General features: G+C 46.4%; 4 protein-coding genes across 8 annotated transcripts in view; 2 read left to right on the forward strand and 2 right to left on the reverse strand.

The window, feature by feature from the left end:
- Window positions 1-40,904: 40,904 nt before the first annotated feature.
- On the reverse strand, window positions 40,905-48,510 carry LOC110524677 (transcription factor MafAa-like). Its single transcript, XM_036978560.1, has 3 exons — window positions 46,302-48,510; window positions 42,758-42,933; window positions 40,905-42,515 (listed from the first exon to the last, which is right to left on the reverse strand). The coding sequence occupies exons 1-2, from the start codon at window positions 47,225-47,227 to the stop codon at window positions 42,777-42,779; spliced, it is 1,083 nt and encodes a 360-aa protein (XP_036834455.1). The 5' UTR covers window positions 47,228-48,510; the 3' UTR covers window positions 40,905-42,515; window positions 42,758-42,776.
- Window positions 48,511-55,369: 6,859 nt separating this feature from the next.
- LOC110524678 (zinc finger CCCH domain-containing protein 3) lies at window positions 55,370-170,984 on the reverse strand. 2 transcript variants are annotated; one of them, XM_036978563.1, is made up of 12 exons: window positions 170,806-170,984; window positions 168,933-170,511; window positions 168,505-168,707; window positions 111,472-111,622; window positions 100,768-100,916; window positions 96,265-96,343; window positions 95,649-95,804; window positions 95,427-95,496; window positions 81,694-81,825; window positions 62,599-62,768; window positions 59,805-59,974; window positions 55,370-55,701 (listed from the first exon to the last, which is right to left on the reverse strand). In XM_036978563.1, the coding sequence occupies exons 1-12, from the start codon at window positions 170,846-170,848 to the stop codon at window positions 55,655-55,657; spliced, it is 2,949 nt and encodes a 982-aa protein (XP_036834458.1). In that variant the 5' UTR covers window positions 170,849-170,984; the 3' UTR covers window positions 55,370-55,654. The 2 variants fall into 2 exon arrangements, with proteins under 2 accessions (XP_036834458.1, XP_036834456.1); XM_036978561.1 differs by having other exon boundaries at window positions 100,747-100,916.
- A 92-nt stretch (window positions 170,985-171,076) lies between these two features.
- cyldl (cylindromatosis (turban tumor syndrome), like) lies at window positions 171,077-201,885 on the forward strand. Of its 4 annotated transcripts, XR_005051876.1 has the most exons (17): window positions 171,222-171,457; window positions 173,245-173,678; window positions 173,795-174,106; window positions 174,209-174,272; window positions 174,366-174,541; window positions 175,647-175,791; window positions 176,021-176,159; window positions 192,847-192,957; window positions 193,067-193,158; window positions 193,288-193,351; window positions 193,633-193,765; window positions 194,074-194,182; window positions 194,284-194,402; window positions 194,605-194,830; window positions 195,982-196,186; window positions 198,705-199,267; window positions 199,418-201,885. XR_005051876.1 is itself a non-coding variant. In XM_036978565.1 (16 exons), the coding sequence occupies exons 2-15, from the start codon at window positions 173,247-173,249 to the stop codon at window positions 196,164-196,166; spliced, it is 2,307 nt and encodes a 768-aa protein (XP_036834460.1). In that variant the 5' UTR covers window positions 171,077-171,204; window positions 173,245-173,246; the 3' UTR covers window positions 196,167-196,186; window positions 198,705-201,585. The 4 variants fall into 4 exon arrangements, 3 of the variants coding, with proteins under 3 accessions (XP_036834460.1, XP_036834461.1, XP_036834459.1); XM_036978565.1 differs by lacking the exon at window positions 171,222-171,457 and adding an exon at window positions 171,077-171,204 and having other exon boundaries at window positions 198,705-201,585; XM_036978566.1 differs by having other exon boundaries at window positions 171,222-171,461; window positions 198,705-201,885.
- Window positions 201,886-245,421: 43,536 nt separating this feature from the next.
- LOC110523020 (pituitary adenylate cyclase-activating polypeptide type I receptor) overlaps window positions 245,422-288,358 on the forward strand; it is a 59,053-nt gene continuing 16,116 nt past the window's right edge. Inside the window, exons 1-3 of the mRNA XM_036978567.1 lie at window positions 245,422-245,765; window positions 250,480-250,588; window positions 278,377-278,481. Of these exons, the coding sequence (XP_036834462.1) occupies window positions 245,685-245,765; window positions 250,480-250,588; window positions 278,377-278,481 (295 nt within the window). The 5' untranslated portion in view covers window positions 245,422-245,684. The remainder of the gene's footprint in view (window positions 245,766-250,479; window positions 250,589-278,376; window positions 278,482-288,358) is intronic.

Genomic DNA, 288,358 nt, shown 5'->3' on the forward strand with positions numbered 1-288,358 from the left:
GAGTTGTAGCGAAGAGACAAGATAGTAGCTACTAAACAAACAACTGGATACCAAGAAATTGGGGGGAAAAAAAATTAATAATAATAATATATATGTATCACTAGCCACTTTAAACAGTGCTACTTAATATAATGTTTACATACCTTACATTACTCATCTCATATGTACAGTGCCTTGCGAAAGTATTCGGCCCCCTTGAACTTTGCGACCTTTTGCCACATTTCAGGCTTCAAACATAAAGATATAAAACTGTATTTATTTGTGAAGAATCAACAACAAATGGGACACAATCATGAAGTGGAACGACATTTATTGGATATTTCAAACTTTTTTAACAAATCAAAAACTGAAAAATTGGGCGTGCAAAATTATTCAGCCCCTTTACTTTCAGTGCAGCAAACTCTCTCCAGAAGTTCAGTGAGGATCTCTGAATGATCCAATGTTGACCTAAATGACTAATGATGATAAATACAATCCACCTGTGTGTAATCAAGTCTCCGTAATAATGCACCTGCACTGTGATAGTCTCAGAGGTCCGTTAAAAGCGCAGAGAGCATCATGAAGAACAAGGAACACACCAGGCAGGTCCGAGATACTGTTGTGAAGAAGTTTAAAGCCGGATTTGGATACAAAAAGATTTCCCAAGCTTTAAACATCCCAAGGAGCACTGTGCAAGCGATAATATGGAAATGGAAGGAGTATCAGACCACTACAAATCTACCAAGACCTGGCCGTCCCTCTAAACTTTCAGCTCATACAAGGAGAAGACTGATCAGAGATGCAGCCAAGAGGCCCATGATCACTCTGGATGAACTGCAGAGATCTACAGCTGAGGTGGGAGACTCTGTCCATAGGACAACAATCAGTCGTATATTGCACAAATCTGGCCTTTATGGAAGAGTGGCAAGAAGAAAGCCATTTCTTAAAGATATCCATAAAAAGTGTCGTTTAAAGTTTGCCACAAGCCACCTGGGAGACACACCAAACATGTGGAAGAAGGTGCTCTGGTCAGATGAAACTTTTTGGCAACAATGCAAAATGTTATGTTTGGCGTAAAAGCAACACAGCTCATCACCCTGAACACACCATCCCCACTGTCAAACATGGTGGTGGCAGCATCATGGTTTGGGCCTGCTTTTCTTCAGCAGGGACAGGGAAGATGGTTAAAATTGATGGGAAGATGGATGGAGCCAAATACAGGACCATTCTGGAAGAAAACCTGATGGAGTCTGCAAAAGACCTGAGACTGGGACAGAGATTTGTCTTCCAACAAGACAATGATCCAAAACATAAAGCAAAATCTACAATGGAATGGTTCAAAAATAAACATATCCAGGTGTTAGAATGGCCAAGTCAAAGTCCAGACCTGAATCCAATCGAGAATCTGTGGAAAGAACTGAAAACTGCTGTTCACAAATGCTCTCCATCCAACCTCACTGAGCTCGAGCTGTTTTGCAAGGAGGAATGGGAAAACATTTCAGTCTCTCGATGTGCAAAACTGATAGAGACATACCCCAAGCGACTTACAGCTGTAATCGCAGCAAAAGGTGGCGCTACAAAGTATTAACTTAAGGGGGCTGAATAACTTTGCAAGCCCAATTTTTCAGTTTTTGATTTGTTAAAAAAGTTTGAAATATCCAATAAATGTCGTTCCACTTCATGATTGTGTCCCACTTGTTGTTGATTCTTCACAAAAAAATACAGTTTTATATCTTTATGTTTGAAGCCTGAAATGTGGCAAAAGGTCGAAAAGTTCAAGGGGGCCGAATACTTTCGCAAGGCACTGTATATACTGTACCCTATATCATCTACTGCATCTTTATGTAATACATGTATCACTAGCCACTTTAAACTATGCCACTTTGTTTACATACCCTACATTACTCATCTCATATGTATATACTGTACTCGATACCATCTACTGCATCTTGCCTATGCCGTTCTGTACCATCACTCATTCATATATCTGTATGCACATATTCTTTATCCCTTTACACTTGTGTGTATAAGGTTGCAGTTTTGGAATTGTTAGGTTAGATTACTCGTTGGTTATTACTGCATTGTCGGAACTAGAAGCACCACCATTTCGTTACACTCGCATTATTAACATCTGCTAACGATGTGTATGTGACAAATACATTTAATTTTATTTGATTTAAGATGTTTCTACAACCTGATTGGAGTCCACCTGTTGTAAATTCAATTGATTGGACATTATTTGAAAAAGACACACCTGTCTATATAAGGTCCCACAGTTGACAGTGCATGTCAGAGTAAAAACCAAGCTATGAGGTGGAAGGAATTGTCCATAGAGCTCCTAGACAGAGGATTGTGTCGAGGCACAGATCTGGGGAGGGGTACCAACACATTTCTGCAGCATTGAAGGTCCCCAACAACACAGTGGCCTCCATCATTCTTAAATGAAAGAAGTTAGAAACCACCAAGACTCTTCCTAGAGCTGGCCACCCGGCCAAACTGAGCAATCGGGGGCGGAGGGCCTTAGTCAGGGAAGTAACCAAGAACCCCATGGTCACTGACAGAGCTCCAGAGTTCTTCTGTGGAGATGGGCGAACCTTACAGAAGGACAACCATCTCTGCAGCACTCCACCAATCAGGCCTTTATTGTCGAGTAGCCAGACAGAAGCAACTTCTCAGTATAAGGCACATGACAGTCTGCTTGGAGATTGCCAAAAGGCACCTAAAGACTCTCAGACCATGAGAAACAAGATTCTCTGGTCTGATGAAACCAAGATTGATCTCTTTGGCCTGAATGCCAAGAATCCAGTGTGGAGGAAACCTTGAACCATCACTATGGTGAAGCATGGTGGTGATGTTTTTCAGCAGCAGGGACTGGAAGACTAGTCAGGATCGAGGCAAAGATGAACGGCGCACAGAGTACAGAGAGAGATCCTTAATGAAAACCTGCTCCAGATAGCAGGTAGCTCTCAGACCTCAGACTGGGATGAAGGTTACCTTCCAACAGGACAATGACTATAAGCCCACAGCCAAAACAACGTAGGAGTGGCTTTGGGAATAGTCTCAGAATGTCCTTGAGTGGGCCAGCCAGAGCCCGGACTTGAACTGGATCAAACATCTCTGGAGAGACCTGAACATAGCTGTGCAGCAACGCTCCCCATTTCAGTTTTGTATATTTAATAAATTATCTAAAATCCTGTTTTTGCTTTGTCATTATGGAGTATTGTGTGTAGATTGATGATTGTGTCAATTAGCACGGAATTTCCGGTCACAAATTGTAGACTTGTTTACATGCTGCTGTGCATTTTGTTCCTAACCTTACTTTGCGGTTTTTACTCTTTATATTTTTTGTTTTTCCCTCACTCAACTTTTTTTCATTGAACTTTTTCACTCCGGACGCTTTATCTGGACATAGTTCATCAGGACCTCCACCAGCCGAAGCTAAGTAGTAACATTTACATGATGCCTTCCCATTGCAGTCTCTGTACTCATAATATACAGGAGAACGATCGCCTTACGGTGAGGATAGCTGTGCTACAAGCCCAGTTTCAGACGCAATCGTTAGGCAAGGGTAATTTAAGTGTAAGAGAGGATGAAATAGCGTCTGTGCCACCAGTAAGTACAGATAGTAGTATAAATCCCCTCGCACATTCCCCTCAGCTGGACAACTTTCTCATGGCTTCTGGAAGGAAATGCTGTAGGAATGCTCAACCGGCGTCGCTCATTCAGCCGACAGAAACTTTCAACCGGTTCTCTCCATTAAGCAGTGTGTCGGATTCAGAGGCCGAGCATTCTCTGGTCTCTCCTCCTCCCGTTACGGAGTCTGAGACGCCAAAGCCTCCCACCATTAGCTCTGACAAATTGAAAACCCTAGTCATTGGCGACTCCATTACCCGCAGTATTAGACTTAAAACGAATCATCCAGCGATTATATACATTGTTCACCAGGTGGCAGGGCTACTGTCGTTAAGGCTAATCTTAAGATGGTGCTGGCTAAAGCTAAAACTGGCAAGTGTAGAGAGTATCGGGATATTGTTATCCACGTCGGCTCCAACAATGTTAGGATGAAATAGTCAGAGGTCACCAAGCGCAACATAGCTTCAGCTTGTAAATAAACTAGAAAGATGTGTCGGCATCAAGTAATTGTCTCTGGCCCCCTCCCAGTTAGGGGGAGTGATGAGCTCTACAGCAGTCTCACAACTCAATCGCTGGTTGAAAACTGTTTTCTGCCCCTCCCAAAAGATATAATTTGTAGATAATTGGCACTCTTTCTGGGACTCACCCAAGCCTGGTCTGTTGAGGAGTGACGGGCTCCATCCTAGCTGGAGGGGTGCTCTCATCTTATCTACAAACATAGACAAGGCTCTAACTCCCCTAGCTCCACAATAAGATAGGGTGCAGGCCAGGCAGCTTGTGGAGTCTGCCACGAGCACAGTCAGTGTAGTCAGGTCAGCTATCCCCATTGAGACCGTGTCTGTGCCTCGATCTAGTTTGAGCAAAACTCAACATGGCGGTGTTCGCCTTAGCAATCTCACTGGAATAAAGACCTCCTCCATTCCTGTCATTATTGAAAGAGATTGTGATACCTCTCATCTCATCTCTAGGGCTACTTAATGTTAGATCCCTCACTTCCAAGGCAGTTATAGTCGATTAACTAATCACTGATCATAATCTTGATGTGATTGGCCTTACTTAAACATGGCTTAAGCCTGATGAATTTACTGTGTTAAATGAGGCTTTGCCTCCTGGTTACACTAGTGACCATATCCCCCGCGCAGGTGGAGATGTTGCTAACATTTATGAAAGCAAATTTAAATGTACAAAAAAAAAAGAAACGACTGCATTTGTCTTTTGATCTTCTAGTCATGAAATCTATGCAGCGTACTCAATCACTTTTTATAGCTACTGTTTATAGGCCTCCTGGGCCATATACAGCGTTCCTCACTGAGTTCCCTGAATTCCTATCGGACCTTGTAGTCATGGCAGATAATATTCACATTTTTGGTGACTTTAATATTCACATGGAAAAGTCCACAGACCCTCTACAAAAGGCTTTCAGAGCCATCATCGACTCAGTGGGTTTTGTCCAACATGTCTCCGGACCTAGTCACTTCCACAGTCATACTCTGGACCTAGTTTTGTCCCGTGGAATAAATGTTGTGGATCTTAATGTTTTTCCTCATAATGCTGGACTATCGGAATACCATTTTATTACGTTTGCAATCGCAACAAATAATCTGCTCAGACCCCAACCAAGGATCATCAAAAGTCGTGCTACAAATTCTCGGACAACCCAAAGATTCCTTGATGCCCATCCAGACTCCCTCCGCCTACCCAAGGACCTCAGAGTACAAAAATCAGTTAACCACCTAACTGAGGAACTCAATTTAACCTTGCGCAATACCCTAGATCCCTAGAAACAAAAAACATGTCATAAGGAACTAGCTCCCTGGTATACAGAAAATACCCGAGCTCTGAAGCAAGCTTCCAGAAAATTGGAATGGAAATGGCGCCACACCAAACTGGAAGTCTTCTGCCTAGCTTGGAAAGACAGTACCATGCCGTATCAAAGAGCCCTCACTGCTGCTCGATCATCCTATTTTTCCAACTTAATTGAGGAAAATAAGAACAATCCTAAATGTATTTTTGATACTGTCGCAAAGCTAACTAAAAAGCAGCATTCCCCAAGAGAGGATTCACTTCAGCAGTGATAAATTCATTAACTTCTTTGAGGAAAAGATCATGATCATTAGAAAGCAAATGACGGACTCCTCTTTAAATATGCGTATTCTTCCAAAGCTCAGTTGTCCTGAGTCTGCACAACTCTGCCAGGACCTAGGATCAAGAGAGACCCTCACGTTTTTTAGTAGTGTATTGATAAGAGGTCTTAGTCTGCAGACCAGAATTTGTAAGATCCTGGCCGAATGAAACAGACAGAGGCCCAGCTAAATGGTCAAAAAGGTTTATTCACAGAACGTTCTCCCATCAAGAATACAAAGCAATTCATTTTATATTGACTTCTCACGCCCACACATTCACACAAACATACACACAAACATACGCCCACACATACACAAAAAACATACGCACACACATGTCCTGCTACGCACACACTGTCTGTCTCACTACCCAGCCGACAGAGATAGTGACCTTGTTCTTGAGACGTACTCCCCCCGTTCTCTCCCAAATCTCTAGTCAGGTCGGCACCAAGCTCAGACAGTCTGTATTTAAAATACCATAAAGACATTGCTTTACCCTGCACATTTATTGATTATGATTTTATACATTGTAATCAATTCCATACAATTATATGTTTCAGGGCGGAATATTCTAATCATTCAATTAACAGACAATTCTCACCTATCAATATCTCTTGACACATTGATGAAAATAATCATGACTTCTAAACCTTCAAGCTGCATACTGGACCCTATTCCAACTATTCTGCTGAAAGAGCTGCTTCCTGTGCTTGGCCCTCCTATGTTGAACATAATAAACAGCTCTCTATCCACCAGATGTGTACAAAACTCACTAAAAGTGGCAGTAATAAAGCCTCTCTTGAAAAAGCCAAACCTTGACCCAGAAAATATTTTTAAAACTATCAGCCTATATCGGCTCCTCCCCAAAAATTGAAAAAGCTGTTGCGCAGCAACTCACTGCCTTCCTGAAGACAAACAATGTATACGAAACGCTTTAGTCTGGTTTTAGACCCCATCACAGCACTGAGACTGCACTTGTGAAGGTGGCAAATAACCTTTTAATGGCGTCAGACCGAGGCTCTGCATCTGTCCTTGGGCTCCTAGACCTTAGTGCTGCTTTTGATACCATCAATCACCACATTTTTTTGGAGAGATTGGAAACCCAAATTGATCTACACTGATAGGTTCTGGCCTGGTTTAGATCTTATCTGTCAGAAAGATATCAGTTTGTCTCTGTGGATGGTTTGTCCTCTGACAAATCAACTGTAAATGTTGGTGTTCCTCAAGGCTCAGTTGTAGGACCACTATTGTTTTCACTATATATTTTACCTCTTGGTGATGTCATTCGGAAACACAATGTTAACTTTCACTGCTATGCGGATGACACACAGCTGTGTATTTCGATGAAACATGGTGAAGCCCCAAAATTGCCTTCCCTGGAAGCATGTGTTTCAGACATAAGGAAGTGGATGGCTGCAAATGTTCTAGTTTTAAACTCGGACAAAGCAGAGATGCTTGTTCTAGGTCCCAAGAAAGAAAGAGATATTCTGTTGAATCTGACAATTCATCTTGATGGTTGTACAGTCGTCTCAAATAAAACTGTGAAGGACCTCGGCATTACTCAGGACCCTGATCTCTCTTTTGACAAACATATCAAGACAGCTTTTTTCCATTTTCGTAACATTGCAAAAAATCAGAAACTTTCTGTCCAAAAATGTTGCAGAAAAATGTATCCATGCTTTTGTCACTTCTAGGTTAGATTACTGCAATGCTCTACTTTCCAGCTACTCAGATAAAGCACTAAATAGACTTCAGTTAGTGCTAAACGGCTGCTAGAATCTTGACTAGAACCCAAAAAATGTATCATATTACTCCAGTGCTAGCCTCTCCACACTGTTTTCCCGTTAAGGGTAGGGCTGATTTCGAGGTTTTACTGCTAACCTACAAAGCATTACATGGGCTTGCTCCTACCCAACTTTCCGATTTGGTCCTGCCATACATACCTACACGTACGCTACGGTCACTCGACGAAGACCTCCTTACTGTCCCTAGAATTTCTAAGCAAACAATTACAGGCAGGGCTTTCTCCTATAGAGCTCCATTTTTATAGAATGGTCTGCCTACCCATGTGAGAGACGCAGACTCGGTCTAAACCTTTAATTCTTTATTGAAGACTCATCTCTTCAGTAGGTCCTATGGTTGAGTGTAGTCTGGCCCAGGAGTGTGAAGGTGAACGGAAAGGCACTGGAGCAACGAACCACCCTTGTTTTCTCTGCCTGGTCCCTCTCTAGGTTTCTTCCTAGGTTCTGTTTCTAGGGAGTTTTTCCTAGTCACCGTGCTTCTACACTTGTATTGCTTGCTGTTTGGGGTTTTAGGCTGGGTTTCTGTACAGCACTTTGTGACATCAGCTGATGTAAGAAGGGATTTATAAAGAAATTTGATTGATTGATGTGGGGAAAAAAACTATTAAATCAATTTTAGAATGATGCTGTAACCTACCAAAATGTGGAAAAAGTCAAGGGTCTGAATACTTTCCCGAATGCACTGTATGTCTAGCCCATGTATCTGATGGTGTTTGGCATGTATATATAAATACATCAACCACATGGTTGCGTTATTTGGCGCCGGAGGAAATGACTGCTGTTTTACCGCCTCCTATCCAATTGTGCTATTGTGTGTGAGCAGTTTGGGTGGTTTGTTCTAAAGTAACTAATACAGTCGCTAACATTACTTGATCATGAATCATGTTGTTAATGTAGCTTGTGGGGGGGGGGGGGGGGGGGGGGAGAGAGAGAAGAGGAGCAGAGAGCGATCAAGAGATGGACATGGAGGGATGGAGGGTGGAGTGGCAGCATGCATGTTATTAGTTGTTATTTGTTGTGACAGGAGCAGAGTCATCAGTTTCACTGATTAAACCAATAAAGTCACCCCTCCACTCTGCCCCCCCCCCCCTGCCCCTATACTGATAATACACTACTAATGAGAGAGAGAGAGAGAGAGAGAGAGAGAGAGAGAGAGAAGAAGCATGACAAGAAAGAAAATAACACTGAGTTCCATTACGAAGAAGCATTCATCATATCACCCCCCCTGCCTACAGGGTTGGAGTAGGAGGCATAGTACCTGAACCCCCAAAAGGCACAGAGAGGAGGGTTACAGCTGGACATCTCAGCAACAACTTGACCTCTGACTTCCTTTAGGCACTGAAGCGTTAAAGTTCCCCCCTCTGGAGGAACGGCTGGGCAGGGAGGGGGACAGGGAGGGGGAGAGGAGAGGTGAGCAGGGCTGAATTAAATGTTTTATCAGGACTGTCAAGGACGCTGGCTGTGTTCAGCTCTGCTCACCTGAAACAAAGTGTTCACAGACACAGAAAGGAGCAGCCAGGTGTTCTCTCTTATGTGTGTGTGTATTTTGGAAACAGAATGGACAACAAATGTTACATCCTTTAGAATATAAAGCAGACAGGGCTCCCGAGTGGCGCAGCAATCTAAGTCACTGCAGCTCAGTGCTAGAGGCGTCACTACAGACCCTGATTTAATTCCAGGCTGTATCACAACCGGCCGTGAGTAGGAGTCGTTAGGGTTTGTCCGGTGTAGGCCGTCATTGTAAATAAGAATTTGTTCTTAACAGACTTGCCTAGTTAAATAAAATAAAATAAACGTTAGGTTCATGGTTTTGTATGCCTGAGATGCCATAGTAATGTAAGAGATGACATGAAAATGAGAGATGATTGTGTTGAAAAAGATTTGGGAAGTCATTCTCACATACGCAGTGACAGACGCAGGGATGCACACGTGTAGCAGATGGGGATCTGAGAAACTCAGCCTGAAGAGTCTCCACTTGTGCTGCCCGAATAGCTAGCTTTTCAGTGGCACGACTGGTCAAGATACTTCAGGAGGGCGGTCACATGTGTTTGCAAGGGAGAGGTCCTGGGTTTGAGCCTTGGTATGAACCGAATCAGGTGGCAGCAGTACTCGCTAAGCAAGCAGCGTGACATCCTTTACACATGCACAGATTTTCTGATATCCTCAATAGACAAGATGAAAATGTGTTCCCCACTTTCCTTCCCTCCCTCCGTCCATCCCTCCCTCCTCTTCTCTCCTCCAGGGACTACAGGGAAAAGGATCACGGGTCTGCTGCTTTGAAACATTTATGTCATTAGCACACCCATGATCCATTAGCACACCCATGTGTGTGTGTTGTTTTTGTTTCTTAGTGTGCCTTTCCGTTTAGGTGTGTCTACGTGAATGTTTACATGGGTCCCTTCTATAAAATGTCATTTTGACTGTTACAATGCCTATAATTTATGTCATTTATTTTTTTAAATGCCCCATTTGACTTGCTTCCTCAGTCAGAAAAATAATATGCGCTCATGACTCAGTCATAGTGATATCTACAGCAGAATGTCCTGTTATAATGACCAGTACAATGCAATGGCCCTCATCCATAATGACAGCTCCCTCAAAGCTTATTACAATTTCCACATTTAGATATACCAAATTGAAACAAGACTTGACTAAACCATGCCAGTACTGCTTAGACTTAAGTTACCTTGACCACAGTTGACAGGTAAGGCCTATTTGGTTTGACTGACGTACAATGCGTTGCTGGTGCCATTAGCCGCACACACACAATGTGTGATGTGGGGAAGTCTTCAAGGAACATTCTGGAACCAGCTGCCACCTGAGAGAGAGGTTGAGAGAGAGAGTGATCCCACACAAACTGCCACCTCAGCAACTCTCTCAGTGCTTTTCCACCACTTTTTCATCCTAATTTCTCTTGGAGAGTGGCAGGAGGTCACAGTGTTCCTGTCTGGACAAGTGACAGCTTGTTTTTAGGTCGTAGCTGACACTGATGTCTAGGAGACAGAAACACACATTGGGTCTTTCCAGGTAAGCAGGTCCAGTTTGGCTCTGTCCTACTCTTCAAAGTATATATTTACAATACATTTAAGTCATTTAGCAGACTCATTTACTGAGCGATTTACTTACGTACATTTTCATATTGGTCCCGTGGGAACTGAACCCACAACCCTGGCATTGCAAGCACCATGCTCTACCAACTGAGTCACACAGGACATACCCCCCCTTCCAATGGCAGCGAGGTCCCCAGTTGATTGACAGTTCACTCATCAGCAAGGACATGTGCAGCCTATTGAAATACTTATCATCAATAATTCAACCACACCTCTCTTTCCCTCCACCTCTCTCCTCCCCTCTTACCCTCCTACCCCCTCTCTCTTCAATAACATGGCAGGTGGAGGGGTGTTTGCTGTTGTGTCATGAGGAGCTCCTTTGCACTGGCCATGACTCCCTCCCTCTCTAACACTCTCGTCCAATCCCTATCCACGACCTCCTCCTCCTCCCCGTAACTCAACTCACTGTCACAGGGAAAGCTGTCTGAACATCTGAAATCCATCCATTTCAGTTATTTGTGGCAGACTTAATACAGACACATTGGTAAAAGTGAGATGTTTGTATAACCAGGGCTTTTCTTTAGATTCATGCAATGCATTAGGAATATGACATCAAATTGAGCACAACCTTAAGGTGGAAAAAAAACATGAAAAACTGGCACATTAAACTGGAGAATGGTTGGCTATGTTGTGGAATCAAATTTCACATTACTTTTTTGTCAGATTTGTGGTGAAAGGGACCTCTAGAATGAGTTAGAAGGGTTCAACAGAGGATTAGCATAATAGGCTAGCCATCCATTAGCCAAGCATTTATCACATAACCATGCTCCCATTTAACTCAAGGTTTACAGTCCTTCACCAAACCCACATCTTCTCCTCCTTACAGCCCTCTATGTCGAATTAAAGGATTTAAAACTGGTCTGGAATGGAGGACATTTTACTTTTGAAGATCATTTGGAATATTTCTTGTTTTCCCAAGGTGAAAAACATGATTCCCATCCCATATCTATCCCTCCTCCTTTCTCTATTTCTTCATTTTCTACCTTTTAACTTCTATTAACCCCTCCAAACCTGGTCCCCTGTCCGTACCCAAATCCAAGAACCAGAAATAGGACCAGAATGAAGCATCGGGCCAAGGAGGGTCGGCTGAGACGTATCATGGGACTTATCGTGGAGCACACATGGGAATTGTGGGGGATTTGATGGGGAGCGTGGCGGACACGGAGTGGATCAGCCTGTGACATCATTAACCATGTGGATCCTCTATCCGCTTGGCTTTCTGGGATCTCTGTAAGCCAGACGGGGATGGAAGGATGGGAGGGAGGGGAGCGATGGGAGAGGGCAATTGGCTGTGGTGGAGAGTGAGGAGGAAGAGAGGGGGGGGGAGGAGGGGGTGTTTGGGATGTGTTCCCCCTTGATGTACAGAGCACCAGACAGACGTGTGATCAGACAAACATCCCAGAGTCATTAGAGGACTCGGCACAAGGTTCTGTATCTACTGACACACACAAGGCCTGCTGTTAGCAAAATTATGTCTCCTCTCACACTGAACTATTTACCCTTGTCGATCATTTCTCTGTTTCACTCTCCAGTTTCTGACTTTGATAATCAAGAAGTAGGTGTACCTCTTACATTCACACACACACCTACTATACACCTTTGTCCATACTTATTGGCACCTACACACACTCCCTCACAGCGTCAGTGTTGTGTAATGTCTCTGTCAGCAGCTCCGTCCGGACCGCTTGGTTGATGGTTGGAGTTTGTTGAGGTGTTGTTTTTTCTTCCTTCCTTCGTTCGTTAGTCTCAGCGTTAATTACTAATCTCACGGTCCAGCGGCGGACGCTAACGGTGCTAACTCGCTCTCGCTAATGAGGGGGAAACCAGACAAACAGACGGTATTTACCACAAGAACACACACACTTGCACACACGCACACGAGCATGGACGGTCAAACACACATTTGTTTTACTATCCTTGTGAGGACCAAACAATTGCTTCACATTCAAAATCCAATTTTCCATAACACATAGCACTAAACTTAACCTTAAACCCAAACTCCTAACCCTAAACCTATCCCAAACCCCTAACCTTAAACCTAAACTCCTAACCTTAAACCTATCCCAAACTCCTAACCCTAAACCTATCCCAAACCCCTAACCTTAAACCCAAACTCCTAACCTTAAACCTATCCCAAACTCCTAACCTTAAACCTATCCCAAACCCCTAACCCTAAACCTATCCCAAACTCCTAACCTTAAACCTATCCCAAACTCCTAACCTTAAACCTATCCCAAACCCCTAACCTTAAACCTAACCCCAAAGCCTAAAATAGCCTTTTTCCTTGTGGGGACCAGCAAAATATTATTCTGGTCCCCACAAGAATGCTAAAACCCCCCCCCCAAAAAAACACACACAACACGCATACACACACATGGACCACTCTGTCCCTTTGAGGCATTACGTACAGTATGTACAGCATTGATAACATCAACCCAAACCAGAGCTGCCTTCCTCAGCGCTTCCCTCCCTCCCTCCCACACACACACTCCCCTGACTCCGATACACACTCCCTAAGGACGGCCCCCGACTCCGTGTCTCACCAACGCTGATTCGGTCATCAGCGGGGTCATTAATTATGGACTCCCTCGGGGAGAGGGAGGGACGGAAGAAGGAAGGAAGGAAGGGGGAAGGGAGAGAGGATGGTACAGGGCAGATGAAGTGGGTGAGTGGAATGCCCGTTAGATTCGGGTGGAGGTGCATCTGGTCTAAGGGGGTAGATTTAGCTGGTCTGGCATTTCCCCATGCTTGTGCTTATGGTGTATGCATTGTGTGTGTGTCTGTGTGCTTTTACGTACATAATATCTGGTGTGTGTGTGTGTGTGTGTGTGTGTGTGTGTGTGTTTGAGTCAGACGCAGCAGTTTGAAACCCCACGCTTCAGCATTATGGGAGCTGCGTTGGCCAATAATCAGCGTTTTACCCCCCTCCCGCTCCGAAGCGAGGGGTAGAGGGGGGTGAGGACGTTATCCATCCCATTCAGGACCTCCTCTCTCCCCCTGTTAGTTTTGGACAGAGGGTGGACAGTACACCCCTCTCCTCTGTCCTAGGGGTGCATTCAGCACCCACACTGATCAAGGAGAAGAGCCGTCACTACAAAGAGATGGAACGGTGTGATGGAGGGATGGAGGGGGTGAAACAAATAACCATCATCACTACAGCCCCCAGGCCGAGGCTTGTCTCTCTTTTTTATACATCCATCTCTCTGGCTTTCTGTAGGCTATCATTTTGTATTTCTCACTGTCTACCTTGGAGTGGCTCAAACAGACACTGTGTCTTTTATCAAAGAGACTTCAGAGAGTCCATCCTCTTCAGCGCTTTGTGCCTTTGGGTGTTTGTTGTTGGCTCAGCCTTTCTCAATGTTGTGTGTGTGTGTGTGTGTTCTGTTAAACCTGGGTGCTGCAGTGCTGACACAAGGTCTATCTGGTAAAGACACCAACCGCTGGAGGCAACATGTTACTGATGTTCGATTCCTCTGTTCACTCGAAGCTTAAAGCTTACCCTGACATCAATGCGGGGTTTAAACTAAAGTTGGAGTTGTACATAGTGAATACCTCAGTATACAGTTCGACCAGGTGTGTTAGACCCTTAGGCCCTAGCATGGATCACACAATATCAGGAGTGTATCACACAGGAACATTCAGACAAAGTGTGTGGTTTACCTCCAGGCAAATGTACAAAGTAGGATCTTAATTTGAGCCAGTTTGTTACAGCAGGAAAATAATCCTGCAGCAACAGGAAATGTGAATTATTATGTAGATTATATTTATTGTACATTTTTATAGGGGTTGATACAGTGTTCGTAAGGGAAAATTAAGTTTGAAATTTCAAACTGGAAATTACAAACTTCAAACTTTTTTAAACCATAGTTCTGTAAGTTCTCCTGCAACAGGGTGATCAAATTAACATCTGTAACTGTCCCTGTGTACTCTCCATCTCCTTCCATGTCAAAGATCAACACCCGGAAGTGAAACAGCCTCTGGACCACAGACACACAGTCAAACACTGTCAAAAAACAGGGATTTTTAGCTTGAGGAAAATGCCTCAGTCTTACACACACGCAGCGGGCGAGCTGTTAATATTAATGTGGATCTCCAAGACTGTGATTCACCTGCAAGGCTCCTCTGTCCTCTGGCTGCTTACATACAAACCCTGAAGAAAGACAAACATTGATACTGTAGTACATTCATAACAACCTAAGCGAGAAGACCAGACCAGACCAGAAAGACAGACAGACAGACAGACAGAGGAGCCTTGCAGGTAAATCACAGTCCTGGAGATCCACATTAATATTAAAATATTGCCTGCTGTGTGTTTTGAAGACTGAGGGATTTGCCTCGAGCTAAACAACACACGTTCTTGACAGTATGTTACACTGGGTGTCTGTTGTCGCCCAGAGGCTATTTCAGATTGAAAGAGAAAGAGAGAAAAAGAAAGGCAATCTAAAGAAAATGTTTTTTTTTGTGTGTGTGTGCTCTTCAGTGATAATGACACTTTGTGAATAACCTTCTGGAGATCTGCAGGTATCAAGTAAGTTAGCCAGGCCTGATGAACCTTCTGGAGATCTGCAGGTATCAAGTAAGTTAGCCAGGCCTGATGAACCTTCTGGAGATCTGCAGGTATCAAGTAAGTTAGCTAGGCCTGTTTTCTCATTTGAAGTTGCTCACATGTTCTCACTGTTCCTTGACCTTAGATGTTGCAGTTGATTAGTGTTTATGAGGCCTAATGAATGCTTATGCATTCTCCCAACAGCCTGTGTTAATATTGATGAGCTTGACTGAGTGCTGACATGCACTATTCACTGAAAGGCTTGGTTATGACCCTTGCATGTTAACACAGCGTGGCCTAAGGGGAAACAATATAGGATACTATAACATAGACAGTCTGACAACACCTCTGAGCTAAAACGCATTCACAGTCCTATGATGGTTATGAGTCTAGAATGCACTAGCTGTAATCTATCAGCTGTAATCTAGCAGCTGTAATCTTGTAAACTAGCAGCTGTAATCTTGTAAACTAGCAGCTGTAAACTAGCAGCTGTAATCTTGTAAACTAGCAGCTGTAATCTAGCAGCTGTAATCTTGTAAACTAGCAGCTGTAAACTAGCAGCTGTAATCTTGTAAACTAGCAGCTGTAATCTAGCAGCTGTAATCTAGCAGCTGTAATCTTGTAAACCAGCAGCTGTAAACTAGCAGCTGTAATCTTGTAAACTAGTAGCTGTAAATTAGCAGCTGTAAACTAGCAGCTGTAATCTTGTAAACTAGCAGCTGTTAACTAGCAGCTGTAATCTTGTCAACTAGCAGCTCTGATCTAGCAGCTCTGATCGAAATAGCATTATAAGGGCCCTGGTCTAAACTAGTGCACTATATTAGGGAAAGTAGTGCACTACATGGGAAATAGGGTACCTCTACAGACACAGATAAGATCTAAGGAGAGAACACCAGACCACTCTCTAAGGACCTCTCTGTCCACTTCCTGATCAATAGCATCTGTTACCGTGGTGATCGATAACCCTGCAGCCAATCCCAAACCACACGGTCACTTGTCCTTGCATTCTGTTGCAGTATGGTGATTGTGGTAATCAAAGATGGAGATACTGTAAATACTGACAAGATACTGGTGTCTCCGCTCTAAAAAATGGGGATAAATGTCTGCAGAGACGGAAGGCAGGCGGGAGGAGACAGGGCATTCTAGCCATTGAGGTGGCAGATTTGTATATGAACAACAGGCACAATTCTGATTAGGCCTCACGTAGGGAATGTCCAATAACATGTTATATTGACCAAATTGGACACCCTAGCATTGACCGCCATACAAAAACTCCCCACTTCCACTGCTTCACACTACAGCAGAGCCGGTAGATTTTGGGGAGGAGTCAGCTCTCTCACTCCATCTCTTCTGCTATACACACACCTGACCCACTTACCTTTACACTTTTGAACCCTGGAGCGACCTCCTTTGAATGACACCTCTCCCTCCCTCACGCTACCTTGCACACCACCCCCTGTGAAAGGTGGAATGACAGGAGCGGAAAAGGGAAGACTGAATTATTCACTGATTGGTCTGGCATGATTTAATCTCTTCTTTCTCTCTTCCTTTCCTCTATTGCTCCTTTCCTCCATCTCTTGACACCGCTTCTCTGTTGTTTCTTTTCTCTGTCCTTCGTGTTCATATGGAGAGAAGCTGATGTGGGAAAGAGTTGAAGAAATCTTGTAAACTAGCAGCTGTAAACTAGCAGCTGTAAACTAGCAGCTGTAAACTAGCAGCTGTAATTTAGCAGCTGTAATCTAGCAGCTGTAAACTAGCAGCTGTAATCTTGTAAACTAGCAGCTGTAAACTAGCAGCTGTAATCTAGCAGCTATAATCTAGCAGCTGTAAACTAGCAGCTGTAATCTAGCAGCTATAATCTAGCAGCTGTAAACTAGCAGCTGTAATCTTGTAAACTAGCAGCTGTAAACTAGCAGCTGTAATCTTGTAAACTAGCAGCTGTAAACTAGCAGCTGTAATCTTGTAAACTAGCAGCTGTAAACTAGCAGCTGTAATCTTGTAAACTAGTAGCTGTAAACTAGCAGCTGTAATCTTGTAAACTAGCAGCTGTAAACTAGCAGCTGTAAACTAGCAGCTGTAATCTTGTAAACTAGCAGCTGTAAACTAGAAGCTGTAAACTAGCAGCTGCTAGAGGCTGTGGGAAAGAGTTGAAGAAAATGAGAGATAGGTAGAGGGGGATAGAGAGAGAGAGGAGAGAAGGGGATATAGAGAGAGAGGAGAGCGAAGGGGATATATATATATATATAGAGAGAAGGGGATAGAGAGAGAGAGAAGGAGAGAGAGAGAGAAGGGGAGAGAGAGAGAGAGAGAGGGAGAGAGAGAGAGAGGGGAGAGAGAGAGAGAGAGAGAGAGAGAGAGAGAGAGAGAGAGAGAGAGAGAGAGAGAGAGAAGGAGGGAGAGAGAGAGAGAAGGGGGAGAGAGAGAGAAGGAGGGAGAGAGAGAGAGAAGGGGAGAGAGAGAGAAGGGGATAGAGAGAGAAGGGGATAGAGAGAGTGAGAGGGAGAAGGGGATAGAGAGAGAAGGGGATAGAGAGAGTGAGAGGGAGAAGGGGATAGAGAGAGAGAGAGGGAGAAGGGGACAGAGAGAGAGAGAGGGAGAAGGAGATAGAGAGACAGGGAGAGAGACAGACAGAGAGAGGAGAGAAGGGGGTAGAGAGAGAGAGAGAGAGAGAGAAGGGGGTAGAGAGAGAGAGAGAGAGAAGGAGAGAGAGAGAGAAGGGGAGAGAGAGAGAGAGAGAGGGATAGAGGGAGAGAGAGAGAGAGAGAGAGAGAGAGGGGAGAGAGAGAGAAGGAGGGAGAGAGAGAGAGAAGGAGGGAGAGAGAGAGAAGGAGGGAGAGAGAGAGAGAGAAGGGGAGAGAGAGAGAAGGGGATAGAGAGAGAGAGGGAGAAGGGGATAGAGAGAGAGAGAGGGAGAAGGGGATAGAGAGAGAGAGAGGGAGAAGGGGATAGAGAGAGAGAGAGGGAGAAGGAGATAGAGAGAGAGAGAGCGAGAAGGGGATAGATAGAGAGGGAGAAGGAGATTGAGAGAGAGAGAGAGAGAGAGAAAGGGGTAGAGAGAGAGAAGGGGATAAATAGAGAGGGAGAAGGAGATTGAGAGAGAGAGAGAGAGAGAGAGAGGGAGAAGAGGATAGAAAGTGAGAGATAGGCAGAGGGGGAGAGAGGGGGAGAAGAGGATAGAGAGTGAGAGATAGGCAGAGGGGGAGAGAGGGGGAGAATAGGATAGAGAGTGAGAGGGGGAGAGAGAGGGAGAAGAGGATAGAGTGAGAGATAGGCAGAGGGGGAGAGAGGGGGAGAAGAGGATAGAGAATGAGAGCTAGGCAGAGGAGGAGAGAGGGGGAGAAGAGGATAGAGAATGAGAGATAGGCAGAGGGGGAGAAGAGGATAGAGAGTGAGAAGAGGATAGAGAGTGAGAGATGGGCAGAGGGGGAGATATAGAGAGAAAGGGGTAAAGGAAGACACCTGCTCATGTGTGACAGACAATAAGGAGAGATCAGATGTATCCTAATGAAATCTAGTGTTTTTAGACTGCTCCACTCTTTCCTTGATTTAAAGGAAACTTTTTCCCAATCTAAGAACCTTTATAATGGGAATTTGTCAATTCCCCCCCCCCCCCTTAAAGTCCCTCAAACCATCTCACCGTCATTTATTTGACATATAATATTTACACCTCTACTCTTCCGTCGCTCTCCCATCTCCTCCTCTCCTCTTTCTCTCCCATCTCCACCTCTCCTCTTTCTCTCCCATCTCCATCCTCTCCTTTTTCTCTCCCATCTCCACCTCTCCTCTTTCTCTCCCATCTCCACCTCTCCTCTTTCTCTCCCATCTCCACCTCTCCTCTTTCTCTCCCATCTCCACCTCTCCCACCTCCATCCTCTCCTCTTTCTCTCCCATCTCCACCTCTCCTCTTTCTCTCACACCTCCACCTCTCCTCTTTCTCTCCCACCTCCACCTCTCCTCTTTCTCTCCCACCTCCACCTCTCCTCTTTCTCTCCCATCTCCACCTCTCCTCTCTCTCCCATCTCCACCTCTCCTCTCTCTCCCATCTCCACCTCTCCTCTTTCTCTCCCATCTCCACCTCTCCTATCTCCACCTCTCCTCTTTCTCTCCCACCTCCATCCTCTCCTCTTTCTCTCCCATCTCCACCTCTCCTATCTCCACCTCTCCTCTTTCTCTCCCATCTCCACCTCTCCTCTTTCTCTCCCATCTCCACCTCTCCTATCTCCCACTCTCCTCTTTCTCTCCCACCTCCATCCTCTCCTCTTCTCTCCCATCTCCACCTCTCCTATCTCCACCTCTCCTCTTTCTCTCCCACCTCCACCTCTCCTCTTTCTCTCCCACCTCCATCCTCTCCTCTTTCTCTCCCATATCCACCTCTCCTATCTCCACCTCTCCTCTCTCTCCCATCTCCACCTCTCCTCTTTCTCTCCCATCTCCACCTCTCCTATCTCCACCTCTCCTCTTTCTCTCCCATCTCCACCTCTCCTCTTTCTCTCCTATCTCCACCTCTCCTCTTTCTCTCCCATCTCCACCTCTCCTCTTTCTCTCCCATCTCCACCTCTCCTCTTTCTCTCCCATCTCCACCTCTCCTCTTTCTCTCCCATCTCCACCTCTCCTCTTTCTCTCCCATCTCCACCTCTCCTCTTTCTCTCCCATCTCCACCTCTCCTCTTTCTCTCCCATCTCCACCTCTCCTCTTTCTCTCTCAGCCCCTCACCTCTTCTTTCCTCTCCTGTGATTAATCCCCGCTGATTGTGTGTGTTTTCTCGCCAGAGCAGATACTCACTTGTGTGTGTGTGTGTGTCAGTGCGAGTGTTCTCCCTGGACAGAGCAAACACAATAGGAGCCAAGGGAAATAAACTCTTAATTGGGGAGAATGGAAACCATGGTGTTCCACAACCAGATAGAGAGAGGGAGAGTATTGTGCCCATTGAGCCTTCTTCACCCCGCCCCCATCCCCCCTCCCTCACACACACAAACACACATTCAGCACCATGGACAGTACTGGGATCAACTGGAAATGAACAGAAGACAGCTGATCACCGATTTCAGCACCACAGCCACTGAACTGGGGGATGAGAGAGCCTGAGAGGAAGACGGAGAGGGAGCGATAGAGATTAATGACATGAACACAGGGCTCCACAGGGGAACATGTTGTGGTGTTGTAGTCATTATCTCTGGAGGAGAAGAGAGTGTTTAGTGGCTTGGGGAGCTAATACCTCAGCCAGGGATAATTGAATAGGAACAGAGCGTTATGATCCGGTTAGGCTAACGAGCAGTATTCCAATCTGACTCTTTTCACACTCTCCATCAAACTTTTCTCTATCTTTTACTCTCATTTGAATCCATTTCCATCCTCTGCTCCCGTCTACCTTTCGTCTTTGCCCTCTCCTTTCCTACACCTTTCAGCCTTCTCTCTTTTCTCTCGTTACATGCAGGTGTGTCTGTGTGTTGGAGGGGTTTTGATCTCCTCTGTTGGTGGGAGACCCATCTCCACCGTAACTAGGCACCTCTCTCCTGAGATCGACCCCTGTATTCTAACAGTCCCCCACCACCGACACACACACCCCGTCGCTGCATGATTCATGAACATTTCATCAAATAGTCTTATGACATGCAGTGTCAGACCAGCAAAGAAACATCCCATCTGAGCCCCACTGCCACCCCACAGCCAGCGCACACACACCTCTGAACTGTTTGTGTGCGTGCACATATGTGTGTGTGCGTAGGTTCATGAGTGCGTGCATGTAATAATATAGTAAAATATGCCATTTAGCAGATGCTTTGATCCAAAGAGTCATTTTTGTTTAAGTGCACTTCGATAAAGTGCAATCGGACAAAGTGGACGGACGGGTTAAGGTTAACATCTCGGGTCACTATGACAATTGACATGGGTCAACATGACTACCTCTTGACACACTAGGGTTAGGTCTGCCATGTGTATGTGTTTCACACACCTAGAAGCTGTGAGTGGAACTCTAGGTTTAGAGAGAGTGGAGTCCTGAGCCAGACGGATGAAAAGTGGCTTTTAGTGTTAAGAGATGTATTTACTCATATTATATTCATCATATACTGTATATGAATAACATTGGTTCTGTGTGCTCTGACATGTGTCACTGTGTGTGCTACATCTGTTTTCTCTCAAACACTTCCCTGACAATCAATCTTTAATGGCTGCTTCATAGAAAATGTCTCAGTCCAGGAAACTGCTACTTTCACCCATCCCATACCACTCCCTCCAATACCACTCCCTCCAATACCACTCCCTCCCATACCACTCCCTCCAATACCACTCCCTCCCACACCACTCCCTCCCATACCACTCCCTCCTATACCACTCTCTCCCATACCACTCCCTCCAATACCACTCCCTCCCACACCACTCCCTCCCATACCACTCCCTCCCATACCACTCTTTCCCATACCACTCCTTCCCATACTACTCCCTCCAATACCACTCTCTCCCATACCACTCTCTCCCATACCACTCCCTCCAATACCACTCCCTCCCACACCACTCCCTCCCATACCACTCCCTCCCATACCACTCCCTCCCATACCACTCCCTCCCATACCACTCCATCCCATACCACTCTCTCCCATACCACTCCCTCCCATATCACTCTCTCCCATACCACTCTCTCCCATACCACTCCCTCCCATACCACTCTCTCCCATACCACTCTCTCCCATACCACTCCCTCCCATACCACTCTCTCCCATACCACTCCCTCCCATACCACTCTCTCCCATACCACTCTCTCCCATACCACTCCCTCCAATACCACTCCCTCCCACACCACTCCCTCCCATACCACTCCCTCCCATACCACTCCTTCCCATATCACTCCATCCCATACCACTCCCTCCCATATCACTCCATCCCATACCACTCTCTCCCATACCACTCCCTCCCATACCACTCCCTCCCATACCACTCCCTCCCATACCACTCCCTCCCATACCACTCTCTCCCATACCACTCTCTCCCATACCACTCCCTCCCATACCACTCCCTCCCATACCACTCCCTCCCATACCACTCTCTCCCATAACACTCCCTCCCATACCACTCCCTCCCATACCACTCCCTCCCATACCACTCTCTCCCATACCACTCTCTCCCATAACACTCCCTCCCATAACACTCCCTCCCATAACACTCCGCCAATGTTTCTCTATGGAGATTACATGGCTGTGTGCTCAATTTTTATACACCTGTCAGCAACGGGTATGGCTGAAATAGCCGAATCCACCAAATTGAAGGGTTGTCCACATACTTTTGGCCAAAGGGGACACCCCTTCAAATTAGTGGATTTGGCTATTTCAGCCACACAAGTCGCTGACACGTGTCCACATACTTTTGGTCATGCAGTTAATGTAGAGCAGGTGTCCACATACATTTGGTAACATAGTTTAATTAAGCACGTGTAGTAATGAGTAGGATTCTGTGTTCACATGCAAAAGTCATTGCTTTTGATTAAAACATTGTCTGCATTCCCTCCTTGCTCTCACGAATGCTTCCAGACTCTCCATTTAAATGGTCTGTCGAAATCGATGTTTTAGGAACAGGGTTCGTAGTGTAATGGTAGTGGCCTGTGGATTGTGGGTTCACCTCCTGCAGAAAACTTTTTGACCATTATTTTGTTTCTAGTTTTGCCCCCTCATGACACACACACGTATTTCCATTCACTAGGTGACTCTTATAGAGCAACTCTTAAGTGTTCCCATGTGGAGCTTACAAACGATTTATGCCAATTCAAATGCACGCAGGACACATGGTACATGGCACACTATCCATACTTATGTTCTGTTCCAAAGCTGTGAGTACTCCCCTCTGTTTTCATATTTATACTGGGAATGTATGTTCTGTTCCAAAGCTGTGAGTACTCCCCTCTGTTTTCATATTTATACTGGGAATGTATGTTCTGTTCCAAAGCTGTGAGTACTCCCCTCTGTTTTCATATTTATACTGGGAATGTATGTTCTGTTCCAAAGCTGTGAGTACTCCCCTCTGTTTTCATATTTATACTGGGAATGTACTGTATGTTCTGTTCCAAAGCTGTGAGTACTCCCCTCTGTTTTCATATTTATACTGGGAATGTATGTTCTGTTCCAAAGCTGTGAGTACTCCCCTCTGTTTTCATATTTATACTGGGAATGTATGTTCTGTTCCAAAGCTGTGAGTACTCCCCTCTGTTTTCATATTTATACTGGGAATGTATGCTCTTTTACTGAAGATGGACAGCTGTGTACCCAATTACTAAGAACATTTGTAGCAAAAGGATTTAGAGCACCTATCCAATGTCAGATCTGTAAACATGCCTTTCATTTTTCTTCAGTGTGTTTTGAACTTGTCTAATGACTTTGTATTTTACAGGTGTTTCTCAGCAGTGTTTGTATCAGGTGTTACCAAAGTGATTCAAGCCCAGTGCTACCACACCTGATTCTATTACTCAGCTGTTCATCGAGACTAAATAGTAGAATTAGGTGTGGTAGAACTGGGTTTGAACAAAAAAGCCTGTATACACCTGTAGCTTGTCAAGAGCAATTGTGGCCATCCCTGAATTGTATTTACAAAGTTGACTATATCTGATGAATGTACATTTGGTTTTAAATGGTATATTTAATGATAAGTCACTTTTGTTTACAGGTGATGTAGTACTAGGCCTTTCTTCAGTAAACTTTAAGGTACATTTTCATGTAAATAGTTAAAGGATACATGTTGATTATTTGTGTATTTTCCAGGAGCTTGCGTAATTGTCTTGATCAGGGAAAAATGTTCCAGTTTACTCTATATTGGCTTAAATGGGTTTCTGGTTTTTCACCTCCCTCTGGAAAGATCTAACAACTACATTTTTGTTGCCATTTGTCATTATTGTTTACTTTATCTTAACTTATATTGAATTGATGTGTTATGCTATATTACAATATTGTATAATAATGTTCCATAACCGCCTTCCAGTGAAAGTAAAAACAACAAAAAATATGTTATAAGTGAGAAAAGGCATTGGTCTGAAGACAAAAAAGAAAGGAAATTCACATGAGCACCACAATGTCTATTCCACTCATGCTCTACCAAGGTTATCCAGCACACAGCTTTGACCTATTACAGTAGCTATGTTGGTATATTGTACTTCAAACATTGTAGGCAGGTTGCTTAAGATTCTAACCTTCTCAAACAGACCAATTCATATGCCGCGTTCAAAACAACTGGGAACTTGGAAATCTCAGACTTCCGACTTCAGTGTGTTTAAAACAACTGGGAACTCTGGAAGAAAACGAGCTCCGACTGGGAAAAATTGATTTGAAGGTCATCCAACTCGGAATTCCAACTCGGGCCTCTTTCTTGAGTTCCGACTTTCCGACCTGAAGGTCACTAACGTCATGATTTGACCTCGTATTTTTCAGAAATCCCAGTTGTTTTGAATGTGGCAATACCCTTCAGATGGATAATGGGCTTTACATTGAACTGCTATTAAAATTATGTATATTCACATAGTCATGCTTCAGATGTAGAGTCATTCAGGTGATCTAAGCAAGGGACCTGTGATATTTCAAAACTGATAGGGAGATTGACTAACTGTGGAAATCCACAGGAGTCAGACATATAACAACACATCCAAGATCACACAACTGGGTGACAGTGTGTGTGTGTGTGTGTATATGTAGTGTCTGAGGAGAAGACAGCACTTTCAGTTGACAGAGCATCTGTAGCTAGATTAGAGGCACCAGATGGACAGAGACTCCCCCACCTCCTCTGCTCTCTGCTCTCTTACCATCAGCCCAGTCCTTTGGTCTTCAGGGCATCCTCCCTGGTGTCTTCAGACACGCACATCTCTCTGAGACTCACCTGTGACCTCCGTCAACCAGGCTACTATGCCACCACCTCCTCCACTGTGTGTGTATGAGCTCAGGGCTCTTAAGCGATAGGGTGATGATGCAACACAAGCCCTGTCACCATACTTCTACCTGTTTTCTCTCATCTCTTGTCATCTCTCACTTCTCTCTACTGTCTCCTCCAGAACTTACTTATTCAGAATGAGAGAGGAGTGAGAATGGCACGGGAGGGTTGTTGTTTTACGGGCTAACCGTTTGTGCTATTTTGTGTGTTTAATCACATTGTTTGTAACTTATTTTGTACGTAATGTTTCTACCACCGTCTCTTACAACCGAAAAGAGCTTCTGGATATCAGAACAGTGATTACTCACCTCCAACTGGATGAAGATGTTTTCTTTAATGAGTTGGACTTGAAGGACATACTGCTGCTCCCAGACCAGGCCCAAATCCCTGTCATTCTCATGAAGATGAGATGCTGATACAGGGTACGCAGATCCGGGTGCCTTGGAGAATTCGTTGACGAGTGTGTAACCCGCCTCAACCATCCGTCCTATTGACCAACGTGCAATCTTTGGAGAATAAACTGGATGAGCTCCGTGAGACTATCCTACCAACGGGGCATAAAAAAATGTAATATCTTATGATTCACCATGTCGTGGCTGAATGACAACATGGATAATATACAGTTGCCTGAATTTTTTGTGCATCGGCATGACAGATCAGAAAACTCCATTAAGACAAGGGGTGGTGGTCTATGTCTATTTGTCAATAACAGCTGGTGCTCGAAATCTAATATTAAAGAAGTCTCAAGGTATTGCTCACCTGAGGTAGAGTACCTCATGATAAGCTGTCGACCACACTATCTACCAAGAGAGTTCTCATCTATATTTTTTGTAGCCGTCTATTTACCACCACAAACCGATGTTGGTACTAAGACCACACTCAACAAACTGTATAAGGCCATAAGCAAACAAGAAAATGCTCATCCAGAGGTAGCACTTCTAGTGGCCGGGGACTTTAATAATGCAGGAAAACTTAAATCCGTTATACCTCATTTCTATCAGCATTTCACATGTGCAACCAGAGGATATACGTAAAGCTCTCCCTCACCCTCCATTTGGCAAATCTGATCATAATTATATCCTCCTGATTCCTGCTTACAAGCAAAAACTAAAGCAGGAATTACCAGTGACTCGCTCAATAGGGAAGTGGTCAGATGACACAGATGCTAAGCTACAGTACTGTTTTTCTAGCACAGACTGGAGTATACCACATCAGTCACCGGTTTCATCAATAAGTACATTCCTGATGTGACTATACGTACATACCCCAACCAGAAGCCAGAGATTACAGGCAACATCAGCACTGAGCTAATGGGTAGAGCTGCCGCTTTCAAAGAGCAGGACACTAACCCAGAAGCTTATAAGAAATCCTGCTATGCCCTCTGAAGGAACCATCAAACAGTCAAAGCGTCAATACAGGACTAGGATTGAATCCTACTACACCGGCTCTGACGCTCATCAGATGTGGCAAGGCTTGCCAATTATTATGGACTACAAAAGGAAGTCCAGCCACGAGCTGCCCAGTGACAAGCCTACCAGATGAGCTAAATGACTTCTATGCACGCTTCGAGGCAAGCAACACTGAAGCATGCATGGGAGCACAAGCTGTTCCGGACGACTGTGTGATCACACTCTCCGTAGCCGATGTGAGTAAGACCTTTAAACAGGTCAACATTCACAAGGCCGCAGGGCCAGACGGATTACCAGGATGTGTACTCAGAGCATGCGCTGACCAACTGGCAAGTGTCTTCACTTAGATTTTCAACCTGCACTTTGAAAGGCTGGTCATGTCTCACAACACCATCATCCCAGAAACCCAGGGTTTATCCCCAATTCACATACCGTCCCAACAGTTCCACAAATGACGCAATCGCCATTGGACTCCACACTGCCCTTTCCCACCTGGACAAAAGGAACACCTACGTGAGAAGACTGTTCATTGACTACAGCTCAGTGTTCAACACCATAGTGCCCTCAAAGCTCATCCCTAATCTAAAAACCCTGGGACTAAACACCTCTCTTTGCAACTGGATCCTTGGCAGGCCGCACCCAGGTGGTAAGGTTAGGCAACAACACATCTGCCATGCTGATCCTCACCACGAAGGCACCTCAGGGGTGCGTGCTTAGTCCCCTCCTGTCCTCCCTGTTCACCCACGACTGCGTGGCCAAGCACGACTCCAACACCATCAACAACCTCTCCCTCAATGTGAGCAAGACAAAAGAGAGGATCGTGGACTACATGAAAAGGTGGGCCGAGCACGCCCCCATTCACATCGATGGGGCTGTAGTGGAGCAGGTTAAGAGCTTCAAGTTCCTTGGTGTCCACATCATCAACAAACTATCATGGTCCAAACACTCCAAGACAGTCGTGAAGAGGGCACGACAACACCTATTCCCCCTCAGGAGACTGAAAAGATTTGGCATGGGTCCTCAGATCCTCAAAATGTTCTACAGCTGCACCATCGAGAGCATGGTTGCATCCCCGCCTGGTATGGCAACTGCTCGGCATCCGAGCACAAGTCGCTACAGAGGGTAGTGGGTACAGCCCAGTACATCTCTAGGGCCAAACTACCTGCCATCCAGGATGTCTATACCAGGCGGTGTCAGAGGAAGTCCCTAAAAATTGTCAAAGATTGCAGCCACCCTAGTCATAGACGGTTCTCTCTGCTACCTCACGGCAAGCGGTACTGGAGCGACAAGTCTAGGTCCAAAAGGCTCCTTAACAGCTTCTACACCCAAGCCATAAGACTGCTGAACAGTTCATCAAAAGGCTACCCGGACTATTTGCATTGACAACCATTTTCTTACGCTGCTGCTACACTGTTTACTATCTATGCATAGTCAGTCTACCCCTACGTACAGGTACATATTACCTCGACTATCCTGTACCCTCGCACATTGACTCGGTACCCCCTGTATATAGCCTCAATATTTTTATTTTGTTGTGTTACTTTTTTAGAAAATATTTTCTTAGTTCTCATTTTTCTTACAGCATTGTTGGTTAAGGGCTTGTAAGTAAGCGTTTCACGATAAGGTCTACACCGGTTGTATTTGGCACATGTGACAAATCAAATTTGAGTGAGAGAGAGGTAGAAGGATAATTGTATAATTACTATAGGTGCATAATCAGGCACTGAGTCATTATGTAATTACAGTAATTTGCCATTGTTCAGTACCTACAGCTCAGGGACAACTAGAGAGAGAATATACATCTTCCTCTAGCACCTACAGTATCTGTCTGTCCCTCCCTCCCTCCTCTACTTAGTGATGTGTATCATGAGGTACATGTATACAGAGTGCTGCTCCATCAGCCACTGTCCCTACCCAAGGTATCTCCAGCCCTGTCCAGAGCCCTGCCTCACATTACAGCACCACTTCTTTATGGGTTTTTACATCCGTTTCCCTTAAAGATCTCCACTCAGTTTTACTTTATTAATCCCAAATGGCATCAGTGAAAAACATGGGTATTTACAAAGTGACGTCAAGCAGTGGGGTGGGGCGGCAGCTAGCCTAGTGGTTAAGAGTGATGGGCTAGTAACTGAAAGATCGCTGGTTCAAATCTCCAATCCGGCAAGGTGGAAAAATCTGCCATTCTGCACTTGAGCAAGGGAGTTAACCCCTAACAACAACTGCTCCCAAATAAGGCAGCCTCCTGCACTTCTCTGATTCAGAGGGGTTGGGTTAAATGAGGAAGACACATTAGTTGAATGCATTCAGTTGTGCAACTGACTAAGTATCCCATTTCCCTTCCCTTTCCCAATGTTACAATGTGGAACTGTCAGTCATTCCCAGAACCCTTACATAACCATGGGATAGCCGGCATTCTGAGAGCCAGCATTCCGAATGAATACGGAAGATAAATCTGCCTCATCAAGGCCTGGCGTGATCCCTGTGTCCAGTCCTGACGTTCCAGGTCCAGGGAAATTTCCAGCCACAAACCTGACAGGTTTGATGAATCTCCACATTCCCCTTTCTCAGGATGCAAATCCTGGGTCTTACTCAAATACCCCGCTCTGCTCAGGGTGCAATGTGGGTCTCTCCTCTAATAAGGGGTATGATATTTCAACCCCCTCAGCCAGTTCTTATCAGCTAAGGGCACTCTATCCCATCTCCCCCTGTCTGAAGACACTGTTGGTCCTTGTGCTCAGTGGCAAATGTCTCCAGCCTGCAAGCCAACAACACGCTAAAGTCTTTGACTTTAAAATGATACAACAAAGTCTTCAAACTGTGTAATGTTTGGGCTGCCTGCTGGGTTCCTCAGATACAAACTTAGAGCACTAACAGCCAGGGCAGGTGGGCCAGACTGGGGATGAAAAACACTCCGTCATTCATATTTATAGACAACATTTCCCTTTGTATTAAACATAATGCTTTTAGGTTTTAGGAAGTGAAGGGCTTATGTGTGAGGTCTAAAAGGTGTGTGTAGATGTGTTAGTGACGTTAGATAAAGGACATGCATATTTCAGAAAGGTAAACAGGGCCAGGTGAACAGGGTGGAGGGGGAGGCTGGGGTGCTGGGCTGGGGATAACTTATTCATGTAACAGAGGCTGGGGCTACTTGTCTGCAACTGGACCATGTCCATAACTGACAATGTTGGCACACATGGGAAGCTATGGCTCTGTGTTTGTGATGCAAACTACAGGCGTACTCCTCTCCATCTCTAAAATTCACTCAAAGGAGAAAAGGAAAGAGAGAAAAATGGGGGAACGACAGGAAGTATTTTCTCTGAAGGAGAATGTCACTTTGTCTCTTTCTATGTGTGAAGGAAGGACTGGGACCCTCTTCTCCTCTCCATCTGTGTTCCTGTAAGACAGGTCCATACTGATATACTCTGTAGGAAGTACTGAGAGCACCATTGAGAGCATCCTGTCAGGCTGTATTCCCACCTGGTATGGCAATTGTACCGTCCGCAATCAAAGGGCTTTCCAGAGGGTGGTGCGGTCAGCACAATGCATCATTGGCGGCACACTGCCTGCCCTCCACGACATCTACAGTACCTGGTGTCACAGCAAGGTCAAGAAGATCATCAAGGACCTCAGCCACCTGAGCCACGGCCTGTTCACCCTGCTACCATCTAGAAGATCATCAAGGACCTCAGCCACGGCCTGTTCACCCTGCTACCATCTAGAAGATCATCAAGGACCTCAGCCACCTGAGCCACGGCCTGTTCACCCTGCTACCATCTAGAAGATCATCAAGGACCTCAGCCACGGCATGTTCACCCTGCTACCATCTAGAAGATCATCAAGGACCTCAGCCACCTGAGCCACGGCCTGTTCACCCTGCTACCATCTAGAAGATCATCAAGGACCTCAGCCACGGCATGTTCACCCTGCTACCATCTAGAAGATCATCAAGGACCTCAGCCACGGCATGTTCACCCTGCTACCATCTAGAAGATCATCAAGGACCTCAGCCACGGCATGTTCACCCTGCTACCATCTAGAAGATCATCAAGGACCTCAGCCACCTGAGCCACGGCCTGTTCACCCTGCTACCATCTAGAAGATCATCAAGGACCTCAGCCACGGCATGTTCACCCTGCTACCATCTAGAAGATCATCAAGGACCTCAGCCACGGCATGTTCATCCTGCTACCATCTAGAAGATCATCAAGGACCTCAGCCACCTCAGCCACGGCCTGTTCACCCTGCTACCATCTAGAAGATCATCAAGGACCTCAGCCACGGCATGTTCACCCTGCTACCATCTAGAAGATCATCAAGGACCTCAGCCACGGCATGTTCACCCTGCTACCATCTAGAAGATCATCAAGGACCTCAGCCACGGCATGTTCATCCTGCTACCATCTAGAAGATCATCAAGGACCTCAGCCACCTCAGCCATGGCCTGTTCATTCCGTTACCATCTAGAAGGAGGAGACAGTACAGGTGCATCAAAGCTGGAACCAAGAGACTGATAGAATCTCCAGGCCATCAGACTTAAACAGTCACCAATAGCCGGGCTCCGCCCAGTACCCACACAGTTTATGTACAGTATATAGTGTATTCTAGTCATGGCTCATCCTATATAAACACTGCTGTATGCACCTCTATTCATATACTGTCCATATTGTCTATACACACCATTATATATACTGTCCATATTGTCTATGCACACCATTATATATACTGTCCATATTGTCTATGCACACCATTATATATACTGTCCATATTGTCTATACACACCATTATATATACTGTCCATATTGTCTAAACACACCATTATATATACTGTCCATATTGTCTATACACACCATTATATATACTGTCCATATTGTCTAAACACACCATTATATATACTGTCCATATTGTCTATACACACCATTATATATACTGTCCATATTGTCTATGCACACCATTATATTTACTGTCCATATTGTCTATGCACACCATTATATATACTGTCCATATTGTCTATACACACCATTATATATACTGTCCATACTGTCTAAACACACCATTATATATACTGTCCATATTGTCTATACACACCATTATATATACTGTCCATATTGTCTATACACACCATTATATATACTGTCCATATTGTCTATGCACACCATTATATATACTGTCCATATTGTCTATACACACCATTATATATACTGTCCATATTGTCTATACACACCATTATATATACTGTCCATATTGTCTATACACACCATTATATATACTGTCCATATTGTCTATACACACCATTATATATACTGTCCATATTGTCTATACACACCATTATATATACTGTACATATTGTCTATACACACCATTATATATACTGTCCATATTGTCTATACACACCATTATATATACTGTCCATATTGTCTATACACACCATTATATATACTGTCCATATTGTCTATACACACCATTATATATACTGTCCATATTGTCTATACACACCATTATATATACTGTCCATATTGTCTATACACACCATTATATATACTGTCCATATTGTCTATACACACCATTATATATACTGTCCATATTGTCTATGCACACCATTATATATACTGTCCATATTGTCTATGCACACCATTATATATACACTGTCCATATTGTCTATGCACACCATTATATATATACTGTCCATATTGTCTATGCACACCATTATATATATACTGTCCATATTGTCTATACACACCATTATATATACTGAGCGTACAAATCACTTTAACTGGTTAAAGTAGGATTAAAGGAGGATTTTTAAGCTTTGAGACAATTGAGAAATGTATTGTGTGTGTGCCATTCAGAGGGTGAATGGACAAAACAAAAGATTTAAGTGCCTTTGAACGGGGTATGGTAGTAGGTGCCAGGCGCACCGTTTTGTGCCAAGAACTGCAACACTGCTGAGTTTTTACGCTAAACAGTTTTACGTGTGTATCAACAATGGTCCACCACCCAAAGGACATCCAGCCAACTTGACACAACTGTGGGAAGCATTGGCGTCAACATGGGCCAGCATCCCTGTGGGATGCTCTCAACACCTTGTAGAGTCCATACCCAGATGAATCAAGGCTGTTCTGAGGTCAAAAGAGGGTGCAACTCAATATTAGGAAGGTGTTCTTAATGTTTTGTACACTCAGTGTGTGTACACAGTTGGGGAGGGAAGAAAGTATGGTAAATGCCTTCCCACGTGTGGGCGTTGGATGAAGAGTGAGTATAAGGTTTTCCCAAAGTTCAAAACCATAGTGGACTGAAAATAGCAAATCACCAATAAACAGAACAACATCTGCAGAAGACTACCATATTTTCTTTCCTGACAAAGTCATGTGTATTAGGCACAGGACAGAGAGAAAGAGATGGAGGGAGGAGAGCTGGCCCCAAACTGCCAACAACTCACCACAACAAAACACTAAATGAAAAGGCAATATGTCAGAGATTCTCTCTCTCTCTCACACACACACACACACACACACACACACACACACACAGCTGAGTCTGCAGTCTTTAACCATCACACTTCCTTGTTCTGTTCGTTTCTTATCATCTGTTCTTCTGTTCCCGGAGAATCAGAATCATCCAGTTCTTGGTGCAGAACAGGGTAAATGAGGGCATTTTTTTTATAAGCTGTAAATTCAGAGTTTATCCCAGTTCTCTTGTCTGTATGTCTCTCTGCCTCTCTCTCTAATCAGCAAATGACTTCTCTGAAAGAAAGTAGCTCTAAACTCTGCTGTTGTTCAGTCAACCAACACACTCTCACTTCAGTACCACAAGACAAAGCCAACAACACCCTGTACCCAAACACAGACAAAACGTGTCACTCTGGATAGCAACACAGGAGTCCAGCTGGCACAAACACACCTCCAGGGCTAGCCATGATATCTACTGTATCCTGTTTGATCTCATCTGCCTTCTCAACACACACAGCGCTTAAGTCAGGTCAGTGTGCATCTGCCCCTGGCTTGAGTCTCGTCTCAGTGCTTCACTGTGTGTGTTGGGTCCAGTGACACCTTCTATGTGTATCTGTCTCTGGTTTGGTCAGTTTGTCACTGTGTGTGTTGGGTCCAGTGACGCCTTCTATGTGTATCTGTCTCTGGTTTGGTCAGTTTGTCACTGTGTGTGTTGGGTCCAGTGACACCTCAATCACAAAGGCTCTACCACTTCGCCATCTTTACTGCCTGCAGGCGTAGCACTTTACAGAAACACCTTGTGACAAGCTACATGACACAGGGTGGCTGCATCCTACACAACATAGCTACTGTGACACGTACTGTCACTTATCATGTAACTCTGTTTGTCAAAATATGAGGAAATACCCAGTCATGCCTCAAGGCATTGTGGGATTTGGAGTTATAAAGAGAGAGGCAGGAGACACGAGGTCTGTCATAATAGTGTAGCTGTCATTGACACCCACACTCCTTGTCACCAGTGATAGAGAGTTAGAAGGAGGGGGAGGGGAGATGGTAGACGCAGCACATGGTAGACACAGTACAGTATGTGTGCATATGAGATGAGGGGGGAGGAGCCCAGCAGACATGTGGCTTACTTTGATCTGGTGTGTGGCATGCTGTGTGACCTGGTGTGTGGCATGCTGTGACCTGGTGGCATACTGTGACAACACCCCACCACCCTTTTCCATATTTTGTTGTCTACACAGTGGGATTAAAATGTATAGAATTGTCATGTTTTTCCCCAAAGATTTACACAAAATACTGTAATGTCAAATTGGAAGAAAAATTCTAACGTTTGTCAAAAAAAAAAAAAAATAATAACAATATTTTCCACAATAATTTGCTAATAAATTCATTAAAAATCCTACAATGTGATTTTCTGGTTTTTTTCTCATTTTGTCTGTAATAGTTGAAGTGTACCTATGATGAAAATTACAGCCCTCATCTTTTTAAGTGGGAGAACTTGCACAATTGGTGGCTGACTAAATACTTTTTTGCCCCACTCTATGTGCGGGGTACAGAGATGAGGTAGTAATTCAAAAATAATGTTAAAGACTATTATTGCACACAGAATGATCCATGCAACTTATTATGTGACTTGTTAACCCCCTAGAGTTGATTGACGCATCGGTGCATCAATCTAAGCAACATAATGTTTAAAAATCCCCTTAAAATGACAAATTTAAGCTAGAGATACAGTGCCTTGCGAAAGTATTCGGCCCCCTTGAACTTTGCGACCTTTTGCCACATTTCAGGCTTCAAACATAAAGATATAAAACTGTTTTTTTTTGTGAAGAATCAACAACAAGTGGGACACAATCATGAAGTGGAACAACATTTATTGGTTATTTCAAACTTTTTTAACAAATCAAAAACTGAAAAATTGGCCGTGCAAAATTATTCAGCCCCTTTACTTTCAGTGCAGCAAACTCTCTCCAGAAGTTCAGTGAGGATCTCTGAATGATCCAATGTTGACCTAAATGACTAATGATGATAAATACAATCCACCTGTGTGTAATCGAGTCTCCGTATAAATGCACCTGCACTGTGATAGTCTCAGAGGTCCGTTAAAAGCGCAGAGAGCATCATGAAGAACAAGGAACACACCAGGCAGGTCCGAGATACTGTTGTGAAGAAGTTTAAAGCCGGATTTGGATACAAAAAGATTTCCCAAGCTTTAAACATCCCAAGGAGCACTGTGCAAGCGATAATATTGAAATGGAAGGAGTATCAGACCACTGCAAATCTACCAAGACCTGGCCGTCCCTCTAAACTTTCAGCTCATACAAGGAGAAGACTGTTTAGAGATGCAGCCAAGAGGCCCATGATCACTCTGGATGAACTGCAGAGATCTACAGCTGAGGTGGGAGACTCTGTCCATAGGACAACAATCAGTTGTATATTGCAAAAATCTGGCCTTTATGGAAGAGTGGCAAGAAGAAAGCCATTTCTTAAAGATATCCATAAAAAGTGTCGTTTAAAGTTTGCCAAAAGCCACCTGGGAGACACACCAAACATGTGGAAGAAGGTGCTCTGGTCAGATGAAACCAAAATGGAACTTTTTGGCAACAATGCAAAACGTTATGTTTGGCGTAAAAGCAACACAGCTGAACACACCATCCCCACTGTCAAACATGGTGGTGGCAGCATCATGGTTTGGGCCTGCTTTTCTTCAGCAGGGACAGGGAAGATGGTTAAAATTGATGGGAAGATGGATGGAGCCAAATACAGGACCATTCTGGAAGAAAACCTGATGGAGTCTTCAAAAGACCTGAGACTGGGACGGAGATTTGTCTTCCAACAAGACAATGATCCAAAACATAAAGCAAAATCTACAATGGAATGGTTCAAAAATAAACATATCCAGGTGTTAGAATGGCCAAGTCAAAGTCCAGACCTGAATCCAATCGAGAATCTGTGGAAAGAACTGAAAACTGCTGTTCACAAATGCTCTCCATCCAACCTCACTGAGCTCGAGCTGTTTTGCAAGGAGGATTGGGAAAAAATGTCAGTCTCTCGATGTGCAAAACTGATAGAGACATACCCCAAGCGACTTACAGCTGTAATCGCAGCAAAAGGTGGCGCTACAAAGTATTAACTTAAGGGGGCTGAATAATTTTGCACGCCCAATTTTTCAGTTTTTGATTTGTTAAAAAAGTTTGAAATATCCAATAAATGTCGTTCCACTTCATGATTGTGTCCCACTTGTTGTTGATTCTTCACAAAAAAATACAGTTTTATATCTTTATGTTTGAAGCCTGAAATGTGGCAAAAGGTCGCAAAGTTCAAGGGGGCCGAATACTTTCGCAAGGCACTGTATCTGTTTTTACATTGGATGCATCTCAATCCACTGTACCCACCTATCTCGCACTTCCGCATCTGCAGTGGAAATTGGCAGAGCTAGAGTGATATTTGTCAGAACATGAGAATCCCGAAAATTGTAGCGTCTGAACGGTTTGACCTACACACTAATATTACCACTTTTTGTGTGCAGAACGAATACGATGGTGTTCTCTGTTTTGCTCTACGACCCCCACAAGTGTCACGGGACTGGTCTAAAGGTAACCTGTACTGGTTTTAAAAAATGAATGTAAGTATGAAGGTAGTTTTTGTGCCTACTCAAAAAAAGGGTTATTTTTTAACGTGTTATTCAATGCGTTTCTCTGGGCTTTAGTAGTAAAGGTCAATATGTTTCTCTGGGCTATAGTAGTAAAGGTCAATGCGTTTCTCTGGGCTATAGTAGTAAAGGTCAATGCGTTTCTCTGTGCTTTAGTAGTAAAGGTCAATGCGTTTCTCTGGGCTTTAGTAGTAAAGGTCAATGCGTTTCTCTGGGCTATAGTAGTAAAGGTCAATGTGTTTCTCTGGGCTATAGTAGTAAAGGTCAATGCGTTTCTCTGGGCTATAGTAGTAAAGGTCAATGCGTTTCTCTGGGCTATAGTAGTAAAGGTCAATGTGTTTCTCTGGGCTTTAGTAGTAAAGGTCAATGCGTTTCTCTGGGCTATAGTAGTAAAGGTCAATGCGTTTCTCTGGGCTATAGTAGTAAAGGTCAATGCGTTTCTCTGTGCTTTAGTAGTAAAGGTCAATGCGTTTCTCTGGGCTTTAGTAGTAAAGGTCAATGCGTTTCTCTGGGCTATAGTAGTAAAGGTCAATGTGTTTCTCTGGGCTATAGTAGTAAAGGTCAATGCGTTTCTCTGGGCTATAGTAGTAAAGGTCAATGCGTTTCTCTGGGCTATAGTAGTAAAGGTCAATGCGTTTCTCTGTGCTTTAGTAGTAAAGGTCAATGTGTTTCTCTGGGCTATAGTAGTAAAGGTCAATGCGTTTCTCTGGGCTTTAGTAGTAAAGGTCAATGTGTTTCTCTGGGCTATAGTAGTAAAGGACAATGCGTTTCTCTGGGCTATAGTAGTAAAGGTCAATGTGTTTCTCTGGGCTTTAGTAGTAAAGGTCAATGTGTTTCTCTGGGCTTTAGTAGTAAAGGTCAATGCGTTTCTCTGGGCTATAGTAGTAAAGGTCAATGCGTTTCTCTGGGCTATAGTAGTAAAGGTCAATGCGTTTCTCTGGGCTTTAGTAGTAAAGGTCAATGTGTTTCTCTGGGCTATAGTAGTAAAGGACAATGCGTTTCTCTGGGCTATAGTAGTAAAGGTCAATGTGTTTCTCTGGGCTTTAGTAGTAAAGGTCAATGTGTTTCTCTGGGCTATAGTAGTAAAGGTCAATGCGTTTCTCTGGGCTTTAGTAGTAAAGGTCAATGTGTTTCTCTGGGCTTTAGTAGTAAAGGTCAATGTGTTTCTCTGGGCTATAGTAGTAAAGGACAATGCGTTTCTCTGGGCTTTAGTAGTAAAGGTCAATGTGTTTCTCTGGGCTATAGTAGTAAAGGACAATGCGTTTCTCTGGGCTTTAGTAGTAAAGGTCAATGTGTTTCTCTGGGCTATAGTAGTAAAGGACAATGCGTTTCTCTGGGCTTTAGTAGTAAAGGTCAATGCGTTTCTCTGGGCTTTAGTAGTAAAGGTCAATGCGTTTCTCTGGGCTATAGTAGTAAAGGTCAATGCGTTTCTCTGGGCTTTAGTAGTAAAGGTCAATGCGTTTCTCTGGGCTATAGTAGTAAAGGTCAATGCGTTTCTCTGGGCTATAGTAGTAAAGGTCAATGCGTTTCTCTGGGCTATAGTAGTAAAGGTCAATGCGTTTCTCTGGGCTATAGTAGTAAAGGTCAATGCGTTTCTCTGGGCTATAGTAGTAAAGGTCAATGTGTTTCTCTGGGCTATAGTAGTAAAGGTCAATGCGTTTCTCTGGGCTATAGTAGTAAAGGTCAATGCGTTTCTCTGGGCTTTAGTAGTAAAGGTCAATGCGTTTCTCTGGGCTATAGTAGTAAAGGTCAATGCGTTTCTCTGGGCTTTAGTGGTAAAGGTCAATGCGTTTCTCTGGGCTATAGTAGTAAAGGTCAATGTGTTTCTCTGGGCTTTAGTAGTAAAGGTCAATGTGTTTCTCTGGGCTATAGTAGTAAAGGTCAATGTGTTTCTCTGGGCTATAGTAGTAAAGGTCAATGTGTTTCTCTGGGCTTTAGTAGTAAAGGTCAATGTGTTTCTCTGGGCTTTAGTAGTAAAGGTCAATGTGTTTCTCTGGGCTATAGTAGTAAAGGCCAAATTCAATGTTATATAAAATTCTAAATCAAATAGCTAAAATAAATCAGTGGTCAAGCACAGTTTTACTCCTGCACTTATTTAGGCGTGCCATAACTTTGGGGTTAAATACTTATTTATTCAAGCCATTTAAATGTTTTAATTTTTTAAAATTAATTTGTAATACATTTAAAAAACATGATTCCACTTTGACATTATGGGGTATTGTGTGTAGGCCAGTTACAAAATCTCATTTAAATGCATTTTAAATTCGGACTAACACAAAATGTTGTAAAAGTCAAGGGGTGTGAATACTTTCTGAAGGCACAGTATGTGTGTTTGCATGCTGTGTGTTTGCAAGTGTGTCTCGGTGTATATATGTGCAATTGTGTGTGTGCCTGCATGTGGAGGCACTGTTGCACAGGTGCGTGCTATATGATTAGTGAACATTGGGCCTCTGTGTTCACTATAGGGAAACTGAGTGGTGTTGGCCCATATACTGACGATGAGCAATTGTATTGTCACAAACCGCCTGCGCAGCACTGCTCCTCTCCCACATGCTCTCCCTTCATCAACCCTATATTCTGTTCTTCTGACCTATTGGCTACACAGAGCCAGTGAGAGAAGCTAGAGTATTCAGACAGACAGACAGGTTACCGTTAGACCAGGTCATACACACAACTTTCTAAACACAACTCGACTACCCCTTATGTGTGTGTGTGCATGTATCACGAGAAAGTGACTTTGAAAGTGACTGTGGAAGTGACTGAAATTGAATGGTGAATGTGTGTGTGGTGCGTGTGATAGAGGGTGGCCAGGATGTGTTGAATAATTGACCGTCCACTACTGCATCACTCCACATTAATTTGGTCTACAGTGTGTGTGTGTGTGTGAGTGTGAGGGGATTCTAGGTGGCTATACCATCGATCTCTTTAGACATCCACTATATGAATGGCATTTGAGGAACATGACTGCACAGAATAGTGTTAACCAATCAGTAAAGTGCTGGCTCACACTCACACACATCACACATGGGGGTAGAAGTGAAAGCTGGGGAGGAGTGAGAAGGTCATGATCTGATGGTGAGTCAGCAAAAACTTGACCCTTCACCAAAAAGTCACTATCAGTCATACAGCTCAGATATGAATGATGACAATGATCAGAAAAATTACCAATCAATGGACCGATATCTTCATACAGTATGGCATTTTGAAATAGCCAGGCACGAGCCTCATCATGGATATAGTGCATATGAAAAGACCAACACTAGATTAATTTTATTCAAGGTATAGTCCTTAGTCAGCAAAGTTTAAAATCACACAGTACTACTAGTTGTTGTTCCTCTAGCAGTCAGATGTCCACTCCCTGAGCACAAGGAAACAGGACAGCAGCACGATATCCTACTGCTGACCCTCAAACTATTTGTTCCTCCTAGTGTGTGTGCAACATTTCACTAATCATGACAACACTTTTTTATAGACTTCCAAAGAAACAGGAGAAGATGTAGCAAATTCAGATTGAATAATAATTTACATTTGTGTAAATAAACTCCAATGGATCAACTGTTTTACTGATAAAGTGTTTGCTGAAGAGCAGGGAAACTACCCTACTAGGGCAGAGCTGAGTTTTGTAGAGGAGAATTGCATGAGGGATGTGCAGTCTAATTGGTTTTAAAAAGTATATTTCCCCCAAACACTAAACTAGGCCTAGCTGCATCAACTCATTACTCCTTTTCCTATTTAATAATTACTTCCTCTCCATTATGTCTTCTGTGTTTGCTGGTTTGTTTATTTTCAGAGCAAAAACGCTGCTGGGGCATATTTTTCCCCTTGTCCTTGTGATAGCATGTTGTGATTTGTCTACTCAGCAGGGCGCATGTCAGAGAGTGTGTGTGTGACAATGCGAAGCCGGTGGAGGCGTGGCAGGGATCGGCTGCGGCGCACGCTCCTTCTCCAGTGGTAAATTACTTTTTTTCTCTCCGCTGGGGCTCGGGTGGGACTGCGGCGAGGCGCGAGGCCCAGGCCACGGTGTGGGAAACCGTTCCACGATAATGACTTCGCCACGTTTGGGAATCGTGCACGGTGCACTCCCCCAGGCCAGTGACTCAATCACGAGATCAGCGTAATAATTATTAATACCCTGTGAGCATTAACAGCACTTCATGGGCGATTTATCAAACTGTCGATTTGTTTGCGTGGGGTAACGGTTCGAACTGTTCAAATCTAAAGCTACCTCTGGGAATAACAGAAAAAATACCAACCCAAAACAAACACACACAGTACTGCAGGCATAGGCCTTACTTGTTAGAATTTTTTTTAATGTATGCCTAGGGGGGGTATGTAATTTCTCAAACAATGAAATACAAAACGTTATTATCGCCTACTAGACCTACATGGTTTTACTGAGTTTTATATCACTGGCGTTAGGCTGTCCAAAATAAGTAACCAGTAGGTAGGCCTACAGAAAAGTTAAATGGAAATCATTATGAAAAGGTAGCCTAAATATAACCTCATTTTAGACACTACACAGACGGTAGTCTTGTTTCACTGTGCCAACTTAAGCCTTACTATGTGGCGGCCAAATGTAGATATCTCTCTCTGACGCTGACTATGGGGAATCGCGGAAGCAGTAGTAGTGGAAGCAGTAGTAGTAGCAGCAGTAGTAGTAACAGTAGCTCAGAGACACAGCACCTGCGCTTTCATCCCTAGCTTTCTCTCTATCACTCTACTTCGTTTTCATTACCTCTATTTTTCCAAGTCTATCGCTCCCTTTATCTCTTTCACGTGTGTCTTGGGCCGTAAGTAACCGTACACCGGGAAGCAAACACGTATTGTACACTGTACATACCCATAATAAAAACACACAATGCCACACACATTTACACACCGATATAAATAGTGTATCTATAAAATGTGTGCATGCATGTTTATACTATATCGTTAAGTTATGTTAGAGATTGGAGTGTGTAGTAGCAGCAGCAGTGGCAGGGGGAAGTGATGGCTGTCAGGCCACCCAGAGAATACACTGAGTCAGCAAAAACCAGAGGAAGAGGGGGGATAGAGGAAGGGGAGTGGGGAAGGAGAGAGCAGAGAGGGAAGAGACTGAAATGTGGCCTATTGAGAAAATTGATTTGGCAAATTCAATCATTACGTTCATACTCAAAGCAAAACCATTTAACAAATTGTTTAGCTTCAGTTGTTGAACACGTATAACTTTATAGATGAAAATGCAAGTACGGATAAGCAAGTGTGAAATTTGTAAATAATATGTAAACAATATCCAATGAAATGTAACTTACTGATTTTAAAGCGTGCCAACTACTAACTGAGGTCAAAAGCAGCAATAGCATAGACTATAAACCAAAGAAAATTATAATTTAATTAGGATCATTTCCCTATAAATATAACCAGCATGGAGGGGCGAAGAAAACAACACGCATACATAGCATGCATGTAAAAACGCACGCACCTGCACACACACATCCCGAGTGTGGGGGCTGGCATGCAGGTGTTTCAGGGATTATTTAGCTGATTGGGATCTTATTACAGGACAATACAGACAGAGAGAGGCCTGTTGTAACTTCTAGTCACACCCACTTATACCAGCATAGTTCAATTATGACCGGAGTTTTTGTACAGCATAGCAGTGGTGGCAACGCCTGGTCTTGGTGGTGCTGAGCTCTTCATTCTCTCAGTGTACAACACACTTACTCGGAGTCCCTCTCCCTGCATCTTCAGTGTTGTGTGTTAGCGATGTGTTTCTTGCTTGTCCTAAACCCAATAATAGCAAGCCGCCTGCATGAGACGTACTCTGAGTTCTGGTGTCTGGTGTAATATTGTGCCTGATGTAATTGACCCTGCAGGAATGGTCTGGGTGGATGTTATATCGCCACCTCACCCCTCACTGACTGCTCACCCTGAGAGGAAAAACAAATGCATTTGAAATGAGTGGCACGTACACACACACCGTGCACGGGCGAGCACACACAAATACACACACAAACTGACCCAAATAAAAAATAGGCTTGGCTCTAAAAACAGCTAAACCAGAGCATCACTGAACCATGGCAGAAAAAAACGTGTTTACTGTTTACACATTACAAACAAGCATGCAGCACACAACTAGACTGCGGTTAGAGAGAGGCGTCGGCTCTCCTACCTTTCATACCCGCCTCGTCTCAGAACCTCCTCCGCTGCTTCGAAAGCCTCGCCGGCCCACCAGCAGCAAACACGCACCAAGTCCCTGAGAGGCCCGCTGAGTGACGGGCTATCCCGGGACAGTATACAAGCTCGTGGCAGGGGGAGAATGGGCTGCACGAAGAGTAGCCTACGCGGCTGTATGGAAAGACAAATTGGTCCAGTAATGTTACTGGATACGGAGCAGGGGGACTAGGACTGCGGTTAAATGAGACTAATGTGCGTCATTACAGAAATCTAAACAAACACCTCTCTCTTATCGCCTAAGATTAATCACAACGCAAAGTTCCCACTGTTTCTAAGGGAAAAAAAAACATAATATTCAAGTGATTGCGGTTGATGTGTGATAATAGGCTACACTGTTCGTTTGAGATAAGAATTATGAAAGTAGTTCAAGTGTAGCCTAAAATACATCACAATGTAAACAAGAAAGTCAGGATAATGATGAAATTGTAATAATAATAACAATAAAAGCCTAATAATAAGAATAAATAGCTAATACTTTACCATTTTAAATAAGACAAACGTGAGTATTGTTGTTTCGTTTCTGTATGCTATAGCCTACCTTTTGCAACAGATTGCTTCAATTATTGTTGACGCTCAGTTGCCTTATTTAGAAGGACAATCGTTGCAGAACCTAAAATGTATAATCATCCACAAACATATCTAAAATATTAGCTTTTCGTTGATTTATTTTACCATGTGGACTATAGGCTAAGTAATATCAGTACGTTTTGCCTGATTCATTAATAGTTTTGGTAATATTACGCGAATGGATGCTTCTTAAATTGCCCGGTTATTACAACATCCGCCTGCGTTTTACTGGATATTTTCAAATTATGAATAATATAATTGAACATAAGTTACTCGTTCTGTAAAGGCAATCCAGGTGTCGTTACTGTTGCAAACAGCGGAGAACTTCAAGCGAGAGGAGAATAATTCATAGGCTAAGCCTATTTAAGAAAACCTGCTATTTATTTTGTTATTAGGCTACTGTAAATGTTTAGAGTCTTTGTTTGCAGGCCTACTGAATAAACATTATTTTTACGGCGTACATTTTCAATGCTTGATGGTACATTTAAACGAAAGACATGGGAAGAGATGAACAGATTTTGGACATAACTTTTTATTAAACATTATGAAAGCAAGATTCTCAATAACATTCCATCTTGAAACATTTAATTGCCTTGAGTTATTGACACGTTCGGACATTTAAATGTTTCTCGAATAAATATATAGAAATCATATAGGCTATACAGGTAGGCTATACATTGACAGCACTGTGCAGAAGATACTTCGCCATGTTGCCGGGATGCGAGAGTGTTTACGTCACTTTGGAATTCTAAAAATTCTAACTTCAAGACCATAAATACAGGTTCAATCTCGGTGGCCAACAACATAACTCTGCTCTATATTGACGGATTGAGTAATTGATGAATTGATTGAAAGATAATTGATCCATATTGATTTTTTTCACTAAAACATGACTAAATTTGTCAAACCAGAAAAAGCACCCAAATAAATTATTTCGTTGAAAGTTAAGACTAATTGATTTTGCATCACAAGGATATATATATATATATATATATATATATATATATATATATATTTTTTAAACTAAACAGTATCTTGGGAGGGTAGAAAACAACATCTCTCTCCCACTCCATTTTGATCCGATTTGCAAACACCTCTCATAATTCTCCTTGTCTTGTCAACCTAGCTGTATTCCTGCATATGTCGCCATCAGCCTTGCACTAACTGGCATTGGCAAGGTGGTTCAGTACTTCTGCACAATATTGCACATCATATATCTAGGCAGCAGGTAACACATGAACCAGGGATTTCTTGTTGACAGAATAATGATTTTTGACTTAATCACACCCTCAGAGAAAAAGATAATCATTGACAATCCAAGCATCCACCAGGCATCTTTCTACACATCAGATAAAACAGAATAGGCTATATTGAGCTATAAGACACCGGACTGCGGAATTATTTAATTATTATTCACAAGCCATTAGATCACCTTTATTGTTCTTATACCTCAAATTGTACACTTTTTAAAAAGTAGAAAATCAATTTATTAAGAGTTTAGTTAGGTTGGTGCATAGAGTTTTAGCAGCGAATGCAGTCCTTATATTTGTAGCTACATTAAGTAAATCACCTCATCGAATGTTTCTATTCACCTTATTATCATAACAGTAATACGCAACAAAGGTCCTATCAATATAAAAAATCCCAAATGTTTCTCATCTTAGTACAGTTAGACATCATACATGTCTAGTAGAAGTAGGAAGTTATCGTAGACTATTTGCATGCTGTAAGATAGTCCTAAAACATTGCATTAAGACGTTCTGAATCATCATCATCACTATCATCAAGCAACAAAAGTTTTAAAAGGTAACACAATAACTGTTCTATACACATATACACGTGGGAATAAATAGTCTCAAATCTGGCTCAGTTAATCATCTATTTTTGTTTAGTTTTTCTTTTAATTTAAAACAATAGAAAAATCGATTGAAAATAGCGGGTAAAACGCATCCATTTTGTAATAGCAGATTACTAGTTCTGGTCGCAGGTTATTCTGCATTCTTTATTACATCTCTCAGGGTTATAGGGGGATAAAGTTGTGTTTTTGCATACCCAGGCCTTACTGTAGAGAGCGATGAGAGAGGCGTAGCAAGAGAAGAGGAAAGAACCATGGGCCATGCTTTCCATAACATATAGGGGTGAGAGGATTGGAGGTTTGGGGTACCATACATGTCCTGCATGCAGGGTTGCTAAAAGGGATGGAAACTAGACTTGCAATATTCAAAAGGTTGCCTTTTCGTTAACGGGGAAGAAAGGCTATATCTTGTGCCCCTCCATCATCACAGTCGGATCCGTCGACGGAGCCTGCAGGAGCGGCAAAGGTGTAGGCTATTGCTTTTTCTGTGGTTCGCCCTCTTTCATTTCAGTCCCAATATGATAAATACCGGTTTCTCTTCCTTGATTCCCCCCAGTTTTAAGACGCTGGAGTCTCTCTTTTAAGACACCAAATAAGGAATCAAAACAGTTTTCAGTTTAGTTTTTCTGTCTGGTATACTTTGACAAGTTTGATTCATATTTTTCATTAAGACTTCAAACGTTAATCAGGGTTTCTCTGAGATATATTGCATCATAAAATAATAATCAGTCTATTGATTTGACAGAGTTTGTGATCCAATGTCCATATCAAGAGGTGTTGGTGTATTGAAGTTAATCCAAAACACAATCCAACAATTATATCCGCGCACATTGATTACTTACTGTATGTGCGCATCCACCTTGCTTATTTCTTTAAATAAATATAAAGCATTATGTTATGTTGTACATTTAAAATGTACACTGATAGCCCCCCCCAAAAAAGGAATAACTGTAATAAAAAAAAATGTAAACTGAGAAAAATACAAATAATAGTAATTACAAATATTTAAATAAGTTTGAAGGGGGCAAAAGTCTTATGCCATGATTCAGTCTCTTACATGAAGAATTCCGTGGAGGCCGGTTTCCCGTGGTTTCCGTTAGAGGGGTCTCTGTTATTGTTACCGGGCCCGCCACCGTTGTAGCTTCGGCTCGCGAGCTTCTCGTACTTCTCCTTGTAGAGATCTCGCTCTTTGGCCAGGCGCGCGACGTCCTGCTTCAGCTGTTCCACCTGGCTCAGGAGCGTGCACTTCTCGCTCTCCAGCATGTGCCTCTGCTGCACCCGCTTGTAGCGGCAGGACTGTGCGTAGCCCCGGTTCTTAAGCGTGCGCCTCTTCTGCTTCAGGCGGATCACCTCTTCTTTGCTGAACCCCCTTAGTTGCCGATTGAGCTCGCGCACCGTCATGCTGACCAGCTGGTCGTCCGAGAAGCGGTCCTCGAGGCGGTGTCCATGGTGGTGGTGGTGATGGTGGGTCTGGTGATGGTGGCCGGCCGAGGCCGTGGACAGGTCCTCCCCTACATACTGCTGGCCGCGGAATCCCTCGTAGCCCTGGTGGTGGTGATGGTGGTGGTGGGCGTTGCCGATGAGTGCCTCCACGGCGTCCTCGGGGGTCAGATTGAGCGCTTCGGGGTTAATGTGGTGCTGGTAGTTGGGGATCCAGTACAGGTCCTCCAGGTGGGGTTTTCCGCCCGAGCTCTGGGGGTTGCTGCTTCCGCTGTTGTTGCTACTGTTGACGCCGTTGGCCAGGTTTTGGCCCGACTGGCCACCGGGGCTGGGGGCACAGAAGCTGGGCGAGGAAGGCACGGAGGAGCAGGGCGTGCTGAGAGGGGTAGAGGAGAGTGATCCCGGGGGGAGGCGGTGGCAGTAACGGTCAGCCTCTGGAGGCTCCTTCTTTACTTCGAACTTCATAAGGTCGAAGTCGTTGACATACTCGATGGCCAGGGGGCTATTGGGCAACTCTGCGCTCATGGCGAGGTCGGTGGCCATGTCAGTCCATGCGACGACTCCCGCCCTCACAGCCAAACCGACACCGGGCAGGACAACGGGCAGTCCTCGCGGATGCAGATTGCTTCTTCGAATCGAAGAAGTCTGTGTGGCGTATATATAGGCACGCGCACACGCCCGGTCCCTATGCGTGGGGTTGTGAGATTGGATAGAAGAGGGGAGTAGACTACTTCGTATTAAACTGCTAGTCCTTAAAACAACTGCTATTTATAGCGGCGCATATGTAAGCGTGTAAATGAACTTGTACACCTGCCAGTTCGCCGCTTCTCTTGTTGACAACTTATCCCAGGTCAAATGCACGCTTTAATACCATGGGCCAGAGCCAGTTGAAACTGGAGCCCCCGGTGAAATTTGTCGACACCAACCTGTCTTGTCCTCGCTTCACCTCTGGACCTGCTCGCGCCCTCTGATTGAATGTCCTTGAGTGAGCAGATGATAAAGCAAGCAGCACTGTGGATGGATTGTAAATTCTCTACTGTTCTGGCTGCTCCTTTTCTGCTGTTATTGTGGTCAAGTATCTTACTGTATCCTTCTTCGCCTCCACTGGCGCGAGGACAGTGTTTGCTACAGTCATTAGAGGGTGAGAAAGCAGCAGGCTCGCGGTTGAAATTACTGCAGCATGTGTTACACAGGACCAGAATAAAACTTTCCACACATGACACGGGCCCACGACAGCCCAGAACAAGAGACACGCACGTGTAAAAGATGCGTAAACATGTGCCAAAGTCACTTTCTGCATCTGCAGGAATCCACAATGGAATGGTTCGGAGGAAAATACGTTCTCAGAGTTCTTACAATCAAAAAAATAGGTGTAGATATTAAAAATATATATTTCCTTAAGTGGTGTTAAGATACTGGAGAGTGGTCCAGTTTCTGAATGGTCAGTCCAGATTTATCAGGTTGCGCTTTACTTACGAATGCGCCCGTCCCTACGCAACACGGTCCTTCCCTTCACTCTGGGAACCTTGCGCCGGTCCTCGCCGTCCTTCCCTTCACTCTGGGAACCTTGCGTCGGTCCTCGCCGCGTTTCCCTTCACTCTTGGAGCATTGCGTCGGTCCTCGCCGTCATTCCCTTCACTCTGGGAGCCTTGTGTACTGCGTGTGAGAGAGAGAGATGAGTGTGTGTGTATGTGCGTGAGGCGATAAATTCCTGTCACAGTTTGTTTTCTCTATCGGGCAGATAGTCGTTACTTTGAGTTCTGCGGTGCAGCGCAAGCAAGCAGTTTCACTAAGACGCTGGGAAAGGCAATGTGCACTTTTAAAAGACACCACGCATCCGACCGCCCACCTCGAGGTGTGACGGACCAATGGGAGAAGATGAAAGCAGAGGATTTGCATTTTCCTATAGCAACCTCTCGAGCTGACCAGCCGGCAGCTGAACTGACAACGCAGGCTTGCGGAACAGGTGCATCTCCCCCTCTAGTGACGGAGCTTGTGCTACTGCACAGAGAGGAGAGAGGCAGGCACAGGGAAAGTACGCGCAAGGCGCACTGGATGGAAAGGCGATAGCTGTGCTGCTTTCTCTGAGAAATACATGTTTACTTGGAACTGTGTGAACCCTTACTACATTAGATACATATACGTTATTATTAAATGTGCCTTTGCACGACATGTCTCAGACGAATAGTGCCCAATAGCTTTAGTAGCTTGGATTGTAGGTGAAAAGTCTAATTTGAACACTCCTGGAGTGTAGGCCTATATCTTAATGTGCCATTCATCAAAGACATCTATTCTATTAAGTGCATGCACTATTCAATCAAAACTAAGTTAGGAAACATTTATCTCCATGTAAACCATGTTACTTTGTGACAAAACTCTGAATAATAAAGTATCCGAGTAGGCTAATAAAATCACTATTTACATACCAAACTAGACTAATACTTTCAGCAAGCAACGAAAAAATAATAGAAACGAATTGTGCTAATAGATCAACTCCAGTCTATAACTGAATGATCAAATATAGCGCACACTCACAAAATCAAACAAAATAGTTCTCTCAGGTTTCACTTCAAAATCGAATGAAATATGAAATTCAAATCGAATAGAAAACAAGTATGCAAAAATACTGAGCTAAAGTGGAAAGCTCTGATTATAGTCTTCTTATTTTATGTAAATGATGCAACATTATTCGGTTAAAACAAAGACACTGCCATCCTTTCTATGAAGTTGTGGTCTGAGGGGTAAAGAAGACCCTGACATCCCCAGGCCGGCCCCCCCCAAATCACTACCCTACCCTCTGCAATGGATTCAGCGCCACACGCTCCTATCCAGAAAATCAAACCACATTTCCTTCGGGCGGAGGGGACCGCGAGAAGGGTGCGAGGGGGTTAATTATAATTAGGCTATTCCACGCGATGGCCCTCGCGCAGGTTTTTTTTTATTCATAATTAACCACAAATTGCATCCCGACCCACCTCCGCAGATCAACAAATGATTAAGTAATGCGCAGTCTGCGTCGTGGAGACACAGGACGCTCTCTTCATCTGGTGAGGCACGCAGGTTAAAGAAAATCAAAACGGAAGGTTGAGCAGAACGTCGATACCCGTGATGTGTCTTGACGGAGGGCAGGACTTTATACTGCATGAACACAGATTCTGCTCACTTGTATTTTCTCTTGAGATTAGGTTAGGCTGTTAAGCCTGGGGCAATGAATGCTATAATCATGGCAGTCTAGTTCATTGTCAATTTAAATCAAGGGTACAACTTTCACTGGGGACATGTCCACCCCCCAAATTCTGAAATTGCATTTTGTCCCCCAGTTGTATCATTGGAATGTGATACAAAACCAGGCAACGGTGTGCTTTAGGACCATGCTGATGCCTCCGAGCAGTCGGGTAGGCTGTTTCTAGTGTTAATCCAACTGGATAGATAGATATACCTATATATAATGTCCACCCCATGTCTAAAACTAAAATTGCGCCCCTGATTTAAATTAATGGAAAATATTTTTTAAAAACTTTAAGACATAGGCTCTACATAGAGACTGGTGTGGTCTAGTGATGTTGAGATAAATAACAGGTGGTGGGCACTCAGTAAATTATAATATAAGAGGATAGGGCAGCAGAGTAACCACCATGCAACCTGCACCTGATCCTGACAAGGTGCTGAGCTCAACTTCCTGTCCAACACTTCAGCCATGAAATACATACACTGTGTGCATCCCAAATTACACTTTACTCCCTATGTAGTGCACTACTTTTGACCAGGGCCCATAGGGATATAGTTAAAAGTAAAGCACTAAATTGGGAATAATATGTCATTTGGAACACCACCTCTCTTCCTGGCTCAAATCTGCTGGCTAGGATGAAAATAAAAAGTACCCTACTGTAAGATGAAGAGGGACAGAAATCATATCAAGGTATTTGAAGTTTAAGATGCGCTAAGTCATTATAAAAGGGGGCTGGGCTTTTATCAAATAAGCAGGAGCTGGACCCCAAACGCCAAGCTAAGCAATCCACATTGAAATGCCACATTTAAGCAGATCTGCCATGAGGTCCATTCATTGTGAGAGGGAAGAGGGCAGTGTGTGTGTGGCCGAGGGCTTGAGACACATATTTAGAAGAAGTCAGGATTTTCATTGTGCCTTTGCATATTGGGAGTTTGCTGCTGGTGCAGTTCTTACCGATTTAAGCAAAACGGACATCAGCATGCGGGAGATCCACAGAGCGAGCGGGAGGTCCTTTATTTGAGCCGGGTTGGCACAAGCACAAGCTTTGAGGCTAAGTTAACCCTCTTCTATCCAATGTCTTCTCCTGGGCCTGTGGGGGTGCTTTAAGATTATCAGAGACCCAGAGAGGTTTTGTGGTCCCCTTAAAGTCTTAAATGCTGGTCTTAAGGAATCAGCTTCAGTTGTCAGGGAGACACGCTGGCACATGCACACACACTTTATGAAGTCAAGAGAACGTCAACAGAAAGAGGCAACATGTTAAAAAGCAGCTTTGACAGAAAGATCTACATACTTGCCTACTACTACTACTATGTTTGCCAAGCTTAAGTAGTTGAGTCAGTGAAAAAAACAGAATGCTTCATCCTAACACTCCCACCCTGAATCTATAAGACACGGAGAGAATTGAGGGAGAGTGGTAAAGACCGAAGAAAATAATTGGATGAGTGAGGAGAGAGAGAGTGAGGAGAGAGAGAGTGATGAGAGAGAGTGAGGAGAGAGAGAGTGAGGAGAGAGAGAGTGAAGAGAGAGAGAGTGAGGAGAGAGAGAGTGAGGAGAGAGAGAGTGAGGAGAGAGAGAGTGAAGAGAGAGAGAGTGAGGAGAGAGAGAGAGTGAGGAGAGAGAGAGAGTGAGGAGAGAGAGAGAGTGAGGAGAGAGAGAGTGAGGAGAGAGAGAGTGAAGAGAGAGAAAGTGAGGAGAGAGAGTGAGGAGAGAGAGCTAATGAATACTTTCTCACTAAGGAACTGTGATCTTTATTGTTGGACCAGTCAATCTGCTTATAATCATTTTGTATTTTACTGCAATCAGCTGGGAAGAAGAAACACAGTTCACCTTTCTGTTTGTGCTCAGGGAAACTTCTGGAAAGAAGAGTTTTCTTCTATTTTCTCTCTCTCCACCTCTGGCGGTTAGAGTAGAGCCTGGCGGTTAGAGTGTTGGGCCAGTAACCGAAAGGTTGCTGGATCGAATCCCCGACCTGACAAAGGTAAAAATCTGTCGTTCTGCCTGAGCAAGGCAGTTAACCCATTGTTCCCTGGGCACTGAAGACGTGGATGTCGATTATGGCAGCCCCCCGCACCTCTCTGATTCAGAGGGGTTGGGTTAAATGCGGAAGACACATTTCAGTTGAATGCATTCAGTTGTACAACGGACTAGGTATCCCCCTTTCCCTCTCTTCTTGTGCGCTTTTACAAAAACATTGAAATATTGATCTTAATTAGGCCTTGCCGAGCTCAGCAGCCAGCGTTGAGGATTTGAGACAAACAGCAGCAGACATCCGTCTGAGGTACTTCCATCTTCAGTGAGAGAGGGAGTGGGGCAGGAGGAGAAAAAAAGAAGGGAGGATAGAAGAGCGTGATAGCTCCCTGTCTCCTACCTTCTCTGAGAATCATGTCCAGCTCTCATCCCTCACCCTACACTTTCAATAGATTACATAGATATTCAGGTGGATTAGACCCCCCCATAGGTACATTGATGGCTACAGTGGGAAGAACTGGTGTACACTTTTCTGCATCTAGATATATTGATAATGAAAAAGATGGGGAAAGAGAGGGTAGTCTCCATTTTCTTTGATCATCCAATCATGTCCTTATGCGTCTTGTAAGATACATAGTACATATTAACCCTTCCCCCCATAAGCCTGCCAGCGTGGTAATGAGACATGGACCCCCAACACGCTGACAGAGGGAGAGGATATACAGCAGTGTGTGTGGTGTGGGTCTGTTTGTGTGGTGTGTGTCTCTACACTGTGTGTGTCTACTCTCTCTCTGTGTGTGTGGTGTGTGTGTCTACTCTGTGTGTGTGTGTTGTGTCTACACTGTGTGTTTGAGCTCCTTAGCATGTATTAATGCTCTGCATTGCTGTGGTGAGCTTCGCAGCGTGAACACGCTCCCCAGGGCGACACGATGGTAGTTTGTCACCGTCACGACGCCTTGGCTAAATAGCGTATTAATGGTCTAAATATCAGGAGCTGTACACACACACACATATACATGAGCCACACACACACTTACACAGAGCATATTAATAGTTGTATTATCAGGGGTCTGCTCTGGGCTCGACAGCCAGGTAATGGATGGATTACACATCCCAACATCCTCTCTGCGCTACTCTTCATCTCCCTACACACTAATTATATTACACACGAGATGAAGAGAAGAGGGAGGGAGGATGACAGAGCGGGATCTTGGAGAAGAGAGATCTTAGGGAGGGATGGAAGAAGAGTGAATGTATGAGGGAGAAGGATGTGGATATTAGCTTTCTTATCAAAAGGCTGCTCTTTTCTCAATACATATGGAACGCCGTTTGGGTCTTTGCGTGTCAAAAAAGATAGACATCAAATAACACTATTTGACGGTCAAATAATATTTTAATTTGACGTCAAATAACACAGTTCTATTATAGAATGTTGTGTGTTCTGAATTTGCACGTGCAAGCCAAGCGCCACCATCACAGTCAAAGCTGTAGAATACGGCATTGGGTAATATGGCATTATTTGTTCAACCAAATGGGAAAAACGTCTGTGTGAGCATTTGAAATTAGACCAGGATCAAACGAGCAGGATCAGAAATGTTTGCAAATATCTTTGATACAGAAGTTATTAGCAACTTCTGGGGTAGTTAGCTAGCACCAATGCAACCAGCCTGAAAACAATAACCAGTAGAAACTGCAGTCATTTTCAATATTCTTAGCAATGGTTTAGGAATCCATGTGAGTAAGTATTAGCTAGGTAGCCACTTGTTGTTCTCCTATTGAAATAAATAGCCAGCCAGCTACTTAACCCTGTTGCCCAAAACAAACGTTATAAACAGCCAGCTAGCTTCACCTGACTACTTTACTATGGCTTGACCAGACCAGGTTGTGTTGTGAAGCTAGCCACAATAAAGATTAGCCACAATAGTGGAATTTGCAGTTCGCCTTTAAAATAAAAGTCCCTCTTTGAAAGTCATGCCATATTTAGACTTGATAATGTGGAGCAATGAAATGGGCTGTCAGCCTATTCGGTGACACGCAGACAACACAACTGTGAAGCGTTTATGGAGATATTAGCGTCGTAGCTCTTATTGCAGGACTTTGACTGTGGGAAATCACCTCCCCAGTTTATTTAACTAGGCAAGTCTGTTAAGAACAAATTCTTATTTTCAATGACAGCCTAGGAACAGTGGGTTAACTGCCTTGTTCAGGGGCTGAATGACAGATCTTTACCTTGTCAGCTCGGGGATTCCATCTTGCAATCTTTCGGTTACTAGTTCAACGCTCTAACCACTAGGCTACCTGCCGCCACAACTGTGCGTATTGACATTCATATTGCACTGTACAGCCATACCTAATGATTGGGGATCAATGAAATGGGATGTCAGTCTACTCAGTACCCAAGTGCTTTTTCCCCAAAGTCCTCCTCAGAGTTATCAGGCTCCAAAACATCCAGGTCATATTGTTTTTCCTCTGGAATGGTGTTCAATACACATAGTAGGTTGACTGGTACAATAAATGTGTCTCAATTCACAACTGTTTCAGAGTCCTGCAATAAAATCTACGACACTAATGTTCTCTGGGTGTCACTGACTAGACTGATACCCCATGTCATTGATCCACATTCCATAGGTAAAGCTGTACAGTGAAATAAGTATGCCCCCAATGCAATTCTAAAGTATAATACATCCAGTGTGATTTCAACAGATTTTTGTTGAATTTATACAAGAACATTCCAACCTCGTTTAGCATGATCTATTCCATTATGACATGATTCCACTGTTTGTATTATTTGCAGCACTTTCAATTAGATACCTTTATTTTGAAGGCAACCCGCAAATTCCACTATTGTGGCTAACTTCACGTAGGTGGGTCCGACCACGATTAATCAAATAAGAACTGTCTTGTAAATTAGGGGTATTTTGGGTGATGACACGTGCTAACTATAGCTACTAAAACAGATTATGTAGTTTTGCTATGTTTTTGGGGAAGAACATTGTTTGCATCCATCAGCTAGCTAGCTTTTTTCTAACCAGCACGGTCCAGTTTGGGGAAGTGTGTCTGCGCTCGTGCAGTAGTGGCAGGTGCACGAGACAAGACTTTACCAGGGTCATAGCATACGTTTCCGCGAATCGTTGTGACATGAAATACGAGTGATAGTGTAATTATTGTGTAATAACTAGGTCAAATTTGTGAACGTCTTAAAAGATTGTGACGTACAGTCATATTCGGGTCCTGATTGGTCAACAAGCTTATTTGACACGTTAAATAGTGTTTTTTGACACGCAAAGACCCAAACAACGTTCTATAAATACACAGATAGTCACACACACTTGGTATGGTGATGTCACTGTACTCAAGTGTCTCTTCTCCATGACCTGGTCTCAGGGCACTGCTGCTCCTGTCATCACCTCGCATGCAAGCGCACGCACAAACGCACGCATGCACACAGACACACACACAACCTGACCTAAGAGCACAACAAAGGCATGTACAGTAATAACATTCGTTTTATTCAAAATTATTCAATCTCCAATTTACAAAGAACCAAAACATGTTCACATATCAATCAAATCTGTATTAAAAACATCATTGCTATATGAAATGTATGAGTCCACAGAACAACTTTAACAAGAGCACGACATTATAGACCCTGAGTATGGTAGAGGTGAGATATATATGTGAGTCAGAAACCTCAGCGCTGCCATTAGCATTCAATACATACGTCTCTGTAGTATTTTCAAAGTTAATTTGGTGATGTTCAGGCAGAATCCATTCTAGCTCCTGTAGTTCTGGAGTCGAGGCATGAGCTGCAGTGTTCTCTCTGTGGAGGACGACAGAAAGGCAGGCAGACAGACCGTCAGACAGACAGGCAGACAGACAGGCAGACAGACAGGCAGACAGGCAGGCAGGCAGGCAGGCAGGCAGGCAGGCAGACAGGAAGACAAATAGGCAGGCAGACAGACAGGCAAACAGGCAGGCAGACAGACAGACAGAGACAGACAGGCAAACAGACAGACACAGACAGACAGACAGACAGACAGGCAGACAGACAGACAGACAGGCAGGCAGACAGACAGACAGACAGACAGACAGACAGACAGGCAGACAGACAGGCAGACAGACAGGCAGACAGAAGACAGAAACAGATTGAGATTAAAGACACCAACAAAACTAAACATGTCAGACAGCAGAGAGATAATTCTACAACCACCATTGGTGTGCGAAATGACAAGGCTGTGTGTGTGTGTGAGAGAGAGAGAGAGAGAGAGAGAGAGACTGATGGTGTGTCTGAGGATGTGAATGGGTGAAAAACGTAGGGCTCTCTGTCCTACTGAAAGGCTGAGTGATGGCATCACCGCTGATGAGCAAACTGGGAACTGAATGAATGGGAGAACAGTGATATGTGTGTGTGCGCGCGCCCTGGAAGTGATGCATAGCGTCTGGGCAAATTTATGTAAAGTGGAGAGGAGCTCATTTGGCTGCTCTCCACCCTTAACGAGCCACAGGGGTGTGAGTGTCTGAGTGAGGAGTGAGTGTGTATTGGGGGGTAAACCAGCGGTCATTAGTAACACTTAACTGCACTGGACATAGAGAAAGGGTGGTGGTGTGTGTGTAAGGACAGACCCCTTGCTGTGGCTCAGGAGGGCTGTGTGTCTGTATGCCTATATAAGTGTGTGTGTATATATATATATATATAGTATACGTGTGTGTATATGAGTGTATATTGTGTGTATGTGTATATAGTGAGTTTACATAGTGTGTATGTGTGTCTATATAGTGTGTGTGTGTGTATAGTGTGTGCGTATATAGTGTGGGTGTGTGTATATATATATATATATGGTGTGTGTGTGTGTGTATGTATATACATACACTGCTCAAAAAAATAAAGGGAACACTAAAATAACACATCCTAGATCTGAATGAATGAAATATTCTTATTAAATACTTGTTTCTTTACATAGTTGAATGTGCTGACAACAAAATCACACGAAAACTATCAATGGAAATCAAATTTATCAACCCATGGAGGTCTGGATTTGGAGTCACACAAAATTAAAGTGGAAAACCACACTACAGGCTGATCCAACTTTGATGTAATGTCCTTAAAACAAGTCAAAATTAGGCTCAGTAGACTAAAGCACATACATACATATATATATACATACACATATGTATGTATGTATATATATATGTATATATATATATATATATATATGTATATATATATATATATATGTATATATATATGTATATATATATATATATATATATATATATGTATATATATATGTATATATATATATATATATATATATGTATATATATATATATATATATATGATACAATCTTCGGCAAAATCATTCGCAAGGAGATTCCTGCATAAAAAAGACACCGTTCAGATCGCGTTTATATATATAGAGGGTCTTTCAGCATGACAATGATCCCAAACACACCGCCCGGGCAACGAAGGAGTGGCTTCGTAAGAAGCATTTCAAGGTCCTGGAGTGGCCTAGCCAGTCTCCAGATCTCAACCCCATAGAAAATCTTTGGAGGGAGTTGAAAGTCTGTGTTGCCCAGCAACAGCCCCAAAACATCACTGCTCTAGAGGTGATCTGCATGGAGGAATGTGCCAAAATAACAGCAACAGTTTGTGAAAACCTTGTAAAGTCTTTCAGAAAACGTTTGACCTCTGTTATATACCCTTTGTTGGCAATGACAAAGTATTGAGATAAACTTTTGTTATTGACCAAATACTTATTTTCCACCATAATTTGCAAATAAATAAATTAAAAATCATACAATGTGATTTTCTGGATTGTTTTTCTTCTCATTTTGTCTGTCATAGCTGAAGTGTACCTATGATGAAAATTACATCTCTCATCGTTTTAAGTGGGAGAACTTGCACAATTGGTGGCTGACTAAATACGTTTTTGCCCACTGTATATATGTGTGTATATATATACACACATACATATATAATATATATATACCATGTGTGTGTATATGGTGTGTATATAGTGTATATATATATATATATGTATAGTGTGTACACACACACACACACCCCTAGCATCCACCCCTAGTGTCCACCCCAGTCAGCATGTACTACGGCCAACCCAGCCAGGAATAACCAATGACGCAGGCAAGGCCCCAAAGACCTACTAGAGACTAGAGCTGGGATGAAGTGAGGGTTGAGGGAGAGGAAAGAAAGAGAGAAGAGGAGAAAGAGAGAATGAGACAGAGAGGGGGGGGGGTGAAAGAGAGAGTCAATGTCCTCGGATGGGGCCCCAGTGTCTCCTGACCCCTCCTGTCTCAGCCTCCAGTATTTATGCTGCAGTATTTTATGTGTCGGGGGGCTAGGGTCAGTTTGTTATATCTGGAGTACTTCTCCTGTCCTATTCGGTGTCCTGTGTGAATTTAAGTGTGCTCTCTCTAATTCTTTCTTTCTCTCTCTCGGAGGACCTGAGCCCTAGGACCATGCCTCAGGACTACCTGACATGATGACTCCTTGCTGTCCCCAGTCCACCTGGCCGTGCTGCTGCTCCAGTTTCAACTGTTCTGCCTTATTATTATTGGACCATGCTGGTCCTTTATGAACATTTGAACATCTTGGCCATGTTCTGTTATAATCTCCACCCGGCACAGCCAGAAGAGGACTGGCCACCCCACATAGCCTGGTTCCTCTCTAGGTTTCTTCCTAGGTTTTGGCCTTTCTAGGGAGTTTTTTCTAGCCACCGTGCTTCTACACCTGCATTGCTTGCTGTTTGGGGTTTTAGGCTGGGTTTCTGTACAGCACTTTGAGATATCAGCTGATGTACGAAGGGCTATATAAATACATTTGATTTGATTTGAATGTAAAGGGAGAAAGATACACTGAGATGGATGGAAAGAGACTAAGTCCATGTGTGTGACATGTGTGGTATGATAGCTAGCGTTAAGGGAGCGCCAGGCAGGCTGTCTAGACGACACAGCGTCAGGTCAAAGGTCATAGTTGTTTCCTGGAGAAGAGCAACTTAATATGAACCAAGACAGACGTCGAGAGAGAGATGGCAGACGAAGAGAAAGTGAGGTTATGGTGTATTTTATAGTTGTTATTTTCCTGCTATTTATTCAGAAATGTCATGGTACTATGTAATAATGATATAATAACCATCTATTTGGCATTAGGAAGATAGATTGTGTTGACATTGTTAACATAAACCCTTACTGAAAGACAATATGGAGGAGGGAAAAAGGGAATTGAAGTGGTAAATTAGTTTGTGGTGTCTGTTCACGGATTCATCGTTGGGTTTCATAACTGGACAGTGAAAGTAAACGTGTGTGTGAGTGTGAGATCGGGGGATCCTCTCTGTCAGGGAGGGGCAGAGATAGAGGGGGAGACAGGGAGAATGAGAGGCCCTTGCCTAATCCTGTATCTATCAGTCTGTCAACAGAGAGTTCAGCTGTGCCTCCCTCTCGCCCCAAACCAAAATATTATTACCCCTCTACCACTACACATTATTACCCTCCCAGTTAAGTATTATCAAATCTTATATTCTACTGCAGCCAGTACCACCCTCCTAAAACATTAACAAGTACACCAATATCAAGGGGTTCCACATCCTTATTTTCCCCTTCACTAATATTTACCTCATGGCAATTTGTGTTTGTTTATTTATAATTTTATTTGAATAATTCATTAACCATCCTGGATTAGCGGTGGGCTATATCTGAGCTATGTCTTAAACAATTGGGCCAGCTGGATGAATCCCTGTGCTTACAATGATCACCACAATGTTCCAACGTTCTGTTTGATGAACCCTCCAGGTCAGGTTGTGTTCCATAGGAGCCAACATGGCATCCACAGAGACGGTTTCCTGACCTCTGTAGGACACAACCCTGAACTGGACCATAACCTTCCTGATCACTGTATGCCCTCTCACCTGTGACCTTTGACGTGTCGGCGGGGGGCGTGTCGGGAGCATCTGCATCCTCTGGGGAGCTGGAAAGGGAGATGAAGGATGGCAGCTTGGTGTTGTGACGACCTGAGGACGAGGGTGTCGATGGATCTGCCTGAGCAGAACCCTGAGGGAGAAGCACTGACAGGCTGGTCCTGGAGGGAGGAGAAAACATCCGCTGTGATTCATTCAATCTGTACATATCTGAACAAAACATATTTTGTATATTGTATTACTTTTGTCTATTAAAACCTCTTGAAACTAGGGGGCACTATTTTCATTTTTGGAAAAATAACGTTCCCAAAGTAAAACGGGCTATTTTGTCAGGACAAGATTCTAGAATATGCATATAATTGACATCCTAGGATAGAAAACACTCTAAAGTTTCCAAAACTGTAAAAATATTGTCTGTGAGTATAACAGAACTGATATTTCAGGCGGAAGCCTGAGAAAAATCCAATCAGGAAGTGACTCATGTTTTGAAAGCTCTGCGTTCCGATGCGTCCCTATTGAGCAGTGAATGGGCTATCAACCAGATTCCTTTTTCTACGTATTCCCCAAGGTGTCGACAGCATTTTGACGTAGTTTCACGCCTTTATGTTGAAGAATGAGCGTAAACGACTACATTACGTAAGTGTCTGGCTGAGGGCTCTTAGAGTAATTCCTGCGTAATAGACATGCTGTTGTGCAAATGGAATAGACAACAGGTGGAAATTATAGGCTATTAGCAAGACACCCCCAATAAAGGAGTGGTTCTGCAGGTGGGGACCACAGACCACTTCTCAGTTCCTATGCTTCCTGGCTGATGTTTTGGTCACTTTTGAATGCTGGCGGTGCTTTCACTCTAGTGGTAGCATGAGATGGAGTCTACAACCCACACAAGTGGCTCAGGTAGTGCAGCTCATCCAGGATGGAACATCAATGCGAGCTGTGGCAAGAAGGTTTGCTGTGTCTGTCAGCGTGTCCAGAGCATGGAGGTGCTACCAGGAGACAGGCCAGTATATCAGGAGACGTGGAGGAGGCCATAGGAGGGCAACAATCCAGCAGCAGGACCGCTACCTCTGCCATTGTGCAAGGAGGAGCAGGAGGAGCACTGCCAGAGCCCTGCAAAATGACCTCCAGCAGGCCACAAATGTGCATGTGTCTGCTCAAACGGTCAGAAACAGACTCCATGAGGGTGGTATGGGGGCTCGACGTCCACAGGTGGGGGTTGTGCTTACAGCCCAACACCGTGCAGGATGTTTGGCATTTGCCAGAGAACACCAAGATTGTCAAATTCCCCACTGGCGCCCTGTGCTCTTCACAGATGAAAGCAGGTTCACACTGAGCACGTGACAGAGTCTGGAGACGCCGTGGAGAACGTTCTGCTGCCTGCAACATCCTCCGGTTTGGCGGTGGGTCAGTCATGGTGTGGGGTGGCATTTCTTTGGGGGGCCGTACAGCCCTCCATGTGCTCACCAGAGGTAGCCTGACTGCCATTAGGTACCGAGATGAGATCCTCAGACCCCTTGTGAGACCATATGCTGGTGCGGTTGGCCCTGGGTTCCTCCTAATGCAAGACAATGCTAGACCTCATGTGGCTGGAGTGTGTCAGCAGTTCCTACAAGAGGAAGGCATTGATGCTATGGACTGGCCCGCCCGTTCCCCAGACCTGAATCCAATTGAGCACATCTGGGATATCACGTCTCGCTCCATCCACCAACGCCACGTTGCACCACAGACTGTCCGGGAGTTGGCGGATGCTTTAGTCCAGGTCTGGGAGGAGATCCCTCAGGAGACCATCCGCCACCTCATCAGGAGCATGCCCAGGCATTGTAGGGAGGTCATACAGGCACGTGGAGGCCACACACACTACTGAGCCTCATTTTGACTTGTTTTAAGGACATTACATCAAAGTTGGATCAGCCTGTAGTGTGGTTTTCCACTTTAATTTTGAGTGTGACTCCAAATACAGACCTCCATGGGTTGATAAATTTGATTTCCATTGATAATTTTTGTGTGATTTTGTTGTCAGCACATTCAACTATGTAAAGAAAAAAGTATTTAATAAGAATATTTCATTCATTCAGATCTAGGATGTGTTATTTTAGTGTTCCCTTTATTTTTTTGAGCAGTGTATTATCGAATAGATATTTGAAAAACACCTTGAGGATTGATTATAAACAAAGTTTGCCATGTTTCTGTTGATATTATGGAGATAATTTGGAATATTTTTCGGCGTTATCGTGACCACAATTTCCGGTCGAATTCTCAGCCAAACGTGAAGAACTAACGAGCTATTTCGGAAAAAAGGAACATTTGCTATTTAACTGGGAGTCTCGTGAGTGAAAACATCCGAAGCTAATCAAAGGTAAACGATTTAATTTGATTGCTTTTCTGATTTTCGTGACCAGGTTGCCTGCTGCTAGCTAGGCATAATGCTATGCTAGGCTATCGATAAACTTACACAAATGCTTGTCTTGTTTTGGCTGTAAAGCATAATTTCCAAATCTGAGATGACAGGGTGATTAACAAAAGGCTAAGCTGTGTTTCAATATATTTCACTTGTGATTTCATGAATATGAATATTTTCTAGTAATATTTTTTGTCTGTTGCGTTATGCTAATTAGTGTCAGTTGATGACAATTCTCCCGGATCCGGGAGAGGGAGTTCCAAGACTTATTGTTACATTTCAAATGTTCATTACATTTATTCCATTCCACTTTCTAATGGGTAAAACTGGTTGAAATGACATTGGGTTTATTGCTTGATTATCTTGACCGAGAGCCTGTGTCCTGACCTCTTGGTACGGGCCTTCTTGGCCGGGGTGGCGGAGGGGCCTGTAGTTGCCCTGGCATTAGGAGTGGTGCGTTTGGCCCTCTGACGGTGCTGGAGCTTACAATGGGCCCCTTGGGGACAGGAGCCAGTACTGGAGAAGTCTGGACACACCAGGGTGTGCTTCTTCTTACACTGAGGAGGTCAGAGGAGAGGACAGAGGAGAGGTCAGAGGAGAGGTCAGAGGAGAGGATAGACATAAAACACAGCCTAACAGATCACAGGAAGCGGACATGGGATGTGTGTGGTGAGTTACTCTGTGTTTCAGGTGTGTGTGTGTAGCGGTCATAGTGTGTGTGTGTAGCGGTCAGAATGTGTGTGTGTAGCGGTCAGAGTGTGTGTGTGTGTAGCGGTCAGAGTGTGTGTGTGTGTAGCGGTCAGAGTGTGTGTGTGTGTAGCGGTCAGAGTGTGTGTGTGTGTAGCGGTCAGAGTGTGTGTGTGTGTAGCGGTCAGAGTGTGTGTGTGTGTAGCGGTCAGAGTGTGTGTGTGTGTAGCGGTCAGAGTGTGTGTGTGTGTAGCGGTCAGAGTGTGTGTGTGTGTGTAGCGGTCAGAGTGTGTGTGTAGCGGTCAGAGTGTGTGTGTAGCGGTCAGAGTGTGTGTGTGTGTAGCGGTCAGAGTGTGTGTGTGTAGCGGTCAGAGTGTGTGTGTAGCGGTCAGAGTGTGTGTGTGTAGCGGTCAGAGTGTGTGTGTAGCGGTCAGAGTGTGTGTGTGTGTGGCGGTCAGAGTGTGTGTGTGTGTGGCGGTCAGAGTGTGTGTGTGTGGCGGTCAGTGTGTGTGTGTGTGGCGGTCAGAGTGTGTGTGTGTGGCGGTCAGAGTGTGTGTGTGTGGCGGTCAGAGTGTGTGTGTGTGTAGCGGTCAGAGTGTGTGTGTGTAGCGGTCAGAGTGTGTGTGTGTAGCGGTCAGAGTGTGTGTGTGTAGCGGTCAGAGTGTGTGTGTGTAGCGGTCAGAGTGTGTGTGTAGCGTCAGAGTGTGTGTGTGTAGCGGTCAGAGTGTGTGTGTGTAGCGGTCAGAGTGTGTGTGTGTAGCGGTCAGAGTGTGTGTGTGTAGCAGTCAGAGTGTGTGTGTAGCGGTCAGAGTGTGTGTGTGTGGCGGTCAGAGTGTGTGCGTGTGGCGGTCAGCGTGTGTGCGTGTAGCGGTCAGAGTGTGTGCGTGTAGCGGTCAGAGTGTGTGCGTGTGGCGGTCAGAGTGTGTGTGTGTGGCGGTCAGAGTGTGTGTGTGTAGCGGTCAGAGTGTGTGTGTGTAGCGGTCAGAGTGTGTGTGTGTAGCGGTCAGAGTGTGTGTGTGTAGCGGTCAGAGTGTGTGTGTGTAGCGGTCAGAGTGTGTGTGTGTGTAGCGGTCAGAGTGTGTGTGTGTGTGTAGCGGTCAGGGTGTGTGTGTGTGTGTAGCGGTCAGAGTGTGTGTGTGTGTGTAGCGGTCAGAGTGTGTGTGTGTGTAGCGGTCAGAGTGTGTGTGTGTGTAGCGGTCAGAGTGTGTGTGTGTGTAGCGGTCAGAGTGTGTGTGTGTAGCGGTCAGAGTGTGTGTGTGTAGCGGTCAGAGTGTGTGTGTGTAGCGGTCAGAGTGTGTGTGTGTAGCGGTCAGAGTGTGTGTGTAGCGGTCAGAGTGTGTGTCTGTAGCGGTCAGAGTGTGTGTGTCTGTAGCGGTCAGAGTGTGTGTGTAGCGGTCAGAGTGTGTGTGTAGCGGTCAGAGTGTGTGTGTGTGTAGCGGTCAGAGTGTGTGTGTGTGTAGCGGTCAGAGTGTGTGTGTGTGGCGGTCAGAGTGTGTGTGTGTGTGGCGGTCAGAGTGTGTGTGTGTGGCGGTCAGAGTGTGTGTGTGTGGCGGTCAGAGTGTGTGTGTGTAGCGGTCAGAGTGTGTGTGTGTAGCGGTCAGAGTGTGTGTGTGTAGCGGTCAGAGTGTGTGTGTGTAGCGGTCAGAGTGTGTGTGTGTAGCGGTCAGAATGTGTGTGTGTAGCGGTCAGAGTGTGTGTGTAGCGGTCAGAGTGTGTGTGTAGCGGTCAGAGTGTGTGTGTGTAGCGGTCAGAGTGTGTGTGTGTAGCGGTCAGAATGTGTGTGTGTAGCGGTCAGAGTGTGTGTGTAGCGGTCAGAGTGTGTGTGTAGCGGTCAGAGTGTGTGTGTGTAGCGGTCAGAGTGTGTGTGTAGCGGTCAGAGTGTGTGTGTAGCGGTCAGAGTGTGTGTGTGTAGCGGTCAGAGTGTGTGTCTGTAGCGGTCAGAGTGTGTGTGTGTAGCGGTCAGAGTGTGTGTGTGTAGCGGTCAGAATGTGTGTGTGTAGCGGTCAGAGTGTGTGTGTAGCGGTCAGAGTGTGTGTGTGTAGCGGTCGAGTGTGTGCGTGTAGCGGTCAGAGTGTGTGTGTGTAGCGGTCAGAGTGTGTGTGTGTAGCGGTCAGAGTGTGTGTGTGTAGCGGTCAGAGTGTGTGTGTAGCGGTCAGAGTGTGTGTGTAGCGGTCAGAGTGTGTGTGTAGCGGTCAGAGTGTGTGTGTGTAGCGGTAAGAGTGTGTGTGTGTGTAGCGGTCAGAGTGTGTGTGTGTAGCGGTCAGAGTGTGTGTGTAGCGATCAGAGTGTGTGTGTGTAGCGGTCAGAGTGTGTGTATGTAGCGGTCAGAGAGTGTGTGTGTGTAGCGGTCAGAGTGTGTGTGTGTAGCGGTCAGAGTGTGTGTGTAGCGGTCAGAGTGTGTGTGTAGCGGTCAGAGTGTGTGTGTAGCGGTCAGAGTGTGTGTGTGTAGCGGTCAGAGTGTGTGTGTGTGTAGCGGTCAGAGTGTGTGTGTGTAGCGGTCAGAGTGTGTGTGTAGCGATCAGAGTGTGTGTGTGTAGCGGTCAGAGTGTGTGTGTGTAGCGGTCAGAGAGTGTGTGTGTGTAGCGGTCAGAGTGTGTGTGTGTAGCGGTCAGAGTGTGTGTGTGTAGCGGTCAGAGTGTGTGTGTGTGTAGCGGTCAGAGTGTGTGTGTGTGTAGCGGTCAGAGTGTGTGTGTGTGTGTAGCGGTCAGAGTGTGTGTGTGTGTGTAGCGGTCAGAGTGTGTGTGTGTGTAGCGGTCAGAGTGTGTGTGTAGCGGTCAGAGTGTGTGTGTGTAGCGGTCAGAGTGTGTGTGTGTAGCGGTCAGAGTGTGTGTGTAGCGTCAGAGTGTGTGTGTGTAGCGGTCAGAGTGTGTGTGTGTAGCGGTCAGAGTGTGTGTGTGTAGCGGTCAGAGTGTGTGTGTGTAGCAGTCAGAGTGTGTGTGTAGCGGTCAGAGTGTGTGTGTGTGGCGGTCAGAGTGTGTGCGTGTGGCGGTCAGCGTGTGTGCGTGTAGCGGTCAGAGTGTGTGTGTGTAGCGGTCAGAGTGTGTGTGTGTGGCGGTCAGAGTGTGTGTGTGTGGCGGTCAGAGTGTGTGTGTGTAGCGGTCAGAGTGTGTGTGTGTAGCGGTCAGAGTGTGTGTGTAGCGATCAGAGTGTGTGTGTGTAGCGGTCAGAGTGTGTGTATGTAGCGGTCAGAGAGTGTGTGTGTGTAGCGGTCAGAGTGTGTGTGTGTAGCGGTCAGAGTGTGTGTGTAGCGGTCAGAGTGTGTGTGTAGCGGTCAGAGTGTGTGTGTAGCGGTCAGAGTGTGTGTGTGTAGCGGTCAGAGTGTGTGTGTGTGTAGCGGTCAGAGTGTGTGTGTGTAGCGGTCAGAGTGTGTGTGTAGCGATCAGAGTGTGTGTGTGTAGCGGTCAGAGTGTGTGTGTGTAGCGGTCAGAGAGTGTGTGTGTGTAGCGGTCAGAGTGTGTGTGTGTAGCGGTCAGAGTGTGTGTGTGTAGCGGTCAGAGTGTGTGTGTGTAGCGGTCAGAGTGTGTGTGTGTGTAGCGGTCAGAGTGTGTGTGTGTGTAGCGGTCAGAGTGTGTGTGTGTGTGTAGCGGTCAGAGTGTGTGTGTGTGTAGCGGTCAGAGTGTGTGTGTAGCGGTCAGAGTGTGTGTGTAGCGGTCAGAGTGTGTGTGTGTAGCGGTCAGAGTGTGTGTGTGTAGCGGTCAGAGTGTGTGTGTAGCGTCAGAGTGTGTGTGTGTAGCGGTCAGAGTGTGTGTGTGTAGCGGTCAGAGTGTGTGTGTGTAGCGGTCAGAGTGTGTGTGTGTAGCAGTCAGAGTGTGTGTGTAGCGGTCAGAGTGTGTGTGTGTGGCGGTCAGAGTGTGTGCGTGTGGCGGTCAGCGTGTGTGCGTGTAGCGGTCAGAGTGTGTGTGTGTAGCGGTCAGAGTGTGTGTGTGTGGCGGTCAGAGTGTGTGTGTGTGGCGGTCAGAGTGTGTGTGTGTAGCGGTCAGAGTGTGTGTGTGTAGCGGTCAGAGTGTGTGTGTGTAGCGGTCAGAGTGTGTGTGTGTAGCGGTCAGAGTGTGTGTGTGTAGCGGTCAGAGTGTGTGTGTGTGTAGCGGTCAGAGTGTGTGTGTGTGTGTAGCGGTCAGAGTGTGTGTGTGTGTGTAGCGGTCAGAGTGTGTGTGTGTGTGTAGCGGTCAGAGTGTGTGTGTGTGTAGCGGTCAGAGTGTGTGTTAGCGGTCAGAGTGTGTGTGTGTGTAGCGGTCAGAGTGTGTGTGTGTAGCGGTCAGAGTGTGTGTGTGTAGCGGTCAGAGTGTGTGTGTGTAGCGGTCAGAGTGTGTGTGTGTGTAGCGGTCAGAGTGTGTGTGTGTGTGTAGCGGTCAGAGTGTGTGTGTGTGTGTAGCGGTCAGAGTGTGTGTGTGTGTGTAGCGGTCAGAGTGTGTGTGTGTGTAGCGGTCAGAGTGTGTGTGTAGCGGTCAGAGTGTGTGTGTGTGTAGCGGTCAGAGTGTGTGTGTGTAGCGGTCAGAGTGTGTGTGTGTAGCGGTCAGAGTGTGTGTGTGTAGCGGTCAGAGTGTGTGTGTGTAGCGGTCAGAGTGTGTGTGTAGCGGTCAGAGTGTGTGTGTGTAGCGGTCAGAGTGTGTGTGTCTGTAGCGGTCAGAGTGTGTGTGTAGCGGTCAGAGTGTGTGTGTAGCGGTCAGAGTGTGTGTGTGTGTAGCGGTCAGAGTGTGTGTGTGTGTAGCGGTCAGAGTGTGTGTGTGTGGCGGTCAGAGTGTGTGTGTGTGTGGCGGTCAGAGTGTGTGTGTGTGGCGGTCAGAGTGTGTGTGTGTAGCGGTCAGAGTGTGTGTGTGTAGCGGTCAGAGTGTGTGTGTGTAGCGGTCAGAGTGTGTGTGTGTAGCGGTCAGAGTGTGTGTGTGTAGCGGTCAGAATGTGTGTGTGTAGCGGTCAGAGTGTGTGTGTAGCGGTCAGAGTGTGTGTGTAGCGGTCAGAGTGTGTGTGTGTAGCGGTCAGAGTGTGTGTGTGTAGCGGTCAGAATGTGTGTGTGTAGCGGTCAGAGTGTGTGTGTAGCGGTCAGAGTGTGTGTGTAGCGGTCAGAGTGTGTGTGTGTAGCGGTCAGAGTGTGTGTGTAGCGGTCAGAGTGTGTGTGTGTAGCCGTCAGAGTGTGTGTGTAGCGGTCAGAGTGTGTGTGTGTAGCGGTCAGAGTGTGTGTGTGTAGCGGTCAGAGTGTGTGTGTAGCGGTCAGAGTGTGTGTGTGTAGCGGTCAGAGTGTGTGTCTGTAGCGGTCAGAGTGTGTGTCTGTAGCGGTCAGAGTGTGTGTGTGTAGCGGTCAGAATGTGTGTGTGTAGCGGTCAGAGTGTGTGTGTAGCGATCAGAGTGTGTGTGTGTAGCGGTCAGAGTGTGTGTGTGTAGCGGTCAGAGAGTGTGTGTGTGTAGCGGTCAGAGTGTGTGTGTGTAGCGGTCAGAGTGTGTGTGTGTAGCGGTCAGAGTGTGTGTGTGTGTAGCGGTCAGAGTGTGTGTGTGTGTAGCGGTCAGAGTGTGTGTGTGTGTGTAGCGGTCAGAGTGTGTGTGTGTGTGTACCGGTCAGAGTGTGTGTGTGTGTAGCGGTCAGAGTGTGTGTGTAGCGGTCAGAGTGTGTGTGTGTAGCGGTCAGAGTGTGTGTGTGTAGCGGTCAGAGTGTGTGTGTAGCGTCAGAGTGTGTGTGTGTAGCGGTCAGAGTGTGTGTGTGTAGCGGTCAGAGTGTGTGTGTGTAGCGGTCAGAGTGTGTGTGTGTAGCAGTCAGAGTGTGTGTGTAGCGGTCAGAGTGTGTGTGTGTGGCGGTCAGAGTGTGTGCGTGTGGCGGTCAGCGTGTGTGCGTGTAGCGGTCAGAGTGTGTGTGTGTAGCGGTCAGAGTGTGTGTGTGTGGCGGTCAGAGTGTGTGTGTGTGGCGGTCAGAGTGTGTGTGTGTAGCGGTCAGAGTGTGTGTGTGTAGCGGTCAGAGTGTGTGTGTGTAGCGGTCAGAGTGTGTGTGTGTAGCGGTCAGAGTGTGTGTGTGTAGCGGTCAGAGTGTGTGTGTGTGTAGCGGTCAGAGTGTGTGTGTGTGTGTAGCGGTCAGAGTGTGTGTGTGTGTGTAGCGGTCAGAGTGTGTGTGTGTGTGTAGCGGTCAGAGTGTGTGTGTGTGTAGCGGTCAGAGTGTGTGTGTAGCGGTCAGAGTGTGTGTGTGTGTAGCGGTCAGAGTGTGTGTGTGTAGCGGTCAGAGTGTGTGTGTGTAGCGGTCAGAGTGTGTGTGTGTAGCGGTCAGAGTGTGTGTGTGTGTAGCGGTCAGAGTGTGTGTGTGTGTGTAGCGGTCAGAGTGTGTGTGTGTGTGTAGCGGTCAGAGTGTGTGTGTGTGTGTAGCGGTCAGAGTGTGTGTGTGTGTAGCGGTCAGAGTGTGTGTGTAGCGGTCAGAGTGTGTGTGTGTGTAGCGGTCAGAGTGTGTGTGTGTAGCGGTCAGAGTGTGTGTGTGTAGCGGTCAGAGTGTGTGTGTGTAGCGGTCAGAGTGTGTGTGTGTAGCGGTCAGAGTGTGTGTGTAGCGGTCAGAGTGTGTGTGTGTAGCGGTCAGAGTGTGTGTGTCTGTAGCGGTCAGAGTGTGTGTGTAGCGGTCAGAGTGTGTGTGTAGCGGTCAGAGTGTGTGTGTGTGTAGCGGTCAGAGTGTGTGTGTGTGTAGCGGTCAGAGTGTGTGTGTGTGGCGGTCAGAGTGTGTGTGTGTGTGGCGGTCAGAGTGTGTGTGTGTGTGGCGGTCAGAGTGTGTGTGTGTAGCGGTCAGAGTGTGTGTGTGTAGCGGTCAGAGTGTGTGTGTGTAGCGGTCAGAGTGTGTGTGTGTAGCGGTCAGAGTGTGTGTGTGTAGCGGTCAGAGTGTGTGTGTGTAGCGGTCAGAATGTGTGTGTGTAGCGGTCAGAGTGTGTGTGTAGCGGTCAGAGTGTGTGTGTAGCGGTCAGAGTGTGTGTGTGTAGCGGTCAGAGTGTGTGTGTGTAGCGGTCAGAATGTGTGTGTGTAGCGGTCAGAGTGTGTGTGTGTAGCGGTCAGAGTGTGTGTGTAGCGGTCAGAGTGTGTGTGTGTAGCGGTCAGAGTGTGTGTGTAGCGGTCAGAGTGTGTGTGTGTAGCCGTCAGAGTGTGTGTGTAGCGGTCAGAGTGTGTGTGTGTAGCGGTCAGAGTGTGTGTGTGTAGCGGTCAGAGTGTGTGTGTAGCGGTCAGAGTGTGTGTGTGTAGCGGTCAGAGTGTGTGTCTGTAGCGGTCAGAGTGTGTGTCTGTAGCGGTCAGAGTGTGTGTGTGTAGCGGTCAGAATGTGTGTGTGTAGCGGTCAGAGTGTGTGTGTAGCGGTCAGAGTGTGTGTGTAGCGGTCAGAGTGTGTGTCTGTAGCGGTCAGAGTGTGTGTGTGTAGCGGTCAGAATGTGTGTGTGTAGCGGTCAGAGTGTGTGTGTAGCGATCAGAGTGTGTGTGTGTAGCGGTCAGAGTGTGTGTGTGTAGCGGTCAGAGAGTGTGTGTGTGTAGCGGTCAGAGTGTGTGTGTGTAGCGGTCAGAGTGTGTGTGTGTAGCGGTCAGAGTGTGTGTGTGTGTAGCGGTCAGAGTGTGTGTGTGTGTAGCGGTCAGAGTGTGTGTGTGTGTGTGTAGCGGTCAGAGTGTGTGTGTGTGTGTAGCGGTCAGAGTGTGTGTGTGTGTAGCGGTCAGAGTGTGTGTGTAGCGGTCAGAGTGTGTGTGTGTAGCGGTCAGAGTGTGTGTGTGTAGCGGTCAGAGTGTGTGTGTAGCGTCAGAGTGTGTGTGTGTAGCGGTCAGAGTGTGTGTGTGTAGCGGTCAGAGTGTGTGTGTGTAGCGGTCAGAGTGTGTGTGTGTAGCAGTCAGAGTGTGTGTGTAGCGGTCAGAGTGTGTGTGTGTGGCGGTCAGAGTGTGTGCGTGTGGCGGTCAGCGTGTGTGCGTGTAGCGGTCAGAGTGTGTGTGTGTAGCGGTCAGAGTGTGTGTGTGTGGCGGTCAGAGTGTGTGTGTGTGGCGGTCAGAGTGTGTGTGTGTAGCGGTCAGAGTGTGTGTGTGTAGCGGTCAGAGTGTGTGTGTGTAGCGGTCAGAGTGTGTGTGTGTAGCGGTCAGAGTGTGTGTGTGTAGCGGTCAGAGTGTGTGTGTGTGTAGCGGTCAGAGTGTGTGTGTGTGTGTAGCGGTCAGAGTGTGTGTGTGTGTGTAGCGGTCAGAGTGTGTGTGTGTGTGTAGCGGTCAGAGTGTGTGTGTGTGTAGCGGTCAGAGTGTGTGTGTAGCGGTCAGAGTGTGTGTGTGTGTAGCGGTCAGAGTGTGTGTGTGTAGCGGTCAGAGTGTGTGTGTGTAGCGGTCAGAGTGTGTGTGTGTAGCGGTCAGAGTGTGTGTGTGTGTAGCGGTCAGAGTGTGTGTGTGTGTGTAGCGGTCAGAGTGTGTGTGTGTGTGTAGCGGTCAGAGTGTGTGTGTGTGTGTAGCGGTCAGAGTGTGTGTGTGTGTAGCGGTCAGAGTGTGTGTGTGTGTAGCGGTCAGAGTGTGTGTGTGTGTAGCGGTCAGAGTGTGTGTGTGTAGCGGTCAGAGTGTGTGTGTGTAGCGGTCAGAGTGTGTGTGTGTAGCGGTCAGAGTGTGTGTGTGTAGCGGTCAGAGTGTGTGTGTAGCGGTCAGAGTGTGTGTGTGTAGCGGTCAGAGTGTGTGTGTCTGTAGCGGTCAGAGTGTGTGTGTAGCGGTCAGAGTGTGTGTGTAGCGGTCAGAGTGTGTGTGTGTGTAGCGGTCAGAGTGTGTGTGTGTGTAGCGGTCAGAGTGTGTGTGTGTGGCGGTCAGAGTGTGTGTGTGTGTGGCGGTCAGAGTGTGTGTGTGTGGCGGTCAGAGTGTGTGTGTGTAGCGGTCAGAGTGTGTGTGTGTAGCGGTCAGAGTGTGTGTGTGTAGCGGTCAGAGTGTGTGTGTGTAGCGGTCAGAGTGTGTGTGTGTAGCGGTCAGAGTGTGTGTGTGTAGCGGTCAGAATGTGTGTGTGTAGCGGTCAGAGTGTGTGTGTAGCGGTCAGAGTGTGTGTGTAGCGGTCAGAGTGTGTGTGTGTAGCGGTCAGAGTGTGTGTGTGTAGCGGTCAGAATGTGTGTGTGTAGCGGTCAGAGTGTGTGTGTAGCGGTCAGAGTGTGTGTGTAGCGGTCAGAGTGTGTGTGTGTAGCGGTCAGAGTGTGTGTGTAGCGGTCAGAGTGTGTGTGTGTAGCCGTCAGAGTGTGTGTGTAGCGGTCAGAGTGTGTGTGTGTAGCGGTCAGAGTGTGTGTGTGTAGCGGTCAGAGTGTGTGTGTAGCGGTCAGAGTGTGTGTGTGTAGCGGTCAGAGTGTGTGTCTGTAGCGGTCAGAGTGTGTGTCTGTAGCGGTCAGAGTGTGTGTGTGTAGCGGTCAGAGTGTGTGTGTAGCGGTCAGAGTGTGTGTGTGTAGCGGTCAGAGTGTGTGTGTAGCGGTCAGAGTGTGTGTGTGTAGCCGTCAGAGTGTGTGTGTAGCGGTCAGAGTGTGTGTGTGTAGCGGTCAGAGTGTGTGTGTGTAGCGGTCAGAGTGTGTGTGTAGCGGTCAGAGTGTGTGTGTGTAGCGGTCAGAGTGTGTGTCTGTAGCGGTCAGAGTGTGTGTCTGTAGCGGTCAGAGTGTGTGTGTGTAGCGGTCAGAGTGTGTGTCTGTAGCGGTCAGAGTGTGTGTCTGTAGCGGTCAGAGTGTGTGTGTGTAGCGGTCAGAATGTGTGTGTGTAGCGGTCAGAGTGTGTGTGTAGCGGTCAGAGTGTGTGTGTGTAGCGGTCGAGTGTGTGCGTGTAGCGGTCAGAGTGTGTGTGTGTAGCGGTCAGAGTGTGTGTGTGTAGCGGTCAGAGTGTGTGTGTGTAGCGGTCAGAGTGTGTGTGTAGCGGTCAGAGTGTGTGTGTAGCGGTCAGAGTGTGTGTGTAGCGGTCAGAGTGTGTGTGTGTAGCGGTAAGAGTGTGTGTGTGTGTAGCGGTCAGAGTGTGTGTGTGTAGCGGTCAGAGTGTGTGTGTAGCGATCAGAGTGTGTGTGTGTAGCGGTCAGAGTGTGTGTATGTAGCGGTCAGAGAGTGTGTGTGTGTAGCGGTCAGAGTGTGTGTGTGTAGCGGTCAGAGTGTGTGTGTAGCGGTCAGAGTGTGTGTGTAGCGGTCAGAGTGTGTGTGTAGCGGTCAGAGTGTGTGTGTAGCGGTCAGAGTGTGTGTGTGTGTGTAGCGGTCAGAGTGTGTGTGTGTAGCGGTCAGAGTGTGTGTGTAGCGATCAGAGTGTGTGTGTGTAGCGGTCAGAGTGTGTGTGTGTAGCGGTCAGAGAGTGTGTGTGTGTAGCGGTCAGAGTGTGTGTGTGTAGCGGTCAGAGTGTGTGTGTGTAGCGGTCAGAGTGTGTGTGTGTGTAGCGGTCAGAGTGTGTGTGTGTGTAGCGGTCAGAGTGTGTGTGTGTGTGTAGCGGTCAGAGTGTGTGTGTGTGTAGCGGTCAGAGTGTGTGTGTGTGTAGCGGTCAGAGTGTGTGTGTAGCGGTCAGAGTGTGTGTGTGTGTAGCGGTCAGAGTGTGTGTGTGTAGCGGTCAGAGTGTGTGTGTGTAGCGGTCAGAGTGTGTGTGTGTAGCGGTCAGAGTGTGTGTGTGTAGCGGTCAGAGTGTGTGTGTCTGTAGCGGTCAGAGTGTGTGTGTAGCGGTCAGAGTGTGTGTGTAGCGGTCAGAGTGTGTGTGTGTGTAGCGGTCAGAGTGTGTGTGTGTGTAGCGGTCAGAGTGTGTGTGTGTGGCGGTCAGAGTGTGTGTGTGTGTGGCGGTCAGAGTGTGTGTGTGTGGCGGTCAGAGTGTGTGTGGCGGTCAGAGTGTGTGTGTGTAGCGGTCAGAGTGTGTCAGAGTGTGTGTGTGTAGCGGTCAGAGTGTGTGTGTGTAGCGGTCAGAGTGTGTGTGTGTAGCGGTCAGAGTGTGTGTGTGTAGCGGTCAGAGTGTGTGTGTGTAGCGGTCAGAGTGTGTGTTTGTAGCGGTCAGAGTGTGTGTGTGTAGCGGTCAGAGTGTGTGTGTGTGTAGCAGTCAGAGTGTGTGTGTAGCGGTCAGAGTGTGTGTGTGTGGCGGTCAGAGTGTGTGTGTGTGGCGGTCAGAGTGTGTGTGTGTAGCGGTCAGAGTGTGTGTGTGTAGCGGTCAGAGTGTGTGTGTGTGTAGCGGTCAGAGTGTGTGTGTAGCGGTCAGAGTGTGTGTGTGTAGCGGTCAGAGTGTGTGTGTGTAGCGGTCAGAGTGTGTGTGTGTAGCGGTCAGAATGTGTGTGTGTAGCGGTCAGAGTGTGTGTGTAGCGGTCAGAGTGTGTGTGTAGCGGTCAGAGTGTGTGTGTGTAGCGGTCAGAGTGTGTGTGTAGCGGTCAGAGTGTGTGTGTGTAGCCGTCAGAGTGTGTGTGTAGCGGTCAGAGTGTGTGTGTGTAGCGGTCAGAGTGTGTGTGTGTAGCGGTCAGAGTGTGTGTGTAGCGGTCAGAGTGTGTGTGTGTAGCGGTCAGAGTGTGTGTGTGTAGCGGTCAGAGTGTGTGTGTGTAGCGGTCAGAGTGTGTGTGTGTAGCGGTCAGAGTGTGTGTGTAGCGGTCAGAGTGTGTGTGTAGCGGTCAGAGTGTGTGTGTGTAGCGGTCAGAGTGTGTGTGTGTAGCGGTCAGAGTGTGTGTGTAGCGATCAGAGTGTGTGTGTGTAGCGGTCAGAGTGTGTGTGTGTAGCGGTCAGAGTGTGTGTGTGTAGCGGTCAGAGTGTGTGTGTAGCGGTCAGAGTGTGTGTGTAGCGGTCAGAGTGTGTGTGTAGCGGTCAGAGTGTGTGTGTGTAGCGATCAGAGTGTGTGTATGTAGCGGTCAGAGTGTGTGTGTAGCGGTCAGAGTGTGTGTGTGTAGCGGTCAGAGTGTGTGTGTGTGTAGCGGTCAGAGTGTGTGTGTGTAGCGGTCAGAGTGTGTGTGTGTAGCGGTCAGAGTGTGTGTGTGTAGCGGTCAGAGTGTGTGTGTAGCGGTCAGAGTGTGTGTGTAGCGGTCAGAGTGTGTGTGTAGCGGTCAGAGTGTGTGTGTAGCGGTCAGAGTGTGTGTGTAGCGGTCAGTGTGTGTGTGTAGCGGTCAGAGTGTGTGTGTAGCGGTCAGAGTGTGTGTGTAGCGGTCAGAGTGTGTGTGTAGCGGTCAGAGTGTGTGTGTAGCGGTCAGAGTGTGTGTGTAGCGGTCAGAGTGTGTGTGTAGCGGTCAGAGTGTGTGTGTAGCGGTCAGAGTGTGTGTGTGTAGCGGTCAGAGTGTGTGTGTGTGTAGCGGTCAGAGTGTGTGTGTAGCGATCAGAGTGTGTGTGTGTAGCGGTCAGAGTGTGTGTATGTAGCGGTCAGAGTGTGTGTGTAGCGGTCAGAGTGTGTGTGTGTAGCGGTCAGAGTGTGTGTGTGTAGCGGTCAGAGTGTGTGTGTGTAGCGGTCAGAGTGTGTGTGTGTAGCGGTCAGAGTGTGTGTGTAGCGGTCAGTGTGTGTGTGTAGCGGTCAGAGTGTGTGTGTAGCGGTCAGAGTGTGTGTGTAGCGGTCAGAGTGTGTGTGTAGCGGTCAGAGTGTGTGTGTGTGTAGCGGTCAGAGTGTGTGTGTGTAGCGGTCAGAGTGTGTGTGTAGCGGTCAGAGTGTGTGTGTAGCGGTCAGAGTGTGTGTGTGTAGCGGTCAGAGTGTGTGTGTGTGTAGCGGTCAGAGTGTGTGTGTGTGTAGCGGTCAGAGTGTGTGTGTGTGTGTAGCGGTCAGAGTGTGTGTGTGTGTGTAGCGGTCAGAGTGTGTGTGTAGCGGTCAGAGTGTGTGTGTAGCGGTCAGTGTGTGTGTGTAGCGGTCAGAGTGTGTGTGTAGCGGTCAGAGTGTGTGTGTAGCGGTCAGAGTGTGTGTGTAGCGGTCAGAGTGTGTGTGTAGCGGTCAGAGTGTGTGTGTAGCGGTCAGAGTGTGTGTGTAGCGGTCAGAGTGTGTGTGTAGCGGTCAGAGTGTGTGTGTAGCGGTCAGAGTGTGTGTGTAGCGGTCAGAGTGTGTGTGTAGCGGTCAGAGTGTGTGTGTAGCGGTCAGAGTGTGTGTGTGTAGCGGTCAGAGTGTGTGTGTGTAGCGGTCAGAGTGTGTGTGTGTAGCGGTCAGAGTGTGTGTGTAGCGGTCAGTGTGTGTGTGTAGCGGTCAGAGTGTGTGTGTAGCGGTCAGAGTGTGTGTGTAGCGGTCAGAGTGTGTGTGTAGCGGTCAGAGTGTGTGTGTGTGTAGCGGTCAGAGTGTGTGTGTGTAGCGGTCAGAGTGTGTGTGTAGCGGTCAGAGTGTGTGTGTAGCGGTCAGAGTGTGTGTGTGTAGCGGTCAGAGTGTGTGTGTGTGTAGCGGTCAGAGTGTGTGTGTGTGTAGCGGTCAGAGTGTGTGTGTGTGTGTAGCGGTCAGAGTGTGTGTGTGTGTGTAGCGGTCAGAGTGTGTGTGTAGCGGTCAGAGTGTGTGTGTAGCGGTCAGTGTGTGTGTGTAGCGGTCAGAGTGTGTGTGTAGCGGTCAGAGTGTGTGTGTAGCGGTCAGAGTGTGTGTGTAGCGGTCAGAGTGTGTGTGTAGCGGTCAGAGTGTGTGTGTAGCGGTCAGAGTGTGTGTGTAGCGGTCAGAGTGTGTGTGTAGCGGTCAGAGTGTGTGTGTAGCGGTCAGAGTGTGTGTGTAGCGGTCAGAGTGTGTGTGTAGCGGTCAGAGTGTGTGTGTAGCGGTCAGAGTGTGTGTGTAGCGGTCAGAGTGTGTGTGTAGCGGTCAGAGTGTGTGTGTGTAGCGGTCAGAGTGTGTGTGTAGCGGTCAGAGTGTAGGTAACCATTAAACCAACGGTTATAGATAATGAAAATAAAATATATCAAAAAAAAAAAGGTGTGGGGCGAACAGCTGACTGAAGACGGGACGGCCAGGCATTTGTGCGGTTGGCAATGTAACTGGTAAACTCATAGGTACACTCGCAATGGCGGCCTGCCAGAAATAGAGCAAGGATCGGGGGGCGGAGGGGTCTGCAGATCGAGTTTCCGGGAACACTTTGGACTCCAGGTCACCCCATGATCCCTGCAGCTCTGGCACCCCTCTCCTCTCCCTGATGAGGCACCTTACCTTCTGCTACCCTCACCGCCACCAACCCCAACCCCCATCACATCCATGTCCTGCACCCAAAGGACCAGGCCAGGTTAGATCTTAGACTCAGCTCACTTTCAGGAAGAGGCAAACCAAAACACAAATGCATGGGAAGTGTTGATTTTGACAAATTCTATATGTTTTTATGCCCTAACGTAAACATTGGCGCTATTTGGAAAATGTAGCAAGGCCTGTCTGTCTCTATTACAGTATCGGTCTGTTCCAATTCAACAGTCTGAGTGGAGGGGCAGATTTTCAACCCTTTACATTCTAACTGATTTCCACCCAGGGGCTATAGTGCTGGTCTATAGACCAGGGAATGGGACCATACAAAGACTTACAACAGTTTAGGTCCTTTCTCCAGTAGAAGGAGATGGAGGGGGGGGGGGGATTGAGCTAAAAGCCAAGTCCACTAAGACTCACAGCTGTCTCATACATTGTCATTTTCATAAAACACTGAAGAGAGAGAGAGAGCGCGAGAGAACGAGCCGAGAAATGGAAGATTTAAAAAAAAGTGAAAGTGGACAGAACATCTTTATTCCACACCAAGTTAACAATTTTCCACTTGATTTAAGGAATGCTGGGATGTCTCAGGTCTATTAGAAGAGCTCTCTCCACTGGGCCCCAAACCAGGACGAGTCAGCACATTTACCATTACAGAGAGAGAAGAAGAGGGAAAGAGGGAGGGAAGGGGGAAAGAGGGAGGAGAAGGGGAAAGAGGGAGAGAGGCTATAAGAAAATAGACACAGAGGAGGGTGGAGAGACACAGAAGAGGGTGGACAGACACAGAGGAGGGTGGAGAGACACAGAGGAGGGTGGAGAGACACAGAGGATGGTGGAGAGACACAGAGGAGGGTGGAGAGACACAGATGAGGGTGGAGAGACAGAAAGAAGGTTAGGCATCACAGAGGAGGGTGGAGAGACACAGAGGAGGGTGGAGAGACACAGAGGAGGGTGGAGAGACACAGAGGAGGGTGGAGAGACACAGATGAGGGTGGAGAGACAGAAAGAAGGTTAGGCATCACAGAGGAGGGTGGAGAGACACAGAGGAGGGTGGAGAGACAGAGGAGGGTGGAGAGACACAGAGGAGGGTGGAGAGACAGAAAGAAGGGTGGAGAGACAGAGGAGGGTGGAGAGACACAGAGGAGGTTGGACAGACAGAAAGAAGGGTGGACAGACACAGAGGAGGGTGGTGAGACAGAAAGAAGGGTGGAGAGACAGAGGAGGGTGGAGAGACAGAAAGAAGGGTGGAGAGACAGAGGAGGGTGGAGAGACACAGAGGAGGTTGGACAGACAGAAAGAAGGGTGGACAGACACAGAGGAGGGTGGAGAGACACAGAGGAGGGTGGTGAGACACAGAGGAGGGTGGAGAGACACAGAGGAGGGTGGAGAGACAGAAAGAAGGGTGGAGAGACAGAAAGAAGGGTGGACAGACACAGAGGAGGGTGGAGAGACACAGAGGAGGGTGGAGAGACAGAAGAGGGTGGAGAGACACAGAGGAGGGTGGAGATACAGAGGAGGGTGGAGAGACAGAGGAGGGTGGAGAGACAGAGGAGGGTGGAGAGAAACAGAGGAGGGTGGAGAGAGACACGGAGGAGGGTGGAGAGAGACACGGAGGAGGGTGGAGAGAGACACGGAGGAGGGTGGAGAGACACACGGGGGGGTGGAGACACACACGGGGGGGTGGAGAGACACAGGGGGTGGAGAGACACAGCGGGGGTGGAGAGACACAGGGGGGGTGGAGAGAGACACAGATGAGGGTGGAGAGACACACGGGGGGGTGGAGAGACACACGGGGGGGTGGAGAGACACACGGGGGGGTGGAGAGACACACGGGGGGGTGGAGAGACACACGGGGGGGTGGAGAGACACACGGGGGGGTGGAGAGACACGGGGGGGTGGAGAGACACGGGGGGTGGAGAGACACGGGGGGTGGAGAGACACGGGGGGTGGGGAGACACGGGGGGTGGGGAGACACGGGGGGTGGGGAGACACGGGGGGGTGGAGAGACAGGGGGGGTGGAGAGACAGGGGGGGTGGAGAGACACGGGAGGTGGAGAGACACGGGGGGTGGAGAGACACGGGGGGGTGGAGACACGGGGGGGTGGATTGGGGTTGAAAAGAGAGGAAGGGAAGTTGAAAGAGTTGTGGAGATGGAGAAAGGTGGGAGATCAGGGGGATGAGAGAAGGAGAGACCAAGAAAGAGACCGAATTGGAGGAAATGAGAAAGAGAGGAGCAAAATAACAAAAAAGTGAAAGAGACAAGAAAACGGGGAGAAGAGGAATAAGGATGGAGAATGAAAGTGAAGGTGGTTACTGGTGGGGGGTAGATAGAGAAGAGAGGGACGGATAAGGGAGCGGGAGACAAAGTGAGAGATGGAATGAGAGAGAGAGAGAAGAGAGGGACGGATAAGGGAGCGGGAGACAAAGTGAGAGATGGAATGAGAGAGAGAGAGAGAGAGAGAGAGAGAGAGAGAGAGAGAGAGAGAGAGAGAGAGAGAGAGAGAGAGAGAGAGAGAGAGAGAGAGAGAGAGAGAGAGAGAGAGAGAGAGAGAGAGAGAGAGAGAGAGAGAGAGAGAGAGAGAGAGAGAGAGAGAGAGAGAGAGAGAGAGAGAGAGAGAGAGAGAGAGAGAGAGAGAGAGAGAGAGAGAGAGAGAGAGAGAGAGAGAAAAGCAGGGTTAACCCCTGAACTGCTGGAGTGTCTATCTGCCCCATACAGCCATCATCAGCACTTTCTCCATCTATAATTACTGCCTGCTATCCATCACGCAGCCGCCAGCTAGCACGCTGCAATACACACACACACACACACACACACACGAAAAATCACAGACCTAAGCACTTCAGCTAATAGAATAAATATTAATATCCTTTTTGTTTTATATACTCATTTCTCTGTGCAATATTTAAATGAGGCCTGACAGTGTGAAAAAGCATGTGCTACACAGACAATCAGAAACAACAGAGAGCGAGACAGAGAGAGCGAGACAGAGAGAGCGAGACACAGAGCGAGACACAGAGCGAGACACAGAGCGAGACACAGAGCGAGACACAGAGAGAGCGAGCGCGAGACAGAGCGAGCGAGCGCGAGCGCGAGACAGAGCGAGCGAGCGCGAGACAGAGCGAGCGAGCGAGACAGAGAGAGCGAGCGAGACAGAGAGAGCGAGCGAGACAGGAGAGCGAGCGAGACAGGAGAGCGAGCGAGACAGAGAGAGCGAGCGAGACAGAGAGAGCGAGCGAGACAGAGAGAGCGAGCGAGACACAGAGCGAGACACAGAGCGAGACACAGAGCGAGACACAGAGCGAGACACAGAGCGAGACACAGAGCGCGAGACAGAGAGAGCGAGCGCGAGACAGAGCGAGCGAGCGCGAGACAGAGCGAGCGAGCGCGAGACAGAGCGAGCGAGCGCGAGACAGAGCGAGCGAGCGCGAGACAGAGCGAGCGAGCGAGACAGAGAGAGCGAGCGCGAGACAGAGCGAGCGAGCGAGACAGAGAGAGCGAGCGAGCGAGACAGGAGAGCGAGCGAGACAGAGAGAGCGAGCGAGACAGAGAGAGCGAGCGAGACAGAGAGAGCGAGCGAGACACAGAGCGAGACACAGAGCGAGACACAGAGCGAGACACAGAGCGAGACACAGAGCGAGACACAGACCGAGACACAGACCGAGACACAGACCGAGAGACAGACCGAGAGACAGACCGAGAGACAGACCGAGAGAGAGCGAGCGCGAGACAGAGAGAGCGAGCGTGAGACGGAGCGAGCAAGACAGAGCGAGCGAGTGAGCGCGAGACAAAGCGAGCGAGCGAGAGCGAGACAGAGCGAGCGAGGTTGCAACACTCACTACAGAGTTCCAAAATCCTTCTGAAAGCAACGTCAGCACAAGATCTATTCGTTGGGAGCTTCATGAAATGGGTTTCTATGTGAGAGCAGCCACACACAAGCCTAAAATCACCATGCACAATGCTAAGCGTCGGCTAGAGGGGTGTAAAGGTCACTGCCATTAGACTCTGGAGCAGTGGAAACACGTTCTCTAGGGTGATGAATCACGCTTCACCATCTGGCAGTTCGACGGACAAATCTAAGTTTGACGGACGCCAGGAGAATGCTACCTACCCCAATGCATAGTGCAAACTGTAAAGTTTGGTGGAAGAGGAATAATGGTCTGGGGATGTTTTTCATGGTTCGGCCTAGGCCTCTTAGTTCCAGTGAAGAGAAATCTTTACACTACAGCATACAATGACATTCTAGACGATTCTGTGCTTCACACTTTGTGGCAACAGTTTGGGGAAGGCCCTTTCCTGTTTCAGCATGACAATACCCCTGTGCACAAAGTGAGGTCCATACAGAAATCCTTTGCCAAGATTGGTGTGGAAGAACTTGACTGGCCTGCACAGAGTCCTGACCCCAACCCCATCGAACACCTTTGGGATGAATTGGAACACCGACTGCGAGCCAGGCATAATCGCCCAACATCAGTGCCCGACCTCACTAATGCTCGTGGCTGAATGGAAGCAAGTCCCCGCAGCAATGTTCCAACATCTAGTGGAAAGCCTTCCCTGAAGAGTGGAAGTTGTTATAGCAGCAAAGGGGGGACCAACTTCATATTAATGCCCATGATTTTGGAATGAGATGTTCGATGAGCACATACTTTTGGTAATGTAGTGTATATCTGTGTAGAGGATGTACATGAGTGTGAATGTACCTTTTCTGCCACAGGGCAGTAGATCATGATAAAGAGAGAGATGGAGAGAATGTTTGTGACTGACTGTATGTGTGTGTTATACCTTCTGACCCTGAGGGCAGTACCCCCTGATGAAGTCCTGGCACACAGCAGCTTTGCAGGACACGTATACATGGCTGTAGGGACAGCTACTGTTGTTACATATACCCTTCAGGAAGTACGAACACACAGGCATCTAGAGAGAGAAGTTGTTGTTACAATATATCTACAGGAATGACATACGAATAAAACATTTGAAATTGATTTGAACATTTAATTAAGAGAGAGAACGAGAGACGCAAAACAGAGAGAGAGAGAGAGAGTAAAGGGAGAAAGACAGAGAGTAAAGAGAGAGAAAGAGAGAGAGAGAGTAAAGAGAGAGAAAGAAAGAGAGAGAGTAAAGAGAGAAAAAGACAGAGAGAGAAAAGAGAGAGTAAAGAGAGAAAGACAGAGAGAGAGTCGAGAGAGAGAGACAGAGAGAGAGTCGAGAGAGAAAGACAGAGAGAGAGAGTCGAGAGAGAAAGACAGAGAGAGAAAGACAGAAAGAGAGAGAGTAAAGAGAGAAAGACAGAGAGAGTCGAGAGAGAGAGTAAAGAGAGAGAAAGACAGAGAGAGAGTAAAGAGAGAAAGACAGAGAAAGAGAGTAAAGAGAGAAAGACAGAGAGAGAGTAAAGAGTGAGAAAGACCGAGAGAGAGTAAAGAGAGAGAAAGAGAGAGAGAGTAAAGAGTGGGAAAGACAGAAAGAGAGTAAAGAGAGAGAAAGACAGAGAGAGAGTAAAGAGAGAAAGAGAGAGAGAGAGTAAAGAGAGAAAGACAGAAAGAAAGACAGAGAGAGAGAGTAAAGAGTGAGAAAGAGAGAGAGTAAAGAGAGAGAAAGAGAGACGAGAGTAAAGAGTGGGAAAGACAGAGAGAGAGTAAAGAGAGAGAAAGACAGAGAGAGAAAGTAAAGAGAGAGAAAGACAGAGAGAGAGAGTAAAGAGAGAAAGACAGAGAGAGAGTAAAGAGAGAGTCGAGAGAGAGAGAGTAAAGAGAGAGTCGAGAGAGAGTCGAGAGAGAAAGACAGAGAAAAGAGAGTCGAGAGAGAGTCGAGAGAGAGTCAAGAGAGAGTCAAGAGAGAGTAAAGAGAGAGTAAAGAGAGAGTAAAGAGAGAGTAAAGAGAGAGTAAAGAGAGAGGAGAGAGAAAGAGAGAGAGAGAGAAAAGAGAGAGTCGTGAGAGAAAGACAGAGAGAAAAGAGAGAAAGACAGAAAGAGAGAGAGTAAAGAGAGAAAGACAGAGAGTCGAGAGAGAGAGTAAAGAGAGAAAGACAGAGAGAAGAGAGAGAAAGACAGAGAGAGAGAAAAGAGAGAGAAAAGAGAGAGAGAGTCGAGAGAGAGTCGAGAGAGAAAGATGGCCTTAATTGCAGTCAACAGAGAAAGTGTGTGTGACAGAATGCGCACAGGTGTGTGAGAAATGTCCTGTTGTGTGTGTGTTTGAGTGAGCGACACTGTGTGAGAGTAGTGCAGTCTAAATATACTCCACAAACACACTGATCTAGAGAGAGAAAATGAGCTACAGAGAGAGAGAGAGATAGAGAGAAAAGGAGCTAGAGAGAGAGAAAATGAGCTAGAGAGAGAGAGAAGAGGAGTTAGAGAGAGAGAGAAAAGGAGCTAGAGAGAGAGAGAAAAGGAGCTAGAGAGAGAGAAAAGGAGCTAGAGAGAGAGAAAAGGAGCTAAAGAGAGAGAGAGAACAGGAGCTAAAGAGAGAGAGAGAGAGAGAGAGAGAGAGAGAGAGAGAGATAGAGAGAGAGAGAGAGAAAAGGAGCTAGAGAGAGAGAAAGGGAGCTAGAGAGAAAAGGAGAGGGGTGGGGTGAGGGGAAGGAGAGGGCCGGGGTGGGGTGAGGGGGAAGGAGAGGGCCGGGGTGGGGTGAGGTGAAGGAGAGGGCCGGGGTGGGGTGAGGGGGAAGGAGAGGGCCGGGGTGGGGTGAGGGGAAGGAGAGGGCCGGGGTGGGGTGAGGGGGAAGGAGAGGGCCGGGGTGGGGTGAGGGGGAAGGAGAGGGCCGGGGTGGGGAGAGGGGGAAGGAGAGGGCCGGGGTGGGGTGAGGGGAAGGAAAGGGCCGGGGTGGGGTGAGGGGAAGGAGAGGGCCGGGGTGGGGTGAGGGGGAAGGAAAGGGCCGGGGTGGGGTGAGGGGGAAGGAGAGGGCCGGGGTGGGGTGAGGTGAAGGAGAGGGCCGGGGTGGGGTGAGGGGGAAGGAGAGGGCCGGGGTGGGGTGAGGGGAAGGAGAGGGCCGGGGTGGGGTGAGGGGGAAGGAGAGGGCCGGGGTGGGGTGAGGGGGAAGGAGAGGGCCGGGGTGGGGAGAGGGGGAAGGAGAGGGCCGGGGTGGGGTGAGGGGAAGGAAAGGGCCGGGGTGGGGTGAGGGGAAGGAGAGGGCCGGGGTGGGGTGAGGGGAAGGAGAGGGCCGGGGTGGGGTGAGGGGGAAGGAGAGGGCCAGGGTGGGGTGAGGGGGAAGGAGAGGGCCAGGGTGGGGTGAGGGGGAAGGAGAGGGCCAGGGTGGGGTGAGGGGGAAGGAGAGGGCCAGGGTGGGGTGAGGGGGAAGGAGAGGGCCGGGGTGGGGTGAGGGGGAAGGAGAGGGCCGGGGTGGGGTGAGGGGGAAGGAGAGGGCCGGGGTGGGGTGAGGGGGAAGGAAAGGGCCGGGGTGGGGTGAGGGGGAAGGAAAGGGCCGGGGTGGGGTGAGGGGGAAGGAAAGGGCCGGGGTGGGGTGAGGGGGAAGGAAAGGGCCGGGGTGGGGTGAGGGGGAAGGAGAGGGCCGGGGTGGGGGGAGGTGAAGGAGAGGGCCGGGGTGGGGTGAGGGGAAGGAGAGGGCCGGGGTGGGGTGAGGGGGAAGGAGAGGGCCGGGGTGGGGTGAGGTGAAGGAGAGGGCCGGGGTGGGGTGAGGGGGAAGGAGAGGGCCGGGGTGGGGTGAGGGGAAGGAGAGGGCCGGGGTGGGGTGAGGGGGAAGGAGAGGGCCGGGGTGGGGTGAGGGGGAAGGAGAGGGCCGGGGTGGGGAGAGGGGGAAGGAGAGGGCCGGGGTGGGGTGAGGGGAAGGAAAGGGCCGGGGTGGGGTGAGGGGAAGGAGAGGGCCGGGGTGGGGTGAGGGGGAAGGAAAGGGCCGGGGTGGGGTGAGGGGGAAGGAAAGGGCCGGGGTGGGGTGAGGTGAAGGAGAGGGCCGGGGTGGGGTGAGGGGGAAGGAGAGGGCCGGGGTGGGGTGAGGGGAAGGAGAGGGCCGGGGTGGGGTGAGGGGGAAGGAGAGGGCCGGGGTGGGGTGAGGGGGAAGGAGAGGGCCGGGGTGGGGTGAGGGGAAGGAGAGGGCCGGGGTGGGGTGAGGGGGAAGGAAAGGGCCGGGGTGGGGTGAGGGGGAAGGAGAGGGCCGGGGTGGGGGGAGGTGAAGGAGAGGGCCGGGGTGGGGTGAGGGGAAGGAGAGGGCCGGGGTGGGGTGAGGGGGAAGGAGAGGGCCGGGGTGGGGTGAGGGGGAAGGAGAGGGCCGGGGTGGGGAGAGGGGGAAGGAGAGGGCCGGGGTGGGGTGAGGGGGAAGGAGAGGGCCAGGGTGGGGTGAGGGGGAAGGAGAGGGCCAGGGTGGGGTGAGGGGGAAGGAGAAGGCCAGGGTGGGGTGAAGGGATGAGGGGGCCAGGGTGAGGTGAAGGGAAGGAGAGGGCCAGGGTGGGGTGAGGGGGAAGGAGAGGGCCAGGGTGGGGTGAGGGGGAAGGAGAGGGCCGGGGTGGGGTGAGGGGAAGGAGAGGGCCGGGGTGGGGAGAGGGGGAAGGAGAGGGCCGGGGTGGGGTGAGGGGAAGGAAAGGGCCGGGGTGGGGTGAGGGGAAGGAGAGGGCCGGGGTGGGGTGAGGGGAAGGAGAGGGCCGGGGTGGGGTGAGGGGGAAGGAGAGGGCCAGGGTGGGGTGAGGGGGAAGGAGAGGGCCAGGGTGGGGTGAGGGGGAAGGAGAGGGCCAGGGTGGGGTGAGGGGGAAGGAGAGGGCCAGGGTGGGGTGAGGGGGAAGGAGAGGGCCGGGGTGGGGTGAGGGGGAAGGAGAGGGCCGGGGTGGGGTGAGGGGAAGGAGAGGGCCGGGGTGGGGTGAGGGGAAGGAGAGGGCCGGGGTGGGGTGAGGGGGAAGGAAAGGGCCGGGGTGGGGTGAGGGGGAAGGAGAGGGCCGGGGTGGGGTGAGGTGAAGGAGAGGGCCGGGGTGGGGTGAGGGGAAGGAGAGGGCCGGGGTGGGGTGAGGGGGAAGGAGAGGGCCGGGGTGGGGTGAGGGGGAAGGAGAGGGCCGGGGTGGGGAGAGGGGGAAGGAGAGGGCCGGGGTGGGGTGAGGGGGAAGGAGAGGGCCAGGGTGGGGTGAGGGGGAAGGAAAGGGCCAGGGTGGGGTGAGGGGGAAGGAGAAGGCCAGGGTGGGGTGAAGGGATGAGGGGGCCAGGGTGAGGTGAAGGGAAGGAGAGGGCCAGGGTGGGGTGAGGGGGAAGGAGAGGGCCAGGGTGGGGTGAGGGGGAAGGAGAGGGCCGGGGTGGGGTGAGGGGAAGGAGAGGGCCGGGGTGGGGAGAGGGGGAAGGAGAGGGCCGGGGTGGGGTGAGGGGAAGGAAAGGGCCGGGGTGGGGTGAGGGGAAGGAGAGGGCCGGGGTGGGGTGAGGGGAAGGAGAGGGCCGGGGTGGGGTGAGGGGAAGGAGAGGGCCGGGGTGGGGTGAGGGGGAAGGAGAGGGCCGGGGTGGGGTGAGGGGGAAGGAGAGGGCCAGGGTGGGGTGAGGGGGAAGGAGAAGGCCAGGGTGGGGTGAAGGGATGAGGGGGCCAGGGTGAGGGGAAGGGAAGGAGAGGGCCAGGGTGGGGTGAGGGGGAAGGAGAGGGCCAGGGTGGGGTGAGGGGGAAGGAGAGGGCCAGGGTGGGGTGAGGGGGAAGGAGAGGGCCAGGGTGGGGTTAAGGGAAGGAGAGGGCCAGGGTATGGTGAGGGGGAAGGAGAGGGCCAGGGTATGGTGAGGGGGAAGGAGAGGGCCAGGGTGGGGTGAGGGGGAAGGAGAGGGCCAGGGTGGGGTGAGGGGGAAGGAGAAGGCCAGGGTGGGGTGAAGGGATGAGGGGGCCAGGGTGAGGTGAAGGGAAGGAGAGGGCCAGGGTGGGGTGAGGGGGAAGGAGAGGGCCAGGGTGGGGTGAGGGGGAAGGAGAGGGCCAGGGTGGGGTTAAGGGAAGGAGAGGGCCAGGGTATGGTGAGGGGGAAGGAGAGGGCCAGGGTGGGGTGAGGTGAGGGGGAAGGAGAGGGCCAGGGTGGGGTGAGGGGGTAGGAGAGGGCCAGGGTGGGGTGAGGGGGAAGGAGAAGGCCAGGGTGGGGTGAAGGGATGAGGGGGCCAGGGTGAGGTGAAGGGAAGGAGAGGGCCAGGGTGGGGTGAGGGGGAAGGAGAGGGCCAGGGTGGGGTGAGGGGGAAGGAGAGGGCCAGGGTGGGGTTAAGGGAAGGAGAGGGCCAGGGTATGGTGAGGGGGAAGGAGAGGGCCAGGGTGGGGTGAGGGGGAAGGAGAGGGCCAGGGTGGGGTGAGGGGGAAGGAGAGGGCCAGGGTGGGGTGAGGGGGAAGGAGAAGGCCAGGGTGGGGTGAAGGGATGGAGGGGGCCAGGGTGAGGTGAAGGGAAGGAGAGGGCCAGGGTGGGGTGAGGGGGAAGGAGAGGGCCAGGGTGGGGTTAAGGGAAGGAGAGGGCCAGGGTATGGTGAGGGGGAAGGAGAGGGCCAGGGTGGGGTGAGGGGGAAGGAGAGGGCCAGGGTGGGGTGAGGGGGAAGGAGAGGGCCAGGGTGGGGTTAAGGGAAGGAGAGGGCCAGGGTGGGGTGAGGTGGAAGGAGAGGGCCAGGGTGGGGTGAGGTGAGGGGGAAGGAGAGGGCCAGGGTGGGGTGAGGGGGAAGGAGAGGGCCAGGGTGGGGTGAGGGGGAAGGAGAAGGCCAGGGTGGGGTGAAGGGATGAGGGGGCCAGGGTGAGGTGAAGGGAAGGAGAGGGCCAGGGTGGGGTGAGGGGGAAGGAGAGGGCCAGGGTGGGGTGAGGGGGAAGGAGAGGGCCAGGGTGGGGTTAAGGGAAGGAGAGGGCCAGGGTATGGTGAGGGGGAAGGAGAGGGCCAGGGTGGGGTGAGGTGAGGGGGAAGGAGAGGGCCAGGGTGGGGTGAGGGGGAAGGAGAGGGCCAGGGTGGGGTGAGGGGGAAGGAGAAGGCCAGGGTGGGGTGAAGGGATGAGGGGGCCAGGGTGAGGTGAAGGGAAGGAGAGGGCCAGGGTGGGGTGAGGGGGAAGGAGAGGGCCAGGGTGGGGTGAGGGGGAAGGAGAGGGCCAGGGTGGGGTTAAGGGAAGGAGAGGGCAAGGGTGGGGTGAGGGGGAAGGAGAGGGCCAGGGTGGGGTGAGGGGGAAGGAGAGGGCCAGGGTGGGGTGAGGGGGAAGGAGAGGGCCAGGGTGGGGTTAAGGGAAGGAGAGGGCCAGGGTGGGGTGAGGTGGAAGGAGAGGGCCAGGGTGGGGTGAGGTGAGGGGGAAGGAGAGGGCCAGGGTGGGGTGAGGGGGAAGGAGAGGGCCAGGGTGGGGTGAGGGGGAAGGAGAAGGCCAGGGTGGGGTGAAGGGATGAGGGGGCCAGGGTGAGGTGAAGGGAAGGAGAGGGCCAGGGTGGGGTGAGGGGGAAGGAGAGGGCCAGGGTGGGGTGAGGGGGAAGGAGAGGGCCAGGGTGGGGTGAGGGGGAAGGAGAGGGCCAGGGTGGGGTGAGGGGGAAGGAGATGGCCAGGGTGGGGTTAAGGGAAGGAGAGGGCCAGGGTATGGTGAGGGGGAAGGATAGGGCCAGGGTATGGTGAGGGGGAAGGAGAGGGCCAGGGTGGGGTGAGGGGGAAGGAGAGGGCCAGGGTGGGGTGAGGGGGAAGGAGAGGGCCAGGGTGGGGTGAGGGGGAAGGAGAGGGCCAGGGTGGGGTTAAGGGAAGGAGAGGGCCAGGGGGAAAGGAAGGAGAGATCCAGGCCGTCTTGTTGGAATGGGATCAGTTCTATCTAATTAACTGCTACAGAAATATTTATCCAGGCTGCAGCTTGTCCAGCTATCATGATGTGTTTATGTGCTGGCTGTGTGTACGGTCGCCAGGGAACGGGGGGTTGGGACGGGCAAAGGTGGGGGTACAGGGGGTCTAGTTTCAGGGTGTTATTTGTGAGGAGCACAGGATTGGGGCTCCTCGCCTATCCCCAGCCCCCAGTAGCGCCAGGATAAAGTTCAGATGGATACCCCCCCACTCCCCTCCAGTGGTGGAAATTACCCAATTGTCATACTTGAGTTTAGAAAATAGAAAATGACTCAAGAAAAAGTGAAAGTCACCCAATACAATACTACTTAAGTAAAAGTAAGGTTTTAAATATACTTAAGTATCAAAAGTAAATGTAATTGCAATAATATACTTAAGTATCAAAAATCTAATTAAAAGTATACCTCATTTCAAACTCCTTATATTAAGCAAACCAGACGACACCATTTACTTTCTTCCCATCTATAGATAACCAGGGGAACACTCCAACACTCAGACATCATTTACAAACAAAGCCTTTGTGTTTCGTGAGTCCGCCAGATCAGAGGCAGTAGGGATGATCAGTGATGATCAAAATGCACTTTTGGGTGTCTGGGAAAATGTATGGAGTAAAAAGTACATAATTTTCTTTAGGAATGTAGCGAAGTAAAAGTTGTCAAAAATATAAATAGTAAAGTACAGACCCCCCAAAAAATTTACACCACAACTCCCCTCTATCCCGACCCCCGTCCGCTTCACCCTTTCTACTTACCCCCTCACCCTCTCTACCCCCCCCTACCCCCACTCCTTCTACCCCCCCCCCTACCCCCACCCACCCCCACCTCTCTACTCGCCCCTACTCCCACCTCTCTACTCGCCCCTACTCCCACCTCTCTACTCGCCCCTACCCCCACCTCTCTACTCGCCCCTACCCCCACCTCTCTACTCGCCCCTACCCCCACCTCTCTACTCGCCCCTACCCCCACCTCTCTACTCGCCCCTACCCCCACCTCTCTACTCGCCCCTACCCCCACCTCTCTACTCGCCCCTACCCCACCTCTCTACTCACCCCTACCCCACCTCTCTACTCAACCCCTACCCCCATCTCTCTACTCACCCCTACCCCCATCTCCCCCCTACCCCCACCTCCCCCCACCTCTCTACTCACCCCTACCTACACCTCTCTAGTCCCTCCCTCCCTACTCCCCCCCACCTCCCTACTCGCCCCTACCCCCACCTGTCTAGTCCCCCCCACCTCCCTACTCGCCCCTACCCCCACCTCTCTACTCACCCCTACCCCCACCTCTCTAGTCCCCCCTCCCTACTCCCCCCCACCTCCCTACTCGCCCCTACCCCCACCTCTCTACTCACCCCTACCCCCACCTCTCTAGTCCCCCCCTCCCACCTCTCTACTCACCCCTACCCACACCTCTCTACTCACTCCTACCCACACCTCTCTAGTCCCCCCTCCCACCTCCCTACTCACCCCTACCCCCACCTCTCTACTCACCCCTACCCACACCTCTGTACTTCTCCCTTCCCACACCTCTCTACTCACTCCTACCCACACCTCTCTAGTCCCCCCTCCCACCTCCCTACTCACCCCTACCCCCAGCTCTCTACTCACCCCTACCCCCAGCTCTCTACTCACCCCTACCCCCACCTCTCTAGTCCCCCCTACTCCCACCTCTCTAGTCCCCCCCCCCCTCCACTCCCCCTTAATTTCTCTGCCCCTGTAAGATAAACGGACAGCTGGCCTCTAGGCACTCTGGGACCACAGCATGACAGCCAACACAGGTGCACAGAATTGCGCGTGTGTGTGTGTCTCAGTGTGTGGGTGGGTATGTGACTGCGCGTGTGTGTCTCAGTGTGTGGGTGGGTGTGGATGTGACTGTGCGTGTGTGTCTCGGTCTGTGTGATTGACTGTGTGTATGTGTGTGAGTGTGTGTGCGTGCGTGCGTGCATGCATGTCTTGGTCTTTTTGTGTGTGTGTGTTGGATGGCGAGCCTGGACTGGACACCTGTCTGTGGGTTGTTTTTCTAGAGCAAAACATCTTTCCCTATTTAGTGTCACCACTTTCCTTTCCCCTGAACCAGGATTCCCCAACTGGCACCCATGGTTGACTTTATTTGGCTCCCCAAGTTTTCAGAGCAAAAATAAATACATTTTAAAAAAAGCTGTAATTTGTATTTTAGTTTCATTGCTGTACATAAAAGATTGTAAACATAACAGGAAATCTATTCCCCTGTAATCTCACACATAATAGAGAGACATGTCTATAAATGTGAGCAAGGTTTGAAATGATTATGTTTTAGTCTAACATACCTGTTTGGGCTTCTGAAGGACAATTTGCAGTCTAGAAATGATTTGTAATTATGCCCCCCCCACATTTCCACTCAAGAGAAAAAAAATTGGCCCGCACCTGAATCTAGTTTATGATCTCTGCCCTATACGGACTGGCCTAGTTATACTCTGATAAAAAAAACAACTACATTACTTAATTCTGCGCTGTGGGCCATACACAACCGAATATCCAAGATGGCGTAGCAGTCGGATGTCTTTGTCTTGTCTTATGTATATATATATATGCTTTTATATATTTTTCTTCTGATTCTTTTTAATATTTTTCTTAAACCGCAACTTCAAAATACTCTCCGGCAACCCGCCCCACCCAATGTGGTGTGGATCTCTTTTTTTCTAAAGTATTTCTACTTAAATTGGAGCTGGAATCCCTCAACTGAAGCTAGCTAGCTGCTAGCGGTCATTAGCTAACCTTTAGCTCGGAAAGCTCTCACCAGTTCGCACAACACGTTTCAAACCAGAGCACACCGGACCTGTTTTTCTCTCCATATCCCCGGATTCCTATCGCAGCTAGCTAACCGCAACTCGGGTTGACTACTCCTAGCTAACGTTTCCATCCCGGAGCAAGCACCAATTAGCCTGGAGTTAGCCCATGCTAGGCCAATCTCCAAGCGAGGGCTCTTCGGCTTTCCAGGTGGAAAGCATGGCCAGCCGTAGAAAAATGCTTGTTGAAACTCTCAATTATAGTGGATTTATTGGTGGTGACAGAGTTTCCTATCCTCAATGCAGTGGGCAGCTGGGAGGAGGTGTACTTATTCTCCATGGACTTTACAGTGTCCCAGACCTTTTTTGAGTTTGTGTTGCAGGAAGCAAATTTCTGCTTGAAAAAGCCTTGGCTTTTTTAACTGCCTGTGTATATTGGTTTCTAGCTTCCTTGAAAAGTTGCATATCACGGAGGCTGTTCAATGCTAATGCAGAACGCCCTATGATGTTTTTGTGTTGGTTAAAGGCAGTCAGGTCTGGAGTGAACCAAAGGCTATATCTGTTCCTGGTTCTAAATTTCTTGAATGGAGCATGCTTATTTAAGATGATGAGGAAGGCATTTAAAAAAATAAATAACCAGGCATCCTCTACTGACGGGATGAGGTCAATATCCTTCCAGGATACTCGGGCCAGGTCGATTAGAAAGGCCAGCTCGCTGAAGTGTTTCAGGGAGCGTTTGATAGTGATGAGTGGAGGTCGTTTGACTGCTGACCCATTACGGATGCAGGCAATGAGGAAGTGATCGCTGAGATCTTGGTTGAAAACAGCAGAGGTGTATTTAGAGGGCAAGTTGGTTAGGATGATATCTATGAGGGTGCCCGTGTTTAAGGCTTTGGGGTGGTACCTGGTAGGTTCATTGATAATTTGTGTGAGATTGAGGGCATCAAGTTTAGACTGTAGGATGGCTGGGGATAGATGGGGGGGCAATCCGTTCACATATGGTGTCCAGAGCACAGCTGGGGGCAGAGGGTGGTCTGTAGCAGGCGGCAACGGTAAGAGACTTGTTTTTAGAGAGGTGGATTTTTACAGTAGAATTTCAAATTGTTTGGGTACAGGCCTGGCTAGTAGGACAGAACTCTGCAGGCTATCTCTGCAGTAGATTGCAACACCGCCTCCTTTGGCCGTTCTATCTTGTCTGAAAATGTTGTAGTTAGGGATGAAGATTTCAGAATTTTTGGTGGTCTTCCTAAGCCAGGATTCAGACACGGCTAGAACATTAGGAACCAAATCAAACTGTTTTGAAACGAGCAGGTGTCCTACTTTTAACTGCTGACCTATTTGAGATGGATCCAGTTCAGGTGTGTTTGTCTCAGGCCTTTCACAAGAGTAATGAGTGTGTGTGACTGACTGTGAACATATGGGCATGTGTAACCGTCTGTGTGCACATGTGTGTGTGTGTGAGTGTGTGGTCTAGTTAGTTAGGGGGGTTGTGTACCCTTGCCTTTTAAGGTGTTACATGCTAAGGTGTGAACCATATTGGGACATCTGAAACCCTGGACAGGGATAGCCATTTTGGTCATGATAGCACCACAGTACCCCTTCTCAACACGTAACCCTTACCCCAGAATCAGGTCACGTGTCTGAGTGGCTCTCGGTGTGTATACTGCCAGTGTGTATAGCGTGTGTATATTTCTATCTCAATACTGACAGTGGGAGCACAGAGACAGGAGATGTGCCAATAGTGTGAACATGACTCTAAGCTGTATCTCTATAAAGCCCCTCTTCTACCAGCCATAACTCTATACAGTCCCTCTTCTACCAGCCATAACTCCATACAGCCCCTCTTCTACCAGCCATAACTCTACTCTATACAGCTCTTCTTCTACCAGCCATATCTCTACTCTATACAGCTCGTCTTCTACCAGCCATAACTCTATACAGCACCTCTTCTACCAGCCATAACTCTATACAGCTCTTCTTCTACCAGCCATAACTCTATACAGCTCTTCTTCTACCAGCCATAACTCTATACAGCTCTTCTTCTACCAGCCATAACTCTATACAGCCCCTCTTCTACCAGCCATAACTCTATACAGCTCTTCTTCTACCAGCCATAACTCTATACAGCCCCTCTTCAACCAGCCATAACTCTACTCTATACTGCTCTTCTTCTACCAGCCATAACTCTATACAGCCCCTATTCTACCAGCCATAACTCTATACATCCCCTTTTCTACCAGACATAACTCTATACAGCACCTCTTCTACCAGCCATAACTCTATACAGCTCTTCTTCTACCAGCCATAACTCTATACAGCTCTTCTTCTACCAGCCATAACTCTATACAGCACCTCTTCTACCAGCCATAACTCTATACAGCTCTTCTTCTACCAGCCATAACTCTATACAGCCCCTCTTCAACCAGCCATAACTCTACTCTATACTGCTCTTCTTCTACCAGCCATAACTCTATACAGCCCCTATTCTACCAGCCATAACTCTATACATCCCCTTTTCTACCAGCCATAACTCTATACAGCACCTCTTCTACCAGCCATAACTCTATACAGCTCTTCTTCTACCAGCCATAACTCTATACAGCACCTCTTCTACCAGCCATAACTCTATACAGCTCTTCTTCTACCAGCCATATCTCTACTCTATACAGCTCTTCTTCTACCAGCCATAACTCTATACATCCCCTATTCTACCAGCCATAACTCTATACAGCTCTTCTTCTACCAGCCATAACTCTATACAGCCCCTCTTCTACCAGCCATAACTCTATACAGCTCTTCTTCTACCAGCCATAACTCTATACAGCTCTTCTTCTACCAGCCATAACTCTATACAGCCCCTCTTCTACCAGCCATAACTCTATACAGCTCTTCTTCTACCAGCCATAACTCTATACATCCCCTATTCAACCAGCCATTACTCTATACAGCTCTTCTACCAGCCATATCTATATACAGCCCATGTTCTACCAGCCGTAACTCTATACAGCCCCTCTTCTACAAGCCATAACTCTATACAGCCCCTCTTCTACAAGCCATAACTCTATACAGCCCTCTTCTACCAGCCATAACTCTATACAGCCCTCTTCTACCAGCCATAACTCTATACAGCACCTCTCCTACCAGCCATAACTCTATACATCCCCTTTTCTACCAGCCATAACTCTATACAGCTCTTCTGCTACCAGCCACAACTCTATACATCCCTTCTTCTACCAGCCATAACTCTATACAGCCCCTCTTCTACAAGCCATAACTCTGTACAGCCCTCTTCTACCAGCCATAACTCTATACAGCACCTCTCCTACCAGCCATAACTCTATACAGCTCCTCTTCTACCAGCCATAACTCTATACAGCCCTCTTCTACCAGCCATAACTCTACCTCTTCTACCAGACATAACTCTATACAGCTCTTCTTCTACCAGCCATAACGCTATACAGCACCTCTTCTACCAGCCAAAACTCTATACAGTACCTTTCCTACCAGCCATAACTCTATACAGCTCTTCTTCTACCAGCCATAACTCTATACAGCTCTTCTTCTACCAGCCATAACTCTATACAGCCCCTCTTCTACCAGCCATAACTCTATACAGCTCTTCTTCTACCAGCCATAACTCTATACAGCCCCTCTTCTACCAGCCATAACTCTATACAGTCCCTCTTCTACCAGCCATAACTCTATACAGCTCTTCTTCTACCAGCCATAACTCTGGGTGCAAAACTAACAGCTATATCTCTATATATCCCCTCTTCTACCAGCCATAACTCTATACAGCACCTCTTCTACCAGCCATAACTCTAGGTGCAAAACTAACAGCCGGTCCTAATTCAATTCCCGTTCTGTAATCTTCCTGGTTATGTAACTGACGGGGCCAAATGTTAACTGTCTAACTACAGTAGTACACTCCAACCCAGCTGGTGTGAGGGAGACATTGACGTTTCACATATTCTCACCTTCTCAAGGATTATTGTGTGTGTGTGTGTGTGTGTGTAGTGTGTCCAGTTTCACCTTCTCCTTGGCCACCTTGTGCGAGAATGGACAGGTCCCATCCGTCTGCTTACATGTACCCCTCACGAACCTGCAATGGGAAGAGTCTTCAGGTCATAGAGCAGCCAATCAGAGAGCCAACACAGCTGTACATGGTTGTTTTTAGGTGTGTGTTACCTGGTACAGAGCAGCCAATCACAGAGCCAACACAGCTGTACATGGTTGTTTCTAGGTGTGTTTTACCTGGTACAGACGGCAACCTTATCAGGATCATGGATATAGGGGCAGGTGTTGCCACGGTTACACTTTCCAAAGCGGTTGAAGTACATGCAGTACTGTTTCTGGGTCTTCTTCTGACGAGCATGTCTGATGATGGCTAGACTCCTCTGAACCGCACGACTGGGGGACAGAACACACACAATCAACGGTCATGTTACAAACAGATCAGAGCGGTAGATCTCGGCTTGCATTTTGACTCAGAAAATTGATCTTGACTCAGAGAAGTGATCTTGACTCAGAAAAGTGATCTTGACTCAGAAAAGTGATCTTGACTCAGAAAAGGTTGGTGACCACTGGTATACACCATCCAACCAAATGCTTACTTGCAGGTTCATTCTCCACAAGCCAACAACAATAAGAAATGATAAAATATAAGAATATGAACATAAAATAAATGGCTCAGTAGAATATAATAAACATGTTAGCATCAGTATAATACATGAAGGCACAATTCATAGTCCAGGATTTACACTTGTTCTGGGGAAGGGGGGATTGGAGGGAGCAAGTGGTTTTTCTATTGTGCAATATTTAGCAATCATAGTACGAGTCTTGTAGCAGCAGTGTGTGCTAAAGTGCCTACCTGGCCACAAAACGTGTGCTGGATGGCCGGAAGAAAGTACTCGAGGTGGGGGAAATCTCCTGTGGATTAGACCATCTCACTGTTCGGGAAAATAGACAATGGAATCAGAGAAAAGACAGCCTTTATAAAGACCAAAACATAACCAACTCAAATTGGGTCAAATGGAGTTATTAATACACCATTGTGACTGACACATTTTGTGTGTGTCCCTGTCCATGCATGTGTGTGTGTACTCAGCACTGGGGCTGCACACTGTGTGCCCACGCAGGCAGATAGATAGCCGTCAGGTCATTGCAGCCTATCTAGCTCGTCTGTGTGGTGAGATGGGGCCAGCACCAGCCGAAGCCTGGCAGCCGAAGCCAAACGTGACATCCAGTACAGTCTGAGAACATGGGACAGATGGGGTACAGGAGGGGAGTGAATGAGAGAGGGGGAAAGCTACGGAGGCCTGGTACCTATCCAAGCCTCTAGTTTTGGAAGGAGGGAGGGCGGGAACAAGATATGGTGTAAGAGAGATGGGGTAAGGTAAGGAGGCTTGACACTTATCCAAGTCTCTAATTTTGGAACATTTCAGGTGTAAGAGATATCCTCCTCATCAGTATGTGATATTGGCACTCTGACGGGAGGCAGTCATAGTGCCAAGAAGATCAGTGCCAAGAAGATCAGGACCAGAAGATCAGGACCAGAAGATCAGGACCAGAAGATCAGGACCAGAAGAGGAGTGTAATCTCAGCTAACTGGACTGGTGAGATCTCAAAACGTGGTGGTGGACACTGAAGGCGTGTTCAGACCATGCTGGAATGTCTGTGTGTATGTGTGTTTATCAAGAGGCGAGTCACAAGCTGTGGGAACAGAACGGAACTCCAATTCCAGCCACAGGTTTTGACAGAGAGAGACAGAGACAGCCAGCCAGCGAGTGCAAGCGAGAAGGAGGGAGCGAGCAGCTCAGGTCTGGGTTTAATCTGTGTCGTTTCCCCCCCAGCAGCCCCTCCCTCCTGTCCCAGTGACAGATTACAGCTTTATTATTTCAGATGGCTAACACAGAACACATCTCATACACTACATAACCAAAAGTATGTGGACACCTGCTTGTCGAACATCTCATTCCAAAATCATGGGTATTAATATGGAGTTGGTCCCACCTTTGCTGCTATAAAAGTCTCCACTCTTCTGGGAAGGCTTTCCACTAGATGTTGGAACATTGGACTAGCTTCCAATCCGCCACAAGAGCTAGGCCTGGCTCGCAGTCGGCGTTCCAAATAATCACAAAGCTATTCGATTAGGTTAAGGTCAGGGGCTCTGTGCAGGCCAATCAAGTTCTTCCACTCCGATTTCGACAAACCATTTCTGTATGGACGTCACTTGTGCACAGGGGATTTTTTTGTCCCAGAAACTGTTGCCACAAAGTTGGAAGCACAGAATCGTCTAGAACGTCATTGTATGGAGTAGCGTTAAGATTTCCCTTCACTGGAACTAAGAGGCCTAGCCCAAATCATGAATAACAGCCCAGACCATTATTCCTCCTCCACCAAACTTTACAGTAGGCACTATGCATTGGGGCAGGTAGCATTCTCCTGTTATCCACCAAACCCAGATTCATCCGTTGGACTCCAGATGGTGAAGTGGGATTCATCACCATAGAGAACGTGTTTCCACTGCTGCAGACACAATTGGCGGTGAGCTTTACACCCCTCCAGCCGACGCTTGGCATTGTGCATGGTGATCTTATGCTTGTGTGCGGCTGCTGGGCCATGGAAACCCATTTCATGAAGCTCCTGAAAAATAGTTATTGTGCTGACGTTGCTTCCATAGGCAGTTTGGAACTCGTTAGTGAGTGTTGCAACCGAGGACAGACGATTTTTAACCGCTACACGCTTCTGCACTCATACTAGGCGTAGTGCCACCAGATGACACTACGCTAGGTGCCACCAGGCCTAGCCTAGCGTAGGCCCACCAGGCCTAGCCTAGCATAGTGTCACCGGGACTAGCCTAGCGTAGTGTCACCGGGCCTAGCCTAGCGTCACCGGGCCTAGCCTAGCGTCACCGGGCCTAGCCAAGGGTAGTGTCACCGGGCCTAGCCTAGCATAGTGTCACCGGGACTAGTTTAGCGTAGTGTCACCGGGACTAGCCTAGCGTAGTGTCACCGGGACTAGCGTAGTGTCACCGGGCCTAGCCTAGCGTAGTGTCACCGGGACTAGCCTAGCGTAGTGTCACCGGGACTAGCCTAGCGTAGTGTCACCGGGACTAGCCTAGCGTCACCGGGCCTAGCCTAGCATAGTGTCACCGGGACTAGTTTAGCGTAGTGTCACCGAGACTAGCCTAGCGTAGTGTCACCGGGACTAGCCTAGCGTCACCGGGCCTAGCCTAACGTAGTGTCACCGGGCCTAGCCTAGCATAGGGCCACCGGGCCTAGCCTAGCGTCACCGGGCCTAGCCTAACGTAGTGTCACCGGGCCTAGCCTAGCATAGTGTCACCGGGACTAGCCTAGCGTAGTGTCACCGGGCCTAGCCTAGCGTCACCGGGCCTAGCCTAGCGTCACCGGGCCTAGCCAAGCGTAGTGTCACCGGGCCTAGCCTAGCATAGTGTCACCGGGACTAGTTTAGCGTAGTGTCACCGGGACTAGCCTAGCGTAGTGTCACCGGGACTAGCGTAGTGTCACCGGGCCTAGCCTAGCGTAGTGTCACCGGGACTAGCCTAGCGTAGTGTCACCGGGACTAGCCTAGCGTAGTGTCACCGGGACTAGCCTAGCGTCACCGGGCCTAGCCTAGCATAGTGTCACCGGGACTAGTTTAGCGTAGTGTCACCGAGACTAGCCTAGCGTAGTGTCACCGGGACTAGCGTAGTGTCACCGGGCCTAGCCTAGCGTCACCGGGACTAGCCTAGCGTAGTGTCACCGGGCCTAGCCTAGCGTAGTGTCACCGGGCCTAGCCTAGCATAGTGTCACCGGGACTAGCGTAGTGTCACCGGGCCTAGCCTAGCGTCACCGGGCCTAGCCTAGCGTCACCGGGCCTAGCCTAGCGTAGTGTCACCGGGCCTAGCCTAGCATAGTGTCACCGGGACTAGCCTAGCGTAGTGTCACCGGGCCTAGCCTAGCGTCACCGGGCCTAGCCTAGCGTCACCGGGCCTAGCCTAGCGTAGTGTCACCGGGCCTAGCCTAGCATAGTGTCACCGGGACTAGTTTAGCGTAGTGTCACCGGGACTAGCCTAGCGTAGTGTCACCGGGCCTAGCGTAGTGTCACCGGGCCTAGCCTAGCGTAGTGTCACCGGGCCTAGCCTAGCGTAGTGTCACCGGGACTAGTTTAGTGTAGTGTCACCGGGACTAGCCTAGCGTAGTGTCACCGGGCCTAGCCTAGCGTCACCGGGACTAGCCTAGCGTACTGTCACCGGGCCTAGCCTAGCATAGTGTCACCGGGACTAGCCTAGCGTAGTGTCACCGGGACTAGCCTAGCGTAGTGTCACCGGGACTAGCCTAGCGTAGTGTCACCGGGCCTAGCCTAGCGTAGTGTTACCGGGCCTAGCCTAGCGTAGTGTCACCGGGACTAGTTTAGCGTAGTGTCACCGGGACTAGCCTAGCGTAGTGTCACCGGGACTAGCGTAGCGTCACCGGGCCTAGCCTAGCGTAGTGTCACCGGGACTAGCCTAGCGTCACCGGGACTAGCCTAGCGTAGTGTCACCGGGACTAGCCTAGCGTAGTGTCACCGGGCCTAGCGTAGTGTCACCGGGCCTAGTTTAGTGTAGTGTCACCGGGACTAGCCTAGCGTAGTGTCACCGGGCCTAGCCTAGCGTCACCGGGCCTAGCCTAGCGTAGTGTCACCGGGCCTAGCCTAGCGTAGTGTCACCGGGCCTAGCCTAGCGTAGTGTCACCGGGACTAGCCTAGCGTAGTGTCACCGGGACTAGCCTAGCGTAGTGTCACCGGGACTAGCCTAGCGTAGTGTCACCGGGCCTAGCCTAGCGTAGTGTCACCGGGACTAGCCTAGCGTAGTGTCACCGGGACTAGTTTAGCGTAGTGTCACCGGGACTACTCTAGCGTAGTGTCACCGGGACTAGCCTAGCGTAGTGCCACCGGGCCTAGCCTAGCGTAGTGTCACCGGGACTAGTTTAGCGTAGTGTCACCGGGACTAGCCTAGCGTAGTGCCACCAGGACTAGCCTAGCGTCGTGCCACCGGGCCTAGCCTAGCGCCACCGGGCCTAGCCTAGCGTCGTGCCACCGGGCCTAGCCTAGCGTCGTGCCACCGGGCCTAGCCTAGCGTCGTGCCACCGGGCCTAGCCTAGCGTCGTGCCACCGGGCCTAGCCTAGCGTCGTGCCACCGGGCCTAGCGTAGCGTAGTGCCACCGGGCCTAGCGTAGTGCCACCGGGCCTAGCGTAGTGCCACCGGGCCTAGTGTAGTGCCACCGGGCCTAGCGTAGTGCCACCGGGCCTAGCGTAGTGCCACCGGGCCTACAATGATTGGCACAGTGTATTTGTAAGGTGTGTATAGTACTTGTTCTGTTGATTGGCGCACTGGCTGTCATGGTGCGGGACAGCTTATTGGCTGAGACGCTGTAGAGGGTGCCACCGATCCAGCGCATGCTCCTCCCTCTACCTCTCCAGTGCTGGGCTGTGGGGTGCCTGTCCTGTCCCGGGGGACGCAGACGGCTCTGGAGTACATTCCTGGGGGTAGAGAGGGAGAGATTGGCAAAGCGTTAGTAAAGTGAAGTAGGAATACACAGAACATCTTGTTTGAAAAGTTTCACAATTCCAGGTTTTGGGATGGTACTTCTATGGGAGGAAACTGAGGTGTGAAGGAAGGATTCTAGCATAATTCCTGGGAAACACAGTACTTGGAGCATTAGGAGAACTGCTGGGGAACACAGTACATGGAGCATTAGGAGAACTGCTGGAGAACACAGTACTTGGAGCATTAGGAGAACTGCTGGGGAATAAAGTACTTGGAGCATTAGGAGAACTGCTGGGGAACACAGTACTTGGATCTTTAGGAGAACTGCTGGGGAACACAGTACTTGGATCTTTAGGAGAACTGCTGGGGAACACAGTACTTGGATCTTTAGGAGAACTGCTGGGGAACACAGTACTTGGATCTTTAGGAGAACTGCTGGGGAACAGTACTTGGATCTTTAGGAGAACTGCTGGGGAACACAGTACTTGGATCTTTAGGAGAACTGCTGGGGAGCACAGTACTTGGATCTTTAGGAGAACTGCTGGGGAACACAGTACTTGGATCTTTAGGAGAACTGCTGGGGAGCACAGTACTTGGATCTTTAGGAGAACTGCTGGGGAACACAGTACTTGGATCTTTAGGAGAACTGCTGGGGAACACAGTACTTGGATCTTTAGGAGAACTGCTGGGGAACACAGTACTTGGATCTTTAGGAGAACTGCTGGGGAACACAGTACTTGGATCTTTAGGAGAACTGCTGGGGAACACAGTACTTGGATCTTTAGGAGAACTGCTGGGGAACACAGTACTTGGAGCATTAGGAGAACTGCTGGGGAACACAGTACTTGGATCTTTAGGAGAACTGCTGGGGAACACAGTACTTGGAGCATTAGGAGAACTGCTGGGGAGCACAGTACTTGGATCTTTAGGAGAACTGCTGGGGAACACAGTACTTGGAGCATTAGGAGAACTGCTGGGGAACACAGTACTTGGATCTTTAGGAGAACTGCTGGGGAACACAGTACTTGGATCTTTAGGAGAACTGCTGGGGAACACAGTACTTGGATCTTTAGGAGAACTGCTGGGGAACACAGTACTTGGATCTTTAGGAGAACTGCTGGGGAACACAGTACTTGGATCTTTAGGAGAACTGCTGGGGAACACAGTACTTGGATCTTTAGGAGAACTGCTGGGGAGCACAGTACTTGGAGCATTAGGAGAACTGCTGGGGAGCACAGTACTTGGATCTTTAGGAGAACTGCTGGGGAACACAGTACTTGGATCTTTAGGAGAACTGCTGGGGAACACAGTACTTGGGCCAAAAGACCCATTCAGGTTAACCACAAAGGAGTTAGGAGTTGAATGATACTGCGCTGGTAATATGCTCACTGCCCCACCATACCTCCACCCCCTTTCTCTCGGCCTGTCTCTTCCACGATATCTCCCCTCGTCTACCTCCTCATCTCCCTCCTCTCTCTTCATGCCTCCCAGTCTAACCCTCCCTCCCTCTTTCCCTCCTCCTTCCCTCCCGTGTCACAGCACTCTGTTAAATTGCTGCCCTAATGGAAAGGACGGCAGTGTGGAAATGGAGAGAATTGAAAAGAGGAGGAAATCAATGAGATAATAGGTAGGAGGCCAGAGCAGGGAGGGCTGCCCAGGTCCCGAAGCAACGCATGGTGCCCAACAGACACACACACACACACACACTCCTAGTCACACGCACAGACGCACATGCACCAGTCTAAAGAATGCACACAAGTATATATTCACACAACGACATCTAAACTCTAAGGAAGTCCCCCTCTGTGCTATGTGTGTGTTTAAAACGGTGTGGGTGTGTGTGTTTAAAATGGTGTGTGCATGTGTTTAAAATGGGCTGTGCATCTGTGTGTGTGTGTGTCTCTGTGTGTGTGTGTGTGTGTGTGTGTGTGTGTGTGATGTTGGAGGCAGGGGTTATGGGGATAAATTGCACTGGCCTGTCACTTGTGTTTGGGTGGGATTGGGGCTGGTGTGCATGGCGCAGGTCATCATTTACTGCTGGACTTCAAATGGGCTGGAAATGTGTTTGGAGCCAGAGTTCCTGACTCCCATTACAGCGAACAGAGAGGGGACCCACACACACACACACTACAACTAGCTCTACACTACACACTCAGAGACAAGGACACACACACACACACAACCAAAACAATGGTCACACAATGACAGGTCCATGCAGTGGGGAGTCTGCGTGTAGCAGAGAAAAGAAAGAAGGTGCATCACAGATCCTCAGTTAGCTCCCTTTCTCCCTCTACCACACCGGGCCATAACTCACCAGCAGAGACACTCAGTTTCACAAATACAAGATCGGTGTGTGCCCTACACAGGGCAACTGGAGCCAAGGGAGTCGTAATGGTGGCTAATATAGGAGCAGTGACTGGCTCCCAGGGAGGCTTTAGCAGGGCCCCACAGCCAGGGGAGCCATCGTGGAGGTTAATGTGGATATGACATGAACACTTAACATAGACAGCAGTTAACCCTGACACATGGTGCAGGATAAGGGAGGGGTGAGGGAGCATTGGGGGAAATGTCAATGTGTGTGGAAGTGTGTGGTTGGGTGTGTATGAGTAAACGTGCGTGTGCGCGTGTGTTCATACAGTATGAGAGAATGTGTGTGTCTATAGCCTATACAAGAGTGTCTGCATGAGTGTGTTTGTGTGTATGCGTGCGTGCGTGCGTGTGTGTGTGTGTATGCATGCGTGTGTGTGTGTATGCGTGTGTGTGTGTGTTTGCATGTAATTGAGTGTAATTTGAGGTAGGCAGCTGTCTGAATGAGTTCCCCCCCTCCAGCACAACATCATTACTGATAACAGTCTCTGTGGGACCATATTAACTTCTATACACCACCCCTACTATCACCATGTAATCTCCCTATTAATGAGAAAGATGAGGAGAGAGGGGAGGAGAGAGGGAAGGAGGATGGAAGGGAGTGAGAGAGACGGAGAGAGGCCGGGAGTGAGAGAGGTCGGGAGGGAAAGAGACGGAGAGAGGCCGGGAGGGAGAGAGGCCGGGAGGGACGGACGGAGAGAGGCCGGGAGGGACGGAGAGAGGCCGGGAGGGACAGAGGCCGGGAGGGACAGAGGCCGGGAGGGAGAGAGACGGAGAGAGGCCGGGAGTGAGAGAGGCCAGGAGGGAAAGAGACGGAGAGAGGCCGGGAGGGAGAGATGACGGGAGGGAAAGAGACGGAGAGAGGCCGGGAGGGAGAGATGCCGGGAGGGAGAGAGACGGAGCGAGGCTGGGAGTGAGAGAGGACGAGAGACGTTGGGAGTGAGAGAGGGTGAGAGAGGCCGAGAGGGGCTGGGAGTGAGAGAGGACGAGAGAGGCCGAGAGGGGCTGAGAGGCCGAGAGAGGCTGGGAGGGAGAGAGGCCGTGAGGGAGAGAGGCCGCGAGGGAGAGAGGCCGGGAGGCCCGAGAGGGAGAGAGGCCGGGAGGGAGAGAAATAGAGAGGAGAAGAAGAAAGAGAGAGAAGAGAGAGGAGGAGCGGAAAGAGAGAAGAGAGGAGGAAATTGAGAGAGGAGGAGAGGAAAGAGAAGAGGGGAGGAAATTGAGAGAAAAGAGAGAGGAACTCCCTTGTGATTATATTCTGAGTGTTTGCATGCCTGTGTGTGTGTGTGTGTGTGTGTGTGTGTGTGTGTGTGTGTGTGTGTGTGTGTGTGCCACTCTCACCATGCGCGACACACAGATGAAGGAAAGAGCGATTCAGCACTACTACTGGTGTTGATGAATGATCTGACTTTTGTTTTGGTGACAGGGAAGAATTTGGGGGTCGCGCAAGTGCTCTGAATAATGCTGCTCTGTTCTGTTCTGTTGGCCTGCAGCGAAAGCATTCGTAAGCTCATATTGGAAAAACAGTTACCCTTGGAACAGACTGAACAGCACAAACAGTCATCTAGCCAATTCCTTCAGCGAGGAGAGGAAGACTACACTCTGCCTAAAGCCATGCAGTTACAATGGTCCTAAACACGCATTAAGACAATGAAATCTACACTAGTGTAAGGGACTACTGTGAGCAAAAGAACATCAAATGAAGACAAAGCAATCAGAAAGCTGGAGATGACCCCAGGTGTTGATGACAGCGTATCTGTGTAAGAAAGAGGGAAGACTAGAAGTGTGAATGAGAAGTAAAAACGTGAGAATAGAAAGTAAGAAGGGGTAGGTGAGAATGTGATGATGGATCTGATAAGTAGTGAGTAGAGGAGTACATTGCGGTATGAGAAGGGAGGAGTGTGAGTAAGTGATGGGATAAAGAAGAGGAGAGCGTAGCAGCCTTTATTGCCTTGTCTCCCTCATCCTCTACTGATCAATACAGGACCACTAAACGAGATGAGACCAGGGCACAACAGACCAGGTTGTGCGCGCGCACACCAGCGTCTCAACAGTAGTTCAAAATAAACAATCAAGCATTATTAAACGCCAAAGAAAACTGAGAAGATGATAGGGAGCTAGATGAAAAGAGTGAATGAGCATGGAGAATATGGATATGGAGACAGGGAAACATAGGAAGAGGATGAAAACTGAGAAGATGAGAAGGAGAAAAACTAACGAGACAAATGGACAGACAAACAAAAATAAATATGGGCAGCAATAGAAAGATGCAGAGGGAAAGAGAGAAAGAAAGAGAAAGTATGAGGGAGGTAACTAAGGGACAGAGTAGTAGAGAAAAGGAGGGAAGGCTAGAGCGAGGAAGGGAGGGATGGAGGGCAGTAATTTATCCTGGGGTACGCTGCATGCTTTACGGCTTTCTTAATTCAAATCCTGCTACTATTAATGGACTTAATGTTGAGATGATATCTATTTTCTGGTGGTGGGGGCTGAAATACGACAACCATTCACCCCCCCACCCAGACTCCCCCAGCACGCAATCAACCACAATGCCCATTACTGCTGACACCACATGACACGCTTGGTAGGGGATGGGTCACTTCCCTGGTCCTAGGTGGGAGACAAACAGAAGACAGAGAGAGGGGACTAAAGGGTGACCGGGGAGCTCAGATAGGTAAGAGGGAGGTGCCCACTGCCCATGTGTGGCTGGTGCTGGTCACTCTTTGCCAAGGGCATCAAGCCTCACCTTAGAAATTATAATTAACCATATTTAGTCCCACAGCGACATGATGAGTGTGAGGCTACAGCTTGGGAATCTCTAAAGGACAATCAGGACCTTCCCCTGGGGTTCTGGAGCTCTGGCAAAACCAATCAGGACCTTCCCTGGAGTTCTGGAGCTCTGGTAGAACCAATCAGGACCTTTCCTGGGGTTCTGGAGCTCTGGCAGAACCAATCAGGACCTTCCCTGGGGTTCTGGAGCTCTGGCAGAACCAATCAGGACCTTCCCTGGGGTTCTGGAGCTCTGAGAGAACCAATTAGGACCTTCCCTGGGGTTCTGGAGCTCTGGGAGAACACACCACCACCTGCTCCTGAAAACACTGAATCCGTGTGACACTGAAGATGACTGGGTGAGTGTGTACGATGACACTGATTCCTTGGGACACTGATGATGACTGGGTGAGTGTGTACGATGAGACTGATTCCTTGGGACACTGATGATGACTGGGGGAGTGTGTACGATGAGACTGAAGCCTTGCCTTGGGACACTGATGATGACTGGGTGAGTGTGTACGATGACACTGAATCCTTGGGACACTGATGATGACTGGGTGAGTGTGTACGATGAGCTAGGAGATGGGGTAGTTCTAGTCAGTGGAGGGGTACGATGAGCCAACAGAGCTATAGATAAAAGGTTCAGGGGTGTTAGAGAGTCAGACAGATTGAGGTAGTGAGGGGACGTAAGGAGGGCGGGGGATACAGGAGGGGGTCTGGGGAGAACCTCTTCTCTCCCAGGGGACCTGTCCTGTTCCCCAGATCTCCAGACTTGGTGATATTTCACGGGATGTCGCGTGGCTCAAATTGAAAAACCCTTGATGAATCAATATTTACTGCAGCGGCTAAATGAATAGTAATAAGTCACCGGAGGCCCTAAATCTAGTTTAAAGCCCCATGCAGCCAGGCCCACTGTTTCATCTAGCTCAATCTGAATTACACAAATGAGATTCCACACACAGACACACACGCAGGGGAATTAAGATAACTGTGCAACACATCAACAACACACAAAACAAAACGGGCAAACAGTAAGTAACAGAATCTTCCTAATGGGGAGAGACTACAGCATCTCTCCAAGCTGAAATATAACAGCCATGTGTGTCTGTATCTCTTCTGAGTTAGTGGCTGTTGTCTCACAGGGCTCCAGACACCTGCAAACACACACGCACACACATAGCAGGTGGCCACTGCTACAAAGACAAAACACACCCGCACTGCACTCCAACTGAACCCCGTATACTATGAATATAACAGTGTGTGTGTGTGAGATATACAACGGCTTGTAATCTCCTCCCACCACAGCACATTGTGAGGCTTAGGAAACAGGGTAGCATTAACGCACAAAGGCATTTTAATACATTAATCAACTCCATAACCACATGACCTATTCATTACCTGTGTAATAAAACCATAAGCCTATGTTAATAATCATAATGCACCATTAACTGTTTAACTGTCCCATGGTGAGGAGGTCATGAATAACACATTAACGTATCGCCTGTCGCCCAATAATGACCTCATCATAAACATCCATTAACTCTCCCTCTGTCCCCCAGTTATGACCTCATAACCACTTCATAACATCTGTAGAACCCTTCCCATCATCTCATTCTATCGCTTCCATCATTCTGTCTCTGTCTGGTCTATCGTTCTGTACGCCTCCCTCACAGAGAGCGAAAGAAAGACAGAATGGATGAGTGTTAAAGAGATATGGAGGGATAAAGAGAAGGGTTAAGTTAGAGCCTTGGAAATCACATGTACATCTCACCCATCACAAGTGCCTATTATGCTAATTAACACAGAATTAGCGCAGTGGATTTCCCCACTCAGAATAAGAGAGCGTGATAGAAAAAAAGGAACGATAACAAGAAGAGTTTCCATGGATCATCCTTGAGATGTTTCTACAACTTGATTGGAGTCCACGTGGTAAATTCAATAGATTGGACATGACTTGAAAAGGCACACACCGGTCTATAAACTCAGCAAAAAAGAAACGTCCTCTCACTGTCAACTGCGTTTATTTTCAACAAACTTAACATGTGTAAAAATGTGTGACTAACAGAAATTGAATAATGTGTCCCTGAACAAAGGGTGGTCAAAATCCAAAGTAACAGTCAGTATTTGGTTTGGCCACCAGCTGCATTAAGTACTGCAGTGCATCTCCTACTCATGGACTGCACCAGATTTGCCAGTTCTAGCTGTGAGATGTTATCCCACTCTTCCACCAAGGCACCTACTTGCAAGTTCCCGGACATTTCTGGGGAGAATGGCCCTAGCCCTCACCCTCCGATCCAACAGGTCCCAGACGTGCTCAATGGCATTGAGATCCGGGCTCTTTGCTGGCCATGGCAGAACACTGACATTCCTGTCTTGCAGGAAATCACAAACAGAATGAGCAGTATGGCATTCTGTCATTGTCATGCTGGAGGGTCATGTCAGGATGAGCCTGCAGGAAGGGTACCACATGAGGGAGGAGGATGTCTTCCCTGTAACGCACAGCATTGAGATTGCCTGCAATGACAACAGGCTCAGTCCAATGACGCTGTGACACACCGCCCCAGACCATAACGCACCCTCCACCTCCAAAATCGATCCCGCTCAGACTACAGGCCTCGTGTAACGCGCATTCCTTCAACGATAAACACAAATCCGACCATCACCCCTGGTGAGACAAAACCGCGACTCGTCAGTGAAGAGAACTTTTTGCCAGTCCTGTCTGGTCCAGCGACGGTGGGTTTGTAACCATAGGCGACGCTTTTGCCGGTGATGTCTGGTGAGGACCTGCCTTACAACAGGCCTGAAAGCACTCAGTCCAGCCTCTCTCAGCCTATTGCGGACAGTCTGAGCACTGATGGAGGGATTGTGCGTTCTTGGTGTAACTCGGGCAGTTGTTGTTGCCATCCTGTACCTGTTCCGCAGGTGTGATGTTCGGATGTACCGATCCTATGCAGGTGTTCTTACACGTGGTCTGCCACTGCGAGGACGATCAGCTATCCATCCTGTCTCCCTGTAGCGCTGTCTTAGGTGTCTCACAATACGGACCTCCCTGGCCACATCTGCAGTCCTCATGCCTCCTTGCAGCATGCCTAAGGCACGTTCACGCAGATGAGCAGAGACCCTGGGCATCTTTCTGTGTTTTTCAGTCAGTAGAAAGGCCTCAATCGGGGGAGAAGGGTCTTGGTCAGGGAGGTGACCGGGAACCCAATGGTCACTCTGACAGAGCTCGAGAGTTCGTCTATGGAGATGGGAGAACCTTCCAGAACGACAACCATCTCTGCAGCACTCCACCAATCAGGCCTGCATGGTAGAGTGGCCAGATGGAAGCCACTCCTCAATAAAAGGCACATGACAGCCCTCCTGGAGTTTGCCAAAAGGCACCTAAAGACTCTCAGACCATGAGAAACAAGATTCTCTGGTCTGATGAAACCAAGAATGAACTCTTTGGCCTGAATGCCAAGCGTCACATCTGGAGGAAACATGGCACAATACCTACGGTGAAGCAAGGTGGTGGCAGCATCATGCTGTGGTGATGTTTTTCAGCAGCAGGGACTGGCAGACTAGTCAGGATCGAGGGAAAGATGAACGGAGCAAAGTACAGAGAGAGATCCTTGATGAAAACTTGCTCCAGAACACTCAGGACCTCAGACTGGGCCGAAGGTTCAACTTCCAACAGGACAATGACCCTAAGCACACAGCTAAGACAATGCAGGAGTGGCTTCGGGACAAGTCTATGTCCATGAGTGGCCCAGAAAGAGCCTGGACTTGAACCCGATCTAACATATGTGGAGACCTGAAAACAGCTGTGCAGCGATTCACAGGCTCCCAATTGAACCTGACAGAGCTTGAGATGATCTGCAGAGATTAATGGGATAAACTCCCTAAATACAGGTGTGCCAAGCTTGTAGTGTCATACCTAAGAAGAAAAGAGACCATAATCTCTGCCAAAGGTGCTTCAACAACGTACTGAGTAAAGGGTCTGAATACTTAATGAAACGTGATATCAGTTTTTTGTTTTTTAATACATTTGCAAACATTTCTAAAAACTTGTTTTTGCTTTGTCATTATGGGGTATTGTGTGTAGATTGACGAGGGGAAAAAAAGATGTAATCAATCATAGAATAAGGCTGTAACGTAAGAAAATGTGGAAAAAGTGATGGGGCCTGAATACATTCCAATGCACTCTATATACATTACATGACCAAATGTATGTGGACACCAGCTCGTCGAACATCTCATTCCAAAATCATGAACATTAATATGGAGTTGGTTCCCGCTTTGCTGCTATAACAGCCTCCACTCTACTGGGAAGGCTTTCCACTAGATGTTGTAACATTGCTGCGGGGACTTGCGTCCATTCAGCCACAAGACCATTAGTGAGGTCACTGATGTTGGGTGATTTGGCCTGGCACGCAGTCGGCGAAGGTGTTGGATGGGGTTGGGGTCAGGGGTCAGGGGCTCTGTGCAGGCCAGTCAAGTTCTTCCACACTGATCTCGGCAAAGGATTTCTGTATGGACCTCGCTTTGTGCATGGGGGCATTGTCATGCTGAAACAGGAAAGGGCCTTCCCCAAACTGTTGCCACAAAGTTGGAAGCATAGAATTGTCTAGAATGTCATTGTATGCTGTAGCGTTAAGATTTCCCTTCACTGGAACTAAGAGGCCTAGACCGAACCATGAAAAACATCCCCAGACCATTATTCATCCTCCACCAAACTTTACAGTTGGCACTATGCATTGTGGCAGGTAGTGTTCTCCAGGCATCCGCCAAAACGACAGATTGTGAAGCATGATTCATCGCTCCAGATTCCAATGGCGGGGAGCTTTACACCACTCCAGCAGTCGCTTGGCATTGCGCATGGTGATCTTAAGCTTGTGTGTGGCTGCTCGGCCATGGAAACCCATTTACTGAAGCACCTGACAAACAGTTATTGTGCTGACGTTGCTTCCAGAGACAGTTTGGAACTCGGTATTGAGTGTTGGAACTGAGGACAGATGATTTTTACACGGGACGTGCTTAGATTCTCGGAGGTCCCGTTCTGTGAACTTGTGTGGCCTACCACTTCGTGACTGAGCCGTTGTTGCTCATAGACGTTTCCACATCACAATAACAGCACTTACAGTTGACTGGTGCAGATCAAGCAGGGAGGAAATTGAACAAACTGACTTGTTGGAAAGGTGGCATCCTATGACGGTGCCACGTTAAAAGTCACTGAGCTCTTCAGTACAGGCCATTCTACTGCTAATGTTTGTCTATGGAGATTGCATGGCGGTGTGCCCAATTTTATACACATGTCAGCAACAGGTATGGCTAAATAGCCAAATCCATTCATTTGAAGGGATGTCCACATACATTTGCATATAGTGTATCATGTTGTTCACCGTTTATGTATCTGCGAATGAGTGTGTGTGTTACCTGGCCGCCTGGATCCTCTTTGCTCTCCAAGAGAGGGTGTGGCTATAGTTGGCTGTGTGTGCTTCGTCTCCACCCAGGCATGTCTCTATCTTATAGCGGGTCCTGAACACCCTCTGAATCACCTGGCTACGCAGGGTCGGGGAGGCGGGACCTGGGGAGGAAAGAAGAATTGACAGATCAAGAAACCACTACAGGACAGCATATACACACGCTAATTTAAAAGGTACAACGTGCCCATGCACCACTGATGTACTGGCTGGCAAGCCTGTGTTTAGAGTGTTGACAGATACAACAGCATCCATAGATGTCAGGCACCGACAGAGACACCGACACATTTTTGTCTCCGTGAGACTTCTGATTAGATGATTTTTCTCCACCTCTCCTTCTAGAAGTCCTGCAACTCAGTAGCAGGCAGGTGTGCTCTTTAACGAGCTTCACATGCAAAGACGGGAGAGAATAATAAAGGAGGAATATATATGAGCCTAATAAATCATGACTACCCCCTCTCCCTCTCTTTAAGTTTCATTCCTTATATCATTTTGTAGATCCATCATAGGAGAGGAGAAAAAAAACAAAAGAATAGGACTGTTTGTTATTTAGTTATTTGGGTGTGTATCCATCATATTGCTTTATGATGGTTGAGCTTGGCTGACATGCTGTGCTGGGTAAAGGATGGCATTTGCATCTGCGAGGATCTGAAACTGCTGCTTTACGCCAATTTACCAAACTAGAGGATTTATCAGAGCCAGGAGTTAGGATGTAGCATTCAGGATCAGGCAGTGTACTGTGAAGACTCAGGTAGAGTCTGATGACTGTGGAAGAATGAATAAGACGGATGATTCTGAAGATCGGAGGACTGGGATGAATCCAGCGGAAATAGAATGTCGGGACAGTGGATTCTAATTTAAAAATAACTTTGGGATGATTCAAGAATGAATAGAACTTTGGGACAATTTCAGAATTGAAATACACATGTGATGATTTTACAACTGAATCCTATAACTGAAGAAAAAAAAACACGATGAAAAAAAGTATTCCAGCAGAATCTCTTCTGTTCACTCAAGACAAACCCTGAGAACCAGCAGTAGAAAAAGAGTGTGTGGGTGACAGAAAGAAAATCTCTCTCTGCTCCCCCTCTCTCTGCTCCCCCTCTACCACACATCTCTCTCTGCTCCCCCTCTCTCTGCTCCCCCTCTACCACACATCTCTCTCTGCTCCCCCTCTCTCTGCTCCCCCTCTACCACACATCTCTCTCTGCTCCCCCTCTCTCTGCTCCCCCTCTACCACACATCTCTCTGCTCCCCCTCTCTCTGCTCCCCCTCTACCACACATCTCTCACTGCTCCCCCTCTCTCTGCTCCCCCTCTCTCTGCTCCCCCTCTACCACACATCTCTCACTGCTCCCCCTCTACCACACATCTCTCACTGCTCCCCCTCTCTCTGCTCCCCCTCTACCACACATCTCTCACTGCTCCCCCTCTCTCTGCTCCCCCTCTACCACACATCTCTCACTGCTCCCCCCCTCTCTGCTCCCCCTCTACCACACATCTCTCTCTGCTCCCCCTCTCTCTGCTCCCCCTCTACCACACATCTCTCTCTGCTCCCCCTCTCTCTGCTCCCCCTCTACCACACATCTCTCTCTGCTCCCCCTCTCTCTGCTCCCCCTCTACCACACATCTCTCTCTGCTCCCCCTCTCTCTGCTCCCCCTCTACCACACATCTCTCTCTGCTCCCCCTCTCTCTGCTCCCCCTCTACCACACATCTCTCTCTGCTCCCCCTCTCTCTGCTCCCCCTCTACCACACATCTCTCACTGTGACAGTGACAATAGTGTGTATTCTTAATGACTGAAGAAGGAGAGAGCGAGAGAGAGCGAAGGAGGGACGACAGAGTGAGACACCCAACAATGTGCCTCCTCTACTAAATTTAAATTATCTGTATCAAATGTCTTTAATTGCCAATTGCTTTGACTGTAGTCATGGTAATTAGCATTTAATAACAAAGCATGACCAAGAAGCAAACAGCAGCTTGGAGGAATGACAAAACAATATATCTTTCTACACCCTCCCTCTCTCTCTCTCTCTCTTCTTCAATCCGGTTGACAGGGGGTGTGTCATTGTCAGGCAGCACACAGCTCTCGATCAACTGTAGAATTCATCTCAGACAAACATTTACCTATGATCAAATCACTACACAGCATGCTGAGGCCTGCTCCAAACACACACACTTACATGTATGCGCACACTCGCACAGGACCTGCACACACTAGGGCTGTTCCCGACAAAACTAAATCTTGGGTCGACCGACCGAGAGTGGCCTGTTCTTTTGACCAATTAATTAGTATTCATTTTCAAATGTCTATTTTTTCATTTTACGGATATTATTCAGACCCCTTGACTTTTTCCACATTGTTACGCTACAGCCTTATTCTAAAATGGATTAAAAAACATTTACACACAATACCCCATAATGACAAAGCAAAAACAGGTTTTATTACAAATAAAACAGAAATACCCAGTCGGGGCAGAAGGGCCTGGGTCAGGGAGGTGACCAAGAACCCGATGGTCACTCTGACAGAGCTCCAGAGTTCCTCTGTGGAGATGGGAGAACCTTCCAGAAGGACAACCATTCCTGCAGCACTACACCAATCAGGCCTCATGGCCAGACAAAAGGCACTCCTCAGTAAAAGGCACATGACAGCCCACTTGGAGTTTACCAAAAGGCCCCTAAAGAACTCTCAGACCATGAGACAGGAATATGTTCCGGGATTCATCCAATGGCATTGAGGAGTATACCACCTCAGTCATCGGCTTCATCAATAAGTGCATCGACGACGTTGCCCCACAGTGACCGCACGTACATATCCCAACCAGAAGCCATGGATTACAGGCAACATCCGCACCAGGACGTGTACTGAAAGCATGTGCGGACCAACTGGCAAGTGTCTTCACTGACATCTTCAACCTCTCCCTGACGGAGTCTGTAGTCCCTACATGTTTCAAACAGACCACCTTAGTCCCTGTGCCCAAGATAGCGAAGGTAACCTGCCTAAATGATTACCGCCCTGTAGCACTCACGTAGGTAGTCACAAAGTGCTTTGAAAGGCTAGTCATGGCTCGCATCAACAGCATCCTCCCGGATACCCTAGACCCACTCCAATTTGCATAACGCCCCAACAGATGACGCAATCGCACTCCACACCGCCCTTTCCTACCTGGACAAAAGGAACACCTATGTGAGAATGCTGTTCATTGACTACAGTGGCAAGTGGCAAGTCTAGGACCAAAAGGCCCCGTAACAGCTTCTATCCCCAAACCATGACTGCTGAACAATTAATCAACTGGCCACCGGACTATTACACTGACCCCACACATCCATTTGTTTTGTATACTGCTGCTATTCAATGTTTATCATCTATGCATAGCCATTTCACCCCTACCTACATGCACAAATTACCTCTAACCTGTACCCCCGCCCACACTGACTCGGTATCGGTTCCCCTTGTTAATAGCATCATTATTGTTATGATATTGTGTTACTTTTTATTCATTTTTTCTTTAGTTTATTTGGTAAATATTTTCTTAACTCTTCTTGAACTGCACTGTTGGTTAAGGGCTTGTAAGTAAGGATTTCACGGTAAGGTCTACATTTGTTGTGTTCGGCGCATGACAAATAAAGTTTGATTTCATTTTGATTTGAGAAAGATTCTCTGGTCTGATGAAACCAAGATTAGCTCTTTATCCTGAATGCTAAGCCTAATGTCTGGAGGAAACCTGGCACCATCCCTTTGGTGAAGCATGATGTGGCAGCATCATGCTGTGGGGAGGTTTTCAGCAGCAGGGATTGGGAGACTCGTCAGGATCGCGGCAAAGATGAAAAGAGCAAAGTACAAAGAAACCTGCTCCAGAGCGGACCTCAGATGGGACGATGGTTCACCTTCCAACAGGACAACGACCCTAAGCACACAGCTAAGACAACGCAGCAGTGGCTTCGGGACAAGTCTCTAAATGTCCTTGAGTGGCCCAGCCAGAGCCCGGACTTGAACTCAATCTAACATCTCTGGATAGACCTGAAAATAGCTGTGCAGCGACGCTCCCCACCCAACCCAACAGAGCTTGAGAGGATCTGCAGAGAGGAATGGGCAAAACTCACCAAATACAGGTGGGCCAAGCTTGTAGCATCATACCTAAGAAGAGTGAAGTCTGTAATCGCTGCCAAAGGTGCATCAACAAAGTAGAGTAAAGGGTCTGAATACCTACAGTGCCTTGCGAAAGTATTCGGCCCCCTTGAACTTTGCGACCTTTTGCCACATTTCAGGCTTCAAACATAAAGATATAAAACTGTTTTTTTTTTGTGAAGAATCAACAACAAGTGGGACACAATCATGAAGTGGAACGACATTTATTGGATATTTCAAACTTTTTTAACAAATCAAAAACTGAAAAATTGGGCGTGCAAAATTATTCAGCCCCTTTACTTTCAGTGCAGCAAACTCTCTCCAGAAGTTCAGTGAGGATCTCTGAATGATCCAATGTTGACCTAAATGACTAATGATGATAAATACAATCCACCTGTGTGTAATCAAGTCTCCGTATAAATGCACCTGCACTGTGATAGTCTCAGAGGTCCGTTAAAAGCGCAGAGAGCATCATGAAGAACAAGGAACACACCAGGCAGGTCCGGGATACTGTTGTGAAGAAGTTTAAAGCCGGATTTGGATACAAAAATATTTCCCAAGCTTTAAACATCCCAAGGAGCACTGTGCAAGCGATAATATTGAAATGGAAGGAGTATCAGACCACTGCAAATCTACCAAGACCTGGCCGTCCCTCTAAACTTTCATCTCATACAAGGAGAAGACTGATCAGAGATGCAGCCAAGAGGCCCATCATCACTCTGGATGAACTGCAAAGATCTACAGCTGAGGTGGGAGACTCTGTCCATAGGACAACAATCAGTCGTATATTGCACCAATCTGGCCTTATGGAAGAGTGGCAAGAAGAAATTAATTTCTTAAAGATATCCATAAAAAGTGTCATTTAAAGTTTGCCACAAGCCACCTGGGAGACACACCAAACATGTGGAAGAAGGTGCTCTGGTCAGATGAAACCAAAATTGAACTTTTTGGCAACAATGCAAAACATTATGTTTGGCGTAAAAGCAACACAGCTCATCACCCTGAACACACCATACCCACTGTCAAACATGGTGGTGGCAGCATCATGGTTTGGGCCTGCTTTTCTTCAGCAGGGACAGGGAAGATGGTTAAAATTGATGGGAAGATGGATGGAGCCAAATACAGGACCATTCTGGAAGAAAACCTGATGGAGTCTGCAAAAGACCTGAGACTGGGACGGAGATTTGTCTTCCAACAAGACAATGATCCAAAACATAAAGCAAAATCTACAATGGAATGGTTCAAAAATAAACATATCCAGGTGTTAGAATGGCCAAGTCAAAGTCCAGACCTGAATCCAATCGAGAATCTGTGGAAAGAACTGAAAACTGCTGTTCACAAATGCTCTCCATCCAACCTCACTGAGCTCGAGCTGTTTTGCAAGGAGGAATGGGAAAAAATGTCAGTCTCTCGATGTGCAAAACTGATAGAGACATACCCCAAGCGACTTACAGCTGTAATCGCAGCAAAAGGTGGCGCTACAAAGTATTAACTTAAGGGGGCTGAATAATTTTGCACGCCCAATTTTTCAGTTTTTGATTTGTTAAAAAAGTTTGAAATATCCAATAAATGTCGTTCCACTTAATGATTGTGTCCCACTTGTTGTTGATTCTTCACAAAAAAATACAGTTTTATATCTTTATGTTTGAAGCCTGAAATGTGGCAAAAGGTCGCAAAGTTCAAGGGGGCCGAATACTTTCGCAAGGCACTGTAACAGCCTCGGTCAGGGAGAGGTTGAAAATGTCAGTGAAGACACTTGACAGTTTGTTTGTGCATGCTTTGAGTACACGTCCTGGTGAATGCTTTGTGAATGTTGACCTGTTTTAAAGGTTTTGTTCACATCAGCTACCGAGAGCGTTATCACACAGTCATCCAGAACAGCTGGTGCTCTCGTGCATGCTTCAGTGTTACTTGCTGCAAAGCGAGCATAAAAGGCATTTAGCTCGTCTGGTAGGCTCGCGTCACTGGGCAGCTCGCGTCAGTTCAAGGGGGCCGAATACTTTCGCAAGGCACTGTATATATAAACACATTTACATAAGTATTCAGACCCTTTACTCTATTATGTTGAAGCACCTTTGGCAGCGATTACAGCCATCAATCAGCATGAAAACAATAAATAAATGCCATACCGTGATCTGGTGTAAACCTCCTAAAATAGGCCTACATGATTACTTCTTATCCCTTGCACAAATAGCCTACAGCTGTCTGTCTTTCCAGAGCTCACTGGCGCAAGGTAATAGTTGATACAATGTTTCAAGTTCCTTGCAGACAGTCCATGCATTGCCAATGCAATTTATAGGATATTTATTTTTTAAATCAGGATATTTGCTACCTGCAGGCTGCAATGTTTTTATTTATTGTCTTTATGTAGGATACTTTTAGATATTGGCAATGGCAATAGAAGTTAATTTTAGATTTGTATCATTTTGATTTAGATTTAATTTTGATTAACACCATGACATTTATTTTGAGATATGAAGACTATTATAAATTAAATGAAAAACTGTTCCACAAAAATGTGTATCTGATAATCATAACTTGGCACGCTAAATGAACACAAACACAGAATCTGTGAAGGCCAGCAGCAGCACGAGTATGAGGGTCGGATCGGGAACAGGTGTTTTTCTTCTGGTTAGGCAACATTGATCTCTGGCTCCCTCTTTTTAGTAATTTGCATGTCTTCATTTTTAATCGCAGTGCTTAAAGCATCAGACAAAGTAGCCTAAATATAGTTGATTATATTCAAACATAGGGTGTGTCTATACAGTACATTCAGAAAGTATTCAGACACCTTGACTTTCACGTTTTGTTAAGTTACAGGCTTATTTTAAAAAGGAATTAAAAAAAATAATTCTCAACAATCTACACACAATACACCATAATGACAAATCAAAAACAGGTTTTTAGAAATATTGGCAAATTTATATAATAAAAAAAACCTCCTACAATAGGCCTACATGATCAGGCCTACACAATCAGGCCTACATGATCAGGCCTACACGATCAGGCCTACATGATCAGGTTACACGATCAGGCCTACATGATCAGGTTACACCTTTATTTTATTTTTTACATGCCGAGTGGTTATCGAAAGGGGGAGAACTACATTGAGGAAATATTGTCATTGTCAATGGATGTAAAAACAGACTGTGTTTACTTGCTGATTGAGGTGAAGAAAAAGAAATGACTGAGAATCTCCACAGTGGTGGGGAGTTAAGACACAGAAACACTATCAGATCCACAAATGGGCACATTTCTAGGCCTACATTTACGTGCAGGCCAGGTAGCCCAGACCTACTTCTACAGTATGCGTAATCAGGTGTGCATCCTTACCAAAACTTTTTCTCACAAGTGTAGCCTTTGTTGTGCACACCGCAAAAAACATGTCCACTCTGACAATGACAACGGTAAGACTGTAATGATAATAAATATTGAATGCACTAACAGAAGTTACCATAACCAAACAGACATTGTAGATTAGAAATTATGGTAATTAACGGTAAATGTACTACTGGTGTGCCATCCCCGCGGCCTCTGCAATGGACTAGTCCACTGAGACAGGTGTGAATCAGAGAGGTGTCTCGTGTGCCATTCATTTTTTATATTTGCTACTCGGTCGACCAACAGCATATCGACCAGTCGACTAAATGGGGTCAGCCCTACAACGCACAAATGTTAATTTTATATTGTATTATTGACTGTACATTTGTTTATGTATAACTCTGCGTTGTTTTTGTCGCACTGCTTTGCTTTATCTTGGCCAGGTCGCAATTGTAAATGAGAACTTGTTTTCAACTGGCCTACCTGGTTAAATAAAGGTGAAATAAATAAATACAAAATAAAACAATTGTGTATGTATGAATGAGGTAAGGCTGTGCGTGTGTGTGAGGTGGTTTGGTTGTGCAGGATTAGTTGCATGGCCTTGTAGTTCCTTCTCCCAGCAGTCATCTGTATTACAGTCAGAGCTATTTGGGCCTCCTGGCAGATGACAGATAGGGCTTGTCACAGACTGCTGCCGTGCTGTGGCTCACACCCCATCCCTCTTACCGACTCCCCGCCTGTGTGTGGTGTGTGTACATTTAGCCCTCCCTCCTATTCCAAACAACCGAAAACACCTCACCTAGTCCCAAACACACCCCACCTAGTCCCAAACAGCCCGCACACACCCCACCTAGTCCCAAACGTACCCCACCTAGTCCCAAACGCACCCTACCTAGTCCCAAACGCACCCCACCTAGTCCCAAACGCACCCCACCTAGTCCCAAACAGCCCAAACGCACCCCACCTAGTCCCAAACGCACCCCACCTAGTCCCAAACGCACCCCACCTAGTCCCAAACGCACCCCACCTAGTCCCAAACGCACCCCACCTAGCCCCAAACAGCCCGAACACACCCCACCTAGTCCCAAACACACAATGTGTTTAGCTGTTATTTAATGACAGCCCGTTTACAGCTACACACGTGCGTGGGGTAGAATGGGAGTACTCGCTCTCACTCCCCCACCTCGCTGTCAGGTCTATTAGAGGAAGATTGAGACCCCTGGTTGTGTGTGTGTGTGTGTGTGTGTGTGTGTGTGTGTGTGTGTGTGTGTGTGTGATGGTCTAGCAGAATAAGATTGAGACCCTATTGCTTCCAGGCCCACTCAACCAACACAACCTGCTGGGGTTTACAATCAGAGCACACCATTTATCCCACGCTGACAACACACACACACATCGAACCCATCCATCCCAAGATGACACACCACTCTATGCTGTGAAACCACAGATGATCTACTCTATTCTCTCTGCACAGCACTCAGCCAGCCGGCCCACCTCACACCCTCTACTCCTGACTGCTGTTACTTACCTCACACTCTCAACCTTCTACAAACTCTCTAAACAGAACTACAGAGTTCTACATGGTTTGGATCACTCTCTCTTCGGCTGTGATTTAGCAGCAGGCATGAATGAATGATTTCAATGCTTTCCTATCATGTAGTAACAGCCCCTGAAACAGATCAACTCCTATAACATACAACATCTGATTGGCTGCAACTGGCAAGTGAAGACAACAAGACTGTTAATAAGTATTCTATGATGGGACAGGGGCTGAAAGTAGAGTAGATCTGCCACTGCCTGCCACTCCAGACCTCCACCTCCTGCTCTCTCTTCATCCGGTCTTCCTCAGAGTGGCATGACGCTGGATCACACAGCACCACTCCACCCTCTTAGGGATTATCAAATCATGTCATCATGGCACTGCACCACACGGTGTGGAGAGTCTAGTCAGGCTGCTATCCATCCCTCCGCTCCCCCTGCCTGTGCTGTGACCCCCCACCTCTCCCCATCTAGTCCCTTCCTAAAGCGGCTGAGTCTGCCAAGCTACACTTCTCCTTACCTGACGGCTAATTCCAGCTAACAGCACTCCCTGTTCCCCCCAACCAGAACCACCCGGTAGACCATTAATCTTGTTATTGACAGTCAGTCTGATACCGGAGCTTCTATTCCCCCCCCCCCCCCCCCCCCCCCCTCACACACACACCCCATCAGTCTCTAGTCAAATTCCCCGGGGCTCATCCTCTGATTCCCAGTGGGAATCTGATAGACATGCCCAGCGCTAACATCTGACTGACTTAACATGGCCCATGCTAAGCTAATGCTGCACTTTAATTGCCTATGTGAGGATATCGTATTTAAATACATACCACATGTCAAGTGGTTAGCCACCATTTTGAAGCTCAAGTTACTAGGCTATACTTAAACACCCAAATGCTAAGCTCAGGCAGGCACTCCCTTTACTTATAGATACATATGTAAAGTAAGTAAGAGCAGATCTCTCCTATATTAGTAGTACTCCACTGCCCCACCCTGTTCCATGCACTAACTGGCATGTCTGTGTGCCCATGTCTGTGTGCCCATGTCTGTGTATGAGAGAGAGGGTAGTGGTGTCTGCATATGACTTGAGGCCGTATTTTCACAAATACTCTATTGACATATTAGTGAATGTTTAAATGTGTGTGTTTCAGGGAGAGTACGTGTGAGTGTGTACAAGTCTCAGGTTAAAGAGGCAACCAGAAAGAGAAGGGTGGTGGGAGAGAGAGCAGGAGTGAGACTGAGGGGACAAAGACAAGGAGAGGAAAATAAAGACAGAGAGAGAGAAGAGAAGGAGAAAAGTGAACTCTGCCCTCTGTGTAGATTGACAGGTGCAGTGGACACATGCTACAGGAAAGAGACACAGCCTCTCACCCCAGACCTGCTGTCAGGGGTTAGATGGTGTGTGTGTGTGTGTGTGTGTGTGTGTGTGTGACCTTGAATACCTTCCTAAAGAGAAAAACATTGAGAGACTGTGCGATTCAGAAGTGACGATGGACAGAGTTGCTGGTCCACAGTGCTTCCTGTTTGGACATGCTACAGTATTACGTGTTACATTCAGTTCAAGTTGAAGCTCACAATAAAAGCGATATTGAGGAAAGATTAGATGAAGTGTCATAAGAGGGTGTATGAGAAGAAGAGATGACAGATAGAAGGAGAGAGGGAAGAAGGAGGAGTTCATGATAGGGAGACCCTGGTGAGAGGTTGGGGGGGGAGGGGGGTTGTCAGTCATCGCGGTGAAGCCATCATCTGTAACTCACACCCCCGACTCCTAAACCCTGACCCATGGAGTGGGAATTCTTCCACTGCCAAACTGACACTCTCCCCCCAAGAGGGTTTGGGTAACACTTTACCCCCCTTCAAGTTAGCTACGGTACGTTTAGATTTTTGGCCTAGCACTACACAGCTGATTCAAATAATCAAAGCTTGAAGATGAGTTGGTTATTTGAATCAACTGTGTAGTGCTGGACCCGGGGGGAGTTAGAGAGAGAGAGGGTTAGGGAGACAGGGAAGAGGCTGTTCTTTCATAAGGGATACACCTTTCACGAGTTCTCCATTACACAATAACACACTGGTAAGGTCAAGACAACAACACAGCTGGTGAGTGTCACACACTTTGAGCTACCAGGTGTTGAAATGTTAAGTTTGATACCTGGTAGTTGAGGTTTGTGTGTATGTGTGTGTGCGTGTGTGTGCATGTGTGTGTGTGTTTGTTTGTGTTCTCTTAGTAGGATCGGTCTATAATACAGCCCCATGCTGTCAAAACAAGGTCAGTCATAGGTGAAATGCCTAGTTGAGACTGGTTCTTTCCCATCACCTTATCAGATAAGGGCTCATAAAGGAGTAGAAGACAAGGGCTCACAAAGGAGTAGAAGACAAGTGCTCACGAAGGAGTAGAAGACAAGGGCTCACGAAGGAGTAGAAGACAAGGGCTCACGAAGGAGAAGAAGACAAGGGCTCACGAAGGAGAAGAAGACAAGGGCTCACGAAGGAGAAGAAGACAAGTGCTCACGAAGGAGTAGAAGACAAGGGCTCACGAAGGAGTAGAAGACAAGGGCTCACGAAGGAGAAGAAGACAAGGGCTCACGAAGGCGTAGAAGACAAGGGCTCACGAAGGAGAAGAAGACAAGTGCTCACGAAGGAGAAGAAGACAAGGGCTCACGAAGGAGAAGAAGACAAGTGCTCATGAAGGAGTAGAAGACAAGGGCTCACGAAGGAGTAGAAGACAAGGGCTCACGAAGGAGTAGAAGACAAGGGCTCACGAAGGAGTAGAAGACAAGGGCTCACGAAGGAGTAGAAGACAAGGGCTCACGAAGGAGTAGAAGACAAGGGCTCACGAAGGAGAAGAAGACAAGGGCTCATGAAGGAGTAGAAGACAAGTGCTCACAAAGGAGTAGAAGACAAGACGATGCAATCTCAACCACACTGCCCTAACCCATCTGGACAAGAGGAATACCTATGTGAGAATGCTGTTCATCGACTACAGCTCAGCATTTAACACCATAGTACCCTCCAAACTCATCAACCCTGTGCAACTGGGTACTGGACTTCCTGACAGGCCGCCCCCAGGTGGTGAGGGTAGGTAACAACATCTCCACCCCGCTGATCCTTAACACTGGGGCCCCACAAGGGTGCGTTCTGAGCCCTCTCCTGTACTCCCTGTTCACCCACGACTGCGTGGCCACGCACGCCTCCAACGCAATCATCAAGTTTGCGGACGACACAACAGTGGTAGGCTTGATTACCAACAACGACGAGACGGCCTACAGGGAGGAGGTTAGGGTCCTCATAGTGTGGTGTCAGGAAAATAACCTCACACTCAACGTCAGCAAAACAAAGGAGATGATTGTGGACTTCAGGAAACAGCAGAGGGAACACCCCCCTATCCACATCGATGAAACAGCAGTGGAGAGGGTAGTAAGTTTTAAGTTCCTCGGCGTACACATCACAGACAAACTGAATTGGTCCACACAGCATTGTGAAGAAGGCGCAGCAGCGCCTCTTCAACCTCAGGAGGCTGAAGAAATCCGGCTTGTCACCAAAAGCACTCACAAACTTCTACAGATGCACAATCGAGAGCATCCTGTCGGGCTGTATCACTGCCTGGTACGGCAACTGCTCCGCTCTCCAGAGGGTAGTGAGGTCCGCACAACGCATCACCGGGGGCAAACTACCTGCCCCCCAGGACACCTACACCACCCGATGTCACAGGAAGGCCATTAAGATCATCAAGGACAACAACCACCCGAGCCACTGCCTGTTCACTCCGCTATCATCCAGAAGGCGAGGTCAGTACAGGTGCATCAAAGCTGGGACCGAGAGACTGAAAAACAGCTTCTATCTCAAGGTCATCAGACTGTTAAACAGCCACCACTAACATTGAGTGGCTGCTGCCAACACACTGACTCAACTCCAGCCACTTTAATAATGGGAATTGATGTAAAATATATCACTAGCCACTTTAAACAATGCTACTTAATATAATGTTTACATACCCTACATTATTCATCTCATATGCATACGTATATACTGTACTCTATATCATCTACTGCATCTTTATGTAATACATGTATCACTAGCCACTTTAAACTATGCCACTTTGTTTACATACTCATCTCATATTTATATACTGCACTCGATACCATCTACTGCATCTTGCCTATGCCGTTCTGTACCATCACTCATTCACATATCTTTATGTACATATTCTTTATCCCTTTACACTTGTGTGTATAAGGTAGTAGTTTTGGAATTGTTAGTTAGATTACTCGTTGGTTATTACTGCATTGTCGGAACTAGAAGCACAAGCATTTCGCTACACTCGCATTAACATCTGCTAACCATGTGTATGTGACAAATAACATTTTATTTGATTTGAGTTATGTACAAAACCCTCAGCACCTCTCACAAACTGTTGTCTGATAAACACCACATGACCAAAAGTGTATGGACACCTGCTCTTCGAACATCTCATTCCAAAATCACAGGCATTAATATGGAGTTGGTCCCCCCTTTGCTGCTATAACAGCCTCCTTTCTTCTGGGAAAGATTTACACACTAGATGTTGGAACATTGTTGCAGGAACTTGCTCCATTCAGCCACAAGAGCATTAGTGAGGTCAGCACTGATGTTGGGCTATTAGGCCTGGCTCGCAGTCAGCGTTCCAATTCATCCCAAAGGTGTTTGATGGGGTTGAGGACAGGGGTCTGAACAGGCCAGTAGTCAATTTCTTGCGCACCGATCCCGACAAACCATTTCTGTATGGACCACGTGTTGTGCACGGGGGCATTGTCATGAATATCCTTGTCATGAATGTCATTGTCATGAATGTCATTGTATGCTGTAGCGTTAAGACTTCCCTTAACTGGAACTAAGGGGCCTAGACCGAACTAAGAAAAACAGCCCCAGACCATTATTTCTCCATAACCAAACTTTACAGTTGGCACTATGAACTGGGGCAGGTAGCATTCTCCTGGCATCCACCAAACCCAGCGGCGAGCTTTACACCACTCCAACCGACGCTTGGCATTGCACATGGTGATCTTAGGCTTGTGTGTGGCTGCTCGGCCATAGAAACCCATTTCATGAAGCTCCCAACGAACAGTTATTGTGCTGACGTTGCGTCCAGAGGCAGTTTGGAACTCTGTAGTGAGTGTTGCAACCGAGGACAGATGACTTTTACGCGCTTCAGCACTCGGCGGTCCCGTTCTGTGTGCTTGTGTGGTCTACCACTTCGCGGCTGAGCCGTTGTTGCTCCAAGACGTTTCCACTGACTTTTTGTCAAGGTGGCATCCTATGACGGTGCCACTTTGAAAGTCACTGAGCTCTTCAGTTAGGCCATTCTACTGCCAATGTTTGTCTATGGAGATTGCATGGCTGTGTGCTCGATTTTATACACCTGTCAGCAACGGGTGTGGCTGAAATAGTCGATTCCACTAATTTGAAGGGGTGTCAACATACTTTTGTTTATATAGTGTAACATTTTGCTCCAGGAGAATAACTCCCGGCGCTGGTCGTGACCCTAGCTGTGACCATGTATATATATATATATTTTTTGGTATTGTTTTTCACACCTGCACTGTTGGAGCTCAGAGCTTAAGGATTTCACTGTGCAACTACATCTGGGACCCTGTGCACATGACTAAATAAAACATCTGACTTTCCGACAGATGCCCAGATGTCTGTAGGCTAATGAACTACTGCCTGACCACTCACTTTAGCGGTTAGCCTAAAGGTTAATGTAGTAGCAGTACGGACCAAAGCTACACAGAGTGGGCTACATTTGCAGAGGTCAGGGGTGCGTGGTCAGGGAGTTTAGGAAGGGGATAGGAGGCCTCTCTAGCCCAGTCAATCAGGGTGCTAATTTGGTGAGGGCAGAGGGGAGAGGGGGCTGCCACTCTCTCCTTCCCAGCCCTTTTGAAGTCAAGCAGGTGCTCCAAAGACGCAAGCCTCCAAATTAACACTCATCCCCCCCTTCTCTCCCTCCCTCTCTCTCCACACACTTTACACCTTTTTCTCTTTCAGTCAGTCATCTCCAGCTCTCTATTCATTCATCTATTTCTTCACTCCCTCCATCATCCCATCAACCCGCCCCCTTCTTCTCCTTCTAACACTACATTTCTATCCCCCCTTTCTCCAAGTTAGTCTCTAACCTTCTGTCCCTCCTCTTCCCTCTCTCTCCCGCTTCCTTTCCTCTCTGCCTTCTCTCCCCGGCAGTGTGTGTGTATGCAGCTGCTGTGTTCTAATTGGTCCCTCTGGGCAGGGCTGGACTGGCACCAGACCTTCTAATCTGAGCAGCCCTGGAAGGAGCGGGCATCTGCTCTGGTCGCACGGGCACCACTGCTCAACCGCTGGCACACGGGTGCACATACACACATGATGGAAAAGGTCTTCCAAAGTCACAGAAATGACTGTACAACGATAAAATACTGTACACCAAGATAAGCTCAGTCAATTCAGAGCTATAGGGTGAGGCCACACACACACATCTATGTCTTACTATACTTGTAGGGACTTTTTGGGGACCAAGAATTTATTCCCATTCAAAATCCTATTTTTCCTAACCACTAACCATAACCCTAAAATAGCCTTTTTACAAGTGAGGACTGTCAAAATGTCCTCACTTCTCTGAATTTGAGTTGGTTTACTATTCTTGTAAGGACTTCTGGTATACCTAAGTCTAGTAACACGTGTACATGCCCTGCAATGGTACAGTTCAGGTAAGACCAGCCTACTTCTGAAAAATGACTGACAGGTTTATAACTGTTCAACTATAATCAACCTCACCAATGGACAGAGTAGAATGTCAGAATGATGAGTAGAGAGAGAGAGAGAGGATATCCGAGAGAGAGAGAGAGGAGAGAAGGGGGTAGAGAGAGAGAGAGAGAGAGAGAGAGAGAGAGAGTAGAGAGAGGATATACGAGAGAGAAAGAGGAGAAGGGGGTAGAGAGAGAGAGGATATACGAGAGAGAGAGAGAGGAGAAGGGGGTAGAGAGAGAGGAGAGAAGGGGGTAGAGAGAGAGAGAGGAGAGAAGGGGGTAGAGAGAGAGAGAGAGAGAGAGAGAGAGAGAGAGAGAGAGAGAGAAAGAGAAAGGGGTAGAGAGAGAGGGAGAGAAGGGGGTAGAGAGAGAGAGAGAGAGAGAAGGGGGTAGGTAGAGAGAGAGAGAAGGGGGTAGGTAGAGAGAGAGAGAAGGGGGTAGAGAGAGAGAGAGAGAGAGAAGGGGGTAGAGAGAGAGAGAGTAGGGGGTGGAGAGAGAGAGAGAATATATGAGTGTGTGTGTGAGAACTGGGCAGAGGGCCCCTGTCGTTATGGTAACCGGAGAGGCAGCACTGCAAGTTGGTCATTAATATGTACAAACTCGTTAAGCCAAGAATGTCCTGAAAGTCTAGCCGGAGGAGGGAGGGTGAGGATCGTAGAGGGGTGCAACCATCTCTAAAATAGACCAGTCACAATAACTTATTTTTGAGGCAGGAGAGAAAAGAGTACATTAAGATGGCCTTTGATCTAGAGACAAACACACAAGCACAAATTATGCAAACACACAATCACACACATGCATGGACAAATTTAATTTGTACAAAATTCAATTTGAGACTCCCACATATCCATGCAGCTGGGCCAATATCAAATACACAAACTAGCATCCAGAAGCATCTAAGTGGCCCCTGATGAGTGTCCAAACGAGTAACATTTCCTGTGCAAAATGTCCAAATGACATCAGTTTGACTGGTTCTAAGGAAATAGAAAGCTGTGAAAACAACCCAACATGTTTATGATAAGATTTCAGTTAGTCTTGGATGCATATTTTATGTGGTTGAAATACTATCAGCTTTTATGATGCTGATAAAGATGGCACCTCAACAGACGGTATCTAACTGCACATTCACATTCTCTCAAGATGATGAAAGAAAGAAATGATATTTCTCCATTGAATAAATTGCCTACATTTGCTGTATAATTTCACTGGAAGAAATGTTAAATTCTGCAGGAGTTAATAGTGAGGCTATGTGAGAGGTTATAGACCTACAGTCAGTGTCCAGATTTTGTTTTCCATTTAACCCATCTGAACAGGCTACAGTTCCCTTGACATTCCATAGGCCTATTTGAAGTCCCAGTCTTGTGACTGTGAAATTCACAAACAGGTGTTTCTCAGTAGGAGGGTGAGGTTGTCTTGTAAACAGCTAGTCAGTCAGGGGCCAAACTGGCCATGTAATACAGCTCCCAGAGGCCCCTAGCTACTTACATAACCACAGCTTGGATAACACTACTGACACACACACTGGCCTGCCCTCACAGTGTGTGTGTGTGTATATGTCACCCTTTTACATGCTAGTATAGTGTCTAGTCTCCATATCGGTTTCGTGCATAAGCGTCACCTAGAATTTGCAGTCATGTTAACTAAAACTAAACTAAACATTCCCAGGACTGGTCTACGGGGTACTGTGAACATTCCCAGGACTGGACTACGGGGTACTGTGAACATTCCCAGGACTGGTCTACGGGGTACTGTGAACATTCCCAGGACTGGTCTACGGGGTACTGTGAACATTCCCAGGACTGGTCTACGGGGTACTGTGAACATTCCCAGGACTGGTCTACTGGTCTACGGGGTACTGGGAACATTCCCAGGACTGGTCTACGGGGTACTGTGAACATTCCCAGGACTGGTTTACGGGGTACTGTGAACATTCCCAGGACTGGTCTACGGGGTACTGTGAACATTCTCAGGACTGGTCTATGGGGTACTGTGAACATTCTCAGGACTGGTCTATGGGGTACTGTGAACATTCCCAGGACTGGTCTACGGGGTACTGTGAACATTCCCAGGACTGGTCTACGGGGTACTGTGAACATTCCCAGGACTGGTCTACTGGTCTACGGGGTACTGTGAACATTCTCAGGACTGGTTTACGGGGTACTGTGAACATTCACAGGACTGGTCTACGGGGTACTGTGAACATTCCCAGGACGGGTCTACTGGTCTACGGGGTACTGTGAACATTCCCAGGACTGGTTTACGGGGTACTGTGAACATTCCCAGGACTGGTCTACGGGGTACTGTGAACATTCCCAGGACTGGTCTACTGGTCTACGGGGTACTGTGAACATTCCCAGGACTGGTCTACGGGGTACTGTGAACATTCCCAGGACTGGTCTACTGGTCTACGGGGTACTGTGAACATTCCCAGGACTGGTTTACGGGGTACTGTGAACATTCCCAGGACGGGTCTACTGGTCTACGGGGTACTGTGAACATTCCCAGGACTGGTCTACGGGGTACTGTGAACATTCCCAGGACGGGTCTACTGGTCTACGGGGTACTGTGAACATTCCCAGGACTGGTTTACGGGGTACTGTGAACATTCCCAGGACTGGTCTACGGGGTACTGTGAACATACAACACCTATCAAATCTAAACTGGACTTGACTTAAGCCTTTGGCTCCAATAAGGAGCATAGTAACGTCAAATCCAAAGCTCCTCCATAATAGGCGTCATGGATTCACACCCTACCCACGCCTGTCCTCCAGCCATAACACCTTTGTTCAGGTTGGCATCCTAGATCAAACAGTACAGTGCTTCATCATTCTTTCATAGCTGCTCTGTTCTTCCTATACAATTTCTTTAGTAAAGAATCTATATATCATGTCAATGAGGCCTACAGTCCAATCAGTTCAGCATTACTGTCATTGGACAGAGGGATCAATGACATCAGTGTCACCTCAGAGATAGAGCGAGGCATTTAACAGCCGAGGCTGACCCAGGACAGGAGACAAATGACCACACACACACATACGCACATAAACGTGTACCTAAACACACACACACTGTGTCTAAGCCCCCTGGACAGGAGACAAATGAACCACTTCCCACAGTGCAATTCACCAGGGAACGAGGGACAGTAAACGACCAATGATCAATACAAGCTTCTCCACAACTACACAGCCACTCCTCTCCATCTATCACCCCAGTGACTTCCCAGGTCCCTGTGATGTTGATGCTCTCGTCTATGGAGACAAGTGGCTTTGTCACACCTCCCTTTGTTTCTCTTTAAGTGTGAAGCCACAGTGACAGGAGACAAACTAGCTATTTCCCTCAGAGCAACTCACCAGAGACAGCACAGAATGAACTGCCCCAAATCAATACTGTACACTGTCGCTCTCCTCACCCCCACCTGGTTGCTTCTTCTCAACCCACATCTATCCCCACTCTCTCATCTTTCCCCACTCTCTCTCACATACAGTGGGGCAAAAAAGTATTTAGTCAGCCACCAATTGTGCAAGTTCTCCCACTTAAAAAGACAAGAGAGGCCTGTAATTTTCATCATAGGTACACTTCAACTATGACAGACAAAATGAAAAAAAAAAAAATCCAGAACATCACATTGTAGGATTTTTAATGAATTTATTTGTAAATTATGGTGGAAAATAAGTATTTGGTCACCTACAAACAAGCAAGATTTCTGGCTCTCACAGACCTGTAACTTCTTCTTTAATAGGCTCCTCTGTCCTCCATTCCTGTTTGAAATTGTTATCAGTATTCAAGACACCTGTCCACAACCTCAAACAGTCACACTCCAAACTCCACTATTGCCAAGACCAAAGAGCTATCAAAGGACACCAGAAACAAAATTGTAGACCTGCACCAGACTGGGAAGACTGAATCTGCAATAGGTAAGCAGCTTGGTTTGAAGAAATCAACTGTGGGAGCAATTATTAGGAAATGGAAGACATACAAGACCACTGATAATCTCCCTCGATCTGGGGCTCCACGCAAGATCTCACCCCGTGGGGTCAAAATGATCACAAGAACGGTGAGCAAAAATCCCAGAACCACACGGGGGGACCTAGTGAATGACCTGTAGAGAGCTGGGACCAAAGTAACAAAGCCTACCATCAGTAACACACTACGCCGCCAGGGACTCAAATCCTGCAGTGCCAGACGTGTCTCCCTGCTTAAGCCACTACATGTCCAGGCCCGTCTGAAGTTTGATAGAGAGCATTTGGATGATCCAGAAGAAGATTGGGAGAATGTCATATGGTCAGATGAAACCAAAATATAACTTTTTGGTAAAAACTCAACTCGTCGTGTTTGGAGGACAAGGAATGCTGAGTTGCATCCAAAGAACACCATACCTACTGTGAAGCATGGGGGTGGAAACATCATGCTTTGGGGCTGTTTTTCTGCAAAGGGACCAGGACGACTGATCCGTGTAAAGGAAAGAATGAATGGGGCCATGTATCGTGAGATTTTGAGTGAAAACCTCCTTCCATCAGCAAGGGCATTGAAGATGAAACGTGGCTGGGTCTTTCAGCATGACAATGATCCCAAAAACACCGCCCGGGCAACGAAGGAGTGGCTTCGTAAGAAGCATTTCAAGGTCCTGGAGTGGCCTAGCCAGTCTCCAGATCTCAACCCCATAGAAAACCTTTGGAGGGAGTTGAAAGTCCGTGTTGCACAGCAACAGCCCCAAAACATCACTGCTCTAGAGGAGATCTGCATAGAGGAATGGGCCAAAATACCAGCAACAGTGTGTGAAAACCTTGTGAAGACTTACATAAAATGTTTGACCTCTGTCATTGCCAACAAAGGGTATATAACAATGTATTGAGATATACTTTTGGTATTGACCAAATACTTATTTTCCACCATAATTTGCAAATAAATTCATTAAAAATCTTACAATGTGATTTTCTGGATTTTTTTCTCTCTCATTTTGTCTGTCATAGTTGAAGTGTACCTATGATGAAAATTACAGGCCTCATCTTTTTAAGGAGAACTTGCACAATTGGTGGCTGACTAAATACTTTTTTGCCCCACTGTACACCTCTCCCTCTCACATTCACCTCTCCCGCTCACATTCACCACTCCCTCTCTCACACCTCTCACACCTCTCTCTCACTCTCCCCAATCTCTCCTCTCCCCACTCTCTCTCCCTCTCTCTCCTCTCCCCACTCTCTCTCCTCTCCCCACTCTCTCTCTCCCAAATCTCTCTCTCTGCTCTCCCCACACTCTCTCTCTGCTCTCCCCCCACTCTCTCTCTGCTCTCCCCCCACTCTCTCTCTGCTCTCCCCCCACTCTCTCACACACCCCCCCACTCTCCCTCACATCTCTCCCCAGTCTCTCTCCCTCACTTCTCCCCCTCACCACAGTCTCTCCCTTTCACCTCCCCACTCTCTCACACACCTCCCCACTCTCTCTCACACCTCCCCACTCTCTCTCACACCTCCCCACTCTCTCTCACACCTCCCCACTCTCTCTCACACCTCCCCACTCTCTCTCACACCTCCCCACTCTCTCTCACACCTCCCCACTCTCTCTCACACCTCCCCACTCTCTCTCACACCTCCCCACTCTCTCTCACACCTCCCCACTCTCTCTCACACCTCCCCACTCTCTCTCACACCTCCCTACTCTCTCACACACCTCCCCACTCTCTCTCACACCTCCCTACTCTCTCACACACCTCCCCACTCTCTCTCACACCTCCCCACTCTCTCACACCTCCCCACTCTCTCACACACCTCCCCACTCTCTCACACACCTCCCCACTCTCTCACACACCTCCCCACTCTCTCTCACACCTCATCATTAAACTGCTATCATTCCCATTACCACCCATATCACTACAACTACTATCATCATCATTAAACTGCTATCATTCCCAATACCACCAATACCACTACTATCATCATCATTAAACCGCTATCATTCCCATTACCACCCATACCACTACTATCATCATCATTAAACTGCTATCGTTACCATTACAACCCATACCACTACTATCGTCATCATTAAACTGCTATCATTCCCATTACCACCCATACCAGTACTTTCATCATCATCATTAAACTGCTAACCTCTCCACTCCCTCTCTCCTCTCCACTCCCTCCTCTTCCCTCTCTCCACTTCCCACTCTCTCTCACCTCCCCACCCTCTCCTCGCTCTCCCACACACCTCTCATCTCTCTCTCACACACCTCTCATCTCTCTCTCACACACCTCTCATCTCTCTCTCACACACACCTCTCATCTCTCTCACACACCTCTCATCTCTCTCACACACCTCTCATCTCTCACACACACCTCCCCACTCTCTCTCACACACACACCTCCCCACTCTCTCTCACACACACACCTCCCCACTCTCTCTCACACACACACCTCCCCAATCTCTCACAACTCCCCAATCTCTCACAACTCCCCACTCTCTCTCACAACTCCCCACTCTCTCTCACAACTCCCCACTCTCTCTCACACAACTCCCCACTCTCGCTCACACATCTCACACTCATCATCATTAAACTGCTATCATTCCCATTACCACCCATATCACTACAACTACTATCATCATTAAACTGCTATCATTACCACTACAATCATCATTAAACTGCTATCATTACCATTACCAGCCGTACCACTACATCTACTGTCATCATCATTAAACTGCTATCATTCCTAGTACCACCCACACCACTACAACTACTATCATCATCATTAAACTGCTATCATTACCATTACCACTACAATCATTAAACTGCTATCATTACCATTACCAGCCGTACCACTACATCTACTGTCATCATCATTAAACTGCTATCATTCCCATTACCACCCACACCACTACAACTACTATCATCATAATTAAACTGCTATCATTACCATTACCAGCCGTACCACTACATCTACTGTCATCATCATTAAACTGCTATCATTCCCATTACCACCCACACCACTACAACTACTATCATCATCATTAAACTGCTATCATTACCATTACCACTACAATCATCATTAAACTGCTATCATTACCATTACCAGCCGTACCACTACATCTACTGTCATCATCATTAAACTGCTATCATTCCCATTACCACCCACACCACTACAACTACTATCATCATAATTAAACTGCTATCATTACCATTACCACTACAATCATCATTAAACTGCTATCATTACCATTACCAGCCGTACCACTACATCTACTGTCATCATCATTAAACTGCTATCATTCCCATTACCACCCATACCACTACAACTACTATCATCATCATTAAACTGCTATCATTATCATTACCATTACCACTACAATCATCATTAAACTGCTATCATTACCATTACCACCCATACCACTACAACTACTATCATCAGTAAACTGCTATCATTACCATTACCACCCATACCACTACAACTACTATCATCATCATTAAACTGCTATCATTCCTAGTACCACCCATACCACTACAACTGCTATCATCATCATTGAACTGCTATCATTCCCATTACCACCCATACCACTACAACTACTATCATCACCAAACTGCTATCATTCCCATTACCACCCATACCACTACAACTACTATCATCATTAAACTGCTATCATTCCCATTACCACCCATACCACTACAACTACTATCACCAAACTGCTATCATTCCCATTACCACCCATACCACTACAACTACCATCATCATTAAACTGCTATCATTATCATTATCACCCATACCACTACTACCATCATCATTAAACTGCTATCATTCCCATTACCACCCATGCCACTACAATTACTATCATTAAACTACTATCATTCCCATTACCACCCATACAACTACTATCATCATTAAACTGCTATCATTACCATTACCACCCATACAACTACTATCATCATTAAACTGCTATCATTACCATTACCACCCATACCACTACTATTTGGAATGATAAACAACAATAATAATAGTAATAACAATAATAGTAATAATAAGTAAGTTACTGTTTACTATGCAGATGTTATTATTCAGTGTCCCTCAGGCTATGGCAGGCAAATACATATTTGGCTACAAGAGGAGCCATTGCTCCTTCGCCCATGAGTATTCTTAGTTTTTCCTCTGGGTTTAATAAGTTAAAATTTGGAATAAATGTAGTCATTTCTGTGAATAATAATCTCTTTGTGAGGAATATTTATCACAGTAAAGGAGAAAGTGCATCTCTGTCTCTACCTCCCCTGTCATGCAGTGACCACATACTCCTCTTTGGGTAGCCATGTCTTTTTATGTCTGCCGGTTTCTATTGCCAATTGGTGGTCACTCAGCCTGTACTTGGTAAGGATCTGTCTCTGCTTCGTATCTCTGACAGAGTAGAGATAATCAGCCAATTCATATTCTCTGTTTAGGGTCAGATAGCAATTTAGTCGGCTTTGGGATTTTGTTTTGTTTTTCCAATGTTGTAAGTATGAGTCTTTTGATTGGTTCATGATTTTGCTTATTGGAATTCTTTCTTTTGAAGCAGTGCTGGTGTCAGCTTGGTTGGTGAGGTCCAACACCAGCTGACTGAGAGGGCTCGTTTCTGGGCTCAGCTCTTTGGTTTGAAGTGCTTTAAATTGCAGACTTGAATTTGGACTTGAATTTATGATCTTTTGTGTATTTTCATTATCACTGGAAAGTGGCCCAGTTCTCCCCTACATGCATTAGTTGGTGTATTTCTCATTAGTTGGTGTATTTTCAGACAGAATTCGCATGTAGGGCTTCAATTGGATGTTTGTCGCACATTTTAAAGTCCAGTTTATTGAGTGGCCCCCAAACCTCACTTCCGTAAAGAGCTATTGGTAGGATTACACTGCCAAATATGTTGGTCCAAATTCTAATTGGGATGTTGATTTTGAATAATTTCATTTTTATTGCAAGCTTTTTCTTTGAGTGCATTCACTGCCATATTAAAGTTTCCCGATGCAGATATGGTGAGACGGTAGGTTTAATTTTTAGTGTGTTCAATTATGGTGTTGTTCAGGGTGAATTTATATTTGTGCTTCTGATATCAGTTTTTTTTTGGGGGGGGGGAATCATGATTTTTGTTTCTTGGAAATTTACTGCCAGGGTACAATTATGGCAATATTGCTCTAGAATATTCATGTTCTTTTGAAGACCTTTGGTTGGTGATTTTTATTTATTTTACCTTTATTTAACTAGGCAAGTCTGTTAAGAAGAAATTCTTATTTTCAGTGACGGCCTAGGAACAGTGGGTTAACTGGTCTAGGAACAGTGGGTTAACTGGTCTAGGAACAGTGGGTTAACTGGTCTAGGAACAGTGGGTTAACTGGTCTAGGAACAGTAGGTTAACTGGTCTAGGAACAGTGGGTTAACTGGTCTAGGAACAGTGGGCTAACTGGTCTAGGAACAGTGGGTTAACTGGTCTAGGAACAGTGGGTTAACTGGTCTAGGAACAGTGGGTTAACTGGTCTAGGAACAGTGGGTTAACTGCCTTGTTCAGGGGCAGAACGACAGATTTGTTGTCAACCCAGGGATTCGATCTTGCAACCTTACTAGTCCAATGCTCTAACCACTAGGCTATGCTGCCGCCTAAATTAGAAGTACCAAGTCATCAGCATATAGCAGGTATTTCACCTCTGTGTCAAATAGTGTGAGTCCTGGGGCTGCTGAATGGTCCAACATGTCTGCTAATTCATTGATATAAATGTTGAAAAGAGTTGGACTCAAACTGCAGCCTTGTCTCACTCCTCGGCGTTGTGAAAATAATTATGTTCTTTGGTTTTTGATTTTTATTGCACACTTGTTTTCTGTGTACATACATTTTATTAAGTCATACACCTTACCACCAAGCACACTTTGGATAATTTTGTAGAATAGCCCTTCGTGCCAAATAGAATCAAATGTTTTTTTTAAATCAATAAAGCAAGCAAAGATTTTGCCCTCTTTTTTTGGTGGACATGTTTATTAATGAGTGTGTGTAAGGTGGACAGTAGTGCGGTGGTGTTTATTAATGAGTGTGTGTAAGGTGGACAGTAGTGCGGTGGTGTTTATTAATGAGTGTGTGTAAGGTGGACAGTAGTGCGGTGGTGTTTATTAATGAGTGTGTGTAAGGTGGACAGTGGTGCGGTGGTGTTTATTAATGAGTGTGTGTAAGGTGGACAGTAGTGCGGTGGTGTTTATTAATGAGTGTGTGTAAGGTGGACAGTAGTGCGGTGGTGTTTATTAATGAGTGTGTGTAAGGTGGACAGTGGTGCGGTGGTGTTTATTAATGAGTGTGTGTAAGGTGGACAGTGGTGCGGTGGTGTTTATTAACGAGTGTGTGTAAGGTGGACAGTGGTGCGGTGGTGTTTATTAATGAGTGTGTGTAAGGTGGACAGTAGTGCGGTGGTGTTTATTAATGAGTGTGTGTAAGGTGGACAGTAGTGCGGTGGTGTTTATTAATGAGTGTGTGTAAGGTGGACAGTAGTGCGGTGGTGTTTATTAATGAGTGTGTGTAAGGTGGACAGTAGTGCGGTGGTGTTTATTAATGAGTGTGTGTAAGGTGGACAGTAGTGCGGTGGTGTTTATTAATGAGTGTGTGTAAGGTGGACAGTGGTGCCGTGGTGTTTATTAATGAGTGTGTGTAAGGTGGACAGTGGTGCGGTGGTGTTTATTAATGAGTGTGTGTAAGGTGGACAGTAGTGCGGTGGTGTTTATTAATGAGTGTGTGTAAGGTGGACAGTAGTGCGGTGGTGTTTATTAATGAGTGTGTGTAAGGTGGACAGTAGTGCGGTGGTGTTTATTAATGAGTGTGTGTAAGGTGGACAGTGGTGCCGTGGTGTTTATTAATGAGTGTGTGTAAGGTGGACAGTGGTGCGGTGGTGTTTATTAATGAGTGTGTGTAAGGTGGACAGTAGTGCGGTGGTGTTTATTAATGAGTGTGTGTAAGGTGGACAGTAGTGCGGTGGTGTTTATTAATGAGTGTGTGTAAGGTGGACAGTAGTGCGGTGGTGTTTATTAATGAGTGTGTGTAAGGTGGACAGTAGTGCGGTGGTGTTTATTAATGAGTGTGTGTAAGGTGGACAGTAGTGCGGTGGTGTTTATTAATGAGTGTGTGTAAGGTGGACAGTAGTGCGGTGGTGTTTATTAATGAGTGTGTGTAAGGTGGACAGTAGTGCGGTGGTGTTTATTAATGAGTGTGTGTAAGGTGGACAGTAGTGCGGTGGTGTTTATTAATGAGTGTGTGTAAGGTGGACAGTAGTGCGGTGGTGTTTATTAATGAGTGTGTGTAAGGTGGACAGTAGTGCGGTGGTGTTTATTAATGAGTGTGTGTAAGGTGGACAGTAGTGCGGTGGTGTTTATTAATGAGTGTGTGTAAGGTGGACAGTAGTGCGGTGGTGTTTATTAATGAGTGTGTGTAAGGTGGACAGTAGTGCGGTGGTGTTTATTAATGTGTGTGTGTAAGGTGGACAGTAGTGCGGTGGTGTTTATTAATGAGTGTGTGTAAGGTGGACAGTAGTGCGGTGGTGTTTATTAATGAGTGTGTGTAAGGTGGACAGTAGTGCGGTGGTGTTTATTAATGAGTGTGTGTAAGGTGGACAGTAGTGCGGTGGTGTTTATTAATGAGTGTGTGTAAGGTGGACAGTAGTGCGGTGGTGTTTATTAATGAGTGTGTGTAAGGTGGACAGTAGTGCGGTGGTGTTTATTAATGAGTGTGTGTAAGGTGGACAGTGGTGCGGTGGTGTTTATTAATGAGTGTGTGTAAGGTGGACAGTAGTGCGGTGGTGTTTATTAATGAGTGTGTGTAAGGTGGACAGTAGTGCGGTGGTGTTTATTAATGAGTGTGTGTAAGGTGGACAGTGGTACGGTGGTGTTTATTAATGAGTGTGTGTAAGGTGGACAGTAGTGCGGTGGTGTTTATTAATGAGTGTGTGTAAGGTGGACAGTAGTGCGGTGGTGTTTATTAATGAGTGTGTGTAAGGTGGACAGTAGTGCGGTGGTGTTTATTAACGAGTGTGTGTAAGGTGGACAGTAGTGCGGTGGTGTTTATTAATGAGTGTGTGTAAGGTGGACAGTAGTGCGGTGGTGTTTACTAATGAGTGTGTGTAAGGTGGACAGTGGTACGGTGGTGTTTATTAATGAGTGTGTGTAAGGTGGACAGTAGTGCGGTGGTGTTTATTAATGAGTGTGTGTAAGGTGGACAGTAGTGCGGTGGTGTTTATTAATGAGTGTGTGTAAGGTGGACAGTAGTGCGGTGGTGTTTATTAATGAGTGTGTGTAAGGTGGACAGTAGTGCGGTGGTGTTTATTAATGAGTGTGTGTAAGGTGGACAGTGGTGCGGTGGTGTTTATTAATGAGTGTGTGTAAGGTGGACAGTAGTGCGGTGGTGTTTATTAATGAGTGTGTGTAAGGTGGACAGTAGTGCTGTGGTGTTTATTAATGAGTGTGTGTAAGGTGGACAGTAGTGCGGTGGTGTTTATTAATGAGTGTGTTTAAGGTGGACAGTAGTGCGGTGGTGTTTATTAATGAGTGTGTGTAAGGTGGACAGTAGTGCTGTGGTGTTTATTAATGAGTGTGTGTAAGGTGGACAGTAGTGCGGTGGTGTTTATTAATGAGTGTGTGTAAGGTGGACAGTAGTGCGGTGGTGTTTATTAATGAGTGTGTGTAAGGTGGACAGTAGTGCGGTGGTGTTTATTAATGAGTGTGTGTAAGGTGGACAGTGGTGCGGTGGTGTTTATTAACGAGTGTGTGTAAGGTGGACAGTGGTGCGGTGGTGTTTATTAATGAGTGTGTGTAAGGTGGACAGTAGTGCGGTGGTGTTTATTAATGAGTGTGTGTAAGGTGGACAGTAGTGCGGTGGTGTTTATTAATGAGTGTGTGTAAGGTGGACAGTAGTGCGGTGGTGTTTATTAATGAGTGTGTGTAAGGTGGACAGTAGTGCGGTGGTGTTTATTAATGAGTGTGTGTAAGGTGGACAGTGGTGCGGTGGTGTTTATTAATGGGTGTGTGTAAGGTGGACAGTAGTGCGGTGGTGTTTATTAATGAGTGTGTGTAAGGTGGACAGTAGTGCGGTGGTGTTTATTAATGAGTGTGTGTAAGGTGGACAGTGGTGCGGTGGTGTTTATTAACGAGTGTTTGTAAGGTGGACAGTAGTGCGGTGGTGTTTATTAACGAGTGTGTGTAAGGTGGACAGTAGTGCGGTGGTGTTTATTAATTAGTGTGTGTAAGGTGGACAGTAGTGCGGTGGTGTTTATTAATCAGTGTGTGTAAGGTGGACAGTAGTGCGGTGGTGTTTATTAATGAGTGTGTGTAAGGTGGACAGTAGTGCGGTGGTGTTTATTAATGAGTGTGTGTAAGGTGGACAGTGGTGCGGTGGTGTTTATTAATGAGTGTGTGTAAGGTCGACAGTGGTGCGGTGGTGTTTATTAATGAGTGTGTGTAAGGTGGACAGTGGTGCGGTGGTGTTTATTAATGAGTGTGTGTAAGGTGGACAGTAGTGCGGTGGTGTTTATTAATGAGTGTGTGTAAGGTGGACAGTAGTGCGGTGGAGTTTATTAATGAGTGTGTGTAAGGTGGACAGTAGTGCGGTGGTGTTTATTAATGAGTGTGTGTAAGGTGGACAGTAGTGCGGTGGTGTTTATTAATGAGTGTGTGTAAGGTGGACAGTAGTGCGGTGGTGTTTATTAATGAGTGTGTGTAAGGTGGACAGTGGTGCGGTGGTGTTTATTAATGAGTGTGTGTAAGGTGGACAGTGGTGCGGTGGTGTTTATTAATGAGTGTGTGTAAGGTGGACAGTAGTGCGGTGGTGTTTATTAATGAGTGTGTGTAAGGTGGACAGTAGTGCGGTGGTGTTTATTAATGAGTGTGTGTAAGGTGGACAGTAGTGCGGTGGTGTTTATTAATGAGTGTGTGTAAGGTGGACAGTAGTGCGGTGGTGTTTATTAATGAGTGTGTGTAAGGTGGACAGTGGTGCCGTGGTGTTTATTAATGAGTGTGTGTAAGGTGGACAGTGGTGCGGTGGTGTTTATTAATGAGTGTGTGTAAGGTGGACAGTAGTGCGGTGGTGTTTATTAATGAGTGTGTGTAAGGTGGACAGTAGTGCGGTGGTGTTTATTAATGAGTGTGTGTAAGGTGGACAGTAGTGCGGTGGTGTTTATTAATGAGTGTGTGTAAGGTGGACAGTAGTGCGGTGGTGTTTATTAATGAGTGTGTGTAAGGTGGACAGTAGTGCGGTGGTGTTTATTAATGAGTGTGTGTAAGGTGGACAGTAGTGCGGTGGTGTTTATTAATGAGTGTGTGTAAGGTGGACAGTAGTGCGGTGGTGTTTATTAATGAGTGTGTGTAAGGTGGACAGTAGTGCGGTGGTGTTTATTAATGAGTGTGTGTAAGGTGGACAGTAGTGCGGTGGTGTTTATTAATGAGTGTGTGTAAGGTGGACAGTAGTGCGGTGGTGTTTATTAATGAGTGTGTGTAAGGTGGACAGTAGTGCGGTGGTGTTTATTAATGAGTGTGTGTAAGGTGGACAGTAGTGCGGTGGTGTTTATTAATGAGTGTGTGTAAGGTGGACAGTAGTGCGGTGGTGTTTATTAATGTGTGTGTGTAAGGTGGACAGTAGTGCGGTGGTGTTTATTAATGAGTGTGTGTAAGGTGGACAGTAGTGCGGTGGTGTTTATTAATGAGTGTGTGTAAGGTGGACAGTAGTGCGGTGGTGTTTATTAATGAGTGTGTGTAAGGTGGACAGTAGTGCGGTGGTGTTTATTAATGAGTGTGTGTAAGGTGGACAGTAGTGCGGTGGTGTTTATTAATGAGTGTGTGTAAGGTGGACAGTAGTGCGGTGGTGTTTATTAATGAGTGTGTGTAAGGTGGACAGTGGTGCGGTGGTGTTTATTAATGAGTGTGTGTAAGGTGGACAGTAGTGCGGTGGTGTTTATTAATGAGTGTGTGTAAGGTGGACAGTAGTGCTGTGGTGTTTATTAATGAGTGTGTGTAAGGTGGACAGTAGTGCGGTGGTGTTTATTAATGAGTGTGTTTAAGGTGGACAGTAGTGCGGTGGTGTTTATTAATGAGTGTGTGTAAGGTGGACAGTAGTGCTGTGGTGTTTATTAATGAGTGTGTGTAAGGTGGACAGTAGTGCGGTGGTGTTTATTAATGAGTGTGTGTAAGGTGGACAGTAGTGCGGTGGTGTTTATTAATGAGTGTGTGTAAGGTGGACAGTAGTGCGGTGGTGTTTATTAATGAGTGTGTGTAAGGTGGACAGTGGTGCGGTGGTGTTTATTAACGAGTGTGTGTAAGGTGGACAGTGGTGCGGTGGTGTTTATTAATGAGTGTGTGTAAGGTGGACAGTAGTGCGGTGGTGTTTATTAATGAGTGTGTGTAAGGTGGACAGTAGTGCGGTGGTGTTTATTAATGAGTGTGTGTAAGGTGGACAGTAGTGCGGTGGTGTTTATTAATGAGTGTGTGTAAGGTGGACAGTAGTGCGGTGGTGTTTATTAATGAGTGTGTGTAAGGTGGACAGTGGTGCGGTGGTGTTTATTAATGGGTGTGTGTAAGGTGGACAGTAGTGCGGTGGTGTTTATTAATGAGTGTGTGTAAGGTGGACAGTAGTGCGGTGGTGTTTATTAATGAGTGTGTGTAAGGTGGACAGTGGTGCGGTGGTGTTTATTAACGAGTGTTTGTAAGGTGGACAGTAGTGCGGTGGTGTTTATTAACGAGTGTGTGTAAGGTGGACAGTAGTGCGGTGGTGTTTATTAATTAGTGTGTGTAAGGTGGACAGTAGTGCGGTGGTGTTTATTAATCAGTGTGTGTAAGGTGGACAGTAGTGCGGTGGTGTTTATTAATGAGTGTGTGTAAGGTGGACAGTAGTGCGGTGGTGTTTATTAATGAGTGTGTGTAAGGTGGACAGTGGTGCGGTGGTGTTTATTAATGAGTGTGTGTAAGGTGGACAGTAGTGCGGTGGTGTTTATTAATGAGTGTGTGTAAGGTGGACAGTGGTGCGGTGGTGTTTATTAATGAGTGTGTGTAAGGTCGACAGTGGTGCGGTGGTGTTTATTAATGAGTGTGTGTAAGGTGGACAGTGGTGCGGTGGTGTTTATTAATGAGTGTGTGTAAGGTGGACAGTAGTGCGGTGGTGTTTATTAATGAGTGTGTGTAAGGTGGACAGTAGTGCGGTGGAGTTTATTAATGAGTGTGTGTAAGGTGGACAGTAGTGCGGTGGTGTTTATTAATGAGTGTGTGTAAGGTGGACAGTGGTGCGGTGGTGTTTATTAATGAGTGTGTGTAAGGTGGACAGTGGTGCGGTGGTGTTTATTAATGAGTGTGTGTAAGGTGGACAGTAGTGCGGTGGTGTTTATTAACGAGTGTGTGTAAGGTGGACAGTGGTGCGGTGGTGTTTATTAACGAGTGTGTGTAAGGTGGACAGTAGTGCGGTGGTGTTTATTAATGAGTGTGTGCAAGGTGGACAGTAGTGCGGTGGTGTTTATTAATGAGTGTGTGTAAGGTGGACAGTAGTGCGGTGGTGTTTATTAATGAGTGTGTGTAAGGTGGACAGTAGTGCGGTGGTGTTTATTAATGAGTGTGTGTAAGGTGGACAGTAGTGCGGTGGTGTTTATTAACGAGTGTGTGTAAGGTGGACAGTGGTGCGGTGGTGTTTATTAATGAGTGTGTGTAAGGTGGACAGTAGTGCGGTGGTGTTTATTAATGAGTGTGTGTAAGGTGGACAGTGGTGCGGTGGTGTTTATTAATGAGTGTGTGTAAGGTGGACAGTGGTGCGGTGGTGTTTATTAATGAGTGTGTGTAAGGTGGACAGTGGTGCGGTGGTGTTTATTAACGAGTGTGTGTAAGGTGGACAGTAGTGCGGTGGTGTTTATTAATGAGTGTGTGTAAGGTGGACAGTAGTGCGGTGGTGTTTATTAATGAGTGTGTGTAAGGTGGACAGTAGTGCGGTGGTGTTTATTAATGAGTGTGTGTAAGGTGGACAGTAGTGCGGTGGTGTTTATTAATGAGTGTGTGTAAGGTGGACAGTAGTGCTGTGGTGTTTATTAATGAGTGTGTGTAAGGTGGACAGTAGTGCTGTGGTGTTTATTAATGAGTGTGTGTAAGGTGGACAGTAGTGCGGTGGTGTTTATTAATGAGTGTGTGTAAGGTGGACAGTAGTGCGGTGGTGTTTATTAATGAGTGTGTGTAAGGTGGACAGTAGTGCTGTGGTGTTTATTAATGAGTGTGTGTAAGGTGGACAGTAGTGCGGTGGTGTTTATTAATGAGTGTGTGTAAGGTGGACAGTAGTGCGGTGGTGTTTATTAATGAGTGTGTGTAAGGTGGACAGTAGTGCGGTGGTGTTTATTAATGAGTGTGTGTAAGGTGGACAGTGGTGCGGTGGTGTTTATTAACGAGTGTGTGTAAGGTGGACAGTGGTGCGGTGGTGTTTATTAATGAGTGTGTGTAAGGTGGACAGTAGTGCGGTGGTGTTTATTAATGAGTGTGTGTAAGGTGGACAGTAGTGCGGTGGTGTTTATTAATGAGTGTGTGTAAGGTGGACAGTAGTGCGGTGGTGTTTATTAATGAGTGTGTGTAAGGTGGACAGTAGTGCGGTGGTGTTTATTAATGAGTGTGTGTAAGGTGGACAGTGGTGCGGTGGTGTTTATTAATGAGTGTGTGTAAGGTGGACAGTAGTGCGGTGGTGTTTATTAATGAGTGTGTGTAAGGTGGACAGTAGTGCGGTGGTGTTTATTAATGAGTGTGTGTAAGGTGGACAGTGGTGCGGTGGTGTTTATTAACGAGTGTGTGTAAGGTGGACAGTAGTGCGGTGGTGTTTATTAACGAGTGTGTGTAAGGTGGACAGTAGTGCGGTGGTGTTTATTAATTAGTGTGTGTAAGGTGGACAGTAGTGCGGTGGTGTTTATTAATCAGTGTGTGTAAGGTGGACAGTAGTGAGGTGGTGTTTATTAATGAGTGTGTGTAAGGTGGACAGTAGTGCGGTGGTGTTTATTAATGAGTGTGTGTAAGGTGGACAGTGGTGCGGTGGTGTTTATTAATGAGTGTGTGTAAGGTGGACAGTGGTGCGGTGGTGTTTATTAATGAGTGTGTGTAAGGTGGACAGTGGTGCGGTGGTGTTTATTAATGAGTGTGTGTAAGGTGGACAGTGGTGCGGTGGTGTTTATTAATGAGTGTGTGTAAGGTGGACAGTAGTGCGGTGGTGTTTATTAATGAGTGTGTGTAAGGTGGACAGTAGTGCGGTGGTGTTTATTAACGAGTGTGTGTAAGGTGGACAGTGGTGCGGTGGTGTTTATTAATGAGTGTGTGTAAGGTGGACAGTAGTGCGGTGGTGTTTATTAATGAGTGTGTGTAAGGTGGACAGTAGTGCGGTGGTGTTTATTAATGAGTGTGTGTAAGGTGGACAGTGGTGCGGTGGTGTTTATTAATGAGTGTGTGTAAGGTGGACAGTAGTGCGGTGGTGTTTATTAATGAGTGTGTGTAAGGTGGACAGTAGTGCGGTGGTGTTTATTAATGAGTGTGTGTAAGGTGGACAGTGGTGCGGTGGTGTTTATTAACGAGTGTGTGTAAGGTGGACAGTAGTGCGGTGGTGTTTATTAATGAGTGTGTGTAAGGTGGACAGTAGTGCGGTGGTGTTTATTAATGAGTGTGTGTAAGGTGGACAGTAGTGCGGTGGTGTTTATTAACGTGTGTGTGTAAGGTGGACAGTAGTGCGGTGGTGTTTATTAATGAGTGTGTGTAAGGTGGACAGTAGTGCGGTGGTGTTTATTAACGAGTGTGTGTAAGGTGGACAGTAGTGCGGTGGTGTTTATTAACGAGTGTGTGTAAGGTGGACAGTAGTGCGGTGGTGTTTATTAATGAGTGTGTGTAAGGTGGACAGTAGTGCGGTGGTGTTTATTAATGAGTGTGTGTAAGGTGGACAGTGGTGCGGTGGTGTTTATTAACGAGTGTGTGTAAGGTGGACAGTAGTGCGGTGGTGTTTATTAATGAGTGTGTGTAAGGTGGACAGTAGTGCGGTGGTGTTTATTAATGAGTGTGTGTAAGGTGGACAGTAGTGCGGTGGTGTTTATTATTGAGTGTGTGTAAGGTGGACAGTAGTGCGGTGGTGTTTATTAATGAGTGTGTGTAAGGTGGACAGTAGTGCGGTGGTGTTTATTATTGAGTGTGTGTAAGGTGGACAGTAGTGCGGTGGTGTTTATTAATGAGTGTGTGTAAGGTGGACAGTAGTGCGGTGGTGTTTATTAATGAGTGTGTGTAAGGTGGACAGTAGTGCGGTGGTGTTTATTAATGAGTGTGTGTAAGGTGGACAGTGGTGCGGTGGTGTTTATTAATGAGTGTGTGTAAGGTGGACAGTGGTGCGGTGGTGTTTATTAATGAGTGTGTGTAAGGTGGACAGTAGTGCGGTGGTGTTTATTAATGAGTGTGTGTAAGGTGGACAGTGGTGCGGTGGTGTTTATTAACGAGTGTGTGTAAGGTGGACAGTGGTGCGGTGGTGTTTATTAACGAGTGTGTGTAAGGTGGACAGTAGTGCGGTGGTGTTTATTAATGAGTGTGTGTAAGGTGGACAGTAGTGCGGTGGTGTTTATTAATGAGTGTGTGTAAGGTGGACAGTAGTGCGGTGGTGTTTATTAATGAGTGTGTGTAAGGTGGACAGTAGTGCGGTGGTGTTTATTAATGAGTGTGTGTAAGGTGGACAGTAGTGCGGTGGTGTTTATTAATGAGTGTGTGTAAGGTGGACAGTGGTGCGGTGGTGTTTATTAATGAGTGTGTGTAAGGTGGACAGTAGTGCGGTGGTGTTTATTAATGAGTGTGTGTAAGGTGGACAGTAGTGCGGTGGTGTTTATTAATGAGTGTGTGTAAGGTGGACAGTGGTGCGGTGGTGTTTATTAATGAGTGTGTGTAAGGTGGACAGTAGTGCGGTGGTGTTTATTAATGAGTGTGTGTAAGGTGGACAGTGGTGCGGTGGTGTTTATTAATGAGTGTGTGTAAGGTGGACAGTAGTGCGGTGGTGTTTATTAATGAGTGTGTGTAAGGTGGACAGTAGTGCGGTGGTGTTTATTAATGAGTGTGTGTAAGGTGGACAGTGGTGCGGTGGTGTTTATTAATGAGTGTGTGTAAGGTGGACAGTGGTGTATTGTATGGCTAATTCTTGTGGCTTTGTCATCCTAAATTGTTCCACATGCCCCAGAACTTATTTTGGTCAATTGTGTTTTCAATTTCATCAAGTGCCTTGTTGGTATAATTCAATTCTTGTGTTTCAGTGTTTGTTTATACTGTTTCAGAGTTTCAAAGTATTCATATCGTAGCTCTGGGTTGTTTTGCTGCTTATATGTTTTTCATTTGACATTTGTCTTAGGTGTTCTCTCCACTCGCTCTCTCGCACACCTCTCCCCACTCACTCTCTCTCACACACACACACCTCTCCCCACACCCTCTCTCTCTCTCTCTCTCAATTCAATTCAAGGGGCTTTATTGGCATGGGAAACATGTGTTAACATTGCCATAGCAAGTGAGGTAGATAATATACAAAAGTGAAATAAACAAAAATTAACAGTAAACATTACACATACAGAAGTTTCAAAACAATAAAGACATTACAAATGTCATATATATATATATATATATATATATATATATATATATATATATATATATATATATATATATATATATATATATATATATATATATATATATATATATATATATATATATACATACATATATACATATACACATACACATACACATACATATACATACATATATATATATATATATACATACATATATATATACATATACATATACATATATATATACACACACACACACACACACACACACACACAGTGTTGTAACAATGTACAAATGGTTAAAGTACACAAGGGAAAATAAATAAGCATAAATATGGGTTGTATTTACAATGGTGTTTGTTCTTCACTGGTTGCCCTTTTCTCGTGGCAACGGGTCACAAATCTTGCTGCTGTGGTGGCACACTGTGGAATTTCACCCAGTAGATATGGGAGTTTATCAAAATTTGATTATTTTTTTCGAATTCTTTGTGGATCTGTGTAATCTGAGGGAAATATGTATCTCTAATATGGTCATACATTGGGCAGGAGGTTAGGAAGTGCAGCTCAGATTCCACCTCCTTTTGTGGGCAGTGTGCACATAGCCTGTCTTCTCTTGAGAGCCAGGTCTGCCTACGGCAGCCTCTCAATAGCAAGGCTATGCTCACTAAGTCTGTACATAGTCAAAGCTTTCCTTAAGTTTGGGTCAGTCACCGTGGTCAGGTATTCTGCCACTGTGTACTCTCTGTTTAGGGCCAAATAGCATTCTAGTTTGCTCTGTTTTTTTGTTAATTCTTTCCAATGTGTCAAGTAATTATCTTTTTGTTTTCTCATGATTTGGTTGGGTCTAATTGTGCTGCTGTCCTGGGGCTCTGTGGGGTGTGTTTGTGAACAGAGCCCCAGGACCAGCTTGCTTAGGGGACTCTTCTCCAGGTTCATCTCTCTGTAGGTGATGGCTTTGTTATGGAAGATACGGGAATCGCTTCCTTTTAGGTGGTTGTAGAATTTCTCTTTTCTGGATTTTGATAATTAGTGGGTATCGGCCTAATTCTGCTCTGCATGCATTATTTGGTGTTCTACGTTGTACACTTTCTCTCTCCCCACACCCCCTCTCTCTCTCTCACACACACACACACACTCTCTCTCTCTCACACACACCCTCTCTCTCACACACACACACACACACACACACCCTCTCTCTCACACACACACACACCCTCTCTCTCACACACACAGCTCTCTCTCCACACCCTCTCGCTCTCTCACACACAGCTCTCCCCACACCCTCTCTCTCTCACACAGCTCTCCCCACACCCTCTCTCTCACACACACAGCTCTCCCCACACCCTCTCTCTCTCACACACAGCTCTCCCCACACCCTCTCTCTCTCACACACAGCTCTCCCCACACCCTCTCTATCTCTCTCTCACACACACACACACCTCTCTCTCACACAACTCTCTCTCACACACCTCTCTCTCACACACACCTCTCTCTCACACACCTCTCTCTCTGTGTGTGATTGTTAGTTCTCAAATACGATATATATTTTTTAAATATATAGAACCATTATCTTTTCAACGTGACCAAAAGTATGTGGACACCTGCTTGTCAAACATCTCATTCCAAAATCATGGGCATTAAACATGGATTTGCCCCCCCTTTGCATATATTGTATGTATGTGTATGTGTGTATATATATATACATATATATACACACACACACACACAACATACACCTTCATTTAACTAGGCAAGTCATTTAAGAACACATTCTTATTTTCAATGACAGCCTAGGAACAGTGGGTTAACTGCCTTGTTCAGGGGCAGAATTACAGATTTTCAACTCGTCAGCTCTGGGGATCCAGTCTTGCAACCTTACAGTTAACTAGTCAAACGCTCTAACCACCTGCCTCTCATTGCACTCCATGAGGAGCCTGCCTGTTACGCAAATGCAGTAAGCCAAGGTAAGTTTCTAGCTAGCATTAAACTTCTTATAAAAATCAATCAATCATAATCACTAGTTATCTACACATGGTTGATATTACTAGTTTATCTAGCGTGTCCTGTGTTGCATATTATGGATGCAACGCTGGGGGATGATAACAAAAGGGCATTTGAAAAAAGCACAATCGTTGGACGACTGTCCCCAACCATAAACACCGACGCCTTTCTTAAGATCAATACACAGAAGTAGATATTTTATAACCTGCATATTTAGCTAAAAGAAATCCAGGTTAGCAGGCAATATTAACCAGGTGAAATTGTGTCACTTCTCATGCGTTCATTGCACGCAGAGTCAGGGTATATGCAACAGTTTGGGTCGCCTGGCTCATTGCGAACTAATTTGCCAGAATTTGACGTAATTATGACATAACATTGAAGGTTGTGCAATGTAACAAAAATATTTAGAGTTAGAGATGCCACCCGAATGGTTCCATATTTCACTGAAATAAACGTTTCGTTTTTTGATATGATAGTTTCCGGATTTGACCATATTAATGACCAAGGGCTCGTATTTCTGTGTGTTATTATGTTATAATTAAGTCTATGATTTGATATTTGATAGAGCAGTCTGACTGAGCAGTGGTAGGCAGCAGCAGGCTCGTAAGCATTCATTCAAACAGCACTTTTGTGCGTTTTGCCAGCAGCTCTTCGCAAGCACAGCGCTGTTTATGACTTCAAGACTATCAGCCTAATGGCTGGTGTAACCGATGTGAAATGGCTAGCTAGTTAGCGGGGTGCTGACTTGGAGTAGTTATTCCTCTTGCTCTGCAAGGGCCGCGGCTTTTGTGGAGCAATGGGTAACGCTGCTTCGAGTGTGGCTGTTGTCAATGTGTTCCTGGTTCGAGCCCAGGTAGGGGCGAGGAGAGGAACGGAAGCTATACTGTTACACTGGTAATACTATAGTGCCTATAAGAACATCCAATAGTCAAAGGTATATGAAATACAAATGGTATAGAGAGAAATAGTCCTATAAATAACTACAACCTAAAACCTCTTAACTTGGAATATTGAAGTCTCATGTTAAAAGGAACCACCAGCTTTCATATGTTCTCATGTTCTGAGCAAGGAACTCAAACGCTATTTTTTTTACATGGCACATATTGCACTTTTACTTCTCCAACACTTTGTTTTTGCATTATTTAAACCAAATTGAACATGTTTCATTATTTATTTGAGGCTAAATGGATTTTTATTGATGTACTATATTAAGTTAAAATAAGTGTTCATTCAAATTGTTGTAATTGTCATTATTACAAATACTTTTTTTATTTTTTTTAAATTTTAAACGGCCGATTAATATGTATCGGCTTTTTTTGGGTCCTCCAATAAATCGGTATTGGCGTTGAAAAATCATATTCAGTCGACCTCTAGTACCAAGATCACCGACAATCCTAGCAGTGTACCAAGATCACCGACAACATTATCAGTGTACCTAGATGACCAATAGGCCTATCTCCAACACCAACTGCCAAAAGAGGGGAAAGAGGAAGAGAGAGGAAGGAGAGAGACAGACACACCACTCATTAGGGTTATAGGGATCCCAGCAAGGTGTGTGTGTGTGTGTGTGTGTGTGTGTGTGTGTACTGGGGGGAGATGAGGAGGAGGAGGCGAGGAGGAGGGGGGCGATGAGGAGGAGGAAGGGGCAGAATGGGAGAGAGCAAGTACGGGTGAGGAGGGGGAGATAAGATGAGGATGGGTGAGTATGTTTCGCCTGGGCTATAAACCAATCCCCACCACAGCTAATCAATACAGGCCCAGTGGAATTAACAGTTATCTTAAAGTCCTTTAACAACAACAGCTTGATTAACACAATCATCCATTATTAAACACCCACACACCCAGGGCGCTCAGGGAGGGATGGATGGGGAGGGAGAGAGAGAAGGTACTAGAAGGAGTTAAGAGGGGGCTGAAGTGAGGGAGGGAGATGGAGTGGAGGGAAAGAGAGAGGGAGTGACAGGATAAATATATGTTTACATCTGTTGAAGAATCTGTTCCGTTTCTGGAATGCATTGGTTCTGACGGCACCTGTGGGGATGGGATAGAGATGGTGTGTGTGTCTAGACATGGAACGCTGAGGGGGGGGGGGGGGGGGGGGGGGGTGGTGAGGATCAGGGTAGAGGTTTAGGAGAAACTGGTGTTGAGCTGGGAGGCTTGCATGCCTGTCATGACTGGAAGCACACAGCCACATAAGAGAGCGGAGAAAACGTAACTGCCCCCAAGGGATGGACTTGGGCAGGGACGGGATGAGGGAGGGACTGGGGCAGGGATGGGATGAGGGAGAGACTGGAGCAGGGACGGGATGAGGGAGGGACTGGGATGGGATGTGGGAGAGACTGGGGCAGGGATGGGATGAAGGAGAGACTGGGGCAGGGATGGGATGAGGGAGAGACGGGATGAGGGAGAGACTGGAGCAGGGACGGGATGAGGGAGGGACTGGGATGGGATGAGGGAGAGACTTGGGCAGGGATGAGGGAGGGACTGGGATGGGATGAGGGAGAGACTTGGGCAGGGACGGGATGAGGGAGGGACTGGGCAGGGATGAGGGAGAGACTTGGGCAGGGACGGGATGAGGGAGGGACTGGGCAGGGACTGGGAAGGGACAGGATGAGGGAGGAACTGGGCAGAGACGGGATGAAGGAGGGACTGGAGCATTGGGAGACTGGGGCAGGGACGGGATGAGGGGGAGACTGGGGCAGGGACTGGGATGAGGGGGAGACTGGGGCAGGGACGGGATGTGGGAGGGACTGGGATGGGATGAGGGAGAGACTTGGGCAGGGACGGGATGAGGGAGGGACTGGGCAGGGACTGGGAAGGGACAGGATGAGGGAGGAACTGGGCAGAGACGGGATGAAGGAGGGACTGGGGCATTGGGAGACTGGGGCAGGGACGGGATGAGGGGGAGACTGGGGCAGGGACTGGGATGAGGGAGGGACTGGGATGGGATGAGGGAGAGACTGGGGCAGGGACGGGATGAGGGGGAGACTGGGATGAGGGAGAGACTTGGGCAGGGACGGGATGAGGGAGGGACTGGGATGGGATGAGGGAGAGACTGGGGCAGGGACGGGATGAGGGAGGGACTGGGGCAGGGACAGGATGGGGGGGGGGGGAAACTGGGGCAAGGACGGGATGGGATGAGGGAGAGACTAGGGCAGGGACGGGATGAGGGAGGGACTGGGGCAGGATGAGGGAGGGACTGGGGCAGGATGAGGGAGGGACTGGGGCAGGATGAGGGAGGGACTGGGGCAGGATGAGGGAGGGACTGGGGCAGGATGAGGGAGGGACTGGGGCAGGATGAGGGAGGGACTGGGGCAGGATGAGGGAGGGACTGGGGCAGGGACGGGTGAGGGAGGGACTGGGGCAGGGACGGGTGAGGGAGGGACTGGGGCAGGGACGGGTGAGGGAGGGACTGGGGCAGGGACGGGTGAGGGAGGGACTGGGGCAGGGACGGGATGAGGGAGGGTTGAGGGAGGGACTGGGACGGGACGAGGGGGGGACTGGGACGAGGGAGGGACTGGGACGGGATGAGGGAGGGACTGGGACGGGATGAGGGAGGGACTGGGACGGGATGAGGGAGGGACTGGGACGGGATGAGAGGGGGACTGGGACGGGACGGGATGAGGGAGGGACTGGGGCAGGAGGAGGGGTCACTGGCTGGATAACTCTAGAGAACCAGAATAGACAGGGGGGGGGGGGGGGGGGGGGTCTGGTCCTGAAATGGAAAGTTGGAAAGGCTGAGAGAGAGAGATTAGAGGGTTGGGTTTCCCCATGCCAGGGGCTGGGGCTAGAGGGCTCTGCCTGGGTTTGGTGGAGAGGGCCAGGTCGAGCAGCACTGGACGGGATGGGGAAGTGAGTCAGGGGTGATAATTGGTCCTTCACCTTACCCAGCTGACCCAAGGATAGCAGGGGAGCAGAAGTAGACGGGACATGTTGAGAGGGAGGCAGGGGAAGGGTAGACTGAGGAGGGAGTGTGAGAATGATCTGGCCCCTAGCCATGCACAGCTGACCCAGGGAAAGAAGGATGGGACAGGTTGAGAGAGAACGGGTAAGCTAGCTAGGAGTCTAGGAACGGGGGAGACAGGGGTGAGAGTGCTCTTGTCCCTGGCCATGCCCAGGTGACCCAGGTAGAGCATCAGCCAACCAGTTAAATAGGAAAAGATCACTCCCTCTGGAGAGAGGGAGTGAGGAGAAAAGGATAGAGGTGAGAAAAAGAGGAATAGGGATAAAGGGAGTGCGCGAGAAGGTGGGGGGAGACAGTATAAATGGGGAAGAACTAGAGAGGGGAAAGTGAGGGGAAGAGGAGGGGAGGCAGGAAAAGCATAGCTGAGAACAGCCTCTGAATCTGGAGTCTATGATCTATGGTATGGGAGGTCAGAGTGGCAGGGACAGGCCCGTGCACATGGCTCTACCCATCTCCACTCATCTTTCCCCCCCACACACACTACATTATACAAGCGGGGTGCAGAAGAGGGGTTGACTAGTAGGTGCTATTAGCGGAGTGAGTGAGAGATACTGGTGATACTGATTGACAGACAAAGTGGCTGTGGTTCATTAGTAATTTATTGAGTGCGAGTATGTCAAAAAGTTGTTTGAGAGTGTAAAAGAGAAGAGTGAGTAAGTAAACGAGTACTATATGTATGTGAGTGCGTGAGTGAGTAAGTAAACGAGTACTATATGTATGTGAGTGAGTGAGTGAGGGAGTAAACGAGTACTATATGTGAGTGAGTGAGTAAACGAGTACTATATATATATATATATATGTGAGTGAGTAAGTAAACAAGTACTATATTTATGTATGTGAGTGAGTGAGTAAGTAAACGAGTACTATATGTATGTGAGTGAGCGCGTAAACGAGTACTATATGTATGTATGTGAGTGAGTAAACGAGTACTATATGCATGTGAGTGAGTGAGTGAACGAGTACTATATGTATGTGAGTGAGTAAACGAGTACTATGTGTATGTAAGTGAGTGAGTAAACGAGTACTATGTGTATGCAAGTGAGTGAGTAAACGAGTACTATATGTGAGTGAGTGAGTCAGTATGGCCAGAAAGCTGTATGGTGGTGAGGTAACCCCATACAGACAGATTCATGTCCTGCTTAACTCGGAGGGTAAACTAGCATAAAGCCTGTCCGTCTCTCCTCCTCTGATGTTCACCATCCTAAACCCACTGGAGGACTAGAGGGAGGATTGTCTTACAGGTGGGGGTTAGAGGCTAGAACAGAGCTGGACCTCAACTACCAAGCACTAACGTACCTAACCCTCCTACCCCCTCACCCACTACCCCTGCCCTAACGGGAACACAAGTGTCCCTGCATGCGGCCGGGTAGGAGGGAGAGAGAGAGCGAGCAGGAGAGAGGAGGCCCCATAATTAACATGCCAGGCAATCTGAGGACTCTGTGCTCCTCTTCCCACACAAATGCCAAACCCCCATGATTATTATGGTAACACTTCACTCTGTGAAGACACATGGAGGAGAGGGAGGGAGTGTTGGATTACTGGAGGTTTGAGGAGGGGGCTGGGGTGAGGGATAGATGGAGTGAGGAGGTGGAAGCCAGTGTCCTGCTCTGTGATTGACATGTTTAGCAGCAGCTTCCTGGAGCTTTGCGTTATACAACAGAACACATTCTGGGTACTGTACTCAAAACACAAGACTCGGAGCAGGTGGATGGGAAAAAATTATACATGTTTATTCTCAACTGCACCGTTTGTAATGTTGACATTTTATTGCAATGCAAACCAGCGGTAGCCTGGTGGACCCAGTGATCAGTTGAACTGAAGTAGCCTGGTAGACCCAGTGATCAGTTGAACTGAAGTAGCCTGGTAGACCCAGTGATCAGTTGAACTGAAGTAGCCTGGTGGACCCAGTGATCAGTTGAACTGAAGTAGCCTGGTGGACCCAGTGATCAGTTGAACTGAAGTAGCCTGGTGGACCCAGTGATCAGTTGAACTGAAGTAGCCTGGTAGACCCAGTGATCAGTTGAACGGAAGTAGCCTGGTAGACCCAGTGATCAGTTGAACTGAAGTAGCCTGGTGGACCCAGTGATCAGTTGAACTGAAGTAGCCTGGTAGACCCAGTGATCAGTTGAACTGAAGTAGCCTGGTAGACCCAGTGATCAGTTGAACTGAAGTAGCCTGGTGGACCCAGTGATCAGTTGAACTGAAGTAGCCTGGTGGACCCAGTGATCAGTTGAACTGAAGTAGCCTGGTGGACCCAGTGATCAGTTGAACGGAAGTAGCCTGGTAGACCCAGTGATCAGTTGAACTGAAGTAGCCTGGTAGACCCAGTGATCAGTTGAACTGAAGTAGCCTGGTAGACCCAGTGATCAGTTGAACTGAAGTAGCCTGGTAGACCCAGTGATCAGTTGAACGGAAGTAGCCTGGTAGACCCAGTGATCAGTTGAACGGAAGTAGCCTGGTGGACCCAGTGATCAGTTGAACTGAAGTAGCCTGGTAGACCCAGTGATCAGTTGAACTGAAGTAGCCTGGTAGACCAAGTGATCAGTTGAACTGAAGTAGCCTGGTAGACCCAGTGATCAGTTGAACTGAAGTAGCCTGGTGGACCCAGTGATCAGTTGAACTGAAGTAGCCTGGTAGACCCAGTGATCAGTTGAACTGAAGTAGCCTGGTAGACCAAGTGATCAGTTGAACTGAAGTAGCCTGGTGGACCCAGTGATCAGTTGAACGGAAGTAGCCTGGTGGACCCAGTGATCAGTTGAACGGAAGTAGCCTGGTAGACCCAGTGATCAGTTGACCTGAAGTAGCCTGGTAGACCCAGTGATCAGTTGAACTGAAGTAGCCTGGTAGACCCAGTGATCAGTTGAACTGAAGTAGCCTGGTGGACCCAGTGATCAGTTGAACGGAAGTAGCCTGGTGGACCCAGTGATCAGTTGAACTGAAGTAGCCTGGTGGACCCAGTGATCAGTTGAACGGAAGTAGCCTGGTAGACCCAGTGATCAGTTTAACTGAAGTAGCCTGGTGGACCCAGTGATCAGTTGAACTGAAGTAGCCTGGTAGACCCAGTGATCAGTTGAACGGAAGTAGCCAAGTGGACCCAGTGATCAGTTGAACTGAAGTAGCCTGGTAGACCCAGTGATCAGTTGAACTGAAGTAGCCTGGTAGACCCAGTGATCAGTTGAACTGAAGTAGCCTGGTGGACCCAGTGATCAGTTGAACGGAAGTAGCCTGGTAGACCCAGTGATCAGTTGAACGGAAGTAGCCTGGTGGACCCAGTGATCAGCTGAACTGAAGTAGCCTGGTGGACTGAAGTAGCCTGGTGGACCCAGTGATCAGTTGAACTGAAGTAGCCTGGTGAACCCAGTGATCAGTTGAACTGAAGTAGCCTGGTGAACCCAGTGATCAAGCTGGTTCCACCAAGCTAAACCGGCTGTGCAACAGTCTTCCATTTTTCATCAAAAAAACTTCAGCAGAAACCCATACCTGAATAAATAGCCAGGTCTACTGTATGTAGAGGCCAAAGGTTTGCATGAATCCATGTACAGTGCCTTGGGAAAGTATTCGGCCCCCTTGAACTTTGCGACCTTTTGCCACATTTCAGGCTTCAAACATAAAGATATAAAACTATTTTTTTGTGAAGAATCAACAACAAGTGGGACACAATCATGAAGTGGAACGACATTTATTGGATATTTCAAACTTTTTTAACAAATCAAAAACTGAAAAATTGGGCGTGCAAAATTATTCAGCCCCCTTAAGTTAATACTTTGTAGCGCCACCTTTTGCTGCGATTACAGCTGTAAGTCGCTTGGGGTATGTCTCTATCAGTTTTGCACATCGAGAGACTGAAATTTTTTCCCAATCCTCCTTGCAAAACAGCTCGAGCTCAGTGAGGTTGGATGGAGAGCATTTGTGAACAGCAGTTTTCAGTTATTTCCACAGATTCTCGATTGGATTCAGGTCTGGACTTTGACTTGGCCATTCTAACACCTGGATATGTTTATTTTTGAACCATTCCATTGTAGATTTTGCTTTATGTTTTGGATCATTGTCTTGTTGGAAGACAAATCTCCGTCCCAGTCTCAGGTCTTTTGAAGACTCCATCAGGTTTTCTTCCAGAATGGTCCTGTATTTGGCTCCATCCATCTTCCCATCAATTTTAACCATCTTCCCTGTCCCTGCTGAAGAAAAGCAGGCCCAAACCATGATGCTGCCACCACCATGTTTGACAGTGGGGATGTTGTGTTCAGCTGTGTTGCTTTTACGCCAAACATAACGTTTTGCATTGTTGCCAAAAAGTTCAATTTTGGTTTCATCTGGCCAGAGCACCTTCTTCCACATGTTTGGTGTGTCTCCCAGGTGGCTTTTGGCAAACTTTAAACGACACTTTTTATGGATATCTTTAAGAAATGGCTTTCTTCTTGCCACTCTTCCATAAAGGCCAGATTTTTGCAATATACAACTGATTGTTGTCCTATGGACAGAGTCTCCCACCTCAGCTGTAGATCTCTGCAGTTCATCCAGAGTGATCATGGGCCTCTTGGCTGCATCTCTGATCAGTCTTCTCCTTGTATGAGCTGAAAGTTTAGAGGGACGGCCAGGTCTTGGTAGATTTGCAGTGGTCTGATACTCCTTCCATTTCAATATTAATCGCTTGCACAGTGCTCCTTGGGATGTTTAAAGCTTGGGAATTTTTTTTGTATCCAAATCCGGCTTTAAACTTCTTCACAACAGTATCTCGGACCTGCCTGGTGTGTTCCTTGTTCTTCATGATGCTCTCTGCGCTTTTAACGGACCTCTGAGACTATCACAGTGCAGGTGCATTTATACGGAGACTCGATTACACACAGGTGGATTGTATTTATCATCATTAGTCATTTAGGTCAACATTGGATCATTCAGAGATCCTCACTGAACTTCTGGAGAGAGTTTGCTGCACTGAAAGTAAAGGGGCTGAATAATTTTGCACGGCCAATTTTTCAGTTTTTGATTTGTTAAAAATAAATGTTGTTCCACTTCATGATTGTGTCCCACTTGTTGTTGATTCTTCACAAAAAAATACAGTTTTATATCTTTATGTTTGAAGCCTGAAATGTGGCAAAAGGTCGCAAAGTTCAAGGGGGCCGAATACTTTCGCAAGGCACTGTAAACACACTAAAACTGATGTCATAGACTAAACCATAATGAAATCAATCTCAGTGACTGTCACATGACCATGACCTATATGGCCTTGAGGTTTAACATGGGAACATTCCCACCCAGTTGCAGTCCCTATTGCCACTAACTAACACCCCTGTTGGCATGTCTTTGGACATCATGTGTGTGTGCCCGTGCATGTCATCCTGTTAAGGTTTCTGATTTATCTAGCCAGCAGGGCACAGAACACCTTTGACTGCTCTGGGGACCAAAAAAACATTTACCCCATTTTTGGCAATGAAGCCCTTTATCTCCTCCCCCAGAGTCAGATGGACTGGTGGTTACCTCGAACTTCCTTCATACTGGACAGAGACATAAAATGGGTCTCCACGAGTTTATCGGACTCTGGGGAAGGAGATACATTGGATTTGGCCAATTTATCCCTTTAACTGGGAAGAGTTCACGCTAACGTTACGATTTCTGCCTACACCCACTCAAACCATGGCTTACACATTTCAACACGTTCCTGAACCACCGGGTCCAACCCGCTCACTTATACTCAGAAAAACATATGAACGCACACAGGCACACTAACACAAGCATGCGCGCGTGCACACACACACACACACACACACACACACACACGCATTGACCGCATCTTAATGGTTTCAGAACTCCACATTGATCCTCTGAGTCGTCACAGAATATCAAACACAAACCCTGGTAAAAGACTGTTCTATGCAATGAAACGTGTACACAGGCCTGTGTGTGAGCGTTTACACAGGCCTGTGTGTGAGCGTTTGCACAGGCCTGTGTGTGAGCGTTTGCACAGGCCTGTGTGTGAGCGTTTGCACAGGCCTGTGTGTGAGCGTTTGCACAGGCCTGTGTGTGAGCGTTTGCACAGGCCTGTGTGTGAGCGTTTGCACAGGCCTGTGTGTGAGCGTTTACACAGGCCTGTGTGTGAGCGTTTACACAGGCCTGTGTGTGAGCGTTTACACAGGCCTGTGTGTGAGCGTTTACACAGGCCTGTGTGTGAGCGTTTGCACAGGCCTGTGTGTGAGCGTTTACACAGGCCTGTGTGTGAGCGTTTACACAGGCCTGTGTGTGAGCGTTTGCACAGGCCTGTGTGTGAGCGTTTACACAGGCCTGTGTGTGAGCGTTTGCACAGGCCTGTGTGTGAGCGTTTACACAGGCCTGTGTGTGAGCGTTTGCACAGGCCTGTGTGTGAGCGTTTGTACAGGCCTGTGTGTGAGCGTTTGTACAGGCCTGTGTGTGAGCGTTTGCACAGGCCTGTGTGTGAGCGTTTGTACAGGCCTGTGTGTGAGCGTTTGCACAGGCCTGTGTGTGAGCGTTTACACAGGCCTGTGTGTGAGCGTTTGTACAGGCCTGTGTGTGAGCGTTTGTACAGGCCTGTGTGTGAGCGTTTGTACAGGCCTGTGTGTGAGCGTTTGCACAGGCCTGTGTGTGAGCGTTTGTACAGGCCTGTGTGTGAGCGTTTGCACAGGCCTGTGTGTGAGCGTTTACACAGGCCTGTGTGTGAGCGTTTGTGTGTGTAGGTGAAGTATTCCTAGTATCCATCCCATCTCCGTCCCGGTTGAGGGTGGTTTATGTGCATCTGTCACACATGGCCTGTCTATCAGGTCTTTAGTTATGGCCAGTTGACAGGTTGACGAGAGACAGAGCTGAGAGAGGAGGTCCTACCATCGGGGGGACGGGACTGTATCGTAGCAGGCCTCTCAACTGGTTGATCACATGACAATATTGGTTCTAGTAACAATGTGGCCAGAAGAACAGTCCAATCAAATAATCTAATACAGGTGGAAAATGAAGCAGAACAAAAGGATCAATATAACCATGATGTAGTGGATAATGACTCCAGGGACGAGGCTGGTCCTTCAAAACAACAAAGCAGCATGTGTGTGATTCTGTGGATGCCGGAGGGTGCATGTGTTTTTGTGTGTGTGTGATTACCTCATGCAGCCATGTGAGTGAGTGAGTGAGTGAGTGAATGAGTGAGTGACACACACACAGTGTGCCCACCTGTTTGACACCGAGGGCCTGAGAAAGTGAAGAGGAATGAACAGAATGTCTGTCTGTGAGCACTGGGGTTGGGCCCAGATATGTTAGTGTGTGTGTGTGTGTGTGTGTGTGCCTGATTAACACAGCTATGGGAGAGTGGTGGGGAATGGCATTTAGAGTGGGATATTTTACCAAGCAGCTGAGGAGAGAAATAAACACACACGGGATTCACTCTCCTCACTCTATAGCCTCACTATTAAAATAGTGAGAGACGATTACTGGCGTGCAGAAAGTTTATTTTACACAAACGGGTACATGCATGGACATAGCAACTGTGTAGTCTGAAATTAAAAAAACACATGCCCGATAGAGCTGTGTGTGTGCGTGTGTGTGTATGTGTGTGTGTGTAACAGAGAAAGAAGAGAGTTTTCAGGAAAGAGAGAGGAGTGATAGAGGAGAGATTCTGGTGAGAAACTAGAGTGTGTGAACCAGCGAATGATGCAGAGAAACAAACTAAAAGAAAGACATTAAGCCACGGCCAAATAAGAACAGGCTTTTGAGTGAGATGCATCAAATGACATCAGCGTGTGTTGTATTGGTGCCATATTTTAACTATATATGTGATGCTAGATGGAATGGTTCAATCAACTCAATACACAAAGAGATCTTTAGAAATCTGCTGCCCTGATTTAAAAATATATAAATAATAAATAAATATATTATATATTATATATATTATATATATATGTATGTGTGTGTGTGTGTGTGTGTGTGTGTGTGTGTGTGTGTGTGTGTGTGTGTGTGTGTGTGTGTGTGTGTATTATATACCATTTAGCTGACACTTATCTAACGCGACTTCCAGTCACAGTACAGAGAGGGTGTCGTGGGGTTGGCTTGATCTGATTAACGACATCAGAGACAGACGAAATATGAGGTGGCAATCGCTCCGGCCAGGGAACGTAGACCTCTTTATCAACATGTAGTCATGTCGGCCAAAACAACCATCTATAGTTGCAAGTGTGCATGCAACATTTGGTTCTTTGTGCAGAGATGAATCTGCCCCGCATCAACAGATCCACACACACACCTGCCCCGCATCAACAGATCCACACACACACCTGCACCGCATCAACAGATCCACACACACACCTGCCCGGCATCAACAGATCCACACACACACCTGCCCGGCATCAACAGATCCACACACACACCTGCCCGGCATCAACAGATCCACACACACACCTGCCCCGCATCAACAGATCCACACACACACCTGCACCGCATCAACAGATCCACACACACACCTGCCCGGCATCAACAGATCCACACACACACCTGCCCGGCATCAACAGATCCACACACACACCTGCCCCGCATCAACAGATCCACACACACACACCTGCCCCGCATCAACAGATCCACACACACACACACCTGCCCCGCATCAACAGATCCACACACACACACCTGCCCCGCATCAACAGATCCACACACACACCTGCCCCGCATCAACAGATCCACACACACACCTGCCCCGCATCAACAGATCCACCCACACACCTGCCCCGCACCAACAGATCCACACATCTGCCCCGCATCAACAGATCCACACACCTGCCCCGCAATAACAGATCCACACACCTGCCCCGCAATAACAGATCCACACACCTGCCCCGCATTAACAGATCCACACAACTGCCCCGCAATAAGAGATCCACACATCTGCCCTGCAATAACAGATCCACACACCTGCCCTGCAATAACAGATTCACACATCTGCCCCGCAATAAGAGATCCACACATCTGCCCTGCAATAACAGATCCACACATCTGCCCTGCAATAACAGATCTACACACCCACAAGTTACGTCTCATATACTAAAGCTGAAGAACTGCACATTCAGGTACTTTTTATGGTGAATTCATTAAACATAGAAAGGAAAATGCCGCACACTGCTGCTCATGATACCAGGTGATTTTATTATGTTGTTCCGACCCGGTCTTCATCATGCCTGTGTGTGTTTATCAGTCAAGCTCGTTGTTAGAGGACTTTAAGATTATTATAACTTTTTGACCCTAGAGTGTGCGTGAACTGTGGCAAAAACAGGGGTGGGAAAAATGCCCAATTGTCATATCTTTGAGTAAAGATACCTTAATAGAAAATGACTGAAGTAAAAGTGTAAAACACTGTGTTTTTGGTTATCAAAAGTAAATGTAATTGCAATAATATACTTAAGTATCAAAAATCTAATTAAAAGTATACCTCATTTCAAACTCCTTATATTAAGCAAACCAGACGACACCATTTACTTTCTTCCCATCTATAGATAGCCAGGGGAACACTCCAACACTCAGACATCATTTACAAACAAAGCCTTTGTGTTTCGTGAGTCCGCCAGATCAGAGGCAGTAGGGATGATCAGTGATGATCAAAATGCACTTTTGGGTGTCTGGGAAAATGTATGGAGTAAAAAAGTACAAAAATATAAATAGTAAAGTACAGATAGCCCAAAAAACGTAAAAGTATATTTACTTAAGTACTTACCCCTGAATAAAATCACCCGGGCGCACGAGCAAGTGTGCGGCAATTTCCTTTTCCTGCGCGCATGACTAAATCACTTTGAATAAAACCGTCTGCTAAATGGCACAATAATATATATTTTTTAATTGAATCACCAAGTCACATGAAGACCTAATAACAGAGTCCAAGGGTAAGATTACAACATCGTATTATAGAAGAATTATACGCTCACTAAGTGAAGCCTAAATACATCTGTGGTTAGATGCACACATGACACTGAACACCACAGGTAGCATGTGTGTGCATGTGCACACGTGTGAGAGATGACAGGTTGCAGACAGTGGGAAATGACAATGAGAGGTTAACAGGGTCTGATGACAGACCACACAGCAGTGATTTATAGACCTAATAAATGGGCTGATCATCGGCACGGTAACGAGATCCCCACAAGGTTTGGGGAATGGGGGGGAGGGGGTACCAATAACTTGATGCTGAGATGGGGGGGAAATAGCTGCCATATCAGATCCAGTACAGGAACCTGAACCACTCCACCTCTAACGCACAAACAGGTCAACATTCTAACCCCGCCCGGGTGGGAGGAAGAAGACTGTGTGTGTGTGTGTAGCAGTGAAAGGGATCTGTCCTGCCAGGGTGATTTATACAAAACAGAGCTAGAGACAAACTGACAACAGAAACTGCAATAAAACACTACCCAGCCACTGACTGAGGGGATAAGAATGTGTGTGTGTGTGTGTGTGTGTGTGTGTGTGTGTACCAAATAAAGTCATGCCAACTCTCAATCAGTTAACCATATGTTGAGTGAGGGACAGCAACAGTACACACACCCCTTCCTATATCTAGAAATACTCCTTCACACCATCACACTAGATAATCTGCCATTTGTTTAGTAAACAAACAATAGCCGGTTGCCCTCTCAGCTTTGCCCTTTGCAAAACCAAAGTGGACACGTTGTTTACGGAACGCACAACCTAGGTTACACTTGTGAGGAACACGTTTTGGTTCATTTCCTTCCATTGACGAATGGTCAATTTATTCATCGTCTTTTGTTTGTAGCGCTCCTGTTAATGTTGAGTAAGTATGTGCCTCCGATGATGCAGACTACCTGGCCTGATTGTCTTAACTCCCCACCACTGTGGAGCTTCGGAAAGTCATTGTTTTCTTCACAACGTACTTTTATTTCCCTTGAGAATGACAGTAGGTCCTCAACGTAGCCCGTTTTAAACATCTGTCCAGCTCTGATCCGGTGGAAACTTCATAAAACAGGCCTACCTGATTACTTCTTATCCCTGGTGCAGATAGCCTACAGCTGTCTGTCAGGAGCTCACTGGCACAGGAAACTATGAGGGCCCACAATATTCTATACAATGTTGCAAGTTTGCAAGCACCAGCTTCAGGCCAGACCAAGTTAATAGTTGATACAATGTTTTAAGTTCCTTGCAGACAGGCCATGTGTAGCCAATGTGATCTATAGAATGTCTTTTAAATTAAGATATTTTCTACCTGGAATATTTTTTTTGTTGGCTTTATTAGGCTATTTCTACATAGAAGCAATAGAAGTTACTTTAAGAATCATGATTAACCACATTATAATGATTTTGAGATACGAAGGCTTTATTCTAAATGAAATGAAAATCAGAACTGGCACGCAGATCGGTAGAAATAGTAGGATAGGATAAAATAGTAGGATAAATTGAAAAGGTTGACAACCCCTGGTGCAGCCTATTACCTACCGGTAACTTCAGGAGCTTCATGACAGAATCTATGACCAGCAGTAGCTGGAGGAGAGACAGGAACAGGTTCTTATTCTGGCCAGACTATTACACACCCCCCCCCCCCCCAAGTCATTTGTGAGTCTTAATTATTGAATCACTGTGTGCTTAAAGCATCAGACAAGCTCAGTAGCCTACATATAGTTGATTTTATGAAAACATATAGGGTGTGTCGATATAGGGAAAAATACAAGTTAACATTTTGACCAATCGATTTGTTGAAAGAACAGACGACGCTAGGTTGACTAAGATTTAGTTTTGTCATAGCCCTAGTGGAAACTACAAACTTCAGAAGCCTTTTTAAACCTCAAATGTACTGCTAGTTTGCAATTCCTGCTCTACAGGACAATTCCTGCAACAACATGGTGATCAAATTAAGATCATACACCTGTATGTTAACCTTTTTGGGATAGGGGGCAGCATTTTTACTTTTGGATGAATAGCGTGCCCAGAGTGAACTACCTCCTACTCTGTCCCAGATGCTAATATATGCATATTATTAGAATTGGATAGAAAACTCTCTGAAGTTTCTAAAACTGTTTGAATGATGTCTGTGAGTATAACAGAACTCATATGGCAGGCGAAAACATGAGAAAAATCCAACCAGGAAGTGGGAAATCTGAGGTTTGTAGTTTTTCAAAGCTTGGCCTACCGAATACACATTATCTTTGGAGTCAAGTTGCACTTCCTACGGCTCCCACTAGATGTCAACCGTCTTTAGAAAATGGTTTGAGGATTCTACTATAAAGGAGGTGCTCATGAGATCCGCTTGAGTCAGTGGTCTGGCAGAGTGTCTCAGGCTCGTGACGCGTGCTCCCGACAGAGTTAGCTCGCAAAATCACAGGATGTTTTGGAATCAAAACATTACTGCACGTAACGCGCCAATGAAAACTGAGATTTTTGGATATAAATACGCACATTATCGAACAAAACATACATGTTTTGTGTAACATGATGTCCTATGAGTGTCATCTGATAAAGATCATCAAAGGTTAGTGATTAATTATATCTATATTTCTGCTTTTTGTGACTCCTATCTTTGGCTGGAAAAATGGCAATGACTTGGCGGTGATCTAACAATCAGATTAGATTAACAAGAAGTTTCTTTCATTTGCTTTATTGGCCTTGTTAATGTGTGAAAGTTACATATTTGAAAAAAATATTTTTTAATTTTGCGCACTGCCTTTTCAGCGGAATGTTGTCGAGGGGTTCCGCTAGCGGAACGCCTGCACTAGAAAGGTTAAAGGGGAAATCCACCACTTTTCAACCTCATATTCAATATCTCCAGCACCATACCAGTGTATTTTACAAATGACGTGTATCTACATTCTGTAGTTTCCCTTTAAGATTCAGAGAAATAACAGAGCAAACAATGTGATTATAATAGGCTACACCTACATTACACAGAGACATAGATAAACAGTCACAAAGAGACCAACAAAGACAGATGGAGAGGCTGAAATAGAGATGGATGGAGGGAGGGAGAGAACTAGGAGAGAGATCCGTCACATAGGGCCTGAACCCGCATGGCTCAGCACTCCTCCACCCTCTTCCTTTCTGTGTTCTGTCCGTTCCTGTCGTTTATCTGCTTTATTAGGTTATCTGGGCTCTCACCCCCCCCCCCCCCCCCCCCCCCCCATCCCCAGGATTCATTATGGCCTTAACTGCTCACTTAGGTTTATGCTCTCTTTAAATTAAACTGCAGATAACCGGGCAGCCAAATAAACACCTGCACTACCACCGAGAAAGAGAGAACTCATTGAAGAGGAAATTAAGAAAAATAACAGTGTGTGTGTGGTCATCAGTACTGTAAGACTGGTCCACATCATTAGTAATTCAATTTGCTCTTTATTAGAGGCTCTTATCTGCAGCACAGACGGCTACTTTCTATCTCTCTCCCCCGTTCCATCTTCTTCTATCGCAACATTCTTTCCTCTATTTATCCTTCCCTCCATCACTGAGAAACAAACAATATAAGTCCTGCTTCAGGCCAGCTACATCTCTACACTTACAGAGGACGATAAAGCACAGAACTAGGAGAAAGAATGACTGGATGGAGAGAGACAGGGGGGGGGGGGGGGGGGGTCAGAGACAGAACGAGACAAGAGAAGAATTAGACAGTAGGAAAGCAATTGAGGACAGATAATTTGTGTGAGAGGGGGAGAGGAGGAGGGTGAATGAAGAGAGAGAAAGGAGAGAGAAGCAGAGAGAGTGAGCTATGGAGAGAGTGCCAGACAGCCAGCCATCAGGATGAATAAAGCCTAATGTTAATAGTGATGGCTTTTTTAATGTCTGCTCGACTCCATTGACTGGGGGCGATTACACTGAGATGGGCATGAGAGGGATGAAGAGAATGGAGGGGTGGAAGGAAGGAAGGGAGGAGGGGCCGAGGGTTGTAAAAACACAGATTGCATTCCATCAGGTTAGGTCTATATTCTCTAGTTCGTTAAAACAATCCAATTTGCAAAAGGATAATTATGCATTAGCTGCTTTTTATCTAGTGGGCTGGCTGGGGGGAGAGGAGAGTGGTGGTGGTGCCAGGACTTGATAGCAGCAGCCTCTTCCCCACCTTCACCCACTGCAAATTACCCACTATCACAGCTCAATTGGGTAATCAATTACCACCCCTTCCTACCCCTACACACACACACAGATCACAGCAGCTCTCCATAGGCCTCTCATAGAGAGGAATGCTGACCCCTATTGGAGAGAGGGGACAGTGTGGAATAAAATTGGCCCAATCAAAGCACTGGCAAGAGTGCAAATGTCCAACAGTGTCCTAAAATGAGTCACTAAACCATAGAGCTATTAGATAGACTGGATCCACAGTACTGTCCATGTGATGTTATTCTCCACGGAGGATATATTCATTAAGTGAATTCGTCACGGCTAAAAGAGAACACCACTCGCAACTAGTTGAATTAATTAGCTAGACCTCCTGAGTCCCGAGTAGAAGGAAAATTATAGTAAACAACCTATTTATCTAATTGGACCTCTATATGAGTTACTCTCACTACCAGTGGAAATCTGACGGTGTGTTAAGTTTAAAATGGATAGAAATTCCATGAATTCCTCCATTTATTTCAGAGGTACAGTTGATATAACAGGGGTCAGAGTTGTAAATTGACCAGAAAAACCTCTTGGCCTAATAGGATGGATCATGTTTACCTCCGTATTCCCTAGTGTTTGCCAGGACGTAATCGTAATTAGTAAGATCTTTTTTATTTTTACTGGTTAAATAAAATGTCAAATAAAGTGCTGTCTTTCTACCTGTCCTGGAGGGGCTGGGGGAGAGACGTCGTAGCTTGTGTCTGCCGAACGAGACCAGTTCACGGGACATGGTCCTCTTCACACCTCCCGGGCTCCAGACCGGGGTGTGTGTCCGAACCGGGCTGTGTGTCCGTCGGCGGAGAGAGTAGCGGCTGTTCAGGGTCATGTCTGCTGGGCTGGACCTCCGCTCGGATCCAGACTCACTGCAACACACAGGACAAGGTATGTGTCAGAGACAGGTAGGTGTGTGTGGTGTGTGTGAAAACATTCAGAAAAATATAGATTTGGCCAAAGGCAACATTACATGTTCACAGATACAAAATCAGGATAAAAAGAGACATATTCCAACATGCATTACCAGACGTAAGAGAATAGGTGTGATACAAGTAAAGACATCTCTGACTTCCCTTAATCCTCCTCTTTCTCACCTGCTAGCCGGCCTCCTGATAATCTTCATCCTGCTCCTGAGTTTGAACCCTCCAGGGGAGGAGGAGGGCGGCACTATTATGCGTTGAGTTACAGATAGAGGGACACTGGACACCCCCTTGGCCCCGTTCTCTTTCTCCGAGGTCCAACGAAACACAGACCCACGTCGGGCCCCTATCCCTCCTCCTGTACCAGTCTGCCCCCCTCCTCCAGACCCTGCCTTCCAGCGGTAGAGACTACTGAGGGAGGTGGAGGCACCTGCTGCCTTGCGCTGCTTGGCTAAAAGACTTGGGGATTTGGGTTTCTTGGATTCCCCCTTTCCCTTCTCTGGAGCTCTCTGAGGCAGAGCCAGGGCTTTGGGTGATAGGGGCTTCCGGGACAGCCTGGCCTGGCCACTTGCAGAAGACGACACCCAGGTGTACTTGGTGGTCTTAGGGACTGCGATGGATAGACTGAGCCTACGGGGAACCTTCTTGATGGGGGCAGAGGCTCTTCTACTAGGGAGCCCAGGATGGGAGACTGGGATGGGGGAAGAGGTGATGAGTTTGTCTGGGGGCTGGGCCTCTGTTCTGGCCTGGCTGGGCCCAGCTCCTCCTGGCTGATGGCTGTTCACCCAAGTGAACTTGGAGTGTCTCTGGGGAGAGGATGTTGTCTGGGGCTGGGCTGGTGTGGAATTGGACATGGGGCTTAGTTGGGGTCCTTGTAGGGCACTAGGGGAGGCAGAGAGAGGGGGTGAAAGAAGTAGAGGTGGGTCCGTATCGCTAGGGATGAGGTTGCCGGTGGTTGCATTGACAGTATGTTTACCTCCTGTGCTGGTTTTCTCAGAGTGATGAGGTCTGATATGCAGCTGAGCAGTGCTCTGGACCATGGTGGTAGTAACAGTAGATTTGTCTGAGACAGGGACACTTGTCAATTCTGTATTATTTTCTCCAGGGGCAGTGGCTTTCACAGGCAGTCCCATGCCCTTCTCTTCAGTGGTGGACTGAAACTCATATTTAGTCTCTCTCTGCTGGTCATCTGGAGGTCCAGGCCCTGTTAGCCCAGAGAGTCCCAGCCAAGCATCACCCCCAGGTCCTGTTCTCCCTATGCCTGATTCAGTCTCTGACTCTATAGCTGTGGCTCCACTGCCTGTCACAGTTCTTCTCACTCCCCCTGTGAGTGCATACTGTTGGCCCCTTGGCCCTGTTAGATCCCCAGACGTAGCATATTTTGTTCTATCCTTCTCTCCTCTAGCCAGGTCCTTATTGCTGTGGCTGGGCTGTGAGGTGCCTCTAGCATTAAGGGACAGCAAGCCAGTAGAGGAGTTGGGTTCTGCAGAAACTAACGGCTGCTCTAAAGAGTGCTTGGCAGTCTGTATAGTAGGTCTACTTTGCTGGGCTGAGCTGCTCTTGTTATTGAGGGAGTAGGTCTTCCTCCAGTGTTCCGCGGACTGGGGGGGGTAAGGCCCACCCCGGGAGGGGAATGTGGGGGTGAAAGATGAGCTGTGACCCCTGCCTCGTGGCGGTGGCCTCGCTGGGTGCCACTGCCGGCCAGAAGTAGAAGGGACATCACCATGGACACTCTTGTGGTTGTTGATGAGACCTGTTAGATGACAGAAGGGGGTTAAGAGGTAGCTGGAAAATGTGGTAAATTCAAGTTTAAAGGCGTGAATCTAGCTAGCCTCTACGTTCGGTCGTCCATATGTATAGGCAAGAATATAGTTAGTAACCTACGCGCCTGCTAGCGATAGCCAGCTAGCTAGGCATAAACAGATAACGTATTGGTTCGCAAAGCCAACACAGCATTCATAAGTCTCAAATTGAATAGTTCAGTATCAGCTAGTTATTAAATATAATACACCAGATATGTTCACTATACTGTAAACCACCAACTTACTTTGCAACAGATCGATTTGCCTTTTCAGCGCGTCTCTCTCCATGTTTACGTCCGAAGCTCAAATCGTCATCATGTAGCGCCACGAATATGTGTATTGCCGCGTTCAAAACAACTGGGAACTCGGAAAAAACTAGCTCCGACTGGGGAAATTCGATTTGAACGGTCATCAAACTTGGAATTTCAAGTCGGGAACTCGGGCCTCTTTCCTGACCTCCGGCTTTCGGACCCAAAGATCACTGGCGTGATGATTTTTGTCTCGTATTTTTCCGAGTTCCCAGTTGTTATGAACGGGGCATATGACGACACAACAGTGAAACGAAAGAGGAAGTGAAGTGACTCGCTAGATACCGAACAAATCTTGCCTACTCTCGTAAGAAGATTTACATTACAACTTACAAGGTAAACAATATTGACTAAAATTGTATCTATAGTACAGCATATGACTGAACATACAGCTTGTAGTAATTGGACTGATAGTTATTGCCCAATGCAATGGAGGAACTAAATAGCTGCGATCGAAGTTGGTTTGCACTTTGCTCAGTAGTCGCAGTTGGCAGCTGGCTTTCACTTTCTACGTGTGGTCTAATGCTGGTGTTATAATGGACTTTCTACGTGTTGTCTAATGCTGGTGTTATAATGGACTTTCTGTGGTGTGAGTAAGTTTACGTATGTGTTTATATAAGTACAGTGCATTCGGAAAGTATTCAGACCCCTTCCCTTTTTCCACATTGTTACGTTACAGCCTTATTCTAAATGTTTTTATCTCCCTCTCAATCTACACACCATACCTCAATGATGAAGCAAAAACAGGTTTTTAGAAATATTTTGCAAATGCATATAAAAAATCAACAACATAAATATCACATTTACATAAGTGTTCAGAACCTTTACTCTGTACTTTGTTGAAGAACCTTTGGCAGTGATTACAGTCTCGAGTCTTCTTGGGTGTGACGCTACAAGCTTGGCACAGCTGTATTTGGGGAGTTTCTCCCATTCTTCTCTGCAGATTTCCTCAAGCTCTGTCAGATTGGATGGGGAGTGTCGCTGCACAGCTATTTTCAGGTCTCCAGAGATGTTAGATCGTGTTCAAGTCTGGGCTCTGGCTTGGCCACTCAAGGACATTCAGAAACTCGTCCCGAAGTCACTCCTGTGTTGTCTTGGCTGTGTGCTTAGGTTCGTTGTCCTGTTGGAAGGTGAACCTTCACCCCAGTCTGAGGTCCTGAATGCTCTGGAGCAGGTTTTCAGGAAGAATCTCTCTGTACTTTGCTCTGTTAATATTTCCCTTGATCCTGACTAGTCTCCCAGTTCCTGCCACTGAAAAACATCCCCACAGCACAATGGCAAATTCCAAGCAGGCTGTCATGTACCTTTTACTGAGGAGTGGCTTCCGTCTTGCCACTCTACCATAAAGTCCTGATTAGTGGAGTGCTGCAGAGATGGTTGTCCTTCTGGAACCTTCTCCCATCTCCACAGAGGAACTCTGGAGCTCTGTCAAAGTGACAAGGCTCTTCTCCCCTGATTACTCAGTTTGGCCGGGCAGCCAGCTCTAGGAAGAGTCTTGATGGTTCCAAACTTCTTCCATTTAAGAATGATGGAGGCCACTGTATTCTTGGGGACCTTCAATGCTGCAGACATTTTTTGGTACCCTTCTCCAGATCTGTGCCTCGACACAATCCTGTTTCGGCGGTCTACAGACAATTCCTTCGGCCTCATGGCTTGTTTTTTTCTCTGACATGCACTGTCAACTGTAGGACCTTATATATAGACAGGCGTGTGCCTTTCCAAGCCATGTCCGATCAACTGAATTTACAACAGGTGGACTCCAATCAAGTTGTAGAAACATCTCAAGGATGATCAATGAAAACAGGATGTGAGGACAGACGAAGGGAGGCGAGAAGCAAGTACAGGGACATTTAATAAACAACATGAAACCGAACATGGATCTGGACAGGGAAAACAGAAACAACAATAATGCTGACACGGGGAACAAACTGAGGAACAGAAAGATCTAGACAGGGCAATCAACAAATTGACGGAGTCCAATGAGCGCTGATGCGCGGAATGATTGGCAGCTTGGCGCCCTTGAGCACCAGAGAGGGGGAGCGGGAGCAGGCGTGACACAGGATGCATCCAATCTTCATTTTGAGTCTCATAGCAAAGGGTCTGAATACTTATGCAAATAAGGTATTTCTGTTTTCATTTTGTCATTATGGGGTATTGTGTGTATATTGATGAGGAACACATGTAATACATTTGATTATAAGGCTGTAACTTAACAAAATATGGAAAAAGTGAAGGGATCTGAATACTTTGTGTGTGTGTGTGTGTGTGTAACAGCATGCGGAACATCCTATGCCTTGTACAGTCATTAAAAACAAAATATACATCTTCACATGTTATGGCCATTTCTATTCAAACCCTGTTTCTTCCCTGCATCAGCCATGGACACATGTGATGTGAAGATGTACTACATCATCATAGAGAAACAAATGTTGCTCATCAATGCTGGCCACATCTGTTACATCCAGGAGAGCAGGTACATGTCAAGGCTTAGCAGATCTGAATGTCTGCAGGAATTGCCTGTCATTTGTATGGGCTCCAGTTATGACAGGCTCCTGAAAGTAAACCACCTAAAACCAGTGACTGCTAAGGAGGCAGAGCTGCTGCAAGCCCTAGGAGAGGACTCAGAGAGACTGAAGTGGTATTTAGAGAGGGATGCTTTGGCTACAGCCCTGGGTTTAACTAAGGATACACCTGTCACTGTGGAGTTGGATGGGAAGTGGCTGCAGGGAATTGTACGGTACATTGGAAGGTTGACAGAGCCAAAGTTCACAGACCCCATCGTAGGAACCTTCTTTGGCATCGAACTACAGGTAGCGTTTGCAAATTGTGTATGTTCATACATGTATTATTCTGTTGGAAATGTGTTATTCTACATATCACATGGATATCTACCGGGTTATTCATATGTCCTCTGAATTCCTCATAGGGAGAAGACAAAGGAAAGGGACCAACAGATGGGACATATCTGTCAAAAACCCTATTCTCCTGCAAGAAAGACTGTGGGATTTTTGCTCCATTTTCCAGAGTGAAACCCATGTTTTCCAAACCCAAATTGGTGTCCAAGTGTCTGACCTTTCCAGCAGCCCAGCTGGCCACGCAACCGTCGTCCCAACAGGCCCACCATCAGCCCCTCTCCACCGGAGACAGAGTCACCTTCTTCATGGACGAGGACATCCTCCATGGGATGGTGATGGATCTGGAGGAGAAGGAGGGCAAGACCTTAGTCATCATCTCTACTGTGAGTGCAGAATGATTGGCCGATAGAGCTGTGAGATGTGGCCTATAGCAGGGGAGTAATTTGGCTTTTGGGGTGTGACGGGTGTGTTTCCTGTGTTTGCAGGACCGGGATGAGAAGATCACCCTACCGCTGGACAGCGTCATCAAAGGGGACCTGCTTCAACAGGGTGTGTTTGTGTGTCTGTCTGTGCATAATTGTAATAAACCGTGCGCAAATATATTTTTTGATGCCATTGTTTGGGTTTTTGTGTTGACCACAGAGCCTGAGCCTATGGAGACTGATAAGGCCGTTATGTCTATGGAGGAGGTTCACCCCTTGGGGCTTGGTGTTGACTCTCTAGTGGAGGTGACTCTGGCTATAGGACCTGGCTATGGAACCATCCGCTGGATAGGCACTTTGCCTGGGCAGATAGGAACCTACGCTGGACTGGAGCTGGTACACTGTCTCAACACTGGCCTCTAATGTTCACATGATGCACTGCATGGACCCTGTCTCTGGCTAGAGAGCAATTCATTGTTCCGTTTAATCTCAAACGTCAACTACTCTCCACTTCACTCCCTCTGTCTCTCTGTGTCTCTCTGTCTCTCTCTCTGTCTCTCACTGTCTCACTGTCTCTGTTTCTCTCTCTGTGAGTCTCTCTCTGTCTCTCTCTGTGTCTCTCTCTGTGTCTCTCTGTCTCTCACTGTCTCTGTCTCTCTCTCTCTGTGTCAGTCTCGCTCTCTGTCTCTCTCTGTCTCTCTGTGTGTCTCTCTGTCTCTGTCTCTCTCTCTGTGTGTCTCTCACTGTCTCTGTCTCTCTCTCTCTCTCTCTCTTTCTCTCTCTCTGTGAGTCCCTCTGTCTCTCTGTGTCTCTGTCTCTCTCCATGTCTCTGTCTCTCTCTCTCTCTGTCTCTCTCTGTCTCTCTCTGTCTTTCTATCTCTCTCTCTCTCTCTGTCTCTCTCTCTGTCTCTCTCTCTGTGTCTCTCTCTGTGTGTCTGTGTCTCTCTCTGTGTCTGTCTCTCTCTCTGTCTCTCTCTCTCTTTCTCTCTTTGTGTCTCTGTCTCTCTGTCTCGGTCTCTCTCTGTGTCTCTTTCTCTGTGTCTCTGTCTCTCTCTCTGTGCGTCTGTCTCTCTCTCTCTCTCTGTCTGTCTCTCTCTGTGTCTCGGTCTCTCTCTGTGTCTCTGTCTCTCTCTGTGTCTCTCTCTATGTGTCTCTGTCTCTCTCTCCCTGTGTGTCTGTGTCTCTCTCTCCCTGTGTCTCTGTCTCTCTGTCTGTCTCTCTCTCGCTCTGTGTCTCTGCCTCTCTCTGTCTGTGTCTCTGTCTGTCTCTGTCTCTCTGTCTCTGTGTCTCTGTGTCTCTGTCTCTCTCTCGCTCTGTGTCTCTGCATCTCTCTGTGTCTCTGTCTCTCTGTCTCTCTGTCTCTCTCTCTCTCTCTCTCTCTCTCTCTCTCTCTCTCTCTCTCTCTCTCTCTCTCTCTCTGTGTATCTGTGTCTCTGTCTCTCTGTGTCTGTCTTTCTCTGTCTCTCTCTCTCTGTCTCTCTGTCTCTGTCACTCCCTCTAGGAGGATGGGTACACTGGGGTTAGTAATGGTACCTTTAAAGACCATCGGTTCTTCAGATGTCTTCCTAGACAAGGTCTCTTCGTCAAGCTTCTATCCTGCCGGCCTGACTCCCGCTTCCAGGGGGCATCAGCCAATGTCCTTCAAGGTGAAAGAAACTGCCTCTTGGAACAAAGATCATTACAGCCAATCACAAAACAAGCTTTTTTTTGTTTGCTTGGTTGAGCTTGCCTGACGCAATTAACAAATTCCCACAACTGCAAAAACTGCCCATTAGGCACCCCAGGCAGACTCAAGGATTTCAAATAGTATTTGTACCCAGGTTTGGTCTGTGTGTGACTAGAACTCTTTGACATGTGTGTTTTGTACTCACTCAGAGAGACAGGCGTTGCGCAGCCCTGGGGCGCTCCCCTCCTCCCCCATCGCCTCTGACCAGGTCGAGAGGATGCTGATTGGTCGAATGAAGGGGATCCAGGGCCATATAAACTCTTGCTACATGGACTCCGCCCTCTTCAGGTGAATATGATGAAGATGATGACAATATATATTGTTTATAAAGAGGAAATTAAATGATAGGCACACTAACAGCTCCTCCCTGCTCCTATAAAACACACTCTCGCTCTGTCTCACACTCGCTCTGTCTCACACTCGCTCTGTCTCACTCTCGCTCTGTCTCACTCTCGCTCTGTCTCACACTCGCTCTGTCTCACACTCGCTCTGTCTCACACTCGCTCTGTCTCACACTCGCTCTGTCTCACTCTCGCTCTGTCTCACTCTCGCTCTGTCTCACTCTCGCTCTGTTTCACTCTCGCTCTGTCTCACTCGCTCTCTGTCTCACTCACTCGCTCTGTCTCTCACTCACTCGCTCGCTCTTTGTCTCTCACTCTGTCTCTCTCTCGCTCTGTCTCTCTCTCGCTCTCTCACTCTCGCTCTGTCTCTCTCGCTCTGTCTCTCTCTCACTCTGTCTCGCTCTGTCTCACTCTCGCTCTGTCTCTCGCTCGCTCTGTCTCTCTCTCGCTCTGTCTCTCTCGCTCTGTCTCTCTCTCGCTCTGTCTCTCTCGCTCTCTGCTTCGCTCTGTCTCTCACTCTCGCTCTGTCTCTCTCGCTCTGTCTCCCCCTTGCTCTGTCTCCCCCTCGCTCTGTCTCACTCTCGCTCTGTCTCACTCTCGCTCTGTCTCACTCTCGCTCTGTCTCTCGCTCGCTCTGTCTCTCTCTCGCTCTGTCTCTCTCTCGCTCTGTCTCTCTCTCGCTCTGTCTCTCTCTCGCTCTGTCTCTCTCTCGCTCTCTGTCTCGCTCTGTCTCTCTCGCTCTCTCACTCTCGCTCTGTCTCTCTCGCTCTGTCTCTCTCTCGCTCTGTCTCCCTCTCGCTCTGTCTCTCTCTCACTCTGTCTCCCTCTCGCTCTGTCTCACTCTCGCTCTGTCTCACTCTCGCTCTGTCTCACTCTCGCTTTGTCTCACTCTCGCTGTCTCTCTCTCGCTCTGTCCCTCTTGCTCTCTCTCTCGCTCTGTCTCTCTCTCGCTCTCTGTCTCGCTCTGTCTCGCTCTGTCTCACTCTCGCTCTGTCTCACTCTCTCTGTCTCACTCTCTCTGTCTCACTCGCTCTCTCTCACTCGCTCTGTCTCTCACTCACTCGCTCTGTCTCTCACTCACTCGCTCTGTCTCTCACTCACTCGCTCTGTCTGTCTCACTCTCGCTCTGTCTCACTCTCGCTCTGTCTCACTCTCTCTTTGTCTCACTATTGCTCTGTTTCACTCTCGCTCTGTGTCACTCTCGCTCTCTCACTCTCGCTCTGTCTCACTCTCGCTCTGTCTCACTCTCGCTCTGTCTCACTCTCGCTCTGTCTCTCTCTCGCTCTGTCTCTCGCTCGCTCTGTCTCTCGCTCGCTCTGTCTCTCTCTCGCTCTGTCTCTCTCTCGCTCTGTCTCTCTCGCTCTGTCTCTCTCGCTCTCTGCTTCGCTCTGTCTCTCTCTCGCTCTGTCTCTCTCTCGCTCTCTCGCTCTCTCACTCTCGCTCTGTCTCTCTCGCTCTGTCTCTCTCTCACTCTGTCTCGCTCTGTCTCACTCTCGCTCTGTCTCTCGCTCGCTCTGTCTCTCTCTCGCTCTGTCTCTCTCGCTCTGTCTCTCTCTCGCTCTCTCTCTCGCTCTCTGCTTCGCTCTGTCTCTCTCTCACTCTTGCTCTGTCTCTCTTGCTCTGTCTCTCTTGCTCTGTCTCGCTCTGTCTCACTCTCGCTCTGTCTCACTCTCGCTCTGTCTCTCTCTCGCTCTGTCTCTCGCTCGCTCTGTCTCTCTCGCTCTGTCTCTCTCTCGCTCTGTCTCTCTCTCGCTCTGTCTCTCTCTCGCTCTCTGTCTCGCTCTGTCTCTCTCTCTCACTCTCGCTCTCTCTCTCTCGCTCTGTCTCTCTCTCACTCTGTCTCCCTCTCGCTCTGTCTCTCTCTCACTCTGTCTCCCTCTCGCTCTGTCTCACTCTCGCTCTGTCTCACTCTCGCTTTGTCTCACTCTCGCTGTCTCCCTCTCGCTCTGTCTCTCTCTCGCTCTCTGTCTCGCTCTGTCTCACTCTCGCTCTGTCTCACTCGCTCTGTCTCACTCGCTCTGTCTCACTCGCTCTGTCTCACTCTCTCTGTCTCACTCTCTCTCTCTCACTCGCTCTGTCTCTCACTCACTCGCTCTCTCTCACTCACTCGCTCTGTCTCTCACTCACTCGCTCTGTCTGTCTCTCTCTCGCTCTGTCTCTCTCTCGCTCTGTCTCTCTCTCGCTCTGTCTCACACTCGCTCTGTCTCACTCGCTCTGTCTCACTCGCTCTGTCTCACGCTCGCTCTGTCTCACGCTCGCTCTGTCTCACACTCGCTCTGTCTCACTCTCGCTCTGTCTCACTCTCGCTCTCTCACTCTCGCTCTGTCTCTCTCTCGCTCTGGCTCACTCTCGCTCTGTCTCACTCTCGCTCTGTCTCACTCTCGCTCTGTCTCACTCTCGCTCTGTCTCACTCTCGCTCTGTCTCACTCTCGCACTCTCGCTCTCTCACTCTCGCTCTGTCTCACTCTCGCTCTGTCTCTCTCTCGCTCTGTCTCTCTCTCGCTCTGTCTCTCTCTCGCTCTGGCTCATTCGCTCTGTCTCTTTCTCGCTCTGTCTCACACTCGCTCTCTCTCACACTCGCTCTCTCACGCTCGCTCTGTCTCGTTCGCTCTGTCTCGCTCGCTCTGTCTCACTCGCTCTGTCTCACTCGCTCTGTCTCACTCGCTCTGTCTCACTCGCTCTGTCTCACTCGCTCTGTCTCACTCACTCGCTCTGTCTCACTCACTCGCTCTGTCTCACTCACTCGCTCTGTCTCACTCACTCGCTCTGTCTCACTCGCTCTCGCTCTGTCTCACTCGCTCTCGCTCTGTCTCGCTCTCTCACTCTCGCTCTGTCTCACTCTCTCTTTGTCTCACTATTGCTCTGTCTCACTCTCGCTCTGTGTCACTCTCGCTCTGTCTCACTCGCTCTGTCTCACTCTCTCGCTCTGTCTCACTCTCGCTCTGTCTCACTCTCTCGCTCTGTCTCACTCTCACTCTGTCTCACTCGCTCGCTCTGTCTCTCTCTCGCTCTGTCTCTCTCTCGCTCTGTCTCTCTCTCGCTCTGTCTCTCGCTCGCTCTGTCTCTCTCGCTCTGTCTCTCTCGCTCTCTGTCTCGCTCTCTCTCTCTCTCGCTCTCTCTCTCGCTCTGTCTCTCTCGCTCTGTCTCTCTCTCACTCTGTCTCGCTCTGTCTCACTCTCGCTCTGTCTCTCGCTCGCTCTGTCTCTCTCTTGCTCTGTCTCTCTCTCGCTCTGTCTCTCTCGCTCTCTGTCTCGCTCTGTCTCTCTCTCGCTCTCTCACTCTCGCTCTGTCTCTCTCTCGCTCTGTCTCTCTCTCGCTCTGTCTCTCTCTCGCTCTGTCTCTCTCTCGCTCTGTCTCTCTCGCTCTCTGTCTCGCTCTGTCTCTCTCTCGCTCTCTCGCTCTGTCTCTCTCGCTCTGTCTCACTCTGTCTCCCTCTCGCTCTGTCTCTCTCTCACTCTGTCTCTCTCTCGCTCTGTCTCCCTCTCGCTCTGTCCCTCTCGCTCTCTCTCTCGCTCTGTCTCTCTCTCGCTCTCTGTCTCGCTCTGTCTCGCTCTGTCTCACTCTCGCTCTGTCTCACTCTCGCTCTGTCTCACTCTCTCGCTCTGTCTCACTCTCGCTCTGTCTCACTCGCTCGCTCTGTCTCTCTCTCGCTCTGTCTCTCTCTCGCTCTGTCTCTCTCTCGCTCTGTCTCTCGCTCGCTCTGTCTCTCTCGCTCTCTGTCTCGCTCTCTCTCTCTCTCGCTCTGTCTCTCTCGCTCTGTCTCTCTCGCTCTGTCTCTCTCTCACTCTGTCTCGCTCTGTCTCACTCTCGCTCTGTCTCTCGCTCGCTCTGTCTCTCTCTTGCTCTGTCTCTCTCTCGCTCTGTCTCTCTCGCTCTCTGTCTCGCTCTGTCTCTCTCTCGCTCTCTCACTCTCGCTCTGTCTCTCTCTCGCTCTGTCTCTCTCTCGCTCTGTCTCTCTCTCGCTCTGTCTCTCTCTCGCTCTGTCTCTCTCGCTCTCTGTCTCGCTCTGTCTCTCTCTCGCTCTCTCGCTCTGTCTCTCTCGCTCTGTCTCTCTCTCACTCTGTCTTCCTCTCGCTCTGTCTCTCTCTCACTCTGTCTCTCTCTCGCTCTGTCTCCCTCTCGCTCTGTCCCTCTCGCTCTCTCTCTCGCTCTGTCTCTCTCTCGCTCTCTGTCTCGCTCTGTCTCGCTCTGTCTCACTCTCGCTCTGTCTCACTCGCTCGCTCTGTCTCTCTCTCGCTCTGTCTCTCTCTCGCTCTGTCTCTCTCTCGCTCTGTCTCTCTCTCGCTCTGTCTCTCGCTCGCTCTGTCTCTCTCGCTCTGTCTCTCTCGCTCTCTGTCTCGCTCTCTCTCTCTCTCACTCTGTCTCTCTCGCTCTGTCTCTCTCGCTCTGTCTCTCTCTCACTCTGTCTCGCTCTGTCTCACTCTCGCTCTGTCTCTCGCTCGCTCTGTCTCTCTCGCTCTGTCTCTCTCTCGCTCTGTCTCTCTCGCTCTCTGTCTCGCTCTGTCTCTCTCTCGCTCTCTCACTCTCGCTCTGTCTCTCTCTCGCTCTGTCTCTCTCTCGCTCTGTCTCTCTCTCGCTCTGTCTCTCTCGCTCTCTGTCTCGCTCTGTCTCGCTCTGTCTCTCTCACTCTCGCTCTGTCTCTCTCGCTCTGTCTCTCTCTCACTCTGTCTTCCTCTCGCTCTGTCTCTCTCTCACTCTGTCTCTCTCTCGCTCTGTCTCCCTTTCGCTCTGTCCCTCTCGCTCTCTCTCTCGCTCTGTCTCTCTCTCGCTCTCTGTCTCGCTCTGTCTCGCTCTGTCTCACTCTCGCTTTGTCTCACTCTCGCTTTGTCTCACTCGCTCTGTCTCACTCGCTCTGTCTCACTCGCTCTTTCTCACTCGCTCTGTCTCACTTGCTCTGTCTCACTCGCTCTCACTCGCTCTGTCTCTCACTCACTCGCTCTGTCTCTCACTCGCTCTGTCTCTCACTCACTCGCTCTGTCTGTCTCTCTCTCGCTCTGTCTCACTCGCTCTGTCACACTCGCTGTGTCTCACTCGCTGTGTCTCACTCGCTCTGTCTCACTCGCTCTGTCTCACTCGCTCTGTCTCACTCGCTCTGTCTCACACTCGCTCTGTCTCACTCTCGCTCTGTCTCGCTCTGTCTCACACTCGCTCTGTCTCACACTCGCTCTGTCTCATTCTCGCTCTCTCACTCTCGCTCGCTCTGTCTCTCTCGCTCTGTCTCTCTCTCGCTCTGTCTCTCTCTCGCTCTGTCTCTCTCTCTCACTCTCGCTCTCTCACTCTCGCTCTCTCACTCTCGCTCTGTCTCACTCTCGCTCTGTCTCTCTCTCGCTCTGTCTCTCTCTCGCTCTGTCTCTCTCTCGCTCTGGCTCATTCGCTCTGTCTCTTTCTCGCTCTGTCTCACACTCGCTCTCTCTCACACTCGCTCTCTCACGCTCGCTCTGTCTCGTTCGCTCTGTCTCGCTCGCTCGCTCTGTCTCACTCGCTCTGTCTCACTCGCTCTGTCTCACTCGCTCTGTCTCACTCGCTCTGTCTCACTCGCTCTGTCTCACTCACTCGCTCTGTCTCACTCACTCGCTCTGTCTCACTCACTCGCTCTGTCTCACTCACTCGCTCTGTCTCACTCGCTCTCGCTCTGTCTCACTCGCTCTCGCTCTGTCTCGCTCTCTCACTCTCGCTCTGTCTCACTCTCTCTTTGTCTCACTATTGCTCTGTCTCACTCTCGCTCTGTGTCACTCTCGCTCTGTCTCACTCGCTCTGTCTCACTCTCTCGCTCTGTCTCACTCTCGCTCTGTCTCACTCTCTCGCTCTGTCTCACTCTCACTCTGTCTCACTCGCTCGCTCTGTCTCTCTCTCGCTCTGTCTCTCTCTCGCTCTGTCTCTCTCTCGCTCTGTCTCTCGCTCGCTCTGTCTCTCTCGCTCTGTCTCTCTCGCTCTCTGTCTCGCTCTCTCTCTCTCTCGCTCTCTCTCTCGCTCTGTCTCTCTCGCTCTGTCTCTCTCTCACTCTGTCTCGCTCTGTCTCACTCTCGCTCTGTCTCTCGCTCGCTCTGTCTCTCTCTTGCTCTGTCTCTCTCTCGCTCTGTCTCTCTCGCTCTCTGTCTCGCTCTGTCTCTCTCTCGCTCTCTCACTCTCGCTCTGTCTCTCTCTCGCTCTGTCTCTCTCTCGCTCTGTCTCTCTCTCGCTCTGTCTCTCTCTCGCTCTGTCTCTCTCGCTCTCTGTCTCGCTCTGTCTCTCTCTCGCTCTCTCGCTCTGTCTCTCTCGCTCTGTCTCACTCTGTCTCCCTCTCGCTCTGTCTCTCTCTCACTCTGTCTCTCTCTCGCTCTGTCTCCCTCTCGCTCTGTCCCTCTCGCTCTCTCTCTCGCTCTGTCTCTCTCTCGCTCTCTGTCTCGCTCTGTCTCGCTCTGTCTCACTCTCGCTCTGTCTCACTCTCGCTCTGTCTCACTCTCTCGCTCTGTCTCACTCTCGCTCTGTCTCACTCGCTCGCTCTGTCTCTCTCTCGCTCTGTCTCTCTCTCGCTCTGTCTCTCTCTCGCTCTGTCTCTCGCTCGCTCTGTCTCTCTCGCTCTCTGTCTCGCTCTCTCTCTCTCTCGCTCTGTCTCTCTCGCTCTGTCTCTCTCGCTCTGTCTCTCTCTCACTCTGTCTCGCTCTGTCTCACTCTCGCTCTGTCTCTCGCTCGCTCTGTCTCTCTCTTGCTCTGTCTCTCTCTCGCTCTGTCTCTCTCGCTCTCTGTCTCGCTCTGTCTCTCTCTCGCTCTCTCACTCTCGCTCTGTCTCTCTCTCGCTCTGTCTCTCTCTCGCTCTGTCTCTCTCTCGCTCTGTCTCTCTCTCGCTCTGTCTCTCTCGCTCTCTGTCTCGCTCTGTCTCTCTCTCGCTCTCTCGCTCTGTCTCTCTCGCTCTGTCTCTCTCTCACTCTGTCTTCCTCTCGCTCTGTCTCTCTCTCACTCTGTCTCTCTCTCGCTCTGTCTCCCTCTCGCTCTGTCCCTCTCGCTCTCTCTCTCGCTCTGTCTCTCTCTCGCTCTCTGTCTCGCTCTGTCTCGCTCTGTCTCACTCTCGCTCTGTCTCACTCGCTCGCTCTGTCTCTCTCTCGCTCTGTCTCTCTCTCGCTCTGTCTCTCTCTCGCTCTGTCTCTCTCTCGCTCTGTCTCTCGCTCGCTCTGTCTCTCTCGCTCTGTCTCTCTCGCTCTCTGTCTCGCTCTCTCTCTCTCTCACTCTGTCTCTCTCGCTCTGTCTCTCTCGCTCTGTCTCTCTCTCACTCTGTCTCGCTCTGTCTCACTCTCGCTCTGTCTCTCGCTCGCTCTGTCTCTCTCGCTCTGTCTCTCTCTCGCTCTGTCTCTCTCGCTCTCTGTCTCGCTCTGTCTCTCTCTCGCTCTCTCACTCTCGCTCTGTCTCTCTCTCGCTCTGTCTCTCTCTCGCTCTGTCTCTCTCTCGCTCTGTCTCTCTCGCTCTCTGTCTCGCTCTGTCTCGCTCTGTCTCTCTCACTCTCGCTCTGTCTCTCTCGCTCTGTCTCTCTCTCACTCTGTCTTCCTCTCGCTCTGTCTCTCTCTCACTCTGTCTCTCTCTCGCTCTGTCTCCCTTTCGCTCTGTCCCTCTCGCTCTCTCTCTCGCTCTGTCTCTCTCTCGCTCTCTGTCTCGCTCTGTCTCGCTCTGTCTCACTCTCGCTTTGTCTCACTCTCGCTTTGTCTCACTCGCTCTGTCTCACTCGCTCTGTCTCACTCGCTCTTTCTCACTCGCTCTGTCTCACTTGCTCTGTCTCACTCGCTCTCACTCGCTCTGTCTCTCACTCACTCGCTCTGTCTCTCACTCGCTCTGTCTCTCACTCACTCGCTCTGTCTGTCTCTCTCTCGCTCTGTCTCACTCGCTCTGTCACACTCGCTGTGTCTCACTCGCTGTGTCTCACTCGCTCTGTCTCACTCGCTCTGTCTCACTCGCTCTGTCTCACTCGCTCTGTCTCACACTCGCTCTGTCTCACTCTCGCTCTGTCTCACTCTCGCTCTGTCTCACACTCGCTCTGTCTCACACTCGCTCTGTCTCATTCTCGCTCTCTCACTCTCGCTCGCTCTGTCTCTCTCGCTCTGTCTCTCTCTCGCTCTGTCTCTCTCTCGCTCTGTCTCTCTCTCTCACTCTCGCTCTCTCACTCTCGCTCTGTCTCACTCTCGCTCTGGCTCTCTCGCTCTGTCTCTTTCTCTCTCTCTCTCACACTCGCTCTGTCTCACACTCGCTCTGTCTCGCTTGCTCTGTCTCACTCGCTCCTTCTCACTCGCTCTGTCTCACTCACTCGCTCTGTCTCACTCACTCGCTCTGTCTCACTCACTCGCTCTGTCTCACTCGCTCTGTCTCACTCGCTCTCGCTCTGTCTCGCTCTCTCACTCTCGCTCTCTCACTCTCGCTCTGTCTCGCTCTCTCACTCTCGCTCTGTCTCACTCTCTCTTTGTCTCACTATTGCTCTGTCTCACTCTCGCTCTGTGTCACTCTCGCTCTGTCTCACTCGCTCTGTCTCACTCTCGCTCTGTCTCACTCTCGCTCTGTCTCACTCGCTCGCTCTGTCTCTCTCTCGCTCTGTCTCTCTCTCGCTCTCTCTCTCTCGCTCTGTCTCTCTCTCGCTCTGTCTCTCTCTCGCTCTGTCTCTCTCTCGCTCTGTCTCTCTCTCGCTCTGTCTCTCTCTCGCTCTGTCTCTCTCTCGCTCTGTCTCACTCTCGCTTTGTCTCACTCGCTCTGTCTCACTCGCTCTGTCTCACTCGCTCTCGCTCTGTCTCGCTCTCTCACTCTCGCTCTCTCACTCTTGCTCTGTCTCGCTCTCTCACTCTCGCTCTGTCTCACTCTCGCTCTGTCTCACTCTCTCTCTGTCTCACTATTGCGCTGTCTCACTCTCGCTCTGTGTCACTCTCGCTCTGTCTCACTCGCTCTGTCTCACTCTCTCGCTCTGTCTCACTCTCGCTCTGTCTCACTCTCTCGCTCTGTCTCACTCTCTCACTCTGTCTCTCGCTCGCTCTGTCTCTCTCTCGCTCTGTCTCACTCTCGCTCTCTCACTCTCGCTGTCTCCCTCTCGCTCTGTCCCTCTCGCTCTCTCTCTCGCTCTGTCTCTCTCTCGCTCTGTCTCGCTCTCGCTCTGTCTCACACTCGCTGTGTCTCACTCGCTGTGTCTCACTCGCTCTGTCTCACTCGCTCTGTCTCACGCTCGCTCTGTCTCACACTCGCTCTGTCTCACTCTCGCTCTGTCTCACTCTCGCTCTCTCACTCTCGCTCTGTCTCTCTCTCGCTCTGGCTCACTCTCGCTCTGTCTCACTCTCTCTCTGTCTCACTCTCGCTCTGTCTCACTCTCGCTCTCTCACTCTCGCTCTGTCTCACTCTCGCTCTCGCTCTGTCTCTCTCTCGCTCTGTCTCTCTCTCGCTCTGTCTCTCTCTCGCTCTGGCTCATTCGCTCTGTCTCACACTCGCTCTCTCTCACACTCGCTCTCTCACGCTCGCTCTGTCTCGCTCGCTCTGTCTCGCTCGCTCTGTCTCGCTCGCTCTGTCTCGCTCGCTCTGTCTCGCTCGCTCTGTCTCACTCGCTCTGTCTCACTCGCTCTGTCTCACTCGCTCTGTCTCACTCACTCGCTCTGTCTCACTCGCTCTCGCTCTGTCTCACTCGCTCTCGCTCTGTCTCACTCGCTCTCGCTCTGTCTCGCTCTCTTACTCTCGCTCTGTCTCACTCTCTCTTTGTCTCACTATTGCTCTGTCTCACTCTCGCTCTGTGTCACTCTCGCTCTGTCTCACTCGCTCTGTCTCACTCTCGCTCTGTCTCACTCTCTCGCTCTGTCTCACTCTCGCTCTGTCTCACTCTCGCTCGCTCTGTCTCTCTCTCGCTCTGTCTCTCTCTCGCTCTGTCTCTCGCTCGCTCTGTCTCTCTCTCGCTCTGTCTCTCTCTCGCTCTGTCTCTCTCTCGCTCTGTCTCACTCGCTCTGTCACACTCGCTGTGTCTCACTCGCTGTGTCTCACTCGCTCTGTCTCACTCGCTCTGTCTCACTCGCTCTGTCTCACTCGCTCTGTCTCACACTCGCTCTGTCTCACTCTCGCTCTGTCTCACTCTCGCTCTGTCTCACACTCGCTCTGTCTCACACTCGCTCTGTCTCATTCTCGCTCTCTCACTCTCGCTCGCTCTGTCTCTCTCGCTCTGTCTCTCTCTCGCTCTGTCTCTCTCTCGCTCTGTCTCTCTCTCTCACTCTCGCTCTCTCACTCTCGCTCTGTCTCACTCTCGCTCTGGCTCTCTCGCTCTGTCTCTTTCTCTCTCTCTCTCACACTCGCTCTGTCTCACACTCGCTCTGTCTCGCTTGCTCTGTCTCACTCGCTCCTTCTCACTCGCTCTGTCTCACTCACTCGCTCTGTCTCACTCACTCGCTCTGTCTCACTCACTCGCTCTGTCTCACTCGCTCTGTCTCACTCGCTCTCGCTCTGTCTCGCTCTCTCACTCTCGCTCTCTCACTCTCGCTCTCTCACTCTCGCTCTGTCTCGCTCTCTCACTCTCGCTCTGTCTCACTCTCTCTTTGTCTCACTATTGCTCTGTCTCACTCTCCCTCTGTGTCACTCTCGCTCTGTCTCACTCGCTCTGTCTTACTCTCGCTCTGTCTCACTCTCTCGCTCTGTCTCACTCTCGCTCTGTCTCACTCGCTCGCTCTGTCTCTCTCTCGCTCTGTCTCTCTCTCGCTCTCTCTCTCTCGCTCTGTCTCTCTCTCGCTCTGTCTCTCTCTCGCTCTGTCTCTCTCTCGCTCTGTCTCTCTCTCGCTCTGTCTCTCTCTCGCTCTGTCTCTCTCTCGCTCTGTCTCACTCTCGCTTTGTCTCACTCGCTCTGTCTCACTCGCTCTGTCTCACTCGCTCTCGCTCTGTCTCGCTCTCTCACTCTCGCTCTCTCACTCTTGCTCTGTCTCGCTCTCTCACTCTCGCTCTGTCTCACTCTCGCTCTGTCTCACTCTCTCTCTGTCTCACTATTGCGCTGTCTCACTCTCGCTCTGTGTCACTCTCGCTCTGTCTCACTCGCTCTGTCTCACTCTCTCGCTCTGTCTCACTCTCGCTCTGTCTCACTCTCTCGCTCTGTCTCACTCTCTCACTCTGTCTCTCGCTCGCTCTGTCTCTCTCTCGCTCTGTCTCACTCTCGCTCTCTCACTCTCGCTGTCTCCCTCTCGCTCTGTCCCTCTCGCTCTCCCTCTCGCTCTGTCCCTCTCGCTCTCTCTCTCGCTCTGTCTCTCTCTCGCTCTGTCTCGCTCTCGCTCTGTCTCACACTCGCTGTGTCTCACTCGCTGTGTCTCACTCGCTCTGTCTCACTCGCTCTGTCTCACGCTCGCTCTGTCTCACACTCGCTCTGTCTCACTCTCGCTCTGTCTCACTCTCGCTCTCTCACTCTCGCTCTGTCTCTCTCTCGCTCTGTCTCACTCTCGCTCTGTCTCACTCTCTCTCTGTCTCACTCTCGCTCTGTCTCACTCTCGCTCTCTCACTCTCGCTCTGTCTCACTCTCGCTCTCGCTCTGTCTCTCTCTCGCTCTGTCTCTCTCTCGCTCTGTCTCTCTCTCGCTCTGGCTCATTCGCTCTGTCTCACACTCGCTCTCTCTCACACTCGCTCTCTCACGCTCGCTCTGTCTCGCTCGCTCTCGCTCTGTCTCACTCGCTCTCGCTCTGTCTCACTCGCTCTCGCTCTGTCTCACTCGCTCTCGCTCTGTCTCACTCGCTCTCGCTCTGTCTCGCTCTCTTACTCTCGCTCTGTCTCACTCTCTCTTTGTCTCACTATTGCTCTGTCTCACTCTCGCTCTGTGTCACTCTCGCTCTGTCTCACTCGCTCTGTCTCACTCTCGCTCTGTCTCACTCTCTCGCTCTGTCTCACTCTCGCTCTGTCTCACTCTCGCTCGCTCTGTCTCTCTCTCGCTCTGTCTCTCTCTCGCTCTGTCTCTCGCTCGCTCGCTCTGTCTCTCTCTCGCTCTGTCTCTCTCTCGCTCTGTCTCTCTCTCGCTCTGTCTCTCTCTCGCTCTGTCTCTCGCTCGCTCTGTCTCTCTCGCTCTGTCTCTCTCGCTCTCTGTCTCGCTCTCTCTCTCTCTCGCTCTGTCTCTCTCGCTCTGTCTCTCTCGCTCTGTCTCTCTCTCACTCTGTCTCGCTCTGTCTCACTCTCGCTCTGTCTCTCGCTCGCTCTGTCTCTCTCTCGCTCTGTCTCTCTCTCGCTCTGTCTCTCTCGCTCTCTGTCTCGCTCTGTCTCTCTCTCGCACTCTCGCTCTGTCTCTCTCTCGCTCTGTCTCTCTCTCGCTCTGTCTCTCTCTCGCTCTGTCTCTCTCTCGCTCTGTCTCTCTCTCGCTCTGTCTCACTCTCTCTGTCTCCCTCTCGCTCTGTCCCTCTCGCTCTCTCTCTCGCTCTGTCTCTCTCTCGCTCTCTGTCTCTCTCTCGCTCTCTCTCTCTCGCTCTGTCTCTCTCTCGCTCTGTCTCTCTCTCGCTCTGTCTCTCGCTCGCTCTGTCTCTCTCTCTCTCTGTCTCTCTCTCGCTCTGTCTCTCTCTCGCTCTGTCTCTCTCTCGCTCTGTCTCTCTCTCTCGCTCTGTCTCTCGCTCGCTCTGTCTCTCTCTCGCTCTGTCTCACTCTCGCTCTGTCTCACTCTCGCTGTCTCCCTCTCGCTCTGTCCCTCTCGCTCTCTCTCTCGCTCTGTCTCTCTCTCGCTCTCTGTCTCGCTCTGTCTCACTCTCGCTCTGTCTCACTCGCTCTGTCTCACTCGCTCTGTCTCACTCGCTCTGTCTCACTCTCTCTGTCTCACTCTCTCTCTCTCACTCGCTCTGTCTCTCACTCACTCGCTCTGTCTCTCACTCGCTCTCTCTCACTCACTCACTCGCTCTGTCTGTCTCTCTCTCGCTCTGTCTCTCTCTCGCTCTGTCTCGCTCTCGCTCTGTCTCACACTCGCTGTGTCTCACTCGCTCTGTCTCACTCGCTCTGTCTCACTCGCTCTGTCTCACGCTCGCTCTGTCTCACACTCGCTCTGTCTCACTCTCGCTCTGTCTCACTCTCGCTCTCTCACTCTCGCTCTGTCTCTCTCTCGCTCTGGCTCACTCTCGCTCTGTCTCACTCTCGCTCTGTCTCACTCTCGCTCTGTCTCACTCTCGCTCTGTCTCACTCTCGCTCTGTCTCACTCTCGCTCTCTCACTCTCGCTCTCGCTCTGTCTCTCTCTCGCTCTGTCTCTCTCTCGCTCTGTCTCTCTCTCGCTCTGTCTCTCTCGCTCTGGCTCATTCGCTCTGTCTCACACTCGCTCTCTCTCACACTCGCTCTCTCACGCTCGCTCTCTCACGCTCGCTCTGTCTCGCTCGCTCTGTCTCGCTCGCTCTGTCTCGCTCGCTCTGTCTCACTCGCTCTGTCTCACTCGCTCTGTCTCACTCGCTCTGTCTCACTCGCTCTGTCTCACTCGCTCTGTCTCACTCACTCGCTCTGTCTCACTCACTCGCTCTGTCTCACTCACGCGCTCTGTCTCACTCGCTCTCGCTCTGTCTCACTCGCTCTCGCTCTGTCTCACTCGCTCTCGCTCTGTCTCGCTCTCTCACTCTCGCTCTGTCTCACTCTCTCTTTGTCTCACTATTGCTCTGTCTCACTCTCGCTCTGTGTCACTCTCACTCTGTCTCACTCGCTCTGTCTCACTCTCTCGCTCTGTCTCACTCTCGCTCTGTCTCACTCGCTCGCTCTGTCTCTCTCTCGCTCTCTCTCTCTCGCTCTGTCTCTCGCTCGCTCTGTCTCTCTCTCGCTCTGTCTCTCTCTCGCTCTGTCTCTCTCTCGCTCTGTCTCTCTCTCGCTCTGTCTCTCGCTCGCTCTGTCTCTCTCGCTCTGTCTCTCTCGCTCTCTGTCTCGCTCTCTCTCTCTCTCTCGCTCTGTCTCTCTCGCTCTGTCTCTCTCGCTCTGTCTCTCTCTCACTCTGTCTCGCTCTGTCTCACTCTCGCTCTGTCTCTCGCTCGCTCTGTCTCTCTCTCGCTCTGTCTCTCTCTCGCTCTGTCTCTCTCGCTCTCTGTCTCGCTCTGTCTCTCTCTCGCTCTCTCACTCTCGCTCTGTCTCTCTCTCGCTCTGTCTCTCTCTCGCTCTGTCTCTCTCTCGCTCTGTCTCTCTCTCGCTCTGTCTCTCTCGCTCTGTCTCTCTCTCGCTCTGTCTCTCTCTCGCTCTGTCTCTCTCGCTCTCTGTCTCGCTCTGTCTCTCTCTCGCTCTCTCACTCTCGCTCTGTCTCTCTCGCTCTGTCTCTCTCTCACTCTGTCTCCCTCTCGCTCTGTCTCTCTCTCACTCTGTCTCTCTCTCGCTCTGTCTCCCTCTCGCTCTGTCCCTCTCGCTCTCTCTCTCGCTCTGTCTCTCTCTCGCTCTCTGTCTCGCTCTGTCTCGCTCTGTCTCACTCTCGCTTTGTCTCACTCTCGCTTTGTCTCACTCGCTCTGTCTCACTCGCTCTGTCTCACTCACTCTTTCTCACTCGCTCTGTCTCACTTGCTCTGTCTCACTCGCTCTCACTCGCTCTGTCTCTCACTCACTCGCTCTGTCTCTCACTCGCTCTGTCTCTCACTCACTCGCTCTGTCTGTCTCTCTCTCGCTCTGTCTCACTCGCTCTGTCTCACTCGCTGTGTCTCACTCGCTCTGTCTCACTCGCTCTGTCTCACTCGCTCTGTCTCACTCGCTCTGTCTCACTCGCTCTGTCTCACACTCGCTCTGTCTCACGCTCGCTCTGTCTCACTCTCGCTCTGTCTCACTCTCGCTCTGTCTCACACTCGCTCTGTCTCACACTCGCTCTGTCTCATTCTCGCTCTCTCACTCTCGCTCGCTCTGTCTCTCTCTCGCTCTGTCTCTCTCTCGCTCTGTCTCTCTCTCGCACTCTCGCTCTCTCACTCTCGCTCTCTCACTCTCGCTCTGTCTCACTCTCGCTCTGGCTCTCTCGCTCTGTCTCTTTCTCGCTCTCTCTCACACTCGCTCTGTCTCACACTCGCTCTGTCTCGCTCGCTCTGTCTCACTCGCTCCTTCTCACTCGCTCTGTCTCACTCACTCGCTCTGTCTCACTCACTCGCTCTGTCTCACTCATTCGCTCTGTCTCACTCGCTCTGTCTCACTCGCTCTCGCTCTGTCTCGCTCTCTCACTCTCGCTCTCTCACTCTCGCTCTGTCTCGCTCTCTCACTCTTGCTCTGTCTCACTCTCTCTTTGTCTCACTATTGCTCTGTCTCACTCTCGCTCTGTCTCACTCGCTCGCTCTGTCTCTCTCTCGCTCTGTCTCTCTCTCGCTCTGTCTGTCTCTCGCTCTCTCTCTCTCTCGCTCTGTCTCTCTCTCGCTCTGTCTCTCGCTCGCTCTGTCTCTCTCTCGCTCTGTCTCTCTCTCGCTCTGTCTCTCTCTCGCTCTGTCTCACTCTCGCTTTGTCTCACTCTCGCTTTGTCTCACTCGCTCTGTCTCACTCGCTCTGTCTCACTCGCTCTGTCTCACTCGCTCTGTCTCACTCGCTCTCGCTCTGTCTCGCTCTCTCACTCTCGCTCTCTCACTCTCGCTCTCTCACTCTTGCTCTGTCTCACTCTCTCACTCTCGCTCTGTCTCACTCTCGCTCTGTCTCACTCTCTCTCTGTCTCACTATTGCGCTGTCTCACTCTCGCTCTGTGTCACTCTCGCTCTGTCTCACTCGCTCTGTCTCACTCTCTCGCTCTGTCTCACTCTCGCTCTGTTTCACTCTCTCGCTCTGTCTCACTCTCTCGCTCTGTCTCTCGCTCGCTCTGTCTCTCTCTCGCTCTGTCTCTCTCTCGCTCTGTCTCTCTCTCTCTCGCTCCCTCTCTCGCTCTCTCTCTCGCTCTCTCACTCTCGCTCTGTCTCTCTCGCTCTGTCTCTCTCTCGCTCTGTCTCTCTCTCGCTCTGTCTCACTCGCTCTGTCTCACTCGCTCTGTCTCACTCGCTCTGTCTCACTCGCTCTGTCTCACTCGCTCTGTCTCACTCGCTCTGTCTCGCTCTGTCTCTCACTCACTCGCTCTGTCTCTCACTCACTCGCTCTGTCTCTCACTCACTCGCTCTGTCTCACTCGCTCTGTCTCGCTCGCTCTGTCTCTCTCGCTCTGTCTCTCTCGCTCTGTCTCTCTCTCGCTCTGTCTCTCTCTCGCTCTGTCTCTCTCTCGCTCTGTCTCTCTCTCGCTCTGTCTCACTCTCGCTCTGTCTCACTCTCGCTCTGTCTCACTCGCTCTGTCTCACTCGCTCTTTCTCACTTGCTCTCTCTCGCTCTTTCTGTCTCTCTCTCTCGCTCTGTCTCACTCGCTCTCTGTCTCACTCGCTCTGTCTCGCTCTCTGTCTTGCTCTCTGTCTCACTCGCTCTGTCTCGTTCACTCTGTCTCGCTCTCTCTCTCCCACTCTGTCTCTCGCTCTGTCTATCTCTCACTTGCTCTCTGTCTTGCTCTCTGTCTCTCTCACTCGCACTGTCTCGCTCTCTTGCTCTCTCACTTGCTCTGTCTCACTCTCTGTCTCACGCTCTCTCTCACTCTCCCTCGCTCTCTGTCTTGCTCTCTGTCTCTCTCACTCACACTCGCACTGTCTCGCTCTCTCGCTCTCTGTCTGTCTCTCTCACTCTCTCTATATCTCTCACTCTCTCTATATCTCTCACTCTCTCTATATCTCTCACTCTGTCTGTCTCTCACTCTCTCTATATCTCTCTCTCTCCAGTCTGTTCTCCTGTTCCTCAGTGTTGGACTCCCTGCTGTTTAAGTCAACAGAGCCTAGGGATGCCCCCATCCAGAGTACCCTGCTACATGACATCGTCAACCCGCTCCGCAGGTCAGCCAGCGCGTGTGTGTGTGTGTGTGTGCGCTTAGGAGGTGTAGTAATTGTAGGCTTGGGGGTGCTAATACATGTTTTGCATGTGTGTATTGATGTCTACGTGTAGTGAAGGTTTTGTGGAAGGGAGACACATTATGAAGCTTCGTCAGCAGCTGCAGGAGCTTGGATACTGCCACACATTCACCACAGAGGAGAAAGGTGAACAAACATCTGCCTTACTGCTATAGGCTTTCTAACAGGACAGTCGCAACTGTAAATGAACTAGACTTAATAGGATGATTTTTGAAAGGACTGAGTGTGTCTGTGTGTGGTTGTGTTCTTGTTCAGATCCAGAAGAGTTTCTTACCCTCATTATGCACCATATTTTCTGTCTGGATCCTCTCCTCAAACTGTAAGAATACCTTACTCTAATCTATGTTCTATTTGAATTGTAATGTAGCTTTGCACTACACCAATGTAATACATACTTGATTACCAGACTTGACCTGTTTATAAAGAAATGTAAAGACTAGACCTGGTTATAAAGAAATGTAAAGACTAGACCTGGTTATAAAGAAATCTAAAGACTAGACCTGTTTATAAAGAAATGTAAAGACTAGACCTGGTTATAAAGAAATCTAAAGACTAGACCTGTTTATAAAGAAATCTAAAGACTAGACCTGTTGTCTCCAGGTCAGCAGGGGGAAAGGTCCAGGACAGTTACTGTTATCAAATCTTCCTGGATAACAACCACAGCCTGGTTCTGCCTACAGTCCAACACCTGCTGGAACACTCCTTCCACAGCGCAGGACTCAAACTGGCAGAGGTAGGGGTGTGTGGGTGGGTTTGTGTGGGTGGGTGGGTTTGTGTGTGTGGGTTTGTGTGGGTGGGTTGGTGTGTGGGTGGGTGTGGGTGGGTGTGTGTGGGTGGGTTTGTGTGGGTGCACAGTACTCGCTCACTATGCTCATTCTCATTTATCTAAAATTCCTCTAGATGGCGCTGTTTGATAAGTCTTCTGCTACAACTGAACTAATGTGTGTTTATGACTACTAGACTATACAACGGTCTCCAGATTGGTAGTCTACTGTAGTCAGTGGTTGTGTAGTGACTGTATGTCTCTTCCGCTCCTTCTAGGTGCCGTCTTGTCTGATCCTCCAGATGCCTCGCTTTGGGAAGAAGTTCAAGATGTTTCAGAAGATTATCCCTTCACTGGAGCTGGACATTACTGACCTCCTCTCTGAAGGTAGATCACACACCACACACACACACACACACACACACACACATTGCCACTCAAGGATACACCATATATCTGTGCAGAGATGTGATGTGGTGTGTGTTCAGGTCCCCAGCAGTGTGTGTTGTGTGGTCAGCTGGCATATGAGGAGTGTGTGGACTGCTTCAGAGACCCAGTCTTCAGCAGGACAGGATTTAAAGTGTTCTGCAGGACCTGCTCCTCTCAGGTAGGGCGTAAGGACAGACTGACACACTCCACTCTGTGTGTGTACCTGTCATAGTGTTGTGTGTCATTATACGTGTATTAGATCATACTACATTGCAGTCGGAGTACACAGAATCAGTGATCTACAAATCGCTTTGCATCCCAAATAATTACTCTATATTTGATTAGGATTAGTGATTCTGCACCTCTGTCTCCTTCTCCAGGTGCACTCTCACCCCGAGCGGCTGTCCCACAGCCCCTCCCCCCTGCAGCTCCCTGAGGGTTACCCCGCCCCCACTACCCTCCGAGCCCCTCACCCTGCCCCACCCAGAGAGAGACTGGAGCTGTTTGCAGTGCTGTGCATAGAGACCAGTCACTATGTCTCCTTCATCAAACATGGACCAAACAGCACAGACTGGATCTTCTTTGACAGCATGGCTGACAGACATGGTGAGGTTGTGTGGAAAACCATCCTTGTTTCCTCCATTCCTTTCAAACCTCATTGGAGGTCAGAAGGAAGCACCTTGGGTCCTTTCCTCCAATACGCATTGAGATGAATAGAGGAAACAAGGATGGCAGAAGCAAGGATTTGACGGCTAGTAATGTTTTCAGACACCAACAGTGGGTTTGAATTTTCTCTGTCTCGCTCTCTGTCTCACTCTCTGTCTCACTCTCTGTCTTTGTCTCATTCTCTGTCTTTGTCTCATTCTGTCTTTGTCTTATTCTCTCTCATTCTCTCTCATTTTCTGTCTCATTCTCTATCTCTCTCTGTCTCATTCTCTGTCTCATTTTCTGTCTCATTCTGTCTTTGTCTCATTCTCTGACTTTGTCTTATTCTGTCTTTGTCTTATTCTCTCTCATTCTCTCTCATTTTCTGTCTCTCTCTCTCTCTCTCTCTCTCTCTCTCTCTCATTCTCTGTCTCTCTCTCTCTCATTCTCTGTCTCTCTCTCATTCTCTCTCTCTCTCTCTCTCTCTCTCTCTCATTCTCTGTCTCTGTCTCATTCTCTGTCTCATTCTCTGTCTCATTCTCTGTCTCATTCTCTGTCTCTGTCTCTTTCTCATTCTCTCTCTCATTCTCTGTCTCTGTCTCATTCTCTCTCTCATTCTCTGTCTCTGTCTCATTCTCTCTCTCATTCTCTGTCTCTGTCTCATTCTCTCTCTCATTCTCTGTCTCTGTCTCATTCTCTGTCTCATTCTCTCTCTCTGTCTCATTCTCTCTCTCTGTCTCATTCTCTCTCTCTGTCTCATTCTCTGTCTCATTCTCTGTCTCATTCTCTGTCTCTGTCTCATTCTCTCTCTCATTCTCTGTCTCTGTCTCATTCTCTGTCTCTGTCTCATTCTCTGTCTCTCTCATTCTCTCTCTCTGTCTCATTCCCTGTCTCTGTCTCATTCTCTCTCTCTCTCATACTCTGTCTCATTTTCTCTCTCTCTCTCTCTCTCTCTCTCTCTCATTTTTTCTCTCTCATGTTCGCTCTCTCTCTCATTCTCTGTCTGTCTCATTCTCTCTCTCTCATTCTCTCTCTCATTCTCTCTCTCATTCTCTGTCTCTGTCTCATTCGCTGTCTTTCTCTCTCTTTCTCTCTTTCTGTGTGTGTTTCAGGAGAGAGGGATGGCTTCAACATTCCCCAGGTGGAGGCATGTCCAGAGGTTGGCATGTACCTGGTCATGTCACCCGCCGAGCTGGCCAACCAGGTGCCTCGGGACATGAAGGGCGTGGCTAAGCGTCTGTTCTGTGATGCCTACATGTACCTGTACCAGAGTACCAGCATCAGCCTCTACCGCTGACAGAAGGCAGGACCACATGGGTAATTCCACACCTCAAATTTGAGCGTTGTACAACTATTGTACTACTTGTCTATAAGTAAAAATGGATGGGACCTCTGTTCACTGCTTATACTGTCCAAATGGCCCAAATGTTATAGTGCCTTATGATATTGTGTGTGTGTGTGTGTGTGAGAGTGATATATGTGTTTGGACAAACCTACTCATTCAAGGGTTTTTATTTTTTATGTTCTACATTGTAGAGCAATAGTGAAGACAACACAATGAAATAACACATGGAATCATGTAGTAACCAAAAAAGTGTTAAACAAATCAAAATATATTTTAGATTCTTCAAAGTAGCCACCCTTTGCCTTGATGAAAGCATTCACCTGGAATGCTTTTCCAGCAGTCTTAAAGGAGTTCCCTGCTTTTCCTTCACTCTGCGGTCCAACTCATCCCAAACCATCTCAATTGGGTTGAGGTTGGGTGATTGTGGAGGCCAGGTCATCTGATGCAGCACTCCATCACTCTCCTTCTTGGTCAAATAGCCCTTACACAGCCTGGAGGTGTGTTGGGTCATTGTCCTGTTGAAAAACAAATGATAGTCCCACTAAGCACAAACCAGATGGGATGGCGTATCGCTGCAGAATGCTGTGGTAGTCATGCTGGTTAAGTGTGCCTTGAATTCTAAATAAATCACAGACAGTATCACCAGCAATGCACCATCACACCTCCTCCACGGTGGGAACCACACATGCAGAGATCATCTGTTCACCTACTCTGCGTCTCACAAAGACACGGCGGTTGGAACTAAAAATCTCAAATTTGGACTCATCAAACCAAAGGACAGATTTCCACTGGTTTAATGTTCATTGCTTATGTTTCTTGGCCTGAGCAAGTCTCTTCTTATTATTGGTGTCCTTTAATAGTGATTTCTTTGCAGTAATTCGACCATGATGGCCTGAGTCACGTAATCTCCTCTGAACAGTTGATGTTGAGATGTGTCTGTTACTTGAACTCTGTGAAGCATTTATTTGGGCTGCAATCTGAGGTGCTGTTAACTCTAATGAACTTATCCTCTACAGCAGAGGTAACTCTGGGTCTTCCTTCCCTGTGGTGGTCCTCATGAGAGCCAGTTTCATCATAGCTCTTGATGGTTTTTTGTGTTCTACATTGTAGAAGAAACTTTCAAAGTTCTTGACATTTTCCACATTGACTGACCTTCATGTCATGATGGACTGTCATTTCTCTTTGCTTATTTGAGCTGTTCTTGCCATAATATGGACTTGGTCTTTTACCAAATAGTATTGTCTTCTGTATACCACCCCTACCTTGTCACAACACAGCTGACTGGCTCAAACGCATTAAGAGGGAAATAAATTCCACAAATGAACTCTTAACAGCTGTTAATTGAAATGCATTCCAGGTGGCTACCTCATAATGCTGGTTGAGAGAATGCCAAGAGCGTGCAAAGCTGTCATCAAGGCAAAGGGTGGCTACTTTGAAGAATATAAAATATATTTGGATTTGTTAACACTTTTTTGGTTACTACATGATTCCATATGTGTTGTTTCATAGTTTTGATGTCTTCACTATTATTCTACAATGTAGAACATTGTAAAAAATAAAGAAAAACCCTTGAATGAGTAGGTGTGTCCAAACTTTTGACTGTTGATATATATATTAAAAAATGGAAACGTATGACTTCCATAGGCCTTCTAAAAGCCAAAGATATGTTCACTTTATGTAAAAAGTATTGGGGTGAATTATAGTGCCCTTTCTCCTCTTGTAAATTCATCCAAATAATCAGAAAATATATAATGATTTGTACTTTCTGATAAAGTGCCGTATCAAAGTCAAGAATTCCAACGTTTTTCAAATAAATGTGTACCTCACCCCTCTGTACTTTTATTATACTGTGCAATATCATGGGGGTCCAGGGTTAATGGATAGGACTACTGATCAGATAGGGAAAGGAGGGTTGCAGCTGGCCAGTTAGATGATTTTTGACCTCTTTGTGTTTGTTTTTATTTGCACTGGGTGACTTGTTTTGGATGTAGAACGTTAGACTTTATAATTTTTTTGACATTACTATTCCAGGGGAGGTTATGCTGTTTATACAATAATTTGTATAATTGTAAATGTAATACTTGGAAGTTGGAATGTATAAGAATCTATCTTAATATTTACCGCTGACTGTCTTTAAGATAGGTTAGATCCTTTTGTAGAACTTGACAATGTGATAATTTGCACTTTACTGACTTTATTTGTTGTTGATTTACTATAATATTTAGAACTATGCCTTCGTATTGGTAGCTATGCATATCTTAGAATTATTTCCCTGAGGTTTTCTGATTATTGTAATATTTGCAAAAAAGGCTAAAAGGAATGAATTTGAATATTTGCATGTGTACGCTATGAAATGCTATAGTATATACAAGTGTGTTAGTGCAAGTATGTCCTTACTTGTATGTTTGTAGGCCACTGTCCCTTTCACTATCTGAATTGGCACAGAATTATTCTCTCTTATCCCTTTTCTCTTTTCCATCTTTCACTTAGCATCGGGCAGAAAAGGGAGCGCCTCAAAGCTGAATAAATCAACAGTGATAACATCTTCTCACCACTTCATATTCCTAATGTGATCAGAGGGAGATGAGAGAGGGTCAGAGAGAGAGATAGAATCACTTAGAGGTAGGGACAGAGGCTGGGGGGCGGGGGCATTGCTTTTGGAAGGCTGTTGGAGCACTTTTCTTTAGGAAGTGGGTTAACTAAGGAGATCATTTGATCTGATAAACATTAACACAGGAGCAGCATACTATTTAGCCTCAATCTATATGAAATAATAAACATGTTTGTTATATCTCTGTGCTCAAAAGGTTATTCTGAGGTGAGCCTCTGGCGTACGACTGGGCTACATCCCAAATGGCACCCTGTTTCGTATAAAGTGCACTACTTTTGACCAGAGTACTACATACTGTAGGGAATGGGGTGTGATTTGGGATACATCTGGGCTTACACAAGGCAGGTATTGATGTACAGAAAATCACATCTCTTTGACATTTATAGAGCCAATTTATATGGAATTGCCAATTTTCTAACTTCCCCCTTTTCTACTCTGTGAGGTCATTATGGTGCAAAATGAAAGGAATTAAACCATTTTCTACTCTGTGAGGTCATTATGGTGCAAAATGAAAGAAATTAAACCCTTTTCTACTCTGTGAGGTCATTATGGTGCAAAATGAAAGAAATTAAACCCTTTTCTACTCTGTGAGGTCATTATGGTGCAAAATGAAAGGAATTAAACCATTTTCTACTCTGTGAGGTCATTATGGTGCAAAATGAAAGAAATTAAACCCTTTTCTACTCTGTGAGGTCATTATGGTGCAAAATGAAAGAAATTAAACCCTTTTCTACTCTGTGAGGTCATTATGGTGCAAAATGAAAGGAATTAAACCCTTTTCTACTCTGTGAGGTCATTATGGTGCAAAATGAAAGAAATTAAACCATTTTCTACTCTGTGAGGTCATTATGGTGCAAAATGAAAGAAATTAAACCCTTTTCTACTCTGTGAGGTCATTATGGTGCAAAATGAAAGAAATTAAACCCTTTTCTACTCTGTGAGGTCATTATGGTGCAAAATGAAAGGAATTAAACCCTTTTCTACTCTGTGAGGTCATTATGGTGCAAAATGAAAGAAATTAAACCCTTTTCTACTCTGTGAGGTCATTATGGTGCAAAATGAAAGAAATTAAACCCTTTTCTACTCTGTGAGGTCATTATGGTGCAAAATGAAAGAAATTAAACCCTTTTCTACTCTGTGAGGTCATTATGGTGCAAAATGAAAGAAATTAAACCCTTTTCTACTCTGTGAGGTCATTATGGTGCAAAATGAAAGAAATTAAACCCTTTTCTACTCTGTGAGGTCATTATGGTGCAAAATGAAAGAAATGAAACCCTTTTCTACTCTGTGAGGTCATTATGGTGCAAAATGAAAGGAATTAAACCCTTTTCTACTCTGTGAGGTCATTATGGTGCAAAATGAAAGAAATTAAACCCTTTTCTACTCTGTGAGGTCATTATGGTGCAAAATGAAAGAAATTAAACCCTTTTCTACTCTGTGAGGTCATTATGGTGCAAAATGAAAGGAATTAAACCATTTTCTACTCTGTGAGGTCATTATGGTGCAAAATGAAAGAAATTAAACCATTTTCTACTCTGTGAGGTCATTATGGTGCAAAATGAAAGAAATTAAACCCTTTTCTACTCTGTGAGGTCATTATGGTGCAAAATGAAAGAAATTAAACCCTTTTCTACTCTGTGAGGTCATTATGGTGCAAAATGAAAGAAATTAAACCCTTTTCTACTCTGTGAGGTCATTATGGTGCAAAATGAAAGAAATTAAACCCTTTTCTACTCTGTGAGGTCATTATGGTGCAAAATGAAAGGAATTAAACCCTTTTCTACTCTGTGAGGTCATTATGGTGCAAAATGAAAGAAATTAAACCCTTTTCTACTCTGTGAGGTCATTATGGTGCAAAATGAAAGAAATTAAACCCTTTTCTACTCTGTGAGGTCATTATGGTGCAAAATGAAAGAAATTAAACCCTTTTCTACTCTGTGAGGTCATTATGGTGCAAAATGAAAGAAATTAAACCCTTTTCTACTCTGTGAGGTCATTATGGTGCAAAATGAAAGAAATTAAACCCTTTTCTACTCTGTGAGGTCATTATGTTGCAAAATGAAATAAATTAAACCCTTTTCTACTCTGTGAGGTCATTATGGTGCAAAATGAAAGAAATTAAACCCTTTTCTACTCTGTGAGGTCATTATGGTGCAAAATGAAAGGAATTAAACCCTTTTCTACTCTGTGAGGTCATTATGGTGCAAAATGAAAGGAATTAAACCCTTTTCTACTCTGTGAGGTCATTATGGTGCAAAATGAAAGAAATTAAACCCTTTTCTACTCTGTGAGGTCATTATGGTGCAAAATGAAAGAAATTAAACCCTTTTCTACTCTGTGAGGTCATTATGGTGCAAAATGAAAGGAATTAAACCCTTTTCTACTCTGTGAGGTCATTATGGTGCAAAATGAAAGGAATTAAACCCTTTTCTACTCTGTGAGGTCATTATGGTGCAAAATGAAAGGAATTAAACCCTTTTCTACTCTGTGAGGTCATTATGGTGCAAAATGAAATGAATTAAACCCTTTTCTACTCTGTGAGGTCATTATGGTGCAAAATGAAAGAAATTAAACCCTTTTCTACTCTGTGAGGTCATTATGGTGCAAAATGAAAGGAATTAAACCCTTTTCTACTCTGTGAGGTCATTATGGTGCAAAATGAAAGAAATTAAACCCTTTTCTACTCTGTGAGGTCATTATGGTGCAAAATGAAAGAAATTAAACCCTTTTCTACTCTGTGAGGTCATTATGGTGCAAAATGAAAGGAATTAAACCCTTTTCTACTCTGTGAGGTCATTATGGTGCAAAATGAAAGGAATTAAACCATTTTCTACTCTGTGAGGTCATTATGGTGCAAAATGAAAGGAATTAAACCCTTTTCTACTCTGTGAGGTCATTATGGTGCAAAATGAAAGGAATTAAACCCTTTTCTACTCTGTGAGGTCATTATGGTGCAAAATGAAATGAATTAAACCCTTTTCTACTCTGTGAGGTCATTATGGTGCAAAATGAAAGAAATTAAACCCTTTTCTACTCTGTGAGGTCATTATGGTGCAAAATGAAAGGAATTAAACCCTTTTCTACTCTGTGAGGTCATTATGGTGCAAAATGAAAGGAATTAAACCCTTTTCTACTCTGTGAGGTCATTATGGTGCAAAATGAAAGGAATTAAACCCTTTTCTACTCTGTGAGGTCATTATGGTGCAAAATGAAAGGAATTAATCCCTTTTCTACTCTGTGAGGTCATTATGGTGCAAAATGAAAGAAATTAAACTCTTTTCTTCTTCTTTTTTTTGTAACTCTTCTGACTGCACTGGCTTCTTCTATGTACTTCCTATTTCCTTGCATTCTCTCTTTTCCTATCTCGGTAAACTTTGATAGACGTGTCTATTAGTTGGCAGCATTTATCTTCGTTGGGCACATGCCAACTCTCCCCCACCCCCCCAACCTTCAGAACAAACAGGACAGCATTTGCACTCAAATCCTCAATTCCTGACCTGAATTTTGTTTTCTGTGCCCAATTCAGCCATATCACATGATGGGTCCTGACCCTGGTCAGTGGTGTAAAGTACTTAGGTAAAAATACTTTTGAGTACTACTTAAGTCGTTTTTTACTTGACTATTTATATATATATATATATATATATATATAAACCGTCTGGTTTGCTTAATATAAGGAATTTTTTATTATTAATACTTTTACTTTTGATACTTAACAATATTTTAGCAATTACATTTACTTTTGCTGTATAAGTATATTTAAAACCAAATATTTTTTTGCTTTTACTCAAGTAGGATTTTACTGGGTGACTTCACTTTTACATGAGTCATTTTCTATTAAGGTATCATTACTTTTACTCAAGTAGGATTTTACTGGGTGACTTTCACTTTTACATGAGTCATTTTCTATTAAGGTATCATTACTTTTACTTAAGTATGACATTTGGGTACTTTTTATACCACTGGATGTGGCTGACCCTGAGCAAGTAGTTAGTACAGTAGGTCTCCATAGCTCTTATGAACCCTCTGATGCTATTGAGTTCTGACAGGTAAGGCCTTTCTGCTTTCATACAGTTTCTATAGCCTGGTCCCAGATCTGTTTGTGGTATCGCCAACTCCTTTCCACTCATTGACACATCAAACATAAATCAAATAACATTTTACTGGTCACATGCAGATGTTAATGCGAGTGTAGCAAAATGCTTGTGTTTCTAGTTCCGACCATGCAGTAATATCTAACAATTAATCTAACAATTTCACAACAACTACCTTATACACACAAGTGTAAAGGAATGAATAAGAATATGTACATAAAAATATATGGATGAGCGATGGCCGAACGGCATAGGCAAGATGCAGTAGATGGTATAGAGTACAGTATATACATATGAGATGTGTAATGTAGGGTACGTAAACATTATATAAAGTGGCATTGTTTAAAGTGGCTAGTGATACATTTATTACATCCAATTATACATTATTAAAGTGGCTAGAGATTTGAGTCTGTATGTTTGTTGGCAGCAGCCACTCAATGTTAGTGATGGCTGTTTAACAGTCTGATGGCCTTGAGAAAGAGGCCATCAGGAGTCTCTCGGTCCCCGCTTTGATGCAGCTGTACTGACCTCGCCTTCTGGATGATAGTGGGGTGAACAGGCAGTGGCTCGGGTGGTTGTTGTCCTTGATGATCTTTTTGGCCTTCCTGTGACATCGGGTGGTGTAGGTGACCTGGAGGCCAGGTAGTTTGCCCCCGGTGATGTGTTGTGCAGACCTCACTACCCTCTGGAGAGTGGGCGGAGCAGTTGCCGTACCATGCTGTGATACAGCCCGACAGGATGCTCTTGATTGTGCATCTGTAAAAGTTTTTGAGTGTTTTTGGTGACAAGCCAAATTTATTCAGCCTCCTGAGGTTGAAGAGGCGCTGCTGTGCCTTCTTCGCCATGTTATCTGTGTGGTGGACATTTCAGTTTGACCGTGATGTGTACGCCGAGGAACTTAAAACTTTCCACCTTCTCCACCACTGTCCCGTCAATGTGGATAGGGGGGATGCTCCCTCTGCTGTTTCCTGAAGTCCACAATCATCTCCTTTGTTTTGCTGACGTTGAGTGTGAGGTTATTTTCCTGACACCACACTATGAGGACCCTAACCTCCTCCCTGTAGGCCGTCTCGTCGTTGTTGGTAATCAAGCCTACCACTGTAGTGTCGTCTGCAAACTTGATGATTGAGTTGGAGGCGTGCATGGCCATGCAGTCATGGGTGAACAGGGAGTACAGGAGAGGGCTGAGAATGCACTCTTTTGGGGTCCCAGTGTTGAGGATCACCGGGGTGGAGATGTTGTTTCCTACCCTCACCACCTGGGGGCGGCCTGTCAGGAAGTCCAGGACCCAGTTGCATAGGGCGGGTCGAGACCCAGGGTCTCGAGCTTGATGACGAGTTTGGAGGGGACTATGGTGTTAAATGCTGAGCTGTAGTCGATGAACAGCATTCTTACATAGGTATTCCTCTTGTCCAGATGGGATAGGGCAGTGTGATTGCGATTGTGTCGTCTATGGACCTATTGGGGTGGTAAGCAAATTGGAGTGGGTCTAGGGTGTCAGGTAGGGTGGAGGTGATATGGTCCTTGACTAGTCTCTCAAAGCACTTCATGATGATGGAAGTGAGTGCTACGGGGCGATATTCATTTAGCTCAGTTACCTTAGCTATCTTGGGAATAGGAACAATGGTGGCCTTCTTGAAGCATGTGGGAACAGCAGACTGGGATAAGGATTGATTGAATATGTCCGTAAACACACCAGCCAGCTGGTCTGCGCATTGTCTGAGAACGCGGCTAGGGATGCCGTCTGGGCCGGCAGCCTTGCGAGGGTTAACCTGTTTAAATGTTTTACTCACGTTGGCTGCAGTGAAGGAGATTCCACAGGTTTTGGTAGCGGGCCGTGTGGCACTATATTGTCCTCAAAGCGAGCAAAGAAGTTGTTTAGTTTGTCTGGGAGCAAGACATTGTGGTCCGCAACTGGGCTGGTTTTCCTTTTGTAGTCCATGATTGACTGTAGACCCTGCCACATACCTCTCGTGTCTGAGCCGTTGAATTGCTACTCTACTTTGTCTTTATACTGACGCTTAGCTTGTTTGATTGCCTTGCGGAGGGGAGAGCTACACTGTTTGTATTCGGTCATGTTTCCGGTTGCCTTGCCATGATTAAAAGCAGTGGTTCGCGCTTTCAGTTTTTTGTGAATGCTGCCATTAATCCACGGTTTCTGGTTGGGGAATGTTTTTATAGTCGCTGTGGGTACAACATCACCGATGCACTTGCTAATAAACTCGCTCACTGAATCAGCGTATTCATCAATGTTATTGTCTGACGCTATGCGGAACATATCCCAGTCCACGTGATGGAAGCAATCTTGAAGCGTGGAATCCGATTGGTCGGACCAGCGTTGAACAGACCTGAGCATGGCCGTTTTCCTGTTTTAGTTTCTGTCTAAAGGCTGGGAGCAATAAAATGGAGTCGTGGTCAGATTTTCCGAAAGGAGGGCGGGGGAGGACTTTGTATGCGTTGCAGAGGTTAGAAAAACAATGATCCAGGGTTTTGCCAGGCCAGGTCGCGCATTCGATATGCTGATAAAATTTAGGGAGCTTTGTTTTCAGATTAGCCTTGTTAAAATCTCCAGCTACAATACATTTGGCCTCAGGATATGTAGTTTCCAGTTTACATAGAGTCCAATGAAGTTCTTTCAGGGCCGCCGATGTGTCTGCTTTTGGGGGGTAATGATTATAATCGAAGATAATTCCCTTGGTAGATAATGCGGTTGGCATTTGATTGTCAGGAATTATAGGTCAGGTGAACAAAAGGACTTGAGTCCCTGCATGTTATGATCACACCACGTCTCGTTAATCATAAGGCATACACCCCTGCCCTTATTCTTACAAGAGAGATGTTTGTTTCTGTCGACGCGATGCGTGAAGAAACCAGGTGGCTGTACCGACTCTGATAACGTATCCTGAGTGAGCCATGTTTTCATGAAACAAAGAATGTTACAATCTCTGATGTCTCTCTGGAAGGCAACCCTTGCTTCGATTTTTTTCTACCTTGTTGTCAAGAGACTGGACATTGGCGAGTAGTATACTCGGGAGCGGTTGTCGATGTGCCCGTCTACGGAGCCTGACCAGAAGACCGCTCTGTCTGCCCCTTCTACGGCGCCGTTGTTTTGGGTCGCAGAATGTGATCCGATCCATTGTCCTGGGTGGTGGACCAAACAGAGGATCCGCTTCGGGAAAGTCGTATTCCTGGTCGTATTGTTCGTGAGTTGAAGTTGCTCTTATATCCAATAGTTCCTCCCAACTGTATGTAATAAAATTTAAGATTTCCTGGGGTAACAATGTAAGAAATAACACATAAAAAAACAAAATACTGCATAGTTTCCTAGGAACGCGAAGCGAGGCGGCCATCTCTGTCGGCGCCGGAAGTTAACAGTTACATAATGAGTTGGCATGAGAGCAGAAAAATACTGTCACCCAAACTAGATTTATTTATTCTCTTTTCTTCAATCTCTCTCTTGATCTCAGCTCGAACAGGCACTCTTATTAATCAGCCAATCAATAAATCAAATAGGACCTTGTCTGTTTTGACAAACAGGACTAACAGTCTTGAATGAACCAATCTACTCTGGGACATTTGTTGTCGTCATATGGTTTTTGGCAAATGAGGGATGCATCCCAAACGACACCCTATTCCCTACATAGTGCACTACTTTTGACCAGGGCCAAGTCAAAATAAATGCACTATGTAGGGAATAGGGTGCCATTTGGTACAAAACCCAGTTTTCTCTCCTGCTTCTCCGTGTACAGACGCTGCTCTTCAAGGGCCTGAAGAACTGATACACATAGACATAGAAAGAGAGATGGAGTGATGAAAGGAGGGTGTGAGTCGTGACGGAAGAGGAGAAGAAAAGAGGAGATTAGAGAAGGGTATGAGAACTGTAGAGGGAGCGCATACAGAGAGAGATATCAGATATGCTATGCCCTCGGAAACTATTCATACTTCTTGATTTATTCCAGATTATGTTGTGTTCCAGCCTGAATTTAAACTTTAAAACTTTGTTTTTACTCACCCATCCACACACAATACCTCATAATGACAAGTGCAAACATGTTTTTAGACATTTTTGCTAATTTATTGATAATTAAATACAGAAATATCTCATTTACATAAGTATTTACACCCCTGAGTCAATAGATGTTAGAATCACCTTTGGCAGTGACTACAGCTGTGAGTTTTTTTTCTACCAAATTTGCACATTATTCTTTTTAAAATTAATTGTTGATCATTGCTAGACAGCCATTTTCAAGTTTTGCTATAGATGTTGAACCAAAATTATGTCAAAATGTAACCAGGCCATTCAGGATGATTCAATGCCGTCTTGGTAAGCAACTCCAGTGTTTATTTGGCCTTGTGTTTTAGGTTATTGTCCTGCTGAAAGGTGAATATTTCTCCCAGTGTCTTTTGGAAAGCAGACTGAAGCAGGGTTTCCTCTAGTGTTTTACCTGTGCTTCTCTCTATTCTGTTTCTTTTTATCCAAAAAAACTCCCTAGTCCTTGCTAATTTCAAGCATACCCATAACATGGTGCGGACACCACCATGCTCCCGAGTGGCTTAGTGGTCTAAGACACTGCATCTCAGTGCAAGAGGCGTCACTGCAGTACCTGGTTCGAATCCAGGCTGCATCACATCTGGCTGTGATTGGGAGTCCCATAGAGCGGTTTTGGCCGGGGTAGGCCGTCATTGTAAATAAGAATTGGTTCTTAACTGACTTGACTAGTTAAATAAAGGTTCAATAAAAAATAAATGCTTGAAAAAATGTAAGAGTGATACTCATTGATGTATTGTGTTGGATTTGCCCTGAACATAACACTTTGTATTCAGGACATAAAGTTAATTTCTTTCAGTTTTACTTTAATGCCTCATTGCAAACAGGATGATGATGCATGTTTTGGAATATTTCATAGGTTTCCTTCTTTTCACAATGTTGTTGATCCATCCTCAGTTTTCTCCTATCACAGCCATTAAACTCTGTAACTGTTTAAAAGTCACCTTTGGCCTCATGGTGAAATCTCTGAATGGTTTCCTTCCTCTCTGAGTTAGGAAAAAAGTGTAATGAAAAACTTCACCATGCTCAAAGGTATATTTAATGTCTGCTTTAAAAAAGGTTTGCCCATCTACCAATAGGTGCCCTTTTTTGCTAGGCATTGGAAAACTTCCCTGGTCTTTGTGGTTGAATCTTTGTTTGAAATTCACTGCATTTTGACCCCTGAACTTATTTAGGCTTGGGGTTGAATACTTAATGACTCAAGACATTTCATTTTTAATTAATTTGTAAATATTTCTAAATAATTCAATGTTGACATTATGGGGAATTGTGTGTAGGCCAGTGACACACATTTTCAATTTAATCAATTTTAAATTTAGGCTGTAACATAGCAAAATGTGGAAAACGTCAAGGGGTGTGAATACTTTCTGAAGGCACTAGACCGCAGTGGAGGCTGCTCAGGGAAGGACGGCTCATATTAATGGTTGGAATGGAGTCAATGGAAATGACATGGAAACAACGTGTTTGATGTGTTTGATACAATTCCATTGACTCCATTCCAGCCATTAATATGAGCCGTCCTCCCCTCAACAGCCTCCACTGGTAGACTGCTATCGGTAGGGAGCGGATGGGAAAACGATCAGGGTTGGATTGCTGTGTGTGTGTGTACATGCTTTTTGTGTGGAAATCACTCAGGAACCCAGAATGGCTCTTTGACCTTCATCATTATTTACATTGTGGAGATGGAGGTCGTGCCATTCACGTTCTGGCTATGCTGCTACCGATCAACTGTAAAGGAGAAAAAAGACTAATTGGTTTCAAATGTGGAAACTCATGAACTGATGAGATTATATAATGTTTTACTAAATGGGGCGGTTTCCCGGACACCGATCAAGCCTGGGCTCATAAGAAATTCCATTGAGTTTGCTTTTTAGTCCTGGACTAGGCTTAATCTGTGTCCTGGAAACACAACACTCCCCTCCCTATGTGTCGGTGACGTGGCGCTCTGGGCGGTGGAGTTTTCAATGAGGTGGTACTCACAGACGAGTTACTAGCAGTGCAATGTCCAGGATGAGAATGTTCATTTACCGGGAGGGTGGAAATAAGCAGCAGAAGGTGTGTACAAAGTACAGTTGAAGTCAGAAGTTTACATACACTTAGGTTGGAGTCATTAAAACTTGTTTTTCAACCACTCCACACATTCCTTGTCAACAAACTATAGTTTTGGCAAGTCGGTTAGGACATCTACTTTGTCTATGACACAAATAATTTTTCCAACAATTGTTTACAGACAGATTATTTCATGTATAATTCACTGTATCACAATTCCAGTGGGTCAGAAATGTACACAAAATTGACTGTGCCATTAAACAGCTTATAAAATTCCAGAAAATGATGTCATGGCTTTAGAATCTTCTGATAGGCTAATTGACATAATTTGAGTCAATTGGAGGTGTACCTGTGGATGTATTTCAAGGCCTACCTTCAAACTCAGCGCCTCTTTCCTTGACATCATGGGAAAATCAAAAGAAATCAGCCAAGACCTCAGAAAATAAATTGTAGACCTCCACAAGTCTGGTTCATCCTCAGGAGCAATTTCCAAACAGCTGAAAGTACCACGTTCATCTGTACAAACAATAATATGCAAGTATAAACACCATGGGACCACGCAGCCATCATACCGCTCAGGAATGAGACGCGTTCTGTCTACTAGAGGTGAAGGTACTTTGGTGCGAAAAGTGCAAATCAGTCCCAGAATAACAGCAAAGGACCTTGTGAAGATGCTAGAGGGAACAGGTACAAAGGTATCTATATCCACAGAAAAATGAGTCCTATATCAACATAACCTGAAAGGCCACTCAGCAAGGAAGAAGCCACTGCTAGAAAACCGTCATAAAAAAAGCCAGACTACGGTTTGCAACTGCACATGGGGACAAAAATCATACTTTTTGGAGAAATGTCCTCTGGTCTCATGAAACAAAAATATAACTGTTTGGCCATAATGACCATCGTTATATTTGGAGGAAAAAGGGGAGGCTTGCAAGCCAAAGAACACCATCCCAACCGTGAAGCACGGGGGTGGCAGCATCATGTTGTGGGGGTGCTTTGCTGCAGGAGGGACTGGTGCACTTCACAAAATAGATGGCATCATGAGAAAGGACAATTATGTGGATATATTGAAGCAGCATCTCAAGACATCAATCAGGAAGTTACAGCTTGGTCGCAAATGGGTCTTCGAAATGGACAATGACCCCAAGCATACTTCCAAAGTTGTGGCAAAATGGCTTAAGGACAACAAAGTCAAGGTATTAGATTGGACATCACAAAGCCCTGACCTGAATCGTATAGAAAATTTGTTGGCAGAATTTAAAAAAGCGTGTGCGAGCAAGGAGGCCTACAAACCTGACTCAGTTACACCAGCTCTGTCATGGGCCAAAATTCACCCAAATTATTGTGGGTAGCTTGTGGAAGGCTTCCCAAAACATTTGACCAAAGTTCAACTATTTAAAGGCAATGCTACCAAATACTAATTGAGTGTGTGTAAACTTCTGACCCACTGGGAATGTGATGAAAGAAATAAAAACATAAATAAGTAATTCTCTCTACTATTACTCTGACATTTCACATTCTTAAAATAATGTGGTGATCCTAACTGACCTAAGGAATTTTACTAGGATTAAATGTCAGGAATTGTGAAAAACTGAGTTTAAATGTATTTGGCTAAGGTGTTTGTAAACTTCCGACTTCAACTGTATATCATACTTTGACTAAAACGATGACTTATTGACTTACATCGCTGTGCAACATCATGGGTAAGCTCTGGTCATCGTCTTTCAGCTCTAAATTTGTTATTTTTTTCTGGTATGGGAGTAACGACCTCATAAACATTTATGCGCCATGTTGGTGGACTATGACTGGAAGTGGCATTTCTGGCAGCGTGAAAAAGGCCATGTGCCCAGTGAGTGTTAAATAAACCTTGCAATAATGTGACAAGGCAGCATTGATAGCTGATGCAGTATCTGTCAGTAATCAGTTCTTGACTTGGACTGAAATATGTGCCAGTACTCATTTTGGGTGCCAGTACTGTTTATATTTAGGTGAGGAACTTTTGAGATAATATTCTATAAGAGTTGCGGAAACTCAAGCAGATGAACATTTGAGGTGTCGGTACTCAGTTCTGGTGCTCCTGCCCAAGTCAAGCGCTGGCAGTAGGGTTGCTTAGTATCTGAAAATAGATATGAACAGATACTTCACTCTGGCCTTATTCTCATTTAGAATACAACGTTGCATACTTGGATCAGGCACACTCCACTGACCAGGCCATATGTGGAATTAAAAGATGTTAGGGATTTAGAACTGTTTCAATAATGCTTGTCAATGCCAGTGGAAAGCTTCACCTCACCATGCAATGTTCAATGGCACTCCAGACTGCTGTGACACAGAGCAGACACAGCAAGAGCAGTGCACTTGGCACACTGGGAAGCTTAGCTTAGCTTTCTCCCCAATAAAACCTCACTGTCACACTGTTATACAGTCTGCCTAAACAAAACATGCGAGATGAACAAATGATTAGAAAAAACAGACATCTATGACCACGGGAACAATTGAAGCCTTCACTGAAGTGATGGAGACACAAAACAACACAGAGGGTATTTCAGTTCAGACTCTGTTCTTTTTTAAATATCATGAATACAATAGTGGCTTATGAATAAAAGATCAATGGTGGCGTGGGATTTGCTGGTCGGAGAAAATGTCATGTTGGTTTAATGGTGGTGGGAGAAAGGTCTGACTGGCTGCACAGGGCCACGGTAGACCTGTATGTGTGTCTGTGTGTGCATGTGTGCTTTCATTTTCGTGAGGAGCTTAAAAGCCAGTTCCATTTCCTCATCTGAAATGTTACACTTTACCCTAATATAGGCTGTTATGAGAAGTTGCCATTTTAACTTTCTTTCTGAGGCAACTGTGGAAAATCTAAAAACGCCATCGGAACAGACCACAAGCACATGAAAAAATACTACAGTTTACTATATAATTCTACAGTACTTACTATAGAATTCTGTAGTAATTTTTATTTTAGCTTCATTTAACTAGGCAAGTCAGTTAAGAACATATTATTTTACCTTGTCAGCTCAGGGACTTGATCTAGCAACCTCTCAGTTACAAGTCCAATGCTCTAACCACTAGGCTACCTGTCGCCCTAGTAAACTGTAGTATTACACACTGTAGTATCCCTCGATCATGTGTATTACTTACTGTAGAATGTTGTAGTATACCGTAGAATACTATAGTAAATACTATTTAAGTATTATCTGTTTTTTAAATGTTTCTAAATACTACAGTACATTGCCGTGGGAAGATGTTTGGGGGTGCTTTGATTAAAAACACTACAGTCCGCAGAAACATGACACTTTACCATACTAAATAAACATTTACTACAGTATTTAATTTGCATATACAGTGCCTTCAGAAAGTTTTCACACCCCTTGACTTTTTCCACATTTTGCTGTGATACAGCCTGAATTTAAAATGTGTTTTTGTCACTCCGACACAAAATACCCCACAATGTAAAATTAGAATTGTTTTTCAAAATATTACAAATGGATTAAAAGCTGAAATGTCTTGAGTCAATATGTATTCAATGCCTTTGTTATGCCAAGCCTAAATAAGTTCAGAAGATACAATTTCTTAACAAGTCACATTAGTTGCATGGACTCTGTGTGCAATAATAGTGTTTAACATGATTTTTGGATGACTACCTCATCTCTGTACCCCACACATACGATTTATCTGTAAGTTGCCTCAGTCGAGCAGTACATTTCAAACACAGATTCAACCACAAAGATCAGGCCTCGCAAAAAAGGGCACCTACTGGTAGATGGGTAACAACAACAACAACAAAGCAGTAATTGAATATCCCTTTGAGCATGGTGAAGTTATTAACTACACTTTAGATGGTGTATCAATACACCCAGTCACTACAAAGAGACAGCTGTAAAAAATGTGGCAAAGCAATTAACTTTTTGTTCTGAATAAAGTGTAATGCTTGGGACAAATCCTATACAACAAATGATGGTTATGTATGTAATCGTTAACGACGGGGGAGTTTTTCAGGATAAAAAAGAAACGGTATGGAGCCAAGCATAGGCAAAATCTTAGAGAAACCTAGTTCAATTTGCTTTCAACCAGACAATGGGAGAGAAAATCATCTTTCAGCAGGAATATAACCTAAAACACAAGGCCAAATCCATACTGGAATGAGAGATGAGTTATAGTTTGGATTTAAACTACTTGAAAATCTATGGCAAGACCTGAAAATGGTTGTCTAGCAATGATCAACAACCAATTTCACATTGCTTGAAAAATGTTGAAAAGATAATGGGGCAAATGTTGTACAATCCAGGTGTGGAAAGCTCTTTGAGACTTTTTCAGAAAGACACAGCTGTAATCGCAAGTATTGACTTAGAGGTGTGAATACTTATGTAACTGTGACATTTCTGTATTTAATTTTCAATAAATTTGCTAAAATAAAAAAATAAAAAAATAGAATAAACTTTAAATGGAAAAAATGACAAATGTTTTTACTCATTACTCATGGGGTATTGTGTGAGAATAGCATTTTATTGAATCAATATTGAATTCAGGCTATAACTCAACAAAATGCGGAATAAGTCAAGGTGTATGAATACTTTCTGAAGGCACTGTAGCCTTCCCATTCCCCTCCCCCATATCCCAATTTGTGCCACCCATACGTGGAAAACCTACATGCCAGGTATAGAACACATTGTCTTCCATACAGGTTCTAGAAAAGAGCATGAGCTCTGAGTTATCTGTTCAGACCCCAGTCCTCCTACAGGTTATGGGAAATGTTATCTTTTAGTGTTTCTCAAGTAGGTTTCCTCAGGGAGAAAGCTTCCACATGTAAGAGATAATAAAACAAAACACTATAGTAAATACTATGGTAATGTCCTCAAAAACACTACAGTAAATATTACAGTATATACTACAGTTTTCTTTCACTAGTATTTATACTATAGTTCAGTTTAAATACTACAGTCAGGGTTGGGTAGGTTACTTTCTAAATGTAATCTGTTACAGTTACTAGCTAGCTGTCCAAAATTGTAATCAGTAATGTAACTTTTGGATTACATAACGAGGCATTAGAAGACCAAAATGTATGTTACCAATTGAACAACATCTATTGCAGGATAAATCAATGTTAAAGTCTACATAGCTGGCCATATATGGATGTTCAATTTTACTTTATGGGTTGGTTATGTAGGCTTCTTCTAACCAATCGCTTTCTACTCCATATAATAATACGATTAAATTATATCTTTACATTAATATATATAATTTCTAAGTCCAAAAATGTATGTAGCAACTACAGATTTCCCCTTTAACTGTATCAAAAGTGTGCAAGTTTGAGCATGTGTCAATGAACATTTTTTTTTATCAGCATGAATTAGATTGAGCAATAAAAGCCCCACTTTTATTCCATAGGCTGGGATCTGTCCTATGTAGCTGTTGTTCCATAGGCTGGGATCTGTACTATGTAGCTGTTGTTCCATAGGCTGGGATCTGTCCTATGCAGCTGTTGTTCCATAGGCTGGGATCTGTCCTATGTAGCTGTTGTTCCATAGGCTGGGATCTGTACTATGTAGCTGTTGTTCCATAGGCTGGGATCTGTCCTATGCAGCTGTTGTTCCATAGGCTGGGATCTGTCCTATGTAACTGTTGTTCCATAGGCTGGGATCTGTCCTATGTAGCTGTTGTTCCATAGGCTGCGATCTATCCTATGTAGCTGTTGTTCCATAGGCTGGGATCTGTCCTATGTAGCTGTTGTTCCATAGGCTGGGATCTGTACTATGTAGCTGTTGTTCCATAGGCTGGGATCTGTCCTATGCAGCTGTTGTTCCATAGGCTGTGATCCGCACTATGCAGCTGTTGTTCCATAGGCTGGGATCTGTACTATGTAGCTGTTGTTCCATAGGCTGGGATCTGTCCTATGTAGCTGTTGTTCCATAGGCTGGGATCTGTCCTATGCAGCTGTTGTACCATAGGCTGGGATCTGTCCTATGTAGCTGTTGTTCCATAGGCTGGGATCTGTACTATGTAGCTGTTGTTCCATAGGCTGGGATCTGTCCTATGTAGCTGTTGTTCCATAGGCTGGGATCTGTCCTATGCAGCTGTTGTTCCATAGGCTGTGATCTGTCCTATGTAACTGTTGTTCCATAGGCTGGGATCTGTCCTATGTAGCTGTTGTTCCATAGGCTGCGATCTATCCTATGTAGCTGTTGTTCCATAGGCTGGGATCTGTCCTATGTAGCTGTTGTTCCATAGGCTGGGATCTGTACTATGTAGCTGTTGTTCCATAGGCTGGGATCTGTCCTATGCAGCTGTTGTTCCATAGGCTGTGATCCGCACTATGCAGCTGTTGTTCCATAGGCTGGGATCTGTACTATGTAGCTGTTGTTCCATAGGCTGGGATCTGTCCTATGTAGCTGTTGTTCCATAGGCTGGGATCTGTCCTATGTAGCTGTTGTTCCATAGGCTGGGATCTGTCCTATGCAGCTGTGGTTCCATAGGCTGGGATCTGTCCTATGTAGCTGTTGTTCCATAGGCTGGGATCTGTACTATGTAGCTGTTGTTCCATAGGCTGGGATCTGTACTATGCAGCTGTTGTTCCATAGGCTGTGATCCGCACTATGCAGCTGTTGTTCCATAGGCTGTGATCCACACTATGCAGCTGTTGTTCCATTCAAATACACATTTAGATTTGTGAACAGCCAACCACAACAACCACAATCTGTAAGGCGCAAATATTTAAATGAGAGAGCAGCAGTGTGATTCACATCAATGCGCTATGTAGATTGCAATAATAAGTGATATCCGTATCGCCGTAGACTACACTACTGCTTTCATCCTTACCGCCAAGCATTTATTCAAATTGGATAATCTTTGGATGCCGACAGCAGTCTCACCATTGGAAGACATAGCTTGGACTGTAGCCTACAAAAGCCTATTCCTGCTCTTTTCCCACGATCCATCAAACACATTTGGTGTGTCATCATAGTGGTCTCTGACTTGTGATGAGACACGCTCAGGTGAAACAAATTTAAACATGCAACTTTTTTCAAACATCCTTTATGAATTTGAAAGTAATCATCTACTGTATCTTTACAAAAGTTTCGGTAATCTGATTACAATATTTTTGCTGGTGACGTAATGGATTACAGTTAACGTTTTTGTAATCCCTTACATGTAATCTGTAACTCTCAACCCTGACTACAGTTTATTACAGTAAATACTACAGTAAAGTTTGCAAAAACCCTGCAGTGAAGACTATACTATACAAATATAGTAATACTACAGTATTTAGACCATAGTATAATATAGTATTTATAGTACAAAAATGTACAAACAAAAATGTTTGGGATATAATTTGTGTACAGTCATAAAATAGGAATGAAGATGTTTCAGGGCATCCAAATCTCCATACATACCTCTAATGATGGTGGTAGCCTACAATCCATCAGATTCCATATGATACAGACCAGACCATAATAAAAACAACAACTATTCAGAACCACGTTGTAAAAATGTTCTTAGGAGTAGGCTACGTTATAAATCAGCAGGAGAGAGTTTGGAAGCGAATGGAAAGGTATTTTATTACCTCTTGTCTTCTTCCCTTTTTAGAGAGAGAGAGAGAGAGAGAGAGAGGAATAAACAAAGAGAGAGGGAGAGAGAGAGAGACGATAGCTTCTTTGAGTCTGAGACACGATCCACTCCCTACACTAATATCTGTGATAGGTCAACATTCTGAATGACGTCATCATGGGCCATCAATTACACAGTGACATCATGGGAACAGAACATATAGTGAGTCAGACAATCCATAGACTAGTATCAACACGGCCTCATTAGAATATGTCAAAGTGACATTTAACCACCTATGCTGACATATTAGTTATGCGACGTATAGTAATTACGATGGTTAAATGTCAACAGTCTGACACATTTCTAATAAGAAATCAATTCTAGCTCCTGTAGATGACAGAGACTACTTCCAAAGCAAACACTCTGAGTTGACCAAAGATACAGATACAAACAGACAATGGATACAGGCCATTCAAATGACTTGCAGTTCTGTAGGTTCTATCCATGCCCTTGACAGATTTATTTCATACTCTGTTTTATAATGCACATTGGATCAGAGCAGAACATGAGCCTGGGACTGGGCTTTGAGGTAAGACAATCAACCGTAACTTTGTCAACCTGGTATCGTCACACTCTCTCCTTCTCTCTCTTTCATCTGTTTTTATAGCGGGGATTTCTAGGAGATTTTGTATTCTTCTATGATGGGGTTCTTTTGATCTTGCTGTCCGTTCTGTCGTGTCCCTCTCTCCTCTCCTCACCCTTTCTGTGATCAGCTCTACCACTGACCTCTACACTGGGCTTGCGTCCCAAATAGCACCCTATTCCCTATGTAGTGCACTATACTTTTGACCACGGCCCATAGTCCTTTGGTCAAACGTAGTGTACTACATAGGGAATAGGGTGCCATTTGGGATGTATCCTGGTGGTTGTGTTCTGGATGGGGATGTTTCCTCTCGCTGATGATTGAGCACTAACTCATGGTTCTTTCATGTGCCTTAGGTTAGGTCTTACAGTCGTGACTCTTTCTTAATACACAGAACAGCACAAGGAGCTCAGCAAAGGAGCAAGAAGGTACAGTGAGTGTTGGGAGGGGGGACTTTGTGTGTGTGTGTGTGTGTGTGTGTGTGTGCGCGCACTATTGGTGTGTCTGTGACCTAAAGATTGAACATACACAGACACACTACTAGCTCTTCCATACCCAATAAGCAGCCAATGACACCTTTCTCTCTCTGACTAAACCAGTGGTACCCAAACTAGGGGTCGCGGCCCCATGTGCGGTCTCCTGATATGAAAAAATGGGGTCGAGGGAGAATCTCCATAAAAAAATATATAATTATACCATTTACAGTACCAGTCAAAGGCTTGGCCACACCTACTCATTCAAGGGTTTTTCTTTCTATTTTCTATTTTCTACATTATAGAATAATAGTGAATATATCAAAACTATGAAATAACACATATGGAATCATGTAGTAACCAAAAAAGTGTTAAACAAATCAAAATATATTTTATATTAGAGCTTCTTCAAAGTAGCCACCCTTTGCCTTGATGACAGCTTTGCACACTCTTGGAATGCATTTCAATTAACAAGTGTGCCTTGTTAAAAGGTAATTTGTGGAATTTCTTTCCTTCGTAATGGATTTGAGCCAGTCAGTTGTGTTGTGACAAGGTAGGGGTGGTATACAGAAGATAAAACTATTTGGTATAAGACCAAGTCCATATTATGGCAAGAACAGCTAAAATAAGCAAAGAGAAATGACAGTCCATCATTACTTTAAGACACGAAGGTCAGTCAATCCCGGAAATTTTCAAGAACTTTGAAAGTTTCTGTCACGTTCTGACCTTAGTTCCTTTGTTTTGTCTTTTGTTTCAGTATGGTCAGGGCGTGAGTTGGGGTGGGCAGTCTATGTTTGTTTTTCTATGTTGTTTTTTGTGTTCGGACTAGTATGGTTCTCAATCAGAGGCAGGTGTCGTTAGTTGTCTCTAATTGAGAATCATACTTAGGTAGCCTTTTTCCACCTGGGTTTCGTGGGTGTTTATTTTCTGACTTTGTGTATGTCGCCAGGCAGGACTGTTTCGGTTTTCGTTCGTTCACTTTATTGTTTTTGTATTTTCAGTGTTCAGTGTGATTCATTAAATATTTCATCATGAACACTTACCACGCTGCGTTTTGGTCCTCCGATCATTCTCGCTACTCCTCCTCAGAAGAGGAGGACGAGATAAGTTACAGTTTCTTCAAGTGCAGTTGCAAAAACCATCAAGCGCTATGATGAAATTGGCTCTCAGGAGGACCACCACAGGAAAGGAAGACCCAGAGTTACCCCTGCTACAGAGGATAAGTTCATTAGAGTTAACTGCACCTCAGATTGCAGCCCAAATAAATGCTTCACAGAGTTCAAGTAACAGACACATTTCAACATCAACTGTTCAGTTGAGACTGTGAATCAGGCCTTCATGGTCAAATTGCATCAAAGAAACCACTACTAAAGGACACCAATAATAAGAAGTGACTTGCTTGGGCCAAGAAACATGAGCAATGAACATTAAACCAGTGGAAACACGCCCTGGCTGGATACCAACTCTCGCAACGACCCGCGACGACCCAAAACACAGAAGTAAATCAACAACAAAATGGCTTCAACAGAAGAAAATAGGCCTTCTGGAGTGGCCCAGTCAGAGTCCTGACCAATTGAGATGCTGTGGCATGACCTCAAGAGAGCACTTCACACCAGACATACCAAGAATATTGCTGAACTGAAATTTTTTTTTTTAAAGAGGAATGATCCAAAATTCCTCCTGACCGTTTTGCAGGTCTGATCCGTAACTCCATGTTTGGTTGAGGTTATTGCTGTTAAAGGAGGGTCAACCAGTTATTAAATCCAAGGGTTCACAAACTTTTCCCACCCTGCACTGTGAATGTTTACATGGTGGGTTCAATAAAGACCTGAAAACATATAATCGTTTGTGTGTTATTAGTTTAAGCAGACTGTGTTGTCTACTGTTGTGACCTAGATGAAGATCAGATCAAATTTTATGACCAATGTATGCAGAAATTCAGGTATTTCCAAAGGGTTTACATACTTTTTCTTGCCAAGATTATCTTGTCTGATGAAAGCAAGATTGAACTCTTTGGCTTGAATGCCAAGCGTCACGTCTGGGGGAAACCTGACACCATTCCTACGGTGAAGCATGGTGCTGGCAGCATCATGCTGTGAGGATGTTTTTCAGCGGCAGGGACTGGGAGACCAGTCAGGATCAAGGGAAAGATGAATGGAGCAAAGTACAGAGAGATCCTTAATGGAAACCTTTTCCAGAGCACTCAGGACCCTAAGCACACAGTCATGACAACGCAGGAGTGGCTTCGGGACAAGTCTCTGAACGTCCTTGAGTGGGCCAGCCAGAGCCCAAACTTGAACCCGATCTAACATCTCTGGAGAGACCTGAAAATAACTGTGCAGTGACGCTTCCCATCCAACCTGACAGAGCTTGAGAGGATCTGCAGAGAAGAATGGGAGAAACTCCCCAAATACAGGTGTGCCAAGCTTGTAGCGTCATACACAAAGAAGACTCAAGACTGTAATTGCTGCCAAAGGTGCTTCAACAAAGTACTAAGTAATACATTTGCAAAAAAATTAAAACAGTTTTTGCTTTGTTATTATGGGGTATTGTGTGTAGATTGAGGAGGGGAAAAACAATTTAATACATTCTATAATAAGGCTCTAACATAGCAAAATGTGGAAAAAGTCAAGGGGTCTGAATACTTTCCGCATGCACTGTGTATATATATAGTGCCTTGCGAAAGTATTCGGCCCCCTTGAACTTTGCGACCTTTTGCCACATTTCAGGCTTCAAACATAAAGATATAAAACTGTATTTTTTTGTGAAGAATCAACAACAAGTGGGACACAATCATGAAGTGGAACGACATTTATTGGATATTTCAAACTTTTTTAACAAATCAAAAACTGAAAGATTGGGCGTGCAAAATTATTCAGCCCCCTTAAGTTAATACTTTGTAGCGCCACCTTTTGCTGCGATTACCGCTGTAAGTCGCTTGGGGTATGTCTCTATCAGTTTTGCACATCGAGAGACTGAAATGTTTTCCCATTCCTCCTTGCAAAACAGCTCGAGCTCAGTGAGTTTGGATGGAGAGCATTTGTGAACAGCAGTTTTCAGTTCTTTCCACAGATTCTCGATTGGATTCAGGTCTGGACTTTGGATTCAGGTCTGGCCATTCTAACACCTGGATATGTTTATTTTTGAACCATTCCATTGTAGATTTTGCTTTATGTTTTGGATCATTGTCTTGTTGCAAGACAAATCTCCGTCCCAGTCTCAGGTCTTTTGCAGACTCCATCAGGTTTTCTTCCAGAATGGTCCTGTATTTGGATCCATCCATCTTCCCATCAATTTTAACCATCTTCCCTGTCCCTGCTGAAGAAAAGCAGGCCCAAACCATGATGCTGCCACCACCATGTTTGACAGTGGGGATGGTGTGTTCAGCTGTGTTGCTTTTACGCCAAACATAACGTTTTGCATTGTTGCCAAAAAGTTCAATTTTGGTTTCATCTGACCAGAGCACCTTCTTCCACATGTTTGGTGTGTCTCCCAGGTGGCTTGTGGCAAACTTTAAACAACACTTTTTATGGATATCTTTAAGAAATGGCTTTCTTCTTGACACTCTTCCATAAAGGCCAGATTTGTGCAATATACGACTGATTGTTTTCCTATGGACAGAGTCTCCCACCTCAGCTGTAGATCTCTGCAGTTCATCCAGAGTGATCATGGGCCTCTTGGCTGCATCTCTGATCAGTCTTCTCCTTGTATGAGCTGAAAGTTTAGAGGGACGGCCAGGTCTTGGTAGATTTGCAGTGGTCTGATACTCCTTCCATTTCAATATTATCGCTTGCACAGTGCTCCTTGGGATGTTTAAAGCTTGGGAAATCTTTTTGTATCCAAATCCGGCTTTAAACTTCTTCACAACAGTATCTCGGACCTGCCTGGTGTGTTCCTTGTTCTTCATGATGCTCTCTGCGCTTTTAACGGACATCTGAGACTATCACAGTGCAGGTGCATTTATACGGAGACTGGATTACACACAGGTGGATTGTATTTATCATCATTAGTCATTTAGGTCAACATTGGATCATTCAGAGATCCTCACTGAACTTCTGGAGAGAGTTTGCTGCACTGAAAGTAAAGGGGCTGAATAATTTTGCACACCCAATTTTTCAGCTTTTGATTTGTTAAAAAAGTTTGAAATATCCAATAAATGTCGTTCCACTTCATGATTGTGTCCCACTTGTTGTTGATTCTTCACAAAAAAATACATTTTTATATCTTTATGTTTGAAGCCTGAAATGTGGCTAAAGGTCGCAAAGTTCAAGGGGGCCGAATACTTTCGCAAGGCACTGTATATATATATATATATATATATATATATATATATATATATATAAATATATTTGATTAAGAAAATGTCAATTTGATCAGTTTTATTCTTTGCTTTTCATATAAAAGCCGTGTGAACTGCAGAGGTTATTTAAGGGTGGCCCAATCAAGTGCTCAGACCAGCCACATAGCAGACATCTGTCCGACAATAAGTCAACAAACCTGGCATGCTGTAGCTTAGATAAATCCTCTGCCCTATTCAGGCCCAAGCACATTACAGGTTGATGAAATAATCCCACAACGGCTCGCATTAAAACTCTTGATCTTTTCGCTCATTGTTTTGTTATTCACTTCATAAAAATGGAGGGATTACGTCTCGTGGTGGATTGAAAGGAGAGATAAAGAGGAAATCTCAGGGTGATTTTGTTTGGGAGATTTCTCAATAATCTCATCCCCTATTTCCCATAGGAGTGTTTTAACATTAGTTTTGCTCCGTCTCTACTCATGACATTGCAACAGCCTTTGATTGCAAGAAATGTAACTAGGACAGTATTATGGGGATTTCTACTCTTTTACACTGATCCGGTTGTGTGTGTGTTTGTTTGTGTGTCTGTCTGTGTGTGTGTGTTTGTGTGTGTGTGTGTGTGTATGTCTCTGTGTTTGTCTGTTCTTTCTGTGCCTGTCTGTGTCTATGTACACTGTCCTTTTCAGCACTGTTATGTTTTACACTGCTCAGACACAGTCCCCTATGAAAATGTATTTTTGTAGGGAGACCAAAATGAGACAAAAAGGAACACTGTTTAGACAGTCTGGACACATCATAATACAGTATATTTAAGCAATAAGGCTCAATGAGATGTGGTATATGGCCAATATACCACGGCTAAGGGCCGTTCTTATGCTTGACACAACGCTGAGTGCTACGACACAGCCCTTAGCCGTGGTATATTGACCACATATCACAAACCCCCGAGGTGCCTTATTGCTATTATAAACTGGTTACCAACGTAATTAGAGCAGTACAAATAAATGTTTTGTCATACCCGTGGTATACGGTCTGATACAGCACGGCTGTGAGCCAATCAGCACTCAGGGCTGGAACCACCCAGTTTATAAAGACTTATTCATTCCTTTATTACACGGGTCCATAGAAAGCATGGAAGGGTTCTCTTTTCCCATGAGTGTACCTGTTGGGATTATTTAGGACTTTCATGTGACCCTCTGTCTTCATGTGGCCATCTGTCCATTAATATCTTATCATTATTAGCACCCATAAATACATAAAAAAATTGATTAAAGCACTTGCACTGTTCAGTTGATAGAGAGTCTTATCATTGTGTGTGTGGATGTGTTTGTGTCCGTGTGTGTGCTTGGTGTGCTTGTCTGTTGTAACTGCCATTGACAATGCAGTAATGGTCTGACATTGTTGTGTGTGTGTGTGTGTGTGTGTGTGTGACCGCTACGCCTCCGTCTCACAAGTAATACATTAATTCATAACCGTGACTTTGCTGTGAACAGCCTTTGATATTTCTGTGAGTGCTCAGACTGATCCCTATCATGCAACCCCTATGGGAGAACAGAACACATCTGTCTGTCAACCTTCAGTCTATTTGAATACACAGAACAGAACAGCAGAGTGCTGCTGCAGCTCAACAATGGAGCTACACTTAAATGTAGCATGCTTCGCTCTGCAATCTGTAGAATGTATGCATACTTATGCAAGAAAGTATAGTGTTTGTGTGTGTGCTTGTGCCACGTTGGAAAGACATATTAACCTCTGTTAGCTACAACAAACACAGGGAGAATATTCCTGCTTGGCCTTGATGACACAGCTGCATAATTTAACAGCATTAGGTCAAGCAAACTCCTTGATGTGAGCTCCCTTGAAATGACCTTCCAATTCAGTGTTCTTGTGTGGTACTGACATACCCATGCTGTTTTCAGCAGGCAAACTGACATGACCACATCTCATTTTACATGGTTTGTCTTACCTGTTGTTCAGTGAGGAAAAATAGAAAATCAAATCTTATTTTTCATCTTCTTCTGCCGAAAAAAAATAAATAAAAGCTTTTAAGGTTAAAGCTCCTATCAAACAAACTATCTGAGGAGACTACCAGTGATTTCTCCATCTCAATAAACAGACAACTCTGTAGTCCCTTCAGAGGACTGTGTGACTTGGCTTTTAACTCACTCTTTCAATCAATCCCCCACAGATTTATCTAATCACCACATCTCCCATTCTCTCATAGATCGATATGAGATGTACAAGACCTACCAAAACTATACAAGAGTGATTACCCACTGGGAACACACGTCAATTTAACATCTATTCCGTGTTGGTTCAAAGTCATTTCATTAAACAATGTTGATTTAACCAGTGTGTGCCGAGTGGGTAGGGATTCAGGGAGTACTTTAATATGAATCAGTATTTACTTCATAACTGTTAACACTGTCATGTAAAAAGACAAAAAAACTTCACTTCATCAAACAACAACTTGTTTTGGATCAAATAAAGTAAAGAGGAACAAACAAGCATAATAATGCAGATAAAATAGTCTCAGGTGAATTGACCGTAGTAGATCCTAGATGGTACAAACACTACCACAGCGTCAGTATCCATCCATACATAACATAGCAGCATTATCCACATTACATAATAAAGACATGCACTTGAATCTGAAATCTCACCTGCGGCATCTGCTAAAAAATTAAAAGGCATCCTAATTGACTCCCATCCACCTTGCATGTCAAACAGCTTGTTTGTGGATTTGTTCTGGTATATTCCAGGAAAAATGATAGCTCATTAACACAGGGCTTGGATCGACCAATTAGAAACAGTCATTAGAGAAGCATGAAGCGCAGACTGCTTGGCACTCTGCTCATCAGATTACAATGAGATCTCTCTGTACATACATATACACACGCACACGCACACACACATACACACACGCACACACACACACACATACACACACACACACACACACACACACACACACACACACACACACACACACACACACACACACACTGAGACACTGGACACCAGACTACATGATTACAGAATAATTTGGTGTCTGAATGACCTCCCTGGTTTCAAATATGCTCATTAGAGATAATATGGCATAGGGCATACAATATGTCACCTTAAAATGATAAAGACAAGAGCAGGGACCCTTAGCTTAGATCAATACCTCAGCAACCAGCATCCAATAGGAATATACTGACATTTGACACATTCTGTACCACCTTCCTGTCCAACAAGATGCTGTTCCATACATAACCACAACACAGACTACAGACCAATTCATCTACAGTAACTCCTTAACAATGTGTGTAGGTTTGACATTCAAAAAATGTTGTTGCAGTTTGACATCATACAACAAAAGGCTAACAAACAATTTATAGGTTAATTGCTTATGAAGGCAACGTTCTTGTCCATTCTGTACATTCTAGTTTTATACATCTACACACGTCTTTGTGTTGCTTCCCACAAACAAAAGCCGTGGATGTTCCTAGTTAGTACGCCCTCCACATCTTCACCTCTGACCCCTGCATAGCACAACATAACAGCACTCCTGATCTGTACAGGTTGTCACCATACCTAGTTGTATGAGCCGGGACGGACCTCATTATGATTCTGACAGATTTACATACATAACTGCTTTAGCTCTATTTTTTAATTTTTAATTGTATTTTTACCTTTATTTAACTAGGCAACTCAGTTAAGAACAAATTCTTATTTTCAATGACGGCCTAGGAACAGTGGGTTAACTGCCTGTTCAGGGGCAGAACGACAAATTTGTACCTTGTCAGCTCGGGGGTTTGAACTTGAGAGAGACAGAGGGATAGCGAGAGAGAGGGGGGGGGGGGGGACAGAGGGAGAGAGAGAGAGGGGGGAGAGAGAAAGAAACAGAGGGAGCGAGAGAAAGGGGGGAGTGCGATCGGGAAAAAGAGCAAAAGAGAGAAATTAGGAAAAAGGGAGAGAGACATAATGACAGACAGAACAAGAGAACAAGAGAGATACACTTAATATTCTGACAGGATCCCATCTTGCTCCTGGGGACAAACAGAGGTCTGTTGTGTTGTGTCTCTCTGATTCATCCTTGTAAAGCCGTCTAATCATACCTCTGTTAAATGATGTTGTTGAGGAAGTAATCGCATCATGGTCGTAGGAGAGCTGTTATATTACAGCAGCTCTCACTGCAGAACAATGCAAGTATGAAAACGCATGGAGAAAGATTGATGGTTACATTAACCCTATAATATAACCAGATCCAAATGTTCATGAATTTGGTATTCTGATCTTCTGTTAATGAATCCCAAATCATGTTTATGTACTGAATTGAATCCTAATTGAAAATCCACTCCTGCCCAGCCCCAACCCTATCTCTAGTACACACAGCATGCAGGGGATTAGCACGGGGATATGGGGAGCATAGAGACATGATTAGAAATACCACTCTGCTCTATCTCCCTCTGACTGTGTCTGGGTGTCAGGAGAGAGGCTACCTTCCTAGGAGGTCGAAGGTCAAACTCATTCCTACTCCTCACTGAGACGACATAATGATTGTTGTTGAACAGAAACTACTCTGTGTCTATCCACTTGTAAACTAGAGAACCAAAGGCATCATCGTTTGATATACTCTGAGTGCCGAGACGCATCACACCAAGGAGAGAATATGTATTGTATGCAAATATATGAAAATTCAAGGAGTTGTCTCCCTCCCCCAACAAAAACCCTGAACATCTTCCAGCAAGCGTCATAATTAAATCTGACCTTCGAACAGTGGTGTCCGCTCTATTTATAAAAATGAGAAGCTAATTAACGTATACGCTAAATGGCGTTGTCTATGCAGAGGCACGCAGAGGTTTAATGGCTATTAGAGAGAAGACTGTTTCAATTTAAAGTGCCTTCAGAAAGTTTTCATAACCTTTGACTTGTTGCACATTTTGTTGTGTTACAGCCTGAAAACAAAATGGATGAAATAGATTTTTTTCCTCACCCATCTACACACAACACCCCATAATGACAAAGAGAAAATACGTTTTTAGAAATGTTGCAAATTAAATACAGAATACTTTGTATTCAGGACAACAAGTGAATTGCTTTGCCACATTTTTTTTGCAGTATTACTTTAGTGCCTTGTTGCAAACAAAGCTGTACAGGCTTCCTTCTTTTCAGTCTGACAATTAGGTTAATATTGTGGAGTAACTACTAACTACAGTGTTGTTGATCCATCCTCAGTTTTCTCCTATCACAGCCATTATTTTATTTATTTAACTAGGCAAGTCAGTTAACAACACATTCTTATTTACAATGATGGCCTACTGGGGAACAGTGTGTTAACTGCCTTGTTCAGGGGCAGAATGACAAATCTTTGCCTTGTCAGCTCCGGAATTCGATCTAGCAAACTTTCGGTTACTAGTCCAACACTCTAATCACTAGGCTACGTGCCGCCCCAATTAAACTATGTAACTGTTTTAAAGTCACCATTGGCCTCATGGTGAAATCGCTGAGCACTTTCCTTCCTCTCAGGCAACTGAGTTAGGAAGGACGCCTGTATCTTTGTAGTGACTGGGTGTATTGATACACCATCTAAAGTGTAATTAATAACTTCACCATGCTGAAAGGGATACTCAAAGTCAGATTTTTTTAATATACCTATCTACCAATAGTTAGCCTTCTTTACGAGGCATTGGAAAAACTCACTGGTCTTTGTGGTTGAAAATGTGTTTTAAATTCACTGCTCGACTGTATGACCTTACAGATAATGATATGGGGTACAGAGATGACGTAGTCATTCAGAAATCTAAATCACTTATTATATGACTTGTTAAGCACATTTTTACTCCTGAACTTATTTAGGCTTGCCATAACAAAGGGGTTGAAAACTTATTGACTCAAGACATTTCAGCTTTTCATTTTTGATTAATTTGTAAAAACATACTAAAACAATTCCACGTTGACATTATGGGGTATTGTGTGGAGGCCAGTGACAAAACAAAATCTACATTTAATCCATTTCATGTTCAGGCTGTAACACAACAACATGTGGAAAAAGGCAAGGGGTGGGAATACTTTCTGAAGGCAGAAAGACTGACTTCTTCCATTTCCTCTTCAGCCCCTCAGACCCTCTCCTGCATTCTAGAGGACCATTTGCTCCTTTTAGGGCAAATCCTCTAAAAGATTTTCAGAGGACATGACACAGAGAACGAACCAGTAGCATAACACCAGCATACCATTTTCCCAGCAGCATACGACCCTGCATTCCACGACTGGCTTGCCTCTGAAGCTAAGCGGGATTGGTCCTGGTCAGTTGCTGGATGGGAGACCAGATGCTGCTGGAAGTGGTGTTGGAGGGCTAGTAGGAAGCACTCTTTCCTCTGATCTAAAAAAAATACCCCAAGGCAGTGATTGGGGACTTTGCCCAGTGTAGGTTGCAGTCTTTTGGATGGGATGTTAAACAGGTGTCCTGAATCTCTGTGGTCACTAAAAATCCCATGGCACTTATTGTAAGAGTAGCGGTGTTAACCCCGATGTCCTGGTTGAATTCACAATTCGACCACCTAATCATCCCTAGCTTCCATTTGGCTCATTCATCCCCCATCCTCTCCCCTGTAACTATTCCCCAGGTCATTTCTGTTAATGAGAATGTATTCTCAGTCAACGTACCTGGGAAAATAAGGGTTAAAAACTAAAACAAAGAGCCCCTAAGTGTTGATGTGCCCTTGAGCAAGGCAAGTAACCCTAAGTGTTCCTGTATGTCGCTCTGGATAAGAGAGTCTGCTAAATTACTCAAATAATCATGCAAATGTGGGTCAGAATTGAAATGACAAAGTGTCCTTTATTTCCTAAAAAAAAAGTGGATTTATTTTCTCATTCAATCTCGACCGACTCTTTTCGTGGTATTCTACCATTACATTCTCCTACCGCTGTAGAGATAGCTCTGTATGTCCCAGTCAAAGTTCAATTAATGTTTGATGAGCATTACAATCATGTCGTGTAAGGTGATACCCCTGACGCACATATAGTGTTTACTCAAAGGGTCCATCAAATGTGTTCCCTCAGCCTAAAAAGTCACACTGTCAGAATGTCAGTTAAACAGACAGCCAAAGGTTCCTGCCCATGTAAGACTTGGGGGTTCACTGTGAGACATTGGTGTGAAACCCTTTGTGCTTTAACAAAGGATGGCAGAGTAGAATAGAGTTCACAGCTAGAGCCCAGAGAGAGATAGGGAGAAAGAGCGAGAGAGAGAGACAGCGAGACAAACAATAAGTGTGCGATTAAAATTGGCAGAAAACACACATTTCTTTCCAAAGGGCCATGGGGTGACAATGATGCAGCTTGAGTCCCACCCTCTTCAACATATACATCAATGGATTGACGAGGGCACTAGAACAGCCTGCAGCACCCAGCCTCACCCTACTAGAATCTGAAGTCAATCGTCTACTGTTTACTGATGATCTGGCACTTCTGTCCCCAAGCAAGGAGGGCCTACAGCAGCACCTAGATCTTCTGCACAGGTTCTGTCAGAACTGGGACCTGACAGTAAATCTCAGTAAGACAAAAATAATGGTGTTCCAGAAAAAGTCCAGTTACCAGGACCACAAATACAAATTCCATCTAGAGTACACAAAAAACAATATATACTTCAGCCTAAACATCAGCACCACCGGTAACTTCCACAAAGATGTGAACAATCTGCGAGACAAGGCATGAAGGCCTTCTACGCCATCAAAAGGAACATACATTTTGACATACCAATTAGGATCTGGCTAAAAATACTTGAATCAGTTATAGAACCAATTGTCCTTTATGCGTGTGAGGTCTGGGGTCCACTCACCAACCAAGAATTCACAAAATGGGACAAACACCAAATTGAGACTGCATGCAGAATTCTGCAAAAACATCCTCCGTGTATAACGTAAAACATCAAATAATGCATGCAGAGCAGAATTAGGCCGATACCCGCTAATGATCAAACTCCAGAAAACAGCTGTTATATTCTACAACCACCGAAAAGTAATGATTCCCAAACCTTCCATAACAAAGCCGTCACCTACATAGACATTAATCTAGAGAAGAGTCCCCTAAGCAAACTGACCCCACAGAGCCCCAGGACAGCAACAGCAACACAATTAGACACAACCAAATCATGAGAAAACAAAAATAGAATTATTTGACACATTAGAAATAATTTACCAAGAAACAGAACAGGAATTATTTTTGGCCCTAAACAGAGAGTACAGAGTGGTAGAATACCTGACCACTGTGACTGACCCAAAATTAAGGAAAGCTTTGACTATGTACAGACTCAGTAAGCATGACCTTGCTATTGAGAGAGGCTGCTGTAGGCTGACCTGGCACTCAAAAGAAAACAGGCTATGTGCACACTGCCCACAAACACCATTGTTTAAACAACGCATATTTATGTTTATTTTTTTTCTCTTTTGTACTTTAACTATTTGCACATCATTATAACACTGTCCATGGCCATAATATGACATTTGAAATCTGTATATGCCAAAAAAAGCCCTTTGATTTTAATTGAATTAAGAGAGAGAACAAGAACGAGAGGGAGATTGAGAGAAATGAGAGAAAGAAAGAACCAGAGATAAAGAAAGATAACAATCACTCTATTTATCTTCGTTTGTCTCTCTTTCTCAGTGTCTCTCTCTCTATCTCTCTTTTTCTTTCACTGCAGTAAAATGTGTTTTTCTGAAATCAATAGAATTGACCATGCATCTCTAGTAAAAAAAAATGACCACCGAACAAAACAAGAAGGACACCACAGAAACTTCCTCTAAAGAATTTTGGAGAAGTGATTTTTAGTCTTAGATTCTTTGGATTAAATTTTTATTTAATTTTTTAAAAGCCTAAACTGGACAAATAAGTGAATCAAACTCATGAACTTGTGAGGATATTGGTAAAATGAAAAAAATGTAGAGTCAGGCGCAGGCCACAGTTCAGAGTAATCATCCAAAATTTACTCCAAAATAAGTACCAACAAGGAACAAATACAATAATCCCAAGCACGTACAACGAGAACCCACATGACAAAAAAAATAATGAACAAAACAGAGAGGGAAATCAGAGGGTTAAATAAGGAACATAATTAATGGAATAGAAACCAGGTGTGTATGATCAAGACAAAACAAAACGAAAATGAAAAATAGATCAGTGGTGTCTAGAAAGCCGGTTACGTCGACCGCCAAACACCGACCGAATAAGGAGAGGGACAAAGTTCGGCTGAAGTCGTGACAGAACTTTTAAACTCGTGTTCGTTATCTTAAAAAACGTTTATTGAAGTACATTTTTTAAACAATGAATTAATATCTATGTATATGTGATGATTCAGTGGCTTAGGCTGTCACAGGACATGATGCTAGCCATGCCAAGGTTGTGGGTTCACCTATTCACTATACTGTAAGTTACTTTGCATCAAAGAGACAGACATACATGCAGTAGTGTGGGTGCTCTGATGAGGGGAGGGACCAGGGAGGGATGGGAGGAGTCTAGTTAAGGGAATGACAATGACACATCTGGAACGATATACTGTATCTAGCTTACTCTGTCCCTTCAACTTCTGGTTTGCTGTCCCTTCAACTTCTGGTTTGCTCTGTCCCTTCAACTTCTAGCTTACTCTGTCCCTTCAACTTCTAGCTTACTCTGTCCCTTCAACTTCTAGCTTACTCTGTCCCTTCAACTTCTAGCTTAATCTGTCCCTTCAACTTCTAGCTTACTCTGTCCCTTCAACTTCTAGCTTACTCTGTCGATTCAACTTCTAGCTTACTCTGTCCCTTCAACTTCTGGCTTATTCTGTCCCTTCAACTTCTGGCTTACTCTGTCCCTTCAACTTCTAGCTTACTCTGTCCCTTCAACTTCTAGCTTACTCTGTCCCTTCAACTTCTAGCTTACTCTGTCCCTTCAACTTCTTGCTTACTATGTCCCTTCAACTTCTGGCTTACTCTGTCCCTTCAACTTCTAGCTTACTCTGTCCCTTCAACTTCTAGCTTACTCTGTCCCTTCAACTTCTTGCTTACTATGTCCCTTCAACTTCTGGCTTACTCTGTCCCTTCAACTTCTAGCTTACTCTGTCCCTTCAACTTCTAGCTTACTCTGTCCCTTCAACTTCTAGCTTACTCTGTCCCTTCAACTTCTAGCTTACTCTGTCCCTTCAACTTCTAGCTTACTCTGTCCCTTCAACTTCTAGCTTAATCTGTCCCTTCAACTTCTAGCTTACTCTGTCCCTTCAACATCTAGCTTACTCTGTCCCTTCAACTTCTAGCTTACTCTGTCCCTTCAACTTCTAGCTTAATCTGTCCCTTCAACTTCTAGCTTACTCTGTCCCTTCAACTTCTAGCTTACTCTGTCCCTTCAACTTCTGGCTTACTCTGTCCCTTCAACCTCTAGCTTACTATGTCCCTTCAACTCCTGGCTTACTCTGTCCCTTCAACTGCTCGCTTACTCTGTCCCTTCAACTTCTTGATTACTCTGTCCCTTCAACTTCTTCTCTGACTGCTTCATTACTCTATATCCATCTCTATGTGGACACAGCTGTTAGCCCAAGCTGGGACAACATCTCCGGTGGACAGACACACAGGGGACTACTGGGGCCAGCCAGTCACTCGGGGGACATTCAGTCAATCACATGCTGTTTGAAGGTCCACGCTGCATGCCTCACAGAGGGATATAGAGTTAGGAAAACAGATGAAGAGGTCCTAGCGGTCTCATACCACATCTGATGTGGCTGCACTGCAGGGGTCCTGTTCACATCACATTACATGATAGGGTCCTTCCCTGACCTGACTGTATCCTCACCACTGCCTGCCTGATCGTTTACTCCTCCTGTTTCTCACTTTAGGGCTCTTTATCAGTTAATTTTTCCTCTATTCTACGCATCCTCTTCTCTTGCCTCCTCAGACTGCATTGGAGAAGAAGGTCTGACAGGACGACTTGGACTCTTGTATACTGTGTAAACTCTGTCACTGGTGTTATTGTAGAGATGCTGGTTGTGTTTAGGTTGTTATGTCACCCTGCTGAGACAGTTGTTTATTAAAAGCACAGTCGGGTTTGAAATCTTTGTGATGGTTATTGATGTTTTCAAGTTTAGGGAAATTCAAATAGGGAAACAACCAGACAATAACAGAATCTAAGAACAGCACCATACAAGACAACAGTGGTATCTTGCTACACCAGTTAATGCAATAGGCTATGTTGAACAGAAGTTACATACATTAAGTGACAGGGTTAAAATATGAGCTAAACATGGTAGATGATGAAAGAATCAGACTGTGTGGAAACATCATGAATAAATATTAAGTCAACCTTTTATTACCTTGAGATACATTGGTAACGACAAGGTATGATATTTTACGATAAGTGACGTATGTTAAAGCTAAAGTGAATGGGAAAAGCTTGTGAGACTGTGATGATATGATGTGGAAAAATTGTATTCCGAAAGGTCGAGGATTTTGAGGATATTATCCATTCTCCAGAGGCAAATTCAAGCACCTCTACTTGCGGATATATTTTCCTCTTGGTGTTCATTTTTCCGGAACACAGGAGTGATGGTTGCTGATAATGGGCCTGTCACGGATCCCCCCGGGTACTGCTGCTCATTCTGTTCACCAGTTCTGGAGGTCTACATCACCGGCTTTCTAGGCATCACTGAACGGGATTCATTATCATCAACCTGGAATGTCTTGTCTGATTACACACACCTGGTTCCCATTTCCCCTGATTAGTATGTTATATATGTGCCCTCTGTCTTTGTCGGTTATTGTTCCCATGTCCGTTGGTGGTGTGAGTACCTATGTGTTGGTGCAGCTGTTATGCTGTGTGCTTTATATATTGTGTATTATGGGTATCGTCCCGCGTCATTCAACAGGGTTTACCCTCGCTCTTTTGTTTGGGTGGAGTCAAGTGGTTTTTTGTATACATGTTTGTTTTGGGTGTATTAAAAAACACTATTGTGTATTCCTGAGCCTGTCTCCAAATCCTTTATACCAGCGTGACAGGGCCTCTGTACGCCTATTTAGATGTTCAATTAAAAATCAGCCGTGTCCAGCTACAATAATAATTTACAACATTAACAATATCTATACTGTATTTCTGATCAATTTGATGTTATTTTAATGGACAATTTTTTAAATTTTCTTTCAAAAACAAGGAAATGTCTAAGTGATCCCAAACCTTTGAACTGTAGTATGTGCGTGTGTGTGTGTGTGTGTGTGTATATACAGTATATATTGTGTTTATATATATATATATATATATATATATATATACGTATATATTTGACCCAGAGTCATGAAATTTGGCACACGCTCAGGAATGTAAGACTATCTAAACTGTACCTGTTGGACAAGAGAACCATTCATATAAGGTCATTAACTTTTAGAGGTCATATTTTTTGAGCTAGTCTTGGAAACTTTTAAAGTAGTCAACAACGTCATTTTTTTCCCAACATACCTCTTAACAAAGATGTCAACACAATATGCTAAAATGCATGAGTTTACTGAGTTAATTGAAATGAATGTGTTAGGCCCTTATCTGTGGATTTCACATGACTGGGAATACAGATATGCATCTGTTTTTTCACAGATACCTTCAAAAAAAGGTAAGGTTATTGATCGCACAACCAGTCAGTATGTGGTGTGACAACCATTTTCCTCATGCAGCATGACACATCTCCTTCGAATAGAGTTGATCAGGCTGTTGCTTTTGGCCTGTGGAATGTTGTCCCACTCATCTTCAATGGCTGTGCGAAGTTACTGGATATTGGTGGGAACTGGAACACGCTGTCATACACATTGATCCATAGCATCCCAAACATGCTCAATCGGTGACATGTCTGGTGAGTATGCAGGCCATGGAAGAGCTGGGACATTTTCAGCTTCCAGGAATTGTGTACAGATCCTTGCAACATGGGGTTGTGCATTATCATGCTGAAACATGAGTTTGAGTTAATTTTATTTTTACAGGGACAGTGCACATTAATCAATGTTTCAGTAAAAATGCCGGTTTTAGCCAGCCGGCTAATTTTCAACCGCAGTCCCTGGGCAGGTTATTAAAAACAATTACAATATAGACAATCACTGAGCAGTGAGCACACGCAGAGCAACATAGGACAAGCAAGACATAGCATACAGACAGAGCAACATAGGACAAGCAAGACATAGCATACAGACAGAGCAACATAGGACAAGCAAGACATAGCATACAGACAGAGCAACATAGGACAAGCAAGACATAGCATACAGACAGAGCAACATAGGACAAGCAAGACATAGCATACAGACAGAGCAACATAGGACAAGCAAGACATAGCATACAGACAGAGCAACATAGGACAAGCAAGACATAGCATACAGACAGAGCCCAGTCACCCTGGTTGGTCCTTTAACTAGCTGTGTAAGGTCAAAGGTATTAGGGAATCATTTGAGGATTTTCCTACCAGACTTGCCTTCATAATTAATGTTAAAATCTCCCATTAAATTGACCTCTTTCCCAAAATCACATTTCCTAAGCATGTTATTAAACTGATCAAAAAACACACTTTTGGTGGAAGGTGAGCTACACATTCCAATAAGGGTAAAAGACATTTGGGTCGACAGTGTAATGTTCAGGCCAATACATTCTAGTTCATTATCACATGACCACTCAATTTGTTTACATCGGATATGTTCTTTAATGTAAATCATCACACCCCCTCCTGTCGCTCCTGAAAACATTGTAGCCAGGCACAATCACAGCAGCACATGGAGAGTTTTTATGGAGCCGTGTCTCTGAGAGGCAGAGGAAGTCATGGTTGGAGTCTGTGAGTAGATGTTGAATTTGATCACTTTTTGGAATGACACTAGGAATGTTCAAGTGCCCCCCTAGTAGTCCCTTGGGCTTAGCTCGTGGGTCCCAGATGACTCGAGAGTGATTGACACATTGAAAAAAGTTAAATGTTCTGTGTTTTCTGACGGCTGGGTTTAGGCCGCTTTGTTTCATTTGGATTAGGGGCAGTTCGGGAGCACAATTAACAATCCCTCCCGCCTGTACTGGATACGGGGAACTAATTAAAACAGCTTGTGTACCAGAAGCAGAGTCAAGGATCACATATAGAGACTTGGGTATGTTTGAAGGGTCAAAATCTATCCTGGAGCCAGGTGAGTCGAGAGAAACCATGGTGCCATAGCACTCACCCACTACCACAGCGGCGACGATCAGTGGACGAGGCCATCCACTGCTTTCCACTCCAGTGAGTATCGCTGGCTCAGTGATGTTAGGCCCAGGATTGAATCGCACATCCCCGGAGAGCAGGAGGGTAGTGAACAGGTAGTTTAACAGTTTCCGATAAATGTTGGACTTGTGTTTGTTACGCCTAAACGGTTCAGTGGTATAGGGAGCGAGGTAGACTTGGCCATTATTCAGAACATTATGGTATGCTGTGTACTGTCCGCTCCCGTGGAACGGTGAACCAATGTGTTTGGTGTTGATATTCTCCGACAGTAGATTTATTGTGTCATCCCAGCAAGGACGCACTGAGATTATCAGTAGAGCAGCCACATAACTGACAATCATGGCAAAGTACTGGAGATAAAACACATAATTGAGCTTTAACTCTTTGCATGGGTTAAAGCATTCATACGAGAAGCGGCCGCACCACCCTGTCTTCCGTCCCCCATTATCCTTTTATCAATCCCGTTATCGTCCATGCTGAATCACCCCTGCTTCAGACACCATATATAGCACCGAAAATTGTTCTGCTATTGCTACAATGAGGTGATGGCGGCAGATGAATGGCTTGTCAATGGGCCTCAGGATATCGTCACGGTATCTCTGTGCATTCAAATGCTATAGATAAATGCAACTATGTTCGTTGTCCGCAGCTTATGCCCGCCCATATCATAACCCCACCACCACCACCACGGGGCTCTCTGTTCACAACATTGACATCGCCCACACAACGTCTGTCATCTGCCCGGTACAGTTGAAACCGGAATTCATCCGTGAACAGCACACTTCGCCACACTCGCAATAACATCTGCTAACCATGTGTATGTGACCAATAACATTTGATTTGACTTCTCCAGCATGCCAGTGGCCATCGAAGGTGAGCATTTGCCCACTGAAGTGGGTTACAACACCGGACTGCAGTCTGGTCAAGCCCCTGGTGAGGACCACCAGCAGATGAGACCGTTTCTGACAGTTTGTGCAAACCCATTGTTTCATAAGCTGTCCGGGTGGCTGGTCTCAGATGATCCCGCAGCTGAAGAAGCCGGATGTGGAGGTCCTGGGCTGGCAGAGTTACACATGGTTTGCGGTTGTGAGGCCGGTTGGACGTACTGCCAAATTCTCTAAAACAACGTTGGAGGCAGCTTATGCTAGAGAAATAAACATTCACTTCTCTAGCAACAGCTCTGGTGGTCATTCCTGCAGTCAACATGCCAATTGCACGCTCCCTCAAAACATGAGACATCTGTGGCATTGTATTGTGTGTGTCACGACTTCCGCCGAAGCCGTTCGGCGATCGACGTCACCGGCTTTCTAGCCATCACCGCTCCATTTTTCATATGTCCATTTGTTTTGTCTTGTCCCATACACACTTGGTTTTCATTCCCTATCAATCTACATGTATTTAGCCCTCTGTTTCCCATCATGTCTTTGTGTGTAATTGTTTATTGTTATGTGGTTTGTCAGGTGCATTACTTTTGTTTTTTTCCGTGGTTTTGGCACTTGTATGTTTTATTGTGCTGTCAATTTGGAACGGAATTAAAGTGCGCCTGTTTGCTACACTCATGCTCTCCTGTACCTGACTTTGCCTCCACCTTTGACCACAAACATTCAGCAATGCTACACATGCTTAACAGAATTACACACCGAACCATGGAGTCAGCAGGAGCAGGTACCCCAGTTAGAGGAGTCGAGGACCACAAACATTCAGCAATGTTAAATCAACTTGATGCCATGATGGATCGCGTTGTTCAAACCATGGACTGCTGGGAGAGACACACGGAGTCTCTCCAGCGTCTCGACCAGCACAATCGGGGTTGCCTCCACCCGTCCCGTCGGGAGAGAATTCCAGGCTCCCTTCCCAGGGAGTATGATGGGATGGCAGCACAATGCCAGGGATTGCTGTTACAACTGGTCCTCAACCTGGCAACTGTGCACCCAGCTCCCTCAGAGAGAGTGGCTGCCCTCGTCTCCTGCCTCACCGGATGAGCGCTGGAGTGGGCCAACGCCTTGTGGAGAGAGGGAGACACGGCGTTGGACCATTTCGAGGAGTTCACCCGTCGCTTCCGGGCCGTCTTCGACCATCCACCCGAAGGTAGAGTGGTGGGGGAAAGGCTCTTTCATTTGAGGCAGGGGACGAGGAGCGCCCAGGAATTTGCCCTGGAATTCTGGACCTTGGCCGCCGGAGCAGGCAGGAACGCCAGGGCCCTCATTGACCACTATCGATGCAGCCTACGAGAGGACGTCCGACGTGAGCTGGCCTGCAGGGATGCCACCATCTCCTTTGACCAACTGGTGGATTTGTCCATGCGGTTGGATAACCTGCTGGTCACCCGCGGACGTCCAGAGGAGGCTCTGTCGGTGCCATCTTCCAGCATCCTGGCTCCGGTGCCCATGGAGTTAGGAGGGGCTGCTCATAGGGAGACTGGAGGAGGAGCCAGCACGTGCACCATCTGTGGCCGCAGAGGACACACTGCCGGTCGGTGCCGTGTTTGTTCCTCTGGGAGTCGAGGCAACAGGCAGGGCACTTTGGCGTCACCCCAGGGGAGTTCGCACCACACTCATCCAGAGTCCTCTGTTGATCAACTGTTTGTGCCTGTTTGTTTCCCTAAGTTTTCTCCACATTCCCAGCATAAGGTGCTCGCCGATTCAGGCGCAGCTGGGAATTTTATCGACAGATCGTTAGCCATTAGTTTAGGGATCCCCATTTTTCCTGTAGTTAGACCCTTCCCGGCACGCGCACTGGATAGTCGACCATTAGGGCCACAGTGTCTCCTGACCCCTCCTGTCTCAGCCTCCAGTATTTATGCTGCAGTAGTTTATGTGTCGGGGGGCTAGGGTCAGTTTGTTATATCTGGAGTACTTCTCCTGTCCTATTCGGTGTCCTACACACTGAAAGGGGGAGAGGTTAGTGGAGGAGTGGCGTTCTCTAATTCTCTCCTTCTCTCTTTCTTTCTCTCTCTCGGAGGACCTGAGCCCTAGGACCATGCCCCAGGACTACCTGACATGATGACTCCTTGCTGTCCCCAGTCCACCTGGCCGTGCTGCTGCTCCAGTTTCAACTGACCTGAGCCCTAGGACCATGCCCCAGGACTACCTGACATGATGACTCCTTGCTGTCCCCAGTCCACCTGACCGTGCTGCTGCTCCAGTTTCAACTGTTTTGCCTTATTATTATTCGACCATGCTGGTCATTTATGAACATTTGAACATCTTGGCCATGTTCTGTTATAATCTCCACCCGGCACAGCCAGAAGAGGACTGGCCACCCCACATAGCCTGGTTTCTCTCTAGGTTTCTTCCTAGGTTTTGGCCTTTCTAGGGAGTTTTTCCTAGCCACCGTGCTTCTACACCTGCATTGCTTGCTGTTTGGGGTTTTAGGCTTGGTTTCTGTACAGCACTTTGAGATATCAGCTGATGAACGAAGGGCTATATAAATAATTTTGATTTGATTTGATTTAGGGTCCGGGCTAATCAGGGAGGCCACGATCTCCTTGGCCAGGGTGATCATGAGGAAAGAATCAGCCTCTTCCTCATTGACTCTCCTGCATTTCCTGTGGTACTAGGCCTTCCCTGGTTGGCTCTGCATAACCCCATTATTTCCTGGCAACAGGGGGCTCTCACGAGGTGGTCGCGAGAGTGCTCAGGGAGGTGTGTAGGGGTTGCCGTTGGTGCTACCATGGTGGAAAGTCCCGACCTGGTCTCCAACGTGCACATCCCCCCCCAGAATATGCAGATTTGGCTCTTGCCTTCTGTAAAAAGAAGGCGACTCAATTACCACCTCATCGACGGGGGATTGTGCGATAAATCTCCTGGCAGACGCTGCACTTCCCAGGAGTGTATCCCCTGTCGCAAGCGGAGACGGTGGCTATGGATACATATATCTCTGAATCCCTGCGTCAGAGGTACATTCGGCCCTCTACTTCACCTGCCTCCTCCAGTTTCATTTTTGTGAAGAAGAAGGATGGAGATTTACGCCCGTGCATTGACTATAGAGGTCTCAATCAAATCACGGTGAGGTACAGTCAATGCATGGGTCGCTCTTCTTCACGAAACTGGATCTCAGGAGTGCATATAACCTTGTGCGTATCTGGGAGGGAGACGAGTGGAATACAGCGTTTAGTACCACCACAGGGCATTATGAGTACCTCATCATGCCGTACGGTTTGATTAATACTCCATCAGTTTTCCAATCCTTTGTAGACGAGATTTTCAGGGACCTGCACGGGCAGGGTGTAGTGGTGTATATAGATGACTTTCTGATATACTCCGCTACACGCGCCGAGCATGTGTCCTTGGTGTGCAAGGTACTTGGATGACTGTTGGAGCATGACCTGTATGTCAAGGCTGAGAAATGCCTGTTCTTTCAGCAGGCCGTCTCCTTCCTAGCGTATTGCATTTCCACATCAAGGGTGGAGATGGAGAGTGACCACATTGCAGCCGTGCGTAATTGGCCGACTCCCACCACGGTAAGGAGGTGCAGTGCTTTTTAGGGTTTGCCAATTACTACCGGAGATTTATCCAGGGTTTTGGCCAGGTTGCTGCTCCCATTACCTCACTGTTGAAGGGGGGTCCTGTACAGTTGCAGTGGACGGCTGAGGCGGACAGGGCTTTTGGGCAGCTAAGAGCTCTGTTTACTTCTGCTCCCGTGCTGGCCCATCCGTATTCCACTTTGGCATTCATAGCAAAAGTGGACGTGTCCGAGGCTGGGATAGGAGCCATGCTCTCACAGTGCTTGGGTACGCCAAAGAAACTCTGCCCCTGTGTTTTCTTTTCGAAGAAGCTCAGCCCAGCGGAGCGCAACTATGATGTGGGGGGCTGGGAGTTGTTGGCTGTGGTTAAAGCATTGAAGGCGTGGAGACATTGGCTTGAGGGGGATAAACACCCTTTCCTCATCTGGACTGACCACCGCAACCTGGAGTACATCCGGGCAGCGAGGAGACCGAATCCTCATCAGGCAAGGTGGGCCATGTTCTTTACCTGTTTTGTATTTACCCTATCCTACAGACCAGGTTCCCAGAATAAGAAGGCAGACGCAATGTCCCGGCTGTATGACACAGAGGAGCAGCCCATGGATCAGACTCCCATACTCCCGGCCTCCTGCCTGGTAGCGCCGGTCGTGTGGGAGCTGGATGAGGATATTGAGCAGGCAATGCGTACAGAGCCCGCTGCCCTCCAGTGTTCCTTTGGGCGTATGTACGTTCCGTCTGCTGTCCGTGACCAGCTGATCTATTGGGCCCACACTTCTCCCTCCTCTGGTCATCCGGGGATCGGTCGGATGGTGCGCTGTCTGACTGGGAAGTACTGGTGGCCCACCTTGGCAAAGGACGTGAGGGTTTATGTTTACTCCTGCTCGGTGTGTGCCCAGTATAAGGCCCCGAGACAAATGCCCAGAGGTAAGTTACAACCCTTACCCATTCCTCAACGACCTTGGTTACATCTGTCAGTGGATTTCCTTAAAGATTTCCTCTTTCACAGGGAAACACTATGATCCTGGTCATTGTGGATCGTTTTTCTAAGTCCTGTCGTCTTATTCCTCTGCCCGGTCTCCCTACGGCCCTAAAGACTGCGGAAGCCCTGTTTACACACATCTTCCGGCTCTACGGGGTGCCTGAGGATATAGTGTCGGATCGGGGTCCCCAGTTCACGTCTAGAGTTTGGAAGGCGTTCATGGAACGTCTGGGGGTCTTGATCAGCCTTACCTCAGGTTTTCACCCCGAGAGAAACGGGCAGGTAGAGAGAGTCAACCAGGATGTGGGCAGGTTTCTGCGGTCCTATTGCCAGAACCGACCGGGGGAGTGGGTGGCTTTCGTGCCCTGGGCCGAGATGGCACAGAACTCGCTTCGCCACTCCTCCACTAACCTCTCCCCCTTTCAGTGTGTATTGGGGTACCATCCGGTTCTGGGGCCGTGGCATCAGGGTCAGACCGAGGCTCCTGCGGTGGACGACTGTTTTAGGCGCGCGGAGGAGACATGGGAGGCCGCCCGTGTACACCTCCAGCGAGCCGCGCGTCGCCAGAAAAACAGCACGGACCATCACCGCAGTGAGACCCCGGTGTTCGGACCGGGTCTGGCTCTCGACCCGAAACCTGCCTCTCCACCTGCCCTGCTGGAAGCTGGGTCCGCAGTTTGTGGGGCCCTTCAAAGTCCTGAGGAGGGCGAACGAGGTATGTTACAAATTACAGTTTCCCTCTGATAATCGTATTAACCCCTCGTTCCATGTTTCTCTCCTCAGGCCGGTGGTGGCTGGTCCGCTCCAGGAATCTGAGGTGCGGGAGGTCCCTCCGCCCCCTTTGGACATCGAGGGGCCCCGGCATAGAAAGTTTGTTCCATCCTGGATTCGAGGCATCGTGGAGTGGGAGGGGTACGGGCCGGAGGAGAGCTGCTGGGTTCCGGTTGTGGATGTTTTGGATCCTGAACTGCTGCGGGAGTTTCAACCGCCCTCCGGTTCGTCCCCGAGGCCGGTGTCGGCGGGCCGCTGGGGCCGTGCGTCAAGGGGGGGTACTGTCACGACTTCCGTTGAAGTCAGCTCCTCTCCTTGTTCGGGCGGCGTTCAGCGATCGACGTCACCGGTTTTCTAGCCATCACCGCTCCATTTTTCATATGTCCATTTGTTTTGTCTTGTCCCATACACACCTGGTTTTCATTCCCTATCAATGTATTTAGCCCTCTGTTTCCCATCATGTCTTTGTGTGTAATTGTTTATTGTTATGTGGTTGTCAGGCGCATTACTTTTGTTTTTTCCATGGTTTTGGCACTTGTATGTTTTTATTGTGCTGTCAATTTGGAACGGAATTAAAGTGTGCCTGTTTGCTACACTCTGCTCTCCTGCACCTGACTTCGCCTCCGCTACACACGCTTAACAGTGTGACAAAACTGCACATTTTAGTGTGGCCTTTTATTGTCCCCAGCACAGACTTCTTGATATACCACACCTGTCAGGTGGCTGTATTATCTTGGCAAATGAGAAATGCTCACTAAAAGGGATGTAAACTAGTTTGTACACAACATTTGAGAGAAATAAGCTTTTTGTGTGTATGGAACATTTCTTGGATATTTTATTTCAGCTCATGAAACATGGAACCAACACTTTACATGTTGCGTTCATATTTTTATTCAGTGTAGATAAAGGGCCTCATTGCCAAAATCCTGAAGTATCCCTTTAACGGTGGATATAGTAAATATTTATAATATAAGAAGCCAGTGGACAAACTACGGTCACTCTTTATCTCGAAGGAGGACAAGCCAAGGGCAAAATTGTGGTGTAGGGTATTGGGGGGTACGAACAGACGGGGGGGGGGGGGGGGGGGGGGGGTCCGGGGTGACCTGAAATAAGTAACATTTTTGGGCGACCCAACCAAATTCACTTAGAAAAGTGTGTTATAGATCTGTCATTCTCATTGAAAGCAAGTCTAAGAAGCTGTAGATATATGAGAAATGCTCACTAAAAGGGATGTAAACTAGTTTGTACACAACATTTGAGAGAAATAAGCTTTTTGTGTGTATGGAACATTTCTTGGATATTTTATTTCAGCTCATGAAACATGGAACCAACACTTTACATGTTGCATTCATATTTTTATTCAGTGTAGATAAAGGGCCTCATTGCCAAAATCCTGAAGTATCCCTTTAACGGTGGATATAGTAAATATTTATAATATAAGAAGCCAGTGGACAAACTACGGTCACTCTTTATCTCGAAGGAGGACAAGCCAAGGGCAAAATTGTGGTGTAGGGTATTGGGGGGTACGAACAGACGGGGGGGGGGGGGGGGGGGGGGGGGGTCCGGGGTGACCTGAAATAAGTAACATTTTTGGGCGACCCAACCAAATTCACTTAGAAAAGTGTGTTATAGATCTGTCATTCTCATTGAAAGCAAGTCTAAGAAGCTGTAGATATATTTTATGTGTGGTATTTCTATGCTTCCCATTCTCAAGTTTCATTTTTGTGTCTTTTACTTATGTACACCAGCTTCAAACAGCTTAAAGTACAATATTCCACAGCGGTGTAGATGGTAAAACGATTATCTACACTACACTATACTTGCTTGTTTTGTCACATAAACTGAAATAAGGTGGACTATTAGAATTTTTCCCACCATGAAATGGCGGAGCTGTCCAGTGAAGATCTGCCCAGTGAAAATCTCACTTTTAAGAGTTTGTATTCTATTAACTCATACCCAAATAATGTTGGTGATTCATTCTATACTCTTGCATCTTTTTCCTGCAATTCTACACAGTTTGACATAACTTATTATGCCTCTATTGAGTGGTATATGGAGGGTTATTTTGAAAAGACAGTATGCGTTGAAGGATAAGTGGAAGGCCTCCTAACCCCCCAAAAAATAAAAATGTAGTTTTTGGAAAACAGCTAACTTCAACACATTTTGCCATAGGGCAGAGAGAAACATACAGTTTTATATTGCTATTCTACACATTTTGCCTTGAGTCTGATATAAAATGTTGCAGTTTTAAAGCAAATTTCCTACAAAACTACACATTTTGCCATGGGGCAGAGATAAAGTTTTGCAGCTTCAAAGCTAATTTCCTGCAATTCTACACATATTGCTATTGGTTAGAGAGAAACATGTGCTGTTTTATAGGTCATCGCATGCTATTCTTCACATTTTTCCGTGACATTTTTCCATGCTTAAAAAAATGGATGAATAAGATATTTGATGAATAAGATATTTGGCTACAGAAGTGCCATTAATTACCGATCTCTACAGCTTCCATCCAAAAACAAGCCCTATGAAATGACACCAATACATAGTGGAAGAGTTAGTAGCTAGCTACAGTGGCTAGCATAGCTAATGAAATAGCTACGTCGGTCGCAACACGCATAACCAGAATGACACATGATGAACAACCACCAAAGGCACACCCCATGTTTGTTAGATAATTGAGAAAGAGAAGAAGTTATACCGTTTTTCGCGAACAAAGTTGACCATTAATGCTAATTTCCTCTCCCCCATTTTTCCATTGCTTATGACGTGTCCATGCTATCTGGATGGCCCCTGACCTCCAGGGGGCCCCGAACCAACATGTTTTTATTTTATTTTATAAATTATTGAGGGTGAGGGACGAATCAACCTGTTCTGAATATCCCCCATGACAATTTCGCCTATGGGACAAGCACATCTGCTATACTGAGAGTGCGTGTCTGCGCTGCGCAGTCCGCTCGAGCTGGCGTTTGAGGAAGAGGCGCGCACCTTATTCGCTCAGTCGAGTCCTGTCTCTTGTACATGCATGGTGAAGTCTTGCCAAGCCATACCTGCGCTGCAGAAACCCGCCCAACTTCTGAATAGCGGCGACAAGAAAAGATGACCTCCAGTCGTCCAGGCAAATGCAAAATATGTGGTTAATAGCTTAATGTGGAAGAGCATCAGACAATACTAGTTTAAAAAAAAAAATACGATACTTATTTAGGGTTATGTCAATACAATTTACTATTATTTGAACCATTTGTTCTAGAAAGAAAAGGGTACATTCTAAAGGACAATGTTACTCACTAAAACGTCATCGTTGAAATGGATACGCGCGTTATATGCTATATGGCTGCATCTGACTGTTTGGGAAACGGTAAGTGGATGCTTTCATAACATAAACATTATTTTGACTTGTCTTTTACTACCCCAATCTATCTAATCATCAGTTAAAATGACATGCCTTATGTAATGCTATAGCCTATGCATTATTTTTCCAGGCTAAAGACATTACATAAAAAGTTTGGGACTGGATGTCCTTATAGGCTGCTACACTGACATTTTTCCTATCCAGGCTAGATTTCATCATTGTCCTCCGAGTTGTCATCATCATAGCCCCATGCTTCTGCTGGCTACTCTTAGGTTAATTTCCTTTGAGAAAGGATCACGCTGTGTTATAGTGAATTCAAGGTTTAAAAAGGCTTTTAAAGTTTGTAATTTACACTTTAAAATTGAAGACTTGATTTATCTTAACAAGAAATGTATCAACCTCTACAAAAATCCCCATTAATTATAATCCACATAATAATTCACATGCAGGATTATTTTAATGCTGTGAGAAACTATTCAAATGAAGATATTACATCTAAAAGAAAGGAGGACCAAGGCACTCTTCATATAATGAATTAAAATGCCCCATGATGAAGGCCATGCAGCTGAAGCAAGTCTGAGTTGTAAAAGTTTGAATCCATTTATCATGCCATAAAAATAAATGCATTTTAGTTAATTATATTAAGAGCGCCTTGGTCCTCCTTTCTTTTAGATGACCAATTTACCCCTTTTGCCAAAGAGCATCTTCTGTCCACCAAAATCTATTGTATACCTTAGCAGCGCTTCCTTTTCTCCTTTGTTTCTATCTCTACCATTAGTTATAGGTGCATAATTGTACCCTTGCAGTTCATACTTTAAAGCTGCAATATGTACATTTTTGGGTGACCCACCAAATGAACGTAGAAATGTGAGTTATAGATCTGTCATTCCTAAACTCGGTCCTGGGGCCTACCTTGGGTGCAAGTTTTGTTTTTGCCATAGCACTACACAGCTGATTCAAATAATCAATGCTTGATGTGTAGTGCTAGAGCAAAAAACAAAATGTGCACCCAGGGGGGGGGGGGGGGGGGGGGGGCAGGACCGGGTTTGAGAAGCCTCGCCTTACACGGTACAACTACAGTGACAAGCGTTTGTACCGGTACCTTTCTTTCTGAGTGTGTTTGTCATTCTATAGGTATGGCTGAAGTTTTATCTTGAGGAACATTTCCTGAATTAAATGGAATTAACGCCAACTCCAATGTCCACAAAGCTAATGTGCACAATAGCCTATTAGTGGGATAAACAGTTAGATTGTTATCTATATTCATGTATGTGAGGTGAGAGAGGAGAATGGGAGAATGGTGAAGGTCTTTGGCCCGGAGCTACTGCTGCCCTATGTTAATAGAATGGTTAATAACACTACTATTGACTTAATGGCATGTTTTAAACTACTATTGAATTAAAATAGAACCACTGTGGCATAAACAGGTACCATTATGATCATTAGGGAGGGAGAGGCGGGTTTAAGAGAAAAGGTTGCTTCTGGTCACATGCTCGCCCATTCACAAACACACGTGCACACACACACTGGGGTGCTGTCTGTCTGTCTGCCATTGTGCCATGGGGTAGTGGATTAATGGATTAAACAGATGTGTTTTTCATGGACACACACACACATACACACACACACACACACACACACACACACACACACACACACACACACACACACACACACACACACGCTCTGAAGGCAAACACTAGCTGCCATGATGTGGCATCAGGAGTGCCCATGATGATACTTGACTGAGTCCGTATCGTTTCGTATCGTTGGAGAATATAGCGTGACAACTCCACACCCTGCTGTTACCACGTTCCAACACATTGGCTTTCTGTTTCATAGTTGTAACAAAGGCACTCCACGAATACAATTGATTGGACACTTGAATTATTTTTGTTTGTTTGTTTTTACATATATCATACAGTAACATAAACTAATGAAAATGATTTTGTTATAAAAAAAACACCTTCATAAACACAACCAAATTAATATTTTAGCGATAGCATATATGAAACCTATTAATTACACTGTTGGAATGTTCCAGTCAGAATGACTGCTCATTAGATTGAAGCTGTGTCCCTTGATGCCCAGCGGTTCTATTTTCTTTTATCGTGCAGCGAGTGCACACATAGAAGGTCTCATGAAAAAAACATGGAAATCAAATGCCCTTCCAACTGATTGGTTCTGGAGCCAGTCCTGCACCATAGACATGCTGTACATACATCATTGGTGCCAACTCAACAGCATTGGCAGACCATCTCAAACAGAGAACTGGAGTTTCTCCTCCATTTACACTAATGTAACTAGACTGCCCCTGCGTTATTACATGGATGGAGGCAAAAAGAGAGGTTGAGGTTTTATCAAGCTTTATTTGTTACTGTAGCCTTTCCTGTATAAAATGTAGTAAAGTAGTTGAATGCTAGTTGAATGCTGTCATTTTGTCTTTAGATGTAGGCTACATGGACATGAAGGAGAGTAGTAGATTGACCAGGAAGACAAAGAGGCTCAGAGGATTTGAACAGTGGCTGGTCAATGGGGTGTTATATTGTGTTCTATTATGACTGGTTTATTGCCTGCTGCCGTTGTAGCGCCCAGAGACCTGCAGTCAGATCTGGTGGCAGATGTAAAATATGATGTGATAAATATGAGGGAAGGAAACATGCTTTATAGCATTGTGTGTCATGGTTGTATTGGCATTTTCATGACATATTTTTTCTGTTTGCTGATTTAGAATGTAAACTAGATACATTTGAGTATTTTTATGAGAGCAATTTCTCTTTCTGGTGATTCGGAATTTAAACTAGAAACATTTAGTCATTTAATGACATAGACTTTTCTTTGTGGTGAGTTAGCATGTAAAATATATGTTTAGTACTTAAACTATGGGGAAGGAGGCTTCACAAAGTGGCTGTCGGCTTCAAAATGATCATATATAGAAGAAAAGGCCATTTCACCATTCCTCTCACTCTCACCAGCAACATTTACTCTGAGCAGAGTGTGTGACCCTTTTCTTGGGATAATGTCAGACACACACACGCACGCACGCACGCATACACACACACATGCACACACACACACACACACACAAACATCTTAGGGTTTTTTCAGTAACGTCCGGCAGCTTTTCAGAGGTTTTATTCTCACAGTAGAGGAACCAGCACAGACAGGAGAGTAGAGGGTGGAAGTTTAACCTTTACTCCTTGTTTGTCTGCAGTTACTTAAGAACAGTTTTTTTTAATGTCAGTTTTTGTCAGTTTAGCTCAACTCACATTGGAGAATCTCAACTGTGTTTCTCATCCTCTTCGCATAGCAGAGCTCTTACACACGAGTCAATGCCTAAAGCAGAGAAATGTCCAGTACCAAAACAGCATACACGTGTAGCATTCACGCACACACACACACACACACACACACACACACACACACACACACACACACACACACACACACACACACACACACACACACACACACACACACACACACACACACACACACACACACACACATACACACACACACACACACACACACACACACACACGGTCATACCTCTGTTTCTGTTTTTAGAGGCTTGATGCTTCTCTTGCTGTGTTAGTGTCCTCAAACTGTCCAAAGCCCTGTGCTCTCTTGCCATAATTTCTTGGCTTTCAACCCTGGACCCCACTTCCCTTCTCCCAGTGACTTTGATATGAAAGTGAAGAGGAGGCAAGGGGGAGCCAGCTGGTGTACAGTAATAACTGAGGTTTACCTACAGCTGGCTATATACTACACAGTGCTGCTGCCTGCTTAGTGAGGGGCTTGTAAGGGGGAACAGTCTGAACATAGAAGTAGATGATATAGAACATGCAGAGAGGGCACATCAAGAGAGCACATCTGGATGGTGATTGCGAAGCTAGTAAAGTGTAGGTTATTTTATTTTATTCATTTTTCCTACATGCATTAGCCATGCAGCTGAAGAAGGGAATGTGATACGATGAGGATGTAGAGTTATAGTATTTCTCTGCACTGCTAATTGGTAGGTACTTCTGTTGTAAGGTGCATTTCAAGCTTCCCATTACATTCCCATAATAACCCACTATCGCTCTGTTATCCTCCTCACATGCCCAAACCCAGCTGTCAGTGTTATCCTGTCTGTGCAAAGTGAAAGGAGAGACGGCTGGCAGGTATGTAGTTGTAGAAAAAGCTACAGAAGCTAGATAGCGAGAAGCGCCCATTTTTAATCCTTACTGAGGGGGTTAATTATAGATACTGTCAGTCTCTGGAGAGCTCACACCTTCTCCTAATGCTGTTAGGTGCAGCAGCAAAGACCCAGCTGAGGTGTGTGTGTGTGTGTGTGTGTGTGTGTGTGTGTGTGGCGTGAACAAAGCCATAACCCAAGCTGCATCAGCAGCAGACTGCCTCTATAATGTGGGTAAATAAAGGGTGTTTCAAAGGAAGATGCTGTTTTGCTGTGAGTAGTTTTAGTGGCCTACAAATAGGACAGGAGGGAGGGTGATAATGAGTGTCTTACTCTCCTTGTTGAATAATGTAATAATAGTACAGTGTGTGTAAAGGGACAATGTTATACGGTGGCACGTGTAGTCCCAGTAAAGAACAAAATAAAACACTTCAAATGTGTAATGTGAAGCGTGACAACTTTTCCTGCATTTGAAGTTCTGTGCCTTTTCATAGCTAAATAAACTCCCTCTCCCTCTCCCTCAACCTTCTTGCACCCCAGATGGAGGCTATCCATCCAGACTGTGCCCTGGTCTCTCATCACATGAAGTCCCAGGAGAGCTGTATCCACACACGCAGACAGGAAGGCCGGAACCGCTCTGCCAGGACAGGTATGTGGGTGTGGTGTGGTATGGTGTGTGTGGAGTATCTTTCAGGGATTTTTTGTAATATATCATAAGACATCTAGTGGCAGTTTTGAGTACTTCAGATTATCACAGGTGTCTGTAATGATCTCTGGTCCATTAATTATTATTATTATTATTATAAAAAAAGGTATTATTTATTTGCACCAAAGAAAACAAGTGCTAAACAAACAAAGAAATGTTGTTTAGGTGTGGTTGGAAGCCCACGGGCTTATTTGAAAACCACACCACAAAAAAAACAACCTTTGTGTGGCCTTGTCAAGTAAAATAAATGAAATAATTAAATCTGATGATTTTTAAGTAAATAATAGAATGACAAAGCTGTAAAACATGATCCTAAATATAAACCAGCAACTTAGTGAATACCATTGGTGTTTAATATGAGGGTTTCAGCATGACATATCCTTTAGATTTTTCCCCACACACATTTTTGTATTTTCCTATGTATTTGTTGACAATTTGATGTTTTGACATCAGTCTGGTGGCAGTTGTTAAAAAAAGGTGAATATTTGGAAAAGTTGCAGAGTTCATTTAAAATAATGATTAGATAATGATTAGAGGAGGGTACGCAATGTATTGCAAATATAAACAGACTGGCGTATAAAAACTCACAGGACATTCACTCATGAAACATTTCTGCTACCTTATCAAGAGGCGACTGACTCCATCCTCAATCAAGATTCTGTATTTGCCATTCATTGTGAAAGGAAAATAGGTAGAAAGAGTAAAACACATTTTTAAACACATTGTCCTTCAGTGATGTAGGCCAGAGCATCCGACAGCCAATCAGGGGAGGTAATCAGGTGTGGAGTTTCCTCAGATTAAAGGATGTTAGTTAGTTTGTTAGTCCTCTCTAACTGAAGCAACCCCCCACCCCCCACCCTCTCTCTTTCTCTCAATTCAGTTTAATTCAAGTGACTTCATTGGCATGGGAAACATATGTTTACATTGCCAAAGAATGTGAAATGGATAAACAAAAGTAAAATAAACAGTAAAAAGTGAACAGTAAATATTACACTCACACAAGTTCCAAAATAATAGAGACATTTCAAATGTCTTATTATGTCTATATATATTGTAATGATGTGCAAATAGTTAAAGTTGCTGTCCCTCTTCCCCTTTCTCTCTCTCTCGCTCTCTTTCTCTCTCAATACGGTTAAATTCAATTCAAAGGGCTTTATTGGCATGGGAAACATATGTTTACATTGCCAAAGCAAATGGAATAGACAATAAACAAAAGGGAAATAAACAATGGAAACATTAGTGAACATTAGTGAACATCTCGCTCTCTCTTTCCATCTCTCTCTCTCTCTCTCTCACACTCTCACTCTCTCTCTCTCTTTCTTTCTCTCTCTCTCCCTCTTTCTCTTTCTATCACGAGAATTTCTAGTTCCAATGATATTAACTCAAATCTCACTATGTACTTTGACCAATTCCCCAGGGGTTGTAAGGCCCCGGTTAATAGAATGATTTGACAAAGTCCCAGAATTTCTGCAAAAGGTTAGTTCTTTATTCAGAGAGCTCTGAAAATCATACAAGCACATAGCCTTTTATAAGTTGCATTTAGTTATACCATACATCATTCCCCTTATATTATGCCCCTCATCTTCTCTAACACTGTCAATGCTATTTTCAAGTCTACTCCAACACACATTGCTTATCATATCCTACAACATGTTACATAATCTACTGCAAGCCTAAAGGTTTCTCCCATCCCTGGGTGGGGAGACCTCCTTCCTGTTATCATTTTCACAGTGGTCACAAGTTGTCTGTCACAAGTTGTCTGTTGACAGTTCCTCTTTTCCTACTCACACACTGTCTCACTTACATTGCTAAATAGCAAAGTCTTAACTTGTCCTATGCACACACATTAGAGAATTCTAGTCTTATAATTCTAATTCATCATACGTTTCAGGGTGGAATACTTTAGTCACTACCTTAAACATATAAATCATATACATTTCTATATCACTTTTTCTTTCTTTCTCCCTCTCTCCCTCTTTCTATCTCTCCCTCTTTCTTTTTCTCTTTCTCTCTCTCTTTCTCTTTCTCTCTCTCTCTCTCCCTCTTTCTCTTCTCTTTCTCTTTCTCTCTCTTTCTCTTTCACCCCTCTCTTCCCCGTAGTACAACTGGAGCTACTCTCTTGCTCAGTCCCCTCTCTCATCTCTTTCTCTCTCCCCTTCCCCATCTCTCTTTCTGTCTCATCCCTCTCTCTCTTAGTTAGTCCAACTGGAGCGACTCCCATCTCTGCTCCTGATGTAAAAGGTGAGGCGAGAGAATCAATGGGAACTCATTCATTATGGTTTCCTCTCTCTTTTCACTCTCTAAATAAATCTTGCATTACAAACTTGTCCTCTCCACAAACTGGGCCAAGCGTCTTCTCCCATCAGGGATGGATGTCTAAAAACAGCATGCAGTGTTCCAAAATAATCTGCCTTTGTTTGTATGAGCTTTGTGAGACTGAGACATGTGGTTGGGTCATCCCAGTGGCGTAGTCTCCTTTATCAGCCATCTTGGAAAAGGTGAACATGAACGGTAGATTCTTTATAAGGCAGCCGTCTGCTTCGCTATGGGTAAATATTTGAGTTCCAAAAGAACCCCTCTGTTTTTATAGAGCTTTGTGATACTTTATGAAAGGGTTTAAGGGTCATCACTCTCCTCTAGTTTCCTTTGACAGCCATCTTGGAAAAGGTGAGAATTAAAGGAAGCTTCTCTGTGAGGTAGCAGTCCATTTGTCTATGGGGACCTGCACCACAGCTGTTGTCACTCAAAATTAATTGCATCATTTGTAAGCTGTTTATTCTGTGATGAAACAAAAACAAAGACATGCTGGTAATTATCATTTGGAGTGTCAAGTATAAGCTTCTTTGATCAAGTCTGATGTGCCAACAACAGGATACAGTGGATGTGTGTGTGTGGCTTCTCCTGGCTGGCTCACCATTACAGACACCCAGAGGGAGATGGAGCCTGAGCTCCAGCTGGTCCTGGGTCTCCTAAGTGCCCTCATATCTCCTCTCGAGTAGGGATGAAATAAAGTACCATCAAGCTCAACCAACATAGAAAACAAAAACATGCTCTGAGATTGGTGTGTAAAAATTAATAAAGATTCAGTTGTTCAGTGTGTGTCTATGTATGTGTGTGTGTGTGTGTGTGTGTGTGTGTGCGTGTGCGTGTGCGTGTGTGCGTGCGCGCGCGCGTGTGTGTGTGTGTGTGTGTGAGCATGCGCAGTGGAGTCAGTGACCTTAGTTGGCAGAGTGAGGAGATTGGCGGTCTGGGAAGTGGCCTGGATGAAAACATGTCAAGCGCACTCACACAACCTAATGTTATGATGTTAATTAAACCAGCCAGCATGAATATTTATCATCTGATTAACATTAGCATTAGCACAGTCCAGCCTCTCCCAGACCTGGGTTCAAACAGTACTTTAAATATTTTAGCAACACTTGACTATGAAAGTACAAACCCTGCATGTCTGGTGCTCCTTCAGACAGGCTGAATCAAATGCTCAAAGTAATAAAAAAATGTCAAATACTGTTTGTGCGTCCAGAAGAGAGGAGGAAGTTTGGGGATGGAAATTAGATTCCTCTCAGTCCAGTGGCCACAGTCTGTCTCAGTGGGTCCTGAATGTGTCCTGGGGAGGGTGTTGATTGGATGTCATCTATCAGGGGTGGACTTAGCAATTTGGGGGTCCATTTCAAAATGTCATTGAGCTCCCCCCTGGGACCTTCTGTATGGGCAGCTGGGGCCTGTTTCAATTGAAAGCTATGAAGCATAGCAAAGTCTTCCTCTGTCTTCCATCGATGTCTGTTTCCCAAGAGCTGAGATGGTGATCGAATTCAATGGTCCTCAAGTCTGCCCGTAGGCAGTTTTAATGTGTACTAATCTCTTAATCAATTCCCATCAGATCATTAATTCACTATGAGGATATCAAATCAAATCAAATTTTGTTGGTCACATACCCATGGTTAGCAGATGTTAATGTGAATGTAGCAAAATGAGAGGGAGGTAGGGATATTTAAAAGGGAAGTAGTGATGGAGTAGATCTGGGGTTTAGTAAGGAGATAGAGGTAAATGGGATTAGGTGTAGAGGTGCAGGGGTAATAGGAAGGATAGAGTAGAGGTATGGGGAGAGATAGAGCGGTAGTGGAGGGGCAGGTAGAGGCTAAGGGCTTTGGAACAGTAACTGGGTAGAGGTACACTGTAGTGATGGAGAAGGGTAAGGGAACAGTAGCTGGGTAGAGGTACACTGTAGTGATGGAGGAGGGTAAGGGAACAGTAGCTGGGTAGAGGTACACTATAGTGATGGAGGAGGGTAAGGGAACAGTAGCTGGGTAGAACTACACTATAGTGATGGAGGAGGGTAAGGGAACAGTAGCTGGGTAGAGGTACACTGTAGTGATGGAGGAGGGTAAGGGAACAGTAGCTGGGTAGAGGTGCATTGTAGTGATGGAGGAGGGTAAGGGAACAGTAGCTGGGTAGAGGTACACTGTAGTGATGGAGGAGGGTAAGGGAACAGTAACTGGGTAGAGGTACATTGTAGTGATGGAGGAGGGTAAGGGAACAGTAGATGGGTAGAGGTACACTGTAGTGATGGAGGAGGGTAAGGGAACAGTAGCTGGGTAGAGGTACACTGTAGTGATGGAGGAGGGTAAGGGAACAGTAGCTGGGTAGAGGTGCATTGTAGTGATGGAGGAGGGTAAGGGAACAGTAGCTGGGTAGAGGTACATTGTAGTGATGGAGGAGGGTAAGGGAACAGTAGCTGGGTAGAGGTACATTGTAGTGATGGAGGAGGGTAAGGGAACAGTAGCTGGGTAGAAGTACACTATAGTGATGGAGGAGGGTATGGGAACAGTAACTGGGTAGAGGTACATTGTAGTGATGGAGGAGGGTAAGGGAACAGTAGCTGGGTAGAGGTACATTGTAGTGATGGAGGAGGGTAAGGGAACAGTAGCTGGGTAGAGGTACACTATTGTGATGGAGGAGGGTAAGGGAACAGTAACTGGGTAGAGGTACATTTTAGTGATGGAGGAGGGTAAGGGAACAGTAGCTGGGTAGAGGTACATTGTAGTGATGGAGGAGGGTAAGGGAACAGTAGCTGGGTAGAGGTACACTGTAGTGATGGAGGAGGGTAAGGGAACAGTAGCTGGGTAGAGGTACATTGTAGTGATGGAGGAGGGTAAGGGAACAGTAGCTGGGTAGAGGTACATTGTAGTGATGGAGGAGGGTAAGGGAACAGTAGCTGGGTAGAGGTACATTGTAGTGATGGAGGAGGGTAAGGGAACAGTAGCTGGGTAGAGGTACACTGTAGTGATGGAGGAGGGTAAGGGAACAGTAGATGGGTAGAGGTACATTGTAGTGATGGAGGAGGGTAAGGGAACAGTAGCTGGGTAGAGGTACACTGTAGTGATGGAGGAGGGTAAGGGAACAGTAGCTGGGTAGAGGTACATTGTAGTGATGGAGGAGGGTAAGGGAACAGTAGCTGGGTAGAGGTACATTGTAGTGATGGAGGAGGGTAAGGGAACAGTAGCTGGGTAGAGGTACACTGTAGTGATGGAGGAGGGTAAGGGAACAGTAGCTGGGTAGAGGTGCATTGTAGTGATGGAGGAGGGTAAGGGAACAGTAGCTGGGTAGAGGTACATTGTAGTGATGGAGGAGGGTAAGGGAACAGTAGCTGGGTAGAGGTACACTGTAGTGATGGAGGAGGGTAAGGGAACAGTAGCTGGGTAGAGGTACACTATAGGGATGGAGGAGGGTAAGGGAACAGTAGCTGGGTAGAGGTACACTATAGGGATGGAGGAGGGTAAGGGAACAGTAACTGGGTAGAGGTACACTGTAGTGATGGAGGAGGGTAAGGGAACAGTAGCTGGGTAGAGGTACATTGTAGTGATGGAGGAGGGTAAGGGAACAGTAGCTGGGTAGAGGTGTTTGTTGGGGGTGATTAGGTGACAGCTAGACATGTCTGAGCCCTGAAACTCTAGTTAAAAGCCAGCTAATGGGGGCAACAAAGACAGGAGAGGAGAGGAGGGAAGTGGAGGAGAGGAGGGAAGGGAAGGAGGAGATCAGGCTACACGTCTACACCTTATTTATTACCATTTCACCACCTCCGCCTCAAAACCCTATTGTCAAATGATGGAGGGAGCATGAGTGAGTGAGACAGCAAAAAATAGAAACAGTGGAACTGTCTACAGGATTCTATTAAGGAAAATGTATACCCATAATAGAAAAGCTATAAATCAGGAATAAAATCCAGTTCTTCTGTGTGGATGTGACTGTGTGTGTGTGTGATATGTGTGTGTGTGGTATGTGTGTGTGTGTGGATATGACTGTGTGTACATACTGTGTGTGTGTGTGGTATGTGTGTGTTTGTGGTATGTGTGTGTGTGTGTGTGGATATGACTGTGTGTATATACTGTGTGTGTGTGTGGTATGTGTGTGTGTGCGGCCGTGTGTCTGTATGGAGATTTGTCTTTCACGCTCTGCTCTTGGCATTTACACGGCACATTGCCCACCATGATACCCCTGCCTCTCTGCCTTGTTTCCGCATCATCACAGTTATACTTCCACTGACATGATCTCTCTCAGAGCTGCAAGGACACGTCGAAAACCACACGGCAACCAGTTAGACACAGTTGACGGTAGAGTACACTTGAAATACTGTGTGTCCTCTTTCCACTCTAAATCAAGTGTACATTGTTTCTGTATTTCTCTGCATATCTTTACTGTCCTCCCTAGCGTGATCCAACCCCATCTATCACTAGGACGGGATCACGCGAGATAGAAGGGGGAGAGGGAGTGAGAGAGATACAAATAGAAGGAGGGAGAGAGAGAGAGAGAAAGAGATAGAAGGGGGAGAGTTAGAGAGAGAGATACAAATAGAAGGCGGGAGAGAGAGAGATACAGAATAGAAGAGGGAGAGGGAGAGACATATAGAAGGGGGGAGAGAGAGATAGAAGGGGGAGAGAGAGAGAGATAGAATGGGGAGAGAGAGAGATAGAAGGGGGGAGAGAGAGAGAGATAGGGAGAGGGAGAGAGAGAGAGAGAGAGAGAGATAGAAGGGGGAGAGGGAGAGAGAGAGATACAAATAGGAGGGGGGAAAGAGAGAGAGATACAGATAGAAGAGGGAGAGGGAGAGAGAGAGATAGAAGGGTAGAGGGAGTGAGAGAGAGAGAGAGAGAGAGAGAGATTAAAGGGGGAGAGGGAGAGAGAGAGATACAAATAGAAGGAGGGAGAGCGAGAGATAGAAGGGGGAGAGGGAGTGAGAGAGAGAGAGAAAGAGATAGAAGGGGGAGAGTTAGAGAGAGAGATACAAATAGAAGGCGGGAGAGAGAGATACAGAATAGAAGAGGGAGAGGGAGAGACAGATAGAAGGGGGGAGAGAGAGAGAGAGATAGAAGGGGGAGAGAGAGAGAAGGGGGAGAGAGAGAGAGATTGAAGGGGGGAGAGAGAGATAGAAGGGGGGGAGAGAGAGAGATATAATGGGGAGAGAGATAGAGAGAGAGATAGAAGGGGGGAGAGAGATACAGATAGAGGAGGGAGAGGGAGAGGGAGAGAGAGATAGAAGGGGGGAGAGAGAGAGATAGAAGGGGGAGAGAGAGAGAGATAGAAGGGTGGGAGAGAGATAGAGAGATGGGAGAGGGAGAGAGAGATATGCAGATAGAAGGGGGAGAGAGAGAGATATATGCAGATAGAAGGGGGAGTGAGAGGGATATGCAGATAGAAGGGGGAGAGAGAGGGATATGCAGATAGAAGGGGGAGAGAAAGAGATATGCAGATAGAAGGGGGAGAGAGAGAGATATGCAGATAGAAGGGGGAGGGAGAGAGATATGCAGATAGAAGGGGGAGAGAGAGGGATATGCAGATAGAAGGGGGAGAGAGAGAGATATGCAGATAGAAGGGGGAGAGAGAGGGATATGCAGATAGAAGGGGGAGAGAGAGAGATATGCAGATAGAAGGGGGAGAGAGAGAGATATGCAGATAGAAGGGGGAGAGAGAGAGGGATATGCAGATAGAAGGGGGAGAGAGAGAGATATGCAGATAGAAGGGGGAGAGAGAGAGATATGCAGATAGAAGGGGGAGAGAGAGCGGTACAGATAGAAGGGGGAGAGAGCAGTACAGATAGAAGGGGGAGAGAGCGGTACAGATAGAAGGCGGAGAGAGAGCGGTACAGATAGAAGGGGGAGAGAGCGGTACAGATAGAAGTGGGAGAGAGCGGTACAGATAGAAGGCGGAGAGAGCGGTACAGATAGAAGGCGGAGAGAGCGGTACAGATAGAAGGGGGAGAGAGAGAGCGGTACAGATAGAAGGGGGAGAGTGCGGTACAGATAGAAGGGGGAGAGAGAAAGTGGTACAGATAGAATGGGGAGAGTGCGGTAAAAATAGAAGGGGGAGGGAGAGAGCGGTACAGATAGAAGGGGGAGAGAGTGGTACAGATAGAAGGCGGAGAGAGCGGTACAGATAGAAGGGGGAGAGAGAGAGCGGTACAGATAGAAGGGGGAGAGTGTGGTACAGATAGAAGGGGGAGAGAGAGAGCGGTACAGATAGAAGGGGGAGAGTGCGGTACAGATAGAAGGGGGAGGGAGAGAGCGGTACAGATAGAAGGGGGAGAGTGCGGTACAGATAGAAGGGGGAGAGTGCGGTACAGATAGAAGGGGTAGAGAGCGGTACAGATAGAAGGGGGAGAGAGCGGTACAGATAGAAGGGGGAGAGTGAGATACAGGGCAATGGAAAATAGGCATGAGAGACCAGTCTAAATATTAAGGTCTCCTTCAACATATTGCCAAATCAATCAGATCCACTACACAAGCTGTCGGGTTTCCTCAAACTCGCTTCCTTACTTGTAGCTAACGGGCCTTAGTGTTTATGCTATCATCATGATATGCTATTGGTGTGGTAGACAAGGCAAGACTTGTCTTGACTATTTCTAGGTATATACAGTATCTGGGGTAACACTTTATTTGGTTAGTCCCATTTATATGGTTTTTAGATGTTCAGTAGACGTTCATTAACTGTCAACAAGATTTTAACTATCTACTAACCCTAACCCTAGCGATAACCCTAACCTTAACCTTAACCCTCATCCTAACCCTAAACTTAACCCTTACCTTATCCCTTATTCTAAACCTAACCCTAATCGTAACCTTTGCAAGTAGTTGCTTATCAACCATGGTTTGGAACTGGTTTAGGGAACAGAACCAAAAAGTAGTTGCTTATCAACCATGGTTTGGAACTGGTTTAGGGAACAGAACCAAAAAGTAGTTTCTTATCAACCATGGGTTGGAAGTGGTTTAGGGAACAGAACCAAAAAGTAGTTTCTTATCAACCATGGTTTGGAACTGGTTTAGGGAACAGAACCAAAAAGTAGTTTCTTATCAACCATGGTTTGGAACCGGTTTAGGGAACAGAACCAAAAAGTAGTTTCTTATCAACCATGGTTTGGAACTGGTTTAGGGAACAGACCCAAAAAGTAGTTTCTTATCAACCATGGTTTGGAACTGGTTTAGGGAACAGAACCAAAAAGTAGTTTCTTATCAACCATGGTTTGGAACTGGTTTAGGGAACAGAACCAAAAAGTAGTTTCTTATCAACCATGGTTTGGAACTGGTTTAGGGAACAGAACCAAAAAGTAGTTTCTTATCAACCATGGTTTGGAACTGGTTTAGGGAACAGAACCAAAAAGTAGTTTCTTATCAACCATGGTTTGGAACTGGTTTAGGGAACAGAACCAAAAAGCGGAAAATAATAAAATTTTTCAAGGAACAGAAACAGATCCTGGAACAAAAGTGATCCATACTGTTCCAGAACAGAACCATTACTTTTTAAATCAAATCAAAATCAAATTTTATTTGTCACATACACATGGTTAGCAGATGTTAATGCAAGTGTAGCAAAATGCTTGTGCTTCTAGCTCCGACAGTGCAGTAATATCTAACAACTAATCTAACAATTCCCCAACAACTACCTTATACACACAAATCTAAAGGGGTGAATGAGAATATGTACATGTAAGTATATCGATGAGCGATGGCCGAGAGGCATAGGCAAGGTGCAATAGATGGTATGAAATACAGTATATACATGTGATATGAGTAATGTAAGATATGTAAACATTATTAAAGTGGCATTATTTACAGTGCATTGTATAAAGTGACTAGTGATCCATTTATTAAAGTGGCCAGTGATTTGGTCTCAATGTAAGCAGCAGCCTCTCTGAGTTAGTGATTGCTGTTTAGCAGTCTTATGGCCTTGAGATAGAAGCTGTTTTTCAGTCTCTCTGTCCCAGCTTTGATGCACCTGTACTGACCTCGCCTTCTGGATGGTAGCGGTGTGAACAGGCAGTGGCTCGGGTGGTTGATGTCCTTGATGATCTTTTTGTCCTTCCTGTAACATCGGGTGCTGTAGGTGTCATGGAGGGCAGGTAGGTGATGCGTTGTGCAGGACGCATCACCCTCTGGAGCCTTGTGGTTGAGGGCCGTGCAGTTGCCGTACCAGGCTGTGATACAACCACATTAGGATGCTCTCGATAGTGCGTCTGTAAAAGTTTGTCAGGGTTTTGGGTGACAAGCCAAATTTCTTCAGCCTCCTGACGTTGAAGAGGCGTTGTTGCGCCTTCTTCACCACATTGTCTGTGTGAGTGGACCATTTCAGTTTGTCTGTGATGTGAACGCCGAGGAACTTAAAACTTTCCACCTTCTCCACTGCTGTCCCTTCGATGTGGTAGGGGGGTGCAACTCCACCTTGTCCCTGTACTGGCATTTCACTTGTTTGAATGCCTTGCGGAGGGAATAACTACACTGTTTATATTCAGACATATTCCCAAACCTCTTTCTGTCACGGTTGTGTGGAGAGACGGACCAAGGCGCAGCGTGATTAAAGTCCCACATATTTATTTAAGTGAAACTTCCAAACAAAAAGAAACAAACAACGAACCGTAACATCAGAGGTGCTACATGCACTAACTCAAAACAATATCCCACACAGCAGGTGGAGACAGGGAACCCTTCAGTATGATCCCCAATTAGAGACAACGAACCTCAGCTGCCTCTAATTGGGAACCATACCAAGAGCACCAACATAGAAATAATAAACCTAGAAAACCCCCTAGTCATGCCCTGACCTACTATACCATAGAGAACCAGAGGGTGACAGTACCCTCCCCCCCTCCACAAAGTTGAGGACTCCAGCCGCACAACCTGAAAACAACTGGGGAGGGTAGGGGGGTGATTCATGTTGGCGGCGGCTCTGGTGCAGGTCGTAGCCCCCGCCCAGACCCCGGATCCGGCCATGGCACCAGGCTAAACGACGTGCCCATACTGGGCATCGGCGCAGAGAATGGCTCCGGCCCTGGAACTGGGTTGAACGTTGCGCCCGGACTGGGCACCGGCGCAGAGGAGGGCTCCGGCCTTGGAGCTGGGCTGGTTGCCGTGCCTGGACTGATCACCGGCGCTGAGGAAGGCTCCGGCCTAGGAGCGGGACTAGACGTTGTGTCTGGAATGGACACCGGCACAGAGAAGGGCTCCTGCCATGGAGCTGGACTGGACGCCGTGCTTGGACTGGACACCAGCGCAGAGGAAGACTCCGACCTTGGAGCGGGACTGGACTCCTTGCCTGGAAGCTCTGGACCGTCGACCGTCGCTGGAGGTTCCGGACCGTCGACCGTCGCTGGAGGTTCCGAACCGTCAACCGTCGCTGGAGGTTCAAGACTGCAGACCGTCGCTGGAGGTTCCGGACCGTCGACCGTCAATGGAGGTTCCGAACCGTCGACCGTCGCTGGAGGTTCAAGACTGCAGACCGTCGCTGGAGGTTCCGGGCTGTTGACCATCGCAGGAGGTTCCGGACTGTGGACCGTCGAAGGGGGTTCCGGACTGAGGACCGTCGCAGGGGGTTCCGGACTGTGAACCGTCGCAGGGGGTTCCGGACTGTGGACCGTCGCAGGGGGTTCCTGACTGTGGACCCGTTGCAGGGGGTTCCTGACTGGTGACACACAATTCAAGGCGAGTGCGTGGAACTGGCACAGGATGTACCGGACTGGGGAGGCGCACTGGAGGCCTGATACGTGGAGCCGGCACAGGTGGTACCGGATTGGTGACATGCACTTCAGGGAGAGTGCGAGGAGGAGGCACAGGTAGTACCGGACTGGTGACACGCACTTCAGGGAGAGTGCGTGGAGCCGGCACAGGTAGTACCGGACTGGTGACACGCACTTCAGGGCTAGTGCGAAGAGGAGACACAGGACGTACCAGACTGGGGAGGCGCACTGGAGACCAGAAGGGTGGAGCCAGCCCAAGTTGCACCAGACTGCTAACCGGATCCCCTGGTCGGATGTTGAGCAGAACGTACTTGCACAAAATCTCCCTCATTTCACTCTCTCCTATCCTCCCCAATGCCTTGCAGACTGTCTCTGGCACTTCAGGGCGAGTGCAGAAAGCAGGTACAGGACGTACCGGGCTGGAGACACCCACTTCAGGGCGAGTGCAGAAAGCAGGTACAGGACGTACCGGGCTGGAGACACGCACTTCAGGGCGAGTGCAGAAAGCAGGTACAGGACGTACCGGGCTGGAGACACGCAATTCAGGGAGAGTGCAGAAAGCAGGCACAGGACGTACCAGGCTGGAGACACGCAATTCAGGGAGAGTGCAGGAAGCAGGCACAGGACGTACCGGGCTGAAGACACGCACTTCAGGGAGAGTGCAGGAAGCAGGCACAGGACGTACCGGGCTGGAGACATGCAATTCAGGGAGAGTGCAGGAAGCAGACACAGGACGTACCGGACTGGGGAGGCGCACTGGAGGCCAGATGCGTGGAGCCGGCCCATGTTTCACCGGACTGATGACACGCTCCTCCAAATGCCTGCGTTGCCGCATACTCCTAACCAACTCATTCTCCGGTATCCCTCCTCACACTGTTCCATCGAATCCCAGACGGGCTCTGGTTCTCCCCTTGGATCGACCGACCACCTCTCTGTCTCCTCCCAGGTGGTCTTTGGCTCTTCCCTCTGCTCAGCCGCCAGCTCCATGTACCCCCCCAAAAAAATATTATTGGAGTTTCTATGGCCGCAGTCCCCGGCACCGTCGCCGTCCTTCTTGCGTCCTCTGTGACTCCTGCCAAGGAAGATCTCCTGTCCTTCCATTATTTCTTCCCAGGTCCAACTTATTTTCCCCATAGTAGCACGCTGCTTGGTCCTTGGTAGGTGGGATATTCTGTCACGTTCGTGAGGAGAGACGGACCAGGGCGCAGCGGATGTTAAGTTCCACATATTCATTATAAAGTTACGTTTAGCAAAACAAAACAATAAATCAAATAAACTAACAATGAAACGTGACTATGTGGTGCACATGCACAAATCACAAAATAATATCCCACAAACACAGGTGGGAAAAATGCTACCTAAATATGATCCCCAATTAGAGACAACGATTACCAGCTGCCTATAATTGGGAATCATACAAATCACCAACATAGAAAAATAAACTAGAACACCACATAGAAATAATAAACTAGAATAGCCCCAGTCATGCCCTGACCTACTACACCATAGAGAAACAATGGCTCTATACGGTACAATCCAAATAAAGTGTGACCGTATCTTGCCCCCCCCTTCCTCTCTCCATCATCTCTTTTGTTTCCCTCCCTTCTGACCAGATGACCACTACAATACAGCATATTGTATCACATCATGTCCTTTCTGGAATGCAATCAGTGCAGAGATATCATATATCCCGACTGAACGTTTTGAGGGAACAATATTGTAAACAGAATTACAACAAAACCGAGAGCTATCTGTGTATGAGAAATGGAGAAATGGAAGACAAGTGCAGCCACAAAACATCTGAAAGTGAGGCCCGAGGGGAAGAGAGGAAGAGTGAAGGTCAGAGAGGAGTGAGAGAAAGAAAGATTGAAAAATAGAAGAGCACACACTTAGCTCTTTCCTCAATCTAATTCCAGCCCTCTCACAAACCAGATCAGGTGTGTACATCTGACAATACAAACCATGTCCCTGTATTTGTACCGCCCCTCACGGGGATCATAAACTCACATGAATGTTCAGCTGATGGATTCCTGGGTCTCTGAGGTCTGGGTGATAGTGTACACAGGTCACCATGTGACCAGACTTTGGCCTTTAAAACAAGAAGGAACAGGCTGTAGTCGAATACCCTGCCTCAGCCATTAACGGTTAAGCTATGTACTATATAAATGATGTTTACTATAAGATAAGTATCTCAGCAGTCTTGGAGTCTCCCCATAGATTTTATATAGTATCTGATGTTGTAAATCCGATGGTGATGGTGAGATATCTACTGTATAGTAAAGATGTCACTATCACCTGTAAGTAATGGTCTCCTCCCTACAGGAGACACTGTATAATCTATAATCACTGGTATTAAACACAGATACAGGCTTGGAAATACTGTATCCACCCAACCTTACATGTGAAGTCTTCAGGCTTAATTTTTCAGTGGCTTCAGCAACATTGTGTGTGTTGTGTTGTGAGGAATGTGAATGAAGAGAGAGCAAGGGAGAGGAGTCTGAGAGGAAGAGAGAGAGACTGATCATGACACAAGGCGAGACCCAGATGCAGACACAGGAGGCAGATGGTTGGAGTCTTACAATATGTATTAATCCAATAGGGGAAGGCAAGAGAATGGTCCTGGACAGGCAAAAGGGTCAAAACCAGTTCAGAGTCACAGGGCAGGCAGAATCAAGGTCAGGGCAGGCAGAATCAAGGTCAGGGCAGGCAGAATCAAGGTCAGGGCAGGCAGAATCAAGGTCAGGGCAGGCAGAATCAAGGTCAGGGCAGGCAGAATCAAGGTCAGGGCAGGCAGGATGATCAGACAGGCAGAATCAAGGTCAGGGAAGGCAGAATCAAGGTCAAGGCAGGCAGGATGATCTGGAAGACGGGAAAGTAGTCCAGAGTCAGACAGGGTTCAAAACCTGAAAGGACTAGCAAAAAGAGAATAGCAAAAGGGGTACGGAAAAACACACTGGTTGACTTGACTAACATACAAGACAAACTGAAACAGAGAGACAGGAAACACAGGGATAAAAACACTGGGGAAAACAAGATGAACTGGCACAGAGAGACAGGAAACACAGGGATAAATACACTGGGGAAAACAAGATGAACTGGCACAGAGAGACAGGAAACACAGGGATAAATACACTGGGGAAAACAAGATGAACTGGCACAGAGAGACAGGAAACACAGGGATAAGTACACTGGGGAAAACAAGACGAACTGGCACAGAGAGACAGGAAACACAGGGATAAATACACTGGGGGAAACAAGATGAACTGGCACAGAGAGACAGGAAACACAGGGATAAATACACTGGGGAAAACAAGATGAACTGGCACAGAGAGACAGGAAACACAGGGATAAACACACTGGGGAAAACAAGATGAACTGGCACAGAGAGACAGGAAACAAAGGGATAAATACACTGGGGAAAATGAGATGAACTGGCACAGAGAGACAGGAAACACAGGGATAAACACACTGGGGAAAACAAGATGAACTGGCACAGAGAGACAGGAAACACAGGGATAAATACACTGGCACAGAGAGACAGGAAACACAGGGATAAAAACACTGGGGAAAACAAGATGAACTGGCACAGAGGGGCAGGAAACACAGGGATAAATACACTGGGGAAAATGAGATGAACTGGCACAGAGAGACAGGAAACACGGGGATAAATACACTGGGGAAATGAGATGAACTGGCACAGAGAGACAGGAAACACGGGGATAAATACACTGGGGGAAATGAGATGAACTGGCACAGAGAGGCAGGAAACACAGGGATAAATACACTGGGGGAAACAAGATGAACTGGCACAGAGAGACAGGAAACACAGGGATAAATACACTGGGGAAAACAAGATGAATTGATACAAAGAGACAGGAAACACAGGGATAAATACACTGGCACAGAGAGACAGGAAACACAGGGATAAATACACTGGGGATAACAAGATGAACTGGCACAGAGAGACAGGAAACACAGGGATAAATACACTGGCACAGAGAGACAGGAAACACAGGGATAAATACACTGGGGAAAACAAGATGAACTTGCACAGAGAGACAGGAAACACAGGGATAAATACACTGGGGATAACAAGATGAACTGGCACAGAGAGACAGGAAACACAGGGATAAATACACTGGGGAAAACAAGACGAACTGGCACAGAGAGACAGGAAACACAGGGATAAACACACTGGGGATAACAAGATGAACTGGCACAGAGAGACAGGAAACACAGGGATAAATACACTGGGGATAACAAGATGAACTGGCACAGAGAGACAGGAAACACAGGGATAAACACACTGGGGAAAACAAGATGAACTGGCACAGAGAGACAGGAAACACAGGGATAAATACACTGGCACAGAGAGACAGGAAACACAGGGATAGAAACACTGGGGAAAACAAGATGAACTGGCACAGAGGGGCAGGAAACACAGGGATATATACACTGGGGAAAATTAGATGAACTGGCACAGAGAGACAGGAAACACGGGGATAAATACACTGGGGAAATGAGATGAACTGGCACAGAGAGACAGGAAACACGGGGATAAATACACTGGGGGAAATGAGATGAACTGGCACAGAGAGGCAGGAAACACAGGGATAAATACACTGGGGGAAACAAGATGAACTGGCACAGAGAGACAGGAAACACAGGGATAAATACACTGGGGAAAACAAGATGAACTGGCACAGAGAGACAGGAAACACCGGGATAAATACACTGGCACAGAGAGACAGGAAACACAGGGATAAATACACTGGGGATAACAAGATGAACTGATACAGAGAGACAGGAAACACTGGGATAAATACACTGGGGAAAACAAGATGAACTTGCACAGAGAGACAGGAAACACAGGGATAAATACACTGGGGATAACAAGATGAACTGGCACAGAGAGACAGGAAACACAGAGATAAATACACTGTGGAAAACAAGATGAACTGGCACAGAGAGACAGGAAACACAGGGATAAATACACTGGGGAAAACAAGATGAATTGGCACAGAGATACAGGAAACACAGGGATAAATACACTGTGGAAAACAAGATGAACTGGCACAGAGGGGCATGAAACACAGGGATAAATACACTGGGGAAAACAAGCGACACCTGGAGGGGGTGAGAGACAATAACGAGGACAGGTGAAACAGATCAGGACGTGACAGATAGGGAAAGACAGGGAGAGAGGGAGAGGGAGAGAGAGACTGAGAGGGAGAGAGATGGAGAGAGAGGCAGAGAGAGAGACAGAGGGAGATAAATAATTACTGGGAGGGAGAGAGAGGGAGAGAGAGACATAGGGAGAGAGGGAGAGGGAGAGGGAGAGAGAGGCAGAGAGAGAGAGACAGAGGGAGAGAAATAATTACTGGGAGGGAGAGAGAGGGAGAGAGAGACAGAGGGAGATAAATAATTACTTGGAGGGAGAGAGAGGGAGAGAGAGACATAGGGAAAGAGGGAGAGGGAGTGGGAGAGAGAGGCAGAGAGAGAGACAGAGGGAGAGAAATAATTACTGGGAGGGAGAGAGAGAGACATAGGGAGAGAGGGAGAGGGAGAGAGAGACTGAGAGGGAGAGAGATGGAGAGAGAGAGGGAGAAAGAGAAAAAGAGAAAGTATCACTTTATTCATCTATCCCTCCATCCTCCTCCACTGATACAGAGCAGAGTGCTAATAGCACTGATTATACAAGCAACCAACAGAGTATCACACACACGCACGCACGCACACACGCACACACGCACACACACACACACACACACACACACACACACACACACACACACACACACACACACACACACACACAATAGCATGATCCCCTTTCACAAAACATTATTGAAAACAGACAGGCTGAGTGCCTTTTCATTACTATAGGTGAGGTGCAATTAGCACAATGTTAAATATCTGGCTTATTTGAACATGAGGAGGTCCTCAATAAAGCCTAAAGTAGAAATAGCACAAGGCAGCAGCATGCTATCCACAGTATTCTCTATGGTTTTAGTCCGGAAATGGCACCAGCATGTCATGTTCTCGTTTTGTTGCAATACACAAGTCAGGGTGACCCATATAATGAGAAATTAGAAACTCTCCATGAGGTGACCAGACCAGGTTTTAAAACAATATATTAGGCCAGTTGGATCCTCTGCATGACAAACAGACATGACTCTTCATAACCATGAAATAGCCACTGTTTGTTACATCAATCAGAAAGTGTTGTGACATCACAGCTGTGGCAACTGGTCCTGAAAATAATTCCCCAAAAGCTATACAGTGTTTTATTATGAATGAGATGTGAAGTCGTCCGTCTTTGAGCCTGTTTTAATTGACGACAGGCTGCAGGCCTTTGATGTAGAGACTGTAGTGAGAGAGAGTGAGAGAGAGAGAGAGAGAGAGAGAGAGAGTTGATCCTCTCTCATTAGTGATCTCTTCCATATACCTCCTCTGGTTTGGAGCAACTGTAGACCCGCAAGGACAGCTCCTGACAGCCATGTGAGGGGAATAACAGACAGAGACATATGTGTAAGCAGCGGTCAAGGGACAGAGCTTCAAACGTCACCAACTGTTTTCAGGGCCGTAGGAAAAGCTTTTTTACTCAGTTGATGACTTAGTGAGCTAGTGCCTGAGAAAGAGACCCCCTGGTTCGCTGGAGTTCTGCTCAATAGAAACGATAAATAATTACACAAGTTGTATAAAATGATGAAGGTTAACAAAACACATTAAAGAAGACATTTGTTTGTATCATTCAGATAACAATGTTGGCTGCCTTTCAACAACAGTGAAAGGGTTCTAAAACAGAGAAAGAGAGAGGAAGATAGAGGGAGATATAGAAAGATGAGCCAGAAACCTCCCAGTGTTCATAACCATTCTGAATAGATTATCTGGTCTTGTAGACCTCCCACTAATACCAGGCGTCTCCTGCTGCCTACTCAATCAGAATTACACTGATGTCTATAATCAGTAGCACAGACTCGTATCTGCTTGTCTTCTTATTTAAACAGATGAATGCATCACATTCATGTCCCTCTCTAACCGTAGGCCTAGATTTAGTACAGTTACTTTTACAGGTACCGTAATCTCACTTTTTGTATACTGTTCATTATTCTCCTAGAGGCCCCCACACTGGCCCATTTTCTTCCTAGAGGCCCCCACACCGCCCCATTTCCTTCCTAGAGGCCCCCTCACCGGCCCATATTCTTCCTAGAGGCCCCCACACCGGCCCATTTTCTTCCTAGAGGCCCCCACACCGGCCCATTTTCTTCCTAGAGGCCCCCACACCGGCCCATTTTCTTCCTAGAGGTCCCCACACCGGCCCATTTTCTTCCTAGAGGTCCCCACACCGGCCCATTTTCTTCCTAGAGGTCCCCACACCGGCCAATTTTCTTCCTAGAGGTCCCCACACCGGTCCATTTTCTTCCTAGAGGCCCCCACACCGGCCCAGTTTCAACCTATAGGTCCCCACACCGGCCCAGTTTCTTCCTAGATACCCCCACACCGGCCCATTTTCTTCCTAGATACCCCCACACCGGCCCAGTTTCTTCCTAGAGGCCCCCACACTGGCCCATTTTCTTCCTAGAGGCCCCCACACCGGCCCAGTTTCAACCTATAGGTCCCCACACCGACCCATTTTCTTCCTAGATACCCCCACACCGGCCCAATTTCTTCCTAGAGGCCCCCACACCGGCCCATTTTCTTCCTAGAGGCCCCCACACCAATCCAGTTTCTTCCTAGAGGCCCCCACACCGGCCCATTTTCTTCCTAGAGGCCCCCACACCGGCCCATTTTCTTCCTAGAGGCCCCCACACCAATCCATTTTCTTCCTAGAGGCCCCCACACCGGCCCATTTTCTTCCTAGAGGCCCCCACACCGGCCCATTTTCTTCCTAGAGGCCCCCACACCGGCCCAGTTTCTTCCTAGAGGTCCCCACGTCGGCCCATTTTATTCCTAGAGGCCCCCACACTGACCCATTTTCATCCTAGAGGCCCCCACACTGACTCATTTTCTTCCTAGAGGTCCCCACATCGGCCCATTTTATTCCTAGAGGCCCCCACACTGACCCATTTTCATCCTAGAGGCCCCCACACTGACTCATTTTCTTCCTAGAGGCCCCCACACCGGCCCATTTTCTTCCTAGAGGCCCCCACACCGGCCCATTTTCTTCCTAGAGGTCCCCACATCGGCCCATTTTATTCCTAGAGGCCCCCACACTGACCCATTTTCATCCTAGAGGCCCCCACACTGACTCATTTTCTTCCTAGAGGCCCCCACACCGGCCCATTTTCTTCCTAGAGGCCCCCACACCGGCCCATTTTCTTCCTAGAGGCCCCCACACCGGCCCAGTTTCTTCCTAGAGGCCCCCCACACCAACCCATTTTTATCCAAATAATGATCATTTTGTGGGCAGGCCCACTGGGATAAAAATGGACCAGCCCATCACTTGTGTGGCTCAGATGGTAGAGCATGGTGCTTGCAACACCAGGGTTGTGTGTTCTATTCCCACTGGGGACAGGTATGAACATTTTATGCACTCATTACTGTAAGTTGCTCTGGATAAGAATGTCTGCTAAATGACAGATGTACATTTGCCAGAAATGCAGTTCATTTTTTGATCATTGAAAAGCAATGAACATGAGAGAGTACACAGCACAGTGCACATTCAGTCAAGTGTCTTCTCACCTTAGTCATTCATGAATGACAACCCACAAGTGACCAGTTATGTAGAGGGGATACTTCCAAGAGAGCACCTGTATGTTTGTGGTTATGAACCATAAGTGAGTCCAACAATTCAATTCAAGGGGCTTTATTGGCATGGGAAACATGTGTTAACATTGTCAAAGCAAGTGAGGTAGATAATATACAAAAGTAAATAAACTATAAAAATGTACAGTAAACATTACACATACAGAAGTTTCAAAACAATAAGGACTTTACAAATGTCATATTTTATATATATATGCAGTGTTGTAGCAATGTACAAATGGTTAAAGTACACAAGGGAAAATAAATAAGCATAAATATGGGTTGTATTTACAATGGTGTTTGTTCTGCACTGGTTGCCCTTTACTTGTGGCAACAGGTCACACATCTTGCTGCTGTGATGGCACACTGAGGAATTTCACCCGGTAGATATGGGCGTTTATTCAAATTGGGTTTGTTTTCAAATTCTTTGTTGATCTGTGTAATCTGAGGGAAATACAGTGCCTTGCGAAAGTATTCGGCCCCCTTGAACTTTGCGACCTTTTGCCACATTTCAGGCTTCAAACATAAAGATATAAAACTGTATTTTTTTGTGAAGAATCAACAAGAAGTGGGACACAATCATGAAGTGGAACGACATTTATTGGATATTTCAAACTTTTTTAACAAATCAAAAACTGAAAAATTGGGCGTGCTAAATTATTCAGCCCCTTTACTTTCAGTGCAGCAAACTCTCTCCAGAAGTTCAGTGAGGATCTCTGAATGATCCAATGTTGACCTAAATGACTAATGATGATAAATACAATCCACCTGTGTGTAATCAAGTCTCCGTATAAATGCACCTGCACTGTGATAGTCTCAGAGGTCCGTTAAAAGCACAGAGAGCATCATGAAGAACAAGGAACACACCAGGCAGGTCCGAGATACTGTTGTGAAGAAGTTTAAAGCCGGATTTGGATACAAAAAGATTTCCCAAGCTTTAAACATCCCAAGGAGCACTGTGCAAGCATATTGAAATGGAAGGAGTATCAGACCACTGCAAATCTACCAAGACCTGGCCGTCCCTCTAAACTTTCAGCTCATACAAGGAGAAGACTGATCAGAGATGCAGCCAAGAGGCCCATGATCACTCTGGATGAATTGCAGAGATCTACAGCTGAGGTGGGAGACTGTCCATAGGACAACAATCAGTCGTATATTGCACAAATCTGGCCTTTATGGAAGAGTGGCAAGAAGAAAGCCATTTCTTAAAGATATCCATACAAAGTGTCGGTTAAAGTTTGCCACAAGCCACCTGGGAGACACACCAAACATGTGGAAGAAGGTGCTCTGGTCAGATGAAACCAAAATTGAACTTTTTGGCAACAATGCAAAACGTTATGTTTGGCGTAAAAGCAACACAGCTGAACACACCATCCCCACTGTCAAACATGGTGGTGGCAGCATCATGGTTTGGGCCTGCTTTTCTTCAGCAGGGACAGGGAAGATGGTTAAAATTGATGGGAAGATGGATGGAGCCAAATACAGGACCATTCTGGAAGAAAACCTGATGGAGTCTGCAAAAGACCTGAGACTGGGACGGAGATTTGTCTTCCAACAAGACAATGATCCAAAACATAAAGCAAAATCTACAATGGAATGGTTCAAAAATAAACATATCCAGGTGTTAGAATGGCCAAGTCAAAGTCCAGACCTGAATCCAATCGAGAATCTGTGGAAAGAACTGAAAACTGCTGTTCACAAATGCTCTCCATCCAACCTCACTGAGCTCGAGCTGTTTTGCAAGGAGGAATGGGAAAAAATTTCAGTCTCTCGATGTGCAAAACTGATAGAGACATACCCCAAGCGACTTACAGCTGTAATCGCAGAAAAAGGCAAAACAGCTCGAGCTCAGTGAGGTTGGTGAGCAGACTCCAGACCTCACAACCATAAAGGGCAATGGGCTCTATGACTGATTCAAGTATTTTTAGCCAGATCCTAATTGGTATGTTGAATGTTCCTTTTGATGGCATAGAATGCCCTTCTTGCCTTCTCTCTCAGATCGTTCACAGCTTTATGGAAGTTACTTGTGGCGCTGATGTTTAGGCCAAGGTATGTATAGTTTTTTGTGTGCTCTAGGGCAATGGTGTCTAGATGGAATTTGTATTTGTGGTCCTGGCGAATGGACCTTTTTTGGAACACCATTATTTTGGTCTTACTGAGATGTACTGTCAGTTCCCAGGTCTTGCAGAATCTGTGCATAATATCTAGGTGCTGCTATAGTCCCTCCTTGGTTGGTGACAGAAGCACCAGATCATCAGAAAACAGTAGACATTTGACTTCAGATTCTAGTAGGTTGAGGCCGGGTGCTGCAGACCTTTCTAGTGCCCCCGCCAATTCATTGATATATATGTTGAAGAGGGTGGGGCTTAAGCTGCATCCTTGTCTCACCCCACGGCCCTGTGGGAAGAAATGTGTGTGTTTTTTTTCCAATTTTGTTGTTTGTGTACATGGATTTTATAATGTTGTATGTTTTACCCCCTACACCACTTTCCATCAATTTGTATAGCAGACTCTCATGCCAAATTGAGTTGAAGGCTTTTTTGAAATCAACAAAGCATGAGAAGACTTGCCTTTGTTTTGGTTTGTTTGGTTGTCAATTAGGATGTGCAGGGTGAATACATGGTCTGTTGTACTGTAATTTGGTTAAAAGCCAATTTGACGTTTGCTCAGCACATTGTTTTCATTGAGGAAATGTACGAGTCTGCTGTTAATGATAATGCAGAGGATTTTCCCAAGGTTGCTGTTGACGCATATCCCACGGTAGTTATTGGGGTCAAATTGTCTCCACTTTTGTGGATTGGGGTGATCAGTCCTTGGTTCCAAATATTGGGGAAGATGCCAGAGCTAAGGATGATGTTAAAGAGTTTTAGTATAGCCAATTGGAATTTGTTGTCTGTATATTTGATCATTTCATTAAGGATACCATCAACACCACAGGCCTTCTTGGGTTGGAGGGTTTGTATTTTGTCCTGTAGCTCATTCAATGTAATTGGAGAATCCAGTGGGTTCTGGTAGTCTTTAATAGTTAATTCTAAAATTTGTATTTGATTCTGTATATGTTTTTGCTCTTTATTCTTTGTTATAGAGCCAAAAAGATTGGAGAAGTTGTTTACCCATACATCTCCATTTTGGATAGATAATTCTTCGTGTTGTTGTTTGTTTAGTGTTTTCCAATTTTCCCAGAAGAGGTTAGAGTCTATGGATTCTTCAATTACTTTGCGCTGATTTCTGGCGTGCTGTTCCTTCTTTTTCCGTAGTGTATTTCTGTATTGTTTTAGTGATTCACCACAGGGAAGGCGTAGACTCAGGTTTTCCGGGTCTCTATGTTTTTGGTTGGATAGGTTTCTCAATTTCTTTCTTAGATTTTTGTATTCCTCATCAAACCATTTGTCATTGTTCATTTTCTTCGGTTTTCTATTTGAGATTTTTAGATTTGATAGGGAAGCTGAGAGGTCAAATATACTGTTAAGATTTTCTAATGCCAAGTTTACACCTTCACTATTACAGTGGAACGTTTTACCCAGGAAATTGTCTAAATCCTGTCACACACATAGGCATACAGAGGATCATCTTCCTCCTCCCTGATCTTGACCTCTTTGGAGTCTCCATTAAACTTCATCTAAGCAATGGCAGAAGTAGATGCAATGGCAGAAGTAGATGGAATGGCAATAGTCTATTCAACTTTGACCATTACAATGTGTTACTGGCTACAGATTTTACCAGCTAATTAGCCTTTTCAATTACCTTTCAGGCCTTATTCATTATAAAAAATGTTTCTAGAAGTGTTCTGCTCTCAAAAGAGCCAGGAGCCCTGTTGCCAGGAGGTGATAACCATATAGATGAACAGATCTCAACATTGCATCTGTGCCATTGTCTGTGACATTTTACATGAACATTTTGGTCATTTATCCAGAGCAACTTACACTTAGTGCATTCATCTTAAGATAGCTAGGTGGGACAACCACAAATCACAGTCATAGTAAGTACATTGTTCCTCAATAAAGAAGCAAAGTCAGAGCTAGTAAGGGGGAAAAAGTCAAGTGCGAGTGTTAGTTCACAAAAGGCTTTTATTTAATGTTTTTCTCGGGGTGGGGGGAGGGGTTGTGAAGGGGGGTGCTTTGGGATTATTTAAGATACTCTTTATAGAGGTAGCGTTTCAGATGTGTTTGTAAGATGGGCAGGGACTCTGCTGTCCTAGCTTCAGGGGGAAGCTGGTTCCACCATTGGGGTTCCAGGACAGAGTAGAGTTTGGACTGGGCTGTGGGAGCTGCCCTCCCGAAGGGGTGGGAGGGCAACGAGACCAGAGGTGCCAGAACAGAGAACTTGGGTTGGGATGTAGAGTGTGAGCATAGCCTGAAGATAGGCAGTTCCTCTTGCTGCTCCCTAGGCAAGGACCAACATGGGCAGCGCCAGCGAGGCTATCGCCATTTTAAAGTAGTCCATTTATTCTTATTTTGATGTGTAAAGCTAATACTGGTGATTTACTGCCCCCTACAGTGCTGGAGTATTGAACCAAATATTTTGTGTCATTCATTTATTTATGACAGTGATAGCTTAAAGCCATTTACAAACTAGGCAAAACAATATTAAGAAGACAATGCTCTGATCATTAGCTGATTGCTCCCAACCAGTGTTGGGGGTAATGTGTTACAAGATTAATGAGTTACGTAACCAGATTACTTTTATGATTAACGGAGTATAGTAGAGTGTTACTTTTTCACATTGGGTAATATTATTACAGTTACTTTGTCAAACAACGCATGCGCTATTTTCAGAATTATATCTCTACCAGGCGCATTTCCATGATCCAATCTCAACTTGTTTCCTCATTTAGTTCTCAAGTGAGTGGAGAAAGGTTGTTGGGAGAAATGTCATGACAGGTCTCCATAGAAATGTATAGACGGTGCACTTCTGTGATAGCAAAGCCCATAGAGGGCTTCACCTTCTAGTGGCAAGTGTGCCCTCTATTCATATCTATGGGATTTTGAATGAAAGGATAGGAAATCTGTACAGATGTTTGGCTTACACTATATATGGCTAATTGAGCAGCCCATATGATAGATCAGCACTTGTAGACTAGCACAGGAAAGCAGCGCCACAGATGAAAGGCGAAACTAGTGATCAAAACCGCATGTAGTATGTAGCCTATCTTTGGTAGAGCGCATGTGTCTCGCCTTGCTCCCAGCGACAGTCAAACAAAGTAACACAAAGTAATATAACTAGTAATTTAACGCGTTACTTTCCACACAAGGTAATATTGTACAGCAGTGGTCACCAACCTTTTCTGAGTCAAGATCACTTTTTGAATAAAAATGCTTTTGAATCTACTGCTTCAATTGCATAGAGTTTTTACATAAGTCTATGCAACATTAACATATTAATAACAGTTCTGTAGCAATGAATTTTGTAGTAGACTATATGCCCAATACATTATCACTGCATACAGTGCCTTGCGAAAGTATTCGGCCCCCTTGAACTTTGCGACCTTTTGCCACATTTCAGGCTTCAAACATAAAGATATAAAACTGTATTTTTTTGTGAAGAATCAACAACAAGTGGGACACAATCATGAAGTGTAACGACATTTATTGGATATTTCAAACTTTTTTAACAAATCAAAAACTGAAAAATTGGGCGTGCAAAATTATTCAGCCCCCCCCCCCATAGTCTTTCCACTCTCCCTCCCTCCATACTCCCTCTCTTTGCCCTCCCTCACTCCGCATTGAAAAGGGGACACTGTCTTCCAGCTGACGGCGAAATTCAAGTCGCACTGCATTATTTCTGCCTCGTTCACCAATTCATGTTGTTAATCCGATGTCCAGATAAAGTGAAATATTCCTCAATATAAAAGAGACAAGCACCTAATAATAACATCACAATATGGAAACACTTTGCTATAGGTTACTCATTCATTACAGCTGATTGTAGCTCATTTTATGGCTTATAAAAGTGTTGGCAGTACTGAAAAACAATTTTCATGAATTTAGTCATAAAAACAGCAGTGTTTTGCTGTATTCGTTCAGTCTCTCTCTAGTCATGGTTTAAAAAAAAAATAATCTCACAGTATCAACTTTGCTGTGCGCTCAAGCCTTCTTTTTACAGTCTACGGCTCAAGTAAACTGTGGACACATTGTGATATGAGCTATCTGATTAGTCAGCGGTGGGCCTGTAGGTGCACTTGATTTGCCTGCTGTGCCTTCCCTGGTAGACGGAGTTCTACCTTCAGACATATGAAATGGATCAAAATGGGACACTTTGCCTTCCCAGCACTAGGGCTGCTGAATAAAGTGTACCTACAACTAACAGCACAAAACCTTAACATATTTTTAGGAAAGAAAGGATTTATCCAGCGTTGTTTTTCCATAAATGTTTGGTGATCGACTAGGAATGCCTTGGAGATCGACCCGTCGATCCCGATCGACGGGTTGGTGACCACTGTTGTAAAGTAACAAGGTATTTTTTGTTAACTCTAACAAGTAATATGTAATATCTAACTTTTTAAAGTAACTAATACCCAACATTGCTCCCAACCCATAGGACCCCACCCATAGGAATCCCCACCCAGTTGATGACTTTAAAATTGTGAAAGTCCTCAATGGCAATTTCCATGCAAAAACTGCTTATTTCCAAGTAAGGATCTCTATACATTTTCTCTGTGATGATGACACACTGTCATTCATTTCCCTGGTCCTCAGATTCTACTGTGATCTACTGTCTCTTAGAGTTCACAGTGGACCCATCAAACACGGCACACATCCGCTATTCGTCTAGCTTGCTTACAGAAAGACACACTGTGTTAACATCTACTCTTTCTGCCTCCTGTGTGTGTTGCGCGTACATCCATGCATGCGTGTGAGTCTCTCATGGTGTCTTATGGAGTGGGGTGAGATCAGGATGCTAAGATCCATGCCTCCTGTGTGTGTGTGTGTGTGTGTGTGTGTGTGTGTGTGTGTGCCTGCGTACCTGTGTGTGTGTGTGCCAGGGTGTCGTACAGAGTGGGATGAGATCAGATGCTGGTCACGGGCTGAGGTGGGCCAGATTGTCAACGTCTCCTGCTCAGACGTCTCCCAGCTCTTCGCCAACAAAGGTAATGTAACATCTCACCTTTAACCTTTAACTTGACCTTTGACCCTTTGATATATGAGTGGTTTGTTCCTGGGCATGCCTCTGCTTCTGCTTGCTCTTTACTGATGTAAAAAGTGCTTGGTAAATAAATGTGATTGATTTATTGATTGACCTTTGAACCTAGCGTAGACCCACTCAGCTCAGTGGGGAGAAGTTTATATAGCCAGAACCACTCAAGCTTCTGAAGAGGTGAAAGGGAGGACGTCAGTGTGTATTTTTCCTGTTCAATACATTGATGTATGTGGAAGGATCAGAGTGGAAAGCTTCTACAGTTTAGTATTGCTATTAAAGTTGCTATTTTGGGTCATTTATAAAGCATACAAACACCATAGAAACTATTCTATCAGTTAAAGAATAACACAACTGAGTAGTCAAGTGTTTGGTAAGTATCCCTGGGGATCTATGTTATGGTCTTAGAAAGAAGAAGTCATTCTAAGATCATTCAAGACAGAGGATTACATTAATTCCTCCCCATCCTGAAGGAAACTTGGCATGTTTATATAGGCTATGACCATCCTCCTCTCCTCCTCAGCCCCAGCCATAGCCAGCTGGCTACCCTAAAGAAAACATACACAGTTATAGCCTCTTTCATGGCTCGTAAAATGGTTGACATTAGATAAGGCGTGTAAATGAGACATGTTCATCACACTCACAGAGACACATAGCTGTGTTCGTGTGTTTTATGTTCTTAAAACGACTCACTGAGGAGAGAGAGAGAGAGAGAGAGAGAGAGAGAGAGAGAGAGAGAGAGAGAGAGAGAGAGAGAGAGAGAGAGAGAGAGAGAGAGAGAGAGAGAGAGAGAGAGAGAGAGAGAGAGAGAGAGAGAGAGAGAGAGAGAGAGAGAGAGAGAGAGAGAGAGAGAGAGAGAGAGAGAGAGAGAGAGAGAGAGAGAGAGAGAGAGAGAGAGAGAGAGAGAAGAATATACACTGAGTGTGTTAACCATTAGGAAAACCTTCCTAATATTGAGATGCACCCCCTTTTGCCCTCAGGACAGCCTCAATTCATAGGGGCATGGACTACAAGGTGTGGAAAGCATTTCACAGGGATGCTGGCCCATGTTGACTCCAATGCTTGCCATAAGTTGGCTAGATGTCCTTTGGGTGGTGGACCATTCTTGATACACACAGGAAACTGTTGAGCTTGAAAAACTCAGCAGCGTTGCAGTTCTTGATACACACAAACCGTTGCTCTTGGCACCTACTACCATACCCTGTTCTAAGGCCCTTAAAGTCTTGCCCATTCACCCTCTGAATGGCACAAATGCACAATGCATGTCATACTAAACTACATGGAATTGTTTTAAGAAGGTCATACCAAGGATCATTTAGCTATTTGATTTTGAATTTTAAGACCACATGAAGTAACAAAGAAATACACTACTGTTCAAAAGTTTGGGGTCACTTAGAAATGTCCTTGTTTTTGAAAGAAAAGCAAATTTTTTTGTCCAATTAAAATAACATCAAATTAGTCATAAATACAGTGTAGACATTGTTGATGTTGTAAATAACTATTGTAGCTGGAAATGGGAGATTTTTTTAATGGAATATCTAGATAGGCGTACAGAGGCCCATTATCAGCAACCATCACTCCTTTGTTCCTATGGCATGTTGTGTTAGCTAATTGAAGTTTATAATTTTAAAAGGCTAATTGATCATTAGAAAACCCTTTTGCGGCTGAAAACTGTTTTTCTGATTAAAGAAGCAATAAAACTGGCCTTCTTTAAACTAGTTGAGTATCTGGAGCATCAACATTTGTGGGTTTGATTACATGCTCAAAATGGCCAGAAGCAAAGAACTTTCTTCTGAAACTCGTCAGTCTATTCTTGTTTTGAGAAATTTCTATTTCATGCGAGAAATTGCCAAGAAACTGAAGATCTGGTACACCGCTGTGTACTACTCCCTTCACAGAACTGGCTCTAACCAGAATAAAGGACAAAGAGGACAAGTCCTCATTTGGCAGCTTCATTAAATAGTACCTGCAAAACACCAGTCTCAACCAGTCTCAACAGTGACTCCGGGATGCTGGTCTTCTAGGCAGAGTTCCTCTGTCCAGTGTCTATGTTCTTTTGCCATTCTTAAAATGTTATTTTCATTGGCCAGTCTGAGATTTTACAAGATGGTGCCGACGGAGATGGTCGCCTCGCTTCGCGTAATTAGGAAACTCTGCAGTATTTAATTTTTGTATATATTATTTCTTACATTGTTACCACAGGAAGTCTTATTACATACAGCCCAGGAATAACTACTGGATATAAGAGCAACATCAACTTACCAACATTACGACCAGGAATATGACTTTCCCGAAGTGGATCTTCCGTTCGGATCACCACCCAGGACAACAGATCTGATCCCAGTAGGCGACCCAAAACAACAGCGCCACAGAAGGGGCAGACAAAGTGGCCTTCTGGTCAGGCTCTATAGACGGGCACATCGCTCACCGCTCCCGAGTATACTACTCGCCAATGTCCAGTCTCTTGACAACAAAGTAGACAAAATTTGAGTAAGGGTTGCCTTCCAGAGAGACATCAGAGATTGTAAAATTCGCTGTTTCACGGAAACATGGCTCACTTAGGATATGTTATCAGAGTCGGTACAGCCACCCGGTTTCTTCACGCATCGCGCCGACAGAAACAAACATCTCTCTGGTAAAAAGAATGGCGTGGGTGTATGCTTTATGAGTAACGATTTGTGGTGTAGTCATAACAACATACAGGAACTCAAGTCCTTTTGTTCACCTGATCACAGCCGTGTATATCCCCCCTAGCAGACACCTCGAAGGCCCTGAAAGAACTTCACTTGACTCGATGTAAACTGGAAACCATATATCCTGAGGCAGCATTTATTGTAGCTGGGGATTTTAACAAAGCTAATCTGAAAACGAGGCTCCCTATATTTTATCAGCATATCGAATGCGCGACTCGAGCTGGCAGCATCCTGGATCATTGCTACTCTAACTTCTGCGACGCATACAAAGCTCTCCCCCGCCCTCCTTTCGGCAAATCTTACCATGGCTCCATTTTGTCAATCCACAGAAACCGTGGATTGATGGCAGCACTCACGCAAAACATTAAAACGCAAACCACTGCTTTTAATCATGGCAAGGTGAACGGAAACATGACCGAATACAAACAGTGTAGCTATTCACACTGCAAGATAAGCGTCAGTATAGAGACAAAGTAGAGTCACAAATCAACGGCTCAAGCACGAGACGTATGTAGCAGGGTCTACAGTCAATCACGGATTACAAAAAGAAAACCAGCCTCGTTGCGGACCACGACCAAAACCTGTGGGCTCTCCTTCACCGTGGCCAATGTGAGTAAAACATTTAAATGTGTTAACCCTCGCAAGGCTGCCGGCCCAGACGGCATCCATAGCCGTGTCCTCAGAGCATGTACAGACCAGCTGGTTGGTATGTTTACGGATATATTCAATCAATCTCTATCCCAGTCTGCTGTTCCTACATGCTTCAAGTGGGCCAACATTGTTCCTGTTCCCAAGAAAGCTAAGGTAACTGAGCTAAACAACTATCACCCCGTAGCACTCACTTCCATCATCATGAAGTGATTTGAGAGACTAGTCAAGGACCATATCACCTCCACCCTACCTGACACCCTAGACCCACTCCAATTTGCTTACCGCCCCAATAGGTCCACAGATGACGCCATCGCAATCACACTGCACACTGCCCTATCCCATCTGGATAAGAGGAATACCTATGTAAGAATGCTGTTCATCGACTACAGCTCAGCATTTAACACCATAGTACCCTCCAAACTCATCATTAAGCTCGACACCCTGGGTCTCGACCCCACCCTCTGCAACTGGGTCCTGGACTTTCTGATTGGTCGCCCCCAGGTGGTGAGGTAAGGAAACAACACGTCCACCCCGCTGATCCTCAACACTGGGGCCCCACAAATGTGCGTTCTCAGCCGTCTCCTGTACTCCCTGTTCACCCATGACTGCGTGACCATGCACGTCTCCAAGTCAATCATTAATCAACACTACAGTTGTGGGCTTGATTACCACCCGTGACGAGATGGCCTACAGGGAGGAGGTGAGGGTCCTCGGAGTGTGGTGTCAGGAAAATAACCTTACACTCAACATCAACAAAACAAAGGAAATGATCGTGGACTTCAGGAAACAGCAGAGGGAGCACCCCCCTATCCACATCGACGGGACAGTAGTGGAGAAGGAGGAAACTTTTAAGTTCCTCGGTGTACACATCACGGACTAACTGAAATGGTCCACCCACACAGACAGCGTGGTGAAGAAAGTGCAGCAGCGCCTCTTCAACCTCAGGAGGCTGAAGAAATTTGGCTTGTCACCGAAAACACTCACAAACTTTTACAGATGCACAATCGAGAGCATTCACCGCCTGGTATGGCATCTGCTCCACCCACAACCATAAGGCTCTCCAGAGGGTAGCGAGGTCTGCACAACGCATCTCCATCGGCAAACTACCTGGCCTCCAGGACACCTACGCCACCCGATGTCACAGCAAGGCCAAAAAGATCATCAAGGACATCAACCACCCGAGCCACTGCCTGTTAACCCCGCTATCATCCAGAAGGCGAGGTCAGTACAGGTGCATCAAAGCTGGGACCGAGAGACTGAAAAACAGCTTCTATCTCAAGGCAATCAGACTGTTAAACAGCCATCACTAACATTGAGTGGCTGCTGCCAACAAACATACAGACTCAAATCTCTTGCCACTTTAATAATTTATAATTGGATGTAATAAATGTATCACTAGTCACTTTAAACAATGCCACTTTATGTCATGTTTACATACCCTACATTACTCATCTCATATGTATATACTGTTCTCTATACCATCTACTGCATCTTGCCTATGCCGCACGGCCATTGCTCATCCATATATTTATATGTACATATTCTTACTCATCCCTTTACACTTGTGTGTATAAGGTAGTTGTTGTGAAATTGTTAGATATCTACTGCATTGTCGGAACTAGAAGCACAAGCATTTCGCTACACTCGCATTAACATCTGCTAACCATGTGTATGTGACCAATAAAATTTGATTTGATTTGATATGGCCTTTTCTTTGCAACTCTGCCTAGAAGGCCAGCATCCCGGAGTTGCCTCTTAACTGTTGACGTTGAGACATATAAGAAAGTTCAGGAAACATTTTTTTTGTACATGTATTCCCCTTATTTTTGGCACTCAACAGTCTCCTTATATACTTCCATACATGTTTTCAACTGTAGGCCAAATCGTTGGGACGCTACAAAATATTTTGTGAGAAGACAGATTTTTGTGATGTCTCATGGTCTGACAAACACCGCTCTAGCTGTGTTACGTTTCGCCGGAAGTGAAACATAGGTGGACGTGGTGGATTGAGATGCATCCAATGCAACAACAGATATCTCTAGCTTAAACTATTATGCTAATTCGATTTCCACGGGGGCGCGGACATCGACCTTAGGGGGTTCAACTTTAAAGTATATGGGAGCAGAGGACCAGGGTTCTCAATATCATCAATGATGTCATAACTTATTTAAGAGTGGGAGCTAGCCTGCGGAGCACTCCCTGGATCCCCTCCCCCGCAGACTTAGACAACAATAAGTACACCTTAGGTACTGTGGAGTTCAGTCAAGCTACTGTAACTGAGAGCACCAGAAATAATAAAATAATCATTTAAAAAAAGGATTCAACTAAGGGAGTAAGAAGAGTGTGAGGAGGAGCGTTAGCGAAGCTAGTTAGTCTACTCTCTCTGGGGTCTTAGCCCTCCTCTACTCTATGCTACCTCTAGGCTAGCTAGCACAGCCTTAGTCCTCTGCTATACTTGGCATTCATGCTATGGCTACGTGCCACATTATGCTAATGATAGTACAGGAGCTAAAATCCCACTGGCAACTTATAAGTCAAGCCGTCCACTGTTAGATGTACTGTTCAACCCCCCCAAATTCTTTCTCCTCCCGCTCACCATCTCACTGTGGAGTGCAGTTCTAATTTATTTTCCATAACAGCCAATAGCCCAGTCCCAAAGTGTTAAACCCTCTTTAACTTCCTTTCCCTGAGCAACGCTTACAGTATGCATATACTGTACACACACACACACACACACACACACACACACTTATTTTCCCTCACACACATTCTCCTCTCAACTTTGTGACCTCGTACTCTGAGTCATTGTAGTTGTGGCACTGTGAGTGTATTAAGTCATCCCATCCACACTCCAGGCTGGTTGGAGAGAGAGAACACCATCCTCTGTTGCTTTTCTGCTCCACTCTTCTGTTCCATCTAATTCATCTCATTTATATTCATCACAGCCTTCTGGTGATTTGCCCATCACATCGAACTGACTGGAGTGGACATGGGGAACTTTTTCCAAGGTTGTAAAATGTCATGTTGTATTCAATGACTCACTGTCATTGTACTAATGCATAGCATAAACAACAGAATGCACATACGTGAACTCACACAGACACACACATACTCACTTGCCTTCTTTACCTTCCTGTCTGATAAAGGGATGTGATAGTCTAAATGATCTCTCATTAGTATAATGGTTATTCTGTGGGAAGTGATCCAACAACACATCTCCGTCCTCACCCTGTTCAATGACCATCTCAGGAAGCTGCTGCTTTGATATACTACTGAGCTGTTATGATGGTGTCATTAGTGCATAGTAATATACAGTACCAGTCAAAAGTTTGGACACACCTACTCATTCAAGGTTTTTTCTATATTTTTACTATTTTCTACATTGTAGAATAATAGGGAAGCCCTCAAACTATGAAATAGCACATATGGAATCATGTAGTTATCAAAATATATTTTATATTTGAGATTCTTCAAAGTAGCCACCCTTTGCCTTGATGACAGCTTTGCACACTCTTGGCATTCTCTCAACCAGCTTCATGAGGTAGTGACCTGGAATGCATTTCAGTTGACAGGTGTGCCATGTTCAAAGTTCATTTGTGGAATTTCTTTCCTTCTTAATGCGTTTGAGCCAATCAGTTGTGTTGTGACAAGGTAGAGGTGGTATACAGAAGATAGCCCACCACAGGAAAGGAAGATCCAGAGTTACCTCTGCTACAGAGGATACGTTTATTAGAGTTAACTGCACCTCAAATTGTAGCCCAAATAAATGCTTCACAGAGTTCAAGTAACAGACACATCTCAACATCAACTGTTCAGAGGAGACTGTGTTAATCAGGCCTTCATGGTCGAATTGCTGTAAAGAAATCACTACTAAAGGACACCAACAATAAGAAGAGACTTTCTTGGGCCAAGAAACATGAGCAATGGATATTAGAACAGTGGAAATCTGTCCATTGGTCTGATGAGTCCAAATTTGAGATTTTTGGTTCCAACCGCCGTGTCTTTGTGAGACGCAGATGAATGGAAGATCTTTGCATGTGTGTGTAATACCCTTGTTAAGGTATAGAGTTTATTTTCTATAATTAATTGGTATTAGATTTTAAAGGTGATCGAATTGCTCCTGAATTTTTATGTTGTTAATGCATTTCTTTTAAAGAAGTATTTCTTTAATGTACAAGTGAATAGGTTGGTATACTTTGAGGTTTAAGTTTTGACCAATAAGGTAGCTTGTTAAGCTGTGTCCAATGGGAGAGCTGACCTGGTTAACAGGAGGCCTGGGGAAAGGGAGACGTTGGAAAAAGAGGGAGAGATGTTGAAAAGTATGGAAATACATTATCAGTGTTGGTGAAGAAAAATAGAACAAAACATATACCTACCAAGTTTTGAAGGGAAATACTGATTTTGATTTTATAATAGAGTTTGACGTGCCCAAAGTAAACTGCCTGTTACTCAGGCACAGAAGCCAGGATATGCATAGAATTGGTACCATTGGAAAGAACCACTTTGAAGTTTGTAGAAATGTTAAAATAATGTATGAGACTATAACACAATTGATATGGTAGGAGAAAATACAAAGAAAAACCAACCGGAAATTGTTTATTTTTGAGAGCCCATGCTCTTACAATGGAAAGCTATGGGTCTATATGCAATTCCAGCTCCCAGATTGCAATTCATATGACTTCCACTCGATGGCAACAGTCTATGTTCAAGGTTTCAGGCTTGTTTCTTCCCAAACAAGGAAGAATTTTGAGTTTTGGTACTGGGAGTCAGAGTTGGAAATCAGTCTGTGCGTGCGACGAAGAGGATGCGCGCCTGCTTATTCTATTGAACATACTTTTTTCCGTATGAAATATTATAGTTTGATTACGTTTTAGGGTACCTGAGGATTAAATATAAACATATTTTGACTTGTTTAAGTCCTTTCTGCATGTTGAACAAGTCCGTTCTCTGCATGTTGAACGAGTGGATTACTCAAATCGATGGCTCCAACTAAACTGACTTTTTGGGATATAAAGAAGGATTTTATCTAACAAAACTACCATGCATGTTGTAGCTGGGACCCTTTTGATTGCAAATCAGTGGAAGACTTTCAAAAAGTAACTGAATATTTATTCGCTATTTGTGATTTTATGAAGCCTGTGCTGGTTGAAAAATATTTTGATGACGGGCGCCGTCCTCAAACAATTGAATGGCATGCTTTCGCTGTAAAGCCTATTGTAAATCGGACAATGCAGTTAGATGAACAAGACTTTAAACTTTTAACCGATATAAGACACTTGTATGTCCCTAAATGTTTAATAATATCCATAATTTTTATGATTATTTATTTTAATTATTTATTTAGAGTTGTCAACAGGTGTTCTGCTAAAGGGACACCTAGCCCTAAGAGGTTGAAAGACTTAGTAGAGACTGTTTCATCGTGGAGGTATTTAGCATCGTGCGAGGTTAGCCTAGCATTGTGCGAGACGTGGAGAGAATTGCTTGTGGAAGATGAACGAGTTCATATTTCCATGGGTTATCTGATGCTGCTAAGAAGTACTGTTTGCATTGAATGCTGTGCTTGCTGTGGATCTTGTGAGGACCACGGCACGGAATTGCTATGCTTCGCTGAGGAAATATCTACGAGTAGTGAGTAACTACAACAGTGGGGTGCTTCGGGACTTTATGTAAGTAGACATTTTTTTGAGCTCCAACGCGTGCCAAAAGGGTTTAACCAAGCTTGCAAGTAATTTGGACATGGGTTGTGAAAAATCATTGGGGTTTATTATTTTTATTTATTTTGATGTGGTACGTTGAAAATGTGATAATATACATCTTGAACCTTATGTTTCATTTTATATGGGAAAGCATATCATAATATAATAACAAAAATCTATGATCATTCAATCAGAAGAGCACATCACCCTAGTTGTTGTCATCACCCTAGCGAGTTTACAACAGGGATTCTCATTGTATATGTCCTTCTCACCAAATATCTCATGCTGTTCAGATATTCTAAGAAAGGTAATATCAAATTCGAGCCTGGTGAGAGGGTTACATGTGGTTCCCACCATGAATTATAGAGAAGAAGGTGTGATGGTGTGGGGGTGCTTTGCTGGTGACACTGTCTGTGATTTATTTATAATTCAAGGCACACTTAACCAGCATGGCTACCACAGTATTCTGCAGCGATACGCCATCCCATCTGGTTTGCGCTTAGTGGGACTATCATTTGTTTTTCAACAGGACAATGACCCAACCCCCAGACTGTGTAAGGGCTATTTGACCAAGAAGGAGAGTGATGGAGTGCTGCATCAGATGACCTGGCCTCCACAATCACCCGACCTCAACCCAATTGAGGTGGTTTGGGATGAATTGGACTGCAGAGTGAAGGAAAAGCAGCCCAAAATTGCTCAGCATATGTGGGAACTCCTTAAAGATTGTTGGAAAAGCATTCCTCAGGCGTCCCGCTAGCGGGACAACATCCGGTAAAACTGGGGGGCGTAA

The sequence above is a fragment of the Oncorhynchus mykiss genome, chromosome 5 (genome assembly GCF_013265735.2).
Source record: "Oncorhynchus mykiss isolate Arlee chromosome 5, USDA_OmykA_1.1, whole genome shotgun sequence".
NCBI lineage: Eukaryota > Metazoa > Chordata > Actinopteri > Salmoniformes > Salmonidae > Oncorhynchus > Oncorhynchus mykiss.

Excerpts from the sequence above, each read along its gene's own strand:
- LOC110524677 (XM_036978560.1), bottom strand. The coding sequence starts at position 47,227 with ATGGCCACCGACCTCGCCATGAGCGCAGAGTTGCCCAATAGCCCCCTG. Across the intron at positions 42,934-46,301 it reads GCCTCCACGGAATTCTTCAT|CCGCGTAGGCTACTCTTCGT; the intron begins GTAAGAGACTGA and ends CTTTCCATACAG.
- LOC110524678 (XM_036978561.1), bottom strand. The coding sequence starts at position 170,848 with ATGGAGAGAGACGCGCTGAAAAGGCAAATCGATCTGTTGCAAA. Across the intron at positions 95,497-95,648 it reads AAGGTTGCCGTCTGTACCAG|GTTCGTGAGGGGTACATGTA; the intron begins GTAAAACACACC and ends TTCCCATTGCAG. Across the intron at positions 81,826-95,426 it reads ACAAGGTGGCCAAGGAGAAG|ATGCCTGTGTGTTCGTACTT; the intron begins GTGAAACTGGAC and ends TTCTCTCTCTAG.
- cyldl (XM_036978564.1), top strand. Across the intron at positions 174,107-174,208 it reads CCTTAGTCATCATCTCTACT|GACCGGGATGAGAAGATCAC; the intron begins GTGAGTGCAGAA and ends CTGTGTTTGCAG. Across the intron at positions 193,159-193,287 it reads ATTCACCACAGAGGAGAAAG|ATCCAGAAGAGTTTCTTACC; the intron begins GTGAACAAACAT and ends GTTCTTGTTCAG.